The 288,358-nt window shown below is 53.5% G+C and overlaps 2 protein-coding genes and 1 long non-coding RNA gene across 10 annotated transcripts; 1 reads left to right on the top strand and 2 right to left on the bottom strand.

Moving 5' to 3' along the window:
* Nucleotides 1–51,918: 51,918 nt before the first annotated feature.
* Nucleotides 51,919–58,176, bottom strand: LOC142929184 (uncharacterized). Its single transcript, XR_012945395.1, has 2 exons — nt 57,989–58,176; nt 51,919–54,773 (listed from the first exon to the last, which is right to left on the bottom strand). It is a non-coding gene; the product is annotated as an uncharacterized LOC142929184 (long non-coding RNA).
* A 101-nt stretch (nt 58,177–58,277) lies between these two features.
* LOC116946199 (RNA binding protein fox-1 homolog 1-like) lies at nt 58,278–250,161 on the top strand. Of its 8 annotated transcripts, none has more exons than XM_076069888.1 (12): nt 58,278–58,926; nt 166,449–166,775; nt 188,955–189,095; nt 193,939–193,992; nt 197,615–197,707; nt 199,011–199,071; nt 209,465–209,518; nt 222,496–222,637; nt 225,975–226,014; nt 231,628–231,686; nt 239,457–239,535; nt 248,190–248,372. In XM_076069888.1, the coding sequence occupies exons 1-12, from the start codon at nt 58,828–58,830 to the stop codon at nt 248,268–248,270; spliced, it is 1,230 nt and encodes a 409-aa protein (XP_075926003.1). In that variant the 5' UTR covers nt 58,278–58,827; the 3' UTR covers nt 248,271–248,372. The 8 variants fall into 8 exon arrangements, with proteins under 8 accessions (XP_075926003.1, XP_032817057.2, XP_075926002.1 ...); XM_032961166.2 differs by lacking the exon at nt 248,190–248,372 and adding an exon at nt 248,390–250,161 and having other exon boundaries at nt 58,279–58,926; nt 166,440–166,775; XM_076069887.1 differs by having other exon boundaries at nt 58,279–58,926; nt 166,440–166,775; nt 248,199–248,372.
* Nucleotides 250,162–270,394: 20,233 nt separating this feature from the next.
* On the bottom strand, nt 270,395–277,435 carry LOC116946071 (uncharacterized). Its single transcript, XM_076069886.1, has 8 exons — nt 276,891–277,435; nt 275,427–275,560; nt 274,951–275,068; nt 274,351–274,421; nt 273,229–273,304; nt 272,848–272,910; nt 271,560–271,629; nt 270,395–270,627 (listed from the first exon to the last, which is right to left on the bottom strand). The coding sequence occupies exons 1-8, from the start codon at nt 277,035–277,037 to the stop codon at nt 270,542–270,544; spliced, it is 765 nt and encodes a 254-aa protein (XP_075926001.1). The 5' UTR covers nt 277,038–277,435; the 3' UTR covers nt 270,395–270,541.
* Between the last annotated feature and the right edge of the window lie 10,923 nt (nt 277,436–288,358).

Genomic DNA, 288,358 nt, shown 5'->3' with positions numbered 1-288,358 from the left:
GCCACGTTAAGTGTCGCTCGGAGGCCAGGCCAGAAGACGCGAGGTAGGCGTTCAAGACATAAGTAGATTTTTTTTTTAAAGAAAGAGGTGGGCATTGAAGAAAAAGGTGGAGCCTTTAATACACGGAGGATGGGGCCTTTAAGAAAAAGGTGGGCCATTTCGTAATTTTTATTTATTAATTACAAGAAAGAGGTGGGCATTTAATGAAGAGGTGGTTCCTTTAGGAAAGGGATGGGGTTTAAGAAAGAGGTGGAGCCTTTAATACAAAATGTGGGCATTGAAGAACGGTGGTGCCTTTCATAAAGAGGTGGGGCATTTAATAAATAATTGGTTTCGTTAAGAAGGAGGTGGGCATTTAAGAAAGAGGTAGGCGTGTAAAAAATATACGGTTCCTTCAAGAAAGGAATGGACCTTCAATAAAGAGGTGGAGCCTTTAATAAAGAAGCGGGTCTTTAAGAAAGAGGTGGGCATTGAAGAAATAGGTGGAACCTTTAATAACGAGGTGGGGCCCTTAAGAAAGAGGTGGGCGTTGACAAAAGAGGTTGGGATTTAAGAAATAGATGATTGCTTCCTTAAATAAATAGGTGGGGCATTTAAGCGTCTCTGAAAAGTCCGTGTAGAGTGAACGCTGCTGGTGTGATGGTGGTGTGATGCTGGTGTGATGGTGGTGTGATGATGGTGTGATGATGGTGTGATGCTGGTGTGATGCTGGTATGATGCTGGTGTGATGATGGTGTAATGATGGTGTGATGATGGTGTGATGATGGTGTGCTGCTGGTGTAATGCTGGTGTGATGATGGTGTGATGCTGGTGTGATGATGGTGTGATGATGGTGTGATGTTGATGTGATGATGGTGTGATGATGGTGTAATGCTGGTGTGATGATGGTGTGATGCTGATGTGATGATTGTGTGATGATGGTGTGATGGTGGTGTGATGATGGTGTGATGGTGGTGTGATGATGGTGTGGTGGTGGTATGATGCTGGTGTGATGATGGTGTGATGGTTGTGTGATGCTGGTGTGATGCTGGTGTGATGATGGTGTAATGCTGGTGAGATGCTGGTGTGATGATGGTGAGATGCTGGTGTGATGCTGGTGTGATGATGGTGAGATGCTGGTGTGATGATGGTGTGATGCTGGTGTGATGATGGTGTGATGATGGTGTGATGCTGATGTGATGATGGTGTGATGATGGTGTAATGCTGGTGTGATGATGGTGTGATGCTGATGTGATGATTGTGTGATGATGGTGTGATGGTGGTGTGATGATGGTGTGATGGTGGTGTGATGATGGTGTGATGGTGGTGTGATGCTGGTGTGATGATGGTGTGATGGTTGTGTGATGCTGGTGTGATGCTGGTGTGATGATGGTGTAATGCTGGTGAGATGCTGGTGTGATGATGGTGAGATGCTGGTGTGATGCTGGTGTGATGATGGTGAGATGCTGGTGTGATGCTGGTGTGATGATGGTGTGATGCTGGTGTGATGCTGGTGTAATGCTGGTGTGATGATGGTGAGATGCCGGTGTGATGCTGGTGTGATGATGGTGTGATGATTGTGTGATGCTGGTGTGATGCTGGTGTGATGATAGTGTGATGATTGTGTGATGCTGGTGTGATGTTGGTGTAATGATAGTGTGATGATTGTGTGATTATTGTGTGATGCTGGTGTGATGCTGGTGTGATGATAGTGTAATGCTGGTGTGATGCTGGTGTGATAATCGTGTGATGATGGTGTGATGATAGTGTGATGCTGGTGTGATAATCGTGTGATGATGGTGTGATGATAGTGTGATGCTGGTGTGATGGTGGTGTGATGCTGGTGTGATGATGGTGTGATGATTGTGTGATGATTGTGTGATGCTGGTGTGATGCTGGTGTGATGATGGTGTAATGCTGGTGAGATGCTGGTGTGATGGTGGTGTGATGCTGGTGTGATGATGGTGTGATGATTGTGTGATGATTGTGTGATGCTGGTGTGACGCTGGTGTGATGATGGTGTAATGCTGGTGAGATGCTGGTGTGATGATGGTGTGATGATATTGTGATGCTGATGTGATGATGGTGTGATGCTGGTGTGATGATGGTGTGATGCTGGTGTGATGATGGTGTGATGATGGCCACGTTGCAGATGGAGGGGGCTGGCTCGGAGGCACGGCGCCAGGCAGTGACGATCATCATTATCATGATCGTGATGATCATGATGATGATGATCAAGATGATGATGATGTACATAGAGCGTGCAGTAGCAACAAGGGGGGTGTCGAGATGTAGAGGGGGAGAAAGAGAGATGCACGTCTCGGATGTGATGATTGCAAAAACGATGCCAGTGCTGTAAATGGGGCTGCGGAAATGTTTAGCGATTCGCATCATTGCACACAAACGGGCTTTGTGCCAGCCGAGGGAATTTCTACGAAAAAAATAAGTTTTAGAAAAAAAAGTTTAAAAAGTTAAACTTTGAAAAACTAATAGTGACGGATTCCACCGGAATTGAGAACGCGTGTTAAATAACCGACATAAAAGTGGCAGCGGCGTTGTTATTATTATTATTTTTGTTTCAGTCGTACGCTCTACGCAGGGCACTAAACTAATCAAAACGTTTGTCTTAATTTGGCTGTCTCTGTATTTTATCACCGATAACTCAGTCGCATCGCCCAAAGCGCCACCCAACAGCTGCGCGAGTGTTGCCATTACGAGGAGCTACAGAGGCAAGAAGTCGAACGGACAACGGTCCCCTCGTTTAGCCTTCTAACAGACTGCTGGGGTCAAGTGCTGTTAGCGAGTAGCACCTATGAAGGTCAACACAGCGCACCAAGGCGGGATGGGTGGCCAGCACCGCACCCGGCCGGCCGCCTTTGTCTCCCGAGTGGCGATGTTTTCACATCGTACCAGGTACTCACTGTGAGGCTGAGTCGACCTGTGGGAGGCCCAACACTGGTTCAGATAATCGTCACGGGTGTTGGCCCTGAGCGGGAATCGAATTCGAGTTGGCGGGTTTAGGGCGCAGTGCGCTAACCGCTGCACCACCGGGACAGGCAATGCATATCTAATCTTATCTTGGATTTTATACAGCGATTTTGACAAAGCTTTCTCACCTGATGACGGACGCCTGTGTTGCGCCCGAAACGTCGTGATTTATTTTATTTTATACCTACGTGATTTTACCGAGTAGAACCAAAGAGTATGGGATTCCTGCAGTCACGAAAGCTTCAAATTGAGACTCTTTACAATAATTAAAAATGGGACATTAGTAATTGGCTGATGGGGAAAAGGGATGGGATTTGAGTGTTGGGGAGTGGAAGGGATGACAAGGAAGAATGATGATAGGGAAAGGGAGGGGCGATATTAGGGGCCGTCCATAAATGACGTCACGCGATTTTGGACGATTTTTGAACCCCCCCCCCCTCCTCGTCACACGACGTCACAAAAAGTCAGACCCCCCCCCCAAAAAAAAAATGCTTCAAATCGCTTTAAACTATTGTCATTGTAGTGCGTATTTAATCTGCCGCTGCACTCTGATGTTGTACGAGAACACATTGATTAAAAAAGTCTATTTAATTAAGTAGAACGTGTTGTCTATATTTATTTAAAGTTACGCATTTTGATGTGACGTCACATTTCTGAACCCCCCCTCCCTCCCTCCTTGTCACACATCGTCACAAATGTTTGAACCCCCCCTAGGTGCGTGACGTCATTTATGGACGGCCTCTTAGGAGAGGCAAGGGGGAGGATGGTAAAGGTTTTAAGGAAGGAGGAGAGGACAGGGTAGAGGGATACCCTATTGAAGAGAGACGAGTCTTCAGTGGAGGATTGCGAAATGCTGAGTGAAGTTGCCTGTGGTAATGTGGAGTGGGAGCTTATTCCAATGGAAGGGAGCCAAGAGTGATAAAGGAGCGGAGACGTGACTGAGCACAGAGGGGGGCGAGGTGCAGTGAGGGGTAGTAAAGATTGTGAACGCAGGGGCCGAGATGGGACGTGATAATGAATAAGGGACGCGAGATAGGATGGGGGCAGAACCACGGAGCGATTTGCAAACGAAGGGCGAGGAATTTGAATAAACAGTGTTAGTATATATAGGGTATACACACACATATATTCTAATCTGTAATCGTTCCGCTTGGTTTTTAAGTACGGCATGAAGACATCTTAATTGGGAACATATGCCGTACGCCACTCAACGCGCCCGCAGATTTAGTGCGGACCGCGCGGTCTGGCGCTGGGAGCGACAGACGTGAACATGGAGGAGGAGCACGCGTGGAGATTCTCGTACAAGGCGATATGCCCTGGCTACACTAGTCAAGCTGGTAATAGCGCTAGCTCTACCTCTAGCCACACTAGTCAACCAGGTAATAGCGCTAGCTCTACCTCTAGCTACATTGGTCAACCTGGTAATAGCACTAGCTATACCCCTAGCTACACTAGTCAATCAGGTAATAGCACTAGCTCTACCTCTAGCCACACTAGTCAACCAGGTAATAGCACTAGCTCTACCCCTAGCTACACTAGTCAACCTGATAATAGCACTAGCTCTACCCCTAGCCACACTAGTCAAGCTGGTAATAGCACTAGCTTTACCACTAGCTACACTAGTCAACCTGGTAATAGCGCTAGCTCTACCTCTAGCCACATTAGTCAAGCTGGTAATAGCACTAGCTCTACTACTAGCTACACTAGTCAACCAGGTAATAGCACTAGCTCTACCTCTAACCACACTAGTCAACCAGGTAATAGCACTAGCTATACCCCTAGCTACACTAGTCAACCTGGTAATAGCACTAGCTCTACCCCTAGCTACACTAGTCAATCTGGTAATAGCATTAGCTCTACCCCTAGCTACACTAGTCAATCAGGTAATAGCACTAGCTCTACCCCTAGCTACACTAGTCAACCAGGTAATAGCACTAGCTATACCCCTAGCTACACTTGTCAATCAGGTAATAGCACTAGCTCTACCTCTAGCCACACTAGTCAAGCTGGTAATAGCGCTAGCTCTACCCCTAGCTACACTAGTCAATCTGGTAATAGCATTAGCTCTACCCCTAGCTACACTAGTCAATCAGGTAATAGCACTAGCTCTACCCCTAGCTACACTAGTCAACCAGGTAATAGCACTAGCTATACCCCTAGCTACACTTGTCAATCAGGTAATAGCACTAGCTCTACCTCTAGCCACACTAGTCAAGCTGGTAATAGCGCTAGCTCTACCCCTAGCTACACTAGTCAACCACTAGTTATAACTATAACTACACTACCCAACCCTGCAACAGCACTAGTTCTAACTATAAAGACTATACAACCCTGCAACAGCACTAGTTCTAACTATAAACACACTATCCAACCCTGCAACAGCACTAGTTCTAACTATAAACACACTATCCAACCCTGCAACAGCACTAGTACTAACTATAACTACACTACACAACCCTGCAACAGCACTAGTTATAACTATAACCACAATATCCAACCCTGCAACAGCACTAGTTCTAACTATAACCACCCTACCCAATCCTGCAACAGCACTAGTTCTAACTATAAACACACTATCCAACCCTGCAACAGCACTAGTTATAACTATAACCACACTATCCAACCCTGCAACAGCACTAGTACTAACCATAACTACACTACACAACCCTGCAACAGCACTAGTTATAACTATAACCACACTATCCAACCCTGTAACAGCACTAGTTCTAACTATAAACACACTATCCAACCCTGCAACAGCACTAGTTCTAACTATAACCACACTATCCAACCCTGCAACAGCACTAGTACTAACTATAACTACACTACACAACCCTGCAACAGCACTAGTTATAACTATAACCACACTATCCAACCCTGTAACAGCACTAGTTCTAACTATAAACACACTATCCAACCCTGCAACAGCACTAGTTATAACTATAACCACACTATCCAACCCTGCAACAGCACTAGTACTAACTATAACTACACTACACAACCCTGCAACAGCACTAGTTCTAACTATAACCACACTATCCAACCCTGCAACAACACTAGTACTAACTATAAGCACACTATCCAACCCTGCAAGAGCACTAGTTATAACTATAACCACACTATCAAACTCTGCAACAGCACTAGTTCTAGCTATAACCACACTATCCAACCCTGTAACAGCACTAGTTATAACTATAACCACACTACCTAACCCTGCAACAGCACTAGTTCTAACTATAACCACACTATCTAACCCTGTAACAGCACTAGTTTCTAACTATAAACACTATCCAACCCTGTAACTGCACTAGTTCTAACTATAATCACACTATCCAACCCTGTAACAGCACTAGTTCTAACTATAATCACACTATCCAACCCTGTAACAGCACTAGTTCTAACTATAATCACACTATCCAACCCTGTAACTGCACTAGTTCTAACTATAAACACACTATCCAACCCTGTAACAGCACTAGTTCTAACTATAATCACACTATCCAATCCTGAAACAGCACTAGTACTAACTATAAACACACTATCCAACCCTGTAACAGCACTAGTTCTTCATAATAAAAGTTTTTGGGTTAGATCGCGTTTATTTATAAATGTGTCGTAACCCTCCACCACCCGACACGGCCAATCAGCAAAAAAAGTGTCACGTTGACAAAAGACAAATAATTCACTACTTCAGCCCACCGGTGTGTTGAAGAGTTAATCCACATTTACAGTTTGAGTACGACGTTTCGCTGGTAAATACATCCAGCATCATCGGGCAATTCGCCCGAATGGTAAAGCCCTCGCTTGCTCCCGGTTTTTATATAGAGCAGCAGGGTGACGTCATCACTTAACTCATATCAGGTGCAGTGATTAGAGGCGGAGGGGGGGGGGGCTATTGTAATTATATAATCGATCAGTAATCAGTCATTTGTCATACGTGTTAAACTGAGCACTAGTTCTATAAGGGCGACCGGTCGCCCTTACATCTGTGGTAATGAAGTCTTTTGAGCGCCTGGTCCTGGCACACCTCAAAGCCATCACAGACCCTCTCCTGGACCCCCTTCAGTTTGCCTACAGAGCCAATAGGTCTGTGGACGATGCAGTTAACATGGCCCTCCACTTCACCCTACAGCATCTGGACGCCCCAGCATCCTACGCCAGGATCCTGTTTGTGGACTTCAGCTCTGCCTTCAACACCATCATCCCTGCCCTGCTTCAGGACAAGCTCTTCCAGCTGAACGTGCCATACACCACCTGTAAATGGATCACAGACTTCCTGTCTGACAGGAAGCAGTGCGTTAAGCTGGGAACACAAGTCTCTGACTCCAGGTCCATCAGCACCGGAACTCCTCAGGGCTGCGTCCTTTCCCCTCTGCTCTTCTCCCTGTATACCAACAGCTGCACCTCCAATCATCTGTCCGTCAAACTATTGAAGTTTGCGGATGACACCACCCTCATTGGGCTGATCTCTGGTGGGGATGAGTCTGACTATAGGTGGGAAGCTGACAATCTGGTGACCTGGTGTAGCCAGAACAACTTAGAGCTAAATGCTCTAAAGACAGTTGAGATGGTTGTGGACTTCAGGAAGAATACAGCACCACTCACCCCCATCACCCTGTTAGACTCCCCAGTCATAATTGTAGAGTCCTTCCGCTTCCTGGGCACTATTCTATCCCGGGACCTCAAGTGGGAATTGAACATCAGCTCCCTCACCAAGAAAGCTCAACAGAGGATGTACTTTCTACGGCAGCTGAAGAAATTCAACCTGCCAAAGACAATGATGGTGCAATTCTATACAGTGATCATTGAATCCATCCTCACCTCCTCCATAACCGTCTGGTACGCTGCTGCCACTGCCAAGGACAAGAGCAGACTGCAGCGTATCATCCACACTGCTGAGAAGGTAATTGCCTGCAATCTACCGACCCTCGAGGACCTGCACACGACAAGGTCCATGAGGCGAGCGAGGAAGATTATGGCAGATTCCTCCCACCCTGGACACTCTCTGTTTCAGCTACTCCCCTCCAGCAGAATGCTTCGGTCCATCAGGACCAAAACCTCACGCCATAAAAACAGTTTCTTCCCATCTGCTGCTGGCCTGTTAAACAAGGCCAAGGGCTAACACTGTTTTTAACATTTGATCTACATAACGACACCTTGCCGATATTAACTATGTTACCCTATTTGTATTTTTTATTTTTAAATTATATCTTAAAGCTATTTTATATTAGATATTTATTTAATTTTATATACTTCAGCCCCTTGGTGTTAGACTTTTAACCCTTATTATAGTAAGACTTGTTTAAAACTTATTTAAGATTTTAGATTCCTATATGCTGAATGTATGCACCATCCTGCCAAAGTAAATTCCGTGTCGGTGTGAACTTACATGGCGAATCAAACCCTTTCTGATTCTGATTCTAACTATAACCCCACAATCCAACCCTGCAACAGCACTAGTACTAACTATAACCACACTATCCAACCCTGTAACAGCACTAGTTCTAACTATAACCACAATATCCAACCCTGCAACAGCACTAGTTATAACTATAACCACACTATCCAATCCTGCAACAGCACTAGTTCTAACTAACGCATTCCTGCGGAGGGAGCTGGTATGAACGTTGGGTTGCTCGCTCAATGGCCACGGGGTGACCAGCCCCCCCACCCAGCCCTTCCCACCCCCCACCCAGCCCCTCCCCACTCTCCCCACCAAGCCCCTCCCCACCCTCCCCACCCAGCCCCTGCCCACCCAGCCCCTCCCCACCCTCCCCACCCAGCCCCTCCCCACCCTCCCCTCTCCACCCAGCCCCACCCCTCCCATTTTTGGATGCACGATGGACGGACGGACACAATAATCCCCTGTGGGCTGGTGGTGTAACCAGGAGGTTCCTACCAGTATAACCACACTAGCCAACCCTGCAATAGCACTAGCTCTAACTATAACCACACTAATCAGCCCCTCCCCAGAAGTATCCATCCATAATATTAACCACACTCCTCAACCAAACACCATATCTATCCTTTAACCTAACAACTTATCCCATGAGATCCAGGCTGCGCCACTAATGTGAATCCTAGCCTGTCCGTACGATGGGAAGAAAATTCAGCCCCACCGCATTTACCTCTGCGATGCACTAAGTTCTCATGATTCGGGGCCGCGTTTCGACATGAAAAAATATCGATTATGTTTGGCGTATTCATGTCATATTCACGTCGTATTCATGGCGTCCACGTCACAGGCTGGAAGGGACGAGGGACCGCGGCGACGACAAACCACGGAGGAGCGTCCGCCAGGGAGATGGAGCGAATCGTGAAATCAGCTGTAGCGTGCACAAGCAGGTCCTGTGGGGCGGAGCCTTTGCGTCACAGGGTCATCGCGAGAGGCGGCGGCGGCGGCGTTGGCGGGGAGGGAGAGGCCTTTAAACCAGCATCGGATCGATCGCAGCTGACGCTTCACACCTCTTGCTGGATCTCCCATCTCATTTGTAGAAGGGTGTTCGCTCAATCCGCGTATATGTAACATTTGCAAATCGTATCCCTTGGGGAGAATTATGGAATGTGGGCGCATGATGGAGACAGAATGTTAAAATTACTGGAGAAATTGTATGCAGCGCTCCTTTAGAGAGAAAGAGGAAAAACATTTTTAACATTCGTATCTCCCAGGAACGAGACTATTTTTTTTTCAGGAGAACATGATGAGCAAGTTCGTGTCCCGCACTTGAAGAAGAAAACGAGGCCCTTCCCTACCCCGTACGAAGAAAGGGAAAGCGCCTGGACCAAGACTCAGGTAGTCAATATTTTATATTTTGATTATCCATGCGAGAGGTATTGACAACCACGATAGAGTCTCATTTACAAGAGCGACCTTGGTCGTTTGTAGGGGGAGTGGGCGGAAATGATTGCCATGTACAGTCCCAATTTAGTAAGTGCGGTGTGATTTTCGAACTTTGTACATTTTATTCAGAATCAGAATCTTTGTTTGATTCATCCTGGAGAAATCCGATGGGCTATGAAGCTCTTTTTCCACAGATGTCCAGTAAATCTAGACCATGACACCGGCACACACGATGGCCCACTCTTGCGAATCATGTAAGGGGATGGTTTACGACCGCTCTGAGTGAAGCAGACGACCGCGTAGCATTATGGTGGTCATTACAAGCGCAGGAGCAATCGGGGCGGCCGCTGGATTCGATCTGTGAACTTCTACCGCCAACGGGCGAACGCCAAAACCCGCAAAGGCGCTACCGCTTGGCCAAGGTTTCGGCAATCAAAGTAACAAGAGGCGCCGTTTTTTTTTCGAATGCGGTTAATATTTCGAGGGCCCCAATGCATCTGACTACAAGCCGGTGAGCGCCCTAATGAAGACCGTCAGCTTGCAGCTCCGGAGCAGCAGGTTTTTGCCGACCCTCCTTGCGCTAGGCCTCTCGTGGCAGCAGTGGTATGCTCACAAACCGCACAGGGACTTCCCGCGGTCGATGCGGATCACAGTCCGATGCACAAGCGGCAATGATTAGAAGACGAACCGCACACGATGGCTGCTCTGCACGTGACCTGTATGCCAGCACTGTGAAGGCAGCCAGGGTTGGTGAATCAGCGCACAGATGCCGTGAAACTTCCATTCCCGTGGGCGTCGAAGAGGATGCCGTAACCCTGGCTCGCGTGCAGAAGGCAGTGCTGTACAGCAACAATGTGGACTCCACTTGTTCCGTCTGTATGGGATAGAGTGTTTCCCCCTCGCACGCGTGAGTTTTTTTTTCCGGTTGCTCCTGTTTCCACCCACACATATGAACACTCATTAATTGACCGGTAACACGTTCATATAGAGAGGACCGAAGAGCTTGGGAAATCGCTGGCAACCCGCTCAACGAGTAACTGCTTCCCCGCTCGTCGTTGGTACCTCCTCGTGCCTCTGATTCGTTCTCTGTCTTCGAGAGAAAGATAGAGAGAGAGCAAGCTGATGTGAAGGCGGCGTGGTGTTATATGTTGAAGTTATTATTTAACAGTGGGAAACTTCACAAAACGGAATGCATTGCTTATTTCTTTAGAACAGCTTTTTTTGTATATTTCTTTAGAAGTGCTTTTTGTGTGTGTTTAGCTTGTTGTCCTTACCCTCACACTTCCGATTAGCACGGTTGGCCACGTACGGTGCGAAAGAAGTTCAACATACACTACATTGTGGATAAATTGCTCGTTATGTCCACTTTTCCCTGGCGGGAGGACAACAGATTAATTTGCGCATCTGGTGATGTTCTTGGCTGGCTCTCCAAACTCTCCACCGCACGCTTGTCGATGTTGATGATTCCACACGGCGGAAAATTACCACTGATGTTATGTCACCGGACCAGATGGAATAAGTGTGGACGATTATCAAAGCAACGGGACCCAGGTGTCGAATCAAAGTCTTGCGGATCTGTTTACCGAGTGTTGACACGGGAATGGAAGGAAAAATAAACCACACTCGTGAAAATGTCTCAATCATTCCTAGAATCAAGCGCAGAGATAAGACTCGCGTGAATAACAGAGCAATTATCGTCCTATCGCACGTACATACATTGAACACGGAGATACTTGAAAACACAATAACGGACAACGCGTTTACTAAAGAAACGATTGCATTTCTTGGAGGAACAATAAGCGGAGAAAACCCCCAACATCAGAATAGGTATACACACCGAGTGATCTTAGGGTAATAACTTTATTGAAGTTCTTCACACTACAACACACACGCCCCGGGCACGGATCACACACCCCTTACCCTCTGCCCGCAGATATTTCTCTAACTCCTCACGGATATAACTTTTCGACCCTGAGGTGTGAGTGCTCTGATATTAGCAGTCTTTTTGCTGTTCGCCTTTTTGGCGTTCTTTGGTATAACACTGCGAGACGAGTCCATAACGACACCAATCGTAGGCCAAATCAAGGACAATGCATACATGATCAAAGCCTGTGTGGTTAACGCAGACTTGATAATACCACGTGCTAATGTGCCCATTGGGTGTTTGAACATCCTAACACCGTTTGTATCCTTACAGGAACTGGGGGAAAATCCGACTCTTTTTTTTTGCATCATCTTGATACTGGGAAAAAGGGATCCCATATATATGATAGGAAACGTTTCGGATTTGTGGTCCTTCATAGCAAACTTATGTTTTGGTTTGTTAATTGTGCTCGTGTACCATTGCCAACGCAGCGACATCGTCGAGTAATTTGAAAAGAAAATGAACTATGTACCTGAATGAGATTATATATTTTTTTCTTAATAAGCGTGCATGAGTCCGCCCTGATGTATTAAATAGAGAGAGCACGGACATTGACCAAGAATATCGAGCGGAAGTTGAAAGATGCGCAATCAAACTTCGAGAAGTGCACGCTGGGAATCGCGCCGAGAGACACAACGAGGAGCACGTGAACGAGAGGCCGCGCGCGTGTTGCAGACACCGAGGTTGACTGTGAAGGAACCAGCGACTTGAGCTTGGGCACGACGCGACAACAACAACAAAAACAAACGGCGTCCACCAACGCCGTGCTGGGTTGTACCCGCTGCTGGTATGCATAGGGATATCTGTGAAAAAGAGCTTCACAGCTCATCGGATTCCTCCAGCATAAATAAATATTCTGACTATGATTATATGCATCTAAGCAAGGCAACAGAGAGAGAGAGAAGACTGCATCCATCGATTGGCCTTGGCGATGCGTCTCAGCGTGCCGCTCGTCTGTGAATGACGTCGCCGCACTGCTGGGCGCAGTGGTGGCTACGCTGCACGTGGATGTGGCTGTGATCCAGAGCTGTGGTGGTGGTGGGGGGGGCAGCAGTGAGGGTTCGTGGATCGTCGCGCAAGAATTGCGAAACTCATTTCCCTGTGTCAGCGTCGAGGAGGTGGCCATAGCCTGGCTCGCGAGTGGGATGCCGTACGGCAAATCAAAATGTGGACCCCCCCCCATCACCACCCACACATCCACCCCACCCACCTGTTCCGTCTCTATGCGATAGAGCGTTGCCCCGTCGCACGAGCGGGATGCCTCCGGGTGCTCCGCTTTCCTCACCACATGTAAACAGCAATCGATTGGCCGACAACAGCTTCATATACATATATAGGACCGCAGAGCAAGGGCAATTGATGTATCTGTATCTAATCAAGGTGGGAGAGAGACAAATAATACAAAGACGACTACAGTCGAGAGGGGTGCGTCGGGCGTCGCGAGCGGTGTGTACATCGGGCATCGATCGACGTTGTGATGTAATCTCGGCGCGGCGCTCTCTCTGAATTGCGCCGCCTACAAAACGGACAATCGATAGCGGGGGGGGGAGACCGGGTCTCGGCCGCGCCTCTGATGTCCGAGGTGATTATGGGCGCTCGGCTTCCTCTCGTCTGTACCTCTCTCTCTCTATGTGTTTGTCTGTCTGTGTGTCTGTCATAACTGGTACCAGCGGTGTCAAGATCGGCCTCTGTGGAGGAGGCTCGTGAAGGACGCTACTAGGCAGTTGGAGGTAGTCGCCCTCCAGCAACAACGGAGGGCGGAGGAGCGACGCTCACAACAACGAGCGGAGCGCCGGGTGGCTAAGGCACAGCAGGTTGGCACAGTAGGGGGCACAGGTGGTGCATCAGCCAGTCATCTCAGTCATCTCAGTCGACCCGTGGCACCTGTGTCTGCCCCGTGACCTCCTTCCAGCTGGCGTTCGACACTTCACGTGGCCTCAAGGTGCACATGGCCTGGCTCAAGCGTCGTGGTGACGTCACCGCCACTTAGTGGCGAATGGCGGTTGTTGTTGTGTGTGTCTGTGTGTGTCTGGGGGAATTTCAATTAGGTACAGATATAATGGGAGGCTGATCGATGCCCGGGTGCGGTCAAGGGATGGCTCTCTATTGCTCAACCACGTTATGTATGCCGATGATTTGGTAATAGCTGCTCATTCAGAGGAGGAGTTGGAGACGCTGCTGCTGAGACTGGAGAGTGCCACTAAGAGATGGGGCCTTACCATCAGCCCCACCAAAACTAAGCACCTGCCTGGGTATTTTTTTACCATCGGACACTCCACCCCCACGACTCCCATTCGGTGATGGGGCAGATGTGGAGAGAGTGGAGAGTTTCCCATACCTGGGCAGTGTGCTTATGACCGGCTCCAGTTTAACAGCAGAGGTCTCACTCCGAATCAGTCGAGCGGCAATATATTTTCATCGGTTGCGTAACGCTATGTGGAAGCTACCTGGTCTGTCGCTCCGCACTAAACTTCAGGTCTTCTCGGCGACGGTCATTCCCTCCCTTTTCTACGCTTGCGAAACGTGGACCCCTCTAATGGAACATCTTCACCGGTTAGAAACAATTAGGCTGGCCTGCTTACGATCCATCCTGGGTTCAACCAGGCTGGATTGTGTGAGGAGCCCACAAATCCTTGAAAGATCTGGACAAGGTCCCATCGGTGAGCTCCTCCGGCAGTCAAAGCTGCGTTGGCTGGGTCATGTAGCCTGCATGCCCAGCCACCGCATGCCCAAACAGCTTTTGTTCGGTCGGATCGAGGGGGCTAAACGGGCGCGGCACGGGCTAGAGAAGAGATGGAGTGATGTGGTACAGGAGGACGTGGAGCTGAGTGGACTTGCCCATGACTGGTACCAGTGGTGTCAAGATCGGCCTCTGTGGAGGAGGCTCGTGAAGGACGCTACAGGGCAGTTGGAGGCAGTCGCCCTCCAACAACAACGGAGGGCGGAGGAGCGACGCTCACAACGAGCAGAGCGCCGGGTGGCTAAAGCACAGCAGGTTGGCACAGTAGGGGGCACAGGTGGTGCATCAGCCAGTCATCTCAGTCAGTCGACCCGTGGCACCTGGGTTTGCCCCGTGACCTCCTGCCAGCGGGCGTTCGACACTTCACGTGGCCTCAAGGTGCACATGGCCTGGCACAAGCGTCGTGGTGACGTCACCGCCACTTATTGGCGAATGGTGTTTATTGTTGTTGTCTGTGTGTGCCCCTGCCACTTCGTTTTGACACCACCGTTCCCCTCGCTCCGTCGCTCGCTCGCTCGAGTGCCCCGTAGACGTCGCGACGCAGGCGATGCCACGAGCCGCGAGCAATTTGGAGCGAGAGGAGGAGGAGGGGGGGGGGGGTCAATGGCGAGGTGTTCGATGCGTGGCGATTGGGGGAGGAAGAGGGGGCGAGCAGCTTGGGAGCGGAGAGGGGCAGCCAAGACCACGACAGTGCAACCGCCAACCAAAATCAACCAGCCACTAGCACTAGTCCCACCACTTACTGAAACCCTATCCATTCTATCCATCCAGCTACTAGTACTAGCTATCCCACTGACTCGAACTCTAACCAACCAGCCGCTAGCACTCGTCCTACCACTGATTCTAACCCTGACCATACTAGCAAACCAGCCAATAGTACCAGTCCTACCACTGTCTCTAACCATCAGCAACCATCCAAACCCGTCGCCAGTACTAGTTTCCCCGCGGACTCGAACCCTACCCCCTAGTTCCACGCAATGAATGGAAAACTCGCTGCACCTGTGACCCCTACAATGCGCCACATTTATGTGGGAAAGCCGGCGGAACCGGTGGTGCGCCGACCCTGGATGTAATCGCGCACTGCACGGGGTGAGGGGGGGGAACCTGAAGACCTATTGTAGATATGGGAACTTCCGCGGATGTCTCCTGGGATGCCGTGGCTTTCGTTGGTCTCGGCCGCGAAATCAACGTCGTGTAAGGATTTGGAGAGAATTGAACCCAGCCCCGTAATTGAGTGAGGGGTCCAGCGGAGGCGGCGGCGGGGGTCAGAGGCTCCGCGTGTGACCCCCGAGCGAGCGACGCGGAGATAATTCAGAAGAAGGGGGAGGCGAGGGGAGCGAGGGGAGCGGGGGGAGCGAGGAGAGCGGGGGGAGCCGTGCCCCGTCCTCTCTCTCTCTCTCTCCCACCTGACCTGACCACCACCGACAACAACAACAACATCAATATCACTGCCATCGCAACGAACAATAACGCCTCTACTAACACTTGCACCACTGCTAGCATTAGCACCAACAAGCCGAGCACCACCCCACCAACAACAATTTTATCATCGCCAGCAACAATTCCACCATTGAAAACAGCATCAGCGGCACCACCATTACTGCTACTGACATTGTTAGCATAATCATCACCGGAACTGGCACATACTATCACCACCCTTCTCAAAAGACAGACAAAGTTCCCCCGTATAGCCTTAACAGACTGTTGGGGCAGGTGCGGTTAGCGAACAGCTATGAAGACCGGCACGGCACACGGGGGGGGGGGGGGGGTGGCCAGCACCACGCACGGCCGCCTTTGTCTCCCGAGTGGCGATGTTTACACACCGCATCAGGCACTCACCATCAACAGCACCACCACCATCGTCATCACCACCACTAAGGCCACCACCACCATTGCTCTATGTCCTTCACACATCGCCTCCTCACTGACCGGCGAATATCCCTGCGCGATTTTTCTGCAAGATGCATGCAGGATGATCGCAATCAATCAATCAATCAACACACGACACGTTTGTTAAGGAGTGGGGGGGTAGAACCAATTGAGATGCATTGGGAGACTTGAATGGTTGGAGCTGTTTCTGGGAGATGGAGGGGATGGGGGGGGGGGATTTTATTATTTATTTGCACCCTAGAATTGTATTCTTGGGGTGATTTGTCAAAATGTGTGGGTTGTGACAAACTGACACACCACGACCCACTCTGGCAAATGACGACATCGCGAGATCTTTAACGTCACCCGCAACGTGTAGGTAAATTCCTCCGCACCGAAGACAGATCTGGCAGATTCAAGAGCAGCTGACCGCGGACTCGTGCGAATATCCAACCCATCAGCTCGCTCTCAGCGGTCGCCTCCTGCGTAGAGAGAGAAAACAATGCGAATGAAAAATTTGAATTTTGGAAACCCTCTCACGTTGCCTCCCTCCCAACGCCTTCCCCAGCGTGGTGAAGTATGGCCCAAGCAACCGACACTTGACCGCCACGGCGTGAAAGAGGCCTTCACCCAGCGGTGGATAGACCCGTTTGACGACGCGCCTGTGCATAATTACGGCACGGGCATTTGGCAATGACGACAATCATGCATTATCATTCTCAGATGGAATGAGCTTCGTGCGCACGTGCAAACGTGGATTTGTTGCATCGCAGAGCCGTGGGGGATGGCGACGGCTCTCGCAGAGGGAGGCCTGCGTCCAGCAGTGGAAGGACCATGACCGATGATGGGTGCAGACAGTAATAGGGGTTTATGGATGGAACAGTGGAGTTGGGGGGGTGCGAGGGGCAGTCGGGAGGGAGTTACTCTTCCCGTTACCTCTCCCCCCCCCAAACACCACCACCCTTCCCTACCTCCCCCCCCGCCCTCTCAACCCCTCTCATAATTCGACATTTAAACAACGGCGGAGAAATCCTTCGTGACGAGGGCTTAGCGGAACCGCGTGTCCGGGAGGAATGAGCTTAAATATAAAAGGGAATGCAAACGAGGCTTGTACACGTCCCGCGGATTGAAGTGCGAGCGAGGTGCCGTGTGCGCGCGCGCGCGCCCGTGCGCGTGCGTGGCGTGACGTGGGTGTCCGTGTGTGTCAACCAGTGGGGAGGGTGGGGGGCGCAGTGGTTAGCGCACTTGCGAAGATCCCCCACTACTATTCCAGCTAATGGCCAACATCAGTGACAGCGATAGATCCGAAGCTGTGCTGCACATGCCCTCTAGGTAGACTCGGCTTTAAAATGAGCACCTGATACGATGTTTATGAAATGTAATTAGCGCTGGAGAGACAAAGGCGGCCGGGCGTGTTGTTACTGGCCACCCACCTCCTCGTGTTCCGTGCTGTTGCCTTCGTGGGTCCTTTGCTCTAACCGCACTTTCGCAGACAGTCTGTTGAGGCTATACGGCGGCGGGGGGTTCTTTATCTTTGTGTGCGCAAACGCGTAACGAAGACGTCTATTCGCGGCTGTGCACACGTGCGTGTTCACGTGTATGCATGCATTTTGGGGTGCGGTAGTGTGGCGATTAGCGCGCTGCGCCCGCGAACCAGGCGACCCGAGTTCCATTCACGATCACGGGAATCTGTATACACGCGCACACACACGCATGTGCGTCCAACACCAAAAAAGAAAGACAAAGATCCCCCGTATAGGCTTAACAGACTGTTGGGGAAAGTGCTGTTAGCGAGCACCTATGAAGGCCGGCACGGCACACGAGGGGGTGGGTGGCCAACACCACGCCCGGCCGTCTTTGTCTCCCTAGTGACGATGTTTACACACCGCACCAGGTACGCATTTAAGGCTGAATCGACCTAGGGGAGGCCCAGAACTGGTTCAGATAATCGTCACTGGTGTTGGCCGTGAGCGGGAATCGAACTCGGGTCGCCAGGTTCGCAGCGCAGCGCGCTAACCGCTACACGACCGCTCCCCAATATGCATGCACACACGCGTGCGTGCGCGCACACCCAGCCGTTAGGTGCAACACCACCACCAACAACACCAGCCGCAGCCCACCACTAAGTGGCGGTGACGTCACCACAGCGCTTGTGTCAAACTTAGGTGCACATTGAGGCCCGACTGCGATGGCTGCAATATGCACCACGTGTGGTCCCCGCTGTGCCACACTCGCTGCGATCAGAGCCGCACGCATAACACGCGCGCACGCACGCGAGTGAGAAGCTTTCGCGAGACGCGGTGTGGTCGGTGGGATGGCTGCGTACACGTGGCTGGGGAGAGCATTTTTACGCATCCGTATCATCATCGTCGTCGTCATAAATCAAAGGCGCGCGCGCACGATAATTTTCAGAGAACCTTTAACGGCAGCCAGAATGCGCCCGAATTGGCGCAAAAAAAAAACACCGCGAGTAAAAATAATTAACAATAATGCAGCGGGCAGACACAGCCAGCTAACGCGTATGGTGGGGGAAGCCAGACACAAGCGCGTAAAGCAAGAGCCCTCATTAATCAACGTTGCGTTCGACAGGCGGGGAGGGAGGCAGGGAGGGAGGCAGGGAGGGAGGGGGAATTGTTGCTGCTGCTGTTTCGTCGCTATGCGAAGTAGTGGACGGCTACTCCGCCGCCTCTTCATCGCGGAAGCCGCAGCCGATGAACCCCGAGTCATCTTTTTTTTTTTGGGGGGGGGGTGGTTTAAAGAGCGGCGAATTATCTGCCAATTAAAGCCATTAGCACGAAGAGTCGTGGTGACGTTCGCCCCGCTGGCAGCCGCGTGTCACGCGAATTCGTGCGCGCGCGGGTCATTCTTTTCACCATTAGTACGAGACTTTGCACACATGGGATAGCCTCCCCCCCCCCTACCACACACACAGCCCTCGTCCCCTTCGCCCCCCTCGCTCCACCCCACCACCACCTAGACTCCCCACCTGCTCCCCGTGAGGTCCTGCTGCTATTCATTAAGCCGCGACCCACAACGCCATGCCAGGTTATAATTGGAGTAGCGATGATGATACTCACAGCGCCAATTATGTACCAAGCAAAAAAAGAAACGAGCATTGGTGATTTAGTTTGTTTGGTTTTCAGGAGGTATCCTGCTACACCGTTGAGATGTTGTTTTTGTTTACCATACATACTTCACCACGCTGGTCAGTGTGGTGTTGGTGAAGGAAGCAGGCGGGCGGGCGTGCGGGCGGGGAGAGCAGGCAGGTCCGGTTCAGATATAGGACTCGCCGTTACGCCACTGACGTTAGCCGGGAACAACCCAGTACGCTATTAACTCTCACCCCTACCCCCACACCCCCCCCCCCCTCCGAAATGATGTGGAGAAGATGTGGCGATGACGTGGGCTGTGTTGAGTTGAACAGGGGATGAGAGAGGTTAGAACGGGCAACTCAGCACTGTTTATGAACGTGACCTCACGTGGACACGCAGGGTCACGGAGGCAACGTGTTGAGCTCCTGGCCGCATGCCAAAACTGCAGATACCGATTTAACATTAATATATATGTCCGTGTGTATGTATATATATACACGCGCGCGCTCTTACGTGCGTCTGTGCGCGCGTGTAAATGTCAGCCCTCCACATCGATATGTGACCGCTCTGAGCGGAGGAGGACCTTACAACTCTATGAGATGAAAATGAGCACGAGGTTCATCCTCAGCGAAGTGGAGGGAAGAGGTGTGGCGGGCGGGCGGGGGGAGGGGGTGAAGGTGAGGAGGTTGGCTCGGCGACTCCGTTCGTTTGATGCAAAATTCGATATGAAGCGACGCGCCTGTTGCTGATCACGGGTCACGCGGCCCACCCACGATATCTATTCTATGGTCCGCTTGGAGAAACAAGGGCGCGATGGGGGGGAGGGATTATAGAGGGTGGTGGGTATACGATGACGATGGTGATGAGGATGAAGTGACGATGACGATGATCTTATCTTATATCTATACCGCGTTTTTATCCAATATGGTAAATGATGAAGACGATGGTGATGGTGATAACGACGATGGTGAAAACAATGCTGCCGATGGTGGTAGGTATATGATGACGATGGCGATGATGATAGAAGAAGATGATATTAATGATCATTCTCCGGCGATATTGTCCAAGATGTTGATGCATAGTATTTTAATGGGTAATTATTCCAAATGGCATTGTGGGAGGTGGGCCGGGCTGACGGGGGGAGGGGCGGGCTACGGGACGGGGAGCAATCAGCCAAAAGTAACGCCTCCCACGCCAGATGAAATGTGGGGGTGCAGGAGGGAAGGAGGGTGGGGGGCAATGGGGGGGGGTTGGTGAGAGGGTGGGGTAGGGAGGGGATGATCGGACCCCCTGCACCGATAAGCTCGAGGCGCGCCGTTTAAAGGAGACAGAACCGTGCACTCGGTTTGTCAAGGCGGAGGCTGCCAGCCCACCTCCCGTCCCCCCTCCCACCCCGCTATGTCGGCGCGAGAGGTTTAATTTGACTCCGCGCTCTAAATCTGAGCGCAGCAGCGGACGCGGAGCGAGTGACGCGGCCTGGGCCACGCGGGTCGCACGCCCAAGCGACAGAGGCGCATCCACACACAACAAACCACGACAAAACAACCGCCACCACCACCACCACCACCGCCACCACCACCGTTGTCATAATCGTCAAACCCCATTCTCCAAACACCAACCACATCTCAGATTTGTCCCGACGAAGCAGGCAAACATTGCTTAACCATCCACGCCGACCTACCAATCACACCGTCTCCAAACACCCGCGACCACCCGACACCATCAGCCACACTCTGACCAAACCATTAAACCGTCCGCGATCATCGCTCGCAACCTCATCTCGGAGCACCGTCATCAACCACCCATTGTTCTCATCAGCCACCGATTTCACGCGCCACTGAACAATCCGACTAGTCAACAACCGCCAACCATCCACACCACTCGCCAGCGATCCTATATCAAAACACTTCCGTCAACAACCATCACCATCACAGCCAGCACCATCACAACCACCACCATGCACCACATTTCCCATATCTTACACCAACCACCGAAGACCCTACCCACAATCACCGTACACACCGTATCATGTCCACCAACCACTCCATGTACACACACTCGCAATGACCACCACTACCAACCACACCCAACCACCCCCAACAAAAACCACCACCACCCGCAAAACCACCGCTAATCATCAATCACCCAATTCCCCAATCACCCCCACCAATCACAACCTCTCTATCTCTCCATCTCCCAACCACCCACCCTTATCTAACCTCCACTCGAGCGCAACCACCCATCATTAACCACCCCCATCAGCCACCCCATGGTATCAACCCCACACAGACAACCACTCCGCCTCCACGGCTGTGCACCGCTCTATCAGCAAACCACCACCACCACTACCAACCACCACCACCACCAACCCCCGCCCCGCCAACACGTCGCCTCGCCTCGCCTCGGCGAATTGAGTTCATTCAAATCGCTCGGCGGATCGGTGCAAATAGCGGTCGAGTCTGCTGCACACAGAGTCAGGAGAGCCATTATCCAATTCCGCGAGCGCGCCGTGCGGAGGGCCGGCCGCGTTAACGACGCGCGGAGAGCGGGGGAGGGGGGAGGGGAGGGTGGGGGGATGTGGGGGGTAGGGGAGGTGGGGGATGTGGGGGGTAGGGGAGGTGGGGGGAAGGCGCCACCCGCTCGTCCCCCGCTCGATCCACATCGATGCCTCCCCGCGACATCGCTCCCCGACATTGCTCGCTCCCTTTCGCTTGCGCGACGCCCGCGCCATCGCTCGCCGTTTGTGACGTCGCCTCGCGCGGCATCGTTTCCATTCGCCGCCCGATCATGAACATCGCTCGCTTCCCTCCCCGCGACACCATTCGATATCGGCGAAATCGCTCCCCCCCACCCTACGCCCCGTCCCCTTAACGTAGTCCACTCGCAGCTATCGCTCTGCGCTCACGAGGTCGCTGCGTTCCCGTTACGTCGCTATGTTTGTGTGAACGAGACCGAGTGGGTGTTGCGACGTTAGACTTTCGAGTGCAGTGCACGCCCTCATAGGCGGTCGCCGACAGCGAATTCCCCCCAAACGGCCTGTTTGAAGGCTGTGCGTGTAGAGCCTTGCCTTTGTGTGTCTTAGCTCGAGGATGTCTGCACGTGTGTCTGCTGCTTATACGTGCGTCTGTCTCTCTGTACGTGTGTCCGGATTTGCTTGTGTAATTGTATCTGTACGTGTGCATGTGTATTTGCATGCGTATGTGCGCATGCATTTGCGTGTGTTTGTGTACGTATGTTGAACTTCTTTCGCGTCGTGCGTAGCCAACCGTGCTCATCGGAGGATGTGTGCCTCTATTCCGACGACCTTGTCAGGTCTCGAAAGTTAATTTGAGCCTGGATAGCGGTGCTCGGAATAGGCGACACCACCACACATAACAGGTGTCATAGGCTGCTGCAGGGCCCACGTGGTAACCAGCGGAGGTCAGCGCAGCAATATCCACGGTCATGATGTACTTAGTGCCCCCCGCCTACACCAACACCCACTGACCGGCGTGGTGAAGTATGGTCGAAATATGGTCAAATAACGCGGGGAGGTCCTCATCCAGCAGTGGAATGACACAAGGTCAACACATGTACATTTGTTTCTCTCTCATCGCGCGCGTATACCCGCGTCTCTATGGATCCGTGTCTCTATGTCTTTGTTTATGGGCGTGTAGCTGTTTGTCTCTCTGTATGTATGCGTCTCTCAGTCTCTGTATCGTTCTCTGCGTCGTACCGTTGTCTCTGTTGCTTCGCATGCCCCCCTCCCCCCCACTGCTCCAGAATGTCTCTCTCCGTGAATCTGTGGTCTCTGTGTCTGTGCGTCTATCCGTGTCTCCGTGTATCTGTGTGTCTCTCCGTGTATCTGTGTCTCTGTCTGTGTCTCTCCGTGTATCTGTGTGTCTCTCCGTGTATCTGTGTCTCTGTCTGTGTCTCTCCGTGTATCTGTGTATCTGTGCGTCTCTCCGTGTGTCCGTGTCTCTGTGTCTGTGCGCCTGTCCCTGTCTCTCAATGCGGCTCTCATTGTCTCTCTGTGGGTTTCTCTCCAGGGACAAGCGGCGGTGCAGTGGTCGTGTACTTCGCTGCAACTCCGGCGACTCGAGGTCAACATCGGTGACGAATATCACAACCGTTCCTAGGCCTCCCCTAGGTTGACTCAGCCCTAAACGAGTACCTAGTGCGGTGTATAAACATCAGCATTGGGGAAGACAAAGGCGGTTGGGCATCGTTCTGGCCACCAGTCCCCCTCGTGCGGCCTTAACAATAGGTGCTCGCAAACACCACTTGCCCCAACAGCCTACGGGTGAGATATCTTTGTACTTTGTCTTTCTTCTGTATAGGAACTCGCCTCCGGCTGCACACAACTCACTGCTCTCGCCCCCTCCCGCCCCCCCAATACTCTCCCTTACTCTCTCCCTCCCTCGCCTCCTCTCCCCGCGCTCTTCTCGCCTCCATAATTGATGCGCGCGCCTTCTCGGCAACATGGCGCAAAGCCATTCTCGTCGTCTTCCTCTCTCTCTCTGTCTCCTTCTCTCTGTATCTCTCTCGTCTCTCTCGGTCTCTTAGTCTCTCTGCTGTGTCTCCGTCTCGTCTTTCTCGGTCTCTTCGTCTCTCTGCCGTGTCTCTGTCTCGTCTCTCGCCGTGCCCCGGCGGTGAATACAAACAGGCGGCGCTGCCAACGTGCGGGAGAGGAACCGATCGACGAGCGCGACCGGCAATCAACGTCACCACAGTCGCGTCCCTACAAGGCTCCCGAATCAGCAGCGCAGCCCCCACCCCCCCAGCCCCCACCCCGCCCAGCCCCCGCCCCTCCAGATCCCCCCCCCCAGCCAACCCCCAGTCACCCCCTTTACGACGGAACACGTGGACGCGACTCGACGTTCGCCGTGGCGCAATCCCCGCGACTTACATTGGCGGCCCGGCAGACAATGAGCGCTGTGCGTGCGAAGCCAAAGTTGCGCCTCCACCTGCCCCTGTTATTTATGATTAAGCAAGGGGGGGGGGGTTAAATTATAATGAACCCCGGGGCAGATTCTCTGCGCCCGTCTGCCGGGTGCGTTCCACAGACGGGAGGGGAGGGCTGAGCTGTCCGCTGCTCCGTTGCCTCGTGCTGTACGCGTGATATTAATAACATCGCCCATCTCTCTCCTCTCTCTCTCTCTCCTCTCTCTCCTGTCTCTCTGTCTCTGCGCGCGTTGGTGGTTATTCAAAGCAGTCATTATCTAATAACCATTCAAATTATACCGCGCATATATCCTGCGTATATACACGCACATATATAAGTATGTAAAGGCGCACACTGTGATGTGATGGGTGTGATGGGGGCAGGAATGAATCACGAGTTGCCTCCTGGTTCGTTACGGGTTACGCTCTATTCATCATCATCATTATCATCAGCCTTGTTCAATCCACTGCTGGATGTAAACGGTGGGTGGGGGGGGGAAGGTTGATGGAAGGGAGAGACGTCTCCCTCCTTCCTGACTCTAACTCCCACTCTCCCCGCTGTTCCATCGCCTCGGCCATTAAGACCCCCACCCACCCTCGCTTGCTCGTACTCTCTGCATTCATCATTATCAGTCGTGGTCAATCCACTGCTGGATGGCCTCCATAAACCGCAACCACCACCACCGCCTCTCGTGATCCGACGACGCAATAACCAAACGCTCGGCGCCTTGCGCACGAACTAATTTCATAGCTCCATCTCCTCCGGCTTGGACGTCCGTGGCATTCATTGGCTTGCCACAATCCACTTTTTTGTTTTTGGTTTGGGTCACTCCACTGCTGGATGAGGGCCTCTCCCACGCGCCATACTTCACCACGGCCTGGTCAGCGTGGGTTCGTGAAGGTTCGCCAGGACGGATGGTTGGGGAACGTAGGGTCACAGTGGATTACCGTGCACTGCCCTCTGCTGCTCATCGCGTAGCTCGTAGCCTATTATGTGCGATTGGAAAAAAATGCACAGCCCCGACGCATAGACACAGCCAAAGACTCCACTAAGACACCCCGTGCAGTCTGAGCAGACTGTCGGGGCAAGTGCTGCTAGCGAGCGCCTACGAAGGCCGGCACGGCACACGAGGGGGTGGGTGGCCAGCACCACGCCCGGTCGCCTTTGTCTCCCCAGCGGCGATATTTGCACACCGCACCAGGTGCTCATTTGAGGCTGAGTCGACATAGGTGAGGCCCACGACCGGTTCAGATAATCGTAACTGGTGTTGGCCGTGAGCGGGAATCGAACTCCAGTGGTTGGGCTCGTAGCGTAGCGCTTACCATTAAAATTACCGCTTCCCACACAGATCACACACATTCATACGCACATGCACAGCCGCACACACACAGCGACAGAAACAGCACGGCACCAACAGAAGCCGTGTATACATGGAGGAGTTTCGTGCCATTATACCCAGCCGCCTTGCTTCCGCGCGTTCAACAAAGGCCCCGGCCCCTCCCCCCCAACACTCTCTCTTTGACACTCTCTCCCACTCTCTCCGACACTCTCTTTGACACTCTCTCCCGCTCTCTCTCTCTCTCCCGCTCGCTCCCGCTCTCTCTGACACTCTCTCCCACTCTCTCCGACACTCTCTCCCGCTCTCTCCCTCTCTCTCCCTCTCTCTGACACTCTCCCACTCTCTCCGACACTCTCTCCCGCTCTCTCCCTCTCTCTGACACTCTCTCCCTCTCTCTCCCTCTCTCTCTGAGACTCTCTCCCGCTCTCTCCCTCTCTCTCCCTCTCTCTTTTTTACGATCAGAGGAAACAAGAAGTTGTTCGGTGTAGTCGGCACTTTGCTTCGTTCATTTTTAGTTTTTTATTTGTTTTTAATGCTTTGCTTTATGTAACCCCCCCCCCCCCCCCTTTCAAATGAAAGACCCAACAAAATATATATTTTAAACTACGACAAATGCTGCATCTGCACGCAGCCCTTCCCACAGTCAAACGGCCTCCGACGGGTAGCTTATATCTGCACGCAGAGCGCTCCGTCATCTGTCACCGAGCACGCGGCCTCCTCCAGCGCCCACTGCTCCTTGAAGGCCGGCACGGCGTGGGTCAGCCGCGCATGGCGGAACTCCGGCAACACCCTGGCTCTGACCAGAGCGCGGAAGATGCCCAGGCTGCTGGCCGGACGTTGCCCATCCAGGGCTACATTCATCGCCCTGTATATGGAGAGCTTGGCGTAGCCGAAGAGCACGTTGACTAGCCCCTGAAGATGTTGGGGTCCGTCGCCCTTCGGGTATCCAAAGATGAGAACCGTCGGGGAGAAGTGGAGGCTGAACCTTAGGAGGATGTTTCTCAGGACCTTGAACAGCGAGTCCAGGCTATTGCGCTCCACGTATTGGTGCGCCACCGTCTCCACTTTACCACACTCCGGGAACGTGTCGGTGAAGCGCGCCAGGGAGGCGTTGGTGGTAACGGTGCCGTGGGCGATGCTCCAGCTGAGGTCGCCGATGCGGTTGTACGTCGGGCTGGAGTAGAGTTGCCTCCAGCGAGGCCTCTCCGGAGAGACGCAGGGCTAGGGCTTTCCTCCAGGCATGGTCCTTGTGGCTCCTCAGGGTGTCCTGTTGGTGAAACCGGACCATGTAGCAGTAGAGCACCACTCCTCTTTACATTTGCGAAGGCCACCTCCCCTCTCTCCGACACTCTCTCCCTCTCTCTCTCCCGCTCTCTGCGACACTCTCTCCCGCTCTCTCCCTCTCTCCGACGCATTCACGCAGCCATTGGCCGCGTTAGCGCATCCAAGGCGCGCGACTGCGGCTCTCCGCGGGCGCTTCGTTCCCCCCATTTCTCTCCCTCTCCCTCCCGTCACTCCCAGAACGGGGACAGCCCCTCGGGATTCCGGGCGTCTCGTGCGTGTCCGTGCAGGTGTGTGCTGTGTGTGTGTGGCCATAGGGAGCGGTGGCGCAGTGGTTAGCGCACTGCGCCACGAACCCGGCCACAAGAGTTCGATTCCCGCTCATGGTCAACACCAGTGACGATTATCAGAACCGTTCCTGGGCCTCCCCTAGGTCGACTCAGCCTCAAATGAGCACTTCGCGCTATGTATAATTTTCACTACGAGGGAGACAAAGGCAGCCAGGAGTGGTGTTTGCCACACGGCCTTCATAGGTTATCGCTAACAGCCCTCGTCCCAACAGTCTGTTAAAGGCTCCACGGCGGATCGTCGTCTCTGTGTCTCTGTGTGCCGTTCAGGCTGTTGAGCCAAGCATTATATGCGAGCACCTTGCCGCGTGTAATTCCAATTAATTTAATTTGCAGGTTATTTTTAAAATAACTTTCGGGATGTTTGGTCAATACCAATCACAATGCACGTTTGCTTTAGCTACGGTAGAAGACCGGAGAATCCGGGAGGAAACCCATGCGTATGTTCATACACGTGTCTTTGTGGGTGCGCATGCGTATTCATCTGTGGGGAGCGGTGGCGCAGTGGTTAGCGCGTTTCGCTTACGAACGCCAGCCTTGAGTTCGGTTCCTGGCAAGGGCTGACGTCTGTGGCAAGTCACAGCAGCTGAACCGGTGCTGTGCTTTCCCTAGGTCGACTCAGCCTTGAATGGGTGCGTGGCGGGTGTATGTGTAAGCGTTGGCAATGGAGAGACAAAGGTGGTCAAGTGCGCTCACGAAAACATCGCCCCCTCGTGCGCCTTTCTGGTCCCAAATATCGAGGGATATTTGTCCTTGTGTGTGTGTGTATCGTATGTGTGGGGAGCGGCAGTGTAGCGGTCAGCGTGCTGTGCTATGAACTCCGGCGACCCGGGTTCGATTCCCGATCACGGCCAATACCAGTGACGTTTATCTGAGCCGGTCCTAGGCCTCCCCTAGGTCGACTCAGTCTCAAATGAGTACCTGGTGCGGTGTGTAAACACCGCCACTGGGCAGACAAAGGCGGTCGGGCGTGGTCCTGACCACGCACCCCCTCGTGTACCGTTCTGGCCTTAATAGATGCTCGCTAACGGCACTTGCCCCTACAGTCTGTCAAGGATATACGGGGGATCTTTGTCTTTATTTAGTTTTGTTTTATATAATACATGTGTGTGTGTGTTGTGTACATACACACGATCTGCCTCTGTATGGTATGTGTGAGTGGTGTCTGTGTGTGGATTTGCGGACCAATCGTTGTCTTCAATACGCACGTGTGTGTGTACGCACGTGTGTGTACGCACGTGTGTGTGTACGCACGTGTGTACAGCACGTGTGTGTGTACGCACGTGTGTGTGTGTACGCACGTCTGTGTGTACAGCACGTGTGTGTGTGTACGCACGTGTGTGTGTGTGTGTGCACGCACGTGTGTGTTTACAGCACGTGTGTGTATGTGTACAGCACGTGTGTGTGCACGCACGTGTGTGTGTGTGTACAGCACGTATGTGTGTGTACGCACGTGTGTGTACGCACGTGTGTGTGTGTACGCTGGGAGAGCGCGGTAGGACGGGCTAGGGTAGAGAGGGAGGAAGAGGGAGGGAGGAAGAGGAAGGGAGGACAGAGAGGTAGGGATGGGTGTAGGTGGTGTGGTCGGATGGAGAGAGGAGGAGAGGCGATGCCTCTCTAAGAGGGGAGTAGAGTAGAGTAGTGCCGGTGGTGGATGAGGAGGAAGCGTGGCTGCAGAAGTGGGTGGGGGGGGGGTCTGTGGGGGGTGCGTGGGTGGGGGCGGAGGGAGGGGACAGGGGGTTATACTCGTCGGCTCTGCGCTGGCAGTTTTATGCACCGCAGTGTGTGTGTGTGCATTTTAAACGAGATGAGAGATCGAGAGAGAGAGAGCAAGAGAGAGCGAGCAACAGAGAGCGAGCGAGCGAGCGAGAGATGCAACGAGAGAGAGAGAGGCGAAAGAGAGAGACACTCCAGCACACACAGCTGCATCATCGCTTCGCCATTCGCAGCACAGAAGCTACAGCGCTTGTGCTCTGCGTCCCATCAATGGCCACGCCTAAATCCCGCGCCGCGAGTGAACCCCCCCCCCCATCATCGCAGCGGCTCTGGCGTCCAGGTCTCGTACTACGACTGCTGCTGCTGCTGCTGTTGTCAATTTAAAAACAAAACCAAACTAAACGGTTTTTGAATTAATCTCGGAGCTCCAAACACGCTCCGTCGATGGCTGTCCGCCTCTCGACGTCCCCGAGTCCCAGCTAAAGGCAGCCAACGGCCCCCCACGCGCGTTTATTACATCATGCCGCATTACGTTTAAGGGACTCGATCTATTTCCAATTTTCGGTCTGACAAACCATGATATATATATACACACGCGAGCTGGACCCCCGTGACAAATAACCAATAATGAAATAAAATAAAAATCCGCGGGCCTGGGAAACGCGTGTTGCGTTTTCGGGGGGCGGTGGAGTGGGGGGCGGGGGGGGCTCGTTCAGATTCGACGACTGGCAAATGTACACGCGTGTTGCTGCGTGTGTATGTATGTATGTATGTCGCACACTTGAGAGACAAAGGCGGCCGGGAGAGGTTCTGGCCACCTGGTGTGCCGCCCTCGCTAACAGCACTTGCCCCAACAGTCTGTTGAAGGCTATGCTCAAGCGCATGCGTGTGTCGTGTCAACGATTCAGGGACAGCTTTCTAGGAGGCACCGTCTTCATTGACAACTTCCACGGTCTTGTCCGCACACTCTCCACAGTAGCTCAGCCTGGCCTGTACACAACACCAGCCGTCTAACACTGACGGCGCTCACTGAGATCGCCAACTGCTCTCCTTCGTAGCGCAATGTCTAGCGGAGACGTTCAGCGAAGACGGCAAGACGAGTCCACTCCCAGAACCGGCGGCCTCGAGCTCCCCCCTCTCGGCTCCTTTCATGCTCCCAGCGCGGCCTGGCTCCGTCCTGACCTCGCCTCCCTTCTCGAACCCGCTAGCAGATTCCAGGGGCCTCCAGATGGGGTCCTCCCGTACCCTTGCCCTCGTTCCTCCTCTCCGCCAACACGCCGTGCACGCCCTCACCGGCCTGTGTGCTGTCTGTCCACCACAGTTGCCGCTGATGTCCACCAGTCGGCGCTATTACACTACACTTGTACAAAGACAAATCGAAAGACAAAGAACCCCTGTGTATCATGAACAGACTGTTGGGGCAAGTGCTGTTAGCGAGCACCTATGAAGGCCAGCACGGCACACGAGGGGGTGGGTGACCGGCACCACGCCCTACCTCCTTTGTCTCACCAATGGAGATGTCTACACACCGCACCAGGTACTCATTTGAGGCTGAGTCTGCCAACTTGCTGCATTTTATCTGCCCAGCGCGCCGCTCGTTGTTGTGAGCATTACGCCTGTGCCCTCCGTTGTTGCTTGAGGGCGACCGCCTCCAACTGCCCACTGGCGTCATTCGCCGGCTGAGATATTTAGGACCAGTCTCGTATTCGCGTGCATTGCAGCTCTTGAAATATTGAGGGCTTTTCATGCGAATTCGAAAAAACTGGCTCTTCTTGTTATTTTGATTACCTACCCCTGTGCTAAGCCATGGGCCAGTCGAGACAATTCCATTCGACTCTTGCGTATAATGGTAACCGCATGATTAGGAGCTAGAGGCCAATGTCGAGATCTGCTGATGACTACGACGAGAGGGCTTCAGCAGAGAGAGAAAGTTCATCATGGTTTTGCTGTTCCTCCTCCTTTGCCGAAGAAGCGCAGACAACGATGGTTCACTTGTCCATAGTTGGGGTTGCACGTCCACACTAACACCACCTGTCTCGCATGCGCATATATGGGTTTCTATGCATCGTCATGTGTCTATGTATCTCCCTCTCCATGTGTCGCTGTCTATGTATCTCTATGAGTCTCTGTATCTTTGTATCTTTATGAGTTTACTATTAAGGCCCATAGTATGGGGTTTATTGCCACAATCGCACTGCTGTGGGTTTTTATTATACATTTCCATTCATGAAGACAGACGTGCGCATTGACCTGCTGATGTTTTGGTGTGGGTTTCATGGTTACGCCAGTGTCTTTGAGGCACGTCAAAGCCAGCAGGATGATGTTTGGGTCCCAAATGAGCTGTTTATTCTGGACGTCCACATTCTTGCACTCTCTTCGCACAGCAGCATTTAGTTGAGACAGCAAAACCACGGGAATAACTTGGGTAAAAAGCTCAGGCTGTTAAGCCCATGGGACTGGCTTAAACGTCAAAGCCCACGGTGCCAGTTGAGGAAACACATGGACAGGCTTACATGATAAACCTGCAGAGCGGCTTAAAGCGAAAAACTCAAAACCAAATTAACCCCTTGCGCCCGTTTGGATTACGAATTTATTTGACAAATTCGAAAAGTACTCCGCTAATTTCTCAATTTGAATTACACATAGCGGCAATCATCGCCCCCACACCCTCACCCCCACTCCTACTGACAGCCCAATGCCCGTTTGCAGGCCAGGTGGCGCGAGTCACCACGAGTCACCTCGTGCCACACAGGGACAGCTGCCACCGGGGATGTCCTCCCAAATGCGTTCGGATGAGATTGTAATGCGATATGAAATGCCCCGGCATCTCGAAGGGCGCCATTACAAAAAAGCTAATCATTTACATTATCATTAAATGCCTTAGATAACACACCCACCAGCAACCAACTTAGTTTGTAAACCCACGTACTGATTGATAGATAACATTCCAATAATCTACTTAGGGACTCCCCCCCCTCCACAAAAAACTGGTTGTGCCAATAAATCCATGGCCCGGTTTAAATAGCAACCCCGTGAACTCGGCTTAGATAGCAAACTCATGCTCTCCGAAGTCTCGGGAAGCACGTGCGGAGGCGCCTGTAGTGTCGTGCAGGTAAGCTGAGGACACGTTGCATGCGAGTCGTGGGACTGCGTGGTGGCGATGGAGGGGTGTAAAGGGGGGAGGGAGCGTGGGAGAGGGGGGTTGAAGGGATAAGGGCGTGGGGGGGGGTAAGGGGGGAGGGGGTGAAGGGAGTCGAGGGTAAGGGGGTAAGGAGGGGAGGGGGTTTTCGTTTGGGAAGCGGGGCCCCTGGAGGGGAGAGATTTGTTCCCACGTTCGGCCACCGCGAGAGGCTTCCAAATTCGAAGAATCGGGGTCACGGGTCATGCGCGCCGCGTCGCGCGCGTCATTATCTTTATTAAATATGATGTATGCTTATGTATTCGTAAGGATCATTATTTGAGATATATCATATATATGCTATAAATAGTATATATATACTATATATATAAGTATTGGCCTATGACCATGACCGAGAAGCGAAGCGGAACTCGACCTGAATGGGTGCGTGCTTGAATTTGGCGACCGCCTTGCGTCGCAGGTGCTATCGGCTTGCGGGTCTACGCTGTGGGCAGCAGAGGGCTGTGCAGATAGCGAGGGAGACGAGGACAAATACACAGCTGCCACCGCACACGTTGACAACTCTCGACCCGAACTGACCACTGTGGTGAAGTATGGTCCAAACAATCGAAAGATGTGGGCAGGGCTTCATCTGGCAGCGGTGTCACAATGGGCTGTACGTTCTTGATTAGTCGGTCTACAATGACCTCGTCAGCACAAAGCGTAAGACGGAGAGAGAGGGGCACGGTGATTTCCTTCTCGAGGTTTCTGGGGCAAGGGCTGTTAGCGAGCACCAATCAAGGCCGGTACGGCGCGCGACAAGGGGGGGGGGGGTGGGCTGGGGTGGGGGGGAGTGAAAGTAGGGGGGGGATAACGAGACCAGCATCGCCTGTATCTCTCCGTGCAATGCTAATGACCACGAGCCACTTCGCCCAGATAAGCGCATTTGAGGCTGAGTGCACCGAAGGGAGGGTCCACTCTGCATGCCCACGCGAGTCGTCATCGATCTGCCGGGGTGCTCTCGCTGGGGTTTCACCGGGGAAATGAGTCGTCATCTTCATCAACGTTAACCACGGTATATTTACTGCTGGATGACGCATGCCCACGCCGTAAGAGGCACGGTATACTTCACCACGCTGGTCATAGAGATGGTCGAGCCCAAGACCGGTTTAGGTATCCCTCACCGCCGATGTCAAAATGTTAACCGTGGTTGGGATCCGAACCCATCTCGCCAGGTTCATAGCCGCGGTCCTCTTCACAACCACGCTGCGTTAGGACGGGCGAAACCATAACAGGGGTAACGTTTCGGGCAATGGCTCTGAAGAAGGCGTATTGTTCGAGTCGTTCGTCGTGGTCACCATCCAGCCACGATCGCTCCACCTCCCCCCGAGCCATCGCGCCACGCCCCCCCGTGGCCTCCGCTCCATCTCCGCGGTGTCGCGTCCCCTCTCGGGCGAGGGTTTCTCCCCCCACTCCTCGTGCTGACGAAGTCTCGATAGGCGGGCCTGGTCGTCGCTCCGAGTAACGTGCCCTGCTGTCCTTAGTAGCCCGCTGCTTCCTGTTCACCCCCCCCCCCCCCCCGACCCGCCCCTCTCTCAACAGCAGTTATAAAATGATCGTTAAGTCTCCTAAATGTTTTTTTTTTCTCTGCCGTGAGGCTGCGTTAATGGCGAACACGATTATAGAATGGTTACGGCGCTCGCCTTAAAATGAGCACTCGGCGTGCGATGTTTGAACGCGAGCACTTGGGGAAGACAAAGACGGCCCCGCGTTGTACTGCACCCTCCCCCCCCCCCATCGTGTGTAGCGTCATGCCCTTCATAGGTGCTACTCGCTAACAGCACTTGCCCCAACAGCATGTTCAGGCTCTACGCGAGGGATGTTTGCCTTCGTGTTTTGCAACTCACACACAGAATGTTGTTGCCGTATTAAGCACAGCACACAGATACCCCCACGCCATCTGAACCGCGACTCAAAAACGAGACTCGTCACACACACAAAGACAAAGAGTCCCATTATATCCATAATAAAGGTTTTTTTTTTGGGGGGGGGGGGCGAGATCGCGTAAAAATAAATGTGTCGTTAAACCCGCCACCACCCGCCACGACCAATTAGTACGGTTTGTCACGTAAACAAAACGTGCCAATTAGTTTACTACTTCAGCACCACCAGTGTGTTGAAGAGTAAACCCATGCACCATTTACAATTCGAGTCCGACGTTTCGCTGGTGATTACAACCAGCTTAATCAGGCGACAGCTAGACCAGGGTGTGCTAAAGTAGTCGCTAATTGGCACGTTTTGTTCACGTGACAAACCTTACTAATTGGCTGTGTCGGGTGGTGGCGGGCTTAAAGACACATTTATTTTTTATGTTATGGAACCCCCCAATAAATCCCATTTATTATGGAAAATAATGGTCGTGAAAGCACACTACGTGTTCTACCCCGTATCGTCTTTAATAGACTGTTAGGATAGGTGATGTTCGCGAGCACCGTGGGAAGGAGAGCACCGTACGACGCTCTGCAGCCTTTGTCTCCCTCGTGATGTTAACACACCGCACATGGTACACATTCAAGGCTGAGTCGACCTAGGTGAAAGGTCCAAGACCGGTCCAGATTATCGTCAAACTCGGGTCGCTGGGATCCTAGCGCAGAGCGCGAATCATTATGCCACCATTCCCCACGTCAAAATAGAAAGATTCCCCGTATGGCCTTAACAGACTGTTGGGGCAAGTGTTGTTAGCAATACACGTGGGGGTGGGTGGGTGGCCAGCACCACGCCCGACCACTTTTGTCTCCCTAGTGACGATTTTTACACACCGCACCAGGTACTAATTTGAGGCTTAGTCGACCTAGGGAAGGCCCAGGACAGCATCAGATACGCGTCACTGGTGGTCTTGGCCGTGGGCGGGAATCGAACTCGGGTGGCCGCGTTCGTAGCGTAGCGCGTTAACCACTACACTACCGCTCCCCACGTCACACACGCACGCGCTCCTTCATCCATCCATCGGCTCGTGGTGAGATTGATTGAAATTGCCTCTGACATTTTTGCGGACGCTCGCTTTTTCTTTTTTTCTCTCTCTCTCCCCCCCTTTCAAATGTTTGTATGAAGATGTAACGCCAGAGGTCTATAAGATGTAACGCTCGGGTTTAACAAAGGTGAGCAGAGACGCACCATCCCCCCCCCCCCCACTCTCTCTCTCTCTCTCCGAGAGCGTCTGAACAAGCCATCGATTACAATATGTAACACAAGTTTTGTTCCTGGGCATTAAGTGTTATTTCGTAATTGCTTATGCCTAAAGAGTATAAGAAATGGATATTATTATTCCCCGCAAACTTTGCTTTCCTGACCAGGACAGTGATATTTTGAAATTTCGATATTTTCAATGAGAAAACGGGCGAATTTGTGCCTTTTCGTTCACATAAAGTCAGAAACAAAAAACATATGAATCAAAATTAACATGTATTTATACTAAAGTAATACAAAAATTACTACAAAAGATTTATAAGTGAGTAGCTTTTCGAGATTTACGATTATTCTGTAAATCACTTTCACAAATCAGCCCCCAAATGTAGTCTCCCATCATGTTCTCGTTATACTGTCCTTGGTAGCGGCGTTCAAAGTCCAGGATATCCTGGTGGAAGCGCTCGCCTTGCTCCTCCGAGTATGCTCCCATGTTCTCCTTGAATTTATCAAGATGAGCATCAAGGATATGGACTTTGAGGGACATCCTACAGCCCATTGTGCCGTAGTTCTTCACCAGTCTTAACTGGCTCCACATAGTTTTCGACCTTGTGATTGCCCAGGAAGCCACGAACCACTGCGACAAAGCTGTTCCAAGCCGCTTTCTCCTTACTAGTGAGCTTCTTGGGGAATTCATTGCACTCCAGGATCTTCTTTATCTGTGGTCCGATGAAGACACCGGCTTTGACCTTTGCCTCAGAAGTCTGTAAGGTACCTGAAGGCTGCCGACTACAGCCTTTTATCTGTGGCGCAATTTGATGTGCAGTGGTGGCATCAGGACCTTCCGGGGGTCCACCAGTAGCTCCCACTTGACGTTGTTCCTTCCCATAGAGAACTCGGTCCGCTGTGGCCTGTCCTGCCTGAGGTAGTGCGCCTTGGTGTCCCTGCTGTCCCAAAGGCAAAGATAGAAGGGAAACTTGGTAAAACTGCATTGCAGACCCATCAGGAATGCCACCATTTTGAAGTGTCCGATTACCTCCCAGCCGTACTCATCATACTTCAAGGCGTCCAGCAAGGTCTTGATGCTGTTGTAATCCTCTTTGAGGTGCACCGAGTGAGCCAGGGGAAGAGACGGGTACTTGATCATTGGTTGTTTACCCTTTAATCTGGCAACAAAACTGACACCTTTTTTACAATGAGTCATGTTTGCATTGACCACAATACCTGCGGTCGGAATGCAAACAAAAAACATAACTCTGATAATGCATCCTTGAAATTGATTGGTCCATACCCGAGACAGCTTTCCTTAGAGCCTCGTCTCACATGGTGTTGGACCAGATGACGTCAAAAGGCGCCTTACTACCCAGGAACAAAAAAAACCCGAAAAATTGTTACACGGTGTGAGTACTTGGCTTCCGCGATCCCGTGTCATTAGCCTAAAGTGGAGAAATAACGCGCCACGATCAGTGCGAGGTGATTACAATTACTTACGTTGCTTTAATTAGGGGGGGGGTGGGGGGGGGGGGTAATCCGCCGAGTGTCACAACGGGGCAAAGTGAGAGAGGCGAGTCAGCTCATTCCAAGGCTGACGCGACTCAAAAGTTTACACTTAGTTTGGGGCGGGGGAGGGGGGTTGTGGGGGGAATTGAAACAAAACAAAAAATCCCTCTCAGTTTTACTTCAATTCCCCCACCCCTAGCGTCGCGTGTCGGTGTCACGCGTTCCCTCCACGCGACCACGACATCGCCTCGCTCATGAAAAGTTACCACCGCCGCCCCGCCAAGCCTCGCGATGCGGGGGGTGAAGGGGTAAGGTCCGGAGGCCTGTGGGACGGGCAAGCTCTTCCGTCATGAATTGAGCCCTGTCATCTATAATAGAGGTTTTTTTGGGGGGGGGGTTAGATCGCGTAAATATATAAATGTGTCGTTAAACCCGCCACCACCCGACACAGAACGTGGCCAATTCGTCACGAGTACAGCACACCGGAGTGTTGGAGAGCCAAGCCACAACATTTACAATCTGAGTTCGACGTTTCGCCAGTAATTACAACACAGCTTCATCAGGCGACAGACAGATTTGTGCCAATGACCAAATCGCCCCATGTCGTCGGATTTCGGAAGCTCAGCAGGCATCGAGCCTGGAAAGTTTATTGGATCGGGCAACCATCATTAATGCCACCTTGTCACAGGAGGCTGCGCCGAGCAGAGCGGGGGGGCGGGGGAGCTCTGGTACGTGGTGGTCAGCAAAGGGCAGTGACGCAACACCCATTGTTGTACCGTACTTATATGTTCACCGTGCTCAGCTTACAAGCGACGTACGGTCAAATAACTCCCGAGGCTGCGCACGGCGCGGTGGAGGCCCTCATCCAGCAGTGGATTGACCGGAGGGCTGTAGCTGGTTGTGCAGTCCGCTCATCACACCGGCCTCCCTGGCTGTACATTTGCAGAAGGGATGCGGTTCCGATGCAGAAGGCGGAGAGAGTGGCGCTCCGCGCGCGTGATCTCACCCCTATACCGCATCGCCCAAAGCCCCTCTCCAACTCGCGAATCCTCTCCGTGATAAAACCTCCTACCCCCGTCCACCCCATTAACCAATACCCCCGCCATTGGCCACTTTAGTGATTGTGACGTCACCACGGCGCCTGTGCCAGGCCAGGTGCACCTTGAGGCCACGTGAAGTGTCCAAGGCTCTCTGCCAGCAGGTCTTGAGAACAGACCCAGCAGGTGCCATGGGTTGACTGACTGAGATGACCGGTAGATGCACCACCAGCTGTACCCCCCAATACGCCAGCTGTACCCGCATCCCCCTCCACCCACCCTCCCCTCTCCTGCCCTCTCCCCCACCCTTCCTCCGACCCAGGGGGGTGCCCCCCTTAATCCTCGAGTCCCGAGAGTCGCCTTATCCAGGTGCTGGAGACGCGCGTCGTCGCTGACCCACGAACATCGCGCATCTGTCCAAGCCGAGTGGTCTCTCTCTCGGTTCACTCTCGGGGGCTAGGAATTAACACACGTGTCTCCCCGCGTGTGTGTATGTGTGCTCATGTGTGTATGTGTGTTCATGTGTGTGTGTGGGGGGAGCGGTAGTGTAGTTGTTAGCGCGCTGTGCTACGAACCTGGCCACCTGGGTTCGATTCCCGCTCACGGCCAACACCAGTGACGATTATCTGAACCGGTCCTGGGCCTCCCCTAGGTCGATTCAGCCTCAAACGAGTACCTGGTGCGGTGTGTCGTAAACATCGCCACTAGGGAGACAAAGGCGGCCGGACGTGGTGCTGGCCACCCACCCCCTCGTGCCCAAACCGTTTATGAGGGGGTATATTGGAGATCTTGTTCTTATTTATATGGCACTACAGGTCTGTCTATGCATTTGTGTGTGACTCCTCTGTGTACATGTATATGCAATTGGTGCTCGCTAACAACAATTGCCCTGACATTCTGTACGACTATAGTGGGGGTGTTTGTATCTCTGTGCGTGAGTGCTTGTGTCTGCATCTCACGTCTGTACGCATCTCTCCATGTGCACCTAAATGCCCGTGCGTGCGTCCGTGTGCCTGCGCACGTGTGTCTCTACGTTTGCCTGTGTGTGTGTACGTGAGCGTTTGTGTGTGCGTCTATGTGCATGCGTTTGTGATGATCGTGGGATGAGGGTGGGTGGGGGGTAGTGTGGTGAAGGGGAAGTGGGGGGGCTCCCTCCCCGTTTGTCCCAGGCACCGCGACTGCGGTTAAAAATGTGTTCTCTCTCACCCCCGAGGCCCCGTTCTTCCCGCATAATGAAGACTTCCTACTGTGTGCGTCCCCTGTTTAATCATCTCTAGATGGGTGTGCCTTGTCAGTCTCTCTCTCTCTCTCAATGCGTGTGTGTATGTGTGTGCGTGTGGAGCGGTAGCGCATTGGTTAACGCACTGTGACCCGGGTTCGATTCCCGCTCACGGCAAACACCGGTGACGTAAATCTTAACCGATTCTGGGGCCTCCCCTAGGTCGACTCAGCCTCAAAAGAGTACCTGGTGCATACGATGTGTAAACATCGCCACTGGGGAGACAAATGCGACTGGGTGAGGTGCTGGCCAACCACCTCCTCGTTTGCCGTGCCGAAATTCATAGGGGCTCGCTAACAGCACTTGCCCCAATAGTCTGCTTGGACTGTAAGGGGGATCTTGTGGGGAGCGGGGTGCGGTAGCGCTAGTGGTTAGCGCACTGTGCTACGAACCCAGCGACCCGAGTTCGTTTCCAGGAACACGATGTACAATTTTATAATTGCGCCTTAAAGTAATGCGCTACATTTTTCAAAATAAAGATAAGATGTCTCAATCCAACTCGCACCGCCTTGCACTACGATCCGGTTGGAAATCGAAGTTCAAATCTACTTTTTTTTGTTCCCCTTCCCTTCCACAATTACAATCTCTGTACGGTAACGTTCACAGTCAACTCGTCGGTTACGGTGGGGTGTGGGACTTGTGTGCAGCACCGGGGGGGGGGGGGGAGGGCCGGCTACCGAGACGAGAATCGGAATGGTCCCAGCGGGTCTGGCGATCGAGGAGAAGAGGAGACCTCAGGCTAGACGGTGATGGGAGACCTTGTGTCTCTGCCGCGTGTCTCGACCGCGTGTCTCTGCCACGTGTCTCGACCGTGTGTCTCTGCCACATGTCTCTGCCACGTGTCTTGACCGTGTGTCTCTGCCACATGTCTCTGCCACGTGACTCTGCCACGTGTCTTGACCGCGTGTCTCTGCCACGTGTCTCTGCCACGTGTCTCTGCCACGTGTCTCGACCGTGTGTCTCTGCCACGTGTCTCGACCGTGTGTCTCTGCCACATGTCTCTGCCACGTGTCTTGACCGTGTGTCTCTGCCACATGTCTCTGCCACGTGTCTCTGCCACGTGTCTTGACCGTGTGTCTCTGCCACATGTCTCTGCCACGTGTCTTGACCGCGTGTCTCTGCCACGTGTCTTGACCGCGTGTCTCTGCCACATGTCTCTGCCACGTGTCTTGACCGCGTGTCTCTGTCACGTGTCTCTGCCACGTGTCTCTGCCACGTGTCTCGACCGTGTGTCTCTGCCACGTGTCTCGACCGTGTGTCTCTGCCACGTGTCTTGATCGTGTTTCTACCGTGCAGCTGCTGCTGTGAGGTAATCTGGCAGAGGGTGGTGGACATCCACGGATTTGGCCATGGTGACATCTCTCGATGTTGATTATCGGGCGTCTGAGTGGGCCCGTTTGACCGCGACACTCGGCAGACGGGCGGTTCACGGGGTCACGCACATTAAACAACGCTTACTTGTCACTGCACGTCCACGCGAATCGCACTCACTAACTCACTCACCACCAACACCGCCGCCGCCGCCACCAACCCCAACCACAATTCACAACCGCCTCACAAACAAAGACATTTCACGGCCTTAATAGCTATTGGTCCGAATTGCACTTACACGCTTAAGCGAGGTAAATAAATATTGCAAAGCGCCGTCGCAATTACTCAAATTTAGATTAATTGCCCTTCGCTGTGCGCCTTGCCGTGAGAGCCCACGCGAGACCCCCCCCCCCCCCGTTCTGCCCCCTCCAGCTCCCTCCACGCACTCTGATCCCATCTCCTCTTCTCCACCACCATCAGCAGCGTCGTCTTAATATTGTCATCTACATATCTTCTTAAACTGGTGGTGTTCGCGATCAAACTCATTATCTGGTTGGTGAAGCTGCTGCTGCTGCTGCTGCTACGACTTTGGCCAATGGCGCACAATTGACAATCAAAAACGTCAACGCGTTCGTCCATCAAGCTACTGTCCTCAGAAGGAAAAAAAAATAACAACGTGCTATAAAAGAAGGGTCGTTGCCCGAAACGTCGCTGATTATACACAGCAGTTGTTTCCATTGAAGGCACTATTGTTATTGACAAATGTGTTGAGTTTGTTCTTACTGTGGCGGAGCGGTGGTGCAACGGTTAGCGCGCTCCGCTATGATGACCCGAGTTCGATCCCCGACCAACGGCTGACATCAACGACAGGTGGACAACACAAACCCCCCCCCCCCCTCTCTACCCCACTTTTACCAACCGGCCCTTAGCAGCGTGGTGAAGTATGATCAAGCACCCCACCACCTGGCCCCATGATCCACATGGCGTGGGAAGGGTGGAGGGGAGGGGAGGGAGGGGGGGGCGATCTTCAAGTCAAGGAGAGCCCAGCCAAGTCTCAAGACTCCCCTCCAGGAGGGACTGCCGGTGGGGGATGTTTGGCCGATTCAATTTGAGAAGTGTTGCCGTGCTGCGCATGAGAGGAGAGCCGCCGTTCGCAGACGACGCAAAGGCAGACGGAGAACAACAACAACAACAACAAAACCACACGGCTCTATTTGGAACCAGCTGAGGCTCACACGTGTGTTGCTTCTTCGAGGGATACACCTTCGGTCACATAAGCCCAAACTCGAGGCGGCGACGCCACTTGGAGAGAGGCCCTTCATCCAGCGGGCGGATAAGGTGGGGACACGGGCGGCTCGTCGCGAACCCACTTGCTGCACTGCCACCGTCTGGCCACGTATACGACCCGAACGGGTTTGGTGACGTCACCGGAAATCTATATGTGGTTCACCAACCCTTACCTGCAGAGCACTCCGAAGTTCACTCACCGTCGCCTCTTCTCCTACCGCTCGCGGTGTGAATTATTCCCATCGTCGCACAAGGGGAGGTTTCTCCTTACATGCTGCTTTCCCCATTGTCTGAAATTGCACTGGACCCAGTGAATTATAATGACCGTTGACCCCATTTGTCCGTGAATTAATCTTCCCAACTGTGTGAACCCTAATATTTTAAAACGATCGCATACTAATATTGACAAAGTACGGTACGTACTTAAATCTCTCTGTCGGTCTCTGGTTTTCTGAACGAGTCGATGAGTCTCCACGGGAGTCATTGGCGGCCGGACTGAAAACGCCAACTCGCCACACTTTATAACCAATTTTAATCATAACGTAACCTATGTAAGTCTCTGGTTCTGTGTGAGTCTGTGGGGGGGGGGTGGGGCTATATGTGGAATCTACGAGTCTCTGTATGAGCCGCCGGTGGCCGGCCTGAGAGCATCAACTCGTCACTCGTGAGAACGCGGTTAATATTATCATCATGAGTAAATCACGGAGCGGTTGTAACGCAGAATCGACCCCAATATCTCAGCGCATGTCTCTTAACCTCTGGGCCACTCTGCCCCGCCCGTGCACCATTGCCTGCCGCTTGCAAAAGACACATTTATCCAGGAGGCTCATCATACGCCTATTTAATAATCAAAGTAATGAACAAATATGTACAGGGTGGCCCAAAAGTCAGTACACATAGGGTTATTTGATTTATTTTAACATTGGCATTGAAACATTTTAATTGTTTATATTTTAAGTTTAAAGATATATTATCATTATTAATACCTATTTCTCTTCTTCATTTCCAGAATTACATTTCATCGTGGAAAAAATATGATGAAAGACGAACGAGTTCAATTATTTATTTTTCTATGCTAAAGAAGGCAGCTGTAATCTTAAGAGTTCTAAATTAATTTCAAAAAGTAATTCATGCATCATGCATGAACGTTAATGGAAGTACATTTTATGGCATTTTTCTTTAAAAATTAACGAAATAACCCTAAATCCGACTTGCTAAAATAAAACAAGAATAACAACCAGATATAAATGTATTTATTATTGTACCCTGACTTTTGGGCACAACCCTATCCCCCCGTGTGTTTTCGTGAACGTGGAGAGAGACGACTCTCCGTCCTGTCTCATGCAACCTTTGAAGGCATTTCTTGGCGTCACGACTTCTCCGTACGACGCACGCTGCGACATTTCGCTCGTGGGTCTTCATACGTGGCTTGACCCCCGTGCCCCCCTTAATGATTACCCCCCACCTCCCACCCCAGGTCGCACCAGACTCACCACGTCTGTCAATCGCCTCCTCCATTCAGCGTGCAGACAATGAAGGGCCACTCTAATTAATAGATGTGCGAATGCCAGTAATTGGTAAATATAAAACGGTGGTTCGGGGTTGGGGAGTGGGGGGGGTATGGGGGGTCGGATGGGTGGATGGGATTGGATTGTGTGTGTGGGGGGGGGGGCAGAGCAGCGGTGGGGGTGCAGACGGGATAAGGAGGAGATGCGTGGCTTTTCCAGCGGAAACTGCTGACGTTGTGATAATTGGTTCACGGGACCGGCACCATTATTCTAATATAGAATCATATTCAGCGGATATATATAAAAAAAATCAACCGAACGCTTCGGAAGAACATCTCGGATTAAATTTTAATATTACAGCCGGCGTTCATTTTAAAACATCGCCCGTGTTTTGATTTTCGAGCGCTGAAATTCAGCTCTCGCCTGCTCTAAGCAGATATCTCGAGAAGACCAATTCCATTTCTGAGAAGTGTATCCCACCCCCCGCCCCCCCCATTTTTGTGTTATTAGAGAGAATTACACCCCCCCTCCCACCACCATCACACATCACGCGTTTGTATATTAACACTCACGCATTTTCCATCATAAATAGAGGGGGTCGGGTGGGCAGGAGGGCTCTTTGCCAACGTGGAATATCTCCCGCACCACCCCCACCCCCCTCGGTCTTTCCTCCGCATCGCTACTCCTCCAGTGCCACTCTTGCTGCCTCCGTGCGCCCTGAAAAAGGCTCATCGCCCGAAGCGTTCACTGACTCAATCTCTCTCTCTCGACTAAAGTGCATGCAGGTTAATAACGAGCGTTGTGAGTTAAGATATTTAATTGTGCTTGCAAAATCGCTTTGAAGGCATGCCCCTATTATTATTATTTTAAAATGTAATTTGAATCCTTGCTCACATGCGGCGTGATTAGCGCTGCATTCGCCAGCTGGGGCAGTTGAGTGCCGCATAAGATCGGCCAAACACATCTTCGCCTAGTATCCGTCACCGCCACCTTCCTTAACCGTATGCTCGGTGGGAGGACGAGGAAGTTGGTGGTCAATGGGAGAGGAGGAGGAGGAGGGAGGGAGGAGAGGGAAGAGGAGGAGGAGGAGGAATTAGACGACGAAGAAAATAATTATATAATGCAGATGTCACGTGGCCTCTCGTGCTCAACTGGCGCGCACCTGGGCAACCATGTGGGGTGCGGGCGAGCAGGGGAGGGGGGCAGGGCGAGGGAGCGTTGGAGGGGAAAGGGCTGGCGGGATGGAGGGCATGGAGAGGAACGAGAGAGGGATGGAGATGGGAGATGTGGGGATGAATGAGGGAGATAATTGGAGGGGAAAGAGTGAGAATGGAGAGGGATATTGAGAGCAGGGGTTATGTGCAGCTGAGGAGGGAAGGGGAAAGAGGGAGGGTGACACAGAAGAGAGGTAGAGGGGAAGAGGGGGGAGAGGCTGGGGGGATGTGGAGGAGGGGAGGGAGTGGGGCTCGGTCCGGGCGCATCCGACGCGCGTTAATTATGAATGTCCTAGTGTGTCGGCGCAGGGGGTCGAGACGTCTGTCTTTGCGACGAAAAATGACTTGTGTCTTCCTCGCTATATTAATAATGCAGTCGCAGGCTTTGATCTCGCTTCGCGGGCGCTGATGTGACATGGCCTCAGCGTAATCCCGGAGCCCGCACGCTTTGCATTGTGTGTTATTTTAATCTAATTTAATTGTATTTCGCTGCTATTTTTCCTTCTTTTGTGCCGTTAATTTTCCGATGGGAATTTTTTTTTTGCTTAACACCCACGGCTCATTTCCCCGCACACAGAATTCCCGCCAAAGACGAAAGTTGCGCGTTATGCGATTGGAAAAGTTGAGGTTTTTTTTTGTGTTAACACCGCAGCCTTTGATGCCTCCACCCAACGTCGGCAGCAGAAGTAGCAGCAGCAGCTCGCCCGAGTTGGTCTGCTTCATGAACCTCCGCCTCCTGGCCAATTAAAACGTTTAAGGGTGCGCTCGGTAATGGGAATAGGTTGTTGTTCTTTAGGATTTTTTTCTGTATACATATAAACACACAAAGACCTAGATTCCCCCCCCCCCCCCCACCTTGAAGGCCGGCACGGCACACATCGCACCAGGGAACTCATTTGAGGCTGAGTCGACCTAGAGGAGGCCCAGGACAGGTTCAGATAAGCGTCACCGGTGTTGGGGTCGTCGGGTTCCTAGGCCACCGCTCCCCACTATAAAGATAAAGATCCCCCATATAGCCTTAACAGACTGTAGGGGCAAGTGCTGTTAGCGAGCACCTATGAAGGCCGGAACGGTACACGAGTGGGTGGGTGGCCAGCACCACGCCCGACCGCCTTTGTCTCCCCAGTGGCGATGTTTACACACCGCACCAGGTACTCATTTGAGGCTGAGTCGAGCTAGGGGAGGCCCGGGACCGGTTCAGATAATCGTCACTGGTGTTGGCCGTGAGCGGGAATCGAAGCCGGGTCGCCAGGTTCATAGCGCAGCGCGCTAACCGCTACACTACCGCTCCCCACTATAAACACACACGCACACACATAGAGACACGCACACAAACACAGGACCGTCCAGAGAGGCGTGGGCCCCGGGAGCCACACACAAGAGGGCACTACACCGGGGGCCTTGCTTTTGTATCGCCAACGAATAAAGGTGCGGGCCCACGTGGGACTCTGCTTTGGCCCTCTCGGAATCTCTGGACGTCCCTCCGTGCAGCGGGAAACACACACACACACAGACACACACACAGCCACACTTGTTTGTGTTAACTCATGAATAATTGTCAATGTCGTCCTCGTACTCTTCACCCCCCCCTCCACCCCCCCCCCCTGAGCCCCCTCTCTGAACTCCCTTCGCCCGACCCCCGCTACGCACGTGACCGCTACAGCCCCGACATCCCAACTCGAACGCGCGGTGAACAGAACTCACCGCGGGAATTTTTTTTTTCGTTGGTTGTTGCTGTTCTCGCGGCTTAATATTTCATATTTAGATAATCAAATAAAAATGGAAACTCTCTCGGAAACAAGTGATGAAATATATTTTTTATTTTAAAAAAACACACACTGCAAGCGAAAATGAAGAGACACAACGGGAGCTTGTTTGCCAGCGTTGGGTAATAAGAGGAAGGGGCGGGGGGGAGAGGAGACGGCGACCCGATTCGTGTCGAACACTGCGACTGAGACAGGCGTGCACGCGCGCCGACACTGCACACGAGGAACTGGGGAGGGATGGTGGAGGGAGGAGGGGGGGGTGGAGGCACCACCCCCCCCCCCCCGCTCTTACTCCCCCCTCCCCATAAACAAACCGCTCGTGTGTTACGGGATGATGCGGTTAATCGGGATAGCTGACAGCTCGGTGTGATCTCCCCATTAACCGCCTCGGGCGCAACTGATGTGACCGTCCAAAAACATTGTGATGTTGCGCGCTTGTCTCTGTGTGTGTGTGTGGCGGTAATGGGGAGCGGTGGCGCAGTGGTTAGCGCGCCCCGCTGCGGATCCGGCGAGCCGAGTTCGATTGTCGCTCGCGGCCAACACGAGTGAGGATTATCTGAACGGGTTCTGGGCCTCCACTAGGTCGACTCAGCCTCAAATTAAACCTGCTGCGGCCGGGCGTGGTGCTGGCCACCCCAACCCCCTCGTGCGCCATCCCGGCCTTCAGCGGTGCTCGTTAGCATCACTTGCCCCCAATAGTCTGTTAAGGCTACACGGGGGAGCTTTGTCCGTGTGGATCAGTAACGTAGTGGTTAGCGAATCGCGCCACAAAGCCCGGCGGAATATAATGAAGGTTCCCGCTAACGGCCAACGCCAGTGACATCAGAGAGGTGAACCTGAGCCGGTCCTGAGCCGCAAAGAGGTCGGCTCAGACTTAAATGAGAACCTGGCTGTGTGTGTAGAACATCAGCACTTGGGCAGGTAAAGTCGGCCGGGCTTGGTGCTGGCCACCCACCCCATCGTGTGCCTGTAGAGGTGCTCGCTAACAGCACTTGCCCCAACAATTTGTTACAGGCTACACGGGGCGTATTTGTCTTTGGCGTCTGTGTAAGACGTTGGGCATACACACAGGTGTGTGTTGTATGTGTTGTTATTTGTGTTTATCTACGTGTGCGTGCAAGAACGAGGAGGCTTCGTTCGGAGAGCCGTGCGACACTGCAAGGATGAGTGGTGGTCGCGAGTTACTGAGGAAATTGAAACTGCCTCAGTTGCACGCGATAACAAATCACGTTTAACACCATCAAAAAAGTAACTTGCAGCACCCTACGTATCACCATCTTTCATGGAAAGAACGGTGATCCGATCTCCAACTCCCAGTAACAAGTTAGCAAGTTTTCGGAGCATTTCTGTCTTGCGGGAGGAGATACCCCTCAACTCAAACAACATCATAGGGAAAGGTAGGGTTGACCTTGTTGGTGTTGGGGGCCGTCCATAAATGACGTCACGCACCTAAGGGGGGGGGGTGAGACCTGTGTGACGATATGTGACAAGGGGGGGGGGGTGGGGGGTTGAGAAATGTGACGTCACATCAAAATGCGCAACTTTAAATACATATAGACAACACGTTCTACTTAATTAAATGTAATTTTTAATACATGTTTTCTCCTACATCAGAGTGCAGCGCCACATTAAATACGCACTACAATGACAATAGTTTAAAGCGATTTGAAGCATGTTTTATTTTTGGGGGGGGGTGGGGGGGGGCAGAGCTTTGTGACGTCATATTTGAGGGAGGTCTGACTTTTTGTGACGCCGTGTGACGAAGGAGGGGTCAAAAATCGTCCAAAATCGCGTGACGTCATTTATCAACGGCCCCTTCGCTCTTCCTCAAAGATTGGAGGAAGTTTCCGCTCCTTGTGAGTAATTGGCTAATGTGAGATCTGTTGAGGAAGTGAGCAGGGCGATCCGGAGCTTAAAACCAGATGGAGCATCGGGAAGACATGACCTCTCAATCGAACTGCTGAGGGAGGGTGGCGTCTGTGTGCATATTGCCAATTTTAACATTATGACAACCGTTTGGTTCATCGGATGGGTTCTGCAAGGATTCCTTGGTGGTCCCCATTAAAAAAGGGACCGCAGTGAGTGCAAAATCTACCGGGGTATCTCCTTCCCCAGAGTGCCGGAAAAAGTTCTGAAAATAATTGTTCAACATCGCTGTGCTATATTTGCTGATAGAAGCTTGTGGAGTCCCCATTCGGTTCCAGACCGGGGTGGTCACGCACAGACGCCATTTTCTCTGTCCTTATGCTACAGCAGAGGTGTAGAGAATTTTTAAAGAACCTACATCTCTGAATTTTTGACCTGGTCAAGGCCTATGATCCCATCAATAAACCAGGGCTCTGGGTTATTTTTAGTGCTATTGGAGTCCCAGACCGTCTGCTCATAAACATTAAGGACCTTCCTGATGGTGGGTAGGTCCGGGTAAAGTTGCGTGGCCGAGTGATGGAGCCATTTATTCATCACCTTGGGGTGCGACACGAATGTCCTCTGGCCCCAACACTATTTAACATCGTCTTTGACCATGCCGTTCGCGAAGCTTTGACATTTCCATCTGGTACAGACACAATGGGAGGTTGATCGATGCCCGGCTGTGGTCAAAGGATGACTCCCTATTGATTAACCATATTATGTATCCGGATGATCTGGTGATTGCTGCTCACTCTGAGAAGGAGATGCTACTGATGAACATGGAGCATGTTCATAGATTTTGAAAGGAATTCACATATCCATGAAAGATCTGAACATAGTCCTATCTGTGAGCTTCTCGAGCAAGCGAGGCTGCGTTGGCTGGATCATGTAGTTCACATGCCCAGCCACCGCATGCCAAAGCAGCCTAATACATGGGGCTAATGGGCGCGGCACGGGCTAGAGAAGAGATGGGCTGATGCGGTGCAGAAGGATGTGGAGTTGATTGGCCTTTCCGCTCACTGGTACCAGTAATGTGAAAATCGGTCTTTGTGGAGGAGGATTCGTGAAGGACACTGCTGGGGAGTTGGAGGCAGTCACCCTCCAGCAACAACGCGGGGCAGAGGAGCGACGCTCACAACAACGAGTGGAGCGCCGGGCGGCTAAAACGCAGAGAGTTAGCACAGTGGGGAGCCCAATTGGTGCATCTGCCAGTCATCTGAGTCAGTCAACCCAATGACACCTGAGTCTGTTCCTGTGACCTCCTGCCAGCGGGCCTTCGACACGTCATGTGGCCTCAAAGTGCAACTAGCATGGGGCAAGGGCAGTGTGTGTTATTAAAGAGTACCTATTAAGGCCAACATGGCTAACGAGGGTTTGATGGTGACCAGGAGCATTTCCCCCAACAATTTGTGAAGGCAACATCGGGGGGATCTTTGTTTCTTTGTCTGAATGTGCCCGTGTATTGGAGTGGCGGGACGTGGTTGTGGCAACCCACCCCTCGTGTGCCGTGCCGGCCTTCATATAGGTGCTCGCTAATATCGCTTGCCCTAAAATGATGTTAAGACAATGCAGGGGATCTATGTCGTTGTGTATTTGCGCGAATGTGTGTGGTGCGCGTGTGTCTTTGTGTCTCAGCAAGTGTGCCTGTGAGCTTGCGCTCATCACCGTGTGTTTGCCCCCACTGTGTGTGTATGTGTGTTGTGTGCAGAATATATGAATACATTTTTCAACTGTGGGATTTCCCCTCCCCCAACACTCTGTCTCCAGCTGTCGTGCAGCATCGGTAAAATACCCCCCCACACACACTCCATCCCATTTCCCACCCCCCACCACACCCTCCACACCCCCTCCCCACCTCTCTCGCCCTCACTCCTTGCTCCCTCACCACCACGCACGCTCCCGTCTCCCATCCCGGCAGAGTATCCCCCCTTCCCATTCTCTCTCTCCACGTGAGAAGCCTGCGCTTCTCTGCCGCGACTTCTGAGAGCAGTGATCAATTATTAAAATAGGCCCGATACGCGTCCTGGCGAACAGCGCAGGGCAAGGGGGCTGCCGGGCTCACCGTACGGGGAGCTAATGTTTCCCCCAGGGTGCCATTCCTGCTGGATAATGGCTCCAATCAGGAAATGGTTTTTGATGTTCGCTGGGAGCCTCCTCTGCCTCTATACCCCCCTCCCCCTATCCCTCGCAGCTCCCCCCTCTCTCCCCCACAACTCTTACCATCGTCCCCCCCCCCTCCACACCTCCGCCCCACCCCCACCTCTCCCTCCCCACCACCTCCACCTCTTCCTCCCCCCTCCACACACTCCCGAGGGATCTGAGAATTCCGGGCCAATTTCTTAACGATTCGGTGTGTGTAACAGGGGGATAGGAGAGGATGTGGATTCGTAACCTGGCTGTGCTTGGTTGCGCGCGGCGCGTGTCTGTGTGTAGCCTCGTGGTGAGCAGCACGCCCGCGCCACGAATCTCACCAACCGGGTTCGAAACCCGGCCTCGGCCAAACATCGGCGACGTGTCTGTGATCGTCCAAGGCGGTTCTTGGGCCTAACGCTCGGGCGACTCAGCCTCGAGTTGAGTACGGTGGGCACTGGGCAGAGAAGAGGCGGCCGGGCGTAGGGTCCGGCCCCATCACCACCCAGCCCGCTGTGCGCTGCGCTGGAAGGAAGAGGTGCTCGCTAACGACACTTGTCCCAACAGCCTGCGAAGGCTACACGGGGGATCATTGTGTGTGTATTCACATAATTGCCTGTTTTGTGTGATATCTTCACTTGCGACTCTATCCAATTTAGACTTTTTGAATCCACATTGTAGCGTCTGCCTAATTGTGTGTGTGTGTGCGCGAGTGATTGTGTGTGTGCGCGCGTAATTGTGTGTGTGGAATTGACTAAATGCCTGGGTATATGTTTGTTAGCGATTGTGTGAGTGGTCGAGATGTAAAACGTACGTGTCTTAGGTACGTGTCTTAGGTGTGTGTGTGTGGGGTGTGCGGTGTGTGTGTGGTGTGTGTGGGGTGTGCGGTGTGTGTGTGGTGTGTGTGGGGTGTGTGGTGTGTGTGTGGCGTGTGCGGTGTGTGTGTGCGGGGTGTGTGGTGTTTGTGGGGTGTGCGGTGTGTGTGTGTGGTGTGTGTGTGTGGGGTGTGTGTGTGTGGGGTGTGTGGCGTGTGCGGTGTGTGTGTGCGGGGTGTGTGGTGTTTGTGGGGTGTGCGGTGTGTGTGTGGGGTGTGCGGTGTGAATGCGCACGTATTGTGATAGGCGAAGAGTAAAATCCTATGTGTCGTGTTCATGTGTGTAGGGTATGTATGGTCTCTGTGCAGTGTCTGGTGTGCAGTGTGTATGATATGTGTGTAGTGTGTGTATTGTCTGTGTATAGTCCCTGTGTAGTGTTGGTGCGTAGTGTGTATATAGTCTGTGTGTATTGTCTCTGTATAGTTTGTGTAGTGTTTCTGTATATAGTCTGTGTGTATTGTGTGCATGGTTTGTGTATAGTTTGTGTGTAGTGTGTATATAGTCTGTGTATTATTGTGTGTATAGTCTGTGTGTGCAATATGTGTTCTCTCTGCATACAAGCGTGCATTATGCGCATGTATGTGCAGCCTATGTGTGTTGCATGTATAATCCGAGTATATATCTCGGGTGTAAGCAAAACAACAACCATCGGTAAACCGGTAAACGTTTTCAGAATCGGTTACCGGTTCAGAAAATCAGGAACCGCTACATCGCTTCCAGTGGGATGCTTGTGTTGAGGTGCAACTGACGACGCAGACACGGTTCTTGAGTAGGGGCGGATGCCAAGGTTTATTAAGGGTTACTGCCAGTAACTTATTAAAGGCTTACGCCTAACAGGTGACAACCCTAATATCTCCCCAGGGGAAAGGGTACTGGGAGGTCCCTAGCTCCACCCAGGCTATACGTGATCTTCCCCCAGCACGGACCGAGGGATCATTCAACTCGGTCGGCCGGGTGAAGTATCACTCTCGCCTGGCGCTGATTCCCCCTACCCTGGATCCCGACTCCCTAACTCTCTCCGTTCCTGGCCCTTCGCGACGACCCCCTCTACGTCATGGGTTCCTCCTTATATCCCCCGTAACCTTTGACTTCATCCATTCTCACCCCCCTGAGTGACATGACGTCCTCCACTACTCGTCTACACTTGTAACGAATGAGCTGATTGGCACAGCAGCCTAAGTTACCGCGTCGTGCGGATGCCACCCCCGTGTCTCAGCGGAATAAAGGTACAACAGCATTGGTAGGTTCATCGCTTTAGACATTTCTGTACGTGTGGGAAAACCGGTACATCGTTTTTTTCTTTCACCGATAAGTTTTCATTCGGTTACAGGGGAATGCAAAAAAAAACAGATTTTTTTTCTTTTTTTAGCAACCATAATATATTGTGCACATATTACCTGGTGGTGATGTCGTAGCTGCCGCTGCGCCAGTTGGTGGTCGTGCACAAGACGAGTTAACAGCAACAACAACAACACAATCGGCATTAACACTGCTGCGGTCTTAACATGAAAAATACATAAAAGACACCTTAAAACTACGAAGAGCCTTTTTTTCCAAAACGTCGCTTATTATACATTTAGTTTCCCCGTTGCCATTAGACTATTATTGCTCAGACTAAAATTGCTCATAGAATAACATTACACATAGACTAACATTGTCCATAGACTAACATTATTCATATACTAACATTGCCTATATAATAGCATTGCTCATAGGCTAACATTGCCCGTAGACTAACATTGCCCATAGACGAACATTGCCCATAGACTAACATTGCCCATAGACTATCATTGCCCATAGACTCGCATTGCCCGTAGACTAACATTGCCCATAGACTAACATTGCCCATATACTAACATTGCCCATAGACTAACATTGCCCACAGACTAGCATTGCCCACAGACTAACATTTCCCATATACTAACATTGCCCATATACTAACATTGCCCATAGACTAACATTGCCCACAGACTAGCATTGCCCATAGACTAACATTGCCCATATACTAACATTGTCCACAGACTAACATTGCCCATATACTAACATTGCCCATAGACTAACATTGCCCATAGACTAACATTGCCCATAGACTAACATTGCCCGTAGACTAACATTGCCCGCAGACTAACATTGCCCACATACTAACATTGCCCATAGACTAACATTGCCCATATACTAACATTGCCCATAAACTAACATTGCCCGTAGACTAACATTGCCAGTAGGCTTGCTGTTGATGTTGTATGGAGTTGTTGAGTCTGGCCGGGCCAGCGTTGGTAAAGGGACGCAGCTCCACCACTCTTCACTCAGGCCAACCGGAGAGCACTGATGTAGATATTTTGTGACTTCTCACTCTAAGATGATGCCATTGTACATATGCATCGACGTGTGTGTCCATATGAGGTTAATGGTGTGGGGATCGGTCGTGTAGCGGTTTGCGCTACGCTGCGCTACGAACCCGGCGACCCGGGTTCGATTACCCCGCTCACGGCCAACACCGGTGACGATTATTTGAATCGGTCCTGGGCCTCCCCTAGGTAGACTCGGCCTCAAATGAGTACCTGGTGCGGTGTGTAAACATCGCCACTGGCGAGACAAAGGCGGCCGGGCGTGTTGTTGGCGACCCACTCCCTCGTGTGCCGTTCCCGCCTTCATAGGTGCTCGCTAACAGCACTTGTCCCAACACTCTGTTAAGGCTACACGGGAGAATCCTTGTCTTTGAGGTTAACGGTGAGTGTTGAGTAGTGTCTGCGTGTAGCGGCAAGCGCGTGTCTGCGTGAATCCCCACATCAGATCCCTCGCTCTTATTTAGTGGACCGTGCGTCTCTTGGGTATTTTGCAAAAATCGCCGCGGCTTTTGATGCCGCTTAGGACGGGATAAATAGGGAGGGAGGGAGGGAGGCGAGGCGCTGGGGGATATCACACGCAAGGAGGGAAGGGAGGAGGAGGGGAGGGAGGGAGGAATCCGCATATCCCGCCTTAATCAGATCAGAATCACAATCTGTATTTATACCGGAGGAAATCCGATGAGCTATGAAGCTCTTGTTGTCACATGTCCAGTATGGCGCGGGTCCGCAAGTGCGTTGTCCGAGAGAGAGAGAGGGAGGGATGGGGAGGGGGCAGCGTCCCAGAGTTGTCGGTCTGCGTCGATGCCGTAACGAAGCGCGCCCCCTGTGCCGCACGCTCCGTGCAGACCTCAAGGTGGATGCACGGTGCCCGTGAATGTGCGGACGATGGGAAATAAGGGAGAGGGTTTGAGGGTGGGGGGGGTGATAATAGCGGGGTGGGACGGGGTAAACTCTATGGGGCGGGGGGGAGAGAATGTCGAGGGGGAGTCGAGGGGGTTTGTGCCCAGTGTTGTGTCACGCGTGGTGTGCGTGCATTCGCTGTGCTGCGCTGTGCGCGTGTGTGTGAGTGTTGCTAATTTCTCACTGAGCGTGGCTTTCTTGAGTCGGTAGCCGCCGTGTCCAATGGTCACAGCCGTAGGCCAGGTGTATACTGGACGCAGTGTGCCGGGTGCGGACGTATCGCACTGTGGAGGTAGCGAGCGTTGGTGGATAGACGCGCGAATGTCGTGAAGCGCCCTTCCCGTGGGTGTCGAGGACGGTATCGTGACCCTGGCTCGCCACGAGAAGGCAGGACAGAACGTGGACTAATCGCCATCTGTGTCCATCTGTACGGGGGTTGGAGTGTTACCCCCCCCCCCCCCGCGCGTGGGGTTTTCTACGAGTGCTCCGTTTCCTACCACTTATAAAATAAACACGTGACTTTGTTTAAAACACCTAAGTCATACGACTCATTTTTGCATTTCTGGATTAACGCGTAGGTAAAAATAAGTCATACGTGTATACTGGATGTGGTATGCCGGGTGGAGACATGTGTCTGTGATGTGTCTATGTTTTGCTTCCCAGTAGTGTCTGTATGTATATACAGCGTGTGTGTGGTGTGTACATGTATAGTGTCCCAGTAGTGTGTGTGTGTATACAGCGTGTGTGTGTGGTGTGTACATGTATAGTGTCCCAGTAGTGTGTGTGTATAGAGCGTGTGTGTGTGGTGTGTACATGTATAGTGTTCCAGTAGTGTGTGTGTATACAGCGTGTGTGTGTGGTGTACATGTATAGTGTTCCAGTAATGTGTGTGTATACAGCGTGTGTGTGTGGTGTGTACATGTATAGTGTCCTAGTAGTGTGTGTGTGTGTATACAGCGTGTGTGTGTGTGTTGTGTGGTGTACATGTATAGTGTCCCAGTAGTGTGTGTGTATACAGCGTATGTGTGTGTGTGTACATGTATAGTGTCCCAGTAGTGTGTGTGTATACAGCGTGTATGTGTGGTGTGTACATGTATAGTGTCCCAGTAGTGTGTGTATACAGCGTGTGTGTGTGGTGTGTACATGTATAGTGTCCCAGTAGTGTGTGTATACAGCGTGTGTGTGTGGTGTGTACATGTATAGTGTCCCAGTAGTGTGTGTATACAGCGTATGTGTGTGGTGTGTACATGTATAGTGTCCCCCTAGTGTGTGTGTGTGTATACAGCGTGTGTGTGTGGTGTGTACATGTATAGTGTCCTAGTAGTGTGTGTGTGTGTATACAGCGTGTGTGTGTGTGTTGTGTGGTGTACATGTATAGTGTCCCAGTAGTGTGTGTATACAGCGTATGTGTGTGGTGTGTACATGTATAGTGTCCCCCTAGTGTGTGTGTGTGTGTATACAGCGTGTGTGTGTGGTGTGTACATGTATAGTGTTCCAGTAGTGTGTGTGTATACAGCATGTGTGTGTGGTGTGTACATGTATAGTGTTCCAGTAGTGTGTGTATACAGCGTGCGTGTGTGGTGTGTACATGTATAGTGTCCCAGTAGTGTGTATGTATATACAGCGTGTGTATGGTGTGTACATGTATATTGTTCCAGTAGTGTGTGTATACAGCGTGCGTGTGTGATGTGTACATGTATAGTGTCCCAGTAGTGTGTATGTATATACAGCGTGTGTGTGGTGTGTACATGTATATTGTTCCAGTAGTGTGTGTATACAGCGTGTGTGTGTGGTGTGTACATGTATAGTGTCCCAGTAGTGTGTGTGTATGCAGCGTGTGTGTGTGTGTGTACATGTATAGTGTCCCAGTAGTGTGTGTGTGTATACAGCGTGTGTGTGTGGTGTGTACATGTATAGTGTCCCAGTAGTGTGTATGTATATACAGCGTGTGTGTGTGTGGTGTGTACATGTATATTGTTCCAGTAGTGTGTGTATACAGCGTGTGTGTGTGGTGTGTACATGTATAGTGTCCCAGTAGTGTGTGTGTGTATACAGCGTGTGTGTGTGTGTACATGTATAGTGTCCCAGTAGTGTGTGTGTGTATACAGCGTGTGTGTGTGGTGTGTACATGTATAGTGTCCCAGTAGTGTGTATCTATATACAGCGTGTGTGTGTGTGGTGTGTACATGTATAGTGTCCCAGTAGTGTGTGTGTATACAGCGTGTGTGTGTGGTGTGTACATGTATAGTGTCCCAGTAGTGTGTGTATACAGCGTGTGTGTGTGTGGTGTGTACATGTATAGTGTTCCAGTAGTGTGTGTGTGTATATACAGCGTGCGTGTGTGGTGTGTACATGTATAGTGTCCCAGTAATGTGTGTATACAGCGTGTGTGTGTGGTGTGTACATGTATAGTGTTCCAGTAGTGTGTGTGTGTGTATATACAGCGTGTGTGTGTGGTGTGTACATGTATATTGTTCCAGTAGTGTGTGTATACAGCGTGCGTGTGTGGTGTGTACATGTATAGATTCCCCGTAGTGTGTGTATACAGCGTGTGTGTGTGTGGTGTGTACATGTATAGTGTTCCAGTAGTGTGTGTATACAGCGTGCGTGTGTGGTGTGTACATGTATAGATTCCCCGTAGTGTGTGTATACAGCGTGTGTGTGTGTGGTGTGTACATGTATAGTGTCCCAGTAATGTGTGTATACAGCGTGTGTGTGTAGTGTGCATGTAGCCTATGTGTTTGTGGTGTTTGTAGGTACAACGTTCTGTGAACATGTGTCGCTTGCGAAAGAGGAGTACGTGTATCATGTTTTCACGTGGCGTGTTCTGGCCCCTAATTTCTCACTGAATATATTTCCCCCCGATCACCGGTAGTCTGGATGAGGCATCTGGAAAATATACTGGATGTGGTGTGCCGGCTGCGAACGCACCCGGCTGAAATGAAGGCCTGTGCGCGTGTATTACGTGTTTCGTGTATGCAGCGACTCTGTATATTGTGGGGAGCGGTGGCGCGGTGGTTAGCACACTACGCTACGAGCCTGGAGAGCCAAGCTTAGGTTCTGCTCGCAGCCAACACCGAGTGGCGATTATCTGAACTTGTGCTGAGTCTTCCCTAAATCAAATCAGCCTCAAATAAGCAGATGGTGCCGAGGGAAAAAAAATCAGCACTGGGAAGACAAAGGCGGCCGGGACAGGCGCTAGCCACCCATCTGCCTCGTGTGCCGTGTTGGCTTTTCACAGGTGCTCGCTAACAGCACTTGACCCAAAAGTGTGGGATCTTCGCCTTTCTTCTTTTTGTATTTGCGTGTCGTACTGTATGTGTATCTTCGTTTGCATGTGTGTATATGTGTTGTGTATACGTGCATAGTGGGTATATGTGTGTGTGTGAGTAACATAGCAGCGGCTGTGTCTAATGCATGCAGTCTCGTGCATGTGTGCACAGAGCGCGTGTGTGTGCATGTATGCATTGTGTGGTACCGTGTCGCGTCTATAACCTTACACACATCGCGGGTATTAAATTTAACAAACGCATGGTCTGTACGTACTAAGGTCCCTCGTATGGTCCCGCCGTGCGTTGCGTTACCGTAACGAGCCCCGCTCGGCGCGATCAGGGGACCAGGGCGCACCGCGCTTCATCCAATCAATCCCCTTCGCGCATAAGCGGCACCAGCAGCAGCAGCAGCAGCTGCAGCGGCGGCAGCGGCGGCAGTGGCAGATGCATGCATGGCGGGGTCTGCGGAACACAGAGAAGAGAGGAGAGAGAAGAAGAGAGGAGGAGGAGGAGGGGGCGAGCGAGCGCGGGCGGGTGGGCGGGCGGGCCGTGGGAGGGGGCAAAGCGGGCTGCTGAAAACCAGGAATTCGCCGATGCAGTCTCAGAGTGCGGACGCGAACCCCTCGCTGTAGCGACGACTCCGCAGTGCTCGTCACGCACGCACAGACGAACGGACGGACCGACGCACCCGGCACGCGCACCGACACACGGACGGGAGAGCTCGCGCGCGCGCGCGCGCCGTGCACGAGCGCGCACCCCACGACCGCCGACGAGGACGCGCGCGCGATGAACGCGTGAGCGAGCGAGCGAGCGCGGCGTGCGAGCCAGAGAGAGAGAGGGAGAGGGAAGCGTGCGCGTCTGCGTGAGTGGGTGAGCGAGCGGGCGAGTGGAGTGCGTCCGCGCGTGTGTCTTTCCGTGTGCGTGCGTGTGTAGGAGCTATTGCTTATCCGGGCAGAGGCCGCGCGCACGCGTGCGTGCGCAAGTGAGCTCGCTGCCGTGAGTGAGTGAGCTGTGTGAGAGAGCGAGAGAGAGCGAGAGAAGTGTGTGTGTGCGTGTGTGTGAGAGAGAGAGAGAGCTGTGTGAGAGAGTAAGAGAGAGAGAGAGATTGAGAGAGCCGCTGTCGGTCGAGAGACTCCGCATCCCGCGCCCTCATGCACTGCTCTGGAGCGCCGCCCAACCCGGCCGCCCTGCCAGCCCTGGGAATGATCCCGCACCCGGCCTGCGCCCTGGCTTTCCTCTACATACAGCAGGTGAGCACGGCTACGGTAACAACGGCGACGTTTCGGTGGTGGCGGTGGTGGTGGCGGCGGTGGTGGCGCAATCGCGAATCCCGTGCACCGCCACGCTTGGTGAGAACCTCTCGCGCCGCGCCGCTGAGAGCCCTCGCGAGCAGCCCCCGCCGCGGGGGTTCTCGCCGTGGTCGCTCCGCGTCTCACGCGCGACGCTCCGAGCTCGCAGCGTTGCGAGTGACTTCGCGGTCGGAGCCACCGTGGGTTGGAGGGTTTCTGTGTGGCGCGCGCGGTCTTTATTGTACGTTTTGGTAGATTTTTTTCGCGAAGAAAATATTTATTTTCTCGTTAGGGTTTTAGAAATTGTTCCGATGCGAGCCGGACCGTGGTGTTGGCGGTGGTGATGATGATGATACAGCCAAGAAAGCGACCGGGCCCTGTCTTCGTTAGATACGTTTCAGAGGAGCCGGCGTCATGTTTGTAACTGGGACGTTTCAGTCGAGTTAGGGCCAAGCAATTATGATGAACACGTGCCCGCGGATCGGTAATACTTTTATTGGTTGGAGCATGCGGTGCAAGCTGAGATGTTGGACCAATGTATAGGCGTAAAAAGACGGATTTTAATTGCCAAATATGGTGCTGCCTGTGCCATGTATACGATGAATGTGTACACACACACGCACACGCGCCAGACCGCACGCACGCCTGCACTCACGACACACATAATCATCATCACAGCCCCGACGCGTTTGCATATCGCAAATTGCGCATTCGCGTAACGCTCTCTTTTAGTGGCATATTATATGACTCCGCCAGCCCTCTCCAAATCCCACAGATATGCAGCGGTGGCATTTCTCACCATTATAGAAGCGTGCAGACACACAGAGAGAGAGAGAGAAAGCTCAAGCAGGAGCGAGAGAGAGATAGGAAGGAGTGGGTAGATGTTGTATTGGGATGGCAAGAGAGAGGAATCCTCCTTGGGTTTTCCGTTTTTATCGCCGTTCGCAGAAGAAGAAAAAACGTTGAGCGATGCTGCCTTAATTGGGGCCCCGAGTCCTGGGCGCCCTCGCACGGGGCAATTCAAAAGCGCTCGGGCTGGTCCGTTGCGTTAATAATACATGCACAAATAAATGCATAATAACCGCGCGAAATGCAATGTTCCGAAGGCGAAACTTGATCTGCCATGCGCGGTAATTAATCAGCGGCGCGGATTTTTTGACGGCCCTCTTCCTCCCTCGCAACACACACGCACACGCCAGCGAGCGAGCGAGTACTCGCGTGCCATGAACACACGCGCGTACGCATGCATTCATACACGCATACACGCGCGCAGACAAATATCCTCCGCATAACCTCAACAGACTGTTGGGGCAAGTGCTGTTAGCGAGCACCTTTGATGGTCGGCACGGCCCACGAGGGATTTGGGTTGCCAGCACAGTGCCCGGCCGCCTTTGTCAACTCTAGTAGCGATGTTTACACATCGCACGCTCTAGGTATACTCTTTAGAGGCTGAGTCGACCTAATGGAGGTCGGGGACTGTTTCAGATATTCGTCACTGATGTTGGCAGTGAGCGGAAATTGAACTCGGGTCGCGGGGTACGTAGCGCAGTGCGCTAACCACTGCGCCACAGCTCCTACACAGATGTACACACACGACAACACACGTTTCGACACACGTCTAGATACGCTTTCATACACAGCGACTCAACCAGACACACGGCCACATACACACGTATGACATACACACAATGGACCAAAGACAACGATGCCCTGTATAGCCTTTAACAAACTGTTGGGGCAAGTGCTGTTTGCGAGCACCAATGAAAGCCGGAACGGCGCACGAGGGGGTGGTGTGACCAGGAACCACACCGGGCCGCCTTTGTCTCCCCAATGTCTGCACACTGCACGCACGCTCACACTCACCCGCGAACGTGTCCACGGTTGCATTTTTGTACTCTCGTCTCGGTCGGCTAAAACCTCAGGGGTCAAGCGGAGCCGTCCCCTCCTGCCTCTCTCCCCTCCCTGCACCCCCCCTCCCCCCTCAGCTCCTCCGAGTCTGTGAATTCACTCTGTCGGAAACGCGCACCGCACACCACCGCTGATGTAATTCCTCACCCAAAAAAATATCAAGTGGAGTCTTAAAGGTGACCCACTCACCTCGGCGTGACGCAGTGCACGAGCGCGCGTGTGCGCGTGTCAGTGCTTGGGCGCGCGCGCGTGTGTGTGTCTGTAAACGAGTGCGTGTGTGTGCATGTCATGTCAGCCAGTCATCTCAGTCAGGCAACCCATGGCACCTGGGTCTGTTCCGTGACCTCCTGTGAGCAGACGTTCGACACTTCACTTGGCCTTAACGTGCACATAGCCTGGCACAAGCGCCGTGGTGACGTCACCGCCACTTAGTTGCGAATGGCGGTTGTTGTTGTTTTTGGAGCGGTAGTGTAGCGGTCAGCGCGCTGGGCTACGAACCCGGCGACCTGAGTTCGATTCCCACTCACGGCCACCAACACCGTCGACGATTGTCTGAACCGGTTCTGGGCCTCTCTTAGGTCGACTCAGCCTCAATTAAGTACCTGGTGCGGTGTATAAACATTGCCACTGTGGGAGATAACGGAGTGGTGCTGGCCACCCACCCCGTCGTGTGCCGTGCCGGCCGTCATACGAGCTCGCTAACAGCATTTGCCCCCAACAGTCTGTTACAGGCTATACGGTGTGTGTGTGTGTGGGGGTATTTGTTTATGTTTGTGTCTACGCTTGCAATTCATTGTGCGTCAAAGAGTGTGTGCGTGCACGAGTGGAGCAGCAGCAACACCTGCCCCAAACGCTCTGCTAAGGCTACACGGGGATCTTTGCCTTTTGTTTCGTGTGATTGTGCGTTCGGGGTCGCGTGCAGCCGAGCTGCGAGACGTGGGGTGCAAGGCCCCCCCCCCATCCCACCCCTCCGTGTTAGCACTGAAACCCCCTCGTCCTCCTCCTCCTCTTCCCCCCACCACTCTCACACGGGGCACCCCGTTTTGCCCCGAGGCTGCTTGGGAAGAGAACCCCGGTGTCTTGGAGGTCCCTAGAGAACCCCCCCCCCCCCCCACCATGTGCCTCGACTGCAGAGAGAGAGATTGGGGGGGGGTAGCTATAAGAGTCATTGGGTACACAGCGGGGTGTATTTAAAGCGCAGAGCGCCTACACACACATACATAATACATAACCCACAAACATACATACACACACATACATAATACATACACGCGACTACATGGCTCCTGTATGTGCGCAAGTAACACGCGCTGGGTCCTGGGCCTCGCCAAGGTCGCCACGGGTCCTCACGTGTACCTGTCGCGGTGTGTGGCGAAAACAAAGACGGCCGGGACGTGGTGCCAGCCACCACGCCCGTTGGCATTAATAGGTGCTCGCTAACAGCCCTTGCTGCGCAACAGTCGGTTAAAAGCTACGGGGAGGGGGTCGTCGTTGTCTTTTTCATGTTGGGGCAAGTGCTGTTGGCGACCACCTACGTAGGACGGAACGTCACGCGACTGGGAGGTGTGATCAGGTCCACGCCCCGGCCGCCTTTGTCTCCCCAATGCTGATGTTCACACACCGCAGCATGTACGAATCGCTTAAGGCTGAGTCGACCTAGGGGGAGACCCAGCACCGGTTCAGATGTTTGTCACCGGTGTTGTTTGTCCACGAGCGGGAATCGAACTCGAGCCGCCGCGTTCGTAGTGCAGCGCTCGCTGCGCTGCACTACGAGCGCCACCGCTCCCCGCGCGTGCACGGCGCGGGGAGCGACTGGCACGCGGCCGAAACTCGCGGACTTTTAACGCTCCGCCGTGACCGCTTCGGCGCGTACGCCGCCAGAGAGCCGCCGGGCGATGCCTCTCGGACGCGCCCCGAGGTGACGACTCGGGCACGGCAAGGGCCCTCCCGAGTGAGCGAGGCCATCGCGTCTACGAGTTGGGCGAAGGCGGGGAGGGGGGGGTGTGGCGGACGGGGTTTGGGTTGTGGTAGGTGGTGGTGGCGGGGGTGGGGGGCGGGTTGTTTTTGGGGGAAGTTGTCGGACACCACCCCCCGCCCCCCCCCCCCATACAGGGCGGCTGCGAGGTTCGTGAGTGCCGTGAGACGAGCTCACCAACAGCCCCGAGCGCGGCGGTGGTTATCCGATCTCTCTGCATGGACCGCATGGCGCCTCACGCCGCTGCCTGCTCCCATCATCACTGTTATTGTTACTTCCCCCGCAGCTGTTCAGAGACGTATCACCAGGAGCCTGCTCTTGTTGAGCCGTCCGCTGGCTCGCTCGCCAACCTCGGCACGAACACAAATAAACCGCCAGCGCTCCCCGCCGTACCTACAGCAGAAGGAGCGTTTCATTCGAACGGCCTCTATCGTGAGTGTGGGGGTTATCCCATGCGAGTCTACGGCCCTCTGTGGCAAGTCTATCCTTGCATGTCCGTGTGAGTCGACATCTCGACCCAATGCGGTGCGTGGTCAACTCCGCCGCTCGCTCCGATCATTCGCCGGCGACGTCGCACTCATGTTCAACACGACCACAATAACACATTGCCGAATCACTCCCCTTCCACCCCGCTACTCCTTCCACGCCTCCCCCCCCCCACCCCAGCCATTGGGAATAATATGAATGACACATAGTCACGGGGTACACAGTCACTTTACATTATAATGTCGCCCTCATTACACACAGAGTGCTTGCAACGAATGGACCACAATAGCTCGCTGATCTCGACAAGGAGCACGAAGCATCACCACGCCAACTCCGTCCGCTCATCCTCGCAGCAGCAGCAGCAGAGGCCTTTGGCTCCGCCGTCGAGCAATGACGTGCCACCATCATAGCGCCCCGCTTACAGACGTGCTTCTGCGGCCGTCTGGAACGCTCTTCCTTCCGATATTAGGAAGCCACTGGAGCTATGCGCTTGTAAATCATCATCGAGATTGAAAACTAATTTCTTTATAACTTTGATGTTTTATTTTTAGTTTGTTGTCCTTTCACCCCCCCGCCCCCCCGTGCCCCGCACCTCCGATTAGCACGTTTAGCGACAGTGCGAACGTCGTCACACACACGGGCTGCGTGGTGGCGAGACGCACGGCCACGTGCTGCGCGAGTCCGTGAGCGTCTGAGATGCCCTAAGGGATAGGGTTGACCCCTCACCCCCTAATCCCGGGAAATGCACCTAAAGCTCCGCAGAGTGACGTCACCCCCCGGTAAATCCATAGAGGTCTCCATCAATGGGGTCTCTATTGAAATGAGATCTCGCTCACTGGGACCCTCAATGGGGTCTCTATTGAAATGAGATCTCGCTCACTGGGACCATAAATGGGGTCTCTATTGAAATGACATCTCGCTCACTGGGACCATAAATGGGGTCTCTATTTAAATGAGATCTCGCTCACTGGGACCATCAATGGGGTCTCTATTCAAATTAGATCTCGCTCACTGGGACCCTCAATGGGGTCTCTATTCAAATGAGATCTCGCTCACTGGGACCATCAATGGGGTCTCTATTCAAATGAGACCTTGCTCACTGGGACCATTAATGGGGTCTCTATTCAAATGAGATCTCGCTCACTGGGACCATTAATGGGGTCTCTATTCAAATGAGATCTCGCTCACTGGGACCATTAATGGGGTCTCTATTCAAATGAGATCTCGCTCACTGGGACCATCAATGGGGTCTCTATTCAAATGAGATCTCGCTCACTGGGACCCTCAATGGGGTCTCTATTGAAATGAGATCTCGATCACTGGGACCATCAATGGGGTGTCTATTCAAATGAGATTTCGCTCACTGGAACCACAATGGGGTCTCTATTCAAATGAGATCTCGCTCACTGGGACCCTCAATGGGGTCTCCGTCATTCCGGGTGTCAGTGGGAGACCTCTCACTGGAGTCTCTGTCATTGGGGTCTCTATGGGGGGTCTCTATCCCTGGGGGTCTCAGTGGAACACGACCACGGGGATTCCACAGGTCCCCAAACCTCTCAAAAGATCCGAGAGAGCCGGAGGCAGCCTAGGTCACTCCGTGGGGGTGGGGGGGGGCTGACGCCGGGGGTGGAGGTGATGAAGTTGGTGGACGTGGGGGACCGTACCACGCCCCGTATAGCCCTAACATATTGTTGGGGCAAGTGCTGTTAGCGAGGACCTTTGAGGGCTGGCACTGCACACGAGGGGGTGGGTGGCCAGCACCACGCCCGGCCGTCTTTGTCTCTCCAGTGGCGATGTTTACACGCCACACCAGGTACTCATTTGAGGCTTAGTCGACCTCGTGGAGGCGCAGAGTAATCGTCACTGGTGTTGGACGTGAGCGGGAATCGAACTCGGGTCGCCGGCTTCGTAGCGCAGCGCGCTAACCGCTACACTGGCCGCTCGCACACAGACACACACACACACACCTCTGTAGCCTTAACGACTGTCGGGGCCAATGGCGTTGTTAGCTAACACCTATTAAGGTTTGTAAGGTGTGCAAGGCAGCAGTGTGGCCAACGCATCACCCGGCCGGCCAAGTTGCGCATCCCAAGCGCGCGATGTTCCCGCGCAGCACGAGACAGGCAGACTCTCGTTTACGGCCGAGGTCGATCTGGGAGAAAGCGCATGGCATGCAGGCTAAGATACCACTCGCCACTGATGTTATCCGTGGCCGGGAATCGAACCCTTGGGGGATCGGGGGCGGGGGGACGTGGAGAATGGGGTTGGCTGCAGTCCCCGACCATAGTGTGCAGCGCATGAACCGCTTTACTGCATGCGCCACTGCGCCACCGCCCCGCCGACAAGGCAACGCGCGTTTATCAGATGCACCGAGGCCCTGCCTGTGCGCGTTGCGTGTGTTGTGTCTCCTGGAGCGCTGCTTGTGATTATTTATCCACCTCGTGTATCGCACGTGTTCTCTCCTGGTGCGTTTCGCGAACCGCCACCGACCCCGCCACCTGCACCGTCTCCGCTTGTCTGGCCCCTCCACTCAGCTGCTTCTCCCAACCTATTCCTCTTTGTACCACGTTACAGAGGGGGAGGGGGGGCAGTGAAGGGAGGTAAGGGGGATGTGGGGGGAGTGAGCACGGGTTGTTATTCCACGGCTATGCACGTGCACGCGTGGGTGCGTGCGTGCGTTTGCGTGATTCACGCTGCGCTCAGTTCGTGAACATTTGCACGAGGGTGCTCGGAATCGCTCTTGACGGGGAAAGCCGGCGCGGTCCATCCCTCTTGGAATCCGTTTAATCTGAATCCATACGGATCTACAAAGAATAAAGCAAATATCCACCCGTACAGCCCTTTAACAATCGTGTTGGGTAAAGTGCTTTAAGCCAGCACCAATTAAGTGAGTCACACCGCACACGAGGAGTTGGTGTGGCCAGTACAGCGCCCGGTCGCCCTCTCCTCCCCAACGCTGATGTTTATTACACGTCGCCCCGGGTTCTAATTTGAGGCTGAGTCGACCTAGGGGAGGCCCCGCGACCGGTTCAGATATTCGTCGCCGCGACGTTGGCCGTTGGCGCGAATGGAACTCGACCCGCCGGGTTTGCAGCCAGCGCAGAGTGCGTTAACCTCTAACCTCACCATCGCTACAGCCACAAGAATCTACACCCCCCCCCCCCGCTCCGCTCTGGAGTGTACCTTGGCCTAGTCTTCCACAACACATAACCGATCTCCAGATGTGTTTTTTTCTGTTTGTCCGAGAGACGCCGTCTGAATAATTGGGATTAACTCGCGAGGGACAGACGCATAGCATCGATTTGCGTGAGCGTGCTTGTGCTTGTGTCTGTGTGAGTGTGTGGGAAGCGGTGGTGTAGCGGTTAGCGCGCTGCGCTACAAACCTGGCGACCCGGGTTCGATTCCCGCTCACGACCAACACCAGTGACGATTATCTGAACCGGTCCTGGCCTCCGCTAGGTCGACTCAGCCTAAAATTAGCACCTGGTGCGATGTGTAAAACATCGCCACTAGGGAGACAAAAGCGGCCGGGCGTGGTGCTGGCCACCCACCCCCCTCGTGTGCGGTGCCGGCCTTCATAGGTGCTCGCTAAGAGCACTTGCCCCAACAGTCTGTTCAGGCTATACGGGCGGTTTTTGTCTTTTTGTGTGTGTGGACGGTCGTGGCAAGCGGTGGCGCAGTGGTTGACGTGCTTTGCTACCAACTAGGCGGCCCGAGTTCAATTCCCCCTCGCGACCAATCACAGTGACGGATATTTAAATCGGTCCTGGGCTTCGCCTAGGTCGACTCAGCCTTAAATGCATACATGGGGCGATGTGTGAACATCAGCACTGGGGAGGCAAAGGCGGCCAGGCGTGGTGTTGGCCACCCACCCCCTCGTGTGTCGCCAACAGCACTTTTAACAACAGTCTATTGGAGGACACACGGTAGATCTGTCTATATCTGCGCGAGTGTCCGTGCAGTGAGAGAGGGCGGGTCTCATGGGGAACGGCAGCGATTGTCAGAGCGCGCTACGATTCCCAGCGAGCGGTCTGGTTCAAGTGCTAGCAGCGCGCAATGCCGGCTGGTATCTGAACCTGATCACGAGCCTGCCGCTAGGTCGACTCTGCCTTAAATGAGCGGCTGGTGCAGTGTGGTGTCAACTCGGGCGCCGGCGTTGAGACGACATCGTCCGGGCGCGGGTGGTGACCACTGTCTCGTACGCTGGCCCCGGCCTCAATCGGTGCTCGCTTACAGCACCGGCCCCCTGTGGTGTATTCGGACCACGCGCGTGTGTGGGTAGGAGAACTCTTCTGGAATCCGCGTACCCCTTTCACCAAACTGTCACAAATCAACGCCCGTCATTGCTATCCGTAGTAGACCGCAGCCCCCCCCCCCCCTCGTTTGTCAACAGACGAGAGGAGTCGCCTCGTCCATGCTTCGCCGCGCTGGAACACGAAGCGTGGGCTGGTAGCGGGCACCGCGGGACGATTGCCTCGGCCGTGGAGGAGTCGTTGTTGACCACGTAGCGACGGAGCGGCAGACGCGGGGGGCAACACTCGTGAACGCGCTTGGCCTCCTCCATCGGGGGGGGGGGGGGCAGTGGGGCGAGGTATTGGTGGGGGGTTGGGGGTGGGGGGATAGAGTTGCTGCAGATGAGATGCACGCGCATATAATAGCCACCAGTGGAGCAGCTGCGGAGCCATTGGCACGAGTCGATATTGAGATCATAGATTATCGGTAATGGATTGTCCATGCCCGGCATCCCCGCCCTTGCAGACGGAGGAGACGCGCAAGTCAGCTCAGTGCAGTGTGCTGTTCACAATCTGTCTCTCTCTCTCCCCCCCTCTCTCTCTCCGCAACAACTAGAGCACTCGACTCTTGTTTTCTCTATCGCACTCTCTCTCTCTTCAAAGGGATGGCGTTGGATCGCAATATCTCACACTCGATTGATTCTGGGGTCAAATGGCCAAGGGGTCAAGGTCACGATTTCGTAAAATGATTGGCTATTCGGTACGACGTCTAATTTGTCTACATCTCGTTTTCTTTTTTCGGTTCGTGGCCGTTGTTGTTGTTGTTGTTTGCGATCCAGGCGCGGTTATCCTGGGGAGACAAAGATGCGGCGGCGTGGGGTTGATATTTATATTTTAGGTGAGGAGGTCAAAGGTCAACATCACAGTGACGCCGACCCAGTGTGATGGGCCACGGGCTTTTTGGTGTCCCACTTATCAAAGGCGACGCCAGAGTTCTTGAAGGTTCCGCGATCCACGCGCCACGTCGCGCGCGTCACGTTTGAAACACGGCGGCTGTGCTTCGGCCTCACAGAGCTCGAGGTTGAAATGAATAAAAAACAAAAACTTTTTTTACGTGCATAATGTTTTATGTTTTTGTTTTCTTCCGTGCTTAACAATGTCTCGCTCACGCCACTGCCGGCGGAAGGACCTCCGCGAGATGATGGCATTTTGGCCTCCTCTTCCACCCTGGTAGAACGTCTTACACGTCGGTGGCTGTGTTTACAATACACGTACCAATGTTTTTTTTATTTGTTACAAACTCGTGCACGTTCATTTATATGTATACATTCGCATACCACTGCCAATCAATCAGGAACTTCATGGGGGCCTCCCCACGCCTCGTCTGGCTTCGTGGTTCGCATCACTGTCGTGGTAGAGGTAGGGGTACCGACCATTTTCCCCACCACGCGTAACAAACTTTCGGCCGATTAAAGACACTTGCCCAATTGCCAAATATTTCAACTGCTGCTCCAGGCGGATCAAACCAGACTGACTTTTTTCGGATCTGCAAGTCAAAAGTTGCTACCGAGTGCGCCGCACGCTCGCTCCTAATTAATAGTGTTAGGAACAGCATGATAAGTCTTTATGGGCATGTGCGCTCACGTGTGTGTGCATGTGTGCGTCTTTGCATGTGTGCGTGTGTGCACGCTGCGCTACGAGCCTGGTAACCGGAGTTCCATTCCCACTAACGGCCAACATCAGTGGCGATTCTCTAAGCTGCTCGCGGGCCTCCCCTAGGTCGACTCAGCTTCAAAACGAGTACCTGGTGCGATGGTGTAAACGTCGCCACTCGGGGAGACAAAGCCGGCCGAGGTGTTTCTGGCCAACTCACCTCCTCGTGCGCCGTGCCTCGGCCTTCACAGGTGCTATTTGCACACAGCACTTGCCCCTCCTCTCCCCCCCCCGGCAAAGTGCTGTTAAGGCTACACGAGGGAGCTTTGTCTTGTGTGGCGCAGAACAATGGGCTGTGCGGGTTCGCCTGCACGTGGCGCGTGGCGGCGGCCCGCCTCTGTGAGAAGTTTCCTTTTTCTATAATTTATCTGTTCCTGGAGGAATTTAGGAATTCGGAATTGATGGACATTCGAGGCTTTTTAACTCGGAATGCCATTTCACGCGGGTCCCTTTTTGTTCAGATGATTCCATACCACAAACGAAGCCCCCCCTCCAGCAACCCTCCCCCTGCAACCCCCCCCCCTTCTGTTTAGTGTCGCGTCACACGTCGGTGATCTGAAATGCCCAACCTAGGGTCATTACTGTAAATTATACGATTTCGAATCCATGGATTAACCTGGTGCGATAGTCTTCAAATAAATTAGTTACTCGTGTGTGTGTGTGTGGCTATACACACTGGGGAGACAAAGGTGGCCGCACCCCACAGGTCAGTTCCACCTTAAAATGAATAGCTGGTGCGATGTGTAAATATCAGCAATGGAGAGACAAAGGCGGCCGGTCCCGTGCTGTTGCAGCCCACCCCCTCGTGTGCCGTGCCCGCCTTTCATAGGTGCTACTCGCGAACAGCACTTGCCCCGAGAGTCTGCGAAGGCTATAGGAAGATCTTTGTCTTTGTAAATTAATAATGGTGGTTACCCGTCGTAATTGCAGTATCATTATAATTATTATATGAATAGGCTCGTATATAGACATTCCTTACAATACATAAATAGGCATTGCGCTCAGCCCAGTGCGTTAACATTGTGCAAGACGATGCTATACAGAATATAATCCCGATTCGTTGTTCGCGATTCGATTATATATCTTTTTAATGTGGTGAATCTAGCGGAATCTACTGGCAGTAGAGGGGCATGGTAGAACCATTTAATACGTACAATTGGATATGTTTAATTTGTTTAATCAATCGAATCTTACCCCCCACGCGATTCTGAGCGCGTGGTGTTTTGGTTGTCTTTATTTTCAAACAAGATAGAAGCGCAATCCTGAAATTTCCTGGCGCGAAGGCCTCCACTCGTGGAGGCATTGCTGAGCCCCTCTATGTAGGGCAGTGTTCTGCACTCATTTTCAGGGGTGGGGGGCGGTCACTTTCGGCGATAAGACATCATCCGTGTAAGGGCCGCCAAATATTTGAAACCATTGCGGGTTTGACAGCATCACGATGATGATGATGATGTGCCAGTTAAAAGGGTAAAACCTATTCCTATATCTTGTTGCTGGCAAAGGAGGTCTCATAATGGAGGGGGGGGGTTCACATTTGTGCATCGTCGCGGGGGGCCACGCCAGGGGCCGCACAAAAGGCCACCAGAGGCCTCCAGTGACCCGCGGGCCTTGCAATGGAGAACCCCGATGGAGGGTATTTATATTCGACGTTAATCGATGTGTCCAATGCATCTGTTAGGCGACGCGTGGCCCCATGCGCCTGCACATGGTGCTGAGTACAGCTAGGAGGGATTGGAGCGTGCAGTGATAAATGAACGTTGAAATAAGGGGTATGGAGGGCGCCTATACATTGCGTGTTTTGGCGAATCCACGTTGAGTGTGTCCTCTGTATTCAATATCGAGGGTGCTTATAGCTAGCCAATAGAGATTGCATATTAAGAGGGCATATTGACCGTCCATACCGAGACCACATATTGTGTTTATAGAGCTTGTATATAGCACAGCGGCGTATTCTCCTATATTGCATCTGCAGGATCGTGAGGGATGCAGGCGGATTGGGGGGTGGCGGCGGCGGGGGGCGGGGGTTATCCAGCAGTGGATTAATCACGGCTGATGTTGATGATATGAGAGGGAAATACTGAGAACGCTTCTGTAATAAAATAATGATATAGATGAAGAAAAAAAAAACTCCACACATTCTTCCACGACACCGTGTGCGTGACCGTTAAAGTTTGCAACAGGCGACGCATCGGGCAGTTGCCTTTCTGCATAGCAGATTAATAAAGAGGGGCAAGAGGAAATTAGAGGCCGTGTTTCTCCAACCCGTAATTTCTGAAATGATCAACTCTGTGCATAGCTGTGGCGTGAACGCGCGGCAGTCATCCGGTCCGGCCGCCCTGCTAAAAATGAATGATTTGAAACAAAATTAAACACTCCAGCGCGTTCATCAATATTACACAGCGGCCTTAAAATAAATAAGTATATAATGCACGACGTTTCGGGCAATGGCCCTTCTTTATAGCAAACACAATGCCACCTGTTACATATATTTTTTAGGGCAATGACCCATATCCACACCACACCGAGAAGGGCCATTGCCCGAAACGTCGATGAGACAGTGTGTCGTTATTGACACGGAACGTGCTGAGTTTGTTGTTGTTGTTGTTGTTCATTGTGCTTGTGCACCACTGCCAACGCATTACCAGCGGCCGCATCACCCAAATATTACGTGTCATGTTTAATTCGGCTCCACGATGAAACTGGGTGTCTGCGTGTCGGCCAGGGCTCGGCAGCCTGTAGTTCCCGAGCCGCATGCGGCTCGCTAAGGACTCTGCTTCGTGACCGCTGTTTATTATGGACCGTCTCGTAAATCACGTGCATTGTGGCTCTTGAAATATTGAGTTGTCTTTTTTTACCGAATTGGCAAAAAAAAATGTCCCTTTTTGTTGTTTCGGTTGCCCAACGCTGGTATAGGCAGAGCACGTAGAAATACCGCTCATCATCTCAATCAAACATGGTCTGTCCACTGCTAGATGAAAGAGTCTCCAAGCCGTCACTTTCTCTCTCTCTCTCGCTCTCCCCCTCTGATAGCTCTACTCTCTCCCCGCACTCCCCCGCGCTCTCCCATCGCTCTCCACGTCGCTAACCCCCCCCCCCCACACACAGTGGTGGAGCCTCTGATGCCTCCCACAGGGGCTCTGGGTTGAGAGGTCAAGGCGACACCCAAGTGTTCCTTGTGTCGTGAGTTCACGAGCGTGCGGGGTTTCTAGATACACCTATTATTATTTTCATAAGATTTAGAACGTGTACGTGAGAGCGGTGATGTAGTGGTTAGCGCGCTGCCCTACGAACCCGGCGTCTCGAGTTCGATTTCCCGTTGTGAGTAAACATCAGCAATGTGGAGACAAATGCGACCTGGCGTGCTGTCCTTCATAGGCATTCGCTAACAGCACTTGCGCTCCCCGCGCGGATCCTTGGCGGTGATTAGCCCGCCGGCAAAGTAACCGGGTCAACATTCGGGTTCAGAGGGTTCAGCTCTAGTGCCGAATTCAGGGAATTCGAGACACGGAGCGGCCCTCAATAACTCTCCGTGGCGCGGCCGACAAAACAGGAAAGGAAACAGGAATAAGTCACTCGCTCGCTCGCTCATATATACATATATATTGCGGCATTATTAAAGAGTACATGCTTTTGTTCTTACCTGTTACAATATTTATTGTAAAAAAAAACTGCTTACAGTGTAGTCCACTTAAGCCGGCGGCAGCCACACACGCGGCTCAGAGCACCCAGGGCCCTTCCCCTGCCCTGGGCGTCTGCGGCCTCCACAGCCGATCGATGCGAACCGCGCCCGCTCGCTCGAGGGCGGCTCGCTCGTCCTTCCTACCCCGCGCGTCCGGCGAATTGCCCTCCTCTCCCCCCTCCTCCTCCCCCTCCTCACCCCTCCTCCCCTTACCCCCCACCTCCTCCTCCCTCCTCCTCGTCCTCATCCCTCCTTCTCCCCCTCCTCCTCCCTTCTCCTCTCCCCCCTCCTCCTCCCCCCTCCTCACCCCTCCACCTCCTCCCCTTACCCCCCTCCTCCTCACCCCTCCTCCTCTCCCCCCTCCTCCTCCCCCTCCTCACCCCTCCTCCTCCCCTTACCCCCCACCTCCTCCTCCCTCCTCCTCGTCCTCATCCCTTCTTCTCCCCCTCCTCCTCCCTTCTCCTCTCCCCCCTCCTCCTCCCCCCTCCTCACCCCTCCTCCTCCTCCCCTTACCCCCCACCTCCTCCTCCCTCCTCCTCGTCCTCATCCCTCCTTCTCCCCCTCCTCCTCCCTTCTCCTCTCCCCCCTCCCCCTCCCCCCTCATCACCCCTCCTCCTCCCCCTCTCCCCTCCTCCTCCTCCTCCTCCTCCTCCCTCCTCCCCCTCTCCCCTCCTCCTCCTCCCTTCTCCTCCGCCGCCTCCCCGCCCTCCTTCCTCCTCCTCCCCCTCCTCCTCCCCCCTCCTCCTCCTCCCCCTGCTCCTTCTCTCCACCTCCTCCTTCCTTCTCCTCCCTCGTTCCCCGCCTCCTCCCCCTCCTCCCTCCCTCCTCGTCCTCCTCCTCCCCCTCATCCCCCTCCTCACCCCTCCTCCCCCTCCTTCCTCCTCCTCCTCTTCCTCCCCCCTCCTCCTTCCCCCTCCTTCTCCCCTCTCCCCTCCTCCCCCTCTTCTCCCTCCTCCTCCTCCTCCTCCTCCTCCTCCTCCTCCTCCATGTGTTGCCCCTATTCTTACGACACGCACCCGCAGCAATCGGAGTCCACTCTCCTTCAGCGTCTCTGACCGAGGTGAGCACCGCCACTCTTGCCCATCTTCTTCCTCGTCTCTTAATGGTCTGACCGGAATTCGAGCCGTGTGATGGCCGATATCCCTCACCCCGTTCTCACCGCCGTGGTGCACACGAAGATCTGCTGGTCCCTGGGTGCGTGTTGTGTCGGAGTCCAGCGGGCGCGCTATTCCCCAACGTGTGCACGTGACGTTGGCTGGAAGCAGCAGCGGCTCTTTCGTCCCATGCAGCACGGCTGGGAGAGGCACTCATCCAGCAGTGGCATTGACAAAGGCTCGTCGAGAGGCGAGATAGAGAGACAGAGAAAGAGACCTCGCACTGACGCGAAGGTTGACTGGGGGCTTCGATATATCTCAATAGAAATCCCTGGAGAGGTTGCATCGTTACGCTTGCACGGGGAAACACAGCCCTGCGTGTGGACCTACAAGATGCGAGCTAATATTTACTCATTTTCGTTCTGGATTCTGTCCAGTCTCTGCGGAATCCCCCGGTGTCACATACTCATCCATGCCGGCCACCAAGCATGGAGGCGGGGGTGAGGGTGGGGGTTGTTGAGTGAGGGTAGGGGGCGAAGCAGGGGTGGAAAGAAGCGGGGGGGGGGGTATAAAACCAAAATCCTGGAATGGATTCCGTCTGTCTACTGGAGCCTGGAGCGCGAGGAGGCAATCTAGGAAGCGGGGGAGGCGTCTACCACCACCACCACTGAGCTCACTCATGCTGCCTGGGCATGAATGGATTAGTTTTACATGGAAATATATACATTGAACATCCTGGCACGAGTAATAGCAATATTGCCCTTACCTTAGTATGAAATCTGCTGCAAAATGAGTGGCAATCCATGCGTGTCTGCCATAAATGGCACAATCAGTCATCGCGCTGGAAAGAAAAGTGATTTTTTTTTATTCCTTCACCAGACCAGAGGCAAACTTGGGATTATTCTGCTTTTTTCTCGGTATTTATGAAAAAAAGATGGGGTTTGTTTCTTCACGCGCGCTCCTGAAAATGTTAATGGTCTCCCCCTCTCTCTAAGTCATATAAATAATTTTATATTTGTTTGAAATCCATACCAGCATGCAGCAACAGGATATTAAAAAGCATAAATTGGAATGCGAATGTTTTATTTAATAAAACGCGAGAACCGCAGTAAACAAGATTTTGGATTTGGCGCATGGATTTTTTTTCGTGTGTCTGGTTGTTGTTGCATTTAATATGCGGCTATTTATTTATAACCCCGTTTATTTATTTATTTGATGGGGGGTGGGGGGGTGGGGGGGGGTGAGATGAAAAATATTGCGTGGGGTTATTTCGAATTCACGACGTCGTCGTCGGTCCGCGGGCCCCTGATTGGGATGTCAGAGCAGATGCGGTAATGAAATGACGAGGAGATACCAGGCACGACGAACTGGAGAGAGAGAGAGAAAAAAACCCAAAATATCCATTAATGCACCGCTTGCTTGGCTCTTCACACTCACCACGTTTCACTTCTGTCTCTCTCTCTCTCTTAATCTAAAAAAGAAAAAAAAACAAAGCTCAATGTCTGGTCAAGTTAAATTTCGATTCAAAACTTTCGTGACTGCAGTGATTCATATTCTTGGTTCTTTCGGTAAAGTCACGTAGAAGGGAAATAATAAAATAAAACAGAATATTTTATTATATAATTTTCATTTTTTAAATTTCTCTTATACGTACCTTTACCGAAAGAACCAATAATCTGGTCAAGTTGTTGGTCTTTTTTTAGGTTTCTGGGGTATATATGTTGGCAACTTTATCGGCGGCTGAAATCCCGTGCACAGCGGCGCGAGGCGAGTGAGCCACCACGCGGGTGAAATAAACGGCCGTGTTAGTCGCGGTGGGGCAAAGTGTGGGTACACGCGTACATCTTTTGTTTTTAAACACGCGGCGGATGAAGTACATCACGCGCTAAACCGACCGCATAGTCGTGGGAGGAGTGGGGTGCTGGCATGGGGGCGAGGATGGCTGCCCCCCCCCCCCATGACTGGCTCTTGATTTTTGTTATGCAAGGTGGAGGCACGTGGTGTGTCCCCTCACTTAATAGTCGGCATGCCCCGTGGCCACGTCACGATCTCTTTCTCTCTCGAAAAGAGAGAGAGAGATTCCTCGCCGCAACGGGCTCTTACGTGGTCACGAATAAAGGTCGCCTATCCATCTATCTATCCAACCACCTGGACCTCACAACTTCAAAAGCCTACTTCCCACCTGTGTATCCGACCTCTATCCGTCTCTCAGTAACACGGGGACACGGGAGGAGGGGAGGGGGGGGATAATGATGGCTGGGGTGAGGTGGGGGGTGGAGGCTCGGCATGAAATGTTCTTTCTTCAAAAGCGGCATCTGAAAATCGCACCTCCTCCTCTGCTGCGGGGAAGTCCCTTCCACCACCCCCCGCCCCGCGTCCGCCTCACTCCCGCCCCCACCCCCCCTCAGGTCGGCTCGGTGGGAAATGCGCCCTGTGGGGGGTGGGGGGGGGGAGCACCGCGAGGCGAGGTGTTGAGGAACGGTGCCGGCGTGATGACTCCTGCCGACGCATCTCGTTTACCGAGGCCGCGACAGCAGCGCGCGACACCGTCGATAGCGGTTGACCTCCGACCCCGCGAAGTGTCGGTTGGAGGAGGGCTGCGCTGCCTCCCCCCCCCTCCCCTCCTTCTTTCAAAGGGAATGATGACGATGATTATGATTGTGGGCAGAGTGAACGTTTAAATAGATGGAAGTGGTTATTGTTTTGTTGTTCATGAAAAGGACGTGCGAATTCGTAAAGCAAGTGGGGGCGGAGGAGGAGGAGGGAGGGGGTGTGGGGTTTGATGGATCGCAGCTCCCTGTGATGTGCAAATTCGTCCGTCTACGGCTGTCGTGACTCATAAAGCCTCCGTGACAAATCTCGCTGGGTTTAGCGTGTCCACCTGGGGCCTTGCGGGGTTTGAAAATGGGAAGCGAGAGAGTGAACGCTGCGCACGAGAGAGCGAGCTAGCGAGAGAATGGGAGCGAGAGAGAGCGAGAGGGAGAGAGAGAGAGGGAGAGAGAGAGGGGGAGAGAGAGAGGGAGAGGCAGGGAGTAGGGGGGCGGGGGAGGGGAGGAAAGACATTTGGAAAATGGAAATGGATGATCTTCGTTGGCGGGAGGTTTAACAAAATATATGAGAATGAAATAGCGGAAAGACAGGATAAATAAAGGAGAAACGGTCAATATTGTTCGTACGAGCAAGGGACGGTTAGCGCGCTCGTCCAATGATGTACGAGAAAGCATCGAGTCCACGGCGGTCGGGGTCAGGCTGAGGCACAGGGCCAACCGCGGGGGCATGCGTCTGTCCCGTTTGCCGGGCTGGCCGTGGAGCTGAAGCGCTCCCCACCACTTGGCCCGACTCGAATAACTCATCGGCTGATTGATGGTTTCAGTCATGCCAACTCCGCGACTTCGAGCGCACGTGTGTTTGCAGGGAGTGGTGGCGCACTGGGGAGCGCACCACTCTACGAACTTGGCCACTCGAGATCGATTCCCGATCACGACCATTGTAGATCGACAAATATATGAACCGGTTACGGGCCTCCCCAAAGGTCGGCTCCACTTTCAAATTAGTACCTGGTGCGGTGTGTAAATATCAGCAATGGAGAGACACAGGCGGCCGGTCTCGTGCTGTTGGCCACCCATACCGCTTCGTGCGCCGTGCCGATCTTCATAGGTGCTCGTGAACAGCACTTGCACCAACAGTCTGTTGAAAGGCTATACGGGGGATCTTTGTCGTTGCTTTGTGTGTATGTCTGGAACGCTGCGCTGTGAACCCCTGTCTACCCGGGTGCGATTCCCGGTTGCGGCGAACATCCGAACCGGACGATGACCCCCATGCAGCTCCCCCCGGCTTCACCAGCCAAGCCGTGGTGAAGTATGGTTAAACGACCTCCATGACCCTTCTTCATAGCAAGAGAGATTGACTAACTCGCTGCTGGAGATTACAGGGTCCCTGGGACATTGCTAGAAACGTCTCCTCTTAAAAACATATTTTTAGGGCCACCGTGTTTTTCATAATTGACTGAGAATCACTGGGTTGAGCTTGCACACGTTATTCTTACCATGGTAATGATGATGATACAGTCACCCTCAACATGTACGAATAATCTACAAGTCATCTTTGCACAAGGAATGATAACAACCTGTTCAATCCAATCATCGATCCAACGCCCGTGTGTTTGGCTATACTTCACTGCCCTGGACAGTAAGAATTTAGTGAAGGGGATGTAGGGGGAGGGGCAGAGGAGGGTGGTTGGGCGGGTGCGTGGTGGAGGAGTGGGTGGTGGTGGAGGTGTGGGTGGTGGTGGAGGTGTGGGTGGTGGTGGAGGTGTGGGTGGGTGGAGGAGGCGCGGGTGCGTGGTGGAGGCGCGGCTGCGAGGTGGAGGCACGGGTGTGTGAGAGTTCTTGGCTGGTCTGGGCGTGGTGGGGACGGGGGGGGTTGTGTGGATGGGGGGCGAGGGGGTTCGGTGAATCTTGCGCGAGCAGTTGTTTAGCTGCGAGCGGATCGGGGTCTCGCCGCTTTACTGCCGTCGTGTTAATCACAGCACGCGTGCTCGGGAGGAGGAGGAGGAGGAGGCGGAGGAGGCGCGGGCCATCTGCGCGGGGCGCGGCTTTATTAGGGGGGGGGGGGTGGGGGGCTCGGGATGAATGCGCGCGCCACGCGGGCGAGGGAGTGAGCGAGACGCCGATTCCCGTGGATCCTCGCGTGTCTATCGCTGCCCTCGGTGCCGCTGGTGCGCGAGTGTCTATTTATTTATTTATTTCGTGGGCTGTGCCGCTTGCGTTGAGCCCCGAGCCCCAAACGCAGTGACGGCAGCTTCGTCACTTGTCGAGCGAACGCAGCCAGCGGTGGCTTCGGCTCGACCCGCCGCTCGCTGCTTTGCTCACATGGCGCCCGAACGAAGCACAGCAGCGGCAGGGGTACTCCGAGCGATGCGTCTGATGTCGCGTACGACGTTTCACGGCAGCACCCGCAGCGGAGAAGTCCGCTTGTTCCATCGGAGCACGCGTGGTGCTTGTATTGGGGCAGTTACACGTGATGGACGAGGTAATGGTTTACACCTCACCAACGCATTCGCAGTTTGGTGGAGTGACTTATTGTTCCATTTTTGGAGTAAACATCCCCGCATCTTCACCTCGCATCTGCTGTTGTTGTTGTTGTTGTTCGGACAACAGCACGCTCGACCACCTTTGTCTTCCTCGTGGCGATGTTTGCACACGGCACCAGATACTCATTGGAGGCTGAGTCGACCAAGGGGAGGCCCAGGACCGGTTAAGATCATCGTTGAGGCAGAGAACCGCGGCTAAAGCAGCAGAGTTAGCGGACACAAACTTAAACGATTTGTATCAAAATTCTGTCTAACACCACGTGGTGCAAGTGCCGTTAGTCAGTAGCACCTGTGAAGGCCGGCACGGTACACGAGTGGGTGGGTGGCCACCACCACGCCTTTGTTTCCCCGGTGGCGATTTTGAAACATTGAACAAGGTACCCATTTAAGGCTGAGTCGACCTAGTACATGCTCTGCTGCACGGATCACACAGGCCTCGTGACCGGTTCGGAACTTTGTTGAGCAGGGCCCTGTCCCGGCTCTGTGACGTCAACCCCCGGCTCTGTGACGTCAGCCCCATGCGGGCGCATCGTAGGGTCGGTCGGTCACGTGGCATTGGTTTCTTGTCGACGATGGGAGCCGCACTTCAACGCGCGCCGCAATGGCTCTCACACAGTGGAGTGAGAGGTGAATGAGACAGTGCGCGAGTGAGTAACGGGGGTGATTGAGTGAGTGAGTTGCGATGGTGAGCGAGTAAGTGAGGCGGCGCGTAAGTTTGTTAAGTGAGCGAGCGAGCGAGTCAGCGCGAAGGTGCATGCGTGAGTGAGCGCGCGTATTTCCCGGCAGGTGTGCTTACACGCATGGGTACACTGACAGGTGCCCCTCCCCCCTCCACCACAAACACACACACAAGACAAAGACCCCCCCCCCCCCTAGTATAGCCTTAACGACTTTCTCGGGCAAGTGCTATGAGTGAGCACCTATGACGGCCGGCACGGCACATGCCGAGGGTGGGTGGCGAGTGTCACACTCGGTCGCCTTTGTCTCCCCGGTGGCAATAAATGCAAACCGGTCCAGGTGCTCATTTGAGGCTGAGTCGGCCTCGGGGAGGTCCAGGACCGGTTCAGGTAATCGTCACCGGTGTTGGCCGTGAGCGGGAGTCGAACTTGGGGCCTCCGAGTTCGTATCGCAGCGAGCTCACCGCAACGAAAAAACACAAACACACGCACACACACACCCTCCCCACCTCATCTACATCTCCCTCGGTCACCTCTTCTCCCTCCCATCGCTCACCTCCCTCCCTCCTCCCTCCCTACCCCCTCCCTCCCCCTCCCTCCCCCTATCTCTCCCTCCCTTCCTCCCTCCCTCCCCCTCTCTCTCCACGGACCGCTGCGTTCGCCGGCGATGGCGGTCCACGCCATCCGCGCGGATGGCGGCACGCGGTGACGCAATTACCGCGACATAATCACGAGGCGTGTCCCACATTCAAACCCCCTAAGTGCACGTGTGAATGGGGTAAGCAGGGAGTCCTTGCTTTGATTATAGACCAAGGCCACCCATAAGTTTTCCGCCTTGCATTTGTTCGATTTTTTTTTTTGGTCCTTATACAAAAATATAAGCACGCCCCAGCAGTATCATCTTCTTGCCATCCCTCCCCCGCCTTTAACTGCCCTACCTAACCCACCCTCCCACACTGCGTGTACGCAGCTTAGCAGTTCATTTCACGGCTGACTGCCCAGTGACCCTCGTCCCGCCCGGAGCTCACATACAAACCCACCTTACGTCGCACAATCTGTTTACGGCTGGCAGGATTCATTCTGTACAGCTGGGGCTACTCCCTGCTGACTTATGCCACTATCACGGAACACAATTACTGCTTATGGCATTTCCCGCTGTTCCACCCCCCCCCCCCCTTAAAAAAAAACCCCACGGCAACGACCCCCACCATCACCATGCCACCATCACCACACCACAACCATCATGACCACGCCGCCACCACCACTAACAACAACAACAACCGCCGTTCGCCACTAAGTGGCGGTGGCGTCACCACGGCGGAGCTTGTGCCGGGTTGAATGCACATTGAGGCCGTCACGTGAGGTGTCGAAGCTAACAGGAGGAGGAGGTGACGGGACAGAGCAAGGGGGTTACGGGTTGACTGACTGGGAGGACTGGCAGATGCGGCGCCTGTGCTATGACAACAACCACGCCACGACCACCACCACGCAACCACCAACCATCCCCACCACGCCTCCACCACCATCAATCACACCACCACCCCCCACGCCACGATCACCCACTACCACAGCGCCGTGAGCGCGCGCACGCACGCTCGCTCGTGCGTGCACGTGTGGTGCACGTGTTGTGCACGTGTTGTGCACGTGTGCTGCACGTGTGGTGCACGTGTGCTGCACGTGTGCTGCACGTGTTGTATACATGTGCAAACTGGCGTACCCTGGCAATAAAACAGTTCTGTTCTGGTGTTCAAACAACAAACAGAAACATTTTGCAAGGAAGAATGTCTGCATTCACCACGCACAAATCTTGGCTTAAAGCTTTCGCGACTTGCAGGGATTAATATCCTTTGGGTCTTTCGGTTAAGTCACGGAGATAGGTTCAGAGAACATAACAAGCGGTCGTCATCAGGAAAAGCCCTTTTCTTGATGACGACCGCTTGTGCTCTAAAGAATATAACCACGCATACTTGTGGTGAACATACAAACAAAAAAACACATGGTCCACACCAGCGAGGGCCTTCTTTCGGGCCTCGTCTCAACCAGTGCCAGACCAGAGAACGACGCCAGCAGGCGAAGATCCGTCGTTATACTTTGATATTTTGCAAGAAAGGTCACTCTCACGCTCCAGCGCACACACAAGAACGCACGTGCACGCACACACACACACTTTAAGGCACACTCATGTGGACCCCCGTAAACAGACGCATACTCACACGTACATGTGCGCACACACTTACACCCACCACTTGCTTCCACGCACACACACACACAAAGTTACGCGCACGAACACACGCTTGCACCCACACACACGTACACACACACTTACCACGCACACACGTACACTTACACGGGTCTCACACACACACACTTCCACACACACACGCACATACCACGCGCACACGTACACTTACCCGGGTCTCACACACACATACTTACACGCACTCACATACCACGCGCACACGTACACTTACACGGGTCTCACACACTTACACACACACACGCACATACCACGCGCGCGCTCTGACGCTCACCATCATTGATGTGTTTGCGCCCAGCGCACGTTGCTTGCAGATTAGGCGCGAAGACGCTGGAATCAGCGCATTGTAATCGTGACCCACATTGCATCTTCAAGTCCGTGCACATTTGCTGTTGTCGGGGCTGGATTCTCTCCGAAGTCAACCCCAGCCCCCCACCCCCTACCCGTTCCCCCACTAGGGAAATATTAAAAATAAAAGTATATCAAATGCTTCGTTATTCGCGATATCGCCGTGGCGGCGTGCGGTTCTGGAGGGTGGTGGCGGGGGAAGGTTAAGAGGGACGGGGGGGAGGGACAGCGCCGATTAAATGTATGCTGAACTTCTTATTACGTGTTGAACTTCTTTCGCACCGTACGTAGCCAATCGTGCTAATCGGCATCTCGAGAGACTCCGTGTTCTGAGAGTATGCGAGAGGCTGCGTTTGTTTAACGTCGCTCTTGCTCTACGTGGGGGGGGGATGCATGTTGAACTTCTTTCGCGCCGTACGCAGACAGCGCCGTACGTAGTCGTCATTTCTTGTCATTGGTGTTGTTGTTGTTGTTGTCCGGTGAGACCCAGTAACCAGCGTTACCGTGACCGCCCCCCACAGTCACGAGGACGTCACGTCTGGTGGAAGTCATTCAGACACAAGGCAGCGACACAACACGCGATGATGCACACCAACACACACAGTGACGTCACATTGACTAATGCACCTCCGATTGGGACGGCAGGCGACGTTCGGTGCGAAAGAAGTTCTACGTAGAAACATGCAAAGCCACAGATTCCCGTGTATCCTTAACAGACTGTTGGGGCAAGTGCTTTTTGGGGGGCACCTATGAAGGCCGGCACGGCACACGTGGGGGTTGGCCGCAAGCACCACGCCCGACCACCTTTATCTCCCCAGTGACGACGTTTACACGCCGCACCGGGTACTCATTCGAGGCTGAGTCGACCTAGGGGAGGCCCTGGACCGGTTCAGACAATCGTCACCGGCGTTGTCCGTGAGCGAGAATCGTTCGTTTGCGCAGCGGCGACACGGCCACGTTCGGCCAAATCCGTTGCACTCCGTGACGTGCGGAGCCACTGCGTCTATAGGGCTACAGATGCGCGAATCATACCACAACCACAGCCACAGACAGCCAAAGACAGCCACACCACAGCCACACCACCGCCACCCAGCACAACACACGGCCACGCACAGAGGCGAGCGCATCGGCGGGCAGCTTGCTAGCTTGCACGTGGTTTGCTTTGCATGTGAATACGTGTTTGTTCGTTGTTGTTGTTGTTCGTTATGTACAGATACGTTTACAGAGTTATGCGGCCATCCCATTACCCCAACTGTGTTCGTAGAACAAAGGAGAGGGCATTGGTAGGACCTCCGTAACCGGGGCTGATGCTGGAAGTGAGAGATCTTGGGATGGTTTTAGTCCTTGTTTTTCTGCCTTGCCCAAGCTCACATTTAATGTTGAGAAATCGTCAGGAAAGTACGTGCTTATGCAACGTGTATTTTTTTACTGCTTTTCGTGACTTGTTTACCCTTTCTCTACTTTGCACTCATATCGGTTCTTATTTTTGTTGCTTATCACTCGCCGACTCGCCCCTACTGGACACCTGTGAAAAAAGAGCTTCGTAGCTCATCGGATTCCCCCTGCAGTCTAAATAAACATTCCGATTCTGAGATGTGTGTGTGTGTGGCAGCGTGCGCGGTCTCTGCTTTATTGACCTGGTCAAGGCCTATGATACCATTAGTAGGCCTGGGCCCTGGGATGTTCTTCGTGCTTTCAGAGTCCCTGACCCGCTGCTCACGATCATTAAGGACCTTCATGATGGTGAGCGGACCCGGGTGAAACTACGTGGCTGGGAGTCGGAGCCATTCCCTGTTCACTTCTAGGTGCGATAGGGATGTCCTCTGGCTCCCACATTATTTACATCTATGTAGACCACGTAGTTCGTGAAGCTTTCAATAGCTGTTCCGGAGGAATTTCCATCTGGTACAGATGCAATGGGAGGCTTATCGATGCCCGGGTGCGGTCAAAGGATGGCTCCCTATTGCTCAACCACGTTATGTATGCCGATGATCTGGTAATATTGCTGCTCGCTCAGAGGAGGAGTTGGAGGCGCTGCTGCTGAACCTGGAGCTTGCCACTAAGAGGTGGGGCCTTACCATCAGCCCCACCCAAACTAAGCACCTGTCTGGGTATTTTGTACCGTCGGACACTCTACCCCCACAACTCCCAATTGGTGATAGGGCAGTTGTGGAGAGAGTGGAGAGTTTCCCATACCTGGGCAGTGTGCTGAAGACCGGCTCCGGTTTGACAGCAGAGGTCTCACTCCGAATCAGTCGAGCGGCATTTTTTTTCATCGGTTGCGTAACGCTGTGTGGAAGCTACCTGGTCTGTCGCTCCGCACGAAGCTTCAGGTCTTCTCGGCCACAGTCATTCCCTCCCTTCTCTACGCTTGTGAAACGTGGACCCCCTAATGGAACATCTTCGCAGGTTTGAAACATTTAGGCTGGCCTGCCTACGATCCATCTTGGGTTTAACCAGGCTGGATTGTGTGAGGAGCTCACATATCCTTGAAAGATCTGGACAAAGGCTCATCGGTGAGTTCCTCCGGCAGGCAAGGCTGCGTTGGCTGGGTCATGCAGCGCGCATGCCCAGCCACCGCATGCCTAAACAGCTTTAGTTCGGCCGGATCAAGGGTGCTAAACGGGCGCAGCATGGGCTAGAGAAGAGATGGAGTGATGTGTTGCAGGAGGATGTGGAGCTGTGTGGACTTGCCGATGACTGGTACGATCGGTGTCAAGATCGGCCTCTGTGAAGGAGTCTCGTGAAGGACGCTACTGGGTAATTTTAGGCAGTCGCTCTCCAACAACAACGGAGGGGGGAGGAGCGACGCTCACAACAACGAGCGGAGCGCCGGGTGGCTAAAACACAACAAGTTGGCACAGTAGGGGGCACAGGTGGTGCATCAGCCAGTCATCTCAGTCAGTCGACCCGTGGCACCTGGGTCTGCCCCGTGACTTCCTGCCAGCGGGCGTTCGACACTTCACGTGGCCTCAACATGCACATGGCCTGGCACAAGCGTCGTGGTGACGTCACCGCCACTTAGTGGCGAATGGCGGCTGTTGTTGGTCGGAGTGTGACACAGGGCGCGCACTGTGGCAATACGTGGTGTGCGTGGCACAATGTGTCACCCGCCAGCGAGCCTCAGACTCTTTGCGTGCCCGCAAGGTGCACCTATCCTGGCACAAGTGCCGTAGTGACGTCCCCGTGTTACTGCGTTAGCGCACATCGTTACGAACCCGGTGACACGAGTTCAATTCCAGCTCACGACCAACAAAAGTGGCGAATATCTGAACCGGTCCTGGAACTCCACTGGGTTGGCTGAGCCTTAATGAGCCTGGTCCAGTGTGTAAACATCGCCACTGGTTCTGGGCACCCACCCCAGCGTGGTGCCGTCTCGGCCTCCATAGTTGCTCTTTAACAGCACTTGCCCCAACGGTCTTCTAAAGGTTACGCGGGGGACCTTTGCCTTTGTTGGTGTGTTACCTATAGAGTGGTGTGCGTGGCAGGGCGTGTGAACTGTGACACAGTGGGGAGCGGTGGCGCAGTGGTCAGCACATTGCACTATGAATCCGGCGTCCCGAGTTCGATTCACCATCACGACTATTATCATTGGCGAGTGTATGTACCGCCTCTAGATCGACTCAGCCTTGAATGAGTACTTGCCGCGGCTGATGTGGTGCTGAGCACACGACCCGCTCGTATTATTGACGGGTGCTCGTTACAAGTACGTACCCAAATAGTCTATGTAGGCTACACAGGGGATCTTTGTCTTTGGTGTCTGGCACGCTGTGGTGGGTGAGTGGTACACAGTGTGCTGTTGATGTGTGACACAGCAGTGGATGGGTTGTTTGGTGGATGCAAAAGTGGACCACGATTTACTTACGATATATTTGCCAAAACTAAAACAAATACAACTCAACACCTTCATGAATGATAACACCGTGCATGACCTTCAAAAGAACAACACGGGTACATAATGCGCGACGTTTCGGTCAATCCCCCTTCTTCACAGCACATGGAGATGAAAGAGACGTATAGTGAATCAGGGCCTGACGACAGAATTTGATGAACTATGTTTATATTTAATCAGCAAGCGGTCCAATTCTTTGCACATTCTATTACCAGGAATAAATGTTGTCACATTTTGTTACGCGCTAAAAATGTCCGCAACGGTACGTTTAAAAGTAACTCGACAATGTTGAGTTTCTGTTGGATGATTTTGACAAACCGCTATCTGACACGAAAAAAGGAGTGTGAAAGTTTAAATTAGAACGCAGTTCGTGTTTCTGGCAACGGCGGCGCTGACGGGTTGGGAGGGAGGGAGGGGGAGGGTTGGGGAGAGCGAGGGGGTATGGAGGGGAAGGGAGGGAGGGAAGGGAGGGAGGGGGTATGGAGGGGGAAGGGAGGGAGGGAAGGGAGGGAGGGAAGGGAGGGGTATGGAGGGGGGGTGGAAGGGGGGAGGGATGGAGGTAAGCAGGGAGGGAGCGTAGGGAGGGAGCGTGGAGGGAGGAAGGGGAGTGATGAGCGGGCGGGCGGGGCGGGGCGACTGCCTTGGGCACGCCCCCCCCTTCCCCCCAGAGCGTGGCCGCTGCCCCATATACATAAACATATATACATATATACACAGATATATACACATATATACAGCAGAGAAAAGTTGTTGGAACGCAAGCAGCCATTGGCGATTGGTGATTCTAAGTTGTGTTGGGGCGGTGCCGGCGCCGCACCATACGCAACGAATCTGCTTCCCCGAAGAATGTGTCCGGCAGAACGAACTCTGTCCCCTAACCTCGATGTTCGATTTTCCAAAACTGTCACTGTGTTAAAAAAAAATCTTTCACATCCACGAGAAGGCAATGCACGCTGAGCGCGCCTGATGCTAACTAAACGCGTCTCACGTGCGTGATACACGACAAAGATCCCTCCTCCTGTAGCTTTTAACAGACTATTTTATGCGTCTTTCGGTAAAGCCACGTAGATAGAAAAATAATTTTAAAAATATCACGACGTTTCGATCGCAACACAAGCAATCGTCTTCTCACCTTTTTTCGAAAGACCCATAGAATATGTATTCCTGCAGTCACCAAAGCTTTCAGTAAAGTTTTAACAGACTGTTGGGTCAATGCTGTGAACGACCGCCGATTAAGGCCGGCACGCCCCACGAGGGGATAGTTAGCCAATACTGCGTCGGGTCACCTTTGTACCCCCCCCCCCTGTCACCTGGCCCAACCCTCTTGGTCGGTTCGCACCCATTTATGGTCACATCGCAACCGACCTACACCCCCGCCACTCCGTTATCAACAAATCCAACTCTGATTGACAGTGACGGTGTATTTCATTGCCTCGGTGTTGGGGGGTTGGCGCTGGGGTTTTTTTTCCATTCCAGACAGCAGCTCGCAAGAGACCGCCACGGCGCTCATTCGCCTGTCTGACCTCCCGCACCTGCGAACCCCGTTATAGCCACCCAGAGGGGTCATCGTCTGGTCCGAGAATAAACGGCACGTGGGAGAACGAGGTGGGTGGGTTTCTGGTGAGGGTAGGGGTGGGGGTGGGGGGTGTTAGAAATTAAGACAAAATAGCCGGAGAAAAATTAAGAGTGCACAGCGAGCAGAGCCGGAGTCTCGTTTCGCCCATTACCAATTTGGCTCGGTAACAAATCAGAATTCCTTCTCGGGCATTTGTTTTCACCCCCCCCCCACCCTTCTCTCCTGCACCATTTAGGCAAGAGCACTCGCGGGCCCATTTAAAGGGCCGCATTAATTCCACATGCTTTATGGCCTGCATCCAATACCGGCCGGCATTAGCGCTCACGGCCCCCGACGCGAGCGCGTTACTGCGTGCGGATGAGGCATTTTCCCCGTCCCATTCGCTGGAAATAGGGCCCCTCAAATTGATTGAAATTTGCAGCGTGGCAAGACAACAACATTGGCTGGCGGTTGTAGCTGCCGCTGTGAGTATATATATAGAGGACCTTCCATTTATTACATTTTCCTCCAGTTGTTTGCCAATAAGTGAGTGAATTGAAACTCGCGGACTTTTTTTTTCGCGTCGAGCGAGCACGGAGAGGGCCTGAAGGCTTGCGGCGATTTACAGAGAGCGGCGGAGGATGGGCGGACAAAGCTCGCGGAAAGTTACGGAAGGAGAGGCCCACGCTCACTTCGGACTGAAGAAAGCGTTTCAAAAGCCTCCTCCATCCCCGCACCTTGGAGCCTTAGGGTCATTACAACAGAGAACGAGGGCTTTATCACTCTTCTTCTATGGCACGGTGAGAGAGAGGGAGAGAGAGAGCGGGCGCTAGCAAAAGCGGTCCACGATTCGTGATATTGTGACGAACGCGTATGTGATTGGCTGGGTGGGTGTGAGCGTTGTGGGGTGCGGTAGTGTAGCGGTTAGAGCGCTGCGACACGAACCCGGCCACTCGAGTGCGATTCCCGCTCACGGCCAAGACCAGTGACGATTATCTGAATCGGTCCTGGGCCTCCACTAGGTCGACTCAGCCTCAAATGAGAACCTGCTGTAGGGTGTAGACATCGCCACGAGGGAGACAAAAGCGTGCGGTCGAAGTGCTGGCCTCGTGTGCCAGTGCCGGTCTTCCGAGGTGCTCGCTATCGGCACTTGCCCCAACAGTCTGTTAAGGCTATACGGGGGATCTTTGTCTTTGTATTGGTGGAATAAAGTAGAAATAAAACAAGTAAAAAAAACTTATAGCATCAACAACATATTTGTCTTTGTAATGGTGGAATAAAGTAAAAATACAAGTACTAAAAACAACAACAACAGTGAGCGAAGTTTCACAATCGCTGTGGTCCAGCGGTGCCACTCGCCGTCCACGTCTATCCCGTGGGAAACGTTTTAATCCGCGGGATGTGCCCTGCGCTTTGTTGGTGACAACTTTGTGTCTGTATCACATCTCCCTGGCTGTTATCTTTCCACAATATTCCAAAACAACAACAACGACGACATTGATATTGTTTTGTTATTTTTCAACTGTTCTTTTGCCATATGTATCGTCTGATTAGATCGTTGTTCCGTCCGCATTGTGATGTTGTGAGATTAAAAAAAAATGCATTCCATACTTTAGCAGAAAGTAAAGTCAAATCGTCCCGTGTTAGAGATCGGCTTCTGAAAGTTGACACCACAGAACTACTACTGAGATTCCTTCAATTCCCTCCTATCCACACGAGATGGCACACCCGCTCGTACGCGACAGTGGCACGTGGTTAACTGGTGCTGCCAACAGTTGCCAGAGCTTTGCGGTCCCCTATATATAGTAAGACCTTTAGTTCCAATTAAAATCGATTTTTACTTGTAATGCTATTGATAAATGGAATTATATACGTGTTGCATTTAAACATCGTGTTTGTTACATATTCTGTACACGGGTGCTTAAAATTAACTCGATGTAAGTGCGGTAATGTCTCTTTTATAAAAGAGGCCACATCTTTCTTCCACGCGTCCCAAAGGGTCTGTATCATCTCCCAGTTAAATTACTGTTACTGCCTGAGTGTGTATAAATTACTTACGTAATTATTGGGGGGGGGGGGGGGGTGGGTGGGGTGGGTGGGGAGATAATTCTGCTGGAAGGGAAGGTGAAGGGTTGAAGGAGGGGCGGGGCGAGATGAGTGGGAAGGGGGTCGGTGGCGGGGGGGCGGGGTGGGTGGGTGGGGGGGTTAGGAGGGTGAGTGTGGGGGGGTTAGGGGGGTACGGGATTGGGTGGGTGGGGGGGTTAGGGGGTGAGTGGGGGGGAGATAGGGTACGGGAGTGGGTGGGTGGGGGGTTAGGGGGGTGATTGGGGGGGTTAAGGGGGTATGGGAGTCGGTGGGTGATGGGGCGGGGGAAGTAAGGGGGGTACGGGAGTGGGTCGGTGGGGGGGGGGGGTTAGGGGGGGTGATTGGGGGGGTTAAGGGGTACGGGAGTGGGTCGGTGGGGGGGTCTGTGTCTCTAACGAGAGCAACCAACGAGGCGAGGAGGAGGAGGAGGAGGAGGGCAAAGGAAGCTGCTGCCGCCCCGGGTCCATTGGGTCTCGCGCGGCGCGATTGCGTGGTGGAGCCGTGGACACGCGACCACGCGGTGGGGGCGGGGGGGGGAGGTTAGGGGGGACGCGCGCTCCGCTTTTCTTTGCAGGTTACCATTTGCCCAATTTAAACACGGAAGAAAGAAAACAGCATTTAAAATATATAAATCACCACTGCGGGGCGAGAGAGTGTAGCAGCCCGATATAAATAATTCCATTCCCGTAATGTTTTATGCAATAATCTGTCGGTTTCTGCGGCTTTATTTGCTGTTTTTATCCCCCCTCTCCTCTTTACAATTCTCTGCTGTCTATTTATAACCGCCGTGGACTGCTACCGTAATGGGATTCTCTTAGCACCTTGGACAGTTGCTCAGCAGCCCCGGTGGAGTGTGGGCCGCTCGTCCGTCAGCAGAGGCGTGTGGCGCTGGTGTTGCAGGCAATTAGTCGAGAGTCGCGTGCGTGCGTGTATGATGTTGCACGTCTGCTTTGTGTTCTTTTATATATATATGTGGGGAGCGGTGGTGACGCGGTTAGCGCGCTGCGCTACGAACCCGGGTAACCCGAGTTCGATTCCCGCTCACGGCCAAAACCAGGGACGATTATTTGAACCGGTCCTTGGCTTCTCCTATGTCGACTCAGCCTCAGATGAGTACCTGGTGCGACGTGTAAAACATCACTACTGGGGACACAAAGGCGGCCGGACGTGGTGTTGGCCACCCAGCGCCCTCGTGTGCCGTGCCGGCCTTCGTAGGTGCTCGCTAACAGCACTTGCCCCAACAGTCTGTTAAGGCTACGCGGGGGATCTGTGTCTTGAGTGAATGCGTGACTTTGTGTGCGTGTGAGCAGAGGGAATAGATGGGTGGGAGATGCTACGCCCGCCGTGTTCCAACCCCAGTGAATATATTCACGCATGAAATTCCATTCCGCCGTCTAAAAAAGGAAAAACGAAGTACTTTGCGTTAATAATTTATTTCCTCGCTATGTTTTTTTTTGCATTGCACATCGAGGAGGGGGCAATGCCTAAAGAATTGACACAACGAGAAAATGAAATTTGGACCATAAATGAAACATTAGAAATCCCATCGCAGCCTGCAACAGCAATAACTCTGCAATGCGCCATAAAAAAAAAATACACAGATGAGGTGACGGCGAATGGGGTCGGGTGAGATGCTGGAAGAATGTGGTCGTTTTATTATGGCGGTGATGTCTGTTGTTATACAATGTTTGTACCCGCGTTAGGGGAGTAGAGTCAGTTGTGCAATAGAGTAAGGCTGGGGAAGGGGGGGGGGGTCAATACAGAAAGTTCCCAAAGATAGACAAAGAGGAGGGCACGGGTCGAGATGAGCAGCTGGAAGAGAGGAGGATGAGGAGCGCTGGAAAAGGAACTGGTGGGGGGAAGAGGAGGAGGGGGAGAAGGAATGACGGTGCTGAGATGAGAGGGTGGTGATGGTGATGACGATGAGAGGGGTGGGAAAAGACGCAAGTGAGCAGCACGGAGGAGAAGGAGCGGCGTCTGCTTCCACAGGGGGTGGGGAGAGGGAAGGGATTCAGAGTGGAGTTGGGATTCAGAGTCGTTGCGGTGGTGGCCTTGGTGTTAGTGGTCATGGTAACAGTTGCCATGGAGGTGCGATAGTGCTTATGATTGCAGTCGTGGTTATGGTCGTGGCTGTAGTTGCATTGGTGGTTATGCGGGTGGTGGTTATGGCCACTTTTGTGCTGGTCATTGTTTTTGTGGTGGTGGTGGTGGTGATCGTAGTGGTGGTCCCATGGAATGGTTATTGGAGGCGGTCGTGTTGGCGATCGTGGATTTGGTGGATGTGATGGTGGCGTGGTGGTCATGATTGTGTCGATTTTGGTAATGGTGGTGGTGTGATCATCATCGTGGTAGTGGTGATGATTGTGGTCATGATGGTGCTGATTGTGGTCATGGTGTATTTAGTCGGAGTGGTGGAGATCATGCTGGCGCTGTGGTTATTGTCATTATTGTGGTCATCGTGGTGATGGTTACATGGTGACGATGATGCCCCTGGTGGTAGGTGGTGTTCATAGTGGTGGTGAGCATGGTGGTCGTGGTGTTCTTGGTGATGATGGTAATGATGGCGGTGCTGGTGGTGGTTGAGATCCTGCTGACTCTGGGGGTATCATCATCATTGTGTTCATGGTGACAATGTTGCCCATGGTGGTGGTGGTGCCTATGGTGGTGGTGCCCATGGTGGTGGTGGTGCCCATGGTGGTGGTGGTGCCCATGGTGGTGGTGGTGCCCATGGTGGTGGTGCCCATGGTGGCGGCGGTACTCATGGTAGTGGTGGTGTCCATGGTAGTGGTGGTGCCCATGGTGATGGTTGTGCCCATGGTGGTGGTGGTGTCCATGGTGGTGGTGGTGGTGAGGTCACTTGGTAGCGCTGACCACCCGCTCAGACCCCCCCCCCGGTCGATGAGACAGATCACAGCAATCTTGCTATTGACGTGCTTTGCGCCGAGACTAAATGGCGGAGCCAGCCCACGTGCCAGGCTATCGATCAGTGATTTGTCTTAACGATCATATTACTGGACACAAGGAGACCCTTCTTGCTCGAGCTGCGGGCTCCGTCAGTCACTGCCTTCTCATCTACCCCCAGCCTCGTTTCCTCCGCCCCTCCCCCCCCCGCCCGCCCGCCAGCCCCCCACCCCGATGTCCCGAGGTCGCCAGATTCTGCCATCTTCTCAGCCACTCAGCCCCCCTCGCTCCGGAAACGCGCTGACGTCCCGCGATTTGTTTGTGTCCGAAAGTGACTGGTGTAATTTAAAACATCATTCGGAGCTCCATTATGCGGAGGCTTTTTTATGTCTTAGTGCGCGATTAATACACGCAAAGGGAATATTTGATGATGACTCCTGACAGGCCAATCAGAGTTGATTTAGCGTTGCTTTGGATAAAATTATTTTGGGGGGGGGGGGGGGAGAGGGCGGTGGGGGGTCGCTGCTGCTGTTCAAAAAGAAAAAGAGCTATTTTAAAAATGCATAAAGTCTGTCGCTCCTCGTTTGTTGACCCCGGGGTTAATGGTGAGATCCGGGCGCACGAGCGAGCGTGCGCGCGGGGGTTATTTGTGAGTCCAGGCATAAGTGTGGGACTCCTTTTGGCAACAGCTCAGGATGTCACGAACGATCTCGAGAATGTTCGCACGTGACTTTAATGCGTCCTGAGACGTTTCACCATATCCCTGCCTCTACGCGATGCCAAGCCCTCGCATGACCACGGAAAGATAACTCCGGATCCTCGACCGAACGCGATAGATTCCGATGGGTCTGGCCCGGCTGACGCGATCGAATCGGATGCGTCTGGCCGGGGTTCATTCCGCCTCCAAGGCCCACTCAAGTGTTGTTGTTTATGTTGTTGTACGGAGGTCCAAAATTTTAGTTTGCGGTTGGGTTGGCTCACGGAGCAGGAGGTGCATGACACGTGGGACAAACCTGGTGGTGTCGCGATACTGTGATGTCACACGGGACCGTGTAAGGAGGGATTAAGGGGTCAGGTTGAGGACACTTTTGCCCTCCTCTCAGACCCGAGGGGATCTCAGAAGGTGCTCATCGGGCCGCAGTGCGGGGGGAGGGGTGACTGGAATTTTCTGTCCGGAAACAAAAACCTTTCGACGGCCTCATGGTCACGTCCTTGTGGCGTCGCATGCCGAAGGTGTCACTATTCGTTGCGCCACTTCCATAGGTTTCACGGCCCCGTGGTGGTCACTGCTTCACAGTGTTGCAACCTCGTGGTGGCGCCGTCGAGTGCGGTGGCGAGATGTTAACTACCTCGCCTGATATACGGGAGGTCTTCGGTTCGATCCCGACCCTGATGCCTGACAATTTGGAGCCTGCACGTTCTCTTGGCGGTCGCCTGAAATTTTCTCCGGGTTCTCCGGTTTTTCCCCCTCCAAATTTAGAATGAACATCATGCGCTGACGAGTATTTGGATGCTATACATTTCCACGTGATGATAAGCCACTTCGTTGCGCTATCATCTGCGGCCAGGTCGCTTCTGAACAAGAGATAAATAGCTCCAGTGGGGCCTTATCTGGTCAAATAAAATAAAATTGCTTAGCTTTCGTGCATGTCACGTCCCTTGTGTCACGGCCACGTGGAGTCGCGTTCTCCAGGGGGGCTACGTACGTGGAGTCAACGGCCTGAAGCCAAGAGCCCCGCAGATGTGTTGTCAGCCGAAAAGCCTGCTGATGAGACTCTAAAAGTCGACACCAAACATGAGACTCTAAAAGTCGACACCTGGCCCAGGGTGGAATTTCCTGCCAAAACAAATACTCCTGGAAAACTTTGGTCCAGAGGGCGCGATAAGCTGATGGATATGAACTCATTTTTGGTTTCCATTTATTTGCTCACCAAACATTTTTTTTTTAGTCGCTGTATCTGTTAAATGTTTTCTCGAATGCATTGTTGTTGTTGTTAATGCAAAGGGACTCGAGTTTGGTTATTCAGCGCTATATTGCTCCGGTTTTTGTGCGATTTTGTATCATCTCAAAAAGGCGTCACATTTCATTTGAATAACATCCGCGAGCTGTATTTATGTATTAACATTCATATGTATTAAATCTCATATATATCAGCCGCCCGTGATTAAACCGGGGTTCTCAAGTGGACTGAGTTGATGGTGTCACCTAGGTCAACACCAGACAAAACAACTCACAATCCACATTTAATATTGGGCATTCACTCCATTCCCATTGTTCGAGTCCACGGGGGATTAGACATTTCTCTCTGATTACCATTTTAATGTGCAGTTCATAAAACGCGTGATACAAGCAGACCTCGCTTAGCGCTCAAGATGCGTTCCCAGAGAAATGAGCGCTAATCGAATATGTGTCCTACGGGGTTCGTGCTAAACGAGGTCTGCATATATATATCCTTCTGTTTCCTACGCGTATGTTACTTTTAGTCTTTCAGCCAAAGTATGATTTTACTTCATCACCAACACAGAGTAGGCTGTGGTCTTATGTCCCATAGGGGATGAAGAAGATTAACTAACTAACTAACAGGGCAGGGCCTGCTGTAACCACGACGCTGATGGTGATAACAGAATGGCCTTCTCCATTATCAATCTCGAGCAACTCCCTGGCATAGCATCGTGCCGCAGCCACTACTACCATATTTTAATTGTGTTTGTTACAATGCCTTTATCAACCGAGGCCTCCACCACGCTCAATTTCGATAATTGGGGTTGATTTGACCATTACTGGTCAGTTGGCCGGGTTGTTTAAAGTAAAAGGTACGGTGGTTAACCCAGGACGGGTTTATGGACATCGCTCGCCAGCCACTGTGTGCGCGAGCCATGGCTGGGAATTGAACTCAGGTCCGGGGCCGGGTCTGCAGCGCGATGTGCTGACCGCCGCAACACCCATCGCTTGACGCGCAAGAGGCCAATGCATTACTGCATTGCATTACGTGTGCACACGCACTGCACGTCGATCAATGAATGCACGGATGTGGCCCAGGCAAATGTTGCCATCGATCCCAGGACCACTCCCCCCTCGGCGGCTTACGTCGCGAGGCGGAGCGAGGGGATGGGGGGAGTTGGCGAGGAGGTGGGATACTGCCTGGCAGTACGAAACCCGTGGGTTCCAAATACAGCGCAGCTGCAGTCCACACAAGAACCCCCCCCCCCCACCCAACTCTCCCCCCACTCTCCCCCCCCCCTCTCCACTCGCCTTCCTCGCTGCCCGAGTCCTACTTGAGATGGAAATAACAACACTCAGAGAAAGTGGAGGCGGTAGAGAGAGAGGCGCGCAGGCGGCAGTGGTTGCCAATGATAAAGTTGATGCTCAATTTAAGGACGCTCCCTTTGTTGTTGCTGTTACCAGCGCTTAAGTGATTTGGATTAAATTGAGTGGTTCCACCACCAATTTTGTCCGCGCGGAGGCAGCTGGGGTGCCGGCTAAATTGAATTGCCCAGCGGACGCTACCGCTTGATCTCTTTTCCTGCCGGTCATTCAGTTAGCCGCTCCGTTGAATAACGCAGTAATGAGGCTCAGATGGCGAAGGCGGTGAACCGGCTGCCCAGCCTCGCTCCCTCCCTCCCTCCCTCTCTCTCTCTCCATCCCCTACCTCTCTCATTTCTCTTCTCTCCCTCCATCTCTACCTGTTCTCACTACATCACTGTTTGCCTTCTCTCCCCCATCTCTCATTTTCTCTCTTCCCCCATCACTCTTTATTTAGTTTTCTTCGCTCTCTCTCATTATCTTCCTACTTATGCATCTGCCCATCCCTCCCTCTCCCCTTCTCTCGACATCTCACCAACCCCTTCTCTCCCTCCATCCCTCCCTCCACGTGGCGAACCCTCCCGCCAACGCGCCCCATGCCGTATTCGTCTCGCTGCCGGCCGAGTTCGAATCGCGACGGTCCCAACGCCAACATTTGACGTTGTTTCGTGACATTTGATTGACGTTGACTTCAACGAGGAAACGGGGGAGAACCCGCAGAGACTCGTGGCGGTAGCAGTGCCTCTTTGGCGCAGGGCGACGTGGATCGCTTCGAGCCACGGCGAAGACGCTTTCCCGCTGTCGGAAGACGTGACGATAGCGGGACACACGTGACATTGGCGCGCTCCGTCGTTCGTCGCAGCGCGCGCGGTTTCGTTCGTCTTCCGGAATCAGATTCGTGTACACTGGAGGAATCCGATGAGCTTTGAAGCTCTTTTTCACCAACGTCACTCTCCATCCCGCTCCCCGCACTACTTCCGACACTTCCACCACACCCCACCCCTTCCCATCCCAGACGTGAGCGATCTGCATTGACAGCGCATTGCTCTATCAGCGAATCCCCCCCCCCCAGCACGAGATGGGCAGGGGCGGGGGTTTGCGCCCCTCTGCGTAGCCTCTCCCCCACGCCCCCCCCCCCCCCCAGAGAAGTAGCCTCGTGTCGTGGACGCCGAACCGAAACCTCCAAGCTCGCCGAAGGACGCGCGGACTTGTTGGGGTCGCGAGGTGCACGACTCTGGGTGTGGGTTAGCTATGCGTGTGTGTGTACTGTGTGTGTGTGTGCTGTGTACTGTGTGTGTGTGCGGGGGGAGCGGTAGTCTAGCGGTTAGCGCGCTGCGCTATAAACCCGGCGACCCGGGTCCGAAATCCCGCTCACGGGCAACGCCAGTGGCGATTATCTGAACCGGTCATGGGCCTCCCCTAGGTCGACTCAGCCTCAAATGAGTACCTGGTTCGATGTGTAAACATCGTCACTAGGGAGACAAAGGCGGCCGGGCGTGTGGTTGGCCATCCACCCCCTCGTGTGCCTTGCCGCCCTTCATAGGCGCTCGCTAACAGCAATTGACCCAACAGTCTGTTAAGGGCTACGCGTGGGAGCATCCAAAACTTGCCTTGTGTGTTTGCGCGAGTGTGAGCACGTTCCATCTGCAACCAATGTTCTCTATCCGTGCGTCAATCACTTAACGTGATCGGGGGCATCGGATGATCGGTAGAGCTAATAGGCCGGGCCGTGGGAGTCGCGTTACGACAGCGGTGGGGGTGCTGCCTGCAAAGGCTGAGTTCTGGGGGTCGAGGAGGGAGCGGAGAGGGGATCCAGGGGAGGGGAGGCGGGGGCAGGTGAGGGATTGATGGGGGGGGGGGTGCCGGGTGGAGTGGGGGCCACGTTAGGAGAGGGAGGGAGGATGACAGGGAGGGTGAAGTATGCTTGAAGAGATGCCCGTGTGTGTGGGGTAGGGGATGTGTACACGTACTGCCCATCCATAGCGTTCGGTTTCACAGGCTGTGCCGGAGGGGGGTGGGGGGGGGTGGAGGACTCGGAGGGGGGGGGGGGGCTCCGCGCTTATTTATTGTTGTGGCCTGCAATAGGAGCGGGCTCCGCGACCGCTCCAGTGGAGGCGGCATCAGTCCCGTCAAGAGCGCGCGTCAATAGCACGTCCACTCATCACGCCCCGAGCGGGTCAATTAACACACCTGCCCGCCCAGCACTACCTGGCCGTTCAATAACGCCGCGATGACTCAATGCTGGCCAATTACAATAGATCGAAAGCGAGCGGCGGGGCGACACGGGGGAACGGAATCTGCAAACGCCTTCCATCTCTGTCTGGACTCTGCCGTAAATCTCCTCCAACCCCTCAGCCTATATGCCGCGAAAATCCAACCCACCCACCTCCACCATCACCCCAACCTTCCCTCCCTCCCTTCGTTCCTCCTCCACCTCCCAAACTCCTTCAGCCGGAACCACGAGATCCCCTCCTAACCCCAACACTGAGCCGGCTTTACATCTGCGCTCGGGCGCCTTCACAACCTGTACCCAAGAACGCGCGCGCGCGCCACGCACGCAGGCACGCGCGCGATAATGTTAATGCGGCGCAGCGTTGGTACGAGGAGGGGCGGAGGGTTGGGGGTGCTAACACGGGGGGGGGAGGTGCAAAGCGGTTGAGCGGAATGGGCTGGGCGTGATAGCCTCAACCCCTCAGCCAATCACCGTAGGAGTGGGGCGTGCCTTCCCCGGGCCTCCCTTACTGGGTGCACATTGGAAATGTGCGGCGGCGCGCTCCCGTTTCTGTTGCCATTCATCCCGCGCCTGCCCCCTTAATGCGCGCTGGCTGATGCTCGCTATTGACATGTGTTGACATTAGGGTTAGAGGCCCCGTGTTTATGAGTGTAATGCGCAAATGTCAGCCTACCCCCCCCCCACCTTCTCCACCCACACACCCCACCCACAATCGTGCTCGGGATTTGCAACGCGAGGCGAGGCGACCCCCTTTTTATTCACGCAGCGAGCAATGCGGGGACGAACGACGGAGAAGACGACACATGTCTCGCACATGGGCGACTATCTATCCATCTATTAACACCGTACAGCTGAAGGGTATAAATTAATGAAGGGCGCGGTGGGTGTACGAGAGAGTAAGAGAGCGTGAATGGGGCTACTCCAAGCTCATTATTCACGGGGGCTGTTTTTTTTTTTTCCCCCTGTAAATTTAATCAACGTGTTCGCGGAGAAGTGCCCCTTAGGAGGCTTATCCAGGCGTCACACGGGGCAGCTTATATTTGAGATACGTCCATCCAGTGTGGACAGGACAGGTGATATGGAAATTAGATGACTTTTGAAAGCAGGCACGAGATCACGGAGAATCGGAGGTATTTTTTTGAACGGAGGATTGTGTGAAAATTAAACGATTATTTGAACCGGTCCTGGGTCTCCCCTTGGTCGACTCAGTCTCAAACGAGTAACTGGTGTGGTGTGTGAACATCGCCACTGGGGGGGACAAAGGCGGCCGGGCGTGGTGCTGGCCACCCATTTCTTCGTGTGTCGTGCCGGCCTTCATAGCTGCACGCGAACAGCACTTGCTCCGACAGTCTGTAATGGCTATACGGGGGGATCTTCGTCTTTGTTACGATTATGTGAACTCGTCCTGGGCCTCCCCTCTCCGAGAGAATCAGAATGTTTTTTGTTTTACTGGAGGACTCCAGGAAACGAAGACGCTCGGGCGTGGTGCTAGCCACCCACCCCGTCGTGTGCCGCGTCGGCCTTAATAGGTGCTCGCCAACAGCACTTGGCCCCAACAGCCTGTTAAAGGCGACACAGGCAATGGCGACGTTCCGGCCAATGGCCCTTATGTGTGCTGCGAAGAAGGACCATTTCCCGAAACGTCGGAGAACGACAGATTTTCACCGCATGATCCAGCGCGTGTCGACGACGTGTTCATCCCTCGCTCGTGTAACCTCGCGCATCAGCTGGCCGACGCCTCGCCGACGCGCTCCAATGAAAAGCGAAAACCGCGTCCGTGTCTCGCGCGCCGGATTCCACCACGGGGCTTGCGACTCGAACGTGAGCTGTGTTTATCAGCGAGTAAACGCGACTCTGTGTGTTTTGCGTTTTTCGGTTTTTTTTTTACGGCTCGGTTAAGATGCATTAGCATAATTTATCACGCACGTCCGAACGCATGAGCGTGCGCTTGCGTGCCCCGAGGGCGCGCGCGCGCGTGCGTGCGTGCGTCTGTCTTTGTTTCGCGCGTGCGTCTTGTGTTGTGTGAGTGTCTGTTTGTGTGACAGTGGCGGGGAGCGGTGGTGCAGCGGTGAGCGCGCGCTGCGATACCTACCCGGCGGCCCGAGTTCGATTCCCGCTCACGGCCAACACCGGTGATGGATTATATCTGAACCGGGCTGAGGCCTTCCCCTAGGTCGACTCAGCCTTAAACGAGTACCTGGTGCGGTGTGTAAGAGACAAAGGCGGTCGCGCGTGATGTTGGCCACCCAACCGCTCGTGTACCGTGCCGGCCTTCATGGGTGCTCACTAACGGCACTTGCCCCAAATGTTTGTTAAGCCTATGAGGGTGATCTTTGTCTGTTGCGTGTGACAGCGGTGGGAAGCGGCAGTGGTAGCGGTTAGCGCGCTGGGCTGCGAACCTGTTCACCAGAGTTCGATTCCCGCTCCCGGCCAACACCAGTGACCAGTATCATGTGCCTCCCTTAGGTCGACTAAGCCTCAAATGAGCATCCGTTGTGGTGTGTAAACAAACACCACTGGGGATACAAAGGCGGCCGTGTTGGCCACCCACCAGTCTATTTAGGCTATACGGGGGAGCTTTGTCTTCGTGTGTGTGTTTCTGTGACAGCAGTGGCGAGCGGTTGCGTAGCGGTGAGCGTGCTGTGCTACCACACTGGCGACACGAGTTCAATTCCTCCTCATGGCCACCACCGTTGACGATAAATTGAACCGGTCCTGGGCCTCCCATTTGGTCGACTTCAGAATCAAATGAGTACCTGATGCGGGGTGTATGAATCGCCACTGAGGAGACAGAGGCGGTCGGGCGTGGTCCTGCCCACCAACTCCCCTCGTGTGCTGTGCCGCCCTTAATAGATGCTCGCTGACAGCACTTGCCACACCAATCTGTTAAAGGCCATACGGAGGATCTTTATTTTAGTTTTGCCTTGTGTTGGAGTGTGTGTTTGAGTGTGTATATATATTAATCTGTGTGATTAATTATGTATGCCAGGGTGTGTGTGCGCGCGTGCGCTGTGCATGTTCGCGCGCGCGTGTGTGCTGCGAGTGCGCGCGCGTGTGTCTGTGCGCGCACGTGTGTGTGTGACCGCGTGCCCGCGTGTGTGTGTGTGCGTGCACGCGTGTGTGTGCGCTGCGTGTGTGTGCGTGCACGCGTGTGTGTGTGTGTGTGTGCGCGCGCGTGTGTGTATGCGTGCACGCGTGTGTGTGTGTGTGTGCGTGTGTGTGTGCGTGTGCGTGTGTGTGCGTATGCGTGCACGCGTGTGTGTATGCGCGCCCGCGTGTGTGCGCTTGCGTGTGTGTGTGTGCACGTCCAGACGTTTTAATGCAGGCGGGCGGTAAATCAGCCCAGAGTAAACAAAGAGGTAATAATTTAAAGTCATATAAAATGCATGAGCGAGTCGTCGTGGAGAGCGGGCTTAAGCTTCCAGATTGAACTCGGGGTTTTTCGCAGAAACACGAGCAAAGCCGGTACCTCTGCCTGGATGATGATGATGAAGATGATGATGATAATAATAATACTAAGAACGGTAACGCTAATCTTAATTTGTTTTGTAGTAAGTAGGAAAAATAAAATAACCGGGGATACGGGGGCGCCGCGACCGTGGTGAAAGAAGTCGCTCGCGAGAATGAGTCGGAGCAAATGGCTCGTAATGAACCCGGGGCGGCTCGCCCCCCTACCTCCGCCTCCCTACCCCCCCCCCCCAACAAAAACAAACAAATGTAACCCGTTCATTTCCCATCCCGTTTGCTTTTTAACTCGAGTCCGCACAGCTCCTACTATAGCTGACCAGTGCACCCCCACAATAAGATGATTACCATGGTGATGGTAATGATGACGGTATGGTGATGGCGATCATCCCACTACTATCGCACATGCCCCTGTGCGAGATCTAAAACTGTTAAATTCCCAATCCCCCTGCCACCACCCACTCCTGCCGCTGCATTGTGGTGATGAAGTGATGGCGAGTTACCGATTGGATGGTGATTGTTCAAGGATGGTAGATGATTGAATACTCGATGATTTAATGCCGATCATCGAGTGAAAACGATAATGATGCTGCTTAAACAATGGTGATGGATACATTAATAATATTGCAATGACGACGCTGATAACGCTGATCGTGGTCATGATGGAATGATGATTTTGATAATGATCACGACGATGATGATCCCGATCATAATGGTATGATGATGATGATGACAATGATGACGATGATCGCGACCATGATGGTACAAGGACAATGACGACGGTAATGATGATGATGATGACATTATTCATCATCATCATCATGACAATGAAGAATCGCCTGCGGGGGTTGAAGGGAACGCTGCGTCAGCGTTGTCGGGACCCGCGCCCGCACACCGATGATGTACGGCGGACGCAGCGCGCGCGCCAAACGAGGCCGCGCCGTGCGGGCGGTGCGAGGCGACACGGGGTTAATGGCTGTGTATTTATCTCGAGGATGGGAGCTTTGCCACCGCAGCTTTGGCTCGGATTTGCTCGATGTGAATCTTTAATGACGGGAGCACTTTTGGACTACATTTCAATAAAGCCTGATGTGTGTGCGCGCGACCCCACGGGAGACTGAGAGTGAGTGAGTGTGTGGCGTGCGCGTGCTCGCGAACAGCACTTGCCCGAGCAGTTTGTTAAGGCTATACAGGGGAGGGGGGTTTGTCTTTGTGCGGTTGGCACGCGCGGGTGAGACGCGTGCGATACCGGTAGCTCGCTGAGCGTGTTGTGGACGTAGATGTGCAGTCATCAGCATTATCAGAATTTATCTTCATCCAGTTATTTATCATCATCTTTCGTTCACCATCTTTGTTCATTCATCGTCATAACCATCTTCATTCATTCATTCAGCATCGCCATCCTCATCCAATTATTGATCACGATCGTCATCATTCTATTCCATTTATCATCATTAATTCATCATCAAATTATTCCATCATTAATTATAGTCATTCAATTTTAACAATCCTCATCATCCTACCATCATCACCATAATCGGTAATTGCTTTCCCGCTGCTGAGTGAATCTCGAACGGTCTCGCGATGCCAAAATGCATCTCACTCCTGCACGCAAAAATAAATTCCATCACTCCATCTCCGCCCGTGGTCGTCCTTTTGACCACATGCTCTGCTTCGGCTGTCATTCCGTGGCCAGTCTCATCACATTCGCCATCCTCGCTATCCTTTCAAGCCACGATGTGTCCTCGCCAAGCCCGAAAAAAACATCATGTATCTGATTTGCGCCCGTTATTTGTGTGTATGCGCGTGTATTGTGAATTTGCGCGTGTATTGTGAGTATGTATCTGGCGAACGATGGCGCAGTAATCGCTCACTGCACGACAATTCCCGCTCGCGACCAACAACAGTGGGGTATATCTGAACCGGTCCTGGGCCTCCCCCAGGCCGACTCAACCTCAAATGAGTACCTGGTGCGATGTGTAAACATCGCCTCTGGGAAGACAACGGCGGCCGCGCGTGGTGCTGGCCACCCAGCCCCTCTTATGCCATGCCGGCCTTCGTAGGTGCTCGCTGACATCACTTGCCACAACAGTCTGTTAAGTCCATAGGGGGATCTTTGTCTTGACGATTATCTGAACCGGTCATGGGCCTCCACCATTTCCTGACTCAGCCCCAAATTCGCACCCGGTGCAGTGTGCAAACATTGCCACTAGGGAGACAAAGACGGCCGCGCGTGGTGCTGGCCGCCCAACCCCTCTTGTGCCATGCCGACCATCATAGATGCTACTCGCTGCCCCAACAGTCTGTTGAAGGCTATAGGGTAAAGGGAGTGGGTTCTTGTGTTGGTAGTATGCGGGAGGAGGCTGTTGATGAACACATCGACACAGCGAATACAATGCGTGCACGGGACTACTTAATTTTGGCTAAATCTGTAAACTGCTCAGGCGTCTGTGGATCGCAATTCAACTGCGGCCATTGCTTAGCGCGCTGAGATTCCTGCTGCCCGTGTGATCTTAATAAAAAAAAACGAAATCAACACCCTTGTCAATAATGCTGCGTCGTCTTAAGATATACATAGAAAAAAATATGCGACGCTTCGGGTCTTCGGGTGATGGTCCTTCTTCAGAGCAAATACGTGGTTGTGTGCGGTATGAAGACGACCTGCGATTTGAACCGTAATGCGTTGAGGTTGTTGTTGTTAAGTGTGCTTGTGCGCCACTGCAAACGCAGTAGCACCAAAAACTGTTTCATTGTATTGTACGCCAAGCAGCTCACGTGATTATTTGGGGTGGGGGTGGCGCAGTGCGCTAACTACTGCGCCACCGCTCCTGTCCCCCACTCCGCTATGAACGCGGCGACCTGAGATAAATTTCCGACCACGGACAACTATTCCTCAGCACATGGATGCCTGGCGGTGGAGTAGTGGTTAGCGCAGATTCAACTTCATCCGGTCTCTTGAGTTACATTAAATCAACAGCACTGGCTCCAACAGTCGGGATATATCTGTGTGCCTATGAGTGCAGTGGGGAGCGGTGGTGTAGCGGTTAGCGCGCTGGGCTACGAACCCGGCGACCCCGATTCGATTCCCGTTCACGGCCAACACCCAGTGACGATTATCTGAACCGGTCCTGGGCCTCCCCTAGGTCGACTCAGCCTCAATTGAGTACTTGGTGCTGTGTGTAAACATCGCCACTGGGGAGACAAAGGCGGTTGGGCGTGGTGCTGGCCAGCCACCCCCTCATGTACCGTTCTGGCCTTCATAGGTGCTTGCTAATGGCACTTGCCCCAACAGAATATTAAAGGTCATACGGGGGGTCTTTGTCTTTATCTTTGTGAGTGCAGTGATAATAATCGCAGGGTTGGGAGAGTGCACAAACAAATACCACTGATATGTTTGTACAAAAACAAAGATCCCCGTATAGCCTGAACGAGACTTTTGGGGCACGTGCTGTTAGCGAGCACCTATGAAGGCCGACCCGGCACACGATGGGGTGGGTGGCCAGCACCGCACGCACACACACGAGACACAGACGTACATTTGCGGGAGTAAACGTGTTATATATATACTGTCTCGGTAGAATACAACATATTTTATTTATTGGTTTGCTTATTTATTTATTTTTGCTCGCCTTCCCTCGCCCGGGCAAAGCCACAGCAAGAGACGGCTGGAAAAGGCCATAAGCCGTAATTGTGTTCCCTCGTCGTGGCATAAGTCAGCGTGGAAGGGAGCAAGGCTGGCCACCGTAAATAAATACCGCCAGGCGCAAACAGATTGCGCCTGGCGCGCACGCGTGGGCCTGCCGTGGGGTCAGGACGCAGTCAGCCGTGAAATGAACTGCTAAGCTGTGCGTAGGGGCCACGGGAACGGAGAGTTGCTGGTGGTGGTGGTGGAGGAAGCAGTGGGAGTGAGCGAGGAAGGAGAGGGAGGGAGGGAGGTGGTCAGAATTTTTTGGGGGGTGGGGGGGAAGAATTGACAGGTCGGTGATGGGTTGCGTGGTTGCAGTGTGTGGGGGGCGAGGTCTGTCGAGGGGGTTTTGGGTGGAGTGGCGGAGGCGTGCGGGTGTCAGGAGCCGACGGGGGGGGGGGGGGGGCTGGTGGACGGGGCCGATCATCGACTGAGAGATGAATCAAGTTACAAGGGTGTGGTCGTGGTGGTGTTTTCCTGCCGCGCCAGTGATCCGGCGCAGTGGAGGCGACGGGGTTGATGGATCACGTCGAGATTCGTGAAACTCCCGACGGTCGCTTGACTGCGAGATGGCCAGGTGACGGCAGATCAGGCAATGTAGCTGAGGGATTCACGAATCCGTCTTGTGAGGACGTTTTGTCTGTTATCCCCTCGCGATGCCTGCTGAGTCCAGAAATCATTCGCCACCGATGTTCCACCGTGGCTGGGAATCGAACTCGGGTTTCATAAGTATACTGCGTCGACCACTGTGCTATCGCTCGACTCCAATACAGTACCCATGACCATCACCAGCGACAGCGGCGATGATCAATCCACTGCTGGATTAACGTCTCCGTCTGTCACGGCCTTGGGAATGCAGCGATCGAATTGGCTCCTGCACACGGTCTCGCGCTCAATCGCTCGGTGCGCGCTCCCTCCTTCGACTGCCAGTCCCCCCCCCCTCTCTCTCTGGAGGCGCGGCCCGCTCCAACCCGCACTCTAACCCTTTCTTGCAAACGTGTATGTGCAAAGCCCGCGTTAATTACCGCGTTAATTAATTTAACGTGCTTCTTTTTTTTTCTTGTTTGTTGCTGCGAGAGATATGTTAGCGCACACGCGCGTCAGCAGATGCAAGCGAATGCGAATTTGCATAATCACAATGGCATAGAGGAGAAAGGTGGGGGAGGGGGCGGTGGATGGTTGGTTGGGTGGGGGGGGGAAGAGGACCACGTGGCTCAAATAACATTCCGCAGGTAGAGAGGCAACGTATTGACCCCGATAGTGTAATAAGGCTTATAAATCACTCGGCAAGCGAGGTGGTGCTGACGCCAGACAAGTCTAGATTAAGCGAGCCCGACCGCGCTCGCGTGCGGTCGGGATCGGGCTCCCGTTGGCGAGATTATTGAGCGCGGCGGCGGCGGTGCAACTGCCACCGGAGCCCATGGGGTTGGCTTGGTCCCCACGGCGTCGGACTAGGAACAAGTGGGGGGCTGAGGGGGCTTGGTGGGGGGGGGAGACAATGGGGGGTGGGTGGGGGGGGCATCTCATTACTTGCATCAGGGTCCATGCCAACCACGATAATTCACTGTCTGCTCATCTCCGCTCAAGACAATGGCAATGTATCGGCAGCTGCTAATTAAACAGAGAGATTACCCACACCGCCCGTGCCAGTTGCTAATTCCTAAATTGCGAGCACGTGCTCTTTAGCATTCACCAGGGGCGCTTAGCTGTCCTGCCACCCGCGCCGTCAGGGTGTCGCGAACGAACCTTCTTCAGAGAGGGTTTGCGGCAGCTAATGTGCGTGATTGCGCAGAGGCAAAGATCCCCCGTATAGCCTTTCATAGGCTGTTGGGGAAAGTGCCGTGAGCACCTATATACATACATAATACACGCTCACGCATAGAGAGACACACAGATACACATGTTCCTCCTACACATACGAAACAGTCACTGATACACGCACATCTATAAAAAAACAAAGATCCCCCGTATACTCTTTGGTTCTATTGGGAAAAGTCACGTAGGTGAAAATAAAATAACAAAAAATCACGACGTTTCGGCCACAACACAAGCGGCCTTCATCAGGTGAAGAGACTGTCTGGAGGACGAGACTGTCTGGAGGACAGTCTCGTCCTCCAGACAGTCTCTTCCATTCACCTGATGAAGGCCGCTTGTGTTGTGGCCGAAACGTCGTGATTTTTTGTTATTTTATCCTACGTGACTTTACCCAATGGAACCAAAGAGTATGGATCCTAGGAGTCACGAAAGCTTTAAATCTAGAATCCCCCGTATAGCCTTTTGAAAGACTGTTGGGGCACGTGCTGGTCGCGAGCACCTACGCAGGCTGACATGGAACACGAGGCGGTGGGGGGGTCAGTAAACGCTTCACGACTGCTTTTGTATCGCCATTGCTGGTGTGTGGCAGTGGTTGCGCTGTGGTGATGGGGTGGCTGTATACATCTACAGGCCATTAGCATCACAGTCCTTGCTGTACACAATCCTGCAAAACTTCCATGGTTATCGATGTCTCTCATTAAATGTATATGAAGGGACCGAGGCATTCGGCGATGAGGCCAACATCTTCAAAGTTTGTGCTTGCACATCCGAGCGCTGCAAAATGCCCAAAACTTTGCTTTTGTGACCAGGACAGTGATATTTTTAAATTTGCCTATTTTCAACGAGAAAACTGGCGAATTTGTCTTTTCGTTCACATAAAGTCAGAGAAAAAAACAACATAGGAATCAAAGTTAACATGTATTTATACTAAAGTAATGCAAAAATGACGACAAAAGATTTGGAAGTGAGCAGTTTTTCGAGATTGTTCCTCCCCACAGAGAACTCGGGCCGCTGTGGCCAGTCCCGCCTGTGGTAGTGCGCCTTGGTGTCTACATCTTTTGTAGTAAATTGTGTATTGCCTTAGTAGAAATACATGTTAATTTTGTATTCATATGTTGTTGTTTTCTGACTTTATGTAAACGAAAAGACACAAATTCGCCAGTTTTCTCATTGAAAATAGATACATTTCGAAATATCAATGTCCTGGTTAAAAAAATCAAAGTTTGTGGAGAATAATAACCATTTTCTGTACGTTTGAGGCATAAGTAATGAGGAAATAATACTTACTACCCAGGAGCAGAAATAATTACTTTGTTACACGGTGTTATCTAAACGCACGTTGATTCTAAATGTGGAGCGAAAAACCGGAGGACCCGGAGAAATATCCACGCGACCGCGGGGAAAACACGCAAACTCCAAATATACAGCAGGCGTCAGGGTCGGCATCGCACACCCGACCTCCTGTGTACCTGGCGAGGTAGTTAACATCTCGCCACCGCGGCACCATAGTCTACGACTACTACCACCACCAGAGAAAATTAAGATGAATCCAAAAACAACTGTCCATAGAAACAAATTCCAAACTGAGTCCTTACAGACCCCCCCCCCCCAATCAACTTCACCTCCCCCGCCCAAGGAAATTATATTGAACGAGAAGGCCGGGCCAAGCCGATCTCAGCGCTGGGAGAGAGAGAGAGTGAACGAGAGAGCACTGCGTGAGATCGGCGTTTTATGTCTGTGCATCATCTCGCTCGGTCGCCCCAGGCGATATTAACGCGTCAACGTGGGGCCCAGAACATCCCGGTTCGTTCTCTGCGCACCGAGGCTCTCGAGCGCCAAATGGTGTGTGTCCAAACTGTAATGACGCATTTCGTTCGGAGACATTAATCATAATGCTTTTGTTGTTGTTGTTGTTGTTGTTTACAATTTCTCTGTAACATCACGTTTACAAGCGTGGTAATCTGTGACCTAAGCCACGCTATATTAATGCAAACACCATCCCGCACACCGCGGTCCCCTATTGGTGTGTGAAACACGCGAGGGATCCCCGTGTCGTCTCTCCCGTTCCACTGCGGGAGGCTGCCTCCTTCGCACGAGACACAACGCCGCATTGCAGCCACGCGCCACACTCACTGACTACCGGTGGCTCGGGTTATAGCAAAATTATAGGCAGACACACACCGCGGTCTTTGCGCTGTGTGAATGAATAAGTATAGACACTCTCTCCAAGTACTCGCTGGTTCTTTGGGTGAAGTCACGTAGATAGAAAATAAGAATATCTACGTGACTTTACCTAGAGAACCAGAGATCATGGATTCCTGCAGTCACGAAAGCTTCAGATCAAGACTCTCTAAGTACATCAGCCTATTGGCTCTCCAGAACAATGTGGTTCAGGGGATAGGGGGACGGTGCAGATTGCCCAGATTGCGGCAGGTCTGTCGGCTCCTTATCGCTCTGCTATTGCTCCTACCGTGGAAAATGTGCCCGTAAACCTCACTCATTGATTCCTCCTCTTATGCCGATGACTTTGTCAGACCAGACTGACAGTTACGGCTCATCCTACACTCTGTGTAACCACCACCACCCACCAACTAACTCACTCACTCACCCACTCACTCACACACCCACTCAGTTGCCCACTCAGTCACCCACTCACCCACTCACTCACTCACACACACCAGTCACTCACTCACCCACTCAGTCACCCACCCACTCACTCACACACACCAGTCACTCACTCACCCACTCAGTCACCCACTCACCCACCCACTCACTCACACACACCAGTCACTCATTCACCCACTCAGTCACCCACTCACTCACTCACCCACTCACTCACTCACTCACACACACCAGTCACTCACTCACCCACTCAGTCACCCACTCAGTCACCCACTCACTCACTCACACACACCAGTCACTCACTCACCCACTCAGTCACCCACTCACTCACCCACTCACCCACCCACTCACCCACCCACTCACTCACACACACCAGTCACTCACTCACCCACTCAGTCACACACTCACTCACCCACCCACTCACTCACACACACCAGTCACTCACCCACTCAGTCACCCACTCACCCACCCACTCACTCACACACACACACCAGTCACTCACTCACCCACTCAGTCACCCACTCAGTCACCCACACCGCTCCACTTCGGAATTCCCTGCCATCGTCACGTTGCCCCACCTCCTTGTATATGTATACATAACCCGTGCTCACTTCAAGAAACCTTTATACGTCTGAGCTATTGCGCATTCAGCCGTGCTGTTCACTTCTGGCCGCTTGGCGTTTCGGAGCCTCCTGGGCCTGTGCTCGGTAGCCGAGATGCGACGAGAACGAACGGCCCCTGCTGTACGCGCCACAGGTTTTGGAGCCGGGGGTTGGTGGATCACGCAGAGGATTGGTGAAACTATCCAACACGAACCCTGCTGGGCTGCTGCTGCTGAGAATTGGCCAGGAGACGGTCGTGTCGCAAGTGCGTTCGTGAGCCAGTGTGTGTGTGAACTCGCACTGAAATCGTTAAAAATCTTCGAAAGGAGTCAGACAAACGACGCCACATCAAGACCCTCCTTCACAGGGGCTCCTCGTGTCTGGATTCGATTTTGTTCTGTGCGCGCGCGTGTGTCTGTATTTGAGTGGGGGAGCAGTGGCGCAGTGGTTAGCGCGCCGCGCTACGAAGCCGGTCACCCGGGTTGGATTCCTGCCCACGGCGAACACCCAGTGACGACTGTCTCACCTGGTTCTGGGCCTCCCCCAGATCGACTCGGTCTCAAATGAGTAGCTGGCGCGATGCGTAAACATCGCCAGTCGGGCGACAAAGGCGGCCGGGCGCGGTGCTGGCCACCCACCGCCACCCTCCCTCTCGTTTCGCCGTGTTGGCCTTCATACAGCACTTGCCCCGGCAGCACTGTGCAAGGCTATGCGGGGGGATCTTAATCTTTGTTTCGCGTGTCAAGGCGAGAACCAGAGCAACCCCCGCGCCTGTTCGTATTCGTGCGGCCGCCCGCCGCTGGAGCTCCTGGCACCAAGTCGCCGAGCGTCTGCGACCTGGGCAGGGCTCACAGCACTCCGCGGGGAGTGTGGAGGTGTTGGCTGTTTGTGGGGGATGGGCGGAGGGGCAGGCAGTGTTCTTGGTGAAACTCGCGCTGCGGTGTGCGCTATCGATCTGCTCAACGCGCACTGTTTGCATGTCGCTTTCTTGTCTTGTTGCTCCATTGCCTCTCTCCCTCCATCCTGCCCTGCTCCCCTCACTCTCGCTCCCTACTTCTCTCCCTCCTCACCCATCCCTCGCTTCCTCCCTCCACTCCCGTCCCTGACCCTCGTTTTCCTCTCCTTCCTTTATCTCCCCCCCCCCATCTTCCTCCCTCCCCTCTGTAACCCTCATTCCTTCCCTCCCCCACCTTCCCTCCCTGCCCCTCACTTCCCTTTCTCCCTACGTCTCTCACTTCCCTCCCTTCGTCCCTACCCTCCTTCTCTTCCTCCCCTCCCTCTCTACCCTCCTTCCGTCCTATCTCTACCTTTCCCCCTGCACCCCCGCGCGCCTGGCTTTGCGGTGGTTCACTCCTCCTGCTCCTCCCCAAGCCCCGCCTCCTCGAGATACGCATATTTTTTATTTATTATTAAACTCTTCCTCTAAACTCGCACTTGACTCTGCCGTGGCTCGTTCCGAGGTACGGGCGGGCAGTTGCGAGCGCCTCGGGCTCCGCTTCACCGACTCGACGGAGTAGCAAACGCGAGCTCAGCCTCGCAGTCTCACGTGTCAGCAACGGCGACGACGACGATTATGCGAGCTAGCAGGAACAGCAATGTGCTCAAAATAAATGTCTCCTATTATATATATTGTGTTAAACATTCGCAGTGTTTATTTTATTTTTTTACGAATGTCTCGAGTCTATTTGTGCATGCGCACCGCTGCCATACACGCACAATACAGAATCGGAATGTTTAGTCACACTGGAGGAATCCGATGAGCTTTGAAGCTCTTTGTTTCACCGATGCCTATTATATACGGAGTGGCCCAAAAGTCAGGACGCGTCGGATTTTTTTTGTTGTTGTTTTTAAACACTCGAATCACGCAAAAGAGATTAATATTCTGTAGTTCACAGATGTCCCTGTAACATGCAGATTCTCCCTTATACAGCAATGGATTCTTGACTCTATCTGTTGCGGTGGGCACTGTGAGTGGTAGGCCCTCAGTGCGCTCGGTGAGTGCTGTGCGAGCAACTTGGTTTACTTCCGTGCGAACCCCCCCAAAGTAAAAAATCACGGAATCAGCCAAACATCCCAACGCAGGAGCCTGCTGTCAACAAGTCTCATTCAGGAATCATACTGATACCCAACTTTCACCAACCGGCGCAGACCAACGTGGTGAAGTATGGTCAAACGACCACCATGACCGACACAGCGTTTGGGGTGGCCTTCATCCATCTGTGGATTGACACAGGCCTGTACATCATTAATATCATTGTAACGCGTTCCGTATTGTACACATTGGGCTGATATCTGATTGGTGGAAACTGCCGGCTCTGTCCAGGCAGTGTCCTACTTACTGCGCTTCCACCGATTTCCCAAGTCGTGTCCTCCTTGAAAGGAATTATTTGCATGCGCTAACCGTTTGACACTGATCCTTGTCTCTTCACGTATTAGTACAATAGTCATCCTATGCCCGGTCTAAACGCTTCCTGTAGCTTCATTTGTAACCGTACTTTGACCTGTCTAAAATATATATATTCTTCCCGTGAGCCGACTTAGGCTGCAGGGGATGTATTGCGTGATGTTGATATATGCGTGCGAAACACTTTCGATGAGAATCAGAGCAGTTGATTTTGTCCCGATTTAGATTTTTTTTTTATTACGATACTTTACACGTGGTGTAAAAGTATATATATTTCAATTTTGCTTTTGTCATTTTGTGGACCCAGGCTTGCAAATGAGGCTCTCCCCCCCCTCCCCCCCATCCCATTGCTCTCTCGAGTTCTCTCGCCTTTGGTTACAACAACAAAGTCAAGGAAACCCTCGTCTCGACACGTGGTGCGGGAACGTGAATGCCGACCCACAGAGATGGAACGACGTCTGGAGAGAGGAAAAAAACATGCGTCAAGAGCCGTAGAGGGATGCACGCCTTGGGATTGCACCGAGAGCCGACAGACACGAACACATCGGTTCGAGAACATACGGCAGGCTTAGAGAGATTATTATTATTATTATTGACGGTCAAAGGAACTGCATGGGCTTGGGCAGGGCACGACATGGATATGAGGGATCATGGACATTAGCCACGACTAACGACGGAGTGGCAGTCAAAGGATGGAACTTGTCGCAACGAGGTCGTCCACCGCAGAGATGGAGCGATGGAATAGGACCCGTGTCCAGGCGCCCGCTTGCTATTGTTGCATCGCAGGCCGGGCTTGAGCGAGGATCTTCCTTCATGCAGCAGTGGATTGATCGTGGCTGTGAATGATGATGGGCGATATAAACACATGCTGATTATCAGCCCAGAAACCCACCAAAACTCACCCAGCACTCACCCAACACTCACCCATCACTCACCCATCACTCACCCATCACTCACCCATCACTCACTCATCACTCACCCATCACTCACTCATCACTCACCCATCACTCACCCATCACTCACCTTCACTCACCCATCACTCACCCATCAATCACTCATCACTCACCCATTAATCACCCATCACTCACCCATCACTCACTCATCACTCACCCATCACTCACCAATCACGGACCCATCACTCACCAATCACTCACCCATCACTCACCAATAACTCACCCAACAATCACTTAGCACTCACCCATCACTCACCCATCACTCACCCATTACTCACCCATCACTCACTCAGCACTCACTCATCACTCACCCATCACTCACCAATCACTCACCCATCACTCACTCAGCACTTACTCATCACTCACCCATCACTCACCCATCACTCACCAATGACTCACCCAACAATCACTCAGCACTCACCCATCACTCAGCCAATAATCACTCAGCACTCACTCATCACCCACCCATCACTCACCCAACACTGACCCATCACTCACCCATCACTCACTCAGCACTCACTCATCACTCACCCATCACTCACCAATCACTCACCCATCACTCACTCAGCACTCACTCATCACTCACCCATCACTCACCAATCACTCACCCATCACTCACTCAGCACTTACTCATCACTCACCCATCACTCACCCATCACTCACCCATCACTCACCTAGCATTCACCCATCACTCACCCAACACTCACCCATCACTCACCCATAACTCACCAATCACTCACCCATCACTCACCCAACACTCACCCATCACTCACCCATCACTCACCCAACACTCACCCATCACTCACTCAGCACTCACCCATCACTCACCCATCACTCACCCATCACACACTCATCACTCACCCAACACTCACCCATCACTCACTCAGCACTCACCCATCACTCACCCATCACTCACTCATCACTCACCCATCACTCACCCAACAATCACCCATCAATCACCCATCACTCACCCAACACTCACCCATCACTCACTCAGCACTCACCCATCACTCACCCATCACTCACTCATCACTCACCCATCACTCACCCATCACTCACCCATCACACACTCATCACTCACCCAACACTCACCCATCACTCACCCATCACTCACCCAACACTCACCCATGACTCACTCAGCACTCACCCATCACTCACCCATCACTCACACATCACTCACTCATCACTCACTCAGCACTCACCCATCACTCACCCATCACTCACACATCACTCACTCATCACTCACTCATCACTCACCCATCACTCACCAATCACTCACCCATCACTCACTCATCACTCACCCATCACTCACCCATCACTCACCCATCACTCATCCATCACTCACCCAACATTCACCCATCACTCACCCATCACTCACTCAGCACTCACTCATCACTCACCCATCACTCACCAATCACTCACCCATCACTCACTCAGCACTCACTCATCACTCACCCATCACTCACCCATCACTCACCAATCACTCACCCAACAATCACTCAGCACTCACCCACCCATCACTCACCCAATAATCACTCAGCACTCACTCATCACTCACCCATCACTCACCCAACACTCACCCATCACTCACCCATCACTCACTCAGCACTCACTCATCACTCACCCATCACTCACCAATCACTCACCCATCACTCACTCAGCACTCACTCATCACTCAACCATCACTCACCAATCAGTCACCCATCACTCACCCATCACTCACCTAGCATTCACCCATCACTCACCCATAACTCATCAATCAATCACCCATCACTCACCCAACAATCACCCATCACTCACCCATCACTCACCCAACACTCACCCATCACTCACTCAGCACTCACCCATCACTCACCCAACACTCACCCATCACTCACTCAGCACTCACCCATTACTCACCCATCACGCTCACATCACTCACTCATCACTCAATCAGCACTCACCCATCACTCACCCATCACTCACTCATCACTCACCCATCACTCACCCATCACTCACCAATCACTCACCCATCACCCACTCATCACTCACCCATCATTGACCCATCACTCACCCATCACTCACCCATCACTTACCTATTACTCACCCATCACTCACTCATCACTCACCCATCACTCACCCAACATTCACCCATCACTCACCCATCACTCACTCAGCACTCACTCATCACTCACCCATCACTCACCAATCACTCACCCATCACTCACTCAGCACTCACTCATCACTCACCCATCACTCACCAATCACTCACCCATCACTCACTCAGCACTTACTCATCACTCACCCATCACTCACCCATCACTCACCAATCACTTACCCAACAATCACTCAGCACTCACCCATCACTCACCCAATAATCACTCAGCACTCACTCATCACTCACCCATCACTCACCCAACACTCACCCATCACTCACCCATCACTCACTCAGCACTCACTCATCACTCACCCATCACTCACCAATCACTCACCCATCACTCACTCAGCACTCACTCATCACTCACCCATCACTCACGAATCACTCACCCATCACTCACTAAGCACTTACTCATCACACACCCATCACTCACCCATCACTCACCAATCACTCACCCAACAATCACTCAGCACTCACCCATCACTCACCCATGACTCACCCAGCGCTCACCCATCACTCACCCAACACTCACCCATCACTCACCCATAACTCACCAATCACTCACCCATCACTCACCCATCACTCAGTCAGCACTCACTCATCACTCACCAATCACTCACCCATCACTCACCCAACACTAACCCATCACTCACTCAGCACTCACTCATCACTCACTCAGCACTCACCCATCACTCACTCAGCACTCACCCATCACTCACCCATCACTGACCAATCACTCACCCATCACACACTCATCACTCACCCATCACTCACCCATCACTCACCCATCACTCACTCATCACTCACCAATCACTCACCCATCACTCACCCAGCATTCACCCATCACTCACCCATCACTCACTCAGCACTCACCCATCACTCACTCATCACTCACTCATCACTCACTCAGCACTCACCCATCACTCACCCATCACTCACTCAGCACTCACTCATCACTTACCAATCACTCACCCATCACTCACCCAACACTCACCCATCACTCACTCATCACTCACCCATCACTCACCCAACACTCACACATCACTCACTCATCACTCACTCAGCACTCACCCATCACTCACTCAGCACTCACCCATCAGTCACCCATCACTGACCAATCACTCACCCATCACACACTTATCACTCACCCATCACTCACCCATCACTCACTCAGCACTCACTCATCACTCACCAATCACTCACCCATCACTCACCCATCACTCACCCATCACTCACCAACCACTCACTCATCACTCACCCATCACTCACCAATCACTCACCCATCACTCACTCAGCACTCACTCATCACTCACCCATCACTCACCGATCACTCACTCAGCACTTACTCATCACTCACCCATCACTCACCCAACACTCACCCATCACTCACCCATCACTCACCCATCACTCACTCATCACTCACTTATCACTCACTCATCACTCACCCATCACTCACCCATCACTCACTCATCACTCACTTATCACTCACCCATCACTCACCCATCACTCACTCATCACTCACCCATCACTCACCCATCACTCACCCATCACTCACCCAGAAACTCACCCAGAAACTCACCCAGAAACTCACCTAGACACGCACCCAGAAACTCACCCAGACACGCACCTAGCAACTCACCCAGACACGAGTGAACAAAGGGAAAGCGGACGCGTCGCCGCCGCGGTGCGGATCGCGGGGCAGGAGACTTCACCCCGCGGCTCGCGCCGCCAAAACGCGATGCGGAATTGAAACTCCGAGCGAGCGCCACCACAGTGTTCGGCAACAATGCAAATGCAATTTAAATGGAGAGCAGAGTTGGGTAGTGATGGCGAAGTTCTGGGTGGGCGGGGAGGGGGGGCAGATGGGCCCGCAGGGCGCGTGGGTCGACGAGAGGGTAACGGGAGGGGTGAAAGAAATCACATTCGTTTTGAGAACGACTTATCAGCTGAAATGGGGGTTCCCATTATTATCCCCTTCTTGCAGAAGAAGTGTTATCTTTCTCACGAGATGCCTCTGTGTGTGTATGTGCGTGTATGTGTGTGGTGTGTGTGCGTGTGTCTATGGGTCGTGGTGAGTAGCCTGGCTGAATAGCCCTTTCCTTCCCTTTCCCCCCTTCCCGTGTCTCTTGCTCTGAGTGGAACGGGAGGAGGCGGGCGATGGTGAGCCGCAAACGGCATCAACCAAACAGATACTGGCGGATGAACGTCGTATTGATTGTATCTGGTAGCGTCCATTCCAAGTCACTACCCAGACTGAAGCTTGCTTAGCTTCCCACATCTGACGAGATAGGACTCATCTCGGAGAGATTAGGTCAAAGGCATTTCATATAAAGGGTGATTAAAAAATATAATGTTTTAACACTTCTAAGAATTTGCAACAAAACCACGTGACATGTGCTGCTGCCTCCGGGCTCTGAAGAACACCTGGATAAGATTCCAGGCACGCGTTGGCAATGATGGCGAACAAGTGGGAGACTCTTTGACTTTTTGAAGTTATTAACCTTCATTTGTTATCATGTTACAGTGTATTATCCGTTCTATTTCCCATGTAACTGTTAAACAAAAAAATGTAAGCACCCTGTATTTAACTCGCACTGCCCGCCTATTTGCACGGAATGCACGGCCTTGGTTGAGGGGGGAGGGGGGGGCATACGTCACGCACGCACGAACCGCCTCAACGCTGTGAGATGCGTGTGACGTCATCACACAGATGTTCGAGGCGACGTTACTACGGCGCACATGCAATTTGCCCGCCCGTCAGCCAGGCAGACAGCCGCAATCCAGCCAGCAAAACTTTTCTTATTTTTTTCTTCCCAATATACGGTCGTATGATCTATGAACGCCATCAATTACGCGATGTTCTCAGAGTCTGTGTGATCTTCACATTTCGACAACCTTGTTGGCGACATTTCGAGAGCTTCTCTCTCTCTCTGCTTCCATCTCTCTATCTACAGTACCTCTCCCTCCGCGAGAGTCACCGCGTGATTGCCACTTGCTGTGCACTCTCAGCGAGCGCCCATTGCACCCAGCCGGGCCTCCGTCTCGCGTTCCCGCCTAGCGCAGCAGCAGCGTCGCGGAGTCTCTGCGCTCTAACTCCGTCCGCTCGTCTCGCGTCGCATTCTGCACAGCGACGCTGCTAGTCTCGGCCAAGCGTCATCATCGTCATCATCATCACCACCATCACCACGACCACCAAAAAAACTCGGCAGCAGTGTGCGACTGTGGCCATCCAGAACGGGGCCGTACAGCGTGTAACGACGCAAATGCCCCGATCCACAAATACGAAGGAGACAATCACGGCGATGGTACACCGCTCCGCTCCTGCTCCTGACGCGGTGATCTGGGCTCGACCACCTAATGGTGAAATCGCAGTCGCTGCTCTGCGTCGTCATCAGCAGCCGTACTCAAGAAAAACAAGGACAAGATGAAGAAGTCCATGATGATGGCCTCCCCAAGTCCTCGTCATCGCCTTCGCTCACGGCTTTGCGATATGTCAACTGCGCTATACTCTAATTATATATATATAAACTTAACATATTCGTCAACTAAATCAAATCATTGTTGTGCTCTTAAGAAGAGCCATTGCCCGAAACGTCGCCGATGAAATATTGTTTTTAACATTCTAAGGCCGCGGTGGTATTGTCAAACGTGGTGACTTTTACGTGTGTATTTGTAATTGCGCAACCGATTAACGCGTTGCATTGTTTTAGACGCACGCACGCGACTGGCTGGGGGCTGCCGACTCGGCGTGGGGTTCTCCGCACGCTCTGTGCAGGGCGTCTGTCCAGCGTGTTAACGGAAGGTCAAACGGCTACCATCGATGGTAGTTCGTAGCAGCGGTAATGATGAACGTACTTTCATTTTATATCGCGCCATTCACGGCAGGAGCATCCTTTCTCTACGCAGTCGTCGATATTTCTTCCTCCGGCAGTGGCGCGAGAGAGCAAATTGCAGGAGCAGCGCCTTTACCTCCACCCCCCCCCCCCCCCGCCCGCCCGCCTCCTAGCGAACTGACCGCAGATGTTAAAGAGCGAGCCCCCCGGTGAACGTGACCGGATGCCACTGCCGTCCCAATGACTCTGCGCGGGTGACACAAACGCCACGAGCTACCTCGCGCGCAATTGCATTTGATGATAATTATTTGAAAGCGGGTGGCGTGGTGGGAGGTTGGGCGGCGTGGTTGGGGGGGGGGGGTATGGCGGCAAGCGCATGAAGGGAAGCAACGCGAACGTTCGTTGCGAGGTGGGAGCGAGGATAGCCCCAAAAGTGAAGGCGGTGGCCTTCAGCGGAGTGTGGTGCTGACACATCACGACGGTTGTGGTGCGAGTCTTGAGCGCGCCGCTTCCATCGCGGAGCCACCATCGCTCAGACTCCCCCTCCCTCGCCTCGCCTCCAGACTGGCCACCGTCAGCGGCCGGAGCTGCCTTCTGTGATTTGATTTGAGTCGTTGTAGCACCTACAGATGTTTTAATACACCGCTGGATGAAAGCCTCGGCTCCTCCCAACCCCGCCCCGCCTCCGCCACCCCCCACCCCAAGCGCGCAAGGCTGGGACACTGAGGATCAATCAATTAATCAATCTTTATTTTTTACGTGCCACATGTAGCCCTCGACAAAGTAGGCAACAGTGCGCACTGCAGCAGAACGGGAACGGTCCGCACCTCCGATGAGCGCGGTTGGCTACGTACGGTGCGACAGAAGTTCAACATACATACAAAAGACGAAGAATCCCCGTATAGTCTGGGCAGACTGTTAGGGCAAGTGCTGTTAGCGAGCACCTATCAACATACATACACTCACGCGTACTTTCAGGGGATGGGTGGGAGGGGGGCTCAGAGCAACCGGAATGAAAAAGGAAACCCATCACGACCTCAGTGCCTAACACCGACTGAGCAAAAAGTAAATTGAAAACTCGCGCAAAATAAAGTGCAACCGTGCACAACGAACAGCGTGAGAAAAGTAAGTAGCAAATACAAATACATTAAAAGTAAAGAAACACACGTGTTTGTATTCCCCCCCCCCCCCACACACACATTTTCTTAGATTTTAGATGTTATGGGAAGGCGAGTCTGAGCGGGTGCGCCTTGCACAGACCACGGGATTGAGAGACACTCGGCTCGTTTCGAACGTCCGATGGCAGGCAGGCAGGCGGGCGGGTAGGCAAGCAGCTGTTCCAGATGTTGGGGGCTGCGCTCGAGACTGCTTCGCCCCCCCCCTGGAACGCCTTCGGGCGAACAATGATGGGCTGGGAAAGTCTCATCCCTTCCCGTGGAACGGATGCCCGAATTAAAAGGATGCGCTCGTCCAGCAGAGGATTGACACCAAAAAGAATAATAACCAGTGCCATGTGCGGGTGGCGCTCCATTTTGTTCCTTCCCATTGCCCCCCCCCCCCCCACCTTTATCATTTCATTTGCCGGGGCCCCAATTCTCTCACGGCGTTTGTCGGTGGTGGCTGTGCTACCAAGACTGTGGAGAAAACCCTCGTTGCACTTGGGTGGTGCGCATCACCACTAGCCTTTCCTCTCTCTCTCTCTAGCTCTCCCCCCCTCTCTCTCTATCTCTCTAAAAGCGGGAGCCAAGCGGAGGTCGCGGCGCGTGCCACGCCAGTGATGTGGCCGCCTCGGAAAGGGAGAGGTCACACAGGTCGCCGCTGTGAAGCCGGAAAAGAATAAAAAAAACACGCCCCGGATCCCATCGCTCGCCCCCGATTGAGACCCCTCTCACTCATTTACCGACACAGCCACTGAAACTCAAAGTATAGCAGCAGCATTAGCTGTGGTGGATGTAGTAGCAGCGACATTCGCTGCTGGCAGTAGCAGCAGCAACAACAATAAGCACAAACACGGGCGAGGAAAAGCTTAAATGAGTCGGCCCGCGATGTGGGACCCCCCCTTCCCAAACCCCCCTCTCTACCCCCCACCCCCCTCCGAGTGTGGGAACGCGAGGCACGCGGAGGAGCCACGGCCCTTCTGATAGCCCCCACCCCAGCTGGCGACACCAGCCTGTGTCGGCCCGCTGCGTCTAACCTCCGACTGCCGCGCGCCTTTGGTCCGGACGTTGCCACACTCCGCGTGCCTTTAGGGAGTGCCGCGCTCCCGCACCTCGCTTCCCGTGCGGGCACGCAGCGTTAGGGGGGGCGGCGGGGGCAGTGCGGGCAGCACTGGAACACAACGCTTGTGGAGGAACATCGGGAATTGATGATGAACGGTAAGACTGCTGCTGCTGCTGCTGCCACTGGTACTGCTTGGGAGGTTCGCAGGTTGTGCTGTACCTACAGCTCACTCCGATGTGTTCCCGCGTCGCTCCGCACTATGTCCGACGTTCCGCCGCCGCGAGCTGAATTCCTGAAGAAGGAATTGAAGTTCGCTGAAGAAGGTCACCGACGCGTGAGCTGGAACGTCGGACACCATCGCGAACAACATGTGGTAACCACCTGAAATACACAAGAGGGCTGGATGAAAACGAGCTGCTTACTGGAAATAGGACAGAGATAGAGACAGACGCAGAGAGAGAGACAAAGGTGGACAGGGAGAAGGGAACAGAATTACAGATTGAAGCAGATACCGAAAAACATCGAGAAACAATGAGAATGAAACAGAGATACAGATAGAAAGACAGAGAGACAATAGAGACACAGAGGTACAGACACGTGCAGATCATCTGCACAGGGCCACATATATAGAGAGAGAAATAAATACATATATAACATGTAACTTTTTTAAGACACAGGGAGAGAGAGATAGACACAGGGAAACACTCATATAGACATAAAATCAGACCGGGACAAAATCAGCGAACCAAAGAGTCGGCTACAGACACGCAGAGAGAGAGAGGACGAGAGAGCAGCAGCCGGCGAAGGATGAGCAATAACAAATTAACCGGTTTCACTTTGGGGAGCTTCCAAACTAATTAAAAAATCATCTGTCAGAGCGGTTTCCGGATGGGTGCGTGTGCTCGTGGACAAATACCCGTGATCAGCCGAAGTTCACGCGTTAGAGGAAGACCAGCAGCAGCAGCAGCAGCCTTAAAATGCTGCGTATTCTCAATTTTTTTTAAACACCGTTTCCGAAATCTTCCACGATCTTCGACAGCCCTGCCGGCCCTGGCAAGGCCTCGCGCGCTCCACCGCCTCTGCGTCGTCTCCGTGGGGGATCTATATCTGGCGGTGACTCGGCGTGCCACCATAGGCGTTGTTAACAGGTCAATTCGCATCTTGTGTCAATTCACGTCCGATACGCGAGGAGGACGAGGGAGAAGAAACCACAAGGCCCCAGCGGTAGCCACGCGGCGTAAGGTGCCGGCGCTGCCAACGATATATTGAGGTGTTGTCGGCTAACGTAATGAGTGTGTACACGTCTGATGAAACCGGAACACCGGGAAGAAGAAAAATACCCACGCGTGCGAGAGAGGAAAAACACTCTTTTTCTCTCTCTCTCACTAGCGCATGGCAAGTGTGTGCCAACCACACGTCCAAGTTTACGTCTGCGAGCCACGCGATATCTTCAGGAGTAGCGCGACCAATGCTGCTCAGTCGCGCCGGAGAGCGGCCTGAGGATTCAGTTGTTCGCATTGTGGCCCTATTGGCTGGCTCGGGTGGCCGCAAGTCGCACAGAAACACTCTAATTATGTGCGGACGGAACAGGTGGAATCAAATTTGTTTTGATTTACTGCCTTCCCCTGGCGCGTTAAGGTGCACGGACATCCTCAACGCGCACGTGAAGGGAGTCTCCCGGCTTTTGTACGATGATGCACCGACCCTCAATCACCTCCAACGGTGCCGTGCGGGACGTGGTCGTTATTTTGACCATACTTCACCACGCTCGTCCAGCGCGGGTTCTTGAAGTCGTGGTGGGGGGGATCATGCAGCTGTATTCTTCTGCATTTTGAACATTGTGGTGGTCACCCATCCAAGTGACTATCTAGGCCCAAGCCTGCTTAGCTTCGGCAATCTAACGAAATTTACCACGTCCCGGGTGGTTTGGCACACGCTGCGTGATATATATATCTAATTAGTGCACGGTTAAAATTAAATTAGTATCGTACGGCCCTGTGTTACTCCACTGCTGGATGAAGGTTTGTATCACGCAGATCAGTGAAGGCGGTGAGCATTATCTGCCCACGTGGGAGCATAGAAGCACATTCCACTAAGTAGATGTCGCTTCCCCGCCCTCTGCTGTCTCCACCACGTAACCCCGCATATGCGCATTACGCAATCTGATGCACACTCATCCAAGCACTTTCCAGGCTTAAAAACCCTGCTTAGCGTTCTAGAGCTACCACCACGTTCCCGGTGATATTTTTGTCCATAGGCCAATGCGAATGTACAACCCATGCTGTGATCACAGCAGACGCAGCGTTTGAGCCTGGTACCATCTCCGCCAATATTGCCCCCCAAAACTCTAGAACGATCCAGGAGCTGCAACCGTGGTATGGCACCGGACTCCCGGGTGTAAGGTTTTAAATCAATGCCCTCTTTCAAATCTTCAGCATCGCCTAGCCCGGCTGCGGCTCTAACGCCTCTTCGGGCCCCGTCAGTAGCTCCCGGCGCAGTTGCACCGCCTGCGCACGAGCTATCTACCCACCCACCCACACACAAAACCGCCCTTAGCCCTAAGGGCCCCCTCCCCCCGCCACAGGTCGCTTATTTTGTATCGATCCCGGCTGTTGAAGAAGAGCGAGGTAGGCGCGACGGCTAGGGGTGGAATCAAACTATAGGGAAATCGCACGTGGAGGAGGCGGATAACCTTTCAGACAGCGACCCACGGAGCGCGACGCGAGCCAATCGCGTGGCCAATTAGACGCGGGGATTGGGAGGTTTTTTTTTTGTATCGTTGCTGTCTCCAGCACGGAGTTCTCCACGGGGCCCAGAGACGAGCACATGTGTGTGTGTGTCTGTGTGTGTGTCTGTGTGTCTGTGTGTGTCTGTGTGTGTGTCTGTGTGTCTGTGTGTGTCTGTGTGTGTCTGTGTGTGTCTGTGTGTGTTTGTGTGTGTGTGTGTGTCTGTGTGTGTCTGTGTGTGTCTGTGTGTGTGTCTGTGTGTGTCTGTGTGTGTCTGTGTGTGTTTGTGTGTGTGTCTGTGTGTCTGTGTGTGTCTGTGTGTGTCTGTGTGTGTCTGTGTGTGTCTGTGTGTGTCTGTGTGTGTCTGTGTGTGTGTCTGTGTGTGTCTGTGTGTGTCTGTGTGTGTGTCTGTGTGTGTCTGTGTGTGTCTGTGTGTGTGTGTGTCTGTGTGTGTTTGTGTGTGTGTCTGTGTGTCTGTGTGTGTGTCTGTGTGTGTGTCTGTGTGTGTGTCTGTGTGTGTGTCTGTGTGTGTCTGTGTGTGTCTGTGTGTGTCTGTGTGTGTCTGTGTGTGTCTGTGTGTGTGTCTGTGTGTGTCTGTGTGTGTGTCTGTGTGTGTCTGTGTGTGTCTGTGTGTGTCTGTGTGTGTCTGTGTGTGTTTGTGTGTGTGTCTGTGTGTCTGTGTGTGTCTGTGTGTGTCTGTGTGTGTCTGTGTGTGTGTCTGTGTGTGTCTGTGTGTGTCTGTGTGTGTCTGTGTGTGTGTCTGTGTGTGTGTCTGTGTGTGTCTGTGTGTGTGTCTGTGTGTGTCTGTGTGTGTCTGTGTGTGTCTGTGTGTGTGTGTGTCTGTGTGTGTTTGTGTGTGTGTCTGTGTGTCTGTGTGTGTCTGTGTGTGTGTCTGTGTGTGTGTCTGTGTGTGTGTCTGTGTGTGTCTGTGTGTGTCTGTGTGTGTCTGTGTGTGTCTGTGTGTGTCTGTGTGTGTCTGTGTGTGTGTCTGTGTGTGTCTGTGTGTGTCTGTGTGTGTCTGTGTGTGTCTGTGTGTGTCTGTGTGTGTCTGTGTGTCTGTGTGTGTCTGTGTGTGTCTGTGTGTGTCTGTGTGTGTCTGTGTGTCTGTGTGTGTCTGTGTGTGTCTGTGTGTGCGCATTGTGGAGGAGCCGTGGTTTAGCGGTTAGCGCGCTGCGCTACGAACCCGGTCACCCGAGTTCGATTCCCGCTCACGGCCAACACTCAGTGGGGATTATCAGACCCGGTCCTAGGCCTCCTCTAGATCGATTCAGCCTCAAATAAGTACCTGGTACGATGTGTAAACATCGCCACTGGGTAGACAAAGGCGACCGGGTGTGGTGCTGGCCACCCACCCCCTCGTGTGGCGCCTCGGCCTTAGAAGGTGCACGCTAACAGCACTTGCCCTAACAGTCTGTTACAGGCTATCCGGGGTTTCTTTATATTTGTCTGCATTGCTCTCGGGACACGCGTTGGCCACGTTAGCGAAGACGCACGTGCTTGGAGGCAGAGACGTGTTGCATGCAGAGCCGTCACAATTATCCGTGGTGCAACTTGGTGGGGGAGGGGGTGTTGTAAATGGAGGGGTGGGAGGTGCTACATGTAGACACGCGCGTCAGTACAGAACGGGCACGTTTAACAGAGGCGCGCGTGTGTGGGTGTGTGTGTGGGAAGCGGTAGTGTAGCGGTTAGCGCGCTGCGCTATGAACCTGACAACCCGGGTTTGATTCCCGCTCACGGACAACACCAGTGACGATTATCCGAACCGGTCCTGGGCCTCCTCATAGGTCGACTCAGTCTCAAATGAGTACCTGGTGTGGTGTGTAAACATCACCGCGAGGTAGACAAACGCGGCCGGGCGTGGTGCTGGCCACTTAACCCCTCATGTGCCATACCGGCCTTTATAGGTTCTCGCTAACAACACTTGGCCCAACAGTCTGTTCAGGCTATACGGGGGATCTTTGTATTTTTGTGTGCGTCATGGCACCTGCTGGGTCTGCCCCGTGACCTCCTGCCAGCGGGCGGTCGACACTTCACGTGGCCTTAAAGTGCACGTCGCCTGGCACGAACGCCGTGGTGATGTCACCACCACTTAGTGTAGTTGTGTGCGTCAGATTCCACTTGAGGAGCGGTGGCGCAATGGTTAGCGCACTGCGTTGCGAACCCGGCTTACGGAGTTCAATTCCGGCTCACAGCAGTAACCCCAAACCATGGAGTTGGCGATATTGGTTGTAGTGTAGTGGTTGTGCCGGTGATCACATTGGATTGTTGTTGGTGCGTAACGTTGATGTTGGTCACCATTGATCGTGGTCATGGTGGTGGTGGTGCCGATAGCGTTGTAGTGACGGTCGTGTTGATGGTTTTGGTGGTGGTCATGGTTGTGGAGGTGATCATGTCGGTGGTGGTGTTGTTTTTTTGGTGTTGGTGATTGTGGTGGTCGTTGTGGTGATGGTCACGGTGGTTGTTGGTCCTCGCGTTAGAGATCATTTTGGTGACGTGGTCATTGTGGTATCGGTCACGTGGGTGTGATGGTGGCCATGGTGATAGTGGCCATGGTGATGGTATCCATGGTGATAGTGGTGTTCGTGTTAATGATGGTCGTGTTGCTGTCGGTCACATGACGGCGATGATTGTCGTGCTGGTTATAAGGCGATGACGGTGGTCGTGGTGTTCATGGTGATGGGGGTCATGGTGTTGGTCATAATGGTGTTGGATTTGGCGATTTTGATGGTGGTGTGGTGGTCATGATTAGGTCGGTTTTGGTAAACGGCGCTCATGGTGGTGGTGTGGTTATCGTAGTGGTGGTGTTTGTGGTTATGGTGGTGCTGGTGGTCATGATGGAATTCAGTGTAGTGGAAGTGATCCTGCTGACGCTGTGGGAATCATGATCATTGTGGTCATGGTGGTGATGGCTACATGGTGACGATGGTGCCCATGGTGGTAGTGGTATTGGTAGCGGTGCTGGTGATTGTTGTGGTGTAATTCTCGTTAGCGGTAGAGAGCCTGCTGACTCGGGGTGTATCATCATCATTGTGGTCATGGTAACGATAGTGCCCGTGGTGGTGCCCATGATGGTGGTGGTGGTGGTGGGGTCACTGGTAGCGCTGACCACCCGCTCAGACCCCCCCGGTCGATGAGACAGATCACAGCAATCTTGCTATTGACGTGCTTTGCGCCGAGACTAAATGGCGGAGCCAGCCCGCGTGCCAGGCTATCGATCAGTGATTTGTCTTAACGATCATATTACTGGACACAAGGAGACCCTTCTTGCTCGAGATGCGGGCTCCGTCAGTCACTGCCGCCCACGACTGGGCCGGAACCCGCGAGATCACAGCGCTCACGTGAATCACCGCGCGGGAGAGCTCATCTTTTACAGATATCAGCGTCCGAGTTTTGATTTGTTTTATTCGGCTGTTATATTTTATTTTTTATATATATTATTTATTATTACTCCGAAGGAATCTTTCTCGCTTGTCACGGTCTGTCTCGTAGATAATGAATCTCAATGGGCTCTCACCTGGATAAATGAAGGGCCGTGATTGATCTCGTAATTGGCCGTATAATTGAAATAGGGTTTCCGCGATAGAGATTCCCACGTGGAAATAGAAGTGACTATATAAAGGGCGAACGCGTGGTATAGGCGCATACATGGGTGGAGCGATAGCGACACGGGCGAGTAGCACTGTCCTGTTAACCCGGCGACATAAGTTCGATTCCCCGCCACAGCTAACTAACATCAATCGCGAATGATATTGGAACTAGAACCCCGGGCACCACCATTCATTCAGCACTATGCATCGTCCAGCCTGGCGAAGTTAGGTCGGACAATTCTCTTCAACCGACGCGGTATGGGGAGGCCTTCATCCATCAGTGGATTAACAGACATTGTCGAGGTTTACATTACACAAAAAAGTTATTTGAGAGAAGCTCTCTCGAATACTCTCCGTTGGAGGCTCCGTCCGCCGGCAGTGGCGTGAGTGGGGAATTGCGGGGCTGCGCCTTTGACAGGAATTGTCTGCCGGGATAGTGCTGCGTGGAATATTGGACCGATTATTATTATTCGTATATATGTGTATATATTTAAACTTCTTGTTTCTGTCGTGGAAGAGAAACCAAAATATCCCCGAGCAATGTGGTTCGGCAGTGAATGACGAAAGTAGGTAGGTATCAAGATGTATCGATTAGTAGATTAAATATCGATGATTCTGCTCACTACGATGTCTACATCGAATCGCATTGAGTAAAATGCAGTTCTTCTGTTTATTTTCCGTCCAAACTGCTGTTGTACGCAATGGGCTCACGTGACCTCCCCAGCCACTAGATGCCGGTATAGTCACCGCAATGTAAAAAAAACTAAAATAGATTCTCCAATTGAATTGGCCATCTTGCATCGTAACGTTGTGTTTGAATCGTAAAGCCAGTGAATCGTAAAGCCAGTGAATCGTGGCCGCGTTTGCGGTTGCTAGTTGCTGGACCACACTGCATAGCCGGCCAGCCGAGTTCGATTCCTGGGCACGGCTACCATCGGTGCCATTGTCCTCTAAAACCAGCCCTGCACCTCCCTTAAGTCGACTGAGCCTTGAATGAGTATCTAATGCGCTCGAATAGGCTACGCTGCATAGCGACAGTTCATCCATTCATTACATTGCTAGGATGGAGGAGAGGGTGGGGGTTGGGGGGGGGCAGTTGGTGGTGGAGGGGCGATCGGAGGAGGGCTGGCTACCCCCGTAGTTGATGGTGCGAGTAGGTCGGTGTGGCCGGGTGATTAGAGATGGGTGAGAAGAGCGATGCGATGCGAGTGGGGGGGGGGGGGGTTGGGCTTGATGCAGGGGAGCGCGGTCGGGTGCTCATCTCGTCAAATTAATTACCCGACACCACGCTATCGCCCCAGCGCACGGCCTCGTGGTCTCCCGAGCACGTTCGGGGGATGGAGGGAGGGGGGGGGAGTGAGGTAGGGGGGGGCATAGGGGAATGGACGGGGGTTGGTGGGTGGAGTGCCGCGGGGGTGGGGGGGGGGGAGCGGAGAAAATTAAAAAAAATAACATAAATCCATCTCAGATCTTGACATAATACCATCAGAGGTGGGGTTCGAGCGTGGGGCGAACGATCACCGTGGCTAAATAAATTAATAATTCGCCGAGCAGAAGGAGCCATCCGCGTGTTGTCGAAATGAGATTCTTTTTTTTGGTTGGCCGTGATTTAAAAAAGAGAGAATCTCTGGCGCGCGCGCGTGTGTGTATTTTTTTTTCTCTCTCTTTCGCTGCTGCGCCCTGTGCAATTATTTTCATCGAAGGAATGGGATCGGCATGGGGATGAGCGGCCCTCCGAGCAAGCCACACGAACGCACGCGCACGCGCACACACACACACAAAGAGTCTTAGGCGTGAAATTAACTGCGAGGAGTGGTTTATAAGACGGCGCGACGCGAGCCTCGAGCCGCGCGGGTTTGCATTAAAACCTAGGCGTGCCTCTGGTAAAATAGGGCTAAATGATTGAATGTGAGTGCAACGGGGATGACAGCCCCTGCCTTTAAAGGTGCATCACAGGCGGCCGTTGCGGCGCGGGGAGGCGGCGGATTTCCGCCCGAATCTCCCCGATGCAGCAGCGGTGGCAGCATCAGCTCGGATTGGCTTTGTCAGCCACCCCCCCCCCGCTCCCGGACCGTGTGGCACCGCGTGGCGCTGGCATCGCCCAGATTACTGAGCATTAACCAGCGCTGGCCCTGGCGCGCCACTGCTAGCGCGAATCTATTTGCATACTGTAATTGGCCTCAATTAAATAGAGCCGTGCGGTACGAGTGAAACATTCACCCCCGCAAGCCTCCCGCGAGCGATCGTCAAACGCAAATCCGCTCAGGAGCAGCCGTCCCCTCCCAGCGCCCGCCCTTCCCCCCCTTGCCCCCCCCCCTCCTGCCCCCGCCCCCCACGCCGCCACGGTTTGGCGTGCACGCTCCACGCATATCGGCGCTCAGACGCAGCGACATACGTGGACAGAGAGACGCGGTGATACAGACATACATGCACAGCAACGGACCTACACAGGACACACAGACTGGCATTGTTGCGACAGACGAAGATCCCCCGTACAGCCTTAACAGGCTGTAGGAGCAAGTGATGGTAGCGAGCACCTGGAGGGTTGGTGGCCAGCACCACGGCCGGCCGCCTTTGTCTCCCTAGTAGCGATGTTTACTCATCGGCTGAGCCCGTTGAGGCTGAGTCGACCTTGCGAAGGCACAGGACTGCTTCAGATATTCGTCACTGGTTTTGGCCGTGAGCGGGAATCGATCACGCATCGCCCGGTTCGTAGCGCAGTGCGCTAACCAAAGCGCCACCGCTCCCCACACACACACACATGGCACACACACGCATCAGCGCACCCATTTAATCGCGCCCCCACCTTCAACTCTCCCGATTCGATTTCTTGTCAAGATTCCAGTCTCGCGATTCTATGCAAGAATCGATTTTCTTAATGTATCTCATTTAGTCGGGGCTCGTTTAGAATGCGAGGCACTGTCCAGGGCTCTGAAATCCCCAGCCCCTACACATGCATGCATCCATACGAATACAGAGATCCCCTGTATGGCCCTTAACAGACTTTTCGGGCATGTGTTGTTAACGAGCACCTCTATGAAGGCCGATACGGCACATGAGGGGATGGGTGGCCAGCACCACTCCCGGCTGCATAAATATATACAAAGACACACACACTAAGCTATGCATGCACACAGGCACATACACACTCACACGTGTATGTTATTTCTCTGCGGTCGGCCGGTCTCGTTCGCCCTGCATCTATTGCTGGGCACCGTCTCGTTGGACCCCCCTGTCTCCCGTCGCACATCTGTACCCGCGAGCCTCACGCGGGTTTTAGTCATTAGCCTGGAGCCAGACACATTTGCGTAAAGTTTTGCATTAATTTAAAGTCGTCTGTTCTCGTACGCACGGTTCAATGCGTGCGTCGTGCATTAGGCGCGGCTATGAGACCGAAACGTCTATCACCCTCCACCCCCCCAGCCTCCACCACGTAAAGACATATCTTGAAACCTCGAAGGGGAGAGGGGGATGATGCAGCGGGGCGTTAGGGTTGGGTAGGGGGGCAGTATGTACTATTTCAAAAAAATATATAAGACTCTACATTCAAATATAAATACATTCTACGTATTTTCTCGAGTAAATATTAATGCCATTTTGGGGATCTCTCGGGTGGGGTTGGGGGTTGCATGGAGGGGGGCCAATGCCCCAATCGCGCCCATCTCCCCCATTTCCCACACTGAGACACGGATGAATACACCACACAACGTATAAAGGTTCCCGCTATAGCCTACCAGACGCATTGGGCAAGTCAGCCAGCATCATTTAAGGCGTCACTGCGCACGAGAAAGTGGTGTCGCCAGAACCAAGCCCGGCCGCCTTTGTCTCCAAAGTGCTGATGTTTACAACAACAATAATAACAACCGCCATTCGCCACTCAGTGGCGGTGACGTCACCACGGCGCTTGTGCCAGGTTAAGTGCACCCTTGAGGTCACGTGAAGTGTTGAAGGCTCGTCCAGGAGGAGGTCACGGGGCAGACCCAAGTGCCATGGATTGACTGACTGTTTACACACCACCAGATACTCATTTAAGATTAAGTCTACCTATGCGAAGCCCAAAACCATTTCAGAGATCACTCACTACCGATATTGGCCGTGAGCGAGAATCATACCCACCTCGCCGGATGTCGAATCGTACCCACCGCCACAGCACACACACAAAGACAAAGATCCCGCCAGATAGCTTTTGACAGCACCTATGGAGGCCGGCCGGGCACACAAGGGGAGTGGGTGGCCAGCACCACGCTGGGCCGTCTTTGTCTCCCACGCCAGGCACTCATTCCGGGCAGACTCGACCGAGGGGAAGTCCCACCCAGCACCGGTTCAGATATTCGTCGCTGCAATTGGGCATAAGCGCAGAGCGCCACCGCTCCACGCAGCAGACACACAGAGAGACGCAGCCGTGCAATGCGGATGTGATCGAACTATGCGGCCAGCATTCTGATCAGAAGTCCCAGCTAATCACGTTCGCTATTAGCTCCGTGACGCCCATTGTGTGGATCCCTGGCTCACGTCTCACGCCGGGTGAGCCTCTTCTCATCCCCGTGGGTTTGGCAATCGCCCCAGCCCATGCTGAGTGCCACGCCAAGTTTGTGTTTAACCAGGCGAGGAATTAAAGAGATCAGGGTAAGTCTCACTTTTTGCACGAGTGACCTCGGTCACTAAAAATGACAAAAACTATGAAGTTAAGTACGGCTGCACGTATGTATTATGCATGTATTTATACGTGTATGGCCCCCTCGTGCCAATACACTGCTGGATGAGGGCCTCCTCCGCGCCATGTGGGGCAGGGAAGCGGATCCGAGGAGCATATTCGTGGGAACATAGAAATAGAGCATAACAATGGACGTTGTTGCACTCCCCCCACCCCCCCCCCCCCCCCCCCCATTATGTCCAGCACGCGGCCTCAAACAGTCACAACAACAACACCCAGATTATATACACAGAGGTCATACATCCAAGCACTATACTGACCCAAGACCTGCCTAGCGTCCGTGTACATACGTGTATGTATTATGTTAAAGGGCCCAAACTAGTGTGGTGGCCTTGGCACGCGTTGTGTGTGGCACACATACACGATCACGGATCTCAATTAATTTGAAGGTATGTAGGTATGTTGAACTTCTTTCGCACCACACTTAGCCAAACGTGCTAATCGATGTTAATTTGCGGTGTGTACTGTGCCTACATTTATTCGACTGGCTTGTTCTGTGATATTATAGGTAGAATTGATGTATATATATGCGTGTGTTTTTTTTAAATATGCAGATGGACAAATCACTCAGAATGAGATTGAAATCGACGAGTGGCTACGTACGGTGTGAAACTAGTTCAACATACATGCACACAGACATTTCGGAAGCTAAGTAGATTTGAGCCTGTGAAGGTACCTTGGATCGTCGGCCATCGTACTGCAAACATCACGTGCTGCAGGCTGCGTTGCTTAACAGAGGACAGCACAGCAACGTCTAATGTTGTACTGAACTTCTTTGTGTGTGTTGTCCCATCTTCACTCAACCTGCGCTGACTGACCATGTGTGTTCAAACAGCCTCCACAACGCGCACGGGGTGGAAGGCCCTCATCCAGCAGTGGATTGACCGTAGAGCTGTTCGCACAACCTGCAAACGCCCGCACGCACACAGGCTACACCGTGGAGATGTCCAGTGGCATTGCCATCGAGTTCTGCAGGAGGGCGAAACTCGTGTGTTCAACGACAGACATCATTAATCATGTATTTTCAGAGAAAAAAAGGCCATTCAGTCGAAACGTTGTGGTAGTATTTTTGTATTATTATTCTTCCGTCTCTCAACAACAACAACCCGTATAAACCCCGTTGTTGTATTCATATTTCAGTTGATCTGTTATTATTCACGACACACGTAAAAAAAAAACCTAACCCTTCCTATCCATCAGTCACGTCGGCCTTTACAAATCAGCAGAGATGTTTTAGTGCCACTGCCCAGGAAATGTGAGTGGACGTTGTATGCCCCCACCCCACCATCACCACCCCCAGTTTTCTTGTTTATTTTTTATTTACCCCCCCCTCTCCCCACCTTCGTATTCCTCACCTCGCGGCACTGAAAGCCACATCGCCTAGCATTTCCATAGGTGTAACACTGAAAGATGCGATGAGACGGTGATGGATAATGCTGGCTCAGTGTAATCTGCCAGAACGTAGCCCTGGGAGTGACAGCAGATCCTTCTGTGGTGATTTTTGCGCGCGCGTGTCTGTGTGTGTGTCTGTCTGTGTGTCTGTGTGTGTGTATGTGCTCGCTAACAGCACTTGCCCCTACAGTCTGTTAAGGCTATAGGGGGATCTTTATCTTTGTCCCCCCCCCCCCCCCACGATTTTATTCTGTGTATTCGCTCTGAAGCTCGGGGGTTCTGTAGTTTATCCGCCTTCCTTGGCATCTGGCGAGCGCGTGAGCTACGAGGGGTTGCGCCGCGTGTTAATAATGTGTCACCTTCGCTTGTGATAAACGTGCCGTCTCACTTAAAGGTGGCGGAGGGGAGGGGTGGGGGCGGTATTCGGGGTTGGTGGGGTGGGAGGAGTTGGGGGGGGGGAAGGAGGTTGGTGGTGGAGGCGGTGGCGGTGGGGGTTGAGGCTGGGACGATGGAGAGGGGGGAGGGGTAGAGGGTGCCGGAGCGGAGGAGCGGTGAATCACTCCACTCTGGAACCTGGAGTCCCGCGCGAGTCTGTACGTCACACGCACACGTAAAGACAGAGATCGCCCGTATAGCCATTCACAGACTGTTGGGGCTAGTGCTGTTAGCGAGCACCGATGAAGGCCGGAACAGGACACCAGGCAGTGATTTGGACAGCACCAAGCACGGGCGCCTTTATCCCCCCAGTGGCGATGTTTACACATCGCAGCAGGTTCTCGTTTGAGGCTGAGTCGACCTGACGGTTCGTTGCGCAGCGCGATAGCTAAGCACTACACTACCGCTCCCCATACATAACGCGAGAGACACACACGCACGCGCACGCACGCGCGCACAAACTCGCTCCGAGACGCGTGCATTGCCGCTCACTCAAACCCCCGCGCGCGTCGCTCACGCCACGCCAACAACACGAGTTGATTTATCGACCGGCAAATTACAAACGATGCCATCGCATTGTCGGGGTGTGATCTTGTTGGGGGAGGGGAGGGGGGCGGTGGTGTGTGTCCTTATCTGAGGCTCGTGCGCGCCGCACTACCGCCTCAACTCAGCCTCCCCCCCACCACCCACCCACCACGAGAGGGATATGAATTGCGGCGCACGTGTGGCCGGGGCCGCGAGTGAGATAAGGGAGAGCTGCGGATTCTGGAGGAGGAGGAGGAGGAGAGAATTGATGATGGAGGGCGGGGGCGTGGGCGGACGAGAAGGCACTGCAGGAGTCGTGTGTAGCTATTTCAGATTCTTATCTCAGTCTCTTCATCTTGGTGGTGTAAGTCTCGTGCACCCTATACCTGGTACAGCAATTTCGAAATCTCGAGGTGTCTTTTTTTCTACGCTCCCTACCTCGATCGCTCTCTCTATCGCTCTCGCTTACGCTCGCTTGCTCGCTCTCTCACCTCCCCCCACCTCCACGCAACCCCTCCCGCTACATCCTTTGAGCGCACAGAAGCCAAGAGATAGTAGCCCCGGTTCTCTGAATAACACGGCGTATTTCATGTTAACACTGAATGTATGGGATTTCAAAGAAAACGACTTTGAACCCCCAGCCCGGGAAAGGGACGCATATAGATCAGGCTCGAGAGAGAGAGAAAGGGATAGAGCGCCACTGTTCCGGCCGGTTTCCCCTCCAGCTGCACGGCAGACCATGAGGTTGGGACGGATCTTTATTTTTGTATTGGGCCAGGTAAGGCCCGCTAAGCTGTATAGCTCTTTTGTTTTTGAGACGCGACCTGGCCCCAAATGATGGCTCAACAAGGTGGCTTATCAAGTGGAGATGTACAGCAGCAGTAGCCAAATACTCTAAACGCATGAAGTTTATTCTCAATGGGGGAAGGAAAACCCGGACGAGCCGGAGGAAAATTCACGTGACCACGGGGAGAGAGACACGCAAACTCCAAATATACAGCAGCAGGCGTCAGGGTCGGGATCGATCCCACGATCTCCTGTACACCAGGCGAGGTAGTTTACATCTCATACCCACCGCGACGAGACTCGTGCCCGGCCGGGATGTTCACCACCCGTAGCTCCCCCCCATACCCCCCCCCCTATCAGCAGCCGCTCCGGTAGGACGTTTGAAGCGAATCCGACTGGGTATTTAGGCCCAATTTTTGATGTTGTTGAGAATTTCGGATTAGATTGGCGAGGACGTGACATGTTCGGTTGGGCGTTTGATTTCTCGCCCCCCCCCCCGACCGTGTGCACACTGCGATGTGGTGGTGTGGTAGTGGTGTTTGTTTGTGCTGCACGCAGAGCTATAGGAGCGGAGCTAGATTTTCCTCTCCTAATTTGAGCGCCACCTCCGTCCGGCGAGCCGCAAGGTGCGATCGGTGGGAATGTGCCTCCCCTTCCCTTGGGGTCAGCATTCGAGACAATACCTCGCAATTAATTGTAGCAACACTTGCAACAGTAGCAATATCAATAGCAACAGTAACAACAACAAGAATCCGGGGGGTTAGGGAGGGGGTGTGTGCCCCCTCTCCACTCCCTTGCCCCGTTAGGGATTCTTTAGCATTAAGGCAATGACAAAAACTGTCACAGGGGTTGTCCCTCCCCACCGCCCTTACAAAAATAATAGTCCCGCGGGATGATAGATTCTAATAAAGCGTCATGGCAGAGAATTGTAACATGCATCTATTTGGACTTCAATTTTGACAAGTTGCTGTCACAACCAATTTGACGCGGCGTTGGTCCGCATCCCTGCACTTAACCGAATAAAAGAGAGAGAAACGCACAGAGAGAGAGAGAGAGGGGGGGCGGGGGGGTGAGAGAGATGGAAGCCGCGCCGGAGGACGGACAGATCGCTGGGCTCGAGGCGCGCGGGTACCCCCCTAGATTGCGCCTCTGCCATGGAACCTTTCGACCTGCAGGTCAAAGACCGGAGACTCCCGCGGGCAGGGAGAGACATCTTCTGTCTGCTGCGAGATCGTAAGAGCGCGCGCTCGCTCGCGCCTACTTCCATCGCTCTCCTGTGATTAGATGTTACCTCCTCCTTCTCCTCTACCCCCACCACTCCTGCATGCTCACTCCTCTTCAACTTCGCTGCTACTCCTCCCTCACTCTTCCATCATCACTCCTCCTCCTCCTCGCTCATCCTTCTCTGCCGCGGTTATCTCCGTTGCCTCCTGTCCAGGAGGAGATGGGTTCGATCCCGTACCCTGGCGATGTCTGTTGTTTTTCTAGAGTTCGCAAGTTCTCTCCCCGTGGTGGTGGCGTATATTTTTCTCCGGCTTTTCCTCGGGTTATTGCCCTCCGCCACGTGTATGAGCATGCGTTCAGATGACTTGGCTGCTCCTATTATTTCCCACGTGTGGTGATGATATCAGCCACTTCGCTGAGCTGTCATCGCGTGTGGCCCGCTCGCCCCTGAACAAGAAGCAATCGCTCAGTGGGCTTTACCTGGCAAAGAAAATAGTTGAAACGGTTTGCTCATTCCGGGCGGAGATGGTTGACGGGCTTCCCGTGGTCGCTGCTGGAACCTCAGAGGCGTCAGATTCGGGACGGACGCGAGTTTTGACGATGTTCCAATCATTAGCACGCTCTCCCCATCGGGTAGGGAGGGCTTGGGGACCCCCAGCCTGGGAATGGGGTCCCCCAGGGTGGGAGTCCCGGACAGAATGAGTGGGGGTAGGGGTGGTGCTGCTACTGTCGGGACCTCCGTAAGTCCCTGGCGGAGTGTGCGTGGGAGGGGGGTGCGGGGAGGGGGGAGTTGGGGGAGACGGGGAGAGAAGGAGGGGGAGGAGGATGCGGGCTCCTCGACCCGTGCCCACGTTGGTTCCAAAGCCATTGGGGAGACTGCTCCGCCGCCTCCTCCTCCTCCTCCTCCTCCTCCTCCTCCTCCGCCTCCTCCTCCTTCCCCTCTTCCTCCTCCTTCTCCTCCTTCTCCTCCTCCTCCTCACCCTCCTCCTCCTTCTCCTCCTCCTTTCCTCCTTCTCCTTGCCTCGATTCTCAGTCTGCGCGCCGCGCCGTGTCGTTTTAAAAGGAAAGCTGAGGCAGTGGGGAGTGGGTAGGGGTTGCGGGGGGTGGGGGGGGGGGTGCGAGATGGGCGAGTTGGGGGCTGGGATGAGGGGGCGGGGTAGGGTTGGGTTGGTGGGGCAACAACAAAAAAATCCCTCAAATCCTCGGCAGCTCCCATCAGCGTGGGAGGCTTTGCGAAGATTCCCGCAAACGAAACAAATTGCGTCCTCCTTCACCCGGGCAACAACTGGGTTTTAAATAAATAAATAAATGCCCCCACCCCCCAACAATGCGATTCCAGCAGGAGAATGAAGGTTTTCTCGAGTTGATTTATTCTCCACCGCTCCCCCCCCCCCCCAACATTTCCGCCCACAACCACCCACCCCATTTTCGCCATTGTTCTTTATATTTATTTTAAAAGAGAGAGAGATGTGGGGGGGGGGGGGGGCTGTGCGGAGAGAGAGAGAGAGAGGGGGGGGGCAGCGTTGAATAATACATGCCACATTACTTCTGCGCTCCCCATAACCCATTACTGTCGGCAGTGATATTGCTCAGCGAGAGATGGACCGGGCGCGCCTTTGTCCGTGTCCGAGCTCTCGCTGAATAAGAGCGGCGAGGACCCGGCTCTAAATTGCTGCTGCATGGGACAGTCCCGACCACTGCAGGACCCTGTCGGCTAGAGATGGGGAGGGGAGGGGGGGAGTCGCAGCTCGCGGGCACAGACCACGCCGACCTTCCCCGGCCACCCTCCCCTCTCTCCTCCCGCGTTCCATTGTATGATGCGACGCGTCTTGATCCGCTTGCTGAGTTTGTCGCATCCCGCGCAGCGATTTTCCGAAATGTGACAACCCTCTCGATCGCTCTCTCGCTCTCGCCTGGGCGCCCTCGGGTCTGGAGCGTGCTTCTGCCCTGACAGTGTCCTATGTGTGTGTGTGTCGTGCTGTTCTGTTGAGTGTGTTGTGTGTGTGGGTGTGCTTGTGTTGCTGAGCCACAGTAGGGAGCACAGGTGGTGCATCGGACAGTCGTCTGAGTCAGTCGACCCATGGCACCTGGGTCTGTCCCGTGACCTCCTGCCAGCGGGCGTTCGACACTTCGCACGTGGCCTTAACGTGCACCTAGCCTGGCACAAGCGCCGCGGTGCCGTCACCGCTACTTAGTGGCGAATGGCGGTTGTTGTTGTGGTGGTGTTGCTGTGTGTCTTTTTTGCTGTGCGTGTTTTGTTGCAGAGTGCGTGCGTGTGTTGTGATGTAGTTGCTGGTGCGATGTGTATGTGTGTTGATTGTTTTTACACCGTACGCAGTCAGCTGTGTTAATCGGAGGTGCGACTGTGTGAGTGCGTTGTGCTATTGCGTTGAGTGTGCTATGCTGCGTCGAGTGTGTTCCGTGTGTTTGCGTGTGCTTTGTTGGGAGCGGTGGTGGTTTGGTAAGCACACTGCCCCGATAAAACCGGCGATGCGAATGCGATTCCCACTCACACTGTCCCGACAATGTTCAGTCACGAACGTCTGGACCGTTCCTGGGGCCTTCCCTACGTCGATCTGCAAACGTCATCGCAACCGGGAAGCCAAATGCGGCCACCCACCGACTCGCTCGTGTGCCTGAAATGGCAACACAGCAGCACAGACTGTCGAGACAAGTGCTGTGAGCGAGCAGCACTTGACGAAGGTCGGCACCACGCCCGACCGCCTTTGTATCGCAAGTGGCGAATTTGACACATCGCATAAAGCAGAGGGCCCCAGCCCCCGGGCCGCGGACCGGTACCGGTCCGTGGTCTGTTAGGAACCTGGACGCACAGCAGGAGGTGAGCGGTGAGTCCGTGCGTGGCTCGCCCCCATTATTTTATTATTTACCACTTCCGTCCGCGCCTCATTCCCGCACTGCGCACTTGTCTCAGTCACGTGGTGTTTGTAAGCCCACAAGCTAATAACCCCTAGTAGCCACAATGAGTAAAAAACCAAACATCGCTGGAGAGGTTCTTTGAAAAGTGGGAAAGACCCAATGATGAACCCCCCCACCACCCCGGTCCGTGAAAAAAAAAATGTCTTACACAAAACCGGTTGCTGGTGCCAAAAAGGTTGTGGACCGCTGCCATGAAGTACTAATTTAAGGCTGAGTCGACCTAGTAATGCTCTGCTGCACGGCTCGCACAGACCTCGTGAACGGTTCGGAACTTTGTTGACTAGAGCCCAGTCCCCTCTTTGTGACGTCAACCCCCGGCTTTGTGGGTGGCCAAACACCACACCCGGTGGTGATGTTTACAGACCGCACCAGGTACTCATTTGAGGCCGAGCCGACCTAGCGGAGGCCCAGGACCGGTTCAGATAATCATCACTAGTCTTGGCAATGAGCAGGAATCGAACTAGGGTCGCTGGGTTCGTAGCGCAGTGCGCTAACCACCACACTACCGCTCTATACACACACACACAACCACACACACACACACACAACCAGACACACACACAACCACACACACACACAACCACACACACACACATACACAACCACACACATCGACATACGCACAGACTAACACACTAGCGCACGCAGTAGTTCACGCGAGTGGGGTTCATTCACTCGTTCATCTACCACCCCTCCCCTTTCTCCCTCCTCCCCCCTTTACCCCCCCCCCCCCCCGCGTTCCCCCAACCTGAATCATCCGTGCATAGACACCGTTCACCGTGAGAGTCGTTCACTGTGCGAGTCGTTCACCGTGCGAGTCGTTCACCGCGAGAGTCGTTCACCGTGAGATTCACCCTGAACGTGATGGGCAGCGCAATTGTGCAGTTCACAGGACTTCGGTGAAGATTGGGCAAATACCACCCTACGGATGTTAACCTGCCAGTGTTCACGTGTTAGTGCCGGTGTACACCTGCGAAGGTTCATCTGTCAGTGTTAAATCTCTCGCGTTTACCTGCCAGTGTTCAGCTGTCAGTATTCATCGGCCAATGTTAACATATTGGTGTTTACCGTCAGTGTTAACTTGCCAGTGTTCACCCGCCAGTATGCACTTACAATGTTTTCACGTGTCCGTATTAACTATCTGGTGTTTATTTGACGGTGTTCACTTACCACTGTTTACCTGTCAGCTGCATTCCCAGTGTTCACCTGCCAATTCTGACTATCCATATTTTTCCTACCATTTTTCACTTTCTGGTGTTCATCTGCCAGTGTCAAACTGCTACGATTCATCCACTGGTGCTCCATCCGCCAGTTATTCAACACTCTGAAATTCACCCCTGTAGCGTTCACTCGATCAGCGTGTTCACTTTCTGGTGTTCGCTCGTCTGTGTTCACCAGCCCGTTGCTCATCCACCGGCTGAGAGACGATCGTGTTTGTTACCGTCCGCTCGTCCCATCACCGCGCGAGTCCTCGACTCGGCCGGCGGTTCTCGGCTACAGATGCTCGTGGGTGGCGAGGAGGCGGTAATGATAGCTGGTGGTGGAGGGGAGGGGTGGGGTGTGAGGGGCGGGGAGGGGGTGGTGGCGGTGGGGAAGGGGGGGGGGGTCTCGTCGCTCGTTGTTCCTAGGTGGTGACATCGCGAAGCGCAGATGACAGCACAGTAATGAGCGCGGTGCGCATCACTCACGTTGCGCGCGCGCGCGCGGGCTGTGTTCAATCGTTAGAGAGAGAGAGAGACACAAACACAAACCAAAAAAAGACGCAACTCTCAAACATCGCAAAAATATATATTTAAAGACAGCGGTACAAAGAGAGAGATAGAGAAAAGACGCAACGCCCCGAATGCTTTTGTAATAATCCGCAGTTGTGGGGGAAAAAAGACATGGGCGGTGATTTCTGAAAGCGATACGGGATAATGATGCCGTCACTTTACGGGCGCGTTCCATCACTCGACCGCTGACGAAGCTGCCGCCCATGGGCCCTGATTATTCAGCCCGGCTGCCGAGCCAAGGTGCCGCTTAGCTGCGCGCTTGATCTTCAACGCAAAGGCCTGCAGAACTACAGCGGTAATCACATTAATAAATGGCCTATACTCTTATACAAACCCAACAAAAAAGACCAATTATTCCACTGCAGTCGGCTCCGTTCCTCTATCTAAATCAGCGCTCAGCCTTCCGTAAATCAAGTGGCTTCTGTTTGGCCACCGTCCCGACAATTCTGAACCCCCCTAGCCCACGAACACACCGCCCAATGTAAAAGCAGACGCTGCTCCTCCGTGCAGCGTCGAGACGCTGATGCAGCCTCCTCCTCCCTCAATCTCATCTCTCCTGACCCCTCTCTACTGCCGAGTCCCCGTTCCTTTTCCTATTCTTTGATTCTGATTTCCCAATTATTGTATCTTCTCTCTTCTCTTTCCAGTTCCGTTCTCTCTTTCCTCAAATCGAATCCGCCACTCCACTCCAATTCCCGTGCTGCCCCGCCACGGGGTACAACACTGCTGGTGAACTTCTGCTCCTCTTCTGCGCCCATTTCAATTGTAATTTCGCGTATATATCTCCGAGGACCTCACCCAACCTCCAACCTTTTTTGTCCAGGAGGTTCTTGCTCTTGGGATTTTTGGTCATTACTTTGAAATAATTTCTGCATATTCATATAGCTGTTTTGCGTATTCTGGCAAATCGCCCGATGATGCTGGATGCAATTACCAGCGAAACGTCGTACTCACAATTGTAAATGTTGTGGATTCACTCTAAAACACACCGGTGGGCTAAAGTAGTGAACTCTTTGTCTTTTGTCAACGTGACACATTTTCTACTGATTGGCCGTGTCGGGTGGTGAAGGGTTGTGACGAATTTATAAATAACGCGATCTAACCCCAAAACCTTCATCATGAGTATTAGAGGACACGAGAGTACCCGGATAAACCCCACCGCATACGTGGAAATAACACCAAGATGTCCACACAGACGGGTTCACGCACACCACGCACGACCCTACCATCTTCTGACCACTCCGCAGCTCAACGGGCTTTGAAGGGATTCGCAGATCGTCGCGCGATCCATCAACTCTTGCTTTGGGAGCGCCTGAATCGCAGGCGCGCTACTGATGCTACGACTCGTAAAATTACCACTGGGCAGAGCAGCCGCTGAGCGACTGGCACACGGGTTCGAATCCCTCATCGGCGGTGCCCCATCAAAGATCACGGCCATGAGCAGGTCCAGTCAACCGCTGCTGGGTGCGAGGTCCCCCCCCCAACCCCCATCTCCTTTGCTGCCCCGCGCAAAGTGAATCTCCCTCCTCTCCAGCCACCCGTGATGTCGACTCCTAGTCCCTGTCCCTATTCAGTGACAGACTCTGGATCTTCCCCCTTTCTATTTTGTTTTTGACTCTTCCTTCTCTGCTCCACACATATACATGTATTGTAAATGTTGTGTTTAATTTCCAACGGAACAGTCCACCCGGCCACATCCGTCTCGTCTTATATTTGTCCTCGAGATACTGCGGTGGTGTGTGCGCGTGTTGGCCGTGGATGTCGGGTCGTAGGGTACAACAACATCGGCGTCGTATGTACGTTCGTGGTAGTAGCGCCTCATGCCGACAATCGACTTCAGGCCTGCCTCTAGCAGCGTTCCGCGAAACATCGGGTGAGACACGGAGCAAGCCCTGCACAGATGCAGCACACGATGCCGCATATCGTCACCGCTGTGTCTCAGACGCCCGCTCTCTCTCTCTCTGTTATAACACCCGCATTGCATTGTACCCCACTGGGTGCCCGCGCTCCAGAGCAAGACAATGCGATGAACGCTCGTCGCCGACGTTGGTATTGGCCTCGTTCCCGCTGGCAAGCCACGCGGCACTTTGCATAGTCACCTTGGGGGAGGGGGTGGGGGGGAAGTTGTCGAGGCGGGGACCGGGGAGGAGGGGGGGTGGCGAAATAGAGGGTGAGGGATCGGGGGGGGGCACAGGTAACTTTATTTTACGGTTCTATTCGGGTGTTTATTAGTACAGAGGTAAAACGCATTAGGGCAATTAATTCTCATTTTTAGACAGGGACCTGGTTTCACCATAACAACCTGTTTACGACAGCATAAAAATAAAACTCAATGTGAAAATAAAACTATATGTGAACAATTGTGTACGTGGGCAAGTTCCGAACGGCAAATTCTGCAAGGTAGAAGCGATCAATTGCACACACACACACACTTCAAAAGGAAATCTGAGGTCCAAAAGTTATTTAAAGTATGACAAGCATAGTAAAGTTTTGAATTTAATTGGGGGAAGAAAAATGTCTAAATCAGCGCGAACTGTGAGCCCGATAGACGCGTACTTTGGCTGAATCAGCAGCTGGCGCAGGAGTAGCAAGCAGTAGCAGTGTGTGTGTGTGAGAGTACGCGTGTGTGTCCCGTGGCGAGCTTATTAGTTACATATTTCAGTTTAACTCGTGGTTTAGTGGTAATTAACTGAAGGTGGAGGGGTTACCAGCCCCTCGCTGATTTGGTAATAGCTGCTCATTCAGAGGAGGAGTTGGAGACGCTGCTGCTGAGACTGGAGCGTGCCACTGAGAGATGGGGCCTAACCATCAGCACCACCAAAACTAAGCACCTGCCTTGGTATTTTGTACCATCGGACACTTCACCCCCACAACTCCCAATCGGTGATGGGGCAGTTGTGGAGAGAGTGGAGAGTTTCCCATACCTGGGCAGTGTGCTTATGACCAGCTCCAGTTTAACAGCAGAAGTCTCACTCCGAATCAGTCGAGCGGCAATATATTTTCATCGGTTGCGTTACGCTGTGTGAAAGCTACCTGATCTGTCGCTCCGCACTAAACTTCAGGTCTTCTCGGCCACGGTCATTCCCTCCCTTCTCTACGCTTGCGAAACGTGGACCCCCTTAATGGAGCATACTCGCCGGTTGGAAACATTTAGGCTGGCCTGCCTACGATCCATCCTAGGTTTAACCAGGCTGGATTGTGTGAGGAGCTCACGAATCCTGATCTGGGCAAGGTCCCATCGGTGAGCTCCTCCGGCAGGCAAGGCTGCGTTGGCTGGGTCATGTAGCCCGCATGCCCAGCCACCGCATGCCGAAACAGCTTTTGTTCGGCCGGATCGAGGGGGCTAAACGGGCGCGGCACGGGCGAGAGAAGAGATGGAGTGATGTGGTACAGGAGGACGTGGAGCTTAGTGGACTTGCCGATGACTGGTACCAGCGGTGTCAAGATCGGCCTCTGTGCAGGAGGCTCGTGAAGGACGCTATTGGGCAGTTGGAGGCAGGCGCCCTCCAACAACAACGGAGGGCGGAGGAGCGACGCTCACAACAACGAGCGGAGCGCCGGGTGGCTAAAGCACAGCAAGTTGGCACAGCAGGGGGCACAAGTGGTGGACCAGCCAGTCATCTCAGTCAGTCGACCCGTGGCACCTGGGTCTGCCCCGTGACCTCCTGCCCGCGGGCGTTCAACACTTCACGTGGCCTCAAAGTGCACATGGCCTGGCACAAGCGTCGTGATGACGTCACCGCCACTTAGTGGCGAATGGCGGTTGTTGTTGTTTTTGTCCCGTGGCGTAAGAAATCTATTAAGACGAGGTGGTGGGAAGCGGTGGTGTAGCGGGTAGCGCTACGCTGCGCTACGCTGCGCTACGAACCCGACGACTCGAGTTAGATTCCCGCTCACGGCCAGCACTGGTGACGATTATCTAGACCGGTCCTGGGCCTCCCTTAGGTCGACGCAGCCTCAAATGAGTACCTGATGCGGTGTGTAAACATCGCCACTGGGGAGACAAAGGCGGCCGAGCGTGGTGCTGGCCACCCACCCCCTCGTGTGCCGTGCCGGTCTTCATAGGTGCTCGCTCACAGCATTTGCCTCAACAGTCTGTTAAGGCTATATGGGGGGTCTTTATCTTTGTCTCGTGAGGTGGTGTAGCCACCCGAGTTCGATTCCCGCTCGCGACCAAAAACAGTGGCGCAAACTTTGAACCGGTCCTGGACCTCCGCTAGGTCGGCTCAGCCTCAATTAGGTACCCGGTGCGGGCTGTGTAAACATCAGCATTGGGCAGACAAATGCGGCCATGCGTGGTGTAAGCGGCACATACTCCCTAATGCGCTGTGCGGGCTGTCGTAGGTGATCGCTATCAGCACTTGCCCCAACAATCTGATAAGGGCTTTACGGGGAATCTTTGTCATTGTCCCGTGGCGTACACCGATTCAAATGAAAATTGACACCACCAACGTCACGTGGAGATCATCAGGCGCGGGCAGTGTTTAACTGCACACTTGATTTGATTGATGTATCAATTTGTGATGAGAATATGGCGCAGCCGTTTGAATTCTAAGGCGGAAATCCGGCGGGTTGTTTACATGTGTTTAGATGTATCATTCGTCAAAACATCTTTAATCGACTGGGTTTATTGTCTCCATGTCACCCGAGTGGAGGTTAAACTCCGCCCCTTATTGTGTCCGACCACCGTTCGATGACGTTCCTGTCCCCGTCCCGTTCCCGTTCTCTACACACGCCGTTGAACGTTCGGCTCCAGAAATTTTGATTTAAGTTCTGCCAAACGCACGTCATTCTCGTTCTGAGCGTTCCCGCTCAGCGAGACGCGCAGGCCTCTCTCGGCTCTGCTCGTTCCACGGTGACGAGAGAGAACTTCATTTCAGCCGGAGCTGTCCGAGACCGAGCTACGCAAAATAATGATTACGTCTTTCTCCGCGGGTGATTGGATGGGGAGGGTAGAACGGTTGGTGGAAGGCGTGGGGGGGGGAGGTGCAGTAGGTTGATGGGGGTGGGGGGAGCAAACATGCGAAAAAATATTCCGTAAGAAATGTTATCGCTGCGGGATGAGACTGTGGTGCCCTCTCTCCCCTCCACCCCCCACCCTCCGGCTCCCACGGGGTACCAGGGAAAGGTGGGGTCGCACCCCTCTTGCGTCGATCGCCCCCGGGCGCGCGACTCAATCGCGGCAAAATGTCACGGAACTAATTTACTTCTCCGCTCGGGCTCTCGCACCCGACTTTTCGAGCGGCGCTTGTCAGCGACGCGCGTGTTTACGCGCATTTACAGGGCTCCCAGAGACCGCGCAGCCGACACGTGTGTGTGGAGGGTGGGGGGCGGTGGGGGAGGAGGGGGGTGGAGCGAGCAACAAGTGCAGGTGTTGATGGAGATCGTGGTGCATGCACGTGGTGGTGGTGGTGGGCATGACAATAGTGTAGTGGGTTAGTGGTCTTGATGATTATTGTGGTGGTGGTGGTGGTGTAGAATCAGGCGTGATGGCCGGGCGTGGTGCTGGCCACCCACCCCCTCGTGTGCCGTTCCGGCCTTCATAGGTGGTCACTAACAGCACTTAGCACAACAGGCTATACGGGGGATATTTGTCTTTGGTGTAGGATCTAACAGTGTTTGGTGTTGATGGTGTTAGAGCTAGTGGTGGCGTCATGGTGTTGCTATTGCTGGTGGTGGTCATGATTATTGTAGTGGTGCGATTGCCGGTGGTGGTGATGGTAGAGGTGTTGATAGTGACCGTGCATGTGGTTGGTGGTGGTGCGGATGTAGGTGCATGTGGTCGATTCCCGCTCACGGTCAACACCAGTGACGATTATCTGAACCGGTCCTGGGCCTCCTACCCTAGGTAGACTCAGCCTCACAGTGAGTACCTGGTGCTGTGTGTAAACGTCATCATCGGTGAGATAAAGTCGAGCGAGCGTGGAGCTATCCAACCACCGTCTCACATGTGTCCCGGACCGGCCTTCACAAGTCGTATCTAACATCACTCCCCCCACATATCTGTTAACTAGCGCTACACGGGGGATCTTAGTCTTTGGCGATGCTGATGGCACTTAGAGTGCCACTAGTATTGACAACAGCAACAACTTGCACCATCCCGAACAACAACTGGAAACACTTTAAGCACGCCAACCAACAATGACAACAACAGCCACCGCAATCACTACCACTATAAACCACCCCCCTCCACCCCCCACAGCCACTACCACCACCACCACCACAGCAATGCGTGTAAGAATCCATCACGTGAACAATGTCATCGATTTAATTGGCGTGAGCAGCACGAAGCAAGGATGCGGATTCCTCCGGGCAGTGGGTGGCCTGAAGAGCAGCGGCAGGAGGTGGGCCTGGCACCGTCACGTGCTCGTGACGGTGCCGCGTGGTGCCTCACGAGGAGGGAAGGCGGGGTGGGTGGGTGGGTGGGGGGGTGTGGGGGCACACGTTTAAGAAAGCCAGAGAGGAGAAGGAGAGGGTGGGTAGGGGAAGTAGTGGGGTGGAAGAGAAGGAGGGGTTGGGTACGGGAGGGGGTTGGGGTGGAGGAGAAGGTGGGGGGGGGGGAGAAGGAGGGGGTAGGTAGGGGAGGCGGTGGGGTGGAGGAGAAGGGGGGGAGAAGGAGGCGGTAGGTAGGGGAGGCGGTGGGGTGGAGGAGAAGGGTGGGGTGGAGGAGAAGGGGGGGAGAAGGAGGGGGTAGGTAGGGGAGGCGGTGGAGTGGAGGAGAAAGGGGGGGAGAAGGGGGAGGGGTGGAGGAGGGATCAGCCCAACCGTTAATGCGCACGAGAATTAGCGCGCACGGCACTTGCTGTCAGCTTCACGAGCGCACACCAACGGGGGCAGCAAGTGACAGAGAAGGATGCGATAGCATTGTGTGAGACCTTCTACTCAGAGAGAGGAAGCTGTGAGGGGGGGGGTCGATGGAGGGGGTAGTGGAGGGAAGGGAGGGGGCTGGATAAAGTAGATCAAATATGCTCGCATTAAGGGTCGCAGCGTGGGATGTAATAGGTAATGGGCCTCACGATGACCCTGGCAGTGACCCGTTCTGAGTGTCCATGGGAAGGAGCTGCCAAAATGGATTACACTTCGTTCCGGCCGAGTCGGAAACAGTCGCTTATTTATGAAAAATAGCGTTCTTGGCATAGCGCACTTAACTTAATGCTCAGTGGGATGGGGAAGAGAGAGTGAGTGAGTGAGAGTTGTTTGGGGAGGAGAGGGAGGCAAGGGATTGGGACTGCTGCAACTGATACAACAAAGACGAAGAGAAAGATCCTCCATATAGCTTTGACATACACTGATACAACGCGCGCGTGCACACACACACACTCCTTAGGTGGTTTGTATTTTCCTTGCGTGTGCATTGCTGGTGTTTCACACTGCTCCTGTTTTGGCATTGTAGCTATTATATAAGAATGTATTAAAACGTCTAAATTTAGCCCCGTTCAATAACATGTTGAATTTGAAAATGTTCAGGGTCCTCCAGAGACGTCTGGCAGTCTCACAACTCAGGCAGCTGGGGCACGTGTCGGTGCTAGGGTTGCTGTGTGAGTGTGTGAGTGGGTTGGTGGATGGGTGGTTTGAGTGGGTGGGTGAGAGGTGAGTGAGTAAGTGGATGGATGGGTGGTTTGAGTGGGTGGGTGGGTGGATGGGTGACAGTGGGTGAGTGAGGGGTGAGTGTGTGAGTGGATGGATGGATGGGTGGTTTGAGTGGGTGGGGGGATGGATGACATAGTAGGTGAGTGATAAGTGAGTGTGTGGGTGGTTTAGGTGAGTAGGTGGGTGGGTTGGTGGATGAGTGACAGTGTGGGTGAGTGAGGGAGTGGGTAGTTTGAGTGGGTGGGTGGATGGGTGACAGAGTGGGTGAGTGAGAGGTGAGTGGGTGGTTTGGGTGGATGGGTGACAGAGTGGGTGAGTGAGAGGTGAGTGTGTGAGTGGGTGGTTCGGGTGGTTTGGATGGGTGGCTGGATGGGTGACAGAGTGGGTGAGTGTTGTGAGTCGATGAGTACGTGGGTGTTGGAGCGTGGTAAGGCAGCGGGTGGGTGAGTGATGGGTGAGTCGGTGGGTGTGTGAGTGAATCGGTGTATGTCTGTGTGAGTAAGTGGGAGGGTGTGTCAGTGGGTGGGTGGATTGGTGAGTGGGTTGGAAGGTGAGTGAGTGGGTGCGTGGTTTAGTTAACGAGTGATTGTGTGTGAGGAGCACAAGCATAGGTAGCTATCGCACTGTGCTATGCATACGGCGAAACCAAGTTCGAAACCTCCCCACGGTCAAAATTATTGACGAATACTTGAACCGGTCCTGGGCTTCACCTAGGTTGACTTAGCCTTAAATGAGTACCTGATGCGGTGTGTAAACATCGCCACTGGGGAGACAACGGCTTGGTTCTGGCCACCCACGTAGTCGTGTGACGTTCCGGCATTCATAGGTGTTCGCTAACAGTACAGAACTTGCCCCAACAGTCTGTTAAAGGCTACACTGGGAGCTTTGTCTTTGTGTGTATGGATATATGTGTGGGTGTATGTATGAGTGAGTGGTTTGTATTTTTATTTGTTGTGTGTGTGTGGGTAAGTCTTTATGTACGTGTTTGGATATTGTGTGGGTGTATGTATATATGAGTGAGTGGTTATGTATCTTCATTGCTATGTGTGTGTAGGTGTGTATAAGGGTAAGTGATTATGTATGTGTTGATATGTGTGTGGGTGTGTGAGTAAGTAGTTGTGTGTGTGTACTGTTGTGTGTGTGGTTGATTGAGTGATTACGTATGGAGCATAGTTATGTGTGTGCGTGGGTGTCTGGGTGAGTGAGCGGTTGTGTATTGCATGGTTATACAGTATATGTGTGTAAGTGAGTGAGTGACTTTGCACCCATATGGTTATGCGTGTGGATGGGTACGCATTTGATTGAATGGTTAGGTATGTCTAAGATTGAGCATATATGTGAGTGAGTGAGGGAATGAATGAATGCCTGTGTATGTATTGTGTGTGGGTCAGTGGTTACGTATGTGTATGGATATGCGTTTGTGGATGTGTGAGCAGTGATATTGTAACGCGAAGCGCCTTGCGCTGCGAGACCCGGCGACCCGAGTTCGATTCCCACTCACGGTCAACATCAGTGACGGCTATCTGACAACACGGTCCTGTGCTTCCCCGAGGTCGAATCAGCCTCAATGAGTAACTGGTGCGGTGTACAAACATCAGCATCGGGGAGACACATAAGGTGCTAGCCCGCCCAGCTCTTTGACAGGCGTGCCGTCTCGGTCTTAATAGGTGCTTGCTAACAGTGCAGAACTCCTCCTCCCAAGGGTCTTTTAAAGGCGGCACGGGGAATCTCTGTCTTCGTGAGTTTATGGTCAATCGTCTGTTTGTGTGTTTCAGCAAACTCGATCTTTGCTCGACACTCCTCATTGTGATGAGATTGAAAGAGAATCTCTCTCTCTCTCACCTCGTCCCTAGTGTCCCACCATACCCCCCTCCCTTCCCTCTCCCCACCTTCCTCTCAGTGCTCCAACACAGCCGTGTCCCAGAAGGGATGGAGACCTTTCCAAATTCTCGGCACCAGCCCACACCGCGCACTTGCAAATAAATAAACAACAACAGCATCAACGACAAGAAAAACTAAAATCAATTCCGTCCACACCAAGCTGAAAATTAAAAGCCTCACGTGACGGTGCTGGGTCATTCCACGTGCTCTGGGGGACGAGCTCTGGTTGCCACAGATACACACATCGCCTCCCCCCCCCCCCCCCCACGTCTTGAGACGTAAGACATGGTTTGGTCCATACAGCTCCATCTGAGTGCAATGTAGGAGCAGCAGCTGGAGGATGGAAGAGAGTGTACCTTGGTCTGTACCATTGCGTAATGCTCGAGGGCGTGGGGGGGGGGGTGGCAGTGCTAGGGGGAGAGTGGAGACCGTCTTTGTCTTTCCCGTGCATGTGTTAATACGACGCTTCAGGTGCTCATATCTGCTCAAAGGTAGAGCCAGCGGCTCGCAATCGCCAAGTTGCGAATTCAAATCCTGTTTGGGGGTGGGGCGGGGGGTTGACTCAACCCATCATCCCGTCGGGATCGATAAAAAAAAAAACGCGTACCACTCTGTGGTACTCGTCGGTAGTGGCTGTCCACTGGATAGATTCGGCCCCCGTCATGGTAATGTGGAATTTACCCCACTGGGTGTTTGAGCACCATTGGTTCAATGCTCACTGGAGCAGGAAACCACACACACACACTCTCTCTCTCTCTCTGACTCTTGACTCGTTTAAGGTCAGAGCCAAGGTTGGATCGTGGCATCTCCAGCACCGCGTCTTTTGTCTGCAGTCCCCACCCACCTCCCTACGCGCTCGACCACAAAACAAAGTGAATGCGATCGTCCTGTGTTTGGCTGTTGTGCATGAGCATACATGACAGAATGCAACACATTCGTCAATAAGACTGCCGTAATATATATAAAATAGGTGACGTTTCGGGAAATGGCCCTTCTTCACAGGAGACGCTCTACGAGGTTGAAGGTTGGGATCTTTTGTCTCCATTGCGCGTGCACGTGTGCATTACGTGTCTGTGGACGCGTGTGTGTGTGCGGATTTGAGAGCGTGCGCGTGTTTGTGTTTGTGTGTTCATAGCAGAGAGACGAAGAGGGGATGGCCCATTCACCGAAACGTCACTTTTTTATATACATACGCATTACATTTCTCTCTGTCTCGCATTGAGGGCAATGCGTGTTATTGAGGAATGTGTTGAGCTGTAACTGAACAGCGGTCAGGATGCAGATTGACCCAACACAGATGCGCATAATTTACATGCCCCAGATGGCACACCCTGTCCGCCCTCACCCCACACCCCCTCTCCCACTGCTACCCCCCCCGTCACCCTCCAGCCCCCCCCCCTCTACCCCTGCCCCCCACCACGTCCCCTGTTATGGCACGCAACGCGTGTGGAGGAGGCTCCGCGTGTCTTTGTTTCTGCCGTCATTTCCCCACTGCCCCTGACACAAGGCCTATAAATAACGCCGCTCACATTGCTGCTGCTGCTAACTGATTATGATGCTGCTGATGCTGAATCTGAGGCTGCTGCTGGTGTTGGATCTGAGGCTCCGGTTGCTGATATTGCTGAATATTTTCGTTATCTTCCTGCTGAATACGACACGTCTACCGGGTCTACTGCTGCTGCTGATGCTTAACCCACTTCTGCTGATGATGATGCAAGTGGCGCTGATGAATCTGATGATGATGCAACTGCTAAACCAGTTGCTGCTGCAGCTGTTTCCTAATCAATCGAAGTGCCCCTGCTGCTTCTCGCGATATTGATGCCAGCTAATGCAACTGCGTATATGGCTGCGACGGAACCCGCTGCTGATGCTGCTGCTGCATGGAATTCCGCGGCGTCGACACGGGAAGCGCGGGCGAAGCAAAGGAGAAGCGGGAGTGAAGCGGCAGAGAGAAACGGAGAACGCCACCAAACACCACCGCCACTTACCGCCTTATACTTATTTTTTTAAGCCGCTCCGTCCAATTCCCCTGCATTAATCATCGACATGCGCTGCCGTGGCGCCAGCGCACGTCGATAAATGCCAAAATGAAATTCACGGTGCTTCCTTGGGGAGTCCCGGGAAAGTATTGGCGGGCGGGCGGGGGGGGGGTGTAAGAGTTGGCCGGGTGAGGGGGGGCGGGTAAGGAATTATTGTGTGGGGGGCTCAGTCCCATCCGTTGGTCTCGACTGTGGATAAATAAGGGTTTCCTCGGCTTCCCCCGAGGGCATGTTCCTTCTCCTCTCTCTCTCCCTCTAATGAATCCCTACCCCCTGGAGGGGGCACAAGACCCCCCCCCCCACAACTCCAGTGTTTAATCATCACGAGGTGCCGCCCGCCCGCCTGCCCCCCACTAATGCCCGTCAATCCAGCCACTCCGCTTTCCAAATTTCTCCATCACGGATTAAGTGAGAGGCCACACTCTTCGCACGCACAGCTCCACAGCGCTCCTCGTGCCCCCTCCCCCCTCACCGCCAGCCTCTCTCCACTCACGAGCCCATCATGCCGACTTTTCTGTGCCTGCCACCTTCATCCCCGCTACCCTCCCCAAACATTCCCCTACCCCCTCCCCACGGCACCCTACCCCCGCCACTCCCACCTTCTCGAAATTTAATAATCCTCACAAAGAGCGCTGGCATGCAGCCAGAACGCGTGCAGTCAGCCGCAGATTCACACGGGAGCCTCGAATCCCTCTGTTGAATCAGATTCACGCGGGAGCCTGGAATCCCTCTGTTGAATCAGATTCACACGGGAGCCTGGAATCCCTCTGTTGAATCAGATTCACACGGGAGCCTGGAATCCCACTGTTGAATCAGATTCACACGGGAGCCTGGAATCCCTCTGTTGAATCAGATTCACACGGGAGCCTGGAATCCCTCTGTTGAATCAGATTCACGCGGGAGCCTGGAATCCCTCTGTTGAATCAGATTCACACGGGAGCCTGGAATCCCTCTGTTGAATCAGATTCACGCGAGAGCCTGGAATCCCACTGTTGAATCAGATTCACACGGGAGCCTGGAATCCCTCTGTTGAATCAGATTCACACGGGAGCCTGGAATCCCTCTGTTGAATCAGATTCACACGGGAGCCTGGAATCCCTCTGTTGAATCAGATTCACACGGGAGCCTGGAATCCCTCTGTTGAATCAGATTCACGCGGGAGCCTGGAATCCCACTGTTGAATCAGATTCACACTGGAGCCTGGAATCCCTCTGTTGAATCAGATTCACACGGGAGCCTGGAATCCCTCTGTTGAATCAGATTCACGCGGGAGCCTGGAATCCCTCTGTTGAATCAGATTCACACGGGAGCCTGGAATCCCTCTGTTGAATCAGATTCACACGGGAGCCTGGAATCCCTCTGTTGAATCAGATTCACACGAGAGCCTGGAATCCCTCTGTTGAATCAGATTCACGCGGAAGCCTGGAATCCCTCTGTTGAATCAGATTCACGCGGGAGCCTGGAATCCCTCTGTTGAATCAGATTCACACGGGAGCCTGGAATCCCTCTGTTGAATCAGATTCACACGGGAGCCTGGAATCCCTCTGTTGAATCAGATCCACACGGGAGCCTGGAATCCCTCTGTTGAATCAGATTCACACGGGAACTTGGAATCCCTCTGTTGAATCAGATTCACACGGGAGCCTGGAATCCCTCTGTTGAATCAGATTCACACGGGAGCCTGGAATCCCTCTGTTGAATCAGATTCACACGGGAGCCTGGAATCCCTCTGTTGAATCAGATTCACACGGGAGCCTGGAATCCCTCTGTTGAATCAGATTCACACGGGAGCCTGGAATCTCTCTGTTGAATCAGATTCACGCGGGAGCCTGGAATCCCTCTGTTGAATCAGATTCACGCGGGAGCCTGGAATCCCTCTGTTGAATCAGATTCACGCAGGAGCCTGGAATCCCTCTGTTGAATCAGATTCACGTGGGAGCCTGGAATCCCTCTGTTGAATCAGATTCACACGGGAGCCTGGAATCCCTCTGCTGAATCAGATTCACGCGGGAGCCTGGAATCCCACTGTTGAATCAGATTCACACGGGAGCCTGGAATCCCTCTGTTGAATCAGATTCACGCGGGAGCCTGGAATCCCTCTGTTGAATCAGATTCACGCGGGAGCCTGGAATCCCTCTGTTGAATCAGATTCACGCGGGAGCCTGGAATCCCTCTGTTGAATCAGATTCACACGGGAGCCTGGAATCTCTCTGTTGAATCAGATTCACGCGGGAGCCTGGAATCCCTCTGTTGAATCAGATTCACGCGGTAGCCTGGAATCCCTCTGTTGAATCAGATTCACGCGGGAGCCTGGAATCCCTCTGTTGAATCAGATTCACGTGGGAGCCTGGAATCCCTCTGTTGAATCAGATTCACACGGGAGCCTGGAATCCCTCTGCTGAATCAGATTCACGCGGGAGCCTGGAATCCCACTGTTGAATCAGATTCACACGGGAGCCTGGAATCCCTCTGTTGAATCAGATTCACGCGGGAGCCTGGAATCCCTCTGTTGAATCAGATTCACGCGGGAGCCTGGAATCCCTCTGTTGAATCAGATTCACGTGGGAGCCTGGAATCCCTCTGTTGAATCAGATTCACACGGGAGCCTGGAATCCCTCTGCTGAATCAGATTCACGCGGGAGCCTGGAATCCCACTGTTGAATCAGATTCACACGGGAGCCTCGAATCCCTCTGTTGAATCAGATTCACACCGGAGTCTGGAATCCCTCTGCTGAACTAGGAGCCGCTCTCAATCTCTCTTTTAAAAGATCGACCCGGACACCAGAGCTCACCAATAACTCACCACACAGCTCACCCGCACCAATGCTCGCATTTGTGTAGGGTTTTTTTACACCTATATAGAGATCAGCAAACCAAATAATCATTCAAACTTCGATACTCTATACGTCTACAATACAACTTTGTATCGTTAGACTCGGTACTGGCGCGATGGTGCCTAACGCGACCAAGACGATAAACACGATCCAGGCTCAGTTACTGCACTGGCTTCAAAGCTTGGTCTCTGCTCTCTCGATCTCTCACCTGCAGAGTTTTGGCGGTACGACGTGATCCTCCCATAGTACCCCCCCTCCCGCCACAACCCCCCCCCCCCCCACAGTTCTCTCCCATCTCCTACTTTCACACCTCCTTCCGCACACCCCCCCCCCCCCCTCCATGTATCTCCCATCCACCAACCACCCCAAGTCCTTCCATTCCTCCCACCTCTTATTTTCCATCCACCACCCTGAGATATCTCTCACCTTCCTACTCCCACACCTCCCCTCTTTATCTCCCACCAGCCCTTCCACCCACCCTCCTTGCTCCCACACGCTCCATCTCCCACCCACCCTTCCATCCTCCCCCCTTTGATCCCCCACACCCCAGGCTGTAATTTGTCAGCCTCGAGGTGCCTCCCCGCGCGCGTCACGCAAACACGGGGCGCTGTTTTGTTCGCTCTCAAACAAACTCGCCTCGTGGACAAACATTCCGAGCTGTTTGCAAACAATTTGCTTACTCTCTAAACAACGAAGGGGAGGGGGAGCGACGCGTGGCGCAGCGGGCAGACAGAGCGCGCGATCCGCCGAGTTGCAAGGTCATCATAGTTTCATGGTTTAGTTTCATAGTTTCATTTATTTGGTATAGCCCTGTGAGCCATTCGGCTCTTGAATCGGGTGCAAACCGCAATACACCAAAAAACAAAAACACGAACAAGAAAACATCTCAGAGTGACTTTGTGCATGTGCAAACAGAAAATCCAGGAAAAAACATCAAAATATTCCTGAAATAGCACCGTACACCAACGCTGTGTGCAAAAATCCCAGTGGGATGCAAGTCAAACAACAACAACAATAAGAAAACTAAGATGAAGGCCATCAGTCTAACTCCGTACTACAATAAATAAAAACATGGCCAAACAAAAAAAACTTTTAGAAATCACCAAAATAAAGCCATAAATGCAATGTAACAGTGATCATAGAAACTGTGACCGAATTTTTAACAATAAGCTTCATAAATAACATGTAACACCAAAACCTAGCTGGCTGCATGAGTCACTCCACAAACAACAGGAGCATCAGTCGGAGTATCACATTTTTCAATGCACCTTAAAGATTAGCACACTAAATCAAAATACAGATAATACTTTGCAGCGGTCATCCGGACCGAAACATTTTATTTTATTTTAGGCCACTGAATAGCAGTGGCAGCTAGGGGTGTGCAACTCCTCTCGAGCAGTTTTGAGTGAAGATCTCATAGGTAGCGATTCAAGTTGCAGTTTATTGGCAATGGCATTCCAGACCCTGGGGGCATCAAAAGCAAAGCCCTTCCTCCGGTTTTTATACGGCAATAGGGAATGTGAAGCTGGTAAATGAGCGAAGACCTGAAGTCAAATTTGTTCTTTGAAACAGAGAGGAGATCCAGCAGGTAGTCTGCGGAATTTTTTGTAAGTACATCGTGAATAAATAAGATCTGGTGCACAAAGCAACGAACATTAAGAGATGTCGTCATCATCAGCCACGATCGATCCACTGCTGGATGACGAAGGCCTCGCCTCCCCACACAATCCGTCACAATCTCTCGCGATCGTGCCATGGAATGCTTCAACGAGTAGCTTAATCACCAATCATCATTATCATCCACATCATGCAGCCAGCTATGGCTCTACGATTTGGTGTTACATGTTATTTATGTAGTTTATTGTAGAAAAATTCGGTCACAATCCCTGTGATCACTGTTACGTTAGTTTTTGGTGATTTGGAAAACGTTTTTTTGGTTTGGACATGTTTGTTTTGTTGTAGTACGGAGTTAGATTGATGGCCTTAATCTAAGTTTTCTTGTGGTTGTTGTTGTTGTTGTTTGACTTGCATCCCAATGGGATTTTTTGCACACAGCGTTGGTGTACGGTGCTTTTTTCAGGAATATTTTGCTGATTTTTTTCATGGATTTTCTGTTTGCACAGTCACATAGTCACTTTAAGATGTTTTTCTTGTTCGTGCTTTAGTTTTTTTGTTTGTTGTGGTTGCACCCGATTCAAGAGCCGCATGGCTCACAGGGTTATATCAAAATAAATAAACTGAAACTGAAAATAAACTGAACATCCGTCAAAAACGAGCATGTATAGTTCAATGTATTCCTCCAGACAGCTCCATAACCCTTGGACAATCAGCTAGGCCAGACAGCTCCATAACCCTTGGACATCTGCTAGGCCAGACAGCTCCCTAACCCTTGGACATCTCCTGGACCAGACGGCTCCCAAACCCTTGGACATATCCTGGACCAGACGGCTCCCAAACCCTTGGACATCTCCTGGACCAGACAGCTCCCAAACCCTTGGACAATCAGCTAGGCCAGACAGCTCCATAACCTTTGGACATCTCCTGGACCAAACAGCTCCCAAACCCTTGGACATCTCCTGGACCAGACGGCTCCCAAACCCTTGGACATCTTCTGGACCAGACAGCTCCCTAACCCTTGGACATCTCCTGGACCAGACGGCTCCCTAACCCTTGGACATCTCCAGGACCAGACGGCTCCCTAACACTTGGACATCTCCTGGACCAGACAGCTCCCAAACCCTTGGACATCTCCTGGACCAGACGGCTCCCTAACCCTTGGACATCTTCTGGACCAGACAGCTCCCTAACTCTTGGACATCTCCTGGACCAGACAGCTCCCAAACCCTTAGACATCTCCTGGACCAGACGGCTCCCTAACCCTTGGACATCTCCTGGACCAGACGGCTCCCAAACTCTTGGACATCTCCTGGACCAGACAGCTCCCAAACCCTTGGACAATCAGCTAGGCCAGACAGCTCCATAACCTTTGGACATCTCCTGGACCAGACAGCTCCCAAACCCTTGGACATCTTCTGGACCAGACGGCTCCTAACCCTTGGACATCTCCTGGACCAGACGGCTCCCTAACCCTTGGACATCTCCTGGACCAGACGGCTCCCAAAGCCTTGGACATCTCCTGGACCAGACAGCTCCCTAACCCTTGGACATCTCCTGAACCAGACGGCTCCCAAACCCTTGGACATCTCCTGGACCAGACAGCTCCCTAACCCTTTGACATCTCCTGGGCCAGACAGCGCCCGGAGGAGTCTTGAGGAATAACTCGTGAATCTAGTTTTTTTTTGCGAGAGGAGTAGCAGGGAGAGGTGATGGTGTGGTGGGGGGTGGGGCAGTTTTCACGCAACAAAAGAGTGGATCTCTCTCCCAAGACGGATCCTGTCAGCAAAGGGCCGACTGCAATATGTTATAACCTGTCTCCTTCAATCTGCGTGCTTATTTATTTATTTTTAATCTGCACCGTATACTCACATGCTCCTTGGTGCCCGTGTCTCTCCATCTCTCCTCCTTCCGCCCAGAATCTAGCGGTGGAGGCGAATGACAATTGAGGGGGCGGGGTGTACAGGGCGAGGTGGGGGGTGGGGGGTGCATTCTGACACGTGCGTCTGACTTCCCTCCACGTGGGAATTGTTCTATTTTGGTAGAGGGTTTTTTTTTACACGGGTGATGGAAGGGGGTGGTGGGGGGCAGTTGGGGAAGGATTTGCGTTCATGTCGTTCGTCGTCGTCAGCGAGGAGGATTCTGTTGTAGTTCACACGGTGGCGGCGGCGGTGGTGGTGACAGTTGCCGAAGCGCACCTTGCCTGGCACAAGAACCCACGGGCCGATGTCAGAGTCGCGTTCCGCCGAGTGGCGGCCGATCGTGACGGTGGTGCGTACGATTGGCGGTGATAATTGGCGGCGCAAGGAGGTTGATGGTGATTGTGGAGGGTCTAGAAGTTTGGTGGTAGTGGTTAGTGAGGTGCGCGAGAATGGAGGGTTGTTCACGTTTAGAGCCCCCCCCCCCTAGCCAGGGCACCCACACTCATCCGCCTCCGCAGCGTCAGGCGTTGGACCAACGTTTTTTTTTTTCCAAACCCATGCCAACGTCGGCCCAACGTTGGCACGTTTACTGGGTGACGGCTACGGGTGTCTATTTGATGCGCTCGAGGCTTCCCGTTGCGTGGTCGCTCGGGGCGAGAAGTTGCCGATTGCCTCACATTCGTTTGAAGGCCCCATGTTCCACAGTCACGCCGTGGACTCGTCTTTGACCTCGTGCCCACGAAGTGTGGAGGAGGCACCGCGTCTGGCCCGGGTTGCGCGCGCTGCGAAATTGGGTTTTTTGTTTTTATTTTCGTCGCGCTGAGCGTGGAGAGCTGTGGAGAGGAGATGCGGTCAAGACAGCCACAGGCGAGGAGAAGGTCTTGAGCCTGGACTTGTGCACGGACAGGGACGGCTGTGGGTGATTGTTGTGGGTAAGGGATTTTTAGACCCCACTGCCCACCCCTGAGGGCAGCAGGAGAAAAGAAGTGACCTCCCTGTTGAGCGGAGGTTGACAGTTTTGAGATGGCTTATCAAAATCACTGCCCATGTTAATCGGGGTTAAATCGTATTAGTTATCAAACTTTTTGGAAATTACAAGCCACGTTATTGATTACAGTTACTTTACTTTCTAGCAAACTTTTTAAGAAATAGCTCGTGTTAACTTTGCGTTCAGGCGAACGGTTTCATAAAATCGACTTGCCCTAAACCGGTTTAAGTAGGGAGGAACCCAAAGATCGACGTTATATCAACATAATTTTGAGCCCTCGTAAATCCACTCGTGGATGATGCTCCCCAACCTCCCACTCACCACAACGCCGCCGGATTTTCTGCCATACTTCACCACGCTGGTCGTAATTTCGGTTTGGCGCGTTGGCAGCGCGCCAAACCTGCGATCGGCATGGCTGGCTAGGTACGGTGCGAAAGGAGTTCAGCATGCATACATACAAGTACACTTTGAGTCATCACGCGCCACCGATGCCATTCATCCGGGTGCCGGGTATCAAAGCCGTCGTCGGTGTAATGCGCCGCCCACTGCCTCCACCCCTCAAAATCTCAGAGCCGGGATGAAAACACGACGGATGTTGCAAAGGGATGCGCTCACACCCGTTATCCCCGGTGACACTTGCACACGGGGACTAAGTCTCACACGCGCACAAAAGAGTATGGAAAATTCCTCGTGTTCAGTGGTGGTGTGCGGCGGGGGGTGAGTGGGAAGGAGGAGCGGGTTTACGTTATCTTGAATTCCCACGCGGTTATAACCGATCCTGGTGCACGCGTGTTGACGCTTGTGCTGTGCGTGCCAGTGGCACAACGCGGTTGGCATAGGTCCTGATGCAATGAATGGAATGGGGGTCCCTTGTTCAATTTCCTCAGCTTCTCGTACCACACGTCACCTATTATTACTGCGAAATACCACCCACCACTGCCACACAGCAGCCAACACTACCACACAGCAGCCAACACTACCACATAGCAGCCAACACTACCACACAACAGCCACCACTACGACACAGCAGCCACCACTACCACACAACAGCCACCACTACCACACAGCAGCCACCACTACGACACAGTAGCCACCACTACCACACAACAGCCACCACTACCACACAGCAGGCAACACTACGACACAGCGCCACCACTACCACACAACAGCCAACACTACCACACAGCAGCCACCACTACCACACAACAGCCACCACGTCCACACAACAGCCAACACTACCACACAGCAGCTACCACTACCACACAACAGCCACCACTACCACACAACAGCCACCACTACCACACAACAGCCACCACGACCACACACCAGCCACCACGTCCACACAACAGCCACCACTACCACACAACAGCCACCACTACCACACAGCAGCCACCACACCACACAGCAGCCAACACTACCACACAGCAGCCACCACTACCACACAGCAGCCACCACGACCACACAACAGCCACCACTACCACACAGCAGGCAACACTACCACACAGCAGCCACCACTACGACACAGCAGCCACCACTACCACACAGCAGCCAACACTACCACACAGCAGCCAACACTACCACACAACAGCCACCACTACCACACACCACTACTTCACACAGTGGCGAGGTTGGTATGGGTCCTGGTGAAAATAATTAAATGCACGCAACCCCCTCCCCCATCCCTCCACCGAGTCTATGTCCTCTGGTACCTGGGCAGCCCCCCCACCGCCCTCCCCCTCCCCCCGCACTTCGTGGCGCAGTTGCACCGCCTGCACACTCGATAGCGTAGCGAATTAATTTGCAAGCCACCGCACATCAGGGATGGCGCGTGGCTCCCGCTTGCTGTCAATCGGCGGAGTAGGGGGGTGAGGTGGTGGGGGGTGGGGCGCTGTAATGGTGAAACTGTTACGATCCATCCCTTCCCTACTCGCCGATGAGTACCGCACGCAATAGACCTCGCGTAGCGACGGCATCGGAGAGACGAGATCGATGTACGCGTTGTGCGCGCGTGTTCCGTGCATTGTCCCGAGTTGCACACACGCGGAGAGAGAGAGAGAGGACGCAGGGAATGGGGAAAATTGAGATGAAATGTCTGGATGGTTCTCTGTCGCCGTTCGAGATTCATCTTTGGTCTCGTTCATCAAAAGTCGTAGTGATTCCGCAACATTGAAGCTGTTATCATCTCCTGTTTACAACCTTAGCCCGTGGTGTAAATTACACATTCCTATGACGGGGGGTGGGGGGGGCGTGAGGTGTTGGGAGGTATATCCACTGTGACACCATTTTGATTGAAAGCTTTCGTGACTGCAGGAATTCATATTCTTGGTTCTTTCGGTAAAGTCACGTGACTTTACCGAAAGAACCAAGACTATGTGACACCATTGTTGAATGACTCACAAGGTGGTGCTCGTTGTATCGACCCCCCCCCCCCCACTGGAGGGATGATAGGCCGAGTCAATCCCCCAAGGCCAAATGTAACATTTGCATATCATTGAGGTGCTATTTGCATTCATCGTTAATAATTGATTCTGGGGATCGAATTTAATTGGCGGATCGATACAATGTCTACTAGGCACGTGTTTGCCGCGTACTGCAACAGGAGTAACTCGCGCGTACGCACAGGGTAGGCGAAACGCGTGAACATTGCGTGGACTCAGAGGTGGCCGGGTGGCACTACAGAAAGTGGGTTGACGATCCACCTTGGCGCGTGCCACTTACGCGCTATCGCCTCTTAAGTTAAACAAAAAATAAACCGCATTAACGGAGGAGGATGCCTCGCGTGCGTCGGCGTTCAACGTCTCGGTCCACGAATGAGAAGGAGGTTTATTGGTCGCAATTTGACAAATTCATCGGCACTTATAAATAATAATCGTGAATACTCAAAATATTCTTGTAATCGTGACATTCCGGTCGGGTGGTGGAGGGGTCACTGACAAAAATGTTGGCGTAAATTAACAGGCTGGTAGGTATCTCTGCGTGCTCTGAAGAAGGGGCAATTGCCCGAAACGCCCCCTCAAATGTAAACAAAAAATATTACTGCTCTCACCACAGAATGCTGCTGTTGTTGTTGACGAACGTGTTGACTTGTTGTTGTTTGTGCGTGTGCACCACCTGGCAAGGCAGCAGCAGCACTAAATCATTAGATGCATGTCGGTCATTATGTATATTACAGGTCGAAAGGCAGCGGTGGTACAGTGGTTAACCCACCCCGCTGAAACCCCAACGACCTCAGTTCAATTTCAATCCATGGTGAACATCGTCGCTGGTGATATATGCCAACCGGTCTTGGGCCTGCCTGCTCACCCCATACCCCTCTCTCTCTCCCTACCTCCTCCACGAATCCTCAATGGCCAGGGTGGCGAAGTTATTTAAATACATTAAAGAAGCATCATGACGTCACCATCAAGATCATTTATGTAAACATTACGTCTGCCTCCAAACGAGCTCTACCCCGCTCGCGGAACCAAGCTCTCATCTAAGCCTTCCGCGTTTAGAACGTCCCTGGCCACAACGTGCGGGCTAAAATCCCCCTATTTCGCATTGTCATATTTTTCTACAAACGTGGAATGCGGACGAAGTTGTCAAGGTTGATGTCACGAGCCGTCACTACGGCACGCGCGAGCGAGCGAGCGCGCGCGCCCGCACGCACGCGCACAACAGCGGCCGTTCGTTTAAGTGATCTCCGAGAGGCCTGCTAATGGCAACATTTCATAAATTATTGACATTTGTGCGAGAGCAAATAAATAAATAATCGCTGAAATGAAGGTCGCTCGTTATATTGCGGTGGGGAGAGGAGGATGGAGGAGGAGGAGGCGAGATGCGAGGCGGAGGGGGCAAAGCGAAGGCCGTTATCTTGCCAAAGGTGCTGAAGGGTGTCAAGGCCGAGGAATACAACGCGCGGACGAGCGCGAGAGAGAGGCAGGCAAACACAAAGACCGCCAGGCGGACACACAGGCAGACACATCAGCATACAGGCGGGGGAAAACAGACAGACAGGCAGGCAGTCAACCGACAGACTGACATGCTAACAGGCAGGCAGGGTTAACAGACAGAGAGAGATTGTCTGACAGACATGCAGACAGTCAGTAGATTTGATAGGCAGACCCAGGCTGACGAACATACCTGTAGGTAGGCAAGCGACCGTACAGGCAGACGTACGCACTGACAGACAGAGAGTTAGACGGACAACGCAATAGACCCGCAGACAAGCAGATCGGCAGACATACAACTCAGCAGAAAGACGGGAAAACAGACACGCGGACCGACAGGCAGACAGGTAGTCATACGTACAGGTAGCCGGACGTGTAAGCACACAAGCAGGTTGAACAGACTCACAGAGAGCATCACAGGCGCGCCGCCGACAGACAGGCAGGCAGACAGACGGTCAGGCAGACAGGCAGACATCTCAGGCGCCGTGGCAAAGCCGCGCTCAAAGTCTCCAGGGGTGGGAGGGGCGCCTAGGGGAGCGGCGGCCGATCTCGTTGCCGGCTACGGCTGCCGACTTCTCGTGGTGCCGGTGGCGGCTGTGGAACGGCTTCGCTTCCCCTAGCGCGCCACGGCGCCCGTGTGCGATGTCATCCTGCACACGTGAGGCTGTCCGTCTCCGTGCGAGTGCGCACCGCGCTAATGAACCACCACCCCCCCACCACCTCCACTCACCGGAGTTCGATTCCCGCTCGCGGTCAATAACGCTGCCGAATATCTGAACCGGTCCCGGGCCTCCCTTAGGTCGACTCAGCCTCAAATGAGTACCTGGTGCGGTGTGTAAACATTGTCACTGGAGAGACAAAGGCGGTCGGGCGTGGTGCTGGCCACCCACCCCCTCGTGTACCGTTCCGGCCTTCATAGGTGCCCGCTAACAGCACTTGTCCATATCAGCCGAGTCTATACGGAAGATCGCGTTGGCAATCAAAGTGTACCTAGCCTGGCACAAGCGCTGTGGTGTCCGTTATGCATTTGTATCCGAGTTGAATTACCTCTGCCTGTGTGCGCACCGCGGACCACTGCACCACAGCTCCACATCGATTTATTAGTTTGTGATAGTCAACAGAATTACCTGCTCAACGCTCATGCTATTGTTATCTCTGCTCCTCGCCCCCCACATCATTTTGTCACTCTGCCCCCCACTTCCACTCCCCATCGTTCCTCGCCCCCCGCATATTTTGCCACCCTTCCGCCGACCTCCATCCACCACACTCCCTCCCGCACACATCTGTTGCCATCCCACATTTCCTCCCCCATCCCCCCCCCACCCCGACGGACCCTCTCTCTCTCCCCCTCCCCTATCCATCCACGCTACTCCCCAACCGCACCACCCCACCGCCCTCCCGCGACCGTAAAGGGAACGCAGGAGCCCCCGCTGCCCCCCGAGCCCATGGCGCACCCGTACCCGTCGGGACAGTTCGCGGCGCCGTCCCAGAACGGCGTCCCCGCCGACTACGGAGCGGCTCCGCCACCGCCGCCGCACGCGGCGCTCCCCCACGGCGTCGTGCCGGACTACGGCTCCGGTCAGCCCGGCGGAGGCGTCGCGCCTCCATCCGACCACGACGTGGCCGCCGCCCTCTACACGGCGTCGGCGGCCGCGCAGCCGCCCCCGGCGTCGCATCACCACCACCACCACCAGCAGCAGCAGCACCATCAGCAGCAGCAGACGGCGCAGAGCAGCGGCACGGTCACGGTGAGAGAGGAGGAGGGAGGAGAAGGGAGGAGGAGGGAGAGGTGGAGAAGAGGTGGGAGGGGTAGGGAGGAGGTCACGGTGTCCGCGAGAGATGAGTGCGGAGGTCACGCCGCGTAGCGTCCGCTCGCTGCTCCAAGGACCACGAGGGGCAAAAGCCAGCGGTCATCAGCTGCCACCGACTCAGAAACACAAAAACAAAGACCCACCCCACTCCCCCCCGTGTAGCCTGAACAGATTGTTGGGGCAAGTGCTGTTAGCGAGCACGGATGAAGGCTGGTACGACACACGAGGGGGTGGGTAGCTGGCACCACGCCCGACCGCCTTTGTCTCCCTCGTGGCGATGGTTAACATCACACCGGGTCCTCATTTGAGGCCCCGTCGACCTAGGGGATGCCCGGGACCGATTCAGATATTAGTCTATGGCTCTCTGTGCAAGTCTGTGGCTTTATGTGTGAGTCTATGGCTCTCTGCGCGAGTCTATCTATACCATACGTCACCACGCCGTTTAATAGTGTAGGCATTATGTCACGTGTACCATATTTTCAAGTAATTTTCACTGTGAAAAAAGTCCATTCAAATTTATGCATTGGCCAATAACGCTGTGACTTTAAAAAGAAAACATATTTAGGAAATGGCTCTTCTCCAAAGCACTCGTGAATGACTCACGTTGCTAATCAGTTCGTTTAGTTCGTTGTGCTTTTGCGCCACTGGCAACGCAGTGCCACCGAACAATTTGTTTAGAAAGGTAAGAATGACTCGTACAGGGGCACGTCATGTTTAGACGGGATGACGGTCGAGTCTAACCACGGAGTGTAAGCCAAAGGAGAGAACACACCCGAGAAAAAATCACGTCCATCGTGGAGACGGAGCGATGAAATCAACTCGCGTGCACTGTGGCTGCTGTGTGGATTGTTGCGTCGCAAAACCGCGAGAGATGCCAACGGCTGTGGGGTGGGGGAGGCAGGTTGGGTGGTAAGCTGTCATCCAGCAGTGGATCGATCATGGCTGCTGCTGCTTCTGCTGACAGTCACGTGTGTGTTGTCTGTCTTTCCTTGCGCGTGGTAAATTGGCGAATGTCGTGCCATCGTTGCTACGCTACGATCTATGCGCACGCGTCCGTTGGCACGTGGCCGCGTCTCGCGGAGTCGATCAAAGCGACGCCCTCCGCCCCGGGGTGGCCCAGGCACCCGCGCAATCGCGCCTCCGCATAGCACTGTTCAGCGACGTACGGTGCGATAGAAGTTCAGCATGCATGCGTAACTCGCACGGCTTGGGGAGGTCTTCATCCAGCAGTGGATTCGGCGACAGGGCCGCAACTGTGTTCCACAAGGGACACGCTGCGCGTCGATGAATCGATCAGCATCGACGATGACACTCACCGCAACGCCGCGCTCGATGGCGCCTGTCGAGCGTCGGGCGCGTTGGGTCGCATCGCCACGGCTACGCTCGACGATCCCTGCAGTTCTCAGGGCTCGTTGTCAGGAGGGTCCTGCCAAGTGTGTCGCGGTAGCGAGGGGGTGCTATGCTGCGTGTGCGCGTGTGTGTGCGTGTGATCCAAATTTGCGTGATGATTTGCAGGTGGCTTTACAGCGTCGGAATGCTTGGGACAATCCCAGCGACATTGCATTGTATTAGCTGTGGGAGGAAACCTGATACCCCGGAGGAAACCCAGACAGAACAAGGAGAGAACATACGTACATGCGTACACACAAACATACAGACAAACAGGGGTAGAACATACAAACTCCACACGTAGAAAGCCCCCCCCCCCCCGAGTTGGGAGTCGAACCCGGGTGACTTGTGGCTGTGAGGCACAAGTGTCAACACCCGCGCTGACGCCCGCCCCGCCCTGCCGAATCATCCCGGCAGACACTAGAGGCGCTACCATTCACCACCAAATCGTGACTGCAGGAATTCATATTCTTTGGGTCTTTCGGTAAAGTCACGTAGATAGGTTCAAAGAAAATAACAAACTAAAAACTAGGACGTTTCGATCGCAACACACGCGGTGGTCATCAGGAAAAGGATGACGGCCGCTTGTGTTGCGATCGAAACGTTCTAGTTTTTTGTTTGTTATTTTCTTTGAACCTATCTACGTGACTTTACCGAACGAAACAAAGAATAACATTGACAACTCGTCAACACATTGCAAAATTCTTGCGATGCTGCTGCTGCCTTGGCAGTTGTGCACAAGCACACGTGACAGGAAAACGTTGATAATCGGCGACGTTTCAGGTCATGACCCCTTCTTCATCGCATATAAAGTTGTTTTAACCGCAATATTAGATATATTTTTTTTAAATCGACTCGCAAAATAGGCATCTTTACAATGCAATGGAACGGATCAGTCCACCGCTCAAACGCTCGTCAAGCAAACGCGACTGCTGCCGAGATGTTATAAACGCGTTCACGCAACAACAACAACGTCAGCGGACTTCTCGGTCACTTCATTAGGTCATAAAAGGGTGCCCAGCGTCAATGTTGATCGCAGCTCCGCGTTCGCGAGGCGGCGCGCCCCCTACACACGCGCACAAGGAGAGCCTCCCCACCGAGATCCTCTCGCGAATGGAATATGTGGCTGGAGCGAGTGGAGCGGTGGGTGGCGCAGTGGTTGACGCACTGCGCTGTGAAACCCGGCTCAGTCCTACGGTATTCACCGGATCATTAAGACGCCCCCCCCCCGCCATTGCCCCCAACCCCCCCCCCCCCGATGGTGCGTCTTACTTTCCGGACAATACGGCGGCTAGCATCAGTGGCGAATTGATATCTGAACCAGTTCTGCCGCGCTCCTTCCCGCTCCCCCCCCCCGTCCTCCCGCCCCCCCCCCCTATTTTACTAATCCGCATTGACCAAAGTGGTGAAGTATGATCAAGCAAATCCCCATTACCGACACGGCACCGAGGGGCTTTTGTCCAGCAGTGGATCTACGACAAACAAAGGGCAGTGGGTTTATTGTTTGGCTTCAGAAGGGATGCTGCTGCTGCTGCTGTGTAACGGGCATCAAGCTGGACTCGCTATCCAGAGGTCTGCCGGTTCCATCTCTCTTGATTAAACTGAGCACATTTCTTAAATCCCCCCCCCCCCCGCCGCCTCCTCCCCCGCCTCTGTCCACCCAGCAGTTGGAATGGACCACACAGCACTCGATCTATCAGTTGCTTGCGTGCGGTGGGGTACATTCTGGATAGGTATACCCCCCCCCCCCACCTCTTTCAAAGATATATGACTCGCGAATGGAAGAATAGACCAAATACCTTCTGGCGGCATTTCCACCAGCAAATGCCGTGAGCAAGCAAGCAAGAAAAAAATTGCAGGGGCCGTGCCTTTGTTTTGTTTATTATTTTTTCACATTTAATTTGTATACAGAGTCCAGATGCAAATGCATTCCCCTAAGCGCCGTACCAATATACACGCGCATCGGAGGGGGCCCATATATCCACACTGCCCGCGCTGATGCCACAATCCATCTCGCTTCGTCCCACACGCCTGAGCTATTCATATCGCTCCGTCTCAACGGTGGGAGTCGTCCTCTGGCGCGCGTTCTCAACTCTGACCGTTCCATCACCGTTCCTTGCCCATCGGCCAACCACCACCACCATCATCATCATCCATCCTCATTGCCGCGGTGTGTCCTGTGCCAACCCCCCCCCCCCCCCCAGCCCCCTTAACGGTACTCTTATTAACGGGCGATATGATTCAGCTAACGTGCGTTTGTCCTCCGATCCCCGTGTGCTTCCTCTGTAATTTAGAGATGACAAAGGTCATACAATAGTGCTGTTTTGAAATGTGTACCATTCTTACCGTCATGACGGGTGGGTTTAGTTGTAGTTATGGGTGGTTTAGTGGAAGTGTTGGGTGGTTTAGTAGTGATGATAAGTGGTTGAGTGGAAGTGATGGGTGGTTTAGTGGTAGTTACGGGTGGTTTAGTTTTAATGTTAGGTGGTTTAGTGGTAGTTGCAGGTGATTTAGTTGAAATGTTAGGTGGTTTAGTGATAGTGATGGGTGGCTTAGTGGTAGTGATAAGTGGTTGATTGGAAGTGATGGGTGGTTTAGTGGTAGTTACAGGTGGTTTAGTGGTAATATTAGGTGGTTTAATGAGAGTGATGGGTGGTTTAATGATAGTGATGGGTGGTTTAGTGGTAGTGATGGGCGGTTTAGTGTTAGTGGATGGTTGTTCAAATGGCAATCCTATTGCATAATGGGAGTGGTGGGTGGTTGACTGGCAGTGCTGGTTGGTGTTGTAGTACTTTACAGGGGTCTCGTCTCTATCCTTGAACACATCGTTTGTCGACCTTTCTTTGGTGGTGGCTCAGGGAGGTTGACTGATCGCCTCGTAGACGCAAACGTCGTCAACAAGACCTGTCTTGTGGGTTCACCGCGGGGGACGCTGGCCTCAGAGAGGACCCTCTGAATTATTTGATGCCCATTCAACAAGGGGCACAGCGCGGTTGGCACGGTCTCTCGTGCAGGGAATGGAACGGGTGGCCCCTGCCCGATCTACCCCCACCCCGCTCTTCCTACAGCGACCCCGAGGCCCCCGTGGGCCGCGGTGCAGTTGCACCGCCTGCGCTACCCTACCCCATCGCTGCGCCGCTGCCGTTTAACCTGCGGCGGTGGCGATCACCCGACGCTGGTGACCTTTTTGCCGAATAATGGTCAGATTTAACAGAGCCCAGGAAAGTTTCGCCGATGTAATTAACGCGGATTAAATTATTGTAATAATAAACGCCCTCCCATCTCGGTTCACGTTTGCATTTTTGTTTTGAGTGCACAGCGTTCGCTTAAGTTTATTTTTTTTTCCATCTCCATCTGCCAGCGGAAACATTTTAATTGAATCACGTTTAGTAAGAGATAAGAAGTGTGTGAGAGAGAGAGACAGGGAGAAATTAGATGGGGGTCAGCGGTGTTGGTGGCTTCCCGGTTAATTTGCGGAATTAAATTTGAAACGGCCAGGCTGAATCTAGGCCATCTTGAGATGAAACGCTAGGAGTCATCTGTCACTTGAGACAAACACCCACCACGCACAGTAGCAGCAGCAGCAGCAGCGGCGGCGGCGGCAGCTCCTCTCGGCTGACGGTCTTCATCCAAAAACCATCGCGATGGATTAAACGGAAGCACGAAGTTCGCCGCGCGTCACCGCCTCTGCCCGTAATTGGCGTGGCTCTTTTGTCCGTTCCTGGTCTTTCTCTCCGCACACACACACACAAAGTCACCGCCAATTTGCAGAGTGGCAGGTGAAGGCTGCTTTTGTGTTGTGGCTGAGTGGACGCGAGAGCCCAGGGTTGGCTTAGTCCGCGTGCCCAGACCAAATATTTTACTTGCTGGCAACGCTTGAGTAGTACCAACATCCTTCAGTGGCCAAGTTTAAAACAATGAAGCGAAAACCTCGTTTGAAATAAGCATTAGCGAAAATCTTCGATTTTTAAAAAATATATAAATTGCGATTTCATATGTTTGTGGCAAAGGGGCAGGAATTTCAAGGACAATCTAAGATATTTTTTTTATTCCCATCAGTTATTTTTTGTGGAGGCTTTTCCGTGACCTACTCATCCTGCGAAGAGTGTTCGTGGCAGTGACGTCACCCTGATTGCACGTAATCGCATCGCGTGCGTACACCAAATATTTCATTGTGCAGTCAAACCAAACATGTTTCGGTGAAAACAATTAGGAATTCGCACTCTTGCGATCCATGAACATTCACCGAACATAAACCCTCATCGTATGTACGCGATCCGTCCGCTTTTTCGTATGTTTGTTGAACGTCTGTCGCACCGTACGTAGCCAACCGTGCTCAGCGGAGGTGCGGGGAAGGAAAACATTTTCCATCACGTTGGATTACACGTTGCGCAACCTGTGAGCTATGTGACACCACTTTCACCAAGGGTGGAATCGATCCGGTTTTCAGATCAAACTGAAAGAGCAACAGCAAACGAACTATCGGATCGCCCGAAATTTCATATCCAGGCCCCAAATAGGTTTTGTTTTCATCGGATTCATCCAACAAAAATATGTGAAACACATCCCAAAAGGAAAACATTTGGTCTTAGCCACTCGGACCAATGCGACCAGACACTCGCTTAATCCATAACGCGGGAAGCCAGTACATTTTGGCACAACCCGTGGTAAAAAAAAAAGAAAATCGGGTGTGGTACCACGATAGACTTGTGGTACGAGTCCTCCCCCCCACTCCTGGCGTGAAAGCGATGGGCTGGGGTTCCCCAGGTTTTCTCCGGAATTTAGTTCGTGAACGGGAGACGGGGGCCCACGTCCAAACGCAAGTCTGATCAAGTGTTGTTTTGGCTTAGGTCGCGTCAATGTAAATGTGTCGTACATGATAGGGGGGGGGGGGGTGGGGGCCCGGGGGGGGGGTGGGGGCCCTGTTGTTCTGACCCACAGATAGATTTGACATTCAGTCATTTCATCGATTCAGGATCGCCCTTTAAATAATAAATTCTATCTCGTCAGCCTTCGGTTTTTTTATCATCTATCAATCAGCTCGCGTGCGGGTGCAATTCGTGGATTATTACAATCGCAGGATTGTGAAAGAGATAGCGACAACTTGGTAGATACCTTCATGCAGCAGTTGATTGAACATGGCGGATGTTAATGATCAGGGTGGAATTTCCCACTGGATATTTTATGGAACGCCGCAACGCTAGCTTTGAGTCCGGATTATCGGCGTAAGGCACTACCACTAATAGTACAAGTTACGCCTGTCGATAACAGCCCTATGTTATTGTACGCTCCATCCCTATGGAGAGGTGGATGCACAGTAGACGCATGGACTCGCCATTGATATCCATGCGCTCTTCGCCAACGGAAACTCAATGACTCGCACGACAATCTTCTCTTCATCCCCGAGAGGACCCTGCTCCTGGGTACCCCTTGTTCACCCTAGCTATCCCCTTGCTCGACCCCACTAGCCCCGTTCAGTGCCCGGGGTTCATTTACTCACCCCCACATCCTCAACCCACCTCCCTCACCCCTCCTTTTCGCCCCTCCTGAGACCTTGCCTGACCCGCCGGGGTTTCGAGAATCCTCTTTGCTCCGGGACCTCGTCCCCATTAAACGCGACCTCTCTCCGCCGTCCTCACTTCACAGCCGCCGCGGACTCCTGCTCCTCATCCAGGCCGCCGGGGCTACTGATGATCACAAGTCACATGGCTCCCGTGTCCTGCGCTAGAGGCGCCCGCGTGTCTGAGAGAGGCGACCGCGCCAGTAACAACCATTACGACTGGCGGCATCGTGCCTGTTTCTGGTCACCTCTTGGGGGGGTTAGTGGCGTGGTGGAACAATGCGGACGCTGCTCGGAGGATCACTGATGAGCGTCTGTGTGTGGCGCGTGTGTGTGTGGTGAGTGGGGAGCGGTAGTGTAGTGGTTATTTTAATCTTTCATGCGCCTCTCCTAGGTCTGCTCACCCTACACAATGAGTAACTAGTTCGATGTGTAAACATCGCCAATGGGGAGACAAAGGCGGCCGGGCGTTACGCTAGCCACCCACCCCGTCGTGTGCCGTGCCGACCTTCATAGGTGCCATACGTGTTCGCTTGGAGCACTTACCCCAACAGTCTGTGAATATATGTGCAGCAGTTGTTTTGTGTAAGGTTGGTAGATGTGAGATGGGTGAGTGTGCGCAGATGGTTGCGTGATGATCAGTGTACGCGAAATGGCTTGGTTCGCGGTGAGTTACGTGTAGTGAGCGAGTGAGCGTGCTATCGTTGCGTGTGCGTGTGTGTGCGTTTGCATCCGGCAGACCGCACAGAGGTTCGGCTCAACACGTGAGCAGCACACCCATTGAGTCATCCGTGTGTCGAACCATAGACACCATCGCTTCATGTGCCGCAACCTCCCCAGTTTGCCCCTCACCCCCATTGGGAATCGATGCTCTTCGTGCCAATGATTATGTCCATAGGGGGATTGCGGGGCCCCAGAAAAATCTCACCGTATGGACCCCCCCGACGCCTTCAAACTAATGCCGCTGTATTACATCTGACACCGTGATGCCGAAGCGTCCACCCCCAAAGGGTGAGGCCCGGGGCAGACGCCCCGATTTGTCATCCCCTAAGGGACGGCTCTGGATGATGTTCTCCACCCCGGCAAATGACATCGACTCGAGCCTCTGTTTTTTTTTTCCCCGACGCCACATTTCTCCACCTCGTGCGCCTCCCCTCCGCCCCCTCCCTCCCTCCGCCCCTCCGCCCCCCACCCAATCCTCCTCACCCCCACCCCTCCCCACCTCCACCCAGCTCCACATCCACCTTCCTCGGACCCCTGCAGTTTCCCTGGCACATTCCCAACTCAATCCCTACGCTGCAGGCGCGAGTGACTCTCCCGCAAACCTGAACGAAGCGCAACCTCGTGCCGGTGCTTTGCGGGGGTGCATGGCGTCGGTGGGAGGTGGGGCTATGATGAAGCCAGCCACTGCGGCTGGGCTGGCGAATTCACGATTTCGGTGTCTGAGCCCAAGCCGCGGGTGTGGCGACAAGGGGGCGGTGGTGTAAATATTTCCGTCGAATCTTCTTTTTTTGCTCTCTGCTTTTGAACTTTTTTTTTAACTTGAGCGAATTTTTGGTCCTCCCCCACCCTCCTCCCGGCTGTGTGCGCTGTCGTCATTATCTCACACAGCGACGCGACCCTCCGTGCGCGAGAACGGCCCGCGGAAGTGGATTTCACAGAGCTGCACTCTGACATCTCTGAATGTGACCTCTGGTCCACAAAGACAACAAATAAGATTCCCTATGTCGCCTTCATAGACTGTTGGGGCAAGTGCTGTTAGCGAGCTCTGCCACATTATAGTGATGTCCGTGCTCTGAGCTTCTTTCGCACCAGAGGGAGGCAATCGAGCTAATTGGAGGTGCAGGGTGCATGACGGTCAAACCGATATTTTAATCAACAAACATGGAACTCATATACATTGAGAGCAGGACGATCGTTAATGCGATGGGCGATTTGTGTTTGTGTGTGCGGTCATTGGTGACCGGGCTGAAAACATTAACTCGGACAAAACTCGAGGACACGCTTTGATGACTGGCCGCTGATACCTGGACACATGTTGGGGGGACTGCGCCCCGTCTCCCCGTTCTCCTGTGACCCCCCGTTCTCCGACTCTCCCCCCCCCCCCCCTCGCGGCTGCCCCTCGTGGTATGATTTAAATGTCTATACTAACCACTTTACAAATACACCGCTGTGCCCTTCTCGTACCCGCCAACCACGAGCTGCGCAGTGGCGAGAGTACCCACGCGGGTAGAATTCACGTGACGCCACAACGCGCGGGCTCACAAGTTAACGTGCACGCGCGGGCAAAATATACGCTCGTGCGCAAACACAAGAAACCACAGCGCGCAGGCTCACCACACCACGCACCCCTCTCCGTACTTGCAGAGACAACACGACACGGTTTAATGTCTACTGGCGATTTATTCTCTGTTTAATTAGAGTTAGTCTACCCGTGTTAGTGTGGACCAGCAGGGCAGATCTAACCTATCTCTCTACGGTCTAATACTTAAGTAGCCTGTCCTCTCCCTACTCACTCTCTCTATTAGAATGTCCCCCCTTTGCCTTACCTCTCCTCTTCGTACTGACGATCCGACCTCGTTGTATTGGAAGTCGCGGAAAGACGATGCTGCATGTGGCTTTTGCTGGGAGCTGGATCCACGGCGCCGCAGTGCCATTCGGCCTGGAGGGGAGGGCGGGCCTGCCAATTCCCTGGCCCTGAGAAACCGTGGAGCACCCCCACGAGGGGGGCCCTCGGGTGAAAACTCAGGGGCAGATGACCCCCCCCCCACGAGGCCCTACGAGAGTGCGTGTGTGTGTGTGTTCGTGTGGAGGGTGGTGGGGGAAGTGCTGTGACGGCAGCCGGGTGGCTTCTCTGTCGCAGCACCCCCGTTGCCGGCACGGCTCCCACGGAGCGGCTTCGTTGTCGTGGCTCCACACACACACACCCACGAACTCCATCAGTGGCAGCTCGAAGCCAACGTAGCCACAGCTGATGCCGACTTTCTCCTGGTTCACCGATGGTGTTCGACACGATGTCCGACGTTCCACTCCACGAGCCGAAAGCTCCTTCGGGGACTGAAACGTCGGGGCATCGTGTCCAAGTGCACGCGGCACAACCACAAGAAAAAAAACACTACGGAGAGCAGCCCAGCACATCGCAACCACAACATTCTCACGACGAAGTTGATGTTTAATTATACTATGTAACACAATTTTTGTCCCTGGGTAGTAAGTGTTATTTTTTTATTGCTTACGCCTAAAAGTATGTAAAATGTCTATTAATCCCCACAAACTTTGCTTTTGTGGCCAGGACTTTACGTGAAGGAATTACACTAATGCACACGTATTCTCATTGAAAATAGGTACATTTCAAAATATCACTGTCCTGTTATCAGTGAATTATTATCATTATTTTACAATAGTGCATTCGTTCTTAACCTAGGGTGCACGCACCTCCTCTAGGTGCGAGACATGTTCAGATTTGTTTTAGGAGTTAAATAATTGAAATCGCTAATTCAGCACGGGGACCATTAGTGCATCTTCCTTTGTTTCATCAAACACCACGTATTTATTAACATTCACATTCTAAATGTTGTAACCAAAGGGATCCCAGACTGCAGTTCAGGTTAAGGACCGCTGCAATAGAGGATGAGGGCGCATTGTTGGAGATGTGAACAACGTTGAGAAACCCTGTGGCCTGACCTTGTCAAACTATATTAGGAAAAAGTTTTGCTGGCTAGCTGGAGGGTGGGTGGGTTGGTGGGAGAGAGGGAGGGAGGGTTTCCGGAGGAGGTGCTGGCTGCTACTTTGAATTAAAAGCGGGGCATCCTAAAAAAACTGAGGTGGCGGATAGAATAAGGGCAGTGCACGTGAATCAAACTTGAAATAAATGGCGAGGCTAATCGAAATGAGTCACGCTGCGATCTGCTCACGTCTCCGGCTATCACCGCCTGTGAGTACGAACCGAGCCGCGAAGCCCATCGCTTAATTGTTCTCGAAACAATAAAAATGGACCTGAGCTTTCAGCAGGGAGGGGGGGGGCTCGGCGCCCCCCCCCCTCATGCACCCTCCCCCACCCCTTCCCCCTGTGCTAAGGGGGCTGCCGTGAGAGCGAGGAGCTGGTAGCTGATGGCTCGGGCTGTGAGCGCCTGACCGTGCGCCTGATGCTGACAGCCCCACAGCATCTGATCACAGCATGGGCTTAGTGCAGGCTCTCTCTCTCTCCCAGAGCCTGCAGACACGTAGCTGCGCGCGCGTGTGTGTGTGTCTGTGTATCTGCATGTGTGTGTGTGTTGTTGTTGTTGTTGAGTGCGGTGGGGGGGGATGGTAGCGGTTAGGGCGCTGCGCTACGAACCCGGCGACCCGAGTTCTACTCCCACCTCACGTCCACCGCCGGTGACGAGTATCTGAACCGGTCCTAGGGTCTCCCCCTAGTTCGACTCCGCCTCGACCGAGTACCTGCTGCGGTGTGTAAACATCAATACGAGTGAGGCAAATGCTGCCGGGCGCGGTGCAGGTCACCCACCGCCCCGTCAAGCGTCAGCGTTGGCCTTCGTCGGTGCTCACACTCGCCAACAACACTCGCCCCATAAGTCTGTTAGAGGCTATACGGTGGAGGGGGCGGGGGGTGGAGAGTGGGGGGGACACATGCGTGCGTGTGAGTAAGTGTGTGTGTGAGTGAGTGTGTGGGTTTGTGCGAGTGGGTGTGTGTGCGAGTGTGTGTGCGTGCGAGTGTGTGTGTGCGAGTGTGTGCGTGCGAGTGTGTGTGTGTGTGTGCGAGAGTGTGTGTGTGCGAGTGTGTGTGCGTGCGAGTGTGTGTGTGCGTGCGAGTGTGTGTGTGCGAGTGTGTGTGCGTGCGAGTGTGCGTGCGAGTGTGTGTGTGCGAGTGTGTGTGCGTGCGAGTGTGTGTGTGCGTGCGAGTGTGTGTGTGCGAGTGTGTGTGCGTGCGAGTGTGTGTGTGCGAGAGTGTGTGCGATAATGTGTGTGTGTGTGCGAGTATGTGTGTGCGAGTGGGTGTGTGCGCTTATGACCGGCTCCGGTTTAACAGCAGAGGTCTCACTCCGAATCAGTCGAGCGGCAATATCTTTTCATCGGTTGCGTAACGCTGTGTGGAAGCTACCTGGTCTGTCGCTCCGCACTAAGCTTCAGGTCTTCTCGGCCACGGTCAGTCCCTCCCTTTTCTACGCTTGCGAAACGTGCACCCCCCTAATGGACCATCGTCGCCGGTTATAAACATTTAGGCTGGCCTGCCTACGATCCATCCTGGGTTTAACCAGGCTGGATTGTGTGAGGAGCTCACAAATCTTTGAAAGATCTGGGCAAGGTCCCATCGGTGAGCTCCTCCGGCATGCAAGGCTGCGTTGGCTGGGTCATGTAGCCCGCATGCCCAGCCACCGCATGCCGAAACAGCTTTTGTTCGGCCGGATCGAGGGGGCTAAACGGGCGCGGCACGGGCTAGAGAAGAGATGGAGTGATGTGGTACAGGAGGACGTGGAGCTGAGTGGACTTGCCGATGACTGGTACCAGCGGTGTCAAGATCGGCCTCTGTGGAGGAGGCTCGTGAAGGACGCTACTGGGTAGTTGGAGGCAGTCGTTCACAACAACGAGCGGAGCGCCGGGTGGCTAAAGTGCAGTAGGTTGACACAGTAGGGGGTACAGGTGGTGCATCAGCCAGTCATCTCAGTCATCTTAGTCAGTCGACCCGTGGCACTTGGGTCTGCCCCGTGACCTCCTGCCAGCGGGCGTTCGACACTTCACGTGGCCTCGAGGTGCACATAGCCTGGCACAAGCGTCGTGGTGACGTCACCGCCACTTAGTGGAGAATGGCGGTTGTTGTTGTGTGCGAGTATGTTTGTGTGCGTGTGTGTGTGCCAGTGTGTGTGTGTGCGAGTGTGTGTGTGTGCGTGTGTGTGAGTGCGTGTATGGGCGCGAGTGTGTGTGAGTGTGCGAGTGGGTGTGTGTGATGAAAGTTGCAAGCGAGAATTCCATCATCGCCTGCGGCTGGGGTTGGCATCGTCCCCCACTCCTCCGGATGTCGAGGGTAAATGGGCGAGGTTTAGGACTGTCACTCATGCAGCTGCATTGGCTGCTTTGGGAAAGCGGTCCAGACCTCCCCAGAGACCCTGGCTGACAGAGGAGGTGTTCAGGATAGTTAAGAAAAAGCGACAGGCCCGCTGTCATCGGCTACAGAATCCCACGTCAGAGAATGAGGAGGCTTACCGCAGCCTTCGCTCGGAGGTTTGGAGAGCCGTGAGGCGCTGCAAGGATGGGTGGTGGTCGCGGGTTGCTGAGGAGATGGAGTCTGCCTCACTGGCCCGCGATCACAAATCTCTATTTAACTTTATCGAAAAAGTACCCTGCAGCGCCTCACCTATTACCATCATTAGGGGAAAAACGGTGATCCAATCTCCGATCCCCAGGAACAGGTTTGCAGATTTGCTGAGCATTTCTGTGAGGTCCTGGGGGAGGGAAAATCCCTCAGCCAGGAAAACATCGTGGCACAAAGTGAGGATGACCCTGCTGAGGCTGCGGTGCCTCAAATATTGGAAGAAGTCACCTCCTGTGAGTGGCTGGCTGAGGTGCCATCTGTTGAGGAAGTACTGAAGGCGATCCGGAGTCTGAGACCAGGAAAGGCAGCGGGCAGAGATGATCTCCCAAGCGAAATGCTGAGGGAGGGTGGCGTTTGTGCACAGACTGCCCTATATGACATCATATGAACAGTCTGGACCACTGGACGGGTTCCGCAGGATTGGAAGGATGCCCTGGTGGTTCCCCTCTTTAAGAAGGGGGACCGCAAAGACTGTAACAACCAAAGGGGCATCTCACTCCTCAGTGTGCCAGGTAAGGTCCTGCCAAGGATTATTCAACATCGCCTTGCCAGGCACGCTGAGGAGAGGCTTGTGGAGCCCCAATGTGGTTTCAGGAAAAGGCGGTCTTGCACAGATGCCATATTTTCCGTCCGTCTGCTACAGCAGAGGTGTAGGGAATTCCAGCAAGACCTACATATCTGCTTTATTGACCTGGTCAAGGCCTATGATACCATCAGTAGGCCTGGGCTCTGGGTTGTTCTTCGTGTTACCTGACCCTCTGCTCACGATCATTAAGGACCTTCATGATGGTGAGCGGGCACGGGTAAAACTACGTGGCCGGGAGTCAGAGCCATTCCCTGTAGACCTTGGGGTGCGACAGGGATGTCCTCTGGCTCCCACATTATTTAACATCTATTTTGATCACGTAGTTCGTGAAGCCTTCAATAGCTGGAGCGGGGGAATCTCCATATGGTACAGATATAATGGGAGGCTGATCGATGCCCGGGTGCGGTCAAGGGATGGCTCCCTATTGCTCAACCACGTTATGTATGCCGATCATTTTGTAATAGCTGCTCATTCAGAGGAGGAGTTGGAGACGCTGCTGCTGAGACTGGAGCGTGCCACTAAGAGATGGGGCCTTACCATCAGCCCCACCAAAACTAAGCACCTGCCTGGGTATTTTGTACCATCGGACACTCCACCCCCACAACTCCCAATCAGTGATGGGGCAGTTGTGGAGAGAGTAGAGAGTTTTCCATACCTGGGCAGTGTGCTTATGACCGGCTCCAGTTTAACAGCAGAGGTCTCACTCCGAATCAGTCGAGCGGCAATATCTTTTCATCGGTTGCGTAACGCTGTGTAGAAGCTACCTGGTCTGTCGCTCCGCACTAAACTTCAGGTCTTCTCAGCCACGGTCATTCCCTCCCTTCTCTACGCTTGCGAAACGTGGACCCCCCTAATGGAACATCTTCGCCAGTTAGAAACATTTAGGCTGGCCTGCCGACGATCCATCCTGGGTTTAACCAGGCTGGATTGTGTGAGGAGCTCACAAATCCTTGAAAGATCTGGGCACAGTCCCATTGGTGAGCTCCTCCGGCAGGCAAGGCTGCGTTGGCTGGGTCATGTAGCCCGCATGCCCAGCCACCGCATGCCGAAACAGCTTTTGTTCGGCCGGATCGAGGGGGCTAAACGGGAGTGGCACGGGCTAGAGAAGAGATGGAGTGAGGTGGTACAGGAGGACGTGGAGCTGAGTGGACTTTCCGATGACTGGTACCAGCGGTGTCAAGATCAGCCTCTGTGGAGGAGGCTCGTGAAGGGCGCTACTGGGCAGTTGGAGGCAGTCGCCCTCCAACTACAACGGAGGGCGGAGGAGCGACGCTCACAACAACGAGCGGAGCACCAGGTGGCTAAAGCACAGCAGGTTGGCACAGTAGTGGGCACAGGTGGTGCATCAGCCAGTCATCTCAGTCAGTCGACCCGTGGCACCTGGGTCTGCCCTGTGACCTCCTGCCAACGGGCGTTCGACACTTCACGTGGCCTCAAGGTGCACATGGCCTGGCACAAGCGTCGTGGTAACGTCACCGCCACTTAGTGGCGAATGGCAGTTGTTGTTTTGTGTGCGAGTGTGTGTGTGCGTGTGTGTGAGTGCGAGTGTGTGCGTGAGTTTGCGAGTGTGTGTGTGTGTGTGTGCGAGTGTCTGTGTGTGCGAGTGTGTGTGTGCGAGTGTGTTTGTGAGTGTGCGAGTGGGTGTGTGAGTGTGCGAGTGGGTGTGTGTGCGAGTGTGTGTGTGCAAGTGTGTGTGTGATTGTGCGAGTGTGTGAGTGTGTGAGTGTGTCCGGCAAAACAACCCCCTACCTCCTCGCGGTGCCGGACGGGCAACTCTGTCGTGGACAGTGCTGTGGGGGGAGGTCCAATTCCGATTGGCTCCTCCCCTCATGGCATCTGTGACCACCACAGTGGCTAAACGGGGGCTCTGGACGGGTGCGAGGGGCTGGTAACTCTTTCACCTTCAAAAATTTACCACTAAACCACGTATAAAATATCTAACTAATAAGCTTGTGCCGGAGGTCCCGGGGGGACAGGCATCTATGACGTCTCCTGGCCAAACCCCAATTGGCGGAGCCAGGAGATTGAATCTCTACCCTCGGGGCTCCTCCAGAAACAACGAAAAGTCACTACGTGTGGCCACGTGGAATGTTCGAACGCTCACTGCGGAGGAGAGGCTGCCACTTCTCTGTCAGGAGCTGGACAGGTACTGCCTGGATCTCTGTGGCATTCAGGAGGTCAGGTGGACGGGTTCTGGCTCCTCCCATCATGAGGGGTGGACACTCCTCTACTCGGGGCAGCAGACTGTCAAACAACAGAGTGTGGCTATTCTTATGAACAAACGAATGAACGGGGTGTGGGAGCGTGGCGATGAGGTGTGGGAAGCTGTAAGCCCCAGGCTACTTTGGGCTCGCCTTCCCATCAATCTGAGGCGAGGAGTGGTGGTCGTGGTTACGTATGCCCCCACGGAAGACGAACATCCGTGGAGGGATGCAGGTAAAGCCGATGAGTCAGATGCCTTCTATGACCTCCTGTCACAGGTGCTGGCAAAAGTGGCCCCTCGGGATAGAGTAATCTTGTTGGGTAACTTCAATGCCCGAGTGGGTCATGATGCTGGCACCTGGTCTGGAGTGATTGGAGGGCATGGGCCAGATCAGCTCAATAACAACGGTAGGAGGCTGCTAGATTTTGTGCAGCCCATGGGCTTGTAATTACCAACACGCTGTTCCGGCATCGGCGCATCCACACAACACCATGGATGCATGCCGGGTCCAAGCAAGAACATCTGCTGGACTACATAGTGACGGACCAGCAGATGCGAGCCCATGTCCTTGACACCAGGACCTACCGTGGAGCTGATTTGCCATCTGACCATCGACTTGTCATTTGTAAGATGCACCTGCCATTCTTCTGCTCCGGTGGTGGGTGTACACCCAGGACCCCATTCCAACCTAAAGTGGCCTGGTCCCAGTTATCTGATGAAAGTTGCAAGCGAGAATTCTATCATCGCCTGCGGCTGGGGTTGGCATCGTCCCCCACTCCTCCGGATGTCGAGGGTAAATGGGCGAGGTTTAGGACTATCACTCATGCAGCTGCATTGGCTGCTTTGGGAAAGCGGTCCAGACCTCCCCAGAGACCCTGGCTGACAGAGGAGGTGTTCAGGATAGTTGAAAAAAAGCGACAGGCCCACTGTCATCGTCTACAGAATCCCACGTCAGAGAATGAGGAGGCTTACCGCAGCCTTCGCTCGGAGGTTCGGAGAGCCGTGAGGCGCTGCAAGGATGGGTGGTGGTCGCGGGTTGCTGAGGAGATGGAGTCTGCGTCAGTGGCCCGCGATCACAAATCTCTATTTAACTCCATCATGAAAGTAACCTGCAGCGCCACACCTATTACCATCATTAGGGGAAAAAACGGTGATCCAATCTCCGATCCCCAGGAACAGGTTTGCAGATTTGCTGAGCATTTCTGTGAGGTCCTGGGGGAGGGAAAATCCCTCAGCCAGGAAAACATCGTGGCACAAAGTGAGGATGACCCTGCTGAGGCTGCGGTGCCTCAAATATTGGAAGAAGTCACCCCCTGTGAGTGGCTGGCTGAGGTGTCATCTGTTGAGGAAGTAATGAAGGCGATCCGGAGTCTGAGACCAGGAAAGGCAGCGGGCAGAGATGATCTCGCAAGAGAAATGCTCAGGGAGGGTGGCGTTTGTGCGCAGACTGCCCTATATGACACCATAACAACAGTCTGGACCACTGGATGGGTTCCGCAGGATTGGAAGGATGCGCTGGTGGCCCCCCACTTTAAGAAGGGGGACCGCACAGACTGTAACAACTACAGGGGCATTTCACTCCTCAGTGTGCCAGGAAAGGTCCTGCCAAGGATTATTCAACATCGCCTTGCCAGGCACACTGAGGAGAGGCTTGCGGAGCCCCAATGCGGTTTCAGGAAAGGGCGGTCCTGCACAGATGCTATATTTTCTGTCCGTCTGCTACAGCAGAGGTGTAGGGAATTCCAACAAGACCTACATCTCTGCTTTATTGACCTGGTCAAGGCCTATGATACCATCAGTAGGCCTGGGCTCTGGGTTGTTCTTCGTGCTTTTGGAGTACCTGACCCTCTGCTCACGATCATTAAGGACCTTCATGATGGTGAGCGGGCACGGGTAAAACTACGTAGCCGGGAGTCAGAGCCATTCCCTGTACACCTTGGGGTGTGTGGAAGCTACCTGGTCTGTCACTCCGCACTAAGCTTCAGGTCTTCTCGGCCACGGTCATTCCCTCCCTTCTCTACACTTGCGAAACGTGGACCCCCCTAATGGAACATCTTCGCCGGTTAGAAACATTTAGGCTGGCCTGCCTACGATCCATCCTGGGTTTAACCAGGCTGGATTGTGTGAGGAGCTCACAAATCCTTGAAAGATCTGGGCACGGTCCCATCGGTGAACTCCTCTTTCAGGCAAGGCTGCGTTGGCTGGGTCATGTAGCCCGCATGCCCAACCACCGCATGCCGAAACAGCTTTTGTTCGGCCGGATCGAGGGGGCTAAACGGACGCGGCACGGGCTAGAGAAGAGATGGAGTGATGTGGTACAGGAGGACGTGGACCTGAGTGGACTTGCCGATGACTGGTACCAGCGGTGTCAAGATCGGCCTCTGTGGAGGAGGCTCGTGAAGGACGCTACTGGGCAGTTGGAGGTAGTCGCCCTCCAACAACAACGGAGGGCGGAGGAGCGACGCTCACAACAACGAGCGGAGCGCCGGGTGGCTAAAGCACAGCAGGTTGGCACAGTAGGGGGCACAGGTGGTGCATCAGCCAGTCATCTCAGTCAGTCGACCCGTGGCACCTCGGTCTGCCCCGTGACCTCCTGCCGGCGGGCGTTCGACACTCCACGTTGCCTCAAGGTGCACATGGCCTGGCACAAGCGTCGTGGTGACGTCACCGCCACTTAGTGGCGAATGGCGGTTGTTGTTGTTGTGTGTGCGAGTGTGTGTGTGCGAGTGTGTGCGTGGGTGTGTGAGTGTGTGTGTGAGTGTGTGTGCGGTGACATCGCGGCTTTCTGTGTGCTGCTGGCGGCTCGGCTGTGGAGAGACTCGCGGCGCGGGTCTCGCGTTGCTCGCCGTTAAACGTCACTCCGTGTCATCGCACACCCCCCCCCCCCCCCGTGTATTTGCCAAAGCTCCTCGGCTCTCTCTGTGTCTTTCTCTCTCTCTCTCGGGCACCCTAATTATCCCCGCCGCGTTGTACGTGTTGCGTAACGGCGCGTGTGCACGCTGCGTGTTCCTGTTTCGTGATCGTGCGTGGATTTTGGTGTAGTTGCTGTGGCGGTGGTGCAGCGGCTCGCGACCTTGCGCGATGAATCCGGCGACCCGAGGTCGATTTTCGCTCACGGCCAATACCGGTGACGATTAATTGAACCGGTCCTGGGCATCTTCCTAGGCCGACTCAGACGCTAATGAGTACCTGGTGCGGTGTGGAGTAAACGTCGCAACTCGGGAGACAAAGGCGGTCGGGCGTGGTGCTGGCCACCCACTCCGAGCTGATCGTAGCACCGCGGCCCGGCCTTCATTCATCGGTGCTCGCTGAAACAGCTCTCGCACCCGCAGCCCGTTAAAGGCTACCCGAGACATATTTGTCTTTCTTTGTACATGTGGGTTTATTATTATTATTTGTGTGTGTGTGTGTTTAATATCTGTTATAACTCTCTCCCCGTTGCACGCCTCTCCTGCGCCCCGGCCTCCACAAACCAATATCGCCTCCCCCCCACCACCCTTTGCCTATTCGCTTCCCTACCTCGCTCTCTTCTCACCGCCGTCAGATTGTTCCACTGTGGCGAGGAGGCGGCCGGGGTGCGACAGGGGCCAACCCCAACCCATCTCCCTGGGCAAGAATTTGTTCGAGCGATTAAACTTCCAGACAGGGTATTCACCCTCCTGGGCGCTCATCAGCAGTCATGTGTGCGAAAGAAATACTGCCAGTTTAGCAGATAGTATTAGTGTTGGCAAGTAACCGGTATTGGTCAATGTTATTGGTAAGTGGCTTCCCTTTACACTGTGGGCAGTCAGTCTATAAAACAACGCGATAAAACTCATATCGTATACAACCTCATCCGATAACTTTGATAACTTCACTCGATTCAAGGGTAAAACTTGTACATCCACGCACTTGCTTTCCATGTGTTCATCATCATCACCATCATCACTAACATCATCATCACCATCATCATCATCACCATCATCATCATCACCAACATCATCATCACCAACATTATCACCAACATCATCATCACCACCATAATCATCACCAACATTATCATCACCATCATCATCACCAACATCATCATCATCACCAATATTATCACCAACATCATCATCACCATAATAATCACCATCGTCATCACCATCATCACCATGATCATGTTCACCGAATATATTTTGGTTTTCTATTCTATATTATACCGATCAAAGGTGCATGTTTAGGGGTGCACGCACATAACGAATGGCTTTGACTCCAAACTATTGCGGCTCGGACTTAAACGAGAAGGCGACGCTGCGTGTAAACATCCTCGCTAGGGAGATAAAGAAGGCCTGGCCCACGCCACCTGCTCGCGAACAGCACCCGCCCCACGTGCAGATTCATCATCATGCATTTATTCACGTGTTTATTTTAAACTCGATATCAGTCTGCCACGTGGTCACATTTTACGAGTTTGTTTCCGCTTGTTCACTCGGGAGAGATTCACTCGACGATTGTTTTCAGCAGGATTCTGACAAATTCTTGTCACATTAGTGGGGTGGTGGGTGGGGGCGGTGGTGCAGTGTTGCTACTGTGTTTGTGACCCCAGCTGTATGCTTGTTCAACTTCTTTCGCACCGTACGTAGGCAACCCGGCGAATCGGCGGTCGAGCACGATTGTTGATATGTAGGTTTTTTTTTTACGTTGGGATGTTTTCACCGATACCAGACACATTGCAACGTTTTCGCTGTGCGAGGAAATCGAACAAATGTGGATGAAAACCTACGCAGAAGGGGGGAGGTTGGGAGAGAGAATGTACAAACTCCACACCACGCAAAGTTTCCCGAGTCCGGAGTCGAACCCGGCCGCGTGTTGCTGTGAGACATAAGTGTCATCAATGCATCCCGCTGCCGTCCACCATAGCGCCCCTCCACCCCTCCTCCTCATCCAGCAGTGAATTGGCAAATGCACGCGTTCATGAAGATGCGTGTTCTCTCAGTGAGTGATGGCGCAGCGGTAGCGCAGCGGTTAGCGCTGCTACTGCCCTACGAACCCGACAACCCGAGTTCGATTCCCGTTCGCGGCTAACGCCAGTGGCGATTATCTGAACCGGTCCAGGGCCTCAAATGAGCACCTGGTGCGGTGTGTAAACATCGCCACGAGGGAGACAAAGGCGACCGGGCGTGGTGTTGGCCACTAACCTTCTTGCGTGCCGTGCCGGCCTCCATAGGTGCTGTCAAAAGCTATCTGGTGGGTCTTTGTCTGTGTGTGTGTTTGTAGCGGTGGGTTCGATTCGACACCCGGCGAGGTGGGTACAATTCTCGCAAGTGGTGATGTCGGGCATGACAATAGTGGAGTGGTTTCGGTGGTCTTGATGATGATTACGGTGGTGGTGTAGAATCAGCCGTAGTAGCCGGGCGTGATGCTGGCCACCCACCCTCTCGTGTACCTTGTCCGGCTTTCGTAGGCGCTCGCTAACAACACTTGCCCCAACAGTCTGTTCAGGCTATACGGGGGATCTTTGTGTTGAGTGAGTGTGAGTGAGAGAGGGAGAGTGCCCATATGTCATCGCCTCTCAGTCCCATTCAATCGTCTCTAGTCAGTCATACTTATTTTTAAGTTGACATTTCCTTCGGTTTCTTCGTCCAACACCCCCCCCCCCCAAAACCGTCGTCCCCCTCCACTTTAACCCCAAACCCAAGCCTCGCTCTGGCTTCTGTAACCTTCATCGATGCCCCTTCTGCTCTTGCCCCACCCCCTCTCCCTTCCTCTCCCCCTCCTCTCCCCCTTCTCTCCTCCTCCTCTCCCCCTCCTCTCCCCCACTTCCTCACTTTCTCTATCCTCTTCCCTCGCCCTTTCTCATCCCTTCCCTTCCAAGCTACTTTCCTCTCGGCCTCCCTTCTTCCTCTCCTCTCGCCTGATCCCATCCTCTCCCTGCTCCTCCCTACCACTCCTCGTCTCTCCTCTCCCACCACCTCCCCTCCTTCTCTCTCCCCTTCCCTCTCCTCTCTCTGCTGCTCCCTCCTCCTCTTCTCCCCTACTCCCCACCATCTCTCCCTCCTCCCTCTCTCCCCTACCCCCCCCACCCCCCACTCCCATTCAAACAGACGGAAGAGACTGAATGCTCCCCCCTACACCACCCAGCCGCCCTAGGGGAGGGAGGAGAGATGAAGCCTCAGCCCAAGCGCCTGCACATCTCCAACATCCCTTTCCGCTTCCGAGACCCCGACCTCCGGCAGATGTTTGGGGTCAGTATCCCCGACTCGGTGAATATTTTATTTCTGTCGTTCTGTCGCGAAAGGTTTCAGCGAGCGCCGGTCGGTGTCGATGGCGTGGCAGGGGTAGCGGAAAGAATCTAAACTGAATGTTTTTTTTTGTTATTTCATCAGGTAAGGGCACACTGAGCTACATAGCTACGTTTCATTTCGTTGAGCTATCACAAATGATAGCTCAACGAAGTGGCTTATTATCACGTGGACATTCACGACATCGAAAATAAACTCTGAACGCGTGACGTCCATTCTAAATGTGGAGGGGGAAAAAAACGGAGGTCCCCGGAGAAAAATCCACGCAGTGACCACGGGGAGAGAGACACGAAAACGCCAATTATAGAGCGGACGTCAAGGTCGGGATCGAACCCGCCTCCTCCTTGCATGCCAGCCGAGGTTGTTAACATCTCGCCACCGTAAGTGAGAGCCGGAGGACAGGGAGGGAACGGACAGAGCGAAGAGCGATCACGGCACGTGAGCAGGAGAACAAGCAGAGCTTCGCGGCAGGGATGGGGGTCACGGTTATGGTTGGGGTCAAAGGGTCGAGTTCATGGCTGGGCCTTGGTGTTGGTCTATGGGCGTGGATAGGGCGGTGGTTGGGTCTCGCTGAGCAGTGCGGCTCGCGGTGGAGTCAGTGTGCGTCCCGCTTGCAGTCGCTGTGCTTGCGTCTCGAGAGTTCAGGGAGCGGTGGCCACGTGGATTAGTGCACAGCGCTGTAGACACGAGCCACCTGAGTTCGATACGCGACCCTGCGCTGTTATCAGGTATGATATCGGAACCCGTTCTAGGCCGCCACGCCACTCCCTTCACCAATCCGCACTGACCAGCGTGGTGAAGTTTGGTCAAACATCACCCCCCGCCCCCCCCCCATGACTGACACAGCTTTGTGCCGGCAGCATTCATCATGCAGAATTGACAAGGGGGGTGGAGGGGGGGGCTGGGCGACTTGTATTCACAAGTCTGTCCTGGCCCCGCATTGCAATGCATGGTCCTTTAACACAGCTGTTCAATTCTCACGTCCAATGTCGCAGTGCAATCCACTCCTGATTTTGGTTACCTGCCCTTTCTGGTGCCCGCGCTCGAGGGGAGCCCCCCCCCTCTCCAGACCCCCCCCCCCCACCGCCACCCCAGGTACACGCGCAAACCTTTGCGGACGCGGAAACTGATTCATTTTGCGGAGTTCACTTTTTTGTTCTTTCACTATTTGGACGACAACGCAAAGGCGCGGACACCCACAGAGAGAGAGAGAGGCGAACAGCCAACAAGTCGTCTGGAGAACGCGATCTCGCCGCAGCCACAGCCACCCCCTCCCCAGCCCTGTCGCTTCATCGTTCGCCGCTTTCGTGGAGAGTGCGGAACGGCAAACGTGATCAGGGCGGCTCCGGACCGACCTGGGGCAGCGGGGAGCGCGTGGCCGCCCAATAGAAGAGTTTTCCCAGCGCTATGCAAAGGCAATCAGAACGCATTCCATTTAGAACAATGCCTAACGAAACGAAGAGATGGATACTATTGTCGCCAGTCTACTGCAAGGGGTTACGCGAGCGAGCTAGCGAGGGAGGATGTGCCAGGGGTCGCCTCTTCCCCCCTCTCTCTCTAAGTCATCGTCATCATCATTTACTTGATTCTCAGGAGAGCGCCGCGCTGAGTTGTAGCGCTCTTTACCAAGAGGCCCCTGACACATCGTTTGCGTTTATTTATTCATTTGACGATGCTATCAGGCCAAGGAACGATTATGTGTGTTTATTATTCACTTTGTGGGAGCGAACCGGAACAGCTCGAGAAAACCCGCGCCCCGCGCGAGGGCGAAAAACTCAATCTCCCACCGTGCAGATGGACACAGATGGCAATTAGTCCACTTGCTGTACCGTTTTCACCCGGCGAGCCAGGGGCATGGCTCCTCCTCGACGCCCACGGGAAGGGAACTTCGAAATATCCGTGCAGTGATCCAACACCAACCCTCGCCGCTTGCCACCACTGCCCGGCAAGGCCACCGTGGCGATACGGATTGCACAGGCGTTTGGAGGCTGTTTCTGTACGTCTCACCGACATATCGTGTGGGTTGTGACGAGCGTTGCCGTTCGGCACGAAGTCCGAGGTTTCGCTCCGCGTGCCGGGAGCGTCTGCAAGAAGCGAATTCGGTTCCACCCATGAAAGATACAAGCCTTTGCTCTACCCTCATGCCCTGTCGATCAACGGGGGAGATTCAATGTGCACGTTAATTCGTACGCTAGCACGAGGCTGTCATGATTAACATCCATTTCACAAAGGAGACCTTGGGTGGAAGGGAGGCCTTTGGGGGTGCAAGTGAGACCTGGGATGCAAGCAAGCCGAAAATGCACATTCTGTAGAAAATCGGTGCAGGAAAATACGCGAGCCGATCGTTAAAACGAGGGTGTCCAACTTCCGCAACTCAGCGAGAGACGATTGATAGACGTGAAAGTGCGCACAGAAAATCAAACGCGGAGGTGCGCGCTTCGAAGTCCTGCAACCGCCAGACGGCACGAGGAGCGGGGAGCGCTCGCCAGCGGCGAGAAACGTGGAAGTTACCTGCCGATGGTGGCCGATGGTCGAGACTGGCGATGGAGCGGCAGCCGGAGGAGGGAACGAGTCACGGTCACGTGAAACGGACCCTAGCGGGAGATGGATATCTCCCTTCGTGGGGCCTTCTTCCAGCGCGCGTTGTCAAGCGCCGCTTTTTAAATGAACTGGGAGTTCCGAATCGACCCCGGAGCTCGCGACCAGCTACCGGGAGCACAATTGGACGAAGACAAAAGCCCCCCCTCCCATCAAATTGGCGAAATGGACAAAGCAGCAGCGTGAGCCGCGATGGATGAGTTTTCGCAACGTTTTGAAGAACGAGGATGGCGATGAGGACCCCGTGTGTGTGAGTGTGTGTATGTGTGTGTGTGTGAGTTAGTCTGTGAGTGTATGTGAGAGTGTGTATGTGTGAGTGTATGTGAGAGTGTGTGAGTTAGTGTGTGAGTTAGTGTGTGAGTGTGTGTGAGTTAGTGTGTGAGTGTGTGTGAGTTAGTGTGTGAGTGTGTGTGAGTTAGTCTGTGAGTGTATGTGAGAGTGTGTATGTGTGAGTGTATGTGAGTGTGTGAGTGTGTGTGAGTTAGTCTGTGAGTGTATGTGAGAGTGTGTGAGTGCGTGTGTGTGAGTGTGTGAGTTAGTCTGTGAGTTTATGTGAGAGTGTGTATGTGTGAGTGTATGTGAGTGTGTGTGAGCTAGTGTGTGAGTGTGTGTGAGTGTGTGTGAGTTAGTCTGTGAGTGTATGTGAGAGTGTGTGAGTGCGTGTGTGTGAGTGTGTGAGTTAATCTGTGAGTGTATGTGAGAGTGTGTGAGTTAGTGTGAGTGCGTGTGTGTGAGTGTGTGTGAGTTAGGCTGTGAGTGTATGTGAGAGTGTGTGAGTTAGTGTGAGTGCGTGTGTGTGTGTTTGTGCGTGTGTGTGTGTTTGTGTGAGTAGCCAACACTAGTGAGGATTATCTGAAGCGGTCCTGGGCCTCCCTTAGGTCGACTCAACCTCAAATGAGTACCTGGTGCGATGTGTAAACATCGCCACTAGGGAGACAAAGGCAGCCGGGCGTGGAGCTGGTCCCCAACCCCTTCGTGTGCTGTGCCGGCCTTCATAGGTTCCCTCTTACAACACTTTCCCTAAGTCTGTTCAGGCTATACGGGGGATCTTTGTCTTGTGTGTGAGTGAGTGTATTTGTGAGTGAGTTAGTGTGCGTGAGAGTGTCCGAGTGAGTGTGCGTGTTGGTGAATGTGTGAGTGAGTGAGTGTCAGTGCGTGTGTGTGTGTCAATTTGGGGAGCGGTAGTGGTGCGGTTAGCACGCTGCACTACAACCCCGGGGATCTGAGTTTAATTCCCGCTCGCGGCCAACACCAGTGACGAACATCTGAACCCAGTCCCGGGCCTACCCTAGGTAGATTCAGCCAAAAATGTCTAACTGGTGCCACGCGTAAACATCGCCACTGGGGAGACAAAGGCGATCGGGCGTGGTTCTGGCCACACCACCACCTCGTGTGCGATGCCTGCCTTCAATGGTGCTCGCTAACGGCGCTTACCCCAACAGTCTGTTAGGGCTACACGGGTGGAGGAGGGTGGGTAGGGGAGTAGGGGACCGCGGTGGCCATCACAGAGGCCACCGGTGGGGAGGTGGGGTGGGTAGAGGGGGGTGGTGCAGATGTTCACCAGCGGGGGTGGGGGGGGGGGTCATCTCGTTATTAAGGCCGCCGCGGTCGGGGTCTGGGGCAGATGATTAAAGGTCACGCAACCGGGAGCGTGATATTGCATTGCGTTCCCCCACTCCGCGCTTATTGCGCCGTCGCCACGGAGGGTGCGGACGGAGGTGGCTGGGATGGTTGCGAGTGGCGCGTTATTATATCCTGGACTCTTTTAATGGGATGGGGGGGGGGTGGGGGGGGGCGCTAGCTCCTAACTGGGAGCGCTCGCTCGCTCGCTCGGCCGTTACGCCGCGTTGCCGTCGCTGTGCCGTTGTTTCGGGCGCTGGAATTGGTTTTTTGAGCTGTGGTGGTGGTGGTGGTGGTGTTGTTGTTGTTGTTTTGGCCAAAATAGTTGCGAGAAATAGGGGGCCGGAAAAATATTCCCGTCGAAAATTATTGTGAGGAATGAGTGACACCCCCCCCCCCCCCTCCTCCTCCTTCTCCTGCAGGAGCACGCTCCGGAATTCCGAGCTCCAGCTAAGGGTTCGCCAAAGCCGGGTTCGTGTAAAATGTGTTGTTGTTGTTGTTTGTGTAGTTGTTGTTTGTGATCTCATCGTCTGGCGATTTTTTGTTTTTTGTTGTTGTGGACGTGCAGCAATTTGGGAAAATCTTGGACGTGGAAATCATCTTCAACGAGAGGGGTTCCAAGGTGGGTGAGCCACGCGCCACACGGCGAACAATCAGGAGCGACCCGACCGCTGGAAACAGCCCCGGGTCTGACTCAGCCTATAAAATGAGCACCCGGTGCGGCGTGTGGACGTCATCACTGGGGGAGACAAAGGCGGTCGAGCGTGACGTTGGTCACCCAACCACCGCGCGTGCCGTTCCGGCCTTCATAGGTGCTCGCTAACAGCACTTGCCCCAACAGACTGCTAAGGCTATACGGGCATCTTTGTATTTTGCGCGCGTGAGTGTGCGCATGTGTGTCACGACCGTCACGAGCGCCGCGAGTGAAAGACGCAGGAGCGAACGTGACTGATGATGATGATGACGATGATGATTGTGACGACGACGACGGCGATGATGATGATGATGGAAACCAATCACGCGGCCAGGTGTTCCGCAAGCGGCGGAGAACAAAGTGGAAACGACATCTCATAAATGAAGTGACATCTCATAAATGCTGCATGGGGTTTTTACTAAATTAGCGCGGCACCTGCGGAGCTCCCTCCCCATCACCCCCCGTGGGTGCGCCGAGTCTCAGAGTGGCGTTCACGACCACATGTGGTTGTGGTTGTTGTGGTGGTGGTGGTGGTGGCAGAGATGTTGATGGTGATGTTGGTGTTGGTGGTTGGGGTGGTGGCGATGGGTCTGATGGTGAACGTGGCGATGATGGTAGTGGTGGTTGATGGTGGTGATGATAGTGGTCGTGATTTTGGTGCTGATGGTGGCATTGTTGATGGTGTTCATGATGATAATTGTGGTGATTATAGCGGTGATGGTAGTGGTGGTTTGGTGGTGGTGGTGGTGGTGATAGAGGAAGCATAAGCAGTGGTGATGCTGTTAGTAGTGATTGTGATGATGGTGGTGGTGATAGTTGTGGTAGTGGTGGTGATGATGATGGTGGTGAGCATCGTGGTGGTGGTGATAATTGTGGTGGTCATGATGATGGTGATGATCGTGCTGATGGTGGTGGTGGTGTTAGTGGTAATGTTGCTTATGATGACGAGGTTGAAGGTAGTGTTGTTGGCCGTAATGGCGGTATTGGTGATGATTGTGGTCATGGCAGTGGTCGTGGCGATGGTGTTGATGGTGGTTATGATGGTAGTGGTGGTGATGATGATAGTGGAGGCAATAATAGTGCTATTAGTAGTGGCAGTCGTGATGGGCGTGGTACTAGTCGGAATGGTGATGCTGGTGATGATGATGATGGTGGTGATTGTGATGATGATGGTGGCGGTGGTGGTGGCGGTATAGGAGGCGGAGGGAGGGAGGGATAGGTGGCATGGGAACGCTGTTAATTTTCCTGCAAATCAATCATTTTCCTGTGGGAACCTCTCTTTCTGATGAGTCGTTCCACTGCTGCTGCATGGGGGACCAAGGCAATTGTGCGGACCAACAAAAAAATATACAATCATAAAATTGGTGGGGTGGGAGGTAGTGGGAGGGGGCCTTCTGTTCATTACCACCGCCTCCTCCTGCTTCATCCCCCCCCCCCCCACCACATCTCAGTCGCTCCTTCCCCCCGGCGGTCCCGCTCGTCTCACCGTGCCCCCCCCCCAACGCCACCCCCCCGCCCCCACCTGTTTCATGGCGTTTTCTGTTGCTGTGAGAATTCATTTACAAATACTGCATGCCCACGCACGCACCCCACACGCACATGCATGACGCACCCCACACGCACACACACACACGCACACATACACGCGCGCGCACTACCACGCGCACGAAACGCACCACGCGCACCAGTCCGCAATGAATCCCGCACTCACCGCCCCACTGCTGGGCCTCTCCAAACGCTTTAGATTCCCACTCTCGTTGAATGCAAAGAATAGATCCTGGGATCTTGCCGCACCCCCCAGTGCACACAGCCCCCGCTTGCCACCTGTCCTGGATTCCCCAGGACCTTCCTCTGTTTGCGGGAGCTGTCCTGGGAAATATCCCCCCCCCCCCCGGCCCATCGCAATAAGACTTGGAGAGACGGACATCTCAGCACGTCTCATTCCCGGACGACGTCGTGTTTTCTTTCCCAATCGTGAATTTCGGGGCCTCCGTAACGCTCGTAACTCGGAGAGTAGCGGGATGAAAGGGTGAGCTGTGGAGGGAGGGATACGCTAGACATCCCCAGGAAAAAAAGAAAAACTTTCTCCATTAAAATAAAATCTCTTGTCTCTAATCTCTCATCATTTTCCCCCTCGCTCTCCTAAATAGTTCTGTTCTTTTGAGTGATAATTGAAGTAAAGGGGTTGCCGGAGGTAGCAGGAGTTTTGCCAATCAATGATAAATTTGCACAGAAAGACCGAGAGAGAGATAGGGGGAAGGAGAGAGAGAGAGAGAGAAGGGGAGTGGAGGTGAGTGCCGGTGCGAGTGTAGGCAGTGGTGGGAATCTTTCGCGTGCAAATAAATCACAGGGCCACGCTGCACCGCGGTGCGCACACCGTGAGAACTGCCCAGGACTCCGTGTGATTGGTTGGGGCTGGGGAAAGACCCCGTGAGGAGTTCAACTGTCAACAGCACAACAAGGCGCCGCTCGCCTATAGCACGGAGCAACCGCGTGCGTCGTTTGCACGAGCACTGGGGAGAACTGGGTACCGGGCCGTGCCAATTCAGGAACGGCGCAGAAACAGTTCCTGTCCAGTGGCGCGCAGCCGCACTGTGGAACGACTGGGGGACGTGTGCCACTCCACTATGCCTCCCGGTGTGCTATTGGTCACCCATGGATCGGTGATCGGTCAGCATCGAGGAGATGGAGCGATTGAGGACGTGAGCTCGTGTGTGCGGGTGCTTCGATAGATTATTGCATCGCACGACCGCAAGAGATGGCGGCTGCTCGTTGGGACCTTCATCCAGAAGTAGATTGACCATGGCTGCTGTTGATGATATTAAATATTAATCGCGGCAGCCGAAACCTGTGGATTACGGAATTATGCAGTCCACGGCACAATTACCCAACAACAGCCCCCCCCCCCCCACCGAGTCCCTCCGGCCTCACGCCACCGCGAGACAATGCCGCGGCGTTGACTTCTTACACCAACCTGCCCCCTACCCCCCTCTCTACCCGTCCCCGTCGATATTTCTTTCTCTGCCGCCGCTGCCTTGACCGCGCGCGAGTCATTCATCATCGCGCTGATCAGATGGTGGGAACGTGTTGCGCGTCAGAGCCCGTGGGCACGAGCGACGCCTCGCGCGTTCAGAGTCACGGACGCGTGCGCGCCGTGCCAGGCGAGGTCGTGTCCGCGTGGAGCTTTTGTCTTGGTGCGCGCTTGGGGAGCGGCGGCGCAGCGGTTAGCGCGCTGCGCCGAGCGAACCCCGGGGCCACCTCGAGTTCGATTGCCGCACGCGGCCCACCAACACCAACGGCGACTATCTGAAGCGGTCCTGGACCTCCCCTAGCTCAACTCTGGTTTACGTATCAGTACTTAGCGCGGGGTACATAAAACATGGGCACTGGGGAGACAAAGGCGGCCGGGAGTGGAGTTGTAAACCCACCCCATTCGTGTTCCGTCCGGGTCTCAATAGGTGCTCGCGAACAGCACTCGCTCCAAGAGTTTGTTGAAGGCTATACGGAGCATCTTTGTCCGTGTGTGTGTGTGTGTGCGCGTGCAATCCAGGGCTTCGGCTTCGTGACATTTGAGAACAGCGGGGACGCGGAGCGGGCGAGAGAGAAGCTACATGGCAGCATCGTGGAGGGAAGGAAAATCGAGGTGCTGCCACCACTCCACTCCACGCAAAAAACTCCACGTTTTAGTTGTAGCTGTTGTTGTTGTTTCTTATTTCTATTTCAAACGTATTTTGTTCGCTTATAAGTGCTTTTGGAAATACATTACAATGTTTTGTTGTTTGGCACGAGTGTATTATCGGGCTATGAAGAAGGGCCATTGGGCAAAAAGTCGCAGATTTTATTTATTCATTTTAAGGCCACCACTGTTGTTGACGAATGTCGATTATTTTTTTTTTATCCGGCGGTTACGCAACCCAGAGGTAGCGCGCTTTCGCTGGTTCTGTTGCAGAGGCTCAACGGTTCGAATCCAGCGGCCGCCCTAGTTGTGACTGCGGGTGTCACAATAATAACAACACTACGCAGCCTTCTGATTCACTACACAGTGGACGTTAAAGTTCCCTTGGCGTCACGCACAAGAGCTTAGGCCATCTCTGTGACAGCGTCAGGGTTTCAATGTGTAAGCCGTCACGTATACGCGTGGAGGGCTCACTTCTGGCAGGAGGAGGTCACGGGACAGATCCAGGACATTGTGAGTTCACTGATGTGCCAGGCTAGGTGCACATTGTGGCTGTCACGTATTATCGTGGAAGGCTCCCTTCTGGCAGGAGAAGGTAACGACACAGACCCAGGGTGTTGTGGGTTGACTGACTGAGTTGATTGCCAGATGCACCACCTGTGCCCCCCACTCCACCAACAGTGTTCCGCACACGCGTTACGCGCACGCGCGCGTGCTAGCTCCCTGCCCTTGACGTGTGCAGGGGACGGTGGCGTGGTTCCCGCACGGGACGCCCGCGCGATTTGAATGAGCAGAGCGGGTGGTGGCAGTGGTGGCGGTGGTGGCGGTGGCGGTGGTGGCGGCTATGCCGCTGTACGTGGCTGCCTGTGATCCGGCGACGCGGAGGCAGCGATGGCTGATGGATGGTCGCACAAATGTTGCGAGACTCCCTTGCCCCGTGGGCCTCCATGCGGTGCCGTACCGTGGCTCTGGAGCAGGAGACGGTGGAATCGCAAAAAAATGTAGACTCCACCCGTTCCGTTTTGTGCGGGATAGAGCGTCTCCCCCTCGCACGCGTGGGTTTTATCCGGCTGCTCCGGTTTCTTCCCACGAGTCAACATTTATTAAGTGACCCGTAACATCTTCATACACAGAGGACCGCAAGGCTCGGGCAATTGTTGTCGCCGGCTCATCTGCGTGCATGTGGGTGCATGTGTGCCCGTGTGTTTGCGTGCGTGTGTTTGCGTGCGTGTGTTTGTGTGCGTGTGTGCATGCGTGCGTGTGTCCGCAGGTAAACAACGCCACGGCGCGCGTTATGACCAACAAGAAGCCCATCAACCCCTACGCCAACGGTGAGCGGCGTCCATCGAATACTCTCACGCACGCAGACACTTTAGCACATATCACATACACATACATACGTATTACATATACATTACATAAATGTCGTGCTATCCGAGCATCGATACCGGTGGGAAAAGTGGGCAGTGGGAGAAGCCAGCGATGAATCTGCCAGGAGGGAGAGATGCTACCATCCCATGCCCATTCGACACGGCCTGGGACTAGGAGGCATTGCAGGAGAACCACCGCTTGCACGGTGGCATCAACTCCCAGAGCCCATTGAGTCCAGAGACGTCGGCGGAGGCATTTGAAGAGCCTGACCCAAGTTTGAGTCCGAGCCACGGCCAACATCAGCGGCGAACGATACCGGAACCGGTCCTGTAGCACCACCCCCCCCCCCCCCCCCCCCATCGGATCAAGGCTTAACCCCACGACACGGCGTGGGGGTAAGCCTTGATCCGGCAAATGGAATGACGAAGTGATGTACGTTGTTGTTGGTGTTATCGTTTAACACGAAGTTGACTGTTCCAACCGCGTTGAAACTTAATGAGCGCTGAGCGCGTGATCCCGATCGGCTCTCCGGACTTGGCGGGTTCCGTGCCCCGAGCTGGGTTCGTGCAGGCAGGCAGCGTCAGCGCCGGCTACGACTTTCACAGTCTCACGGTGGTTCAAGGTTCAAGTTGGTTTAGTTCCAGCAATGTGAGAACTCCAAAGACCAGGATGGAGTCTCGTTTCGCAAGAGCGACCTGAATCAACACAAGTAATGGCAGCAGCAAAAACGAAAATGAATACCAAATAATACAACTATTTAACTACTATTTTTAATTTGACTAATTTTTATTTGACCAGGTAAGCCCCACTGGTACCTAGCAACAAAGGATAGCTCAACGAAGTTGCTTATCGCGTGGAAATTTATATCAGCCGAATCTTGTGAACACGTGATGTTGATTCTAAATGTGGAGGGAAAACCCGGAGGAACTGGAGAATAAATCCACGAAACCACGGAGAGAGAGACACGCAAACTCCAAATAAAACATGCGTCAGAGTCGGGATCGAACGCACGAACCTCCTGCATATCAGGCGAGGTAGTTAACATCTCGCCACCACGGTGCATCAACAATAAAGTACACCGACGAAACAGCAGGAATTGCACAAACGTCAATCACGTTCTCCGGAGCGTAAGTCGGTTACAGCAGACTATTTGTCGACTGAGCGTTGCAGAAAAGTTCGAGAAATATGAAAGAGACTATTTCAGTCGTAAAACGTTGTACCGGTGGCACCACCGTGGGGAATGTGGCGTCGAGTCAAGGACATAAATGCAATGGGGGGGGGGGGGCGGGGGGGAGAAATAAAATGTAATGGGTAAAGGGGTACGAGCGATGAGAAAGCATGGGAATCAAGATGGGAAGGATGGGAAAGCATGGGGAGTGAGATGGGAAGGATGTGAAAGCATGGGGAGTAAGATGGGAAGGATGCAAAAGTATGGAGAGTAATATGGGAAGGATGGGAAGCATGGGGAGTAACATGGGAAGGATGGGAAAGCATGGGGAGTAAGATGGGAAGGATGAGAAAGCATGGGGAGTGAGATGGGAAGGATGGCAAAGCATGGGGAGTGAGATGGGAAGGATGGGAAGCATGGGGAGTAATATGGGAAGGATGGGAAAGCATGGGGAGTAATATGGGAAGGATGGGAAAGCATGGGGAGTGAGATGGGAAGGATGGGAAGCATGGGGAGTAATATGGGAAGGATGGGAAAGCATGGGGAGTAATATGGGAAGGATGAGAAAGCATGGGGAGTGAGATGGGAAGGGTGTGAAAACATGGGGAGTAAGATGGGAAGGATGGCAAAGCATGGGGAGTAATATGGGAAGGGTGTGAAAGCATGGGGAGTAAGATGGGAAGGATGGGAAGCATGGGGAGTAAGATGGGAAGGATGTGAAAGCATTGGGAGTAAGATGGGAAGGATGGGAAAGGAACGGAGAAACGGGAGTAGAGGGGTCAGGAGAGGTCAGGATGAAGGTGGAAGAGGCTACACGGGGGCCTCAAGGTTGCATGGAACAGCACACAGAAGTCACGTGGTTTAAGAGAGGCTTGAGCTGATATAAGTTAACTTGGACGTGTAAACGGATAATGACCAGGGTGTATACAGTGAGGGAAAAAGTATTTGATCCCCTGCTGATTTTGAACGTTTGCCCACTGACAAAGAAATGATCAGTCTATAATTTTAATGGTAGGTTTATTTGAACAGTGAGAGACAGAATAACAACAACAAAATCCAGAAAAACGCATGTCAAAAATGTTACAGTGAGGGAAAAAAGTATTTGATCCCCTGCTGATTTTGTACGTTTGCCCACTGACAAAGAAATGATCAGTCTATTATTTTAATGTTAGGTTTATTTGAACAGTGAGATACAGAATAACAACAAAAAAATCCAGAAAAACACGTGTCAAAATGTTACAGTGAGGGAAAAAAGTATTTGATCCCCTGCTGATTTTCTACGTTTGCCCAGTGACAAAAAAATGATCAGTCTATAATTTTAATGGTAGGTTTATTTGAACAGTGAGAGACAGAATAACAACAAAATCCAGAAAAACGCATGTCTAAAATGTTACAGTGAGGGAAAAAAGTATTTGATCCCCTGCTGATTTTGTACGTTTGCCCACTGACAAAGAAATGATCAGTCTATAATTTGAATGGTGCGTTTATTTGAACAGTGAGAGACAGAATAACAACACAATCCAGAAAAACGCATGGCAAAAATGTTGTAAATTGATTTGCATTTTAATGAGGGAAATAAGTATTTGACCCCCTCTCAATAAGAAAGATTTCTGGCTCCCAGGTGTATTTTATACAGGTGACGAGCTGAGATGAGGAGCATACTCTTAAAGGGAGTGCTCCTAATCTCAGCTTGTTACCTGTATAAAAGACTCCTATCCACAGAAGCAATAAATCAATCAGATTACAAACTCTCCACCATGGCCAAGACCAAAGAGCTCTCCAAGGATGTCAGGGACAAGATTGTAGACCTACACAAGGCTGGAATGGGCTACAAGACCATTGCCAAGCAGCTTGGTGAGAAGGTGACAACAGTTGGTATGATTATTCGCAAATGGAAGAAACACAAAAGAACTGTCAATCTCCCTCGGCCTGGGGCTCCATGCAAGATCTCACCTCGTGGAGTTGCAATGATCATGAAAACGGTGAGGAATCAGCCCAGTACTACACGGGAGGATCTTGTCAATGATCTCAAGGCAGCTGGGACCATAGTCACCAAGAAAACAATTGGTAACACACTACACCGTGAAGGACTGAAATCCTGCAGCGCCCGCAAGGTCCCCCTGCTCAAGGAAGCACATATACATGTCCGTCTGAAGTTTGCCAATGAACATTTGAATGATTCAGAGGACAACTGGGTGAAAGTGTTGTGGTCAGATGAGACCAAAATGGAGCTCTTTGGCATCAACTCAACTCGCCGTGTTTGGAGGAGGAGGAATGCTGCCTATGACCCCAAGAACACCATCCCCACCGTCAAACATGGAGGTGGAAACATTATGCTTTGGGGATGTTTTTCTTCTAAGGGGACAGGACAACTTCACCTAAAACACACGGCCAATGCAAAAAAGGAGTGGCTCAAGAAGAAGCACATTAAGGTCCTGGAGTGGCCTAGCCAGTCTCCAGACCTTAATCTCATAGAAAATCTGTGGAGGGAGCTGAAGGTTCGAGTTGCCAAACGTCAGCCTCGAAAGCTTAATGACTTGGAGAAGATCTGCAAAGAGGAGTGGGACAAAATCCCTCCTGAGATGTGTGCAAACCTGGTGGCCATCTACAATAAACGTCTGACCTCTGTGATTGCCAACAAGGGTTTTGCCACCAAGTACTAAGTCATGTTTTCCAGAGGGGTCAAATACTTTTTTTCCCTCATTAAAATGCTTATCAATTCATAACATTTTTGACATGCGTTTTTCTGGATGTTTTTGTTGTAATTCTGTCTCTCACTGTTCAAATAAACCTACCATTAAAATTATAGACTGATCATTTCTTTGTCAGTGGGCAAACGTACAAAATCAGCAGGGGATCAAATACTTTTTTCCCTCACTGTACGTCTCACCAGCAGCGGGTGTGTCCTGTTCAACCGCGCGTCATGTTGGTGTCATTCGCGAGAGCAGCCCATGAAACGCCGTGGGTCTCGCTCCGTGTGTCACGCGGTCCGCTGTAGGACACTGAACCGGAAAAACCTCACAACCACCGCCCGTGCCACCCAACCCCAATCTCACGCCACTACGAAGCAATCTCAACGTTGCTCATTGGCGCAGCAGTGATTGCTACATCTGCATCTTTTTTTTATAAAACAAGTAGTATAATTATTAGTTATTTTCGCACTCCTCTCCCACTGGGGATAGCCCTGGTGTTTAGTGGGATCTGTGAACACACATCCCGTGCCTCTACGGGACAAATTAGCACTGTTTAAGGAGACAGTTTGCAGAGTTGCGAAAGCTTTGATACATGCATTACTTAAGAACGGGGGTTTTCAGCAAAGGTTCCATTAATAATGATTCAGAATGTGAAAATCACGCAGGTATTCTTCCTTCATATGGTGAGAGGCGAGAGAATGATTAATGGAACGAATTAATGATTCAGAGAGAATGATTCAGCGAGAGAATGAATAATTCAGAAAGAGAATTAATGATTCATAGAGAGAATGATTCAGAGAAAGAATGAACGGTCCAGAGGGAGAATGAATAAATTCAGCGAGAGAATGATTCAGAGAAAAAATGAATGATTCAGAAGGAGAATTAATGATTCAGTGGGATAATGAATTATTAAGAGAGAGTGATTAGAAGAAGGAATGAATGATTCAGCGAGAGCAATATAAAATGATACAGAGACGTGGGAAAACCACAGGCAAGTGCTGGAGAGAGACATCCAGAATCCGCGCCAACAGTTGTCCAAGATCTATGGTCCTCTATTGGGATATTTTGGCCAACTCCATTCACGAGTGGCTGTACACATGTGGGAGGACACTGGGGTTTCCGGAGAAAACCCACTCGTGTGAGAGGGAGTAACACTCAATCCCCGTACAGATGGAAGTTAAAATTAAGGCAGTGACATTTGAACAAAGCCCATCATTACAACTTCCTCCTACTGGCGTAACCCCCCTCAGCCTTACCCACCCTTCACCCCCCTTGACCTGTGACCCCTGCGCCAGACTGTTGATAATTACGGCTGCTAAGCACAAGGCCAGAGGCCTAAAACGCCAAACGTCCAGCATCATCCAGCACGATGGGAGGTGTAACAGGGGATAGCTGATACGGCTTCTTGAGTGGAGGCGAGGATTGTGGTTCTTGGGAAAAGAGGCGATGGGAGGGGATTCTAAAAAGGAGATGATTGCGAATGAAGACGCAGAGGGAGGTGACCTGCAGTATGGTGAGTCGATTAAGTGAGTGGGTGGGTGAGTCGATTGAGTGGGTGGGTGGGTGAGTCGATTAAGTGAGTGGGTGGATGAGTCGATTGAGTGAGTGGGTGGGTGAGTCGATTGAGTGGGTGGGTGGGTGAGTCGATTGAGTGAGTGGGTGGATGAGTCGATTGAGTGAGTGGGTGGTAGAGTCGATTAAGTGAGTTGGTGGGTTAGTCAAATTTTTGGGTCGGTGGGTGAGTTGACCGAGTGAGTAGGTGGGTGAGTCGACTCAGTGGGTGGGTGGGCGAGTAGCTGAGCGAGTGTCTGAGCGGTAGTGTCGTGGCAACTGAAAACAGAGCGTGGAACCGAAACGTCAGACATCGTGGCGAACCGAAAAGGGTTGTATCTAAGAGGGTGTTTTCGCTCGAGCGACGAATCTCCCAAATCTCTAAGAACATCGGTTGAGGGTAAATCTCTACCCGGGCGCCTCTGCGCCTACCCACGAGCGAAGATAACATAGAATGTATTTATATATAGCGTCCTTCATGCAGATTCCATCTCGCAATCGCTAAGTAGGAACCACAGACCAAGCTGAAAGGCTGCCAAGCGGTGATCCGGCACCACCAACAATTGCTCTGCAGTTCTCTACATATTAAGATGTTTTCAGCCAGTTCGTGACGAGCGTTCATCACACACGTGGCTAAGAGACCGGAGGGCCCGGGAAAAGGCGACGCATGCGAGGGCGCAGCACTATATCCCGCGCAGAATGAACAGGTGACTTCAGTGCGCGCGTCGCTGTGCCGCATTCTGCCGGCATACGTAAGGCACGGCTCCTCTTCGATGCCCACGGGCAAGGGAGTCTAGCAACACGACGTTACATCGAGCGCGGTGATCAACCAACCCCTCGCTGCTGCCTCCATAGTGGTGGATTGCAGGAAGATTGCGTGCATACCGCCAGCGTCTGCGCTGAGTTGCGCGCGTGGCACGCGTTGCACTGGTCTTATTTACACAGAGACTGCTCGTAAATTGGCCCCGCATACAATACGCGGCACTGGTTGATGTTGTTGTTGTTGTGAAGCTACGATGGATGAAAAGGAGTTCGCCGGTCGTTTAGTCCCGGTCGAGGCTTTTGATGGCAGACGATACGAGCCCTTTGGTTTGTATTTCACACGACCCGTGCTGCTGTTACCTTCTCCCGGATTCTCCTCGCTGAACGGCGTTCGCGCCGCGCGCTTTGAAACTCCCTCCGTTGGCGAACAAACACGCGCGTCGGGTATCGTAAAAAAAACACCAGTTTAAATATTGAACAAGACACCCGGGATAGTTCTGAATGTACTTTGGAATTATTTGTAGCTCGCAGCTCTTCAAACGATAGTTTTCTCTCTCTCTCTGGTTGCTCTCTGTACGTCCACGTGGGGAGCGGCGGTGTGATGGTTAGCGCACTGCGCCACGAACCCAGCGACCCGGATTCGTTGCACGTCCGCGGCCGGTACCAGTCCCGAACATTTGAAACTGTCCCTGGCGCTTCCCCGAGGGACGATTCAGCCATAAAAAAAAATATGTGCCCATGGTGCGGTGTGTAAACGTCACCGTCGAAGACACAACGACGTGGTTCTGACCACCTCGTGTGCCGTGCCGACTTTTGATCGGCGATCGCTAACAGCACTTGCCACAAAAGCCCGTGTATGCTTACACTGAGCGACGGGAGCAAGCGGAGGAGGGGACAGGGTGGTATCTTTAGCCTTTTCTTCATCTTGATATCATGTCACAGCATCCCCGACGTCTCCACGGCCAACCACCCTTCCAGCATTCGCGTGGCAGCAGCCACTGGAGTGCGTGTTCCCAACACAACGCCAATTAGTGTACAATTCTAAATGTTACACGTGGCCGGCAATTAGAGGGAGCGGCGCGGACGTCAGACCCGCGACCCTCGCGCTCTCTCTCTCTCTGCCAGCCGGAATCGCGCTTTTCTGATATTCGAGATAAATGCCACGAGTCCATTTACTTGCCAAAGCCAATAACTTTGGCGCCACTGAGGTCAATGCGCACCACTTCCCCACCCCCCTCCTCTTCCCCACAGCGCTATCCCTTCCCCGTGCCTCGAGGCTCACGTTCACATCCAACACTGCCTTCACAATGCAAGTGAGGTTTTCCCGCGTGGGGCTTTTCCTGCGCGTTGAACAACTCCTCCCGTCAAGCCTTCGCCGTGCACTGCTGGCGGGCGTCTTCGGGAGTTGTGTTCTAGCACCGCAGCATCGCGATGTACAACCGTGGTGTGTGTGTGTGGCGGAGGAGGAGGAGGGAGGGGGGCGGTGAAGGAGGGGGAGAGTGAGGACGGTGATGATGAAGGGGATGAGGCAAAGGAGGAATAGGCTCAGGCAGAGGAGGAAACACGGGAGGGAAAGGCTTAGAAAATGGGGGGCGGGGAAAGGAGAGAGGGTGCGGACGGAGGGAGTAGGAAGAGGATAAGGCGGAGGAAGAATCGGAGGAGGAGGAGGTGAAGAAAGGTGGGGCGGGGGGGGGAGGATGAAGTGGGAAAGAGGAGGTGGATAAGTTGTAGAAGAAAGAGGAGGAGGAGGCGGCGGCGGTGTTGTGACGAGGGTTGATTCCGCGGCACGCGTTGCCCGGTCCCCGCGTGCGTAATTTGCGTGACCGCCAACAGCCGCCGGTGCCGCGCTGCTGCGCGCCTGATGCATCATGCGCCGCTGCTGCGGCCAGGGAGGAGACGATTGTTGTGGGAGCAGCGAAGGTGTGGGGGGGGGGGTTGGTGGGTGGGAGACCGGGGGTGGGGGGGGGGCACACCGATCCTGTAGGGCTGATGCTGAGAGATGGCGAAGCTCGCAGGAGGGGGGGGGGGGGCGCACCATCGATCAGCCGCGAGCCCTCGAACCCGCCAGCTAATTGAGGGGACGTTAATGGAGCTTTGAATGCGGGCGAAATTCATCAGCTCGGCATGGGCTTAATGGCAGGGCTGTCGGGACGGGACCGGGGTGGGAGGGGTTGGGGGGGGAAGGGGGAGGGGCGAGGGGCAGCCGTCGATTCGGCTGACGAGCCCTCGGTCCTGACCAAATCAATAACGAGGGGAGGGTGGGGGGGGCTTTGTGGGTGGGATGTGAAGAGGTTCGTGAGGATCGCGGGCTTGGGTAGTGGGGTGGTGGTGAGGGTGGGGGGGAGTTGGGGGGGGGGGTTGCGCTGCTTCCTGGGGGGGAGAGGGGGCGGTCAGGGTGGAGGACATTCAAGGGGGCGCGCCCAGGGGGAGGCTGCGAGTCTGGTAATGAGAAGGGTTGTTAAGTGAGTCACCTCGGCACAAGAAATCATCTAACATTTTGCAATTAATAATTCCTCCCCCCTCGGGAAATTTATGGCGCCCTCGGGGGGTGGGGGGGGGGGAAGGGGGCGAGGGGTGGGGTGGATGGGGTGGCGTGGGGGCATTGGGGGAGGGCACTACCCCTGACCGGGGGCTACCTCCACCTGAGTGTGGGGGGTGGGGTGGAAGAATTGGTGGCCTCCACGTCTCACCCTCCCCTGAGTCCCTCGCCGGCAATCCCCCTCCACCCCTCCCCTCCCCTCCTCCCTCACCCCACTGATCAAGGCGCGGCAAATCTCTCCAATGCGAACTGCGTGGCTCCTCGCTCCTCGCGGCGGCGCCGTGAACGACTCCTCCGCGGCATTACATTCGGCCCTGTGGTCTGACGTTTCGCGCCGAGTGCCGGGAGCTTCTTCAGCGGCACAAATCTGACTCGCCTGCGTGACAACCAAATTCTCGTCTCTGCAGAGCAGGCGAGAGTGCGAGGATTACTCGAAGGTATCCGTCTCGGAAGTAGTTCTGTGATGACTCCTTCCCCGCGGGCTGTTCCCTCTCGACACTCCGCCTTGTAATGCATTGCACCGCTTGTTGAGCTGCGAACAGCTGACGACCACTGCCATGCCGTGTACACGGCCCTTGCGAGACAACTGCATTCAGTTCCCGTGGAAGCATCGCGCCTGGCGCGTGAATTGTGCGAAACGTCGGACATCGTGCCGCAAAGAAACACACAGAGATGTACTAAACTATAAACTATTGTTTTTTTATGATTTTACCAGGTAAGGCCCACTGAGCTATATATGCTCTTTTTATATAAAGCGGCTGGCCACACATTATTGCTCGACGAAGTTGGTTGATCATCAAGTGGAAATTTAGAGCAGCCAAAGACTCTAAACGCGTGGTGATGTTGTTGATCATAAACGTGGAGCGAAAAAAACGGAGGGCCCTGAGAAAATTCCACGCGACCGCGGAGAGAGAGACACGCAAACTCCAAATATACAGCGGCAGGCGTCGGAATTGAACCTACGACTCCTTGTACACCAGGCGAGGGATTTAACATCTCGGGAGTTAGGAAATACATCGCGGGGGTGATGAATAATAGGGAATCACTCGCGTTATTCACCTGCACCGCCCGGTTAATCCGCGTGTGTGCCTCTCATGACGGAGCTGATAAGCCGAGTCCCGAGGAGTCGCAAGGTAACCAGGGCAGGTCGTGTTCAGGGGTCACCAATCGCACAGAATAGTCATCCAGTCATTCGTTAATCACCAATCAGCGATGGACCAGCGTGGCGAAGTATGGTCAAATAACCGGCCCCGCCTCCCCCGCAGGAGACCCTCATCCCGGCAGTGGATTGCCCAAAGGGTCTTGCTACATTGCGAGATGCTTGGCCCAAATTCCTTTGTTTATTTTAAGGCCTGCACGGCACACGAGGGGGTGGGTGGCCAACAACACTCTCGGCCGCCTTTGTCTCCCCAGTGGCGATGTTTACTACACACCGCAGTGGGTATTCTTTCGAGGCTGAGTCGACCTAAAACCTTCTAACGTGCACACCCACATTCCTTCTTTACCCTCCCCCACTCCCCCGTGTCCCGCCACCACAGCCCGGTGCAGTTGTACCGCCTGCACACTCGACAGTAGAGAACCCCTCCCCCCCCTCTATGTTGCTCGTGTGAATGACACTGCGCGTGTCCTGTAACCCGCAGGTTGGAAGCTGAACCCAGTGGTGAGCGCGGTCTATGGCCCAGAGATCTATGCAGGTGAGCCGCTCACCATGTCACCCACACCCACACCAATGCGCCGTGAGGGTTTGAAACGTCATGTGCGGAAGCTTCATCCAGCAGTGGATAGACAGCGGCTGCTGCAGCTGCTGCTGATGATGATAACCATGAAAGTACTCAGCCTTCGTGCATTATGCTAAAAAAAAACATCCATCTGTATTTCCTGAATATGTGCGGTGTGGTCGTCTCGTCTTGTTAGGTTAATGCGATTCTTCAGGAACTGCTGATTGCTTTTTGCATAATGCAAACAGGCTCAGTGTTTTGTGGATACGTGCCTGTGCGTTGTTGCTGCTGCTGTTGTTGTTGCTTGGAACGCGTGGTTTTACGGCCTACACGCCGTTTTTTCCTTGCGCACGATGGCAGCCAAACGTTCACGAGCTGAATGTCGACGTGGAGGTCTTCTGTGGCTGCTGGTCACAACGAGAGGGCTTCAGGAGAGTGAGTTCGTGTGGTTTTGCTGTTCCTTCTCCTCCTCCGTTGAAGGAGCGCAGCCTACGGTGGTTTTAGAATATATACAAAACATTGTTTGGCTTCTTTTGTATATACTGTATTTGTTTAGCGATTTGCTTACCTATGCTATACTTTCCACGCCAATCGTACGTATGTTTGTATTGTTGTTTTGTTGTAACGTTCTGACCCGCCCCTACTGGGCAACTGTGAAAAAGAGCTTCATAGCTCATCGGATTCTTCCAGTAGAAATACATATTCTGATTCTGCCTTGCTGTATGGTGCACAGTTTGTGTTGCATGGCCACAATCTCACGACTGTGACTTATCTTTAATGCGTCTTAAAGCGTCGCATTGTATCTCTGTGAGACTATGTACACTACGTATCTCTATGGGTCTCTGTATATCTCTATGGATCTCTGGCGTCTATGCATCTCCATGTGCACATATGCACGTCGGTGTATCTGCGGGGTTTATTTATAGTCCATAGTGTGGCTTGCGTGGCCACGATCGGGCCATTGCTGCTTGTGACTTTAACGTGCCACGTACGGAGGCGATGTGGTGCCCATCGACCTGCTAGTGATGTTCTGACGAGGTCGATGGTCATACCGGTCGCCCCGAGGAGGAGTTTCGAAGCGAGTAGGGAGGTGTAATGATGTTTGGGTCCCGAACGAGGCGGTTTTTTGTGTCTCCCTTCTTTTTTTTCTGAAAGACCACATGGATTCACTCTGTTCGCGCAGCATCAGTAGCAGCAGCAGCGTTCTTCCGGATCTTGGTGAGATTCTAGGATTGTGGCAGCAGCGGCAGCGCGATCCCAGAATGGGGGGGGGGAGGGGGAGTCGAGATTCGAGTTGGCAGCGAGATGATACTGTTGAGATCGTGGCAGATGATGGTTGGTCGGTGTTTGTCATTGTTACGCTGGGGGTTTTTTGGTCTCATAATTGACAGATTTGATGATGATGATGATGATTAATTAAATTTTGGGAAACGTCACTCAAGTGATCACGCTCGCATGACGTTGAAAGAAACTGCCAAAACCGTATTGGTCTGGCGATGTGCCGCACGATTTAGCCAAAAGGAACAAAACGGATGAAAGCCTTTTACCAACGACTCGCGGTCCCTGGCACAAGACGTCGCAGGCTGCACCACGCCTCGAGCGGCTCATGGGGGGAGGGGGGGGGTCGGTGCCTTGGTGGGAGGGGAGGTCCCCGAGCAGAGTGCGGACTGCTCGCTCCGAGTGTTTATTTTCGTCAAAATCCACCCTCCAGTGGGAGGGGGGGGGGCTCTTAAGGGCTCCCTCGAGTGGAGGCCCCTTACGCCAGCAGTGGCGTGGGCGAGCAATTGCAGTGCTGCGCCTTTACCTTCTACCATCCGAAATCTCCTCGCCGGAGCCTCCGTGGTTCGTGGTTGTCGGTTAAGTGGGGTGCTTGGTGGAGCGGTTGTGGCGGTGGAGATCAGGTTGTGTGTGATTGTGGCATGGCGGAGGTTGCGTGAGGTTGTGGGGTGGTTTTGGGATGGTGTGATTGTGGTGTTGTGGTTGTGGTGTGTTGGGCGATGATCGCGCGGTTGTGATGCTGTTGTGGCATTGTTGTGATGCAGTTGTGCGGTTTCGTGGTGGAGTGGTTGGTGGTGGTGGTTGGTGGTGGTGGTGGTTGGTTGGTGGTGGTAGATGATGGTTGGTGGTGGTAGTTGGTGGTGGTTGGTGGTGGTGGTTGGTGGTTGGTGGTGGTGGTGGTGGTTGATGGTGGTGGTGGTAGTTGGTGGTGGTTGGTGGTGGTTGGTGGTGGTAGTTGGTGGTGGTAGTTGGTGGTGGTTGGTGGTGGTGGTGGTTGATGGTGGTGGTAGTAGTAGTAGTGAGTACTCCGCCCATTTGCCCGATAATGGAAACGAGCGCGAGACCACGGCGGCTTTGGCATCCGAATTCGCTGACACAGCGAAGTAAAAGCCCACCCCCCCATCCCCCCCACTTCATTCCTTCACAGAAAAAGTCAACGGACGATGTCGGGCCACGGACAGCGGGAAGGCACTCGCTTTAATGCCTTAATGTACTGTGTGGCTTTCTTATAAAATTGATCTGGCCGCCGGTTTTTTTGTTCAGTTGTTTTGTTTTTCTGCTGACTTGAGGCTTACACACGCGCGCGCGCACCACGCACGCACGGACGCGCGCACCACGCACGCGCAAAAACAAATCCGGTGCCTGAAAACACCGCGCGTCTTTTAAACTCGGGGAAGGGAAACAACAACAACAACAACAACAGCTGCAACAACGACAACAAAAGGAGCAAGGAGTGCGCCAATTGTGATTGTGTAAATGGTACAGGAGGTACAGGCTGTGGGTTTTCGGAGCGAGCAACTCGCACATCAGAAGACTGTGAAATTAAATCCATGGTTTGGGTGACGTTGGCGGGGGAGGGATTGGAGGAAGGGTGTTGACTCAGCCCCATCATTCCTAACTTCTTCCGAAGTCAATAAAATGAGTACTACATTTAGGGGAAGTCAATGGCAGTTGTCTTTTGGAATCTCTCTTCCCCGCCATAGGAATGTAGAATGTTTCACCACTCGCTCTGCAGGCCTGTAAACAAGAGATGTACAGTACGTTGAACATCTTTCGCACCGTACGTAGCCAACCGTGCTCATCGGAGGTGTGGGGGAAGAACAACAAACTAAATACAAAAAGCAGTTGTCAAGAAATGCGTTTTCAATCTGGATTTAAAATGCATAGCTCCGGTGGTTTCCTAATATCGGAAGGAAGAGCATTCCAGACGGCCGCAGAAAGGCATCTGAAAGCGCCGCGCGATGCGGTGACCGCTGTCTTTGTTCGATAGTAGCCAAAAGCTGCTGCGAGGATGATCGGAGTTTGCGGGATGGTTTATGGTTAGAGCAAATACCGGTGTCTAGTTAGCGAGTAAAGCTAGAGCTAATTCCAGTGGCTAGTGAACTAGTGTGGCTATGGCTAGGGCTAATACCGGGGCTAGTTAACGAGTGTGGCTATGGCTAGGGCCAGTGTCTAGTTAGCGAGTGTGGCTATGGCTAGTACCAGTGTCTAGTTAGCGAGTGTGGCTATGGCTAGGGCTGTACCAGTGACTAGTTAGCTAGTGTGGCTATGGCTATGGCTAATACCGGGGCTAGTTAGTGAGTGTGGCTATGGCTATGGCTAGTACCAGTGTCTAGTTAGCTAGTGTGGCTATGGCTAGTACCAGTGTCTAGTTAGTGAGTGTGGCTATGGCTATGACTAGTACCAGTGTCTAGTTAGTGAATGTGGCTATGGCTAGTACCAGTGTCTAGTTAGTGAGTGTGGTTATGGCTAGAGCTAGTACCAGTGTCTAGTTAGTGAGTGTGGCTATGGCTATGGCTAGTACCAGTGTCTAGTTAGTAAGTGTGGCTATGGCTAGTACCACTGTCTAGTTAGCTAGTGTGGCTATGGCTAGTACCAGTGTCTAGTTAGTGAGTGTGGCTATGGCTATGGCTAGTACCAGTGTCTAGTTAGTGAGTGTGGCTATGGCTAGTACCACTGTCTAGTTAGCTAGTGTGGCTATGGCTATGGCTAGTACCAGTGTCTAGTTAGTGAGTGTGGCTATGGCTATGGCTAGTACCAGTGTCCAGTTAGTGAGTGTGGCTATGGCTAGTACCACTGTCTAGTTAGCTAGTGTGGCTATGGCTATGGCTAGTACCAGTGTATAGTTAGTGAGTGTGGCTATGGCTATGGCTAGTACCAGTGTCTAGTTAGTGAGTGTGGCTATGGCTAGTACCACTGTCTAGTTAGCTAGTATAGTTCGAGCTAGGGCTAATGATAGTGGCTCGTTGGCTAGTGTGGTTATGGCTAGAGCTAATACGAGCGGTTACTTAGATAGTGTGGCTATGGCTGGGGTTAGTGCCAATGGCTAGTTATCTGTTAGGCTTAGGCTTACTGTCATCATCATCATCATCGACAGCCATGGTGTGGAGAGGCGAGCGCCGTTGTTGTGGTGGTGTGTTGCGAGCGGCGCTCGTCGGTTCATTACAAACACCCGGGGAGAAAACAGCTCCCTCCTTGTGCCATCTCACAAGGCGTCTTCGAGGTCGCCTCGCTCCACTCACATCCTCCCCCCCCGTTCTCGTGGAGATGCTGTGGTGGTGGCGGCTGCGGCTTACGCTGCACGTGGCTCGTGACATCCAGCGCCGTGGAGGCAGCGGCAGCAGCAGCAGCGAGGGTTGGTGGTTCACCGCACACGAATGTTGCGACGAGAAGGCGGCCTTGTAACAATGCCTTGCAAAACAAAGTGCAGCCTAATCTCCGTCGGTCCCTGCTGTGCGGGGATAGCGCGTTGCCCCCTCTCCGAGTGCTCCGGGTTCTTCCCACGTGTGTAAACTCTTATTATATATACACACACACACTGAGGAACGCCGAGCTTGGGCAATTACTGCTAGCGCCGGGTCACTGCCGCGATGCCGCTGATGCTGCTGCTGCTGCCTTCCAGCTGCGTCTGTGGTTCACCGGCGGTTGCGAGAGACGATTTGTACGATAGGACGACACCGCAGATGCAACTCAACCCCCGGCATAGCTTCGCGACTTTTTGAGCCGCGGGTACCGACGAGGGACGCTACCACAGTGGTGCCGTGGTATTGCACCGCGCGCTGAACTTCTTTCACACCGTGCATAGCCACCGGTGGTGATAATCGGTCACGCGGGAGGAAGGGCACTGAAGTAAATACACACGCACACAGCGGTTGTATAGAAATGAGTTTTCAATCAGGATTTAAAGGTTCATAGCTCCAGTGGGCTACCGAATATCGTGATTGTGCACTGGACTTACAATCCAGAAGTCGCCGGTTTGATTCCATCTCCCGGCGGTGTCCCTGGGTACAACAGCAGTGTAATCGATTGGTCGGTCATCTTGCGTGGTGGGGGGATATGTGGGTACTCCCACCTCTCTCCGAAGTGCACTGGCTAGCGTGGAAGAGTAGGCCAAGTACCCCTTCCGCAGAAGCGTCACCCGGGGCTCCCTCGGCTCTTCAGCCAGCAGCGACGCGAGTCAGCGAGCTATTGCAGGGCTGCGCCTTTAACGGCGTTCGCTTCCTTACTTAGTTGTGACCCTAACGCGGCGTGGCGAGTGGCATTGAGGGTCAAAGTTCGCTGGTCCACTCGGCCAGGGGTTTTGACCCCCACGTGATTAGGGGTGATGGGGAGGGGATTGAGTCTCCAAGGGCGGGTGGTGGGGTTTGAGAACTCGTGGGTGTCGGTGAGGGGCAGGGGAAAGGAGAGGGGGGGGTGGTTGAGACCCCAGCAGGGGCAGGAGGAGAGGGAGGTGGTTGAGACCCCGGGGGAGGAGGGGTGGAGAGACCCCGGGGGAGGAGGGGTGGTGAGACCCCGGGGAAGGAGAGTTGAGACCCCGGGGGGTAGGGGAAGGGGGGGGTTAGACCCGGGCTGTGTTCGCGGCAAAGTCACGCTGCTGTCATCACTCGCGTTGACAGTGAAGGGCGCGTCCTACTCGATCACACGCAGGCAAAGACAAAGATCCCCCGTGTAGCTGGCCTTTAACACACTGTTGGGGGGGGGGGGGCAAGTGCTGTTTGCGAGCACCTATTATAAGTCGGGTGCGGCGTGTGAGGGCGTTGGGTGTGGCTCGCACTACGGAGCACAAGGCGGGATGGAGTGGTCAGAAGCACGCACAGCCGCCTTTGTCTTTCTCCCTGTTCCCGTGGGTGATCCACGTCGGGAAATATCCCAGTTTCCACACTGAGCACGCCCTCCCCCTCCATTCTCTCTCTACAACCCCGTCTATGCATCCCCTTTGAAATGTTAAATCCATTCCAAATCCGAGCGTCTGAAGCGGACGCGTGTGTGCGCGCGGGAGTCTGTATGAGTCCTCGTGGGGAGCGGTAACGTAGCGGTTAGCGCGCTGCGCTACGAAGCCGGCGACCCGAGTTCAGTTCTCGCTCAGGGCCAACGCCAGCGACGATTAATCCGAACCGCTCCTGGGCCTCCCCGAGGTTGACTCAGCCTCAAATGAGTACCTGGTTCGGTGTGCAAACATCGCCACTGGGGAGACAAAGGCGGTCGGGCGTGGTGCTGGCCACCCACCCCCTCGTGTGCCGTGCCGGCCTACATAGGTGCCCGCTAACAGCACTTGCCCCAACAGTCTGTTCAGGCTATACGGGGGATCTGTGTCTTTGTGTAAATGGGAAGCTCGATTGTAGTGGTCAGCGCGCTGCGTTGCAGACCCAGCGCCCTGAGTTTCATTGCCGCCCACTGCTACCATCAGTGGCGGAAAATCTGAACCGGTCCCTGACCTCCCATAGGTCGGCTTAGCCCTAAATTAGTTGCTGCTACGGTGTGCACCCATCGACGCCGAGGGACACGAAGGGAGTGGTGCTGTTCACACTCCACGCCCCAGTGCTTGATAGGGGCGTCATCGGTGCTCATGACTTTTTTTCAGGAGTGTCCTGCCAAAGTTTTCGCAATAGGTGGTGGGGGGGGGGAGCGATGATTGCCGTTCAGATTTCACATTTTGGCAAAATTGCACCATAACGCCGGCACACAACGAACCTACTCGCGCGAACGGAATCTTTGACGTCCCACCGTGCAGCAGACGGCACACGATCGAGTTACACACACGTGGGTTCCATATGCACGCACGCCTCTGACCAAAGACAAAGATTCCCACGTGTAGCCTTCACACGACTGTTGGGGCTGTCAGCGAGCAAGCACAGATTAAGGTCGGCACGGCATACGAGGAGCTGGGTGTCCAACAGCACGCCCTCCGTAAGCGGCGATGTTTGCACATCGCACCAGGTACTCATTTGAGGCTGGGACGACCTAAGGGAGCCTCAAGACCGGTTAAAATATTCGCATACCTGTCACCCCATGCAGTTTACCCCGTATTCTTGTACAGGGCAATTGAGTTGTCGGGTTCATACGGCGTACAGCCGTTTCAATACGAGCAACAAACATGTCTTTATTGTATATTTGTTTGTGTTTCTCCCTTGTGATGGGACTTTGTAGGTTGAACTTTGAGATTTATAAGGGGCACGGGGTGACCAATAAGGTCTGAATTGGTCTGTATAAAGGTAGGGCACTGATGAGGGGTTGACAGGGATGTAATCGCCGCCACCACCGTTGTTGGTCGTGAGTGGGAATGGAACTCGATTCGCCAGGTTCGTGGCGCAGTGCGCTAACCGACGCAATAACCCCACCCGTGCAACGCGAATTCTATGCGCGCGCACACACACACACGTACGCACACACACGCACACACACGTACGCACACACACGCACACACATACGCACACACACACGCGCACACACACACACAAGCGCAGACACTCATAGACCGCGCATTGCTAAAATAAGAAGCGGAGTGCGCTGGAGAAATTAGGAGCTCCGTCTCTTTGATATGATTTTGCCGGGGCAATTCGTGCAATTGCCTTGTTTGCTCGTAAGGCGTGCACGCACGCGTACACTTACACAATCGCAGTGACACGTAGACACACACATGCACGCGTTCATACACACATATTTGGATAAAGATCCGCCGGATAGCCGTTATCAGACTGTTGGGGCAAGTGATGTTAGCGAGCACCTATGAAGGCCAGAACGGCACACGAGAGGGTGGATGCCCAGCACCACGCCCGGCCGCCTTTGTCTCCCCAGTGGCGATGTTTACACACCGCACCAGGTACTCATTTGAGGTTGAGTCGACCTAGGGGAGGCCCAGGATCGGTCCAGATAATCATCACTGATTTTGGCCGTGAGCGGGAATCGACCTCGGGTGGCCACGTTCGTAGCGCAACGCTCTAACCGCTACACTACCGCTCCTCACATACCCACACATCGACACACACACACACCGACTCACACGCACACACACACACACCGACTCACACGCGCGCGCGCGGGAAGCCCCGCGCGGGGGGTGGGGGGCTGCCCGGCTGAGCGCGCCCCTTGTCAGTCCGCTCACGTCGTGCGCGCCTCGCGCTAAGCGAGTTAAATCCGTGGGCGAGCAGCAGCAGCAGCGGCGGCGGCGGCGGCGGCGGCGTCAGCGGTTTGCGCGGACCCCACGCGGCGAGCCCAGGGTCCCTCCCCGCGTGTCGCCCACGCATCGCGCGCGCCGCCGCTCACGTAATCCCCGAGACACAAAGCGCTGGCGTCAGCAGGCGAGGCGAGGGAGATCAACGCTCGCCCCCTCTCTCTCTCTCTAGCTCGCTCGCTCTCTATCTGTGTCCCTCTCGTACGCTCCAGCTCGGCGCCGAAGATTTCTACACCACCGCCGCATCCCCACCGCCACGGCCACCTATCACTGCAATCACCCACCAACAACCATCACGACCTCCACCCATCACATTCTGCACTCACCTAACACCGTCGCCACTCACCACCACCAGCTATCTCGACAACCAGCTCTCACCACCACCATCACCTCCGCCCATGACTGCAATCACCACCGTCATCCGTCACCACCACCCATCACCACCAGCAATCCATTGTTGTACTGCACTATGCGCCAATCTTCATGACGCTACGCCATCACCAACCCTGCACTGAACCTATGCGGTGAAGTATGGTCAAAGGACCTCCACAACCCAAACAGCTTTGGCCAGTCTCTCGTGCAGCAGTCGGTTGATAATAGGGCCGTACACACACACATGTGCTGCATTGTTAATACCAGCACCCACTCGTATATAATATATATACACTCGCTAAGCTACCCGCACTTGCCCCAAACGCCTGTGGAGGCTATGCCATGCAATATTTGCCTTTGCCTATAGCTACGTTCGCTCGCTCCAGCCAGCGTAATCTTGAGCCAGAGCTGGGCTGCCGTGATGTCTCGTGACGGAGCTCATAGCCACCTCCTTCCTCGCCGATGGCCAGAGTTTGTGGCGGTGTCTCGGGGATGTCCGAGGAAAGGGGGGGGGGCAGCTGGACGGGGGGCGGGGTGGTGGTGGTCTGTGTGGGGCAATGATTAAGGTCACGGTTGACATAAGTGGCCTAGACGTTTCCATCTCGCATTCGTTGCGACGCTGATGTAATTGCTAGGCCCGGCTCCAGCAGAGCCGAGTGGAGACCAGGCATAGGATGGAAGACCAGGGAGACCGGGGAGACCGGGGCAGACAGCAGCCAGGAATAGACGCGCGGGTTTATGTGAGACCCACGCACGCGGCTGTCTCGCGCTTTGGGACGCAAAGGGCCAGTGGACCACGCAGAGATTTGCAAGGTGGGCCGGAGACGGTCGCATCAGCGGCGAGTGCGTCCGCGAACCCGTCTGTGTAGACGCAAAGAAAATGTTCATATCCTCGGCGACGGAGATGTTAGCGCACCGTGCAACGAGCCCCGGCCACTGCCCGAGATCGATTCCGGGCTACGGCAGACATCAGTGGCCAGTGATATCTGAACCGGCCCTGGCCACTCTCTGCCCTTTACCAAGCTCGCGTGGACGAGTAGGCCAAACACCTTCTAAGAAGGACCTTCTCGCGCTATCTCAAGCGGGTGTGGAGGCCATTTTTTCCACCAGCGGCCGAGCATTTGCAGGGCTGCGCCTGTGCCACCGTTCGTTATCTTAGTCATAGGTGAGGGAGGGCTACGAGGTGGAGGAGGAAGTGAGCTCCACATTCCACATCGGCGATTGCCCGGGGCGCTGTCAACTCCAGGCCGAGTTATGGCCCCGTGGCTCCATCCATACTGACTGGAGGTGGCGGGGCGAGGGGGAGGCTGTGGGTTCCAGCCCCCCCCCCCCCTCCCCATCGCCCTGCCGGGACCCAGAACCCGCATCTTGTTGAAGGTCGGCAGTAAATCTGGAGAAGGTGTGAGTTGGGTTTCGTGTAAATTGGGAGTCGTTATGGGGCCTAAATCTTCATTTTAAAAAAGCTACCACTGTGACTTTCTCCACTTTCCTTGTTTTATGTTTTTTTTCTGGTCAGCCTAAAAAATAAAACTAAAAAATAATAACCGTAATAGTGGGATGAGGGGGAGAGGAATAATGAATGGACGTTGTGTTATTCCCTCCGTTTAACGCTGCCAGAATGTAAGTGCTGTCGATGCGCCAATAATACGAGTCGACGCTGGCCAAATCATCGCCTAATGCGCCACCGAAAAACGCGCGCCGCTAAATCCCGAGCCGGGTTTGGAGAGGGGGGCCGCGTCTGGCAGAGAAAGCCAAATAATGGTTGCCACCAGTGCGCCCACGCCGTTGAGTTATGCACAGTAGAGAGGTGCTCGCTAACCGCATCCTGTCCGCCTTAAAAGAAGCCCTCGCTCGCTCGCTCACTGCATTTGCCCCAACGGCATAGGAGGCTGCACGTTGTGTGTTCTTTGTGCTGCGTGCGTTATGTGTGCGTGAGTGTGAACGAGAGAATGCGCCGGTGAGTGGGTGTTAGTGTGTGTTCGTGTGAGTGCGAACCCAGCCACCCGAGTTCGATTCCCGCTCACGGACAACACCAGTGACGATTATGTGAACCGGTCCTGAGTCTCTCCCCTAGGTCGACTCAATCTCAAATGAGTACCTGGCGTGGTGTGTAAACATCAGCGCTGGGGAGACAGAGGCGGTCGGGCGTGGTGCTGGCCAGTTCCCCTCTCGTGTGCCGTTCAGACCTTCATAGGTGCTCGCTAACAGCGCTTGCCCCAACAGTCTGCGAAGACTATACGGGGGATCTTTATCTTTGCGTCTGTGTACACGTGCTGGGCTAGCAAGCACTCGCCTCTACAGCCTGTTAAACGCTACACGGGGGAGCTTCACTTGTGGGGGGGGGGGGGGGCGGGAGACAGACGTGTGCAGGCGGGCGTGTAAGTGGCTGCCCCCCCCCACACTCATCCCCCCCCACCCTCCCCCCAACCCCACCTCGTGCCCCCCCCCCGCCGACCCACTCGCTGAACGCATTTGACCCGATCGACTCGCACTCCGTTTCCATGGGAAACCAACTCGACTCGACCGGAGTACCCTCGAGTAGACCTGCTTTTTCTCAATTCGCGAGATGATGGACGACTCGAGTTGGTCAACAACAATAACAACAAGGGGGGTGCGTGTGTAGTGTGTGTGGGGGGGGGCGAGATGGTGGGGGGTGAGTGGAGGGGGGAGTGCACTTGACGTTGCTTGTGTTCTGTGCGCCATGGAGACGGGGATCGTGAGGCTACGTGGAGGAGCCTGGCTTCTATCGCAGCACACCACCTCGATCGCTCTCTCTCTCTCTACCTCTTCCGTGTTGGATGGGGTAGAGAGAGAGAGCCACGTTGAGCCGCAGGAATATTTTCTCAGGACGGTTCCGCTGCTAAAAAAAAAATCATTCGTTAGATCTTTTCCGACAATTAACGACGAGTGTGTTTATTTTACCACGTGGAATGGAACCCGGAGCACCAATTGCAAACCCACGCCACACGCGAGGGTTATAACACTGTATCCCCCGTAACAGATAAAAAAAAAACAGATGGCGATTAGTCCACTTGCTGCACTGCCTCTTCTACTTGCGAGCCAGGGGTACGGCTCCTCCTTGACGCTCACGGGAAGTAAGTTGGAGTTTCGCAACATTCGCCCGGTGATCCACACCAATCCTCGCTGCTGTCTCCACAGTGCTGGATTACGGGTAGCCACGCGCAGTAGCAGAAGCGCCACCGTCGCCTGCCTGTGAGCGGCAGAGACCAGTCCAGGGCTGGCACACGGGGCAGCGGTCCGGGCAAATACCCTGTGGGCCGGTCTGTATGGGGAAATTGTAAATGTGATCAGAGTAAAAAAATAAAATTATATATAAAATATATTAGAATATTTTTTGCATCTTTTTTTGTTATTGTAATATTGTATCACATCTAATGTGTACGCTTCATTGCTCTCAGTTGGCATTAAGTCTCCATATTCGGCAACCGCAAAGATTCTTCATCACCGGCCCTTTTCGTTTTTTTCTGGACCCAACCCAAACGGGCGATTGAGATCGTGCGACAAGTAGGGCCCCCGGCGTGTTCACAAAACGCCTGGACCGATTTTAGGTCCCAGAGACTACGACTCCTCGATGCCTGCGCTGCGATTGACCTGGCCGTTGGCTTTGGAGCACCGGCGAGTGCCGGAGGTCGCTCGCGGACCACGCTAGGAATCACCTTGCGGTCCGCCGCGGTCACGTGGGGACGACTCGTGTACTTTCCACGCGTGGATGATGATGATGATGATGTTGATTATGATGATGATGAGTGCCACTCCGATTGTAGCACGGATGGCTACGTACGGTGCAAAAGAAGTTCAACATATATACATCCTTTCGACACTGCACGTGGCCTCGGAGTGCACCTTGCCTGGCATAAGCGCCGTGGTGACGTCACCGCCACTTTGTGGCGAAGGGCGAATGTTGTTGTTGATGATGACGATGATTGTATCTGTGTGGTATAAGCATCACCACTGTGCAGACAAATGCGAACGGGCGTGTAGCTGGCCACCCGCCTCTTCGTGTGCCTCGTCTGCCTTCATAGATGCTCGCAAACAGCACTTGCCCCTACAGCCTGTTCAGGCTAAATGGGGGATCTTTGTATTGTGTGTGTGCGTGCGCGCGTGTGTGCAGCCGGGCTCCCGTACGCGGTCACGGCGGGGACGGCGGCTGCCGCCTACCGGGGCGCGCACGTGCGCGGGCGGGGACGGGGAGGGTTCTACAACACCCTGAGGGCCGCCACCCCCACAGCCACGCTGCCACCCGCGTACGGGGGGTGGGTACACACAATCAGACACAATCACGCACACAATCACACACACAATCAGACACAATCAAACACAATCACAATCATACACACACAATCAGACACAATCACACACACAATCACACACACAATCAGACACAATCAAACACAATCACAATCATACACACACAATCAGACACAATCACACACACAATCACACACAATCAAACACAATCACAATCATACACACACAATCAGACACAATCAGACACAATCACAATCATACACACACAATCAAACACAATCATACACACAATAAGAAAGAATCACACGCAGAATAAGACACAGAGACACAATCACACGCACACACACTAATCAGACGCAATCACACACAAAATATGAAACAATCACGCACAATAAGGCAGAATCACACGTACACGATCAGACACAATCTTACACACAACAATAACAACAACCGCCATTCGCCACTAAGTGGCGGTGACGTCACCACGACGCTTGTGCCAGGCTATGTGCACGTTAAGGCCACGTGAAATGTCAAACGCCCGCTGGCAGGAGGTCACGGGGCAGACCCAGGTGCCATGGGTCCACTGACATATGACTGGCCGATGCACCCACCTGTGCTCCCTACGATATCAACTTGTTAGCTTTTAGCTGCTCGGAGCTCTGCTAATTGATGTAAGCGCCGCTCCTATGCCCTCCGTTGTTGCTGGAGGGCGTCTGCCTCCAACTACCCAGTAGCGTCTTTCAAGAGCCTCTTCCACAGTGACATATTTGACACCACTGGTACCAGTCATCAGCAAGTCCACTCAGCTCGACATCATCCTGTACCACATTCGCCTATCTCTTCTCCAGCACATGCCACGCTCGTTTAACCCCATCTATCCGGCCAAACAGAAGCTACTTGAGCATGCTTTGGCTGCGTATGCGGGCTGCATAACCCAGCCAACGTAGCCTTGCCTGCCAAATGAATTCAGCAATGGGAATGTGTCCAGATCTTTCAAGGATCTGTGAGCTTTTCACATAATTGAGCCTAGTTAAACCCAGGAAGGATCACAGGCAGGCCAGCCTGAATGTTTAAAACCAGCGCAGATATCCCTTTAGAAGGGTCTGTTGTACTGTATCTATACCAGATGTAAATCCCTCTCAAAAGTCATGGAAAGCTTCTCGGACTATGTGCCAAATTTATATTCAAAAAGGGGCCTGGCTGTTTGATCCCAAAGTGGTCAGAGAATGGCTCTGACTCCAGGCCACGCAGTTTATCCGGGCCTGCCCACCATGATGAGAGTCCTGAATTATTGTGAGCAGAGAGTCAGAGACCCCCGAAAGCAGGAATAATAACCCACAGCCCAGACATATGCGTGCTATCACAGGCCTTGACGGGGTCAATGAAGCAGAGATATAGGTCCCGTTGAAATTCCCTACACCTTTGCTGTAGCAAACTGACAGAAAATAGGGTACCTGTGCAGGACGGCATCTGCCTGAAACCACATTGGGGCTCTGCAAGTCTTTCTTCCTGCAACACTTGAGGCACAGCAGCCCCATCAGTGTCATCCCCACACACACACTCGCACACAAGACAAAAATCCCCCGCATAGCCTTCACATACGTTTGGGGCAAGTGCTGTTAGCAAGCAACTATGAAGGTCGGCACGGCCCACGTCGGGGTTAGTGGGTAGCACCACGCCCGACCGCCTTTGCCGCCCAAGTGGCGATGTTTACACATCTCCAATTTGAGACCGAGTCGACCTATATAGGTGGACGCGGGACCAGTTCGGATAATTGTCACTGGGCGTGGGCCGCGATCGGGACTCGAGCTCGGGTCGCCGGGTTTTGCAGCGTAAGGCGCGTCAAACCGCCACACTGCTGCCCCCCGCAACTCACGCGTCCGCAACCACGCCGCGTGACGCACAACGCGCACTCGGGATTACGAAGGAGGACCGGCGTTTAAGGACACGGTGCAGGCCGCGTGATGTAGCAATCCGCATGTCAGACATCAGCCGCACTTGCGCACCAGAAACATGACTGGCCATGAAATGCTTAAACAAGCTGGAGGGGAGGGGCAGGGGCTAAAGAAATAATAATATTTTGTCGGGAAATAAGCAATTTGGGGCACTGGGGGAATGGAAAATCCAACCGAGATGCGTGGCTGGGAGATTTTCCAGGAACTGTATAAAACAGACGGGAGCCCCGGGGGCGTGCGGGGAGGGTAGAGGGGGGCTATCCGGAGACGGAGGAGCTCAGTGAGGAGCTGTCACGATGCCGCCCGCATTAAGACGTTGAGATGAGCCCTAATAACGGCGACTGCGTTACTCGCCGTGTCACCCTCCTTCTCGTCTCCCTGCCTCCCATCTCACTCCCTCCCATCTCCGTTCATTCCCTTCCCCCCCATCTCACTTCGTCTCACTCTCCCTCCCTCTCCCTTCCTTCTCCCTCCCACCCATCTTCCCCCATCCCACACTCCCACAGCCCTCCCCCGCCATGAGTTAGCACGAAGACAAAAATACCCCGTATAGTCGTAACAGACGGTAGGGGCAAGTGCTGTTAGCGAGCACCTATGAAGGCCGGCACGGCACACGAGGGGGTGGACGGCCAGCAACCACGCCCGGCTGCCTTTGTCTCGCTAGTGGCGATGTTTACACACCTCACCAGGTACTCATTTCAGGCTGAATTGACTTAGGGGTGGCCCAGGAAGGGTTCAGATAATCGTCACTGGTGTTGGCCGTGAGCGGAAATCGAACTTGGGTCACCGGGTTTTTCAGTGCAGCGTGCTAACCGCTACACTGGGGCAAAGAGACAAAGACAAAGATCCCCCGTGTAGCCTGTAACAAACTGTTGGGGCAAGTGCTGTTGGGGGAGCACCTATGAATGCCAGAACGGCACACGAGGGGTGGGTGGCCAGCACCACGCCCGTCCGCCTTTGTCTCCCGAGTGGCGATGTTGTACACTTTAATGAAATTGAACTAATTGTTGTTTCTTTACTTCCTCTTGATCATCTTAATTTTTCCATTGATTTATTATCGTTATTCTTATGATCTCATTCAAAATATTATTTATTTATTTTACAATTACTTATTTTTATTTTATTTATTATATTTTCCATATCATTATCTCGTGATTATTATTTATCTCCACCATTATCATCATTACCATCATCACTCTTACCATCATCATTACTCTCATCATGATTATTATTCTCATCATCATCATCATTACTCTCACCATTATTATTTATGATTATTATAATTGTTATCTATATTATTACGACCACAACTACCGTGGGACTCCACGTGGCTCTCTGTGCCACCACCACCACCATCGCCGCCGCTGCCGCCCACGCCGTCGCACAGAGTTGTGTACCAGGACGCGTTCTACGGCGCCGATCTCTTCGTGAGTACCCGCGTCCCACCAAGTACCCCCGTCCCACCAAGTACCCCCGTCCCACCAAGTACCCCCTTCCCTCCAAGTACCCCCGTCCCACCAAGTACCCCCGTCCCACCAAGTACCCCCGTCCCACCAAGTACCCCTGTCCCACCAAGTACCCCGCGTCCCACCAAGTACCCCCGTCCCACCAAGTATCCACGTCCCACCAAGTACCCCTGTCCCACCAAGTACCCCGCGTCCCACCAAGTACCCCCGTCCCACCAAGTATCCACGTCCCACCAAGTACCCACGTCCCACCAACTACCCCCGTCCCACCAAGTACCCACGTCCCACCAAGTACCCCCTTCCCTCCAAGTACCCCCGTCCCACCAAGTACCCCCGTCCCACCAAGTACCCACGTCCCACCAACTACCCCCGTCCCACCAAGTACCCACGTCCCACCAAGTACCCCCGTCCCACCAAGTATCCACGTCCCACCAAGTACCCCGCGTCCCACCAAATACCCACGTCCCACCACCTACCCCCGTCCCACCAAGTACCCACTTCCCACCAAGTACCCCCGTCCCACCAAGTACCCCCGTCCCACCGAGTCACCCGCGTCTCAGGCTTGCTCGAGTCAACCAATCAGCCAATCAATGCTCTCTTTCTCTCTCTCTCTCTGTGCTCTGTGGAGATCGCAGTTCTCATAGGAAAACACAAGGCGACACGATCGTGGTAATAATTTATACGCGGGCAGTTTGTCGCCCTCACATGTCTGTCTCGACATAAATATTTTTCTACACATCCCATCAGCAGCACACGTGGAGGGGGGGGGGGGCGGGGGGTTGCTTCCTTCCTTCTGAGAGTGTATACATTCAGTAGCATTGATTCAGGTAGACAAGAACAAACGCTCAGGTCTGGCTTCGACACGCAGTGTCTCATCAGCAGCAGCAGCAGCAGCGTCCGAGACAACCAATGCAGATGAACTCGCCGATTTCAGAAAGGACATCCTCTCTCAACGCTGTAGGGCTCTCAGCTGGACGCACGAGCAAAGTAGATACACAACCAAGAACAACATTGGCGTGCCTGCGGAGAATGTGAATAACAAAAGCACAAACAGGCGGACAATGCCTCCTTCACGTGTCCCAAACACACAAACAAGAAACCAGACGCGAATTGCGGTCCAGGAAAACTCTCCTTTACGCATCGTACAGGCAGTGTCTGCAACGAGCTACCCCGTGACATAACGAAGGGGTTTCTAAACAACATTAATGAATATTTTAACTCGATCATGTAAGTTATAATAAGCTTGAACTGCCTAAATCAGAGTGCATGGGTCTCTATGAGAGTGCATGGGTCTCTATGAGAGTGTGTGGGTCTCTATGAGAGTGGGTGGGTCTCTATGAGAGTGTGTGGGTCTCTATGAGAGTGTGTGGGTCTCTATGAGAGTGTGTGGGTCTCTATGAGAGGGTGTGGGTCTCTATGAGAGGGTGTGGGTCTCTATGAGAGTGCATGGGTCTCTATGAGAGTGTATGGGTCTCTATGAGAGTGTATGGGTCTCTATGAGAGTGTGTGGATCTCTATGAGAGTGTGTGGGTCTCTATGAGAGTGTGTGGGTCTCTATGAGAGTGTATGGGTCTCTGTGAGAGTGTATGGGTCTCTATGAGACTGTATGGGTCTCTATGAGAGTGTATGGGTCTCTATGAGAGTGTGTGGGTCTCTATGAGAGTGTGTGTGTCTCTATGAGAGTGTGTGGGTCTCTATGAGAGTGTATGGGTCTCTATGAGAGTGTGTGGGTCTCTATGAGAGTGTGTGGATCTCTATGAGAGTGGGTCTCTATGAGAGTGTATGGGTCTCTATGAGAGTGTGTGGGTCTCTATGCGAGTGTATGGGTCTCTATGAGAGTGTGTGGGTCTCTATGAGAGTGTATGGGTCTCTATGATAGTGTATGTGTCTCTATGAGAGTGTGTGGGTCTCTATGAGAGTGCGTGGGTCTCTATGAGAGTGCATGGGTCTCTATCAGAGAGTGTGTGGGTCTCTATGAGAGTGTGTGTGTCTCTATGAGAGTGTGTGTGTCTCTATGAGAGTGCATGAGTCTGTATGAGAGTGTGTGAGTCTCTATGAGAGTGTGTGGGTCTCTATGAGAGTGTGTGGGTCTCTATGAACGTGGAGGAGAAGAACTATACTCTGCCGCTCCATCGAAATCTAAATGAACGCCCACGCCCAAGGCTAAAATCCACGAAACCGTGCTGCATGCGCGCCTCCGCTCGAGCAGCCGATATTAAAGACACCGCCACTCGGTGCTCTGAATCGTGAGCTGCTATGGACGTGGCAAACAAAAACATAACTCACGATCCGACGGTGGAAGCGCCGGGATTGTCTCTTCCACGACGACTACGGACCACGCCGAACCGCGCTCGAACGCGACACGGTAATGCGCGTGCGTCCGCGTTCCGTAAATGGAAGATCAAAGAATCGTGCAACTGCACCTGTGGATAAGTCCAAACCATCGAGCACATCGCCGATGAATGCTTCATCGGTACACATCGTGGCGTTGTCGCTTAAATCCACACTGCTTCAACCGCCTCGTTGGACTGGATGAGGAACCTTCGCGTTCATTTATGACGATCATTGAGAAAAGATAAAAAAAAAACTGTTGCTTTTCACAATTCCATACGAAAGAAGAGGAAGAACGTGGAGGTCATAGAGAGTACGGTACAACGATGGCTGTTGTCGCACTGTCCACAGCGGGTATCCCCATAGCCCTCTGACGAGCAGAATCTGAATCTTTATTTTTACCGGAGGAATCCGATGAGCTATGAAGCTCTTTTTTCCACAGATGTCTAGTAGGGGCGGGTAAGAACGTCACAATAACAAACAGTTCGCAAACACGATAGCAGTGCAAAGTACAAGAAAGGTCAACAAATCACCCAGCACACAAACAAATACGACACTAAACCATCCCCAGCCTACCAGGCAAAGCCCACTGAGGTGTTAACTTACTTTTCACAAGCGACCTGGCCACAAATGACAGCTCAACAAGGTGGCTTATCAGTTGGACATCTATAGCACCAAAATGATCTAAGTGCATGTTTCTAAATGTGGAGGTAAAAACAGGAGGACCCGGACAAAACATCCACGCGCACACGTGGAGAACATGCCAACTGGTCGCCCATCCAATCACTTTCCAATCTAGTCTCAAACCTGCTTAGCTTCTCAGATTCCGACCAGGTCCGGGCGAATTCCGGGGTGATTCTGGACGTCGGCGCGTGGTCATTCAGGACGTGCACGATTAGACGGCGACCAGCAGGGCAATTGGAACGCGGCAGCACAGCAAGTGGGTGGGTTAGCGAAGTGGGCAGGTGGCTCAGAGTTCAGCAGCGCTGAGCTGGCATCTCTTAAGATTCTGGGCTCAAATCCAGATAGCGGATTGCAATTAAAACCCGGGTTTCTCATGCGTTGTGAAGGCGATGGTCTCAGCCCGGTCACCAATGACCTCACGAAAACATATTAAAACAAAAAAACCCCGTCTCAATTAATGTGGCCCTGCAGCTTCATTGATTGGGCGAAATCCCTCGCGTGGTAGGTTTATGCAGCGAGTCCCACAGGCGAGCAAAACATTCGTTGGACCATCGTGGAAAAAAAAAGTCTTGAGACTCAGTGAGGCTCTCTGGATTGTGTTTTGTTTAACCCCACGTCTTGCTTCGCTCAGAAGAGAGACATCCGTCTCAACGGGCTTTCACCCCGGTAATAAATCAAGGTTTTGGATTAATCGATGGACTGATTGATAGATTGATTGACGGGTGCATAGATTCATTGATTAATTATTGAGCTTGGGGCTGTTGAGAATTAGCCCGTGGAGTTTGAAGGCCCTTCCTTCGTGGGTGAGGGGGGTTGAAGCTCCTCGAGTTTTTCCGTCTCGTCGTCCCAACGCAGGAGCCACCGACCAAAGGAGAAACGGGTTGAGAACTTGAGCGTCGAATTGCAACGTCGCTCTCCGCTCCGAACGAACCACGGGCCGGCGACGTCTGGCACCTGCCTGACGGCGTCCGTTCCGCTCCATAGAGGTTAAGTTGCGCTGAAGGTTGGCAGCCTTTTCTGGCAGCAAACAATCGGGGCAATGCGACTGCTGCGGTCACCAGAGCCAGGCCATGGGGCACTTTCCCCAACACTGCCCCCCCCACACCCACCGGCCCGCCCTCCTAAACCGCCGATTTGCGGGCAATGTCACGGACATCCACCACGAGAGAAACACCCAGAAGCGACCTGGTGCGAATTGCCGCCCTCCCACCGATTTACGCAGTGGCAGAGTTAGTTCACCGCGCTCCAGCCCTGGCCCGGCAGCTCGTGCAAGGGTCGTGGCAGGTGTCGTGGTTAGCGCACCATTGAAGAACGCGATGCGTGGTCGTAGCCGGAGCTCTGAAACTGGCAACGATCCCCTGGCTCCCTGTTCCGGCGAACGTTTTTTTGCCACCCAAATATATCCACAGAGACATTGCGCAAACTGCAAAAGGAGCTGACATTTGTTTTTTGCCATCATCAACCCCATACCTCAACAATGTCACCTCGCCATCGACTCGTGTCCCGATCCCCCTTCTGGGATCGCGCTGATGTCACCCCCCAAGAATCTCATCCAGATCCAGGAGAACGCTGTCGAACAGAGTGGAACATCGCACGCACTTCCAGAATAAACGCCTCATCCAAAATCCAAACATCGCTTCTCCTGGCTTCGACTTTTTCTCCTCGAAGACACCGATGGTGTCACCATCAACCGCATCGGAACAACAGCAGGCCGATTCATGAACAGAAGATTAAAGGCACGAGCCACAGGATCGCGGTTGTGGCCACTGCAACTCACACCATGGACCACACAGAAAACCACCGGAAAAGTCCTTTGGCCGCAGAGCCACGTGGCGAGTCACACGCCCGGTGGCTTTCTATGCGAGGCGGCCGCCAGTGACCGGGACTCTACCCCGGTCACGGTGAGCTTCTGAGATCGGACAAGAAGCGAGCGAGCGAGCGAGCGAGCTGCGTCCAGGGGGACACGTGGCCGCGGGCGACGGCGCTCCAGGTCGCGTTGCGTAATTTCCCACGGCACTTTGCTGTTCTGTCCCGAAGTTCGCCCTCGTTCCGGAGTTTCGTTGTCGTGCGGCGAGTGCGGGTGCTGTGACCGCAAGGGTCGTGGCAGGTGTCGTGGTTATCGGTGGCAGCTGTTGCCCCTGGGAGGGCGCGCGATAGTGACCCCCTTTGCCGAGTTGCGCTCCGTGTCCCGGTGGTAATGACCGGAGTGTTGTGATGGGTGACTCTTGGTGGTGGTGGTGGTATTGGTGAGGTTATCATTGGTGGGGGTGGCGAGGTTCCTGGACTTTCCCATTGAGAACCCAGGAATGTTGCTCTCTGTCTGGATTGCTCACCGCCGACTCACCTCGTTCGCTCACTCAATCACCCCCACGTCACTCACCCCCACACCCTAACCAAACCTCAACCACGTCGCCTCACTTTGTTCACCTCTCTCATGAAGCCAGATTAAACCAGGCACAGGACAGAGACCGGGCAGTGGTATTGATCGGATGCTTACCCGTGCACGTGTGTGCGTGTACCCGTGTGTGTGTGCCCTTGTACCCCCGCGTGTCCCTACAGGGAGGATATACGACCTACCGATACGCGCAGCCCGCCACCGCCGCCGTGTACAGCGACAGGTGAGACCCAGCTGCCGCGTCACCCGCCGCGTCACCCGCCAAGTCACCCGCCGAGTCACCCGCCGAGTCACTCGCCGAGTCACCCGCCGTGTCACCCGCCGCGTCACCCGCCGCGTCACCCGCCGCATCACCCGCCGAGTCACTCGCCGTGTCACCTGCCGCGTCACTCGCCGAGTCACTCGCCGAGTCACCCGCCGAGTCACTCGCCGAGTCACTCGCCGAGTCACCCGCCGAGTCACTCGCCGTGTCACCCGCCGCGTCACCCGCCGCGTCACTCGCCGATTCGGTGGAGCGACGACGGTCGAGGATCACCACCGGAGCGGCGCCCAAAAGGAATGGAACTCCTTCCCGTAGTCACGCACCCCCGCCGTCCGATGGGAGATGGAGCGACGGGAGATGGAGCAATGGGAGATAGAGCGATGGGAGATAGAGCGATGGAAGATGGAGTGATGGGAGATAGAGCGATGGGAGATAGAGCGATGGGAGATAGAGCGATGGAAGATGGAGTGATGGGAGATAGAGCGATGGGAGATGGAGCGATGGGAGATGGAGCGATGGGAGATGGAGCGATGAAATTCGGGCCTCGTGTTGCCGAGGTGGATCCATCACAGAGATCGCGGTGAGAGATGGCGACTCATTGCCGAGGGCCTCCCTTTCGTCCAGCAGTGGATCGATCATTGCCACTGAGCAACGTATCTCAATCTCTCAGCCTGGCAACGTGTTTTTTTTCTTCCATTTATAATTCCATTAAAGCGGTGGTTCTCGACCTCATTGGTATGGCGGAACTCCACACTCACTTTTACACAAAGACAAATATCCCCAGCGTAGCCTTTAACAGACCGTTGGGTCAAGCAATGTCAAGGTCGGCATGGCATAGAGTCCATGCCTAGAGGCTCAGTTGGCGGGAGATTGCGACGTGGGTCGCCGAGTTTGTAGCGCAGTGCGCCAACCACTGCGCCACCGCTCCCTACTCTCACACACAAAGACACCCCATGTAACCTTCACCGACCTTTGGAGCAAGTGCTGTGAGCGAGCACCTCTGAAGGCCGAGGCGGTGGATGGCCAGCACCATACCCGGCCGCCTTCATTTCCCGAGTGGCGATATTTACACACCACCCCACATACTCATTTAAGGCTGAGTCGACCTAGGGGAGGCCCAGGACCGGTTCAGACAATCGTCAATGGTGTTGGCCGTGAGCGGGAATCGAACTCGGGCTGTGGGGTCCGTACCGCAGCACACTAGCCGCTGCACTACCGCTACCCACACACACAGACACAACCACACACGCACACAGCCCAGAGCCATCGGGCGTATTAGTGGCGGTATCCATCAGCTGGTAGGGGCTCGGCGATCAATAGGCGCGTCGCGCTCACGTGAGAGATGGGCGCTGTTCCGCTTACCTTGACTGCCACCAAGACCCCTACTCACTCATACATGCACACAGACATACATACACCCCACTCACTCATACAGACATACATACACCTCACTCACTCAAACATACATGCACACAGACACACATAGACCCCACTCACTCATACAGACACACATACACCCCACTCACTCAAAACAGACATACATACACCCCACTCACTCATACATACATACATGCACACAGACATACATACACCCCACTCACTCAAACATACAGACATACATACACTCCACTCACTCAAACATACAGACATACATACACCCCCAGTTTAACACGTAGGCTTTTGCGACCAATATTATTCATAATAAAGGTTTTTGGGTTAGATCGCGTTATTTATAAATGTGTCGTAACCCTCCACCACCCGACACGGTCAATCAGAAAAAAGTGTCACGTTGACAAAAGACAATTAGTTCACTACTTTAGCCCACCGGTGTGTGGAAGAGTGAATCCACAACATTTACAGTTTGAATATGACGTTTCGCTGGTAATTACATCCAGCATCATCGGGCAATTCGCCAGAATGGTAAAGCCCTCACTTGCTCCCGGTCTTAAATAGAGCAGCAGGGTGACGTCATCATTTAACTCAATCAGGTGCAGTAATTATATAATCGATTGGTAACCAGACATGATTAGTAATGAGTTGTAGATTAGTAATTAGTTGTAATGTGTGTTATTGTGATTATATGCTACGTTAGTAATCTGTTAATTAGTATGTGTTTCCCCTATAAGGAATTGTAATATGTATTATTTAATAATACGCTTCCAAGCCGCACTAAGCCTATAGCTCTCAGAGCGATTAAAGTTATTTCTATTTCTCTCAATTTCAATGGATTCTCTAATTAGTCTTTGCCAGTAATAATTAGTTTTACACAACACTTCAACGTTATCAAAATGAATTGAGTGTCCTTGTTGACAAGCATGTTCTGCCACTGCCGACAGTTGTGTTTGAGATCATTTAATATTTCTTTGGTGTTCTTTTAGTCTTATGCTGATGTTACGTCCCGTCTGTTCAATATAGCATCTGCCACATAAACAATTAATCCGATTTACACCTTCTGTTGATAATTTAGGTAATTCGTCTTTAGTGCAAGATACTAGTTTTTGAATTTTGTGTACTGTACCAAATCTAACTGTAATGTTTTGCGTTTGCAAAACACGGGCTAATTTGTCAGTTACTCCTGAGATATATGGAATTTTAATTGTTTTAACAATCTGATCGCTTTCAGCAGTGTTTTTTGCGATCGTGATTTGGCATTCAGTGCTCTGTTCATTTGAGTATTATTGTAGCCATTCTGTCGTAATGCTTATTTAACGTGTTTGATCTCTCTCACTAGACTTTCACCATCTGACACTGTTTTAGCCCGATGTATGAGCGTCTTGATAAGAGAGGATTTCTGAGCTGGATGATGATGCGAATCTGCATTCAGATAGGCATCAGTGTGCGTTTGCTTTCTGTAAACGCTGTGTTATTTTACCGTTTAGGCCATGTCCAAGCAAAATATCTAGGAATGGGAGTGTGTTATTCACCTCCATATCCATGGTGAATTGGATGGCCGGGTTTTGTGCATTGAGATGATTTAGAAAATCATTAAGTGTATTTTTACCATGTGGCCAGACAACCAAAGTGTCATCCACATATCTAAACCAAAAATATGGTTTTGATGTGCTCGAGGCAAGTGCTCTTATTTCAAAGATTTCCATGTACAGATTTGCTATAGCAGGAGAGCCCATTGCTGCTCCTTCCTTTTGTTTAAAGAAATCCCATCTCCATAAGAAGTAAGTGTTATTTAAACAATGGTCAGCAAGTTTCGGAATATATTTTGGTAAACCTGTATTCTTTACTAGTGTATCAAGTAATTTAAGCGATTAGTTCACTGGAACCTTAGTGAATAGAGAAATCACATCAAAACTTACCAGAATGTCATTATGATTAAGTTTAATATGTTTAATCACATTCACAAGATGTTCTGAATTTCATATGCATGAAGATATCCGACCGATGTAGGGCTGTATTTGTTTAGTTATATATATTTTGCTAATTTATAAGTGGCAGAGCCAATTGTACTCACTATGGGTCGTAATGGGATGCCGATTTTATTAATCTTTGGTAGCCCATACAGTCTAGGTGGTTTTGAGACCCTTGGCTTAATTTGGTGTTGCTCATTCTTAGGAATTAATGAATTTGCAAGTATTGCAGTAGTCTTACGTTCTAAAGTATTAGTTGGATCTCGTTTAATTTTAATGTAGGTACTTTCCTCTAGTAAATTTATAATTATATTATCATAATCGGCTCGTGACATCACTACAGTAGTGAGGCCTTTATCAGCTGCCAGGATTTGGAAATCTTTATTTACACGGAGCTCTCTTAAGGCTTTTTCTTCGTTAGAGCTAATATTTACTTTTGGAACTTTGCTATGCTCAATTATTTTGGCAACCTCGTGTCTAGTCATCTCTGCCTCATTATGTGGAAGGAGTCTTAATGCTGATTCTACGTCAGCAATTATCTCATCCACTGGAATTATGCGTGGGGTAATGGCAAAGTTAAGGCTTTTAGAAAGGACAGAGATCATGTCACTAGTTAAAACAGTGTTAGTCATGTTCATTTCGGTTTTGTTTTTAAATTGTTCGTTTTTAGTAGGGATTTGTTTATTATGAAGTCTAGAAAAGTTATTCATTTGGTTAGTTTTTCGATTTAAAGCTTTCGTGACTGCAAGGATTCATCTTCTTTGGTTCTTTCGGTAAAGTCACATAGAATGAGAATAAAATAATAAAATAAAACAATAAAATTCTCACGACGTTTCGGCCACAACACAAGTGGCCTTCTTCAGGTGAAAGGAACAAACCTGTCGGGACGACAGAGCTACAATGAACTCTGCTAAGATTCGTAGCGTCTTTTAAGCTGGTTGAGAGAAGTGAGGCACCTTGACAAAGGGGTTTACATATCAAACAGGAGAATTTAGCATTGAAATAGTTGAGGGATTAGCTTGTGACTGGTCACAGAAATAGCTATGTTAAAGTCAAAGCCTACACATCCACAGAGGCACCTCGTACATGGACGCCAAAGGGGCTGCAACAACTCAACTACCATAAAGTAAACCGATGTGAAATAAAACCTAGGTCTAAATTACATCAATATAATAAAAAAATTATTGTTTTATATATATATATTATTATTTTGTTGTTTCTCTTCAACGTGACTTTACCGAAAAAACTAAGAATATGAATTACTGCAGTCACGAAAGCTTTAAATCAAAATATAATAAATGTACTCAATATATTCTTCAATATGCAGAGCTATTAACAGCAACTGGGTATACACTACACTATATAATGAATACCATATAGTAAACATATGGTAACTATATATATATAAAACTACCTCAATGGTATGCATTATATAGTGTAGTGTATACCCAGTTGCTGTTAATAGCTTTGCATATTGAAGAATATATTGAGTACATTTATTATATTGATGTAATTTAGACCTAGGTTTTTTTCACATCGGTTTACTTATGATAGTTGAGTTGTTGCAGCCCCTTTGAAGTCCATGTACGAGGTGCCTCTGTGGATGTGTAGGCTTTGACTTTAACATAGCTATTTCTGTGACCAGTCACAAGCTAATCCCTCAACTGTTTCAATGCTAAATTATCCTGTTTGATATGTAAACCCCTTTGTCATGGTGCCTCACTTCTCTCAACCAGCTTAAAAGACGCTGCGAATCTTAACATCGTTCATTGAAGCTCTGTCGTCCCGACAGGTTTGCTCCTTTCACCTGAAGAAGGCCACTTGTGTTGTGGCCGAAACGTCGTGAGAATTTTATTGTTTTATTTTATTATTTTATTCTCATTCTACGTGACTTTACCGAAAGAACCAAAGAAGATGGTTAGTTTTTGTTAGATTAAACACATTATCAGCCGATTGTTGTGTTATGGTATCGATTATATTCCAATAATGCATGGATACACTATTGCTTATATCTAAGTGTAACTGCTTTAGCGATTCCGAAATGTAAGATAATTCACTCCTGTTGTGCTATATTCTCTCTATTAATAATAATTCGCTAGCTTTGTGTAGTATTTGGTCAGCTTTAGAAGACTTTATGTGATGTGTTATTTTAACTGCGTTTGGTATTACCTTTGAATCTCTGCACCTTTTGAGGAACGCCAGTGAAGATATCAATTTCATCCGCTTAATGCAGAGCTTCTCCAACTTTCTGGTTTAAGAAATGTATCGTCCCTATTGAGGTTAGTCAGTTTAACACGTTGGCTTTCGCGACCAATATTATTCATAATAAAGAGTTTTCGGTTAGATCGCGTTATTTATAAATGTGAGGGCTTTACCATTCTGGCGAATTGCCCGATGATGCTGGATGTAATTACCAGCGAAACGTCGTATTCAAACTGTAAATGTTGTGGATTCACTCTTCCACACACCGGTGGGCTAAAGTAGTGAACTAATTGTCCTTTGTCAACGTGACACTTTTTTGCTGATTGGCCGTGTCGGGTGGTGGAGGGTTACGACACATTTATAAATAACGCGATCTTACCCAAAAACCTTTATTATGAATACATACACCCCACTCACTCATACAGACATACATACACACGGACATACATACACCCCACTCACTCAAACATACATACAGACACTCATACATACACCCCACTCACTCATACATACAAACATACATACACCTCACTCACTCAAACATACAAACACACATACATACACCCCACTCACTCATAGAGACATACATACACCTCACTCACTCAAACATACAGACATACATACACCCCACTCACTCAGACATACACCCCACTCACTCATACATACTGTACATGCACACAGACATACATACACCCCACTCACTCATACAGACATACTTACACCCCACTCACTCAAACATACAGACATACATACACCCCACTCACTCATACAGACATACACCCCACTCACTCATACATACACACATACATAACCCCACTTACTCATGCATACATACACGCAGACATACATACACCCCACTTACTTAAACATACATACATAGATACAAAGACAGAGTTCCCCCGTATAGCCTTAATACACTTTTGGGTCAAATGCTGTTATAGAGCACCTACGAAGGCCGTCACGGCCCCACACCCGGCCGCCTTTGTCTCTCTAGTGGCGATGTTTACACACCGCACCAGGTACTTATTTTAGACTGAGTCAACCTAGGGGAGTATCAGAACTGGTTCATGTAAGTACCGCGGGAATCTAACTCGGGTGGCAGGATTCGTGTGGTTCTTAACCTGGGGGGTGCACGCACACCCCCTGGGGGTGTGAGACGTGGACAGACTTTTTTTTAGAAGGTAAATCATCCAAAACACAAATTAAGCACGGAAACGAAACTACAATTGCTTTGTTTCATCAAACCGTTGTATGTTTACTAACATTGTACTTTGTTTTTTATGATTGACAACCAAGGGGTGCAATGCTGCGGTCAAGGTTAAGTACCACTGGTTTAAAGTATTGGGCTGCGACATTATACGCAACTTTGTTGAGCTGTAGGTGACTTCTGAAACAGAGCTGTATATCTCAGTGGGCCTTACCTGGTAAATAAAAAAAACATTGTTTAGTTACAGACAACTTCGCTACGTCTCCCCGACACACACACACACAGACCCCCCAACGCAAAAAAAATAACAAAGACAAAGATTATCCGTATAGCTTTATTATACTTTTGGGGCAAGTGTTGTTGGCGAACACATATGAAAGGCCGGCACGGCACACGAGGGGGTGGGTGGCCAGCACCAAACCCGGCCGCTTTTGTCTCGCTCGTGGCGATGTTTACACACGGCACCAGGTGCTCATTTGAGCCTTAGTCGACCTAGGGGAGGCCCAGGACCGTTTCAGATAATCGTCACCGGCGTTGGCTGTGAGCGGGAATCGAACTGGGTTCGCCGGGTTCGTAGTTGCAACGCAACACACACACCACCACTCGCTCAGACACACATTCACAAACATACGAATACAACGGAGACAAAGACAACCACAACCATCAACTCGCAGCGAAGCACTCCCCCTCTCCGCTCACCGCGACCCACGCGGCGTGACTCTCCTGGCAGTGACCGCGGCAGCATCCCGTGTATTTATTGGGCTTCATCACCATCAGATTGTCCGATGGACCCGTGTCATTCCTCCGCGTCGCTAAATCAGATCTCGGTGAGACGCGTGTCTCTCCCAATTCACTTACAACCCCTTCCCTTCCCGTCTCTCCACCACCTCCCCTGTCTCTCCCCCCACCCCGCCCGGCCCCCACCGCCCCTTCCTTCTTCCCCCTCTCGTTCGCCCGCAGCTATGGACGCGTCTACACCGCGGCAGACGCCTACACGCACGCGCTTGCGCCCGCCGCTTCCTACGGGGTGAGCGCGATGGTGGGTGAATGCTGCTCCCCCCCCCCCCCCCCCACAAGCCACGGCCAACTCGCTCCCCCAGGCCGCCCCTCGCCCGGCGGTCGTCTTTGTCTCTCTCATCTCTCTCCCTCCCTCCCTGCCTCTCTCTCTCCTCTCTTCTCTCGGCGAGAGTCGCGCGCGCGCGCCGCCGGCGCTGGGCGCCCGAGGCGTTGTGAGCTGCGCGGCGCTGCGAATCAACGAAGCTGACAAATCAAACAAAGCGACGACGCTGCGCCGATATCCGTCGTGGGTCGTCCATGCACATTTCATCCCTCGCCGTCGACGCGGAGCCACACAGTCAGCTGGCAGGCAACGCAAGCCATTGGCAGCAGCAGGGCTACTGCCAATGGCTAGTTAGGTGCGGTTGTGGCTAGGGCCACTACGAGTGGCTGTGCTATGGCTAGGGCTACTACGAGTGACTAGTGAGCCAGCGTGGTTAAGGATGGATCTCGAAACTCCTCGCGGGAGGCGGATGAGTCGTGGCTGGGAACTACGAACGCTGGAACTGCGTTAATCAAAACCAACACTCTCAGTGTGTCAGGTCTCAAGGTGGGGGCAATCATCTCGCTGCCCCTCTCCGCTCCCCTCGCTACCCCTCTCCGCTCCCCTCGCTGCCCTTCTCCGCTCCCCTCGCTACCCCTCTCCGCACTCCTCGCTGCCCCTCTCCGCTCCCCTCGCTGCCCCTCTCCGCACTCCTCGCTGCCCCTCTCCGCTCCCCTCGCTGCCCCTCTCCCCTCTCCTCGCTGCCCCTCTCCGCACTCCTCGCTGCCCCTCTCCACCCCTCTCCGCTCCCCTCTGCACCTCTCTCTCCCCTCTCCGCTGCTCTCCACTCTCCATCAGTGTCGCCATCGTTAGACGCCGAGTGGGAAAGTGATCACCGCGGAGCGCGACCTCTGTAACCCCTGTCGGCCCGTCGGCCCCGCGAGCTGTCGCCCGCGATTGCCCCGTCGCCTGCACCACCACCACACGGAGAGGGGTGTGTGGGGGGTGTGGGGGGTGGTGTGGGGGGGGGGGTGTGGTAAGGGGTTTGGCCTTCGCTGTATCCCACCACTCAGCTCGCGGCGCTGAGCCAGCGAATGACATTCCGCATTCCTATGGCGGGGGACCGAGTCTGTCCATAGGGCAACAGCTGTTGATTTCCTCACAAAGCGGCAGTGGTTTTCTGGTGGTGGGGGGGGGGGGTTATTTTTTATCGAACCCGGAAAGATATTTGGGATGAGTTGAACGCCTTTCGCCAAAGCAGAAATTGAACTCGCATCCTTCCTATCGCCGAGTCACCGGGCCACAATTTAGCGATGGAAATAACCGGGCGCGCTCGTGAACGTTTGTTAGACGTAAACCCGACTGCTTCCATCACATCCCAACGTTGGCCCAACGTTGGTTTATGTTCGTCGCCGGTGGAGCGTGGCGGCGACGACTCCTACGAACTGGAGCGAGTGACGCGAGTGACGAACCGGCCGGAACGAGGAGAGTCCGAATGATGACGCAGACTCAGGCCATCAGTGACGTCAGTGTGGAGGGAGTGGGGGGGGGAAGCTGCCAGAGCGAGTGGTGAGCGGCACTCCGGAGCCTGCGATCCAGAGGTCGCGGGTTCGATCCCCCGGAACGGCGGTTGAAACAATGGATGCAGGTTTGTTCATATCCCCAACCCCTTCTCACCACCTCTGTCCACCCAGCCAGCACCGATGGGTTTTACGACGGTTTGGTTGAGCGACAGATCGCGTGCGGTGCGTCGGGGTGAAAGTGTGTGTGCACCCAGCGAGAGTCGCGTCTCACGAGACCGCATGGTCCAGCCAGGACTCCCCATCACTCCAGTGTCTGTGTGTGTGTGGGGGTGGGGTCTGCACCGTGCGCCCCTCCCGTCGTGTCTCCCCGTCTCACCTCGTTGGAGTCTCACGCCGTCGGGCTCACGCTGCTGCCACGTGGGCCGGGAGCCTGCGCTTTAATCACTGGCACTTCCCTCTCGCCCGTGGCTCCAACCACCACCACCCTCCTCCTCCTCCCCTCCCCGCTCGCCTATTCCGCACCTTCCCCCGCCTCTATCATCCCAGTCACCCCACCCACACCCCGCACCCACCCACTCGGTCTCTGCAGCCGCTGTGCTTTCTGAACATGGTGTTTATTGTTTATTTTATTAATGTTCCATCGCTCGCTCGGTTCCACGAACGCACGCTCGCTCACTCACTCACACACCTCTCATACACGGCGCTGTTTCCCATTCCATTACATTGTCTTTAGATTTCCTCTCTCTCTCCCTCTACCTCTCGCTCTCTCCCTGTCGCTGGCCGCTGCGTCCCACACATCACAAAAATAGGAAAAAGCAGTTTCCAATTCCTGCACGTTAAAAGAAAAAAAAGAGAGCGAGGAGGATTGAAAATAAACAGAGGTTGCGCTTGGACGAAGGCCATGCAGGTTGTCGATTCAATGCGCGGGTACGTGGGGGGGGGTGGGGGGGGGTCGATGTAGGTGGAGGAGGTTGAATTGTTTGGGGGGGGGTGCGAGGGATGGAGGAGAGTGGGGGAGTGCGTGGCGTGCATCGCTGTGAATTCTCAACGCGATTGCCGTTGCGTTTCTCTCCACATGCCTGCTCCCCAGTAGCTATCATTCAAATTTGTGTTCCTCTCGCTCTCTCTGTCTGCTATTATGAAGGGTCATTGCCCGAAACGTCGCCTACTATATATATAATGTTGTCCTCTCGTGGCTGTGTCATTGGCGAATGCCTGGTCCTTCTATTCACCGGTCCTTCTATTAAGAAGCCGCTTCTCTGTTGTGGCTGTCGCCCCTTCACGCTCCCGTGGCTGCAACAACAGCGGCAGTGGCATCACAGGGAGGGGGGGCAGAGGAGAGTGGCACCCCCCCCCCATCGCCCCCCACCCCCGCACTCCCCCCCATCTCCATCTCACGCTCTGACCACTGCTACAGCGCTTAACGTGGGCAGATGTGCCGAGTGGCGAGATAGGCTTTGACAGGAAGATGAATTTACCGAATTTGCGCGCTAAATGACTTTTTCGTGGATAAATTTGGAATATTCAGTGGGCGCAGTGAAGCCGGAACATTGTGTCCAACACATCTCAAGTTGGAAAGCTACCCACTAATGTCATTTTTTTCTCCCTCTCCTCTTTAAATCCCGTCTTACACTCTGCAGTCTCTGCTTCTGTAACTTCGCCCCCCCCCACCGCCCCCCCCCAAAGTACACGCCACTGTTGTGTCCAGCTGCTCCCCTCCCTCCCTTTTCTCTACATACTGCTTCACTCCATCTCTCTCTCTCTCTATCTCTTTTTTTATGATCAGAGGAAACAAGAAGATGCTCGGTGTAGTCGGCACTTTGCTTCGTTCATCATTTCGGTTTTTTAATGCTTTGCATTATGTTACCCCCCCCCCCACCCTTTTTAAATGAAAGATTTCACAAAGATTTCACGATCTGCTCTCCTTACCCCTTCCCTCTCTCTCTACCCCCGCCCTCTTTCTCTACCCCCTCTCTCCCTACACTATGCCTATGTTTTCTACGTAATATTTGTAATATTATTAATAAAAAATATCTCTATCTCTCTCCAGCCCTCTACATCTCACCCTCCATCTCTCTCTCTCTCTCACCATCCATCTCTCTTTCTCTCTCACCCTCCATCTCGCTCTCACCCTCCAATTCTCTCTCCCTCCATCCCTCTCTCTCCCTCTCTCACACCCTCCATCTCTCTCACACCCTCCATCTCTATCTCACCCTCCATCTCTCTCCCTCCATCCCTCTCTCTCTCTCACCCTCCATCTATCTCTCACCCTCCATCTCTCTCTCCCTCCATCTCTCTCTCTCCCTCTCTCACACCCTCCATCTCTCTCTCACCCTCCATCTATCTCTCACCCTCCATCTCCCTCTGTCTCACCATCCCTCTCTCTCTATCCCTCCTGCAATTATCTCTCCATTCTCCCTCCATCTCTCTTTCCATATTCCAATCTCTCTCCCTTCATATTTCCCTCTATGCCCTCCCCCTCCCCTTTCCTCTCCATACTCCTCCCTACATTACTCTCTCTCTCTCTCTGCCTTCATCATCCCTCCCTACCTCCACTTCCTCGCTCCTTACTCTCACCCATTCTCTCCCTCCCTCGTCCCTCCCTCCCCCACGTCGCCTCTCCCCCCCCCCACGTCCACCATCCCTCCCTCCCGTTGGCAATGACTCACCCATCACAACGGCCGCGCTCTCCCTCCTCGCTGCCCTCACTCGCCTCCACCCTAGCCAGCTCATCCGTCCTCACATATTACAAATGGGACCTCTCAAATGCCGTGTCTTTTTTTGTATTTGTGTTCCTCTGTGTGTGAGCGTCATGCGAAGTGGACCTATGACCGAATCACCCAGAATTGGCCCGCTGACCTCGTCTGTAGAACCTAAGCAGGAATTTGAGCCTGCATAGCGATGTTTGGATGAGCGACCGAGATGGATAGCAGGCGTTATAGGATGTGGAGTTACGTTGTCGGCAGCAGAGAGCAGGGCAGCGGGATTTATTATGCTGTACTTCTATACCTCCACACCTTCAACAACAACCCGCACTCATCAAAATGATGAGTATTGTCCAATCACTTGCTTGGGGGAAGAGGCTGCCATTACTCTTGTCGGGAGCTGGTCCGGTACCGCCTGTGCAACTAGAATACATGTGGTTCGTCTGGTGGTCCGGCTCCAGCTATTGCCACCCACAAAGGGGTGGGAAAATCCTCTACTCAGGGCAGGATATTATCTGAATAAAATAATGATGGAGAGCTGTAAGTGTAGCGGTGAGGTGCGGGAGACCTCTCCAATAAGCCTGGCTAACAGACGACGTGTTCCTGCAGCCAACTAAGAAATCGCGGCAGTCCCCGATCTCACCATCCGCAACAGCACGGTTGGCTATGTACGGTGCAAAAGAAGTCCAACGTACACACACACATTGCATCCGACGCACCGAAAATCTGGAGGAGTACAGCAGCCTCCGCTCGCAGGTTCGGAGAGCCTTGCCGCTCCGCAAGGACGAGTGGTGGCCACGAGTCCTTGCCGCTCCGCAAGGACGAGTGGTGGCCACGAGTTCCCGAGGAGATGGAAACCGCCCCAGCTGCCCAGCGATAACAAAATCACACTGTGTGATATCTTTAAAAAAAAAGTAACTTTCAGTGCCACCGCGATGACTTCCCCTTCAGGGCAAGAAAGGCGATACGATCTCAAAGGCCCGAACTCTGATCTGACAGTCGACTCCGTTAACTCGTACCACCTGGGTCTGGCCTGTAACCTCCTGAGAGTAGCGGACCTTTGCCTAATCACCTGACCTCGAGGTGCTCCTCGCCTTGTGCAAGTGCTGCTATTAGCGTTGTCGTCTGCGTTATGATTGTATGAGTGCGGTTGCTTGAGTGTTTTTTTGTGTGTGCGTGATGAGTTTGAACCGGTCTTGGGCCTCCCCTAGGTCGATTTAGTCTCAAATGAGTACCTGGAGCGGTGTTTAAACCTCGCCAGTGGGGAGACAAAGGCGGCCGGGAGTAGTTCTGGGCACCCACTCCCCTCGTGTGTCGTGCCAATCTTAATAAGTGCTCGCTAACAGCACTTGCCCCAAAAGCCTGTTAAGGCTATATGGGGGATCTTTGTCTGACGAGTGGTGAGTACATGTATAAATCAGCTGTGTATGTATGTGTCTCATGAGTGAGTGTGTGTGAGTGCATGTATGTGTGTGTGTGTTTGTGCGAGTGTGCGAGCGTGTGAGCGATGAGTTCGCGTGTGAGTGCATGTATGTGCGAGTGTGTGAGCGTGTGAGCAATGAGTTCGTGTGTGAGTGCATGTATGTGTGTGTATGTGCGAGTGTGTGAGCTATGCGTTCGTGTGTGAGTGCATGTATGTGTGTGTATGTGCAAGTGTGTGTGTGCGTGTGAGCGATGAGTTCGTGTGTTAGTGCATGTATGTGTGTATGTGCGAGTGTGTGTGCGTGTGAGCGATGAGTTCGTGTGTTAGTGCATGTTTGTGTGTGTTTGTGCGAGTGTGTGTGTGTGCGCGCGCTCGGCGCTGTGAGTGAGCATCTGTGTATGCAGTGAATTGATGGCGAGTGGTGGCGTAGTGGTCAGCTCATTGCGCTGAACACGTTCGATTCCCGTTCGCAGCCACAATCAATTAACCGATCCTGTGATCTTTCCTAGGTCGACTCAGCTTTAAATGAGTACCTGGCGCTGTTTGCATATAAACATCGCCGGGAGTGATTCGGGCCACACCATCTCCTCGTGGTGTTGCCTCAATGGCCTTCATAGGCGCTCGCTAACAGCACTTGCCCCGATAATCTATGGAGCCTATACGGAGGTGGGGTCTTTGCCTTTGTATCGCGCTCGCAACCGCCCGTGGCCGTGCCGCGGAGCCGCGAGCCCCCTAATTGGGCTCCGCGTGCCCGCGAGAATCGCGCATCGCTCCCGGCACTCGGAGCTCGTCTCCATCATCCCGATTCCGTCATGGCGCCTCACGTCCACTGCGAGAGGCGGGGGGGGGGGGGGATTGGGGGTGGGGGAGATCGGCGGGGGGCGGGGGGGTGGCGTGAGCCCCCCCCTAACCCCCCCACCACGTTGCCCATCCACTCTCTAACCGCCCGCTCCACCCCCATCCACCCAACGCAAGGCCACGGACGCGCGATCCCACGAAGAGGCAACATCACCCCTGGATCATCTATTACCGTAGTACCCCCCCCCCCACCCCCACCCGACTGCGAGACGCTCAGCAAAAATGAGACGCACCCGAATCTTTGGGGAAGGTCCCCTACGTGTCGATGAAGATGTCCACATCTGGTAGCGTGCACTCAGCGCCCTGGAGGATCAGCAGACACCCATGCATCGGATGACTTTTGCTGTTTAATAAAAGAAACTGTGCAGGGGGGGGGGGGGGAAGAGCTGCCTCTTATTATCCGGAGAATACGGTAATTGCTTACGATTGTCCATGGCCCACTGCGTTGCATCTAAGCATCAATCAAATAAAAGAGTCCCCCGCTGTCGAATACAGCGGCTATGTAATGTAGCCGCTCTATTGATGTAATGTTATGTGCTTCCAGTTAACAAGAAAACTCAACGCAGTCGTCAATAACATCGCGGCCTTAAAAGGAAATATATAGTTGGCGACGTTTCGGGCAATGGCCCTTCTTTATGGAACCTAGAGTCTTGTTAAATGTTCTTGTACACCAATGTGCATTCAATTAGTCAATAATTAATTAAGAATATCATCATCATAACACACTAATTAATTCTGCACGTTATTTGTTTTGTTAATGCACTGCTGGTTGAAGGCCTCTCCTTGCCGTGTGGGTCGTGAAGAGGGTGGAGAGGGGATTGTGTGGCCATACTTCACCCACGCTGATTGGTTCTGAACTACTTGAATATCGTGCGGGATTAGCAGATGAGTGGGGCAGGGGGGGTCTAACCAGCATGGAACGTTGGATCAACGTTCGGCCATCGTTGTTCCTACGGTTCAAACCACGTGTTAACGTTCGCCCAAACGTTGACACGTTGACTGTGTATGAGCAGTAAGATGTGTGCTCTGCGGGCTAGTGGTGGAGTGGGCGTGGCTATGTTAAACTTGGCGGGGCTGAACAAGTATAGATGGTTCAGCTGGGGGTGGGATGAGGTGGGTGGGGTGTGGATGGGGTGTGGATGGGGTGTGGATGAGGTGTGGATGGGGTGTGGATGGGGTGTGGATGGGGTGTGGATGGGGTGTGGATGGGGTGCGGATGGGGTGCGGATGGGGTGCGGATGGGGTGCGGATGTGGGTGGGGTGCGGTGATGTAGCGGTTAACGCGCTGCGCTACGAACCCGGCGGCCCGAGTTCGATTCCCGCTCACGGCCAACACCGGTGACTATTATCTGAAACGGTCGTGGGCCTCCCCCTAGGTCGACTCAACCTCAAATGAGTACCTAGCGAGGTGAGTAAACATCGCCACTTGGGAGGCAAAGGCGGCCGGGCGTGATGTTGGCCACCCACCTCCTCGTGCGTCGTATCAACCTTTTTTTATAGGTGCTCGCTAACGGCACTTGCCCCAACAGTCTTTTCAGGCTATACGGGGCATATTTGTCTTGTGTGCGAGTGTGTATGTGGGGATGACCCGATGGGGCTGCTGTGCCTCAAGTGTTGAGGTAGGGTGGAGTAGGTGGGTGAGGTGGAGTGGGGTAGCTGGGGTGGGGCTGCCAGCTGATTAAAGTGTCCTTGTTGAGCCTCCCAGAAACACCGACACAGCCCCGAGCTGACCAGCGCCTCCCCGGGAGTCCTTGAGCTGGGCCAAGAGCGTCCTCTGGGCCACGGCGCGGCTTAATTAGGGCTCGGGAATTTGAACGCGAGTGCCATTTGAGTGTTAAAGAAAGGGGGGGGGGGAAATATAATGATATAAGTCCGTTGTTTGGTGTTGCCAAGTGTTCTTCCTCACGTGTGTGTGTCTGTGTGTGGGCGTGTGTGTCTGTGTCTCTGCGTGCGCATGTGTGTACGCGTGTGGACCTGTGTCTGTTGGGCGTGCGTGCGTGTGTGTTCGCGTGGACGTCTGGTTTCTGCCTGTACACGCGCGTGTGTGTGTGCGCGTGTGTGTGTGTGCGCGTCTCTCAGTGTTCCGCCTGTGTGTGCGCGCGCACGTGTTCGTGTGTCTGCCTGTGCGCGTGTGTTTCAGGCCAGTCTGTACAGGGGTGGATACAGCCGCTTCACCCCCTACTGAAAACATGTAACCTTCCTCTCGAAAAGAGCTCCAATGGCTAGGCGCACAAGTTGAAGCCATGCACACGAAACCTGCTTCGGGACCCGCTTCTCTCTACCCCCCGCCCCCTCTCCCCCCGCCCCCTTTCTCCCCCCGCCCCCCCCCTCCTCGTCTTCCACAGAACTCTGCGTCGGAGCTGATTCACGCGAGAAACTCCTCTGCCAGAAGGTTTCTTGTCAGCGGCCACATCGCCCCGTGAAAAAATAAAAACAATACTCACGAGAGGAAAAAAAACACACAAAACAAACCCGAGCATCGCGAGAGAATGTGTCCAGCCTTATCCACTGCTAATCTATGTAGCAACAAAAAACAAATGTGGGGCATTTTGTGTGTGTGTGTGTGCGCGTGTCTGTCTCTCTGTCTCTCTCTACCCGTGACCACACGCGCGGGCCACCGCGACTCGTTGTGAGACCCGAGAGAGAAGACGTGACGATGACCCCTCCCCCCCTACCCCCATCTGCCCTCTGCTTTACTCGCGCACCGACACGGCACGACACGGCACGAGATGGCACCACGCGCCAACACGGCACGGCACGGCACGACACGGCACGGGATTGCACCACGCGCCAACACGGCACGACACGGGACGGGATGGCACCACGCGCCAACACGGCACGGCACGACACGGCACGGGATTGCACCACGCGCCAACACGGCACGACACGGGACGGGATGGCACCACGCGCCAACACGACACGGCACGACACGGCACGGCACGACGCGCCAACACGGCACGACACGACGCGCCAACACGGCACGACGCGCCAACAGGGCACGACACGACACGGCGCGCCAACACGACACGGCACGACGCCACCCAAGTTGACTCTCGAGACATTTTCCTTCGGAAGAAGAAACAAACAAGTTCAGTTCCAGTTCTTCCCCTTAACTCTCGTTGCGTCCGTCCGTCCGTCCTTTGATTCCTTCCTTTATTTCTTTTATACCTCAATGCGTTTTTATTATTTTTGTAAAAAAGTTAAACGAAATGAAATGACTTAAATTAATCTATTGTATCATACAGTATTCTATTTAGACGTGACGATAGTCTTCTGTACAGTATGGGTTCGTCTCCCCCCCCCCCCACCGCCACTGCCGAGGTTCGAGGCGCGGTCCACGAGCCGAGATTAGCGCGCGTGTCTTCTAACGTGTAGAGTAATGATGATGACGACTCTAGGACATTCACCACACACCTTCTTTACCTGGAGTCGGGGACGGGGGGTGGGGCCTGTCTCCCGCCCCCCACCACCACCACCACCACCACAACACCCCCCCCCCCCCCACCTGTTTCATCCGTGAGTGAACCACCACCACGTGAGTCGTCGTGGTGTTGGTGGTTGTGGTTGTGGTGGTCGTTGTGGAATCAACCCCCATAACTAGTATGAAGCAATGGAAATATAAAGAAGGAAAATAATAAGATGTTGATTGCCCTCCCCCCTCTCCATCCCCCGCGCCTCTCACATTGAATAAATTAACGATTGTGCTTCCACACAAACACACGCAGCAACAACAACAACCCGTAGCGATTAGACAATTCTTAGAAGGCTGTAGGCTGTACATTATCGTTCAGTGTTTGGTGTGGTTCTCTCCCTCTCTCTACCCGAAGTGTGTCATTTAATTTTATCGATGCAATTGCATTAAACACTTATTTGGGGTGTTTTTTTTTACATTGTAAAACTGTGGTTCCAGAAACACCCCACCCCCATATCCCATCCCCCCGTAAAATAATACAAAAAATCGCGTGCGGCGGCGAAAAAGCCGGAGCTTGGGGTAGTTGTCATTGGTTACAATTGCTGTGTGTTTTGGCAGCTAACGCCAGACGTATGTTTATACTGTACATGTACAAATGCACAGATACAAAAAAAAAGGATTCAATAAAAGCCCAACGTTCTCACAGACGTCCTCATGCCACGCCTCCGCGTGCCGGCTCGCCCGGCCGGTCAACCACTCACTCGTCCTTGCCGCTGCTGCCCCTGCTGAGCAGATCCCATTGGCTGCCCCTGCTGCTACCGCCGCCCCTGCTGCTACCCCCTCTGACTGCCCCTGCCGCTGCTGTCCCCGTGACTGCTGCTGCCCCCCCTCCCCCTCTGACTGCCTCTACTGCGGTTGTCCCTGTGGCTGCCCCTGCTGATGCTGCTGCCTCTGCTGCTGCCCCCTCTGACTGCCCCTGCCGCTGCTGTCCCTGCTGATGCCCCATCTTGACTGCCCCTTCTGCTGCCCCTTCTTGACTGCCCCTGCTGCTGTCCCTGCTGCTGCCCCCTGTAACTGCCCCTGCTGCTGCTGTCCATGTGACTGCCCCTACTGATGCCCCTGCCGCTGCCCCTCTGACTGTCCCTGCTGCTGCTATCCCTGTGACTGTCTCTGTTGCTGCTCTTGCCCCCGCTGCTGCTCCCAACTGCCTTACTGCCCCCTGGCTCCTGCAAAGGATGAAAAGAGAAAGCTTCCCCGTCCATCCTTGTGTGCGTGTTGAACTTCTTTCGCACCGAACGTAGCCAAGCGCACTAATCGGAGATGCGGGGGAAGGACAACAAACCGAACGCAACAATGAATGAGTTTTTTCAATATTAGATCTAAAAGTGCGGTAGCTCCAGTGGCTTCCGAGTATAGGAAGGGAGAATATCTTAGCCTCGAATAGACTGTTGGGGCAAGTCCTTGTTGGCGAGCGCCTATGAAGAAGGCCGGAACGTCACACCTAAGGGATTTGTTGCTGTCAGCACCACGCCAAACCGGCCACCTTTGTCTCCCCAGTGCTCGTGGTTTTTTTTTTTACACACCACCACCAGGTACCCGTAATTTGAAGCTGAGTCGCCCTAGGTGTGGGCCCATAATCCATTCAGGTATTCGTCACCGGTGTTTCCATTGAGCGCGAATCGAACTGTAACGACGCAGACAAAGATCCCCCGTATAGCCTTAACGTATTGTAGGGACAAGTGCTGTTAGCGAGTACCTATGAAGGCCGGGACGGTACACGAGGGGAGTGGGTGGTCAGCACCACGCCCGACCGCCTTTGTCTTCCCAGTGGCTATGTTTACACATCACACCAGGTACTCATTTGAGGCTGAGTCGAGGTAGGGGAGGCCCAGGACCGGTTCAGATGATCGTCACTGGAGACGGCCGTGAGCGGGAATCGAACTCGGGTCGCCGGGTTCGTAATGCAGCGGCGATGAACGCTCCCTGCCAGCGAGCGGGAATCGAACTGCACAACCGTGCAACACACGTACTCACTCACTGCCCCTGCAACTGGTCCTACTGCTGCCATTGTGACTGCAGCAGTCACAATGGCAGCAGTAGGACCAGGAGTTCCGTCCCGTTTTTTGCGAGGTCACTATAGCGCTGCTGTGCCTTTTTACTTCACATACTTAATTTTTATTTTACCAAACATCATTCTGATTGCGCTATTCGTGTCGCAGTGTGAAAGTCTCGCAGAAGCAATTCATCACCCCGTGCTAAAAAAAAACGACCCGCCGAAGTGGGCATTACAGAACTACTGCCAACATCCTCTTCAAGTGACCTTCTCAAAACGTCACGCTGCATCTATCCCACTCGCCCGAATGACAAGAGAAGAAATTCTCATTCGCGTGGCATTCAAACTGATTTAAAAAAATTACATTCTCGGACCTGGAATTGTAGCCAAAACTACGCGGTGAAGGCGGTGCGGCAGAACCCAAGTTTTGCTCTACTTCACTTCTATGATCCCACGATGTATGCTCGCTTACCACATTCGCCAAGCCCATCACTGACCAGGGATGCTGGCGCACTGTCAAATGAACCCGCACATGGTTACCCCGCGCCGCTCGGGGAGGTGGTCAACATCAAGCGGAGGATTTATATAAGAGCCCGGCCACGTACAAAATCACATCGGGTCAATGATGAGCGTGTGACGACTCAATTTTCCGTGGAATAGTTTACGAGCCACCCCAACAACGCCCCACCCTCCCTCCCCCTACCCAACCAACCGGACCTCTACCCTCAACAGCAGGGAGGTGGGTGGGTGGGAAATATTTTACGGAATTCAGCACCGGAGCTGAAATTATGCTCTATGCTTCATTCACTCTGCACGCAGATGTGTCAATGCGGTGTGGTTTGATTGCATCATGGGGGGGGGGTGGGTTGGGGAGAGGAAGGGGTAGGGGAGATTGACCAGACGGCCGTGAAACAACACATGTCCAAGTGCATCGCAAGCCTTGGGAATCAACCAGTAATCGATCGGCACAACGGCGCATCCACGTCGCCCCCATCATCATCACCATCATCGCCGCAGCCCGTGGTGACGCGTAGCGCGAGAACGCCGTGAGCAGCCATGCGGCCTCGACTCAAGCCCGAGGAGCCGTCAGGCGCACCGTCACCCTCGCGTGTTCACTCGGACGTGGCGCGATCCCGCTCATGTCGTGACATCCACGACCTGGGGCGCTCTGCTCCTTCAACGATTTTCTTGCCCCCCAACCACCACCCCATCTCCCCACCCCCCCCCCGCCGCTCCCAGTCTCCTCTTTCTTCTCTGTCTTTCCTCTGTCGCCTCCTCTCTCGCTCTCATCTTTCCCGCACTCTCTCTCTCTCTCTCTCGCTGTTCCCCGTGTCTCCTTCTCTCCTCTCTCTCTCTCTCTTCCACCCCCATCTCTCTCTTTCTCTCACTCTCTCCTCATTTCGTCGTTCTCATTCCGTGCGCGGCCCGGGTAAGCGATGGGATTCACGCAATGTCGCCGAGTTGTGTTTTGGGTTCGTTTGGTGAGAGTGGCATTAATGCGAGCGTGCTGTGTGCATTCAGGTTACACAGCGCGTCGGGGGGGCTGGGGGAGGGGTGTGGGGTTATGGCCCTTGGATATGGCTCTAGACCCCCGCTCCCCCCCCCACCCCCAATTTCTCACACCCCCCCCCCCAACACAACTGCCACGGTGGCGAAATGTCAACTCCCTTGCCTGGTATACAGGCGAAATGTCAACTCCCTTGCCTGGTATACAGGCGAAATGTCAACTCCCTTGCCTGGTATACAGGAAGTCGTAGGTTCGATTCCGACCCTGTCGCCCGCCTGTTTATCTGGAGTCTGCATGTTCTCCCCGTGGTCGCGTGGATTTTTCTCCGGGTCCTGCGGGTTTTCCTTCCACATTTTAGATCAACGTCACGCGCTTAGAGTGTTTGGCTGCGAGAAATATCCACACGATGAACGACTTCGTTGAGTTATCATTTGTGAGAGCCAGGTCGCTTTTGAAGAAGAAATATTATAGCTCAGCGGGACTTCACCTGGTAAAAATAAAAAATAAAATAGTTTACTAATTAGTTTAAACTGAAATGTGGCATGAGAGCGGTAGCGATGCTGTGGGGAATTCGTTTATTCTGTTACAGTCGCTCCTCTGTCTTTCACGACACCATCAGACTCACCACGATCACGATACCATCACACTATCACCAACACCAAAGACAAGGATCCCCTGTATAGCCTTAACAGACTATTGGGGCAGGTGCTGTTAACGAACACCTGTAAAGGCCGGCAAGGTACATGAGGGGGTGGGTGGCCAGCACAATGCCTGGCCGCCTTTGTCTCCCCAGTGGCGATGTTCACAACACACCGCCATAGGTACACAATTGAGGCTGAGTCGACCTCGGGGAGGCCCAGGACGGGTTTAGATAATCGTCACCGGTGTTGGCCGTGCGCGGGAATCATACTCGGGTCTCCAGGTTCGTAGCGCAGCGCGCAAGCAACTACACTACCGCTCCCCATACTGTCACCACCATCACACTTACCACGGTCATTACATCATCACACTATCCTCACCATCACACTCACCACCGTCATTAAATCATCACAGTATCCTCATCATCACACTCACCACGGTCATTACATCATCACACTATCCTCACCATCACACTCACCACGGTCATTACATCATCACACTATCCCGACCATCACACCCACTATACCATCACGATCTAAACACGATCGTACTTTCTCTACCATCATTCTCCCCCCATCATCATCACCACCATTCCCACTCAAACATCCCACTGCCTGTACCATCGCTATCTTAAACGCCATCACGCTCACCAGTTCATCACACCCCCACGCTATTGCTCTCACTGTATCATCACGTGCGGTACATTGTCCAACATCACATCCATCGTTAACCACCACGTCCACTCAAAACCACACTCCCGACATCAGCAAACTTTCCCAATAATGACACGGAACCTCTTGCCAGCGGTGGGCAAGCCGTGGATCGCGATACGTGCGTGGGATCCACTCAAGTTTTTGCTGTGGTTCTCAGGACACATCAACAACGGCGATTCTCGTTTACGCCTGATGCCAAGTCAAAATCCCCGACTTAAGAATTCGTAAGCTTACAACAACAAAAAATTACTTCTACCAATAGACGGCGCTCGTTCTTGGTATGTCGATACAGCGCTATATCCCACGGTGCTTCTCAACCCTATTCATCCACGGCACGCGCTTACGAGTCTCCTCGATCTTCGCGTTCACGCTGTTTAACCCACCACGGCTTGAGTGACAGGCGGAGATGAGAGGCCCGGGGGTGGGGGCTGACGGCTGTCTTTTGCCGTGCTGCGCATGCGCGACGAATGGAGAGGGGTGGGTGGAGAAGGTGTGGGGGGGGGTGGGGGATCGGCCACTGAGCGGCACGGAGGAGATGCTTTCCTTTCATGTGATTCCCCAAAAATCCGCAGCAAAACCTGGGTGTGACTTGGCACAGCGGTTGTAACAGCGCTAAAGGCGTGCGGGGTAATTGTTGGCTCGTGTCTTGCTGGAGTCGCCCGCGAGATGCACAAAGTGAGATCCACCAGGATGGAACATCACGTTGCTTGGGATGGATTGGCCACCACTGGCTCCGACAAACCATAATCACTCGACCGCAGGCAATGGATTTCGCTGCATCTGCAAACTTCTGCTGCCCGCCACGTAGCCCTCCGCATGAGCTTATAGCATTCGCCATGCACGGTAGTCATATGTTCAAAGCTCCATCCACAAGGCTCAACACCCTGCTTAGTGTTTGAGATCGGACACGAGATCGGGAGGGGTTTCCGGATGATGTCGCGGTCACAGACCCATGTAGAGGGGCAGAGTCTAGGGCACGCACAGAGAGGGTGCTGTGGTCATAGCACTGTGCGTGGGTTTTTTGTTGTTGCATAGAAGCCCAATGAATGCATTCACGATACGGGCAGCATCACTCTACCCATCGGCAACACCTGATCATCACCATTCATTATCAGTATCACCATAAGCCATGATCTTTCCACTGCTGTACGAAGGCCTGCACAAGCTGTCGCCTTCTCTCACGGATGCGGGATGCAAGAAATGCATTTCGCTCCAGCACACGAGCTCATTTCATCGCTCCATCTCCTTCCCGTTGAATGTCACGTCGATTCTAAATGTGGAGGGAAAACACGGAGGACCCGGAGAAAAATGTATGCGACCACGTGGAAAGAGACACACACAAACTCCAAATATACAGGCATCAGGGTCGAGTTCGAAGCCACGACCTCCTGCATACCAGACAAGGGAGTTAACATCTGGCCACCGCGGCGTCCCATCACACTCCCATCACCATCACATCTCGCCATCCCCACACTCCCAACATACACATACACACTTCTAGCGTCCCCCCACATTCCCCCACTAAGCCCCCCCCCCCTCCAACTCCAACTCCCCCCTCCGCTCCACCCCGCTCCGTGGGTCGCCCTCTCTCTTCGCACGCGATTTGCGATTCGTGGGCTTCCGTGCCGCAGTGTGCCTCGAGGCTAACGGAGCCAAACGACGGCCACTTTCTCCGACCCAGCGCCGAGCGTGTGACCTTTAGTGCGGCGCGCCACGAAGAGGAAGGAGGTGGGGTGGGGGGCACGTGGAGGAGGCGCGATTCTACGGGTGTGGGGTTAGGGGGTGCGAGGGGCGGCAGGCGGGGGGGAATTGATGTAACGTGTGTGTGTGTGTGTTGGACTTCTTTCGCACCTTACACAGCCAACCGTGCTAATCATGGGTCCGGGAGAAGGACGACCAATTGGACACTAAAAGCATCCGTAACATGCTAGGCAAGTAGTAGTTAGCGAGATGCCATCTACCTCGCCTAGGATGCAAGAGGTCGTGGGTTGGATCCCCGACCCTGACGCCTGTATATTTGGAGGTTGCGTGTCTCTCTCCATGTGGTCGCGTGGATTTTTGTCCGGGTCGTCCGGTTTTTCCTTCCACTTTTAAAAGCATCCTTGAAGAGTCTTAGGCTGCTTGAAATGTCCACGTGATGAGCCACTCCCTTGAGCTATCATTTATGGCCGGGCCGCTTAAAAAAAAAAGCTACATAGCTCAGTGGGCCTTACCTGGTCAAATAAAATAAAAAGTTGAAATTGTTTAATTGAACGAGAGAGGTTCGGGAGTGTGGGTCATGGGTTGGGGAAATGCTTAATTTCAGCTGGAACATTCTGGAAGAAAGCTGCTCTGGAAGGTGATTCGGTTCGACACCCAGCCATATCCATCTCGCTCCTATTTGGAGCTTAATGAAGCTCATAACCCTGCTCATAGGAGAATAGGGTAGATAAAGCATACATTCACAATACTAACAGCAGGATTAATATGGATAGGCGTACCTTGTACTGAAGTAGTAGTCGTAGTTAGTGCCTTACGCCGTTAATTGTTACTCTCCAGGCCAATAATCAGCAATTCCGGAAAATCGAGTGGGAAATAAATATCTGGGTTAGGTGTATGGTGAACGTGAATGGGCCATGGTAAGATTATTATCTGCAGGGGTCGCGGTGAACGGTAGAAGAAGAAGAAGAAGCAGTACCCTGTCCTGTATTATGAGGGATTGGGCTCGTGACATGACGGGGAATGTTCGGGATAAGAGTGGTATCAGTGTTGGGGTTTACATGAGGGTGTTGGTTCTTCACTGATTTTAAGATTGGGGGGCCGCTCTCGCCGATAAGACGGCAGGAGCGTGTTGCACCGCCACACACGTGACGCCATCCAGTTTGACACAGACGTGTGCTGTGTTTTGTCGGAGGCCACGCGCCAAGGGCCGCCACCAGGGGGCCCTCCAGTGGCCCGCGGGCCTTGCAAATGAAAAACGCTGCATTAGAGGGTTGGTGTGAAGGTTATTGGAGGGTTGGTGTGAAGGTTATTAGAGGGTTGGTGTGAAGGTTATTAGAGGGTTGGTGTGAAGGTTATTAAAGGGTTGGTGTGAAGGTTATTAGATGGTTGGTGTGAAGGTTATTAGAGGGTTGGTGTGAAGGTTATTAAAGGGTTGGTGTGAAGGTTATTAGAGGGTTGGTGTGAAGGTTATTAGAGGGTTGGTGTGAAGGTTATTAGAGGGTTGGTGTGAAGGTTATTAGAGGGTTGGTGTGAAGGTTATTAAAGGGTTGGTGTGAAGGTTATTAGAGGGTTGGTGTGAAGGTTATTAGAGGGTTGGTGTGAAGGTTATTAAAGGGTTGGTGTGAAGGTTATTAGAGGGTTGGTGTGAAGGTTATTAGAGGGTTGGTGTGAAGGTTATTAGAGGGTTGGTGTGAAGGTTATTAGAGGGTTGGTGTGAAGGTTATTAAAGGGTTGGTGTGAAGGTTATTAGAGGGTTGGTGTGAAGGTTATTAGAGGGTTGGTGTGAAGGTTATTAGAGGGTTGGTGTGAAGGTTATTAGAGGGTTGGTGTGAAGGTTATTAGAGGGTTTGTGTGAAGGTTATTAGAGGGTTGGTGTGAAGGTTATTAGAGGGTTGGTGTGAAGGTTATTAGAGGGTTGGTGTGAAGGTTATTAGAGGGTTGGTGTGAAGGTTAGGGGTCAGGCTAGGTCCGGAAAGGGGTTGAAAGTAAGCTTAAGTGTCGGGTTGAAAAGAGATGCCACGGGTAAGGCTGTGGATAACGTGTTGATAAGTCTATGGATAACGTGTTGATAAGGCTATGGATAACATGTTGATAAGTCTATGGATAACGTGTCGATAAGTCTATGGATAACGTGATGATGATAATAAGAGTTAGGATACGATTAGCAGTAACGCGGTGGAGTGAATCTCGAGTGAATGTTAGGAGTGGAGGTTTAGGGTTAAGATTCGGAGATTGTGATGCATGTTAAAGGGGTGGTCGTGATCAGGTCCATCGGAACGCGCCAGATCTCGAAAGCGAAACGGGCCTTTAAGAGCCTTTGATGGGTCGCCACAATTGCACACCGGTTGGACAACAGCAGAGGACAGTGCAGCGGCAGGAAGATCCGTTGTAGTTACTGTACGGTACTTATATGGCTCCCCTCCCGCAAGCCCTGTGTTCTCCGCCGTCACCGACCTGCGCTGACCAGCGTCATGAAGTATGGTAAGGTAAACTAAACTTTGTTTTAAGTATATTTCACTAGGTGAAGCCCACTGAGCTATGTAGCTCTCCTCTTCCAGAAGCGACCTGACCACGAATAACAGCTCACCGAAGTGGCTTATCACGATGTGGACATTTGCAGCGGCCAAATCATCGAAACGCCCGTCGAGTCTAAATGTGGAGGGGAAAAACCGCGACCACGGTGAGAACATGTAAACTAAATATACACAGCAGGCATCAGGGTCGGGATCGAAACCCACGAACTCCTGTATACCAGACAAGGGAGTTAACATCTCATAGGCACCGTGGCGCCGCGTAATGTGGGAAGGTCCTCGTCCGGCAAGTGGATTAACAGAAGTGCTGCTATCCTCGGGACACGTTAGGGCTCGGGTTAGACTCGCGTTGAGGGTGAATGTCAAGGTGCGGGACTCCAGAGGGAATCCCGGCGGAGTTGTTCCCGATGCGGGTTGAATTGTCCCCGTTTCGCTCGAGCGGCGCTCGAACAGAAATGCCAAATGAAGTAATCACGAAGATGGGGGTGGGGGGGGAGGGGAGTAGCATCCCCTCTCGTACGCGCGGCGCGATGGTGCATCATGAAGGGGTCGGCAGCATGCGGCTCATTAACGACCGCTTCGTGACCGCTATTTATTAAGGACCGCCGTCTCCTGTTCACCCACAGTGCATTGCGGCTCTTGAAATATTTAGGGGGGGGAGGGGTTGTTGTTATTTGTTATTGTTGACCGAATTCGAAAACAAAAATAAATTTGGATAATCTTCTTATTCCAGTTGTCCACCGCCACTGGGCGTAATGGATGCGACCAGTTCTGGGCTGCCTGTGGATGGCACTGCCATCCACACGCGTGGCTTGGCGCTGCTGGCATGGGCCCCGATGCTAGGAATGTCATGCCCCCCCCCACCTCACCGCTTCGTAGCCCGGCAGCACCTGGGCCCCCTCAACTCGAGGCGTGGGGAGGGGGGGGACACTGGGGAGCTATGCAATTGCACCAGCCTGCACACTCGATAGCCACACTGCTGATCGAGAGCCCATCGTCGTACATAACACGAAAGACATTCGTCAATAACACTGTAACATTAAAGGGAAATGTATATGTAATATTAGGCGACGTTTCGGCCGAAGGCCCCTTCGTAGCATGTAAAATTAAGTTCTGCATAGGCGTGCGCAGAGACCCAAAGACTTGCAAGCGATTCGTGTCTACGTAGCGTGGTTAGTAGCAGCATGCGGCCCTGGTGCCAGGCGTACAATGATGGCAGGGCCGTACCCTGTCTCATTTCCTCACTCCTCTTGCTAGCCCGGGCGCCTGGTCCCCTTAAACAAGCAAGGGCCGAGGTGCAGTTGCACCGCCTGCGCACTTGATAGCTGCCGTCAACGGCTGGCAGGGCCGGACGGCCGAGAGGGCACGATAAGTTCGGAATGCCCCTGAATTCAATGCGGTTCATGTTTATCGAACTCAGCGTTGTTCGCTAATGTTCAGAGGGGGGCACTTTCGTTGATGAGACATCGTCAGTGCGAGGGCCCTCACGCATATGTCACCGTTGGGGGTTTGACAGCGGCACGGCAACGATGGGGAGGGGGGGGGGTGTTGTCACTCATTGTAGATTGCCGGCGGTCGCACATCAGAGGCCGCCAGTAGCCCTCGGGCATTGCAATGAAGACCACTGCTCTAACTACTACTGCAACAGACAGGCCGCCCTGCCTGCTGCATCATCAGTCGTTGTGTGCACAGCGAGACAGTGTATATGCGATGGAGTTCCAACGCACCGTGCGTAACCAAGCGTGCTCGTCGGAGGTGCGGAATGCGTGGGGAGGCAGGGCCTGTGTTGACAAATTCGCAGCAATTGACACATTCCTGCGTAATAATTGAACTATTACGCGTGAATGCTGAAAGTCATCATCGTCATTATAATTGTTATCGTGTCTATTATTACGGTATTATTGTGCACTCCGGCGTACGTTAATTAGGTATCAGTAACAGAACGGAGGATCGGCGGTACAATCTGGGTGCTTGTTAAGATTAATTGAAAAATTACCAGCGTCTTTTCGAACGCATGCGCACACACACACTATGATATCGCCGGCGCCCAAGTGAGCATCCACAAAGCAAATGGCGTAATTGTCAAATTATACTTTTGATTAGGAATCTGTAATTAACTCTGGCTGCAAGATAATGAAATGCAGAATGAGGAGGAGGAGGTGGTGGTGGTGGGGTTGGTTGGGGGAGGGGTTATCTCTCTCGCTCGCTCGCTCGCTGTCTCTTGATGGCGCGGGTCTTTGTGTTGATCGCGTGCACCGGGCAGTGCCGGATGATCCTAGTAGCAAAAGTAGCTACATATGTATCTACTACATATGTAGTAGCATTATATGTAGTAGCTACGGGCCCCGCACTTTCAAGGGCCCCGCTATCAATCCCGGTTCAGTGATTCTGCACTTGCTCTATTACTGTAGTACTATACCGCCTTCAACTTTTATGAACGACTGGGTGTTTAAGGTTAGCGATTTGTCGTATTATCTGGCTGTATAGTAAATGAAAAAATAGAATAACTTTACTATGTAAGTAAAAAATTTGTGTTTTAATATGTATGTGTTTTTTTTTGTTAATTTAGGAGCCCTTTATAACATATGCTACAGGCCCCGCATTGTCTTAATCCGTCATTGGCACCGGGAGTCGTCAACTGCATTCAATGGGCGAACTCTCGCTGTTGTGAACGCCATCGTGAAACGCAGAGCGCAGATCCGAGACGTGCCACCTTCGTGGGACAAGATGGAATTACTATAACTCCTGCACATCGGTGAAAAGTACTGTACGTTTGTTTATAGCTCATCGGATTCCTCCAGTATGAATGCATATTGTGATTCTGCAATGTTTTGAAATTCTGAATTGAAACGATTACATTGTTTAATTTTAATTATTAAACTGAAAAAAAAAATTCGTAAGAATCAAAGCGCCTATGGTCGAACGTAAACGGAACCCCAGATGAATTCACTCAACTCGCACCGCGCTCGATCGCCCCCGGGGCTGATGGATGGAGAGGGGGGCGGGGGGGGCGGGGGGGCGGGGGGTGGGGGTGGTCCTGGCTCAAACAAAAACGCGGAGAATGCAGAATCCAAACATCCATAGCAGCAGTAGCAGCAGCACGTGTGTTCACACAACACACAGTTCAACTCCGTACATTCACACAACACAGTTCAGCTCCACATTGTCCGAGGTATTGGGCTAATTGAGTGGTGTGTATTTTTTCTTTATAATAAAACAACAACATAAAACTCGGATGAAATTAAACGCACGCGTACGTGAGTCGAATCGCGAATGGTTCACGCGTGAAGGTGCACGTGAACGCCGTTCACTTCGCCGACATCCTTCTTCCCGATGTCGCGCGTGACGCCAGCAGCCAAGGTGGGTGCGGCAGGAGATCGATGCCAATGTCGAGATTCTGCTGCCGGCCACGGCGAGAGGGCTTCGAAGGAGAGAGTGTGAGAAAGTTCGTGCAATGTTCCCGTTACTCCTTCGCAGCGAATTTTGGCTCGGCCATCGACGAGCGAAGGCGGCGGTCGCCTTCAGATGCGCACCTGGGGCCGTCTGGAACGCCCCTCCCTTCCGATATTAGGAAGCCACTGTGTACTTTTAAATCTACATTAAAGACTCCTTTTTTTTAGAACCGCCTTTCGTGGTGAGTTTGTTGTCCTTCCCCCGCACCTCCGATTAGCGCAGTTGGCTACGTGCGGTGGAAACGAAGTTCAACATACGCACATACTAAGAACGCAGACTACAGTGGTTTACTTCAAGGTCCAGCTCGCCCCTCTACTCAGCGAAGGCTCTGGCTAACATTGAATTAGGGGGGGGCGGGGGGGGCATAGTTTGTTGGTCTTGTCTATTTGTAAATCTGTTTGTCCGTCTGTCTGCGTGTCCGCCTGTCTCTCCATCTGTGTGTGTGCGTATCCACCCATCTGCCCGTCTACCTGTCTGTGTATCCACAAGTCTGCCTGTTTATCTGACCATCTGTTTGGCCATCTGCCCGCCTCTAAATGTGTCTGCCTGTCTGTCTATCGATAAACCCTACTGCCTTATGATCAGTCTGTCTGTACGTCTGTCCGTCCGCCTGTCTGGCTGCGTGTCTGCCTTAGGAAGCGCTCTCGTCGTCGTTGCTGTAGTGTTCGGTTCATGGCGCCTCGCGCATAATCGATGCTAAACGCATTCCAGGAGACACGTTTTATAACACAGCTGAAAATCAATGACAGCGCCCATAATTTAATATTGCCTAACGCCCGCGATCGATGCTTTCATCAGGTAAATTATTAAGTGCACGAGAAATGATTACATAATGGCTCTAATTACAACAAGCCTTGGCGACAAGGCACCGACGGACGAAAACAAATCGTCCCCGCGTCCTCGTGTTCCTTGATGTCTCCTACTCCTCCCCGTGTCTCCCCGTGTTCCCTGATGTCTCCTACCCCTCCCCGTGTCTCCCCGTGGCCCCTGATGTCCCCCACTCCTCCCCGTGTCTCCCCGTGTCCCCTGTCTCCCACTCCAGCCCCGTGTCTCCCCGTGTCTCTTCCCTTTCTCTTCGGTGTCTCCACAGCTCGCCCCAGGTATCTCCCCCTGCCCCCATTTGGCTTCCCGTGTCTCCCTACGTCTCCCGGTGTCTCGCAGTATCCCCTCATAGCCCCCCCCACCTCGCCCGTCCCTTCTCAAACCCGGGCGCCCTGCTCTCCCGCCCCCTCTGGTTGTAATCGAACCCAGGCCTCTAACCCGAAACCAATTGGTGATGTAACTATAGGGAGAAAAATGAGCCGTCCGTAGCCATTAACATTCTGCCACAGTCGATGAGAACCCACATCGAACGGGCCACAAATAATTATACAGGTGCCATCGAGGTCAAATTCACTGGCCGTGTCACGCACTGCTGCTGCTGTTGCTGATGATGGTGGTGGAGGAGGAGGTGGTGGTTGGGGTGGACGTGGTGATTGTAGTGGAGGAGGAGGTGGTGGTTGTAGTGAAGGTGGAGGAGGTGGTGCTGGGGGTGGTGAAAGGGGTGATGAAAGGGGTGGTGGTGCTGCTGGTGGTGGTCACCTTGGTGACTCAGTCTGCACATCACAACTCTTTGGCCCGTATCGCGTTCAGGTTGAAGTTCTCACTGTGAGCTTGGGAGTGAGTGGTGGTGGTGGGGGTGTGATGGTCGGGATCATCAGGGACATCGCTGAACGCCACGGGGTGGTTCATGATTGCGTGCACCGGGGGGGGGGGTGGGAAGGGGGGTGAGGGCACGCGGCCATACGCGGCTCCCCTTGGACCGCGAATTCATCCCCGCGTGGCCGTGCGGCCCGGGGTGAGCGGCAGTCGAGGGATCCGGGGCCGCTTCAAATTTAATTCGCAGGCGCTGCCCCCCCCCCAACCTCCCCTTAATTGCGAGCTTCGCTTGCTTGGGGGAATATTTCGAGGTGGGCGGGCGGGGGGGGGGATTGGTGGGTTTGCGGGGGTGGTGGTGGGGGGTGGTGGGAGGGGGATCGGCGTTGGCGTTGGGGTCCTGGTGGGTCACCGTGCGGGTGCCCCGCGGCGACCCTCGCTGCGTCGTGACCCCGTGCACCCCTCCCGGGGTCACGCCGGGATGCCGCCCCGCCCGGGGATGAAGCGCGGGGAGAGGCATCGATCGGTGTGCGTGACCTTTCGGCTCCGCGATTTTTCTACCCCCAAAACAACGATTCTGCGAAGGGTTTGAGGTGGGGATGGGGGTGGGGGGGGGAGGTGGAGGAGGGGGGGGGGGTGCCACGTAACGCGCCGGTCGATGCTCGCTCGAGTCGCCGCTGTTGATCCGGATCCGCGAGCGGCGCTCACTGCGCCGCTCCCGCCGAGGTCCGATCCATGTTGGCGCCGCAAGTGGCGAGACGTTCACTACTTGGCCTGCTTTTGATTTGAAGCTTTCGTGACTGCAGGAATCCAACCTCTTTGGTTCTTTCGGTAAAGTCACGTAGGTATAAAAATGAAACAAAATAAATCACGACGTTTCAGGCGCAACACCAGCGTCCGTCGTCAGGTGGGAAAGCGATGGTCTGCTGCTGAGGCAGACCATGTGCATTGCACCAACACATATATCTGAGCCTGCCTCAGCAGCAGAACATGCTTTCCCACCTGACGACGGACGCTTGTGTTGCGCCCGAAACGTCGTGATTTATTTTGTTTTATTTTTATACCTACGTGACTTTACCGAAAGAACCAAAGAGTATGCTTCGCCCGGTGTACAGGTGGTCGTGCATTCGTTCCGGAGCATGAACGCCTGCTCGATATTCGGAGCATAATGCCTCTCTCTCTCTTTCCGTGGTTGTGTGGATTTTCTCCGGTTTTTCCCTCCACATTTAGAATCAACATCACGCGTTTAGAGTATTTGGCTGCTGTAAATTTCTAACGTGATAAGCCACTTCGTTGAGCAATCATTTGTGGCCAAGTCACTTCTGAAAAACAGCTAAACAGCTCAGTTGGCCTTATCTAGTAAAATAAAAACAAACGTTCAGTTGAAATGTTTTTAGCATGGTGATGGTAGTGTGATGAAGGTGGGATTGTGGTGATGATGGGAGTGTGATGGTGATAGTAGTGTCGTGAAGGTGGGATTGTGGTGATGATGGCAGTGTGATGGTGATGGTAGTGTGGTAGAGGTAGGATTGTGGTGATGATAGGGGTGTGATGGCGATGGTAGTGTGGTCGAGGTTGGATTGTGGTGATGATAGGGGTGTGATGGTGATGGTAGTGTGGTCGAGGTGGGAGTGTGATGGTAGGGGTTGGAGTCTGATGGTAATGAGAGTGTGGTCGAGTTGGGAGTGTGATGGCGGTGGTTGGAGTGTGATGGTGATGGTAGTGTGGTGGAGGTAGGATTGTGGTTATGATAGGGGTGTGATGGCGATGGTAGTGTGGTCGAGGTGGGATTGTGATGATGGTGGTGGTGAGAGTGTGATGGTGATGGTAGTGTGGTCGAGGTGGGATTGTGATGGTGGTGGTGGGAGTGTGATGGTGATGGTATTGTGGTCGAGGTAGGAGTGTGATGGCGGTGGTGGGAGTGTGATGGTGATGGTAGTGTGGTCGAGGTGGGATTGTGATGATGGTGGTGGTGAGAGTGTGATGGTGATGGTATTGTGGTCGAGGTAGGAGAACGATGGCGGTGGGATTACGCTGATGATGGGAGTAGTAGTTATAGTAAATGTGGCGTTTTGTTTTGTTATTACTACGAGAAACCCGCACGTCGTTTTGACCGTGACCGTCCGTCCCCGTCCGTCACATCCATCCGTCGTCCCTTCCTCCAGCCAGCCAGCAAACCACAACAACACAAATGTAGCAGAGGATGGTTACTCTGCACCGGGTTGGAGCGGTGGCGCAGCGGTTAGCGTACAGCGAAATACGAATCCGCCAGCCAACCCCCCGATTTCGACTGACTCCCGTTCACGGCTGGAATCAGAATATTTATTAATACCGGAGGAATCCGATGCGCTATGAAGCTCTTTTTTCACAGATGTCCAGTGGACTAACATACCGACCTCCCGTGAAGCCAGATGTGAAAACCCGGTCCAGCAATCTCCTCTACCCTCATCCGCCGACCCACGCCCGCCTCTCACCGCACCCTGCGCCAACACGCGCTGACCACCGCGGTGAAGTATGGTTTAAAAATAAAAAAACACACCCACCACCCACATGGTGTCGTGGAGGTCTTCATCCATCAGTGGATTGTACACGGGCTGGTCGCTGGGGTAAAGTGTGGGTACTCCCAGTAGCGTTACGAGTTGCCCCCCCCCCACCCCCCCCCCCACCCCCTGGACAATCACCATGAGATATGTTTGCAACAACAGTGTAAAAGAACAACAATTGTTTAAAACGCGGTTCTAAATTAAAAAAAAAATGTCAGTTAATAAAAAATGCTTTCAGTGACGTTCCGCGCTTTATTTTACTTCAATTCGAGCAGCAGTCACGTTACGGCGTCCGCACATTGCGCAGAATCAAACATCGGGGCCCCACGTGACCGATTGCCGCATCCCCCGAGCTGATGATGTCGCCACGACGCCACTGATGCTCCCGCCTCTTTGTTCACTGCGTGGAAAGAGTAGGCCAAGATGCCCCCTGGGCTCGAGGAGCAGCCTCAAGAGCTCCCTTGCGCCAGCAGCGGCGTGCGCAAGACGTTGCAGGGGCTGCGCCTTGGCCGTCGTTCGATTCGTACTGTTCCGGGGAGCGGAGCGGTGGCGCAGTGGTTGGCGCACTGCGCCCGTCAGCGCCGGTCCATTCCCACGTCAAAGCGAAACAAAAGCACGATTATATTGGCATCGGTCAGGCACGCGGTCCGGGTTGGTGTGGTCAGCATCGCGCCCGGCCGCCTTTGTTTCCTTAAGTGCCGCCCCCCCCCCCCCCACTTCCATCGGCTCTGACGTGAGCTATAACGAACGGAGGGATTCAGTCCTCGATTGAGAAGCCGAGTCGAGGCGAGCAGGATATCCGGAATAGGTTCACTCACCACTTGACATTGATGTTATCCTGCCGACAGCGCATCGATCGAACCACTGCGCCACCGCTCTCTGCGAGCGCGCACACACGCGCCCCCCCCCCCCCCCCCACCATGTAGCCATGAACAAGGATGTTGGGGCGAGTGTTGTTAGCGAGCACCTATTAAGGCCGGCACGGCACACGTTACGGTGGGGGGTGGCTAGCACCACGCCCGAACGTGCTTCATCTCTCATTCACTATTTACACGCGGCGCGAGGATATTCATTGTAAGGCTAAGTCGACCTACCAGAGGTCCAGGACTGCGTCAAATATTGCCCACTTAAGTCGTGAGCTGGAATTTAACTCGTGTCAGTGCCACCGCTCTCCACCTATTCTTCCACAGGCAGAAACCACCATCGTTTTACCAATCATCACAACCGCAATTGTCATATTCTTTGGGTCTTTCGGTTAAGTCACGTAGATAGGTTCAAAGAAAATAACAAAATAACAAAAAAAACTAGGACGTTTCGATCGCAATGCAAGCGGTCGTCATCTTTTCGTGATGACGACCGCTTGTGTTGCGATCGAGATGTCGTAGTATTTTTGTTATTTTCTTTGAACCTATCTACGTGACTTGACCGAAAGACCCAAAGAATATGAATTCCTGCAGTCACGAACGCTTTAAGTCAAGATGCAATTGTCATGATTAGCATTGTCACTTTCACCACCACCATCATCCATCACCAGAATCATCGTCCATCACCACCATCATCATCAATCTTCCATTATCATCACACCTGCTGCCACAACTTGCAATTGTCATGATTAGCATTATCACTGTCACCACCATCATCCATCACCACCATCATCATCCATCATTTATCATCATCACAACTGCTGCCACAGTTGCAATTGTCAGTTTTACACGTAGGATTTCGCGACCAATATTATTCGTAATAAAGGTGTTTGGTTCTTTTGGTAAAGTCACGTAAGTAAAATAAAATCAATTAAAACTAAATTAAATCACGTTTCGGAGGCACCACAAGCTTCCATCTTCAGATGGAAACCGTCACAGCAAAATTGCTGTGATTTAATTTAGTTGTTTTCATTTATTTTATTTTACCTACGTGACTTTACCAAAAAAACAAAAAGTATGAATCCTTGCAGTCACGAAAGCTTCAAATCTAGAAAGGTTTTTGGGTTACATCGCGTCAGTATGTGTCGTAGCCCTCCACCACCCGACACAGCCAATTATTAAGGGATTTGTCACGTAAACAGAAGGCCAAATAGTTTACTACTCCAGCCCACCGGCGTGTTGGAGAGTAAATTGTAAATGTTGTAGATTTATTCTCCAACACACCGGTGGGCTGAAGTAGTAAACTATTTGGCGTTTTGTTTACGTGACAAATCCCTTACTAATTGGTTGTGTCGGGTGGTGGAGGGTTACAACACATTGATACTTACGCGATCTAACCCAAAAACCTTTATTATGTGCAATTCTCATGATAAGCATAGTCACCACCATCATCCGTCACCATCATACAACATCTATCATAATCACCATCCACCACCATCGATATCATCATCCACCATCATTATCAACCATTACCATCCACCACGAACATCATCCATCATAGTTCCATAGTTCCATTTATTTGGTATAGCCCTGTGAGCCATTCGGCTCTTGAATCGGGTGCAACCGCAACAAACATCATCACCATCATCCAGCACCATCATTATTATCATCCACTACCATCACCATCCATCATCATGATCATCATCCATCAACATCATAACCATCCACCACAGTCATCCATCATCATACACCATCATAGTCATCATCTAGCACCAACATCTATCAACATCCATCAACATCCATCGCCAACATCACATCATCATCACCATCCACCATCATCTAATACGCCGTTATCTTCTCATCTCAATCACGCGCAATCACCATCACATGTGCGTGTACCCCCCCTCCCCCCTCCATCCCCCCCCCCCCCCCCCACTTTCTCAGGGACAGGGATAAATATAAATATTTTTCCGGAGTTCAACCCCGGACAGCTCCAGTAGCTGAAATGAAGTTCCCGACCAAACAAAGAAATAATTCCGCTGTGTATCGTTACGAGCGTTCGTATCGCGCGCGTGACTGCGTGGCGCGCTCGCCAGACTCGAGAGGAATATTGTCGTCCGACGTTCTCGTCTGTGTCCAATTATTATTGCTGTTGTCGTCGTTGTTACGGCAGTCAGTGCTTGTTCAGTTCACAGTGGGGTTTAGTCAGCATTGTGCCCTGATTGTCTCCGCGTAACCCAGGTCGCCCGTGCAACAGGGACAAAGCAATGGCATCCCGGCGTGTCAATGATTATTATCATCAGGTCAGACCATCGGTTGATCCTTAAGTAAAACTTTGCAAGCAACTAACGCGCGGAGCCAATTACCACCTCCTTTTTTCTCTTCCTCTGCGCGCCACCATCTCCAGTAACGTCACTCAATTATCTCACTCTGCCTCTCTCGCCCTCAGTCTGCAAAGGAAGGCGTCACCGGCTGACTAGTGACCGTGTTTGTACACGCGGGCGGATAGCGATGCGAGGAAGTCAATGCCTCCATCCCTGTGCAGGTGGAAAAGTTTGGGATATTGTCTTCTTATTTGTTGCGCTGCTAACCAGCTTATCGTGGCGAGCCGAGGGTACGGCTCCTCCGGGACACCCCCACCGGAGATTTAGTGCGGTGATCCACCAACCCCTGGCCGCCTCCACCGTGCTGGATTACTGACGTGATACCACTAACTACTTACAACTAGAATATTTAAAACGAAACATTTTTTGTTTTACCAGGTAAGGCCCACTGAGCTATTACGACTTCGTTATCGGATGCGACCTGGGCCGCCGCAAATGACACGTGTACTCTCACACGAAGTCGGCTTATCGCGCGGAAATTTGTAACAGCCAAATACTCTCAACGCGCGCGTCGACTCTAAATGTGGAGGGGGAAAACCCCCGGAGGACTCGGGAGATAAATCCGTACGACCACGGGAGAGAGAGAGAAGCAGACTCCAAATGTACACGCGTCAGCGGGTCGGGATTGAACCCGCGACCTCGTGCACAACAGGCGAGGTAGTTAACATCTCGCCGCCGTGGCGCTCTGACGCGTTGGCAGTTGAGCCGGGCAGTTGACCAGGGCAGTTGACCGGGGCAGTTGAGCGGGGCAGTTGACCAGGGCAGTTGTGCGGGGCAGTTGAGCGGGGCAGTTGACCGGGGCAGTTGTGCGGGGCAGTTGAGCGGGGCAGTTGAGCAGGGCATGTGGTGATGACGCGTGCCAGTGGTACAATTGTGTGAACACATTCACAGAGCAACGCGAGCGGGGCAGGCAAACTCAATGTTACCGACGGACACTTTTAATGATATCACCGTTAGCGCGCGTGTCGTGACCAGCAATGTCACGCCCGACTTCTGGTAATATCGGGGGGTTGGGGGTCATGACAGTGGAACGTGACCCCCCTGGTGACCCCCGCCGCCAAGCTCAGAGGCATCGCTTGAGCTCGCAGAAGATGTGCGTCATCTCACTCTCCAGGTCGACGTTCACGCACTCAGCCTGGGAGAGTTTGTCTGCGGGAGAGGAGGGGGGCGGGGGGAGGGCGGGGGGAGGGCGGGGGGGGTCAAGAGGTCAGACGCAGAAGACGTCACTCTTAAGTGGCCGGGACTGCAGCTGTGCGAGTGGTGGAATCTGTGTGTGGTGAGGTGTAAATGTGTGCGTGTGTGCGCGCGTGTGCGGGAGTGACATTGTTTTTGCCCACGTGGTTCAGTGGTACTTAGGCTAAGTGCACTTAGCCTGGCACGAGCGCCGTGGTGACGTCGCCGTCACTTGGTGGCGAATGGCGGTCGTTGTGTTGTTGCGGTTGTGTGTGAGTGCGTGAGTGAGAGAGTAGAAGCGTGCGCGTGTGTGTTGATGTCTTTGTGGGCGTGTAGCAATAGGTGCTCGCTAACAACCCTTGCCCCAACAGTCTGTGAAGGCTGATCGGGGGACCTTTGTAACTTTGCGTTGTGGGGAGCGGCAGTGCAACGGTGAGCGCGCCGTGCTACGAACCCAGCGACCCAAATTCGAATCCCGCTCACGGCCACCACCAGTGACGGTTATCTACAACGGTCCTGGGCCTTCCCTAGGTCGACTCAGCCACAAATAAGGACCTGGTGCGGTGTGCAAACATCGCCACTGGGGAGACAAAGGCGGTCACGCTGGGGCTGGCCACCCACCCCCTCGCGTGCCGTGCCGGCCTTCATAGGTGCTCGCCAACAGCACTTGCCCCGACAGTCTGTTAAGGCTACACGGGGGGATATCTGTCTTCCGTGTGTACTCTAAAGGTGCACACGCGGATCGTACATCTGAATATTGCAAGCGACTAAACGAGCGGGTGCTCTTGTGGGTACTCCGGTGGGTATCCATTGGCGCCCCGAGTACGCGAGCGAGCGAGCGAGCGAGTATTCTGGTGGGCACGCACGCGAGTGTGTCACCCCAGCGGGTACGCGAGGCGTGTGCTCACCCTCCAGCTGGTGCACCACCTTCTCCAGCTTGCGCGTGTGCTTCTCCGCGCACTCCGCACGCACCTCCATCTGCGGGGGGGGGAGAGGGAGGCGACACGTAGCACACGTGTCACACGTAGCACACGTGTCACACGTAGCACACGTGTCACACGTAGCACACGTGTCACACGTAGCACACGTGTCACACGTAGCACACGTGTCACACGTAGCACACGTGTCACACGCAGCACACGTGTCACACGTAGCACACGTGTCACACGTAGCACACGTGTCACACGCAGCACACGTGTCACACGTAGCACACGTGTCACACGCAGCACACGTGTCACACGCAGCACACGTGTCACACGCAGCACACGTGTCACACGCAGCACACGTGTCACACGTAGCACACGTGTCACACGCAGCACACGTGTCACACGTAGCACACGTGTCACACGCAGCACACGTGTCACACGCAGCACACGTGTCACACGCAGCACACGTGTCACACGCAGCACACGTGTCACACGCAGCACACGTGTCACACGCAGCACACGTGTCACACGCAGCACACGTGTCGCCACGGTGGCGAGTTGTGAACGACCTCGCCTGGTCTACAGGAGGTCGTGGGTTCGATACCGACCCTGAACGCCTGCTGGAATATTTGGAGCTCTGCGTGCGCTCGCCGTGCTCGGAGGACTTGCACGCGGTGAATTTCCACACGATGATAAAGCCACTTCGCTGAGCTATCATTTGTGGCCAGGTCGCTTCTTAATAAAAGAAACTTCGTGGCTCATTAGGCCTGACGTGCTACAATAAGAAAGAGTTCACATTAGGTTAGTTAAGCAAACATAAAGGTCATCGGAGGTCGGGTTCGGCGCGCGTCAATTTGGGTCAGCGAGTGACCACGGCGACGGCGGCGTACCCACGGGTACACGTGTGTACACACGGGTACACGTGTGGGTACGTGTGGGTACACGTGAGTACACGTGTGGGTAAACGTGTACCCAGTAAACGTGTACCCAGTACACGTGTACCCCTGAGTACATGTGTACGCGTGTACCCGTGAGTACATGTGTACCCATGAGTACACGTGTACCCGTGAGTACATGTGTACGCGTGAGTACACATGTACCCGTGAGTACACGTATACACGTGTACACGGGAGTACACGTGTACCCGTGAGTACACATGTACGCGTGTGCCCATGTACGCGTGTACACATATACGCGCGAGCACGCGTGTACCCGTGTTCGCGCGTATTGGCGAGGACACGGGCACTCGCTCACGAGCGCGCGCACTCACGTCGTGCAGCCTCTCCATCTGGCTCGCCATCTCCTTCTCGTACATCTTCTCCGAGTGCAGCAGCTGACGCGGGGGGTGGGGGCAGAGAATACACGAGGTGCGTGAGTAACACGTGTGTGCACGCAGGAGTGCACGTGTCAGAGTACGCGTGTGAGAGCACACGCCTCAGAGTACACGCGTTAGAGTACACGGATGGGAGTACACACGTGGGAGTACACACGTGGGAGTACACACGTGGGAGTACACGGGTGGGAGTACACGCGTGGGGGTACACGGGTGGGAGTACACGCGTGGGGGTACATGTGTACTCGAGTGCGAGTGGGAGACGTGTCCCCGTGTGGGAGCACACGTCTACTCCCACGCGCGAGTACACGCGAGTACCATCTCCTCGTTGCGGAACATGAGCAGCAGCTCCTCCTTCAACTTCTTCAGCTTCTTCTCCAGCTGCACCACGCCCCTGCAGACACACGTACACACACGCGCGTGTACACGGTGCTGTGGGCGCGTGTACACGGTGCTGTGGGTGCGTGTACACGTCCCCCTTGTTCCCATGATTCTCTGCGTCTCTCTCGGTCTCTCCGGCTGGAGCACGCATACCACACACATGTCGGTGATGTGCACGTCTTCTTCGAACGCTGGGGAGCCGGAAAAGCCCTCTGTACTAGCGTGGACGGCACCCCTCATGTTCACCTTCTGAAGCGCTCGCTCGTCAACGTGGCGTGCGCGATGACCACCACCACCACCACCACCACGTGACTTTTCTTTCATGTTGTGCGCGGTGCTTTTTAGCGCCACAGCGCGTGGATTTGTAACGTTTATTTTTATTTGTTTGCTGGTGACTGTGTCTTTCAAATCGAAATCGCCTCCAGTGCTTTTGCTGCTGGCGGAAATGAAAGTTGTTTAAAAGTCAAGTCTCGGTCTCTCTCTCTCTCTCGACGTCTCTTTGCCTTCAACGCGCCTCTGCGTCTGTCTCTCCAAGCCCGTGCCGTGCGATCTCTCTCCACGTGCGATCTCTCTCCACGTGCGATCTCTCCCCACGTGCGATCTCTCTCCACGTGCGATCTCTCCCCACGTGCTTGTCTCTCAGCCTGCCCGATGTGTCCGCACTGTTGACAATGTCGCTCTCCGTCTCGTCCTGGGGCGGTCGTCAAATTGACGCACCCCCTCCCCTCCACCCCCACACCCCCACACCCCCCTCCCCTACACACCCCCCTCCCCTCCACCCCCCCTCCCCTCCACCCCCTTCCACCCCCACACCCCCCTCCCCTCCACCCCCCTCCCCTCCACCCCCCCCCCCTCCACCCCCACACACCCCTCCACCCTCACACACCCCTCCCCACCACCCCCTTCCCTCCACCCCCTCCCCTCCACCCCCACCCCTTCACCCTCCCCACCCCTGCACCGCCCCGCAACCCCCGAGCCGCAGGGAATGTCCGGCTCTGAGCCGACTGCAAGGGAGGGGATGCAGGAGCAGAATACGCAGCGTGCTCGCGGGAGACTCACTGCTCAGAGCAGCATGCGCGCTCCTCCGACTTGATGAGGTCGCCTTCCAGAATCCGCAGCACTCTGTTGGCCTACAGCGAAGACAAAGACCCCCCCCACCCCACCCCACCGCGTGTTACAGCCTCGACAGATCTCTGGGGCAGGTGCTGCGAGCGAAGCACCCTTTGACGTACGCGCGATCTTGACCCACCGCGCCAGGCACACTCGTATTGAGGCTGAGTTGACCTAGGGGAGGGCCGGTGCAGATCATCGTCGCCGGTGTAGAACACCGCAAAGCGGCTACCGCTGCCCAAAAAACAAAAGCGGGTTGAGGCCGTGTATTGCTCGACGAAACGTCGGACATCGTGCCGAACAACACACAGCGGTGACAACCAGAGAACGCGCGGGAGGGACGTGTGTGATGTGTGGGGTGTGTGCAGTGCGTGGCGTGTGTGTGACCGTGTGGTGTGTGTGTGGGTGTGTGTGGCGTGTGGTGTGTGTGTGTGACCGTTTGGTGTGTGTGTGTGTGGTGTGTGTAGTGTGCGGTGTTTGTGTGTGTATCTGCGGCTCTAAGTCCGAAACTACGCGGGTGATCGTTGTCTTTGTGCGGCCGTCTCGCACCTCCTTGAATTGGCACTCGGTCTCCGTGAGCATCTCCCGAGCGCGCTTCAGCTGCATGCACTGCTCCTCGATGGTCTGCTCCCCGCAGAGCACGCGGTCTTCCAGGTCACACATTGCCCTTGGTTAGGAGGGGGGAGACATTAGACAAAGATTCCCCCTATAGCCTTTAACGGACCTTTGGGGCAAGTGCCGGTAGCGAGCAGCACCTGTGAAGGCCTGGCACGGCACACCGCGCGAGGGGCTATGTCTGCGCCTCTGTGTGTTTCTGTGTCTTTGCATGTCGCTCTGCGTGTCTCTGTCTGTGTGCCTCCTTGTGCTTACGTCTCTGTGCACGTCGATGTTTCTGTATCTCTGTGTGTCTGCATCTCTGCGTGTCCCTCTCCGCGTGGCTACGTCTCCACATCTGTCCACCTGTGTCTCTGCGTGTGTCCGCGCGTGTTCTCTCTGCCGCGCGCGCGCCTTCAGCTCGCACTTACTTCTTGTACTCGCAGGCCACGTGCTCGGCGTCGTTTAGCTGATCCAGCACCAGATGCAGGTCCTGCTCGGCACGGCTCAGCTCTGCCCGTGTCACGTGCACCTGCTTGCCCATGCACGCCACGCGGCTCTCCGCCTGCGTCACGGACACGCGCAAACGGAGTGCGTCGCGGACACGCGCGTGCAACAAGAATGCATGCAAAGGACACATCTGTGTGCTGAACTTCAACTCGCACCGCACGTAGCCGACCGTGCTAAATAGTACACATGCGTCATGAACACGCGCATGCGAGGTGCGTACATGCAAACGACGTGCGTCAGGAATGCAACGTGCGTACGTACGGACGACGGAGGTCACGAATGTGACATGCGTACATTCAAGCAACATGCATCACGTATGCGGCATGCATACGTACACACACGCACATTCAACCAACGTGCGTCACGCAAACAAGATGCATGCACTTATGTTCGTAGTGTTGTTTGTTGAACTTCTTTCGCACCGTACGTATCCATCCGTGCTAAACATCGTACGTACACATCATGCTTAACGTATCGGCATTAATACATTCATGGGGGTGGAGAGAACCCGGGTCAAGGTTATGCCCCCCCCCCCCGATATTCCCCCTCCCTAAACCACGCCCCTCCTCCAACAATACCCCTCCCTCCCCCACGCCCCAAATATCCCCCCTCCCTCAATCACGCCCCTCCCCCACCAATACCCCCCTCTCTCCCTCCCCGACGCGCCCCCGCCCCCACCCAATATCCCAACTCCACCATCTCCCCTCCCCCACACCATATTAACGAATCCGCTCGAGTAAATTTCGATCTGAGAATCATCAAATTTTTTTTCGGTTTGCAATCTCCCTTGCCCACCGCAACCGTCTCGTTTGTGTTTTTGTTTCTCGGCATTTCCCCCGAGTTGATTTTGTCCTTGCCTCGGCTCTTTGTGCGATTTCCTCCTCATCATCCTCCTTCGTCCGTCCGTCCGTCGAGGCTAAATAAACGCCGCGTGATTTCCGAGACCACGATGTCACACCCGACTCGTCGAGCCGCCTCGCCCAGCCTTTGCCGGTGGTTTAACGCAAGCCCCCGCGTGCGCGGCGGCTCCTAACGAAGCCTCTGCGCGGCCTTTGAAAGGGTTCCCAGATGGGCGCTCGGGGAACGCAACGTCGAGCGCGTTCGAGTTAGGCTCAGCGCGGTTTAAGTAGCGTGGTCAAGGACGAGGAGGTCAGGGCCTTCGGTGAGGCGCGCAAGTTTGATACCTATTAAAAGTCGCTGTGTGGGTTCGAGTCGGGGGTTAAAGTGTGACCGTTGGTCGCAGCGCGGAATTGAGGCGCTCTTGTGTAAGCATCAAGAGTTGCCATTTATGTTCGAGTCAGGGGGCCTGGATCGGCGTGACGGAGGTCAATTTGTAGGCAGTTGTTGTCAACGTTGAGGACGATGGTTGTTAGGGGCTCTCTCACCTCCTCGCGGGCCTGCTTCTCCGAGTAGAGGTCGCTATTGAGGCAGGCTGCCCGCTCCTCGGCACTCTTCGCCTGGCATTGCAACGTCTTAATCTTCGAGCGGACGCACTCGAGGGAGTGAATGTCGTCCATGGCGCTGGTGTTCATCGAGAGGGCCTTGCGGTTGAGAACTCGGCTAAGGGAGTGCCTCACCGCCGATTGGATTCTTGCCGTTCGAACCGACCCAGAGTCCACCCCTGCCAGACTCCTGCCCCGTAGCGGTCTCTAATCAAGAAAGTTCGTCGACCAGTAAAAGCATAAATCGGAAATTAAACTAAATAATAATGCACGGATTATAATTGTTTTTTCCTCGATCGTGACTTAAAGAGAATACACGTCCTCGACAAGCAAACCTCCACGCCCCAAATAGTCGTTTGAGAATGTTATTTATTTCTAGATAAATGTATGGGGTTTATTTTATTTATGTCTTTAGTTTTTGAAGGCGCAGAGAAAACAAACCGACGCTGCGGCCGCCGCGGCTGTAACGGATTTGTTTTTTTTGGCGCGCGCCGATCGCGTAGTCATTGAGTACGTGCGCACGTGGGCCAGTCGCGTGAGCCAGTCGCGTGAGCACGTGGGCCAGTCGCGCGCGCACGTGGGCCAGTCGCGTGAGCCAGTCGTGTGCGCACGTGGGCCAGTCGCGTGAGCACGTGGGCCAGTCGCGCGCGCACGTGGGCCAGTCGCGCGCGCACGTGGGCCAGTCGCGTGAGCACGTGGGCCAGTCGCGCGCGCACGTGGGCCAGTCGCGCGCGCACGTGGGCCAGTCGCGTGAGCACGTGGGCCAGTCGCGCGCGCACGTGGACCAGTCGCCGCGCACTCAGCCCCCTCACCACCCCCACCCCCAACACAACAAATCGGTATTTATCGTATGCGATATAATCATATATCGTACGCGGTATATCGTGAATTATGCTGTGATGCTGATGCTGCACCGACAATGACACAAAAAAACTCATTCGTCAACAACAATTCAGTGTGCGTGGCCCTTGAAAGTTACATCATACAATAGACGACGTTTCGGACAACGACCCTTCTTCATAGCACGCAAAAAAAGCCGCAACGTATCGTTAAGATATCACCGAATCGCGGCAAACTTACGGTAGGAGACGCAATTTTCACAGACACCCCCCTGCCCCACCAAAACCAGGCCCCCCACCACTCGCCCGTTCAATGTCACGTTTGTCTACAAAGGAAAGCCTCACCGAGTCTCAAGACGCCGTGCTCACGAGGCTCCTGTCCAAGTTGGTCACACTAAGGGGACGATGTTGCTGCTGACAGCTACGTGATGCTTGCTGCGTGCGATCCCGGGTTGGCACAGCGCGGGAGGGGGGTGATGGCGCAGCCGGTGGTGCATCTGCCAGTCATCTCAGTCAATCAACCCATGGGCACCACCTGGGTCTGCTCCCCGTGACCTCCTGCGCAGCAGCGAGCCTTCGACGCTTCACGTGGGCCTCAAAGTCCACCTGGCCCCGCACAGGCGCCGTGGTCACATCGGCGTCACTTCGTGGGGAATCGCGGGTATTGGTATCGGCGGAGTTCGGGGTTCCAGTGGAGTGATCTGCATGGGGGGTTGTTCGGCATTGGGAGTGGTATTGGCTAATCCCAGTTACGCTGCGTGTGTGTGGGGGGGGGGGGTATCGGTTAACGCGCTGAGCTACGATTCCCGCTCACGGCCACCACCAGTGACGACTCTCTGAACCGGTCCTGGGCCTCCCCTAGGTCGACTCAGGCTCAAATGAGTACTTGGTGCGGTGTGTAATAAACATCGTTTCTGGGGAGACAAGGGCGGCCGGGCGTGGTGCTGACAACCCAACCCCTCACGTGCCTTGTCGGCCTTCATATATACTCGCTAACAGCACTTGCCCCAACAGTATATAAAGGCTATAGGGGGGGGGGTCTTTGTCTTTGTGTATTTTTGTAGGTATGGGAGGGTGGAACCCGGAGGACGCCAATGCAGAACAGGCGGAGGACGTGGAAACTCCGCTCATAACACACACAAGGCGCTTGCCACGAATGAAGCACAATACCTGTGGTGATCTCGTCAAGGCGCATGAACCATCACCACGCCAACTCCGCTCATCGCAGCAGCAGCAACGGCCGTGGAGCAAAGACGGCGATCACCGCATCGCGCGCTTTCAGATGCGCTTCCGATATCAGGGAGCAACTGGAGCGATGCACTTTTAATTCGAGATTAAAACCCCATTTCTTTAGAACATATTTTTCGTGTGTTTAGTTTGCTGTCCTTCTACCGCACCTCCGATTAGCACGACTGGTTACGTACGGTGCGGAATAAGTTCCACATACATACACAACATGTAAAGATCCCCCGTATAGCCTTCACACACTCTTGGGGTAAGTGTTGTCTCTCCAATTGCGATACTTAGACACCAAACCAGGTACTGTACTTATTTGAGGCTGAGTCGACCTCGAGGAGGCCCTGGACCGGTTCAGATAATCGTCGCCGATTTTGTCCTTGAGCGGGAATCGAACTCGGGCCGCCGGATACGTAGCGTCGAGACAGAGACACGGAGTGACGAACACAAAGAGAGACACGCAGAGACACGCAGACAGAGAGAGACACAAATGCGTGTGTCTGCCTGCGTCTCCAGCTGTCGCTGTTCAGCAGTGGTCCTTCACCTGGGGTGCACGCACCCCTTGTGGGTGCGAGATGTCCTGTCTCACTTTTATTTAGGAAAGTAAATCATCGAAAGACAAATAAACCACGGGCGCGTAAGTTCCAACTACTTCGTTTCATCAAACCCCCCATGTGCATTTATTAACATTGTACATTTGTTTTACGATTGAGAACCAAATGGGTGCAAGGTTGCAGCAAAGATGAAGCACCACTGCTGGCAACGAACACCGTGGCTGTGTGCGGGGGGCGCCGTGTGCGTCTCTCTCTGGGTTTCACTTTCTCGAAGTGGCTACGTGTCTCTCTCCCTGACTGTGTCTCTCCGTCTGTGTCTCTCTCCCTGACTGTCTCTCTCCCTGACTGTCTCTCTCCCTGACTGTGTCTCTCCGTCTGTGTCTCTCTCCGTCTGTGTCTCTCCGTCTGTGTCTCTCTCCCTGACTGTGTCTCTCCGTCTGTGTCTCTCTCCGTCTGTGTCTCTCCGTCTGTGTCTCTCTCCCTGACTGTGTCTCTCCGTCTGTGTCTCTCTCCCTGACTGTGTCTCTCCGTCTGTGTCTCTCTCCGTCTGTGTCTCTCCGTCTGTGTCTCTCTCCCTGACTGTGTCTCTCCGTCTGTGTCTCTCTCCGTCTGTGTCTCTCCGTCTGTGTCTCTCTCCCTGACTGTGTCTCTCCGTCTGTGTCTCTCTCCCTGACTGTGTCTCTCCGTCTATGTCTCCATCCCTGACTGGGTATCTCCGTCTGTGTCTCTCTCCGACTGTGTCTCTCTCCCTGACTGTCTCTCTCCCTGACTGTCTCTCTCCCTGACTGTCTCTCTCCCTGACTGTGTCTCTCCGTCTGTGTCTCCATCCCTGACTGTGTCTCTCCGTCTGTGTCTCTCTCCCTGACTGTGTCTCTCCGTCTGTGTCTCTCTCCCTGACTGTGTCTCTCCGTCTGTGTCTCTCTCCCTGACTGTGTCTCTCCGTCTGTGTCTCTCTCCCTGACTGTGTCTCTCCGTCTGTGTCTCTCTCCGACTGTGTCTCTCTCCCTGACTGTCTCTCTCCCTGACTGTCTCTCTCCCTGACTGTCTCTCTCCGACTGTGTCTCTCTCCCTGACTGTCTCTCTCCCTGACTGTCTCTCTCCGACTGTGTCTCTCTCCCTGACTGTCTCTCTCCCTGACTGTCTCTCTCCGACTGTGTCTCTCTCCCAGACTGTCTCTCTCCCTGACTGTCTCTCTCCCTGACTGTCTCTCCGTCTGTGTCTCTCTACGCCTGTGTCTCTCTCCCCGTTTGTGTCTCTCCGTCTGTGTCTCTTCCTGACTGTGTCTCTCCGTCTGTGTCTCTCTCCCTGACTGTGTCTCTCCGCCTGTGTATCTCTCCGACTGTGTCTCTCCCCGTCTGTGTCTCTCTCCGTCTGTGTCTCTCTCCGTCTGTGTCTCTCTCCCTGACTGTCTCTCCCCGTCTGTGTCTCTCTCCGTCTGTGTCTCTCTCCGTCTGTGTCTCTCTCCCTGACTGTCTCTCTCCGTCTGTGTCTCTCTCCGACTGTGTATCTCTCCCTGACTGTCTCTCCCCGTCTGTGTCTCCGACTGTCTCTCCCCGTCTGTGTCTCTCTCCGACTGTGTCTCTCTCCCTGACTGTCTCTCTCCCTGACTGTCTCTCTCCGACTGTGTCTCTCTCCCTGACTGTCTCTCTCCCTGACTGTCTCTCTCCGACTGTGTCTCTCTCCCAGACTGTCTCTCTCCCTGACTGTCTCTCTCCCTGACTGTCTCTCCGTCTGTGTCTCTCTACGCCTGTGTCTCTCTCCCCGTTTGTGTCTCTCCGTCTGTGTCTCTCCCTGACTGTGTCTCTCCGTCTGTGTCTCTCTCCCTGACTGTGTCTCTCCGCCTGTGTATCTCTCCGACTGTGTCTCTCCCCGTCTGTGTCTCTCTCCGTCTGTGTCTCTCTCCGTCTGTGTCTCTCTCCCTGACTGTCTCTCCCCGTCTGTGTCTCTCTCCGTCTGTGTCTCTCTCCGTCTGTGTCTCTCTCCCTGACTGTCTCTCTCCGTCTGTGTCTCTCTCCGACTGTGTATCTCTCCCTGACTGTCTCTCCCCGTCTGTGTCTCCGACTGTCTCTCCCCGTCTGTGTCTCTCTCCGTCTGTGTCTCTCTCCGTCTGTGTCTCTCTCCCTGACTGTCTCTCCCCGTCTGTGTCTCTCCCCGTCTGTGTCTCCATCCCTGACTGTGTCTCTCCGTCTGTGTCTCTCTCCGCCTGTATCTCTCTCCCTGACTGTCTCTCCCCGTCTGTGTCTCTCTCCCTGACTGTCTCTCCCCGTCTGTGTCTCTCTCCGTCTGTGTCTCTCTCCCTGACTGTCTCTCCCCGTCTGTGTCTCTCTCCCTGACTGTCTCTCCCCGTCTGTGTCTCTCTCCCTGACTGTGTCTCTCCGTCTGTGTCTCTCTCCCTGACTGTGTCTCTCCGTCTGTGTCTCTCTCCACGACTGTGTCTCTCTCCCTGACTGTCTCTCCCCGTCTGTGTCTCTCCCCGTCTGTGTCTCCATCCCTGACTGTGTCTCTCTGTCTGTGTCTCTCTCCGCCTGTGTCTCTCTCCCTGACTGTCTCTCTCCGTCTGTGTCTCTCTCCCTGACTGTCTCTCTCCGACTGTGTCTCTCCGTCTGTGTCTCTCTCCGTCTGTGTCTCTCTCTCCGTCTGTATCTCTCCCCGTATGTCTCTCTCCCTGACTGTGTCTCTCCGTCTGTGTCTCTCTCCCAACCCTTTTCGTTCCGTCTGTGTCTCTCTCCGTCTGTGTCTCTCTCTTTGTCTGTCTCCCTCCGTCTCTGTCTCTCTCCCTGACTGTGTCTCTCCGTCTGTGTCTCTCTCCCAACCCTTGTCTTTCCGTCTGTGTCTGTCTCCGTCTGTGTCTCTCTCCGTCTGCGTCTCCTCTCTCCGTCTGCGTTTCTCTCTCTTCGTCTGTCTCTCTCCGTCTGTGTCTCTCTCCGACTTGTCTCTCCCCGACTGTGTCTCTCTCCGCCTGTGTGTCTCTCTCTCTCTGTCTCTCGTGTCTCTCTCTCTCTCCCCGTGTCTCATCCCCGCTGTAATGAACGCGCCCCGCTCGCTCCCCGTGGCTCGCACCGCCTCGCTCGCGGATCCAATTAGCGCGCCGCACAGGTGATGGGCCAAGATAGCGCAAACCGCAGCTCCCGGTGTTGCCCGACACAAAAAAAAACCACGCCGTCAATTTTTTTTTGCTTCGTGTATTCTCGGCTCGTGGGTTTTGATCTCGCCTCTGTGTTGTCCCTCCTTATCTCTCTTCCCCTCCTCCCCCCCTCTGTCTCTTGTCCGTCGCACCGCCTTGTGCCTTAGCGCGACGCGGGCCGATATCTCATCCGGAATAAGCATTGCGCTCACCTCCCTCCCCCTCGCACGGCACCGCCGCTCTGGCCTGCGCGTGTGTATGTCGCGTGTGTACTGTGTGTGTGTAACTGTGTGTGTGTGTAACTGTGTGTATGTCGCGTGTGTACTGTGAGTGTGTAACTGTGTGTGTGTACTGTGTGTGTAACTGTGTGTATGTCGCGTGTGTACTGTGTGTGTAACTGTGTGTGTGTGTACTGTGTGTGTACTGTGTGTATGTCGCGTGTGTACTGTGTGTGTGTGTAACTGTGTGTGTGTGTGTAACTGTGTATGTGTAACTGTGTGTATGTCGCGTGTGTACTGTGTGTGTGTAACTGTGTGTGTGTACTGTGTGTATGTCGCGTGTGTACTGTGTGTGTGTAACTGTGTGTGTGTACTGTGTGTGTACTGTGTGTATGTCGCGTGTGTACTGTGTATGTAACTGTGTGTGTATGTCGTGTGTGTGTACTGTGTGTGTGTGTCCTGTGTGTGTACTGTGTGTATGTCGCGTGTGTAATGTGTGTGTAACTGTGTGTGTAACTGTGTGTGTACTGTGTGTGTACTGTGTGTATGTCGCGTGTGTGTACTGTGTGTACTGTGTGTGTGTAACTGTGTGTACTGTGTGTATGTACTGTGTGTGTGTCCTGTGTGTGTACTGTGTGTCCTGTGTGTGTGTACTGTGTGTATGTACTGTGTGTGTGCACTGTGTGTATGTACTGTGTGTGGGGGGCGGTAGTGTAGCGGTTAGTGCGCTGCGCTATAAACCCGGCGACACGAGTTCGATTTCCGCTCACGGCCAACACCAATGACGATTATCTGAAGCGGTCCTGGGCCTCCTCTAGGACGACTCAGCCTCAAATGAGTACCTGGTGCGGTGTGTAAACATCGCCACTGGGGAGACAAAGGCGGTCGAGCGTGGCTCTGGCCACTCACCCCCTCGTGTGCAAGGTGCCGCCAGCCTCTTAAAAGATGCTCGCGAACAGCACTTGCCGCGAAAGTGTGTAAATGTTATACGGGGGATCTTTGTCTTTTGTGTGTGTTTATAAAAGGTGATTTTCATTCATCACGGCAGGGGGGGGCGACGTGGGGGGCGGGGGTTCTCTTCGCCCATCGCCACGGCTCTTCCTCGCTGTGAAACCCCCATGTCGATTTCGTCGTTTGAATCATCGGGTGGTGGTTGGGTGTTTGCGTGTGGGTTGTGTGGTGTGTAGTCTGTGAATGGTGTGTGTGTGTGGTGTGTCTGTGTGTGTGAGTGGTGTGTGTGCGTGGTATGTGAGTGGTGTGTGTGGTGTGTCTGGGGTGGGTGTTATATGTGAGTGGTGTGTGTCTGGGCGTGTGTGTGTGTGGTATGTAAGTGGTGTGTGTGTGGTGTGTGTCTGGGGGTATGTGTAGTATGTGAGTGGTGTGTGTCTGGGGGTGTGTGGTATGTGAGTGGTGTGTGTGTGGTGTGTGTCTGAGTGTGTGTGTATGAGGAGCGGTAGTGTAGTGGTTAACGCGCTGCGCTACGAGCCCGGTGTCCCGAGTTCGATTCCCTGATTGAAATCCCAGACTGGAAACTAAACAAATAGCAGGGGGAATGCCAATTGTGGAAGCGCCGGAGCGGGACGGCGGCGAGAAGAGAAAGAGTCCTGGCTTTTCTCTCCGCCTCTCCCCGAATCTCCCTTGGCTCTCCCTTGGCTCTCCCTTGCCCTCTTTGCCCGATCTCCTTTCTCAGAAATCGCGGACTGATCCTATTATTCCGAGGCGGCGCGATGGTCCGCGTGGTGGCGAGACCTGGGGGGATATGAACATCACCACAACGAGGAGAAGATGAAGAATGGTAATTACGGCCAACCCCTCTAGCGCCGACGTAACGTGGCGAGCCGTTACAACGCGGCAAGCCTGAACAAACGACACCAACGTTGAACGATCGTTGGTCCACCGCAGTTGTGAACGAGGTGTAGTACCACGTGTGGCGATTGACGAGGTGAGTGGTTTTGAGTGAAGGGTTTTGAATGACCACGAGCGACTCGGTGGCTCGGATGTGCGGTGGCAAGGACTGTTCATAATATTAATAATCATATTGATTTAACATTTATCCAGGAGGGAGCAACGCTGTAAACCCCGTACCGATGGAAACAGATGGAGATCAGTCCACTCGCTGTAACTCTACCGCCTTCTCCTGGCAAAGCCAGGGTATGGCTCCTCCTCGACATCCACGCACGGGTTAGAAGGAGGGATTGTAAAATTGTTATAGAAGGAGGGAGCTTTGGAAAGGATTGTGTCGCGGTGATCCACGCGCAACCCCTCCTCCACCTCCACGGCGTGCGGATCACAGGCCACGTGCAGCGTAGCCACCACCGCCACGTGCGGTGGTGGTTACCGTGCACTCTTAACCCCAACACCCCCCTCTGCCCTGTCGACCCCCTGCCCACAGTTCATGTTCGAGGCTGACGACCTCACTCTCGTCCCTGGCTTATGACCGACTGCATGCGTTTTTGTCTCTATGTAAATGTATGTAGAGAGATATTTACGTAATAAATATGCCTGTTTCTCTACAACGTCTTGAGACACGTGGGCCGCTGCACACGTGCACGTTGCATGTTATACATGGTGGCCGAAAAGTCAGGACTCATGGGGTTATGGGTATTAATTTCAACACAATTACCCAGGGTTCATTTATTTGAACAAATGTTCAAACTGACTTCCATTAAAATGCATGCGTGATGCATGACTTCTCTATTTGATATAAGTTTAGGACTTGTTTTAAGATTGCATGTGTAACTTGTGAACATTCATCAATTATCTTTCGCCTCAATTCGACGCATTTTCTTTCCATTTTTAAGTGTGATCTAAAAATGAAGATTTGATTTTTTAAAATATATGTATATAAATAACGATAATATACAAACTTGAATAGTGAACAATTCAAATGCCTTCACTCCCCGTGTTCATATTAATATAATACACAGATGTGTCCCGACTTTTGGGCCACCCTGTATACACCCACGATCATCACAGTGGAGCCGAGCGCAGATTCTGCTGAATGACCGTCCTCCTCACACTGAAGCGGCAACAGCAATTCCATTGCTACAGCCCCCCCCCCCTCACCACCCCCCATTCCCTCCCTCCCCCACGATTCTATCTCCACTGATCTCTCCACGCGGACAGGCGCGGCCAGAAACCATTAAAGGTTCCCAGTGTAAATACTGAAGACATCTCACACGTGCGCAGCGGTAGCGGTCCCAGACTGGGGGCCGCGTGCCATCTCCCCCCCCAACCCCCCCTCCTCCCTCCCCTCCCCAACACACCCCCTCCTCCCTCCCCTAACCCCCCCAACCCCTACTCCAACACACACAGACACTGCGGCGCCCTTCCCCTTCACGTCGCTCCCCCACTTCACCCGGTCTCCAGCCATCCATGCCTCCTCCTCCGTCTCACCCATCCTCCATCCTCCTCCCCATCCGCGTCCTCTTCGTTCATCTTTCCTGCTGCTCTCTTTTCTCAACACCCACCGCCCCTGTCCTCCTCTTTTATATTTAATCGTCCTCCATCCTCCTCCTCTATAGCTCCTCCTCCCTCCCTCCATCCTCCTCCATCCTCCTCCTCTATAGCTCCTCCTCCCTCCATCCTCCTCCATCCTCCTCCTCTATAGCTCCTCCTCCCTCCATCCTCCTCCATCCTCCTCCTCTATAGCTCCTCCTCCCTCCGTACTCCTCCTGCTCCCTCCATCCTCCTCTAGGCCTCCTCCTCATCCTCCTGCTCCCTCCTCCTCCCTCAATCCTCCTGCTCCCTCCATCCATCCTCCTCCCTCCATCCATCCTCCTCCCTCCATCCTCCTCCTCCATGCTCCTCCTCTATGCCTCCTCCTTCCTCCTCCTCCCCCCCTCCCCTTCCTCATCCATCCCTCGTGCTCCGTCTCTCCTCGATCCCTCCTCCTCCCTCTCGTCCTGCGTAGATTTCAGTTTGGAATCCTCTCCCGTGCGTGGTATCCACGCTTATCGCGCATCTGCCGATGGGCAAGCATGGCAATGCGAATCCCGGGAACAGAGAGGAGGTGGGGTGGGTGAGGGGGGTCGAAGGTGAGGGGGGGGGGGGCTGAAGCGCTGCTACCTTTGTCTCAGAAGGCAGAAGGTTGCGGTAGGAATTCCCAGGTGAACTGAACTGAGCGACTCGCTCAGGGTTCGACCTGGCTGGTGCTCGTGGCTGCGAGCTGGTTAGAGCTACAGGGTCAATGGTAGGGGCTCGTGCTAGTGGCTGGTTGATAGCCCGTTAGGGGGTAGGATGCCATTCACGACAGCGCTCTGCTGCAAATCTGCGCGCTGTCTCTGCCTCTGCCCGCGTCTCCTCGAACATTCGGTTGTGTTCTCGCCTCGGTGTCCGGAGCTCGTCACAGCTCCCTGGGTCGCCTGGATCTCGAGCACTGCTGGACGTGGGGGGTGTGGGGCGGGTGAGGGGGGGACTGTCCCCCCCCCCCACCTCCACCCCCCCATTGCACGAGGATCCACTCATGCGTGTGGAGGTTCGTTCGCGGAGCCGTGCAAACAGCTGCTGCTGTTTGCACGGGGAGCGCTGCGCCCGCGCTCCGGGCTGAAGCGCCGCACCTGTGACTCGCCCGGCTCCCCGCGATGCCCGCATCGCCGCCCTCCCTCTCGTACCCCCAGCCACTTACTCCCTGCCCGACCCTCCTCTCTCTCTCTTTCTTTCCCACGTCCCCCCACCTCCCTTTCTCCCTTCTACCTTGCGCATACTTTCCCATCCTTCTCTTATTCCCAACCTCTCCCCTCTCGTTCTCTCTCTACCCTCTCCTGCTCACACCCCCCGCCTTCCCCTCTCCGCTCTTCCCACTCTCATTTAATTCTCTCTTCGCTTTCCTCCTCTCGTTTCCCTCTCCCTTCCATTCCCGCCTCTCCCCTCCGCCTCCCATCTCCCCTCTCCCATCCCTCTCTTCTCCCCCCATCTATCGTCATTCCCGTCCTTCCTCACTCTCTCTCGGCTTTCCCTTTTCTCCCTTCCCTCTCCCTCTCTCCTTAGGTCCCCCCTCTCCCATCTCTCTCCTTCCCTCTCTATCAAATGTCCCGCCACTCATCACCCGCTCCCTCCCTCTCTCGCGCGCTCTCGCGCACGGGACACGCTCCTCTATTTAGCACTAATCAGGCTCTCTCTCTCTCCCGTTTCGTGATTCGCGTCTCTGTCGCTCACCCACCTCCTCCCCCCCTCCCCCCGATGTTCTCTCCATGGTACGAAAACACTCGCGGCTCTTACGAGACAGCGTTGTAATCGCCCGCACAATGCGCACGAGGTCGACGGATCACGGAAGCCAGGCAGGGTTTTTTTTTGTTAGTATGGACAGCGCTCAGGACAGGCGACCGAACTGCGTGTATCGAACAGCTGCTGCTGCTACAGTCTGCTTTGCGTGCAGCAGAGCAGCCAAGTCCAGTGCTGCGCTGCACTTAAACGATCTCGCCTGTACGGCTCACCGATT

Source organism: Petromyzon marinus, chromosome 26, assembly GCF_048934315.1.
Source record: "Petromyzon marinus isolate PM22_M1 ecotype Great Lakes invasive population chromosome 26, UKy_Petmar_22M1.pri1.0, whole genome shotgun sequence".
Classification (NCBI taxonomy): Eukaryota; Metazoa; Chordata; class Hyperoartia; order Petromyzontiformes; family Petromyzontidae; genus Petromyzon; species Petromyzon marinus.
This window is presented reverse-complemented; position numbering and strand designations above follow the sequence as displayed.

Excerpts from the sequence above, each read along its gene's own strand:
- LOC116946199 (XM_032961165.2), top strand. The coding sequence starts at position 58,828 with ATGCACTGCTCTGGAGCGCCGCCCAACCCGGCCGCCCTGCCAGCCCTG. Across the intron at positions 58,927-166,439 it reads CTTTCCTCTACATACAGCAG|GGAACGCAGGAGCCCCCGCT; the intron begins GTGAGCACGGCT and ends GCGACCGTAAAG. Across the intron at positions 193,993-197,614 it reads TCAACGAGAGGGGTTCCAAG|GGCTTCGGCTTCGTGACATT; the intron begins GTGGGTGAGCCA and ends CGTGCAATCCAG.
- LOC116946071 (XM_076069886.1), bottom strand. The coding sequence starts at position 277,037 with ATGAACACCAGCGCCATGGACGACATTCACTCCCTCGAGTGCGTCCGC. Across the intron at positions 275,069-275,426 it reads GTGGCCTGCGAGTACAAGAA|GGCAATGTGTGACCTGGAAG; the intron begins GTAAGTGCGAGC and ends CTCCTAACCAAG. Across the intron at positions 270,628-271,559 it reads GGTGGTGCACCAGCTGGAGG|ACAAACTCTCCCAGGCTGAG; the intron begins GTGAGCACACGC and ends CCTCTCCCGCAG.